Source organism: Salvelinus fontinalis, chromosome 16 (assembly GCF_029448725.1).
Source record: "Salvelinus fontinalis isolate EN_2023a chromosome 16, ASM2944872v1, whole genome shotgun sequence".
In the NCBI taxonomy this organism is placed as follows: domain Eukaryota; kingdom Metazoa; phylum Chordata; class Actinopteri; order Salmoniformes; family Salmonidae; genus Salvelinus; species Salvelinus fontinalis.
The window spans coordinates 50889382-51165569 of record NC_074680.1 but is presented as its reverse complement, the minus strand read 5'-3'; the positions used below and the strand labels follow the sequence as shown (position 1 = coordinate 51165569).

Here is a 276188-nt window from a genome sequence, read left to right as displayed (position 1 = left end):
TTGGTTGTAGTGATATGAGAGGGGGTCACTGTATTTTAGACGTTTCCAAAACTTAATTGCTCTTTTTTGAGTTTTATTATTAGTGGATATTGGCCTAATCCTGCCCTGTATGCATTGTTTGTAGTTTTCCTCTGGACATATAGGAGAATCTTACAGAACTCTGCATGCAGGGTTTCAATGGGGTGTTTGTCCCATTTGATGAAATCTTGTTTTGCAAGTGGACCCCACACCTCACTGCCAAAAAGTGCAATTGGTTCAATGACATATTCAATTAGTTTTAGCCAAATTTGAGTGGGTATTTCAATGTGAATTACCTTTTTAATGGCGTAGAATGCCCTGCGTGCTTTCTCTCTCTGTTCATTCACTGCCTCATTAAGGTGTCCAGTGTGTACAGTACTCTATATATATATATATATATATATATATATATATATATATATATATATATATATATATATATATATTTAAACCTCAGTAATTGTAGTGTGTACAGTACTCTATATATATAAACCTCAGTAATTGTAGTGTGTGCAGTACTCTATATATATAAACCTCAGTAATTGTAGTGTGTACAGTACTCTATATATTTAAACCTCAGTAATTGTAGTGTGTACAGTACTCAATATATTTAAACCTCAGTAATTGAAGTGTGTGCAGTACTCTATATATTTTGTACCAATTGAGAACTTTGGTCTAATTCTCTGAGATCTGGATCTTTTCTGGAAAATCATTATTTTAGTATTTTTGTGCTTTACTGCCAGGTCTGGCAGTACTGCCCTAGCAGGTCCATGCTCTGCTGTAGGCCGTGTGCTGTGGGTGACAGCAGGTATAGGTCATCTGCCAAGAGAAGGCATTTAACCTCTGAATTGTGGAGACGAACATCGAGGATTTTTCCTGAATTGTAGCAAATTCGTTGACATAAATATTGAAGAGTGCAGGGCTCAGATTGCAACCCTGGCGAAGGGCAACCCTGGCGAATATTGAAGAGTGTCAGGGAAGTAACCTACACTCAGAATAATATTAAACAGTTTTAATATAGCCAATATACATTTTTAGCATCTCATATAGGATACCATCAGGTCCGCATGCTTTTTTAAATTTGAAGACCTGAAGTTTCTTATAGAGCTCCTGGTCAGTAAAATGGGGGAGTCCAATTGAATTTCATTGTCCTTTATAGCTTTTTCTAATCCATTCAACCTCTCATGAATTTGGCGTTGTTCTGCGTTTGTGTCAATTTGAACGGTGTTGTAGCGTGTTTTAAAATGGGTTTGTCCATATGTCACCATTTTGTATCGCTAATTCCTCTAGTTAAGATTTTCTTTTGTTTTTTCCAATTTTGCCAGAAGTTGTTTGTGTTTATGGACTCCTCAATTAGTGTCAGCTGCTTGCTGTTGTACTGGGCTTTTTTGGTTCTGAGTGTTACGTTTATAGAGTTTTAAAGACTCACAGTAATGAATTCACCATTATTTGGGTTTGTGCTTTTGGTTTAAAGTTTTGTCCTTATAATTTTACAATCTGCATCAAACCAGTTGTCATCTGTGGTATTTATTTATTTATATTTTGGATCAATTTCAGTTGTGCTTATTTTGCTGTTTGCCTGAATATATAGTTGATGTTTTGTACTGCTAGATCGATGCCTTCTTGGGCTCATCTGTATGAATTTCTGTCCAGCTTACTGGCCCTTGACTGTGTGGTTGTTTAATAAAATCTATGAATTACGGGGAAGATTAAACTACCAACGGGACATTAAAAACTGTAACATCTTATGCTTCACGGAGTTGCGGCTGAACAACGACAATATCATCATACAGCTGGCTGGTTATACGCTGTATCGGCAGGATAGAACAGCGACGTCTGGTAAGACAAGGGGTGGAGGACTATGTATTTTTGTAAACAACAGCTAGTGTACGATATCTAAGGAAGTCTCGAGGTTTTGCTCACCTGAAGTAGAGTATCTCATGATAAGCTGTAGACCACACTACCTACAGAGAGAGTTTTCACCTGTATGCTTCGTAGTTGTTTACATACCAACTCAGTCAGAGATTGGCACTAAGATAGCATTGAATGAGCTGTATTCCGCCATAAGCAAACAAGAAAATGCTTACCCAGAGGCGGCGCTCCTAGTAGCCGGGTACTTTAATGCAGGGACACTTAAATCAGTTTTACCAAATTTCTATCAGCATTTTAAATGTGCAACCAGAGGAAAAAGCACTCTGGACCACCTAGACTCCACACACAGAGATGCATACAAATCTCTCCCTCGACCCCCATTTGGCAAATCTGACCGTAATTCCATCCTCCTGATTCCTGCTTACAAGCAAAAATTAAAGCAGGAAGAACCAGTGACTAGATACATAAAAAGTGGTCAGATGTAGCAGATGCTAAGCTACAGGACTGTTTTGCTAGCAGAGACTGGAAAATGTTCCTGGATTCTTCCGATGGCATTGAGGAGTACATCACATCTGTCATTGGCTTCATCAATAAGTGCATCGATGACGTCATCCCCACAGTGACCATACGTACATACCCCAACCAGAAGCCATGGATTACAGGCAACATCCGGACTGAGCTAAAGGCTAGAGCTGCCGCTTTCAAGGAGCGGGACTCTAACCCGGAAGCTTATAAGAAATCCCGCTATGCCCTCCGACGAACCATCAAACAGGCAAAGCTTCAATACAGGACTAAGATCGAATCGTACTACACCGGCTCTGACGCTCGTCGGATGTGGCAGGGCTTGCAAACCATTACAGACTACAAAGGGAAGCACAGCCAAGAGCTGCCCAGTGACATGAGCCTACCAGACAACCTAAACTACTTCTATGCTCGCTTCGAGGAAAATAACACTGACACATGCATGCGAGCACCAGCTGTTCCGGAAGACTGTGTGATTACGCTCTCTGCAGCGTATGTGAGTAAGACCTTTAAACAGGTCAACATTCACAAGGCCGCCATGCCTAACGGATTACCAGGACGTGTACTGCGAGCATGCGCTGACCAATTAGCAAGTGTCTTCACTCACATTTTTAACCTCTCCCTATCCGAGTCTATAATGCCAACATGTTTTAAGCAAACCACCATAGTGCCTGTGCCCAAGACCACTAAGGTAACCTGCCTAAATGACTACCGACCCGTAGCACTCATGTCTGTAGCCATGAAGTACTTTGAAACGCTGGTCATGGCTCACATCAACACCATTATCCCAGAAACCCTAGACCCACTCCAATTTGCATACAACCCCAACAGATCCACAGATGATGCAATCTCTATTGCACTCCCCACTGCCCTTTCCCACCTGGACAAAAGGAACACCTATGTGAGAATGCTGTTCATTGAATACAGCTCAGCCTTCAACACCATAGTACCCTCCAAGCTCATCATTAAGCTAATGACCCTGGACTAAACACCTCTCTCTGCAACTGGATCCTAGACTTCCTAACGGGCCACCCCCAGGTGGTAAGGGTAGGTAACAACACATCAGCCACGCTGATCTGCAACACAGGGGCCCCTCAGGGGTGCGTGCTCAGTCCCCTCCTCTACGCTGATCCTCAACACGGGGGCCCCTTAGGGGTGCGTGCTCAGTCCCCTCCTGTACTCCCTGTTCACTGATTACTGTGTGGCCAAGAGCAACTCCAACACCATCATTAAATTTGCCGATGACACAACAGTGGTAGGCCTGATCACCGACAATGACGAGACAGCCTATAGGGAGGAGGTCAGAGACCTGGCAGTGTGGTGCCAGGACAACAACCTCTCCCTCAACGTGATCAAGTCAAAGGAGATGATTGTGGACTACAGGAAAAAGAGGACCGAGCACGCCCCCATTCTCATCGACGGGGCTGTAGTGGAGCAGGTTGAGAGCTTCAAGTTCCTTGGTGTCCACATCACCAACAAACTAACATGGTCCAAGCACACCAAGACAGTTGTGAAGCGTGCACGACAAAACCTATTCCCCCTCAAGAAACTAAAAATATTTTTTTCAGGAATAGGTTTTGTTCTCAGATCCTCAAAAGGTTCTACAGCTGCAACATCGAGAGCATCCTGACTGGTTGCATCACTGCCTGATATGGCAACTGCTCGGCCTCCGACCACAAAGCACTACAGAGGGTAGTGCGAACGGCCCAGTACATCACTGGGGCTAAGCTTCCTGCCATCCAGGACCTCTACACCAGACGGTGTCAAAGGAAGGCCCTATAAATTGTCAAAGACTCCAGCCACCCTAGTCATAGACGGTTCTCTCTGCTACCGCAGATTATTTGCATTCCCACCCTGCTCCCCTCTCCTCACCACTGCCACTCTCTGTTGTCATCTATGCAAAGTCCCTTTAATAACTCTACCTACATGTACATACTACCTCAACTAACCGGTGCCCCCCTCATGCACCTGCACCCCCCTGTATATATAGCTATGTTTTACTGCTGCTCTTTAATTACTTGTTACTTTTATCTCTTATTCTTATTCTTTGAAACTGCACTGTTGGTTAGGGGCTCATAAGTAAGCATGCCACTGTAAGGTCTACACCTGTTGTGTTCGGCGCATGTGACTAAGAAAATTTGATTATTTTCCATGTCTGTTCTTTGGAGGAACAAGGTAATTTGGCTGTGATCAGACAGAGGTGTTAATGGATTGAGGGTGAATGAGCTGAGAGAGGAAGGGTCAATGTCTATAATCATATAGTCTTCTGTGCTGTGGCTGAGAAGGTGAGCAATAGGTGAATCTCCCCAAAGAGTCCCCCCGTAACCTACCATTGACAAAGTACATACCCAGGCTCCAACAGAGCTGCAACAGATCCCTTCCGTTGTTGTTGATGGTGCTGTCACTGTTGTTTCTATGGAGGAGATTAAGACAGTTAGGAACAGGCCTGTAGTAACACTGTTGTTTCTATGGAGATTAAGACAGTTAGAAACAGGCCTGTAGTAACACTGTTGTTTCTATGGAGGAGATTAAGACAGTTAGGAACAGGCCTGTAATAACACTGTTGTTTCTATGGAGGAGATTAAGACAGTTAGGAACAGGCCTGTAGTACTGTAGTAACACTGTTGTTTCTATGGAGGAGATTAAGACAGTTAGGAACAGGCCTGTAGTAACACTGTTGTTTCTATGGAGGAGATTAAGACAGTTAGGAACAGGCCTGTAGTAACACTGTTGTTTCTATGGAGGAGATTAAGACAGTTAGGAACAGGCCTGTAGTACTGTAGTAACACTGTTGTTTCTATGGAGATTAAGACAGTTAGGAACAGGCCTGTAGTAACACTGTTGTTTCTATGGAGATTAAGACAGTTAGGAACAGGCCTGTAGTAACACTGTTGTTTCTATGGAGGAGATTAAGACAGTTAGAAACAGGCCTGTAATAACACTGTTGTTTCTATGGAGATTAAGACAGTTAGGAACAGGCCTGTAGTAACACTGTTGTTTCTATGGAGATTAAGACAGTTAGGAACAGGCCTGTAGTAACACTGTTGTTTCTATGGAGGAGATTAAGACAGTTAGGAACAGGCCTGTAGTAACACTGTTGTTTCTATGGAGGAGATTAAGACAGTTAGAAACAGGCCTGTAGTAACACTGTTGTTTCTATGGAGATTAAGACAGTTAGGAACAGGCCTGTAGTACTGTAGTAACACTGTTGTTTCTATGGAGATTAAGACAGTTAGAAACAGGCCTGTAGTAACACTGTTGTTTCTATGGAGGAGATTAAGACAGTTAGAAACAGGCCTGTAGTAACACTGTTGTTTCTATGGAGGAGATTAAGACAGTTAGGAACAGGCCTGTAGTAACACTGTTGTTTCTATGGAGGAGATTAAGACAGTTAGAAACAGGCCTGTAGTAACACTGTTGTTTCTATGGAGGAGATTAAGACAGTTAGAAACAGGCCTGTAGTAACACTGTTGTTTCTATGGAGATTAAGACAGTTAGAAACAGGCCTGTAATAACACTGTTGTTTCTATGGAGGAGATTAAGACAGTTAGGAACAGGCCTGTAGTAACACTGTTGTTTCTATGGAGATTAAGACAGTTAGGAACAGGCCTGTAATAACACTGTTGTTTCTATGGAGGAGATTAAGACAGTTAGGAACAGGCCTGTAATACTGTAGTAACCCTGTTGTTTCTATGGAGGAGATTAAGACAGTTAGGAACAGGCCTGTAGTACTGTAATAACACTGTTGTTTCTATGGAGGAGATTAAGACAGTTAGGAACAGGCCTGTAGTAACACTGTTGTTTCTATGGAGGAGATTAAGACAGTTAGGAACAGGCCTGTAGTAACACTGTTGTTTCTATGGAGGAGATTAAGACAGTTAGAAACAGGCCTGTAGTAACACTGTTGTTTCTATGGAGGAGATTAAGACAGTTAGAAACAGGCCTGTAGTAACACTGTTGTTTCTATGGAGGAGATTAAGACAGTTAGGAACAGGCCTGTAGTAACACTGTTGTTTCTATGGAGGAGATTAAGACAGTTAGGAACAGGCCTGTAGTAACACTGTTGTTTCTATGGAGATTAAGACAGTTAGGAACAGGCCTGTAGTAACACTGTTGTTTCTATGGAGATTAAGACAGTTAGGAACAGGCCTGTAGTAACACTGTTGTTTCTATGGAGGAGATTAAGACAGTTAGGAACAGGCCTGTAGTAACACTGTTGTTTCTATGGAGGAGATTAAGACAGTTAGAAACAGGCCTGTAATACTGTAGTAACACTGTTGTTTCTATGGAGATTAAGACAGTTAGGAACAGGCCTGTAATAACACTGTTGTTTCTATGGAGATTAAGACAGTTAGGAACAGGCCTGTAGTACTGTAGTAACACTGTTGTTTCTATGGAGATTAAGACAGTTAGGAACAGGCCTGTAATAACACTGTTGTTTCTATGGAGATTAAGACAGTTAGGAACAGGCCTGTAGTAACACTGTTGTTTCTATGGGGGAGATTAAGACAGTTAGGAACAGGCCTGTAGTAACACTGTTGTTTCTATGGAGGAGATTAAGACAGTTAGAAACAGGCCTGTAATACTGTAGTAACACTGTTGTTTCTATGGAGATTAAGACAGTTAGGAACAGGCCTGTAGTAACACTGTTGTTTCTATGGAGGAGATTAAGACAGTTAGAAACAGGCCTGTAATACTGTAGTAACACTGTTGATTCTATGGAGATTAAGACAGTTAGGAACAGGCCTGTAGTAACACTGTTGTTTCTATGGAGGAGATTAAGACAGTTAGGAACAGGCCTGTCATAACACTGTTGTTTCTATGGAGATTAAGACAGTTAGGAACAGGCCTGTAGTAACACTGTTGTTTCTATGGAGATTAAGACAGTTAGAAACAGGCCTGTAGTAACACTGTTGTTTCTATGGAGATTAAGACAGTTAGGAACAGGCCTGTAGTAACACTGTTGTTTCTATGGAGGAGATTAAGACAGTTAGGAACAGGCCTGTAGTAACACTGTTGTTTCTATGGAGATTAAGACAGTTAGGAACAGGCCTGTAGTAACACTGTTGTTTCTATGGAGGAGATTAAGACAGTTAGGAACAGGCCTGTAGTAACACTGTTGTTTCTATGGAGATTAAGACAGTTAGGAACAGGCCTGTAGTAACACTGTTGTTTCTATGGAGGAGATTAAGACAGTTAGGAACAGGCCTGTAGTAACACTGTTGTTTCTATGGAGATTAAGACAGTTAGGAACAGGCCTGTAGTAACACTGTTGTTTCTATGGAGGAGATTAAGACAGTTAGAAACAGGCCTGTAGTAACACTGTTGTTTCTATGGAGGAGATTAAGACAGTTAGAAACAGGCCTGTAATACTGTAGTAACACTGCTGTTTCTATGGAGATTAAGACAGTTAGGAACAGGCCTGTAGTAACACTGTTGTTTCTATGGAGGAGATTAAGACAGTTAGAAACAGGCCTGTAGTAACACTGTTGTTTCTATGGAGGAGATTAAGACAGTTAGGAACAGGCCTGTAATAACACTGTTGTTTCTATGGAGGAGATTAAGACAGTTAGGAACAGGCCTGTAGTAACACTGTTGTTTCTATGGAGGAGATTAAGACAGTTAGGAACAGGCCTGTAGTAACACTGTTGTTTCTATGGAGGAGATTAAGACAGTTAGGAACAGGCCTGTAATACTGTAGTAACACTGTTGTTTCTATGGAGGAGATTAAGACAGTTAGAAACAGGCCTGTAGTAACACTGTTGTTTCTATGGAGGAGATTAAGACAGTTAGAAACAGGCCTGTAGTAACACTGTTGTTTCTATGGGGGAGATTAAGACAGTTAGAAACAGGCCTGTAGTAACACTGTTGTTTCTATGGAGGAGATTAAGACAGTTAGAAACAGGCCTGTCATAACACTGTTGTTTCTATGGAGATTAAGACAGTTAGGAACAGGCCTGTAGTAACACTGTTGTTTCTATGGAGGAGATTAAGACAGTTAGAAACAGGCCTGTAGTAACACTGTTGTTTCTATGGAGGAGATTAAGACAGTTAGAAACAGGCCTGTAATACTGTAGTAACACTGTTGTTTCTATGGAGATTAAGACAGTTAGGAACAGGCCTGTAGTAACACTGTTGTTTCTATGGAGGAGATTAAGACAGTTAGGAACAGGCCTGTAGTAACACTGTTGTTTCTATGGAGGAGATTAAGACAGTTAGGAACAGGCCTGTAGTAACACTGTTGTTTCTATGGAGGAAATTAAGACAGTTAGAAACAGGCCTGTAGTAACACTGTTGTTTCTATGGAGGAGATTAAGACAGTTAGGAACAGGCCTGTAGTAACACTGTTGTTTCTATGGAGATTAAGACAGCTAGGAACAGGCCTGTAGTAACACTGTTGTTTCTATGGAGGAGATTAAGACAGTTAGGAACAGGCCTGTAGTAACACTGTTGTTTCTATGGAGATTAAGACAGTTAGGAACAGGCCTGTAATAACACTGTTGTTTCTATGGAGGAGATTAAGACAGTTAGGAACAGGCCTGTAGTAACACTGTTGTTTCTATGGAGGAGATTAAGACAGTTAGAAACAGGCCTGTAATACTGTAGTAACACTGTTGTTTCTATGGAGGAGATTAAGACAGTTAGAAACAGGCCTGTAGTAACACTGTTGTTTCTATGGAGGAGATTAAGACAGTTAGGAACAGGCCTGTAGTAACACTGTTATTTCTATGGAGGAGATTAAGACAGTTAGGAACAGGCCTGTAGTAACACATTTGTTTCTATGGAGATTAAGACAGTTAGGAACAGGCCTGTAGTAACACTGTTGTTTCTATGGAGGAGATTAAGACAGTTAGGAACAGGCCTATAATACTGTAGTAACACTGTTGTTTCTATGGAGGAGATTAAGACAGTTAGGAACAGGCCTGTAGTAACACTGTTGTTTCTATGGAGATTAAGACAGTTAGGAACAGGCCTGTAATACTGTAGTAACACTGTTGTTTCTATGGAGATTAAGACAGTTAGGAACAGGCCTGTAGTAACACTGTTGTTTCTATGGAGATTAAGACAGTTAGGAACAGGCCTGTAGTAACACTGTTGTTTCTATGGAGGAGATTAAGACAGTTAGGAACAGGCCTGTAGTAACACTGTTGTTTCTATGGAGATTAAGACAGTTAGGAACAGGCCTGTAGTACTGTAGTAACACTGTTGTTTCTATGGAGATTAAGACAGTTAGGAACAGGCCTGTAGTAACACTGTTGTTTCTATGGGGGAGATTAAGACAGTTAGGAACAGGCCTGTAGTAACACTGTTGTTTCTATGGAGATTAAGACAGTTAGGAACAGGCCTGTAGTAACACTGTTGTTTCTATGGGGGAGATTAAGACAGTTAGGAACAGGCCTGTAGTAACACTGTTGTTTCTATGGGGGAGATTAAGACAGTTAGGAACAGGCCTGTAGTAACACTGTTGTTTCTATGGAGATTAAGACAGTTAGGAACAGGCCTGTAATACTGTAGTAACACTGTTGTTTCTATGGAGGAGATTAAGACAGTTAGGAACAGGCCTGTAGTAACACTGTTGTTTCTATGGAGGAGATTAAGACAGTTAGGAACAGGCCTGTAATACTGTAGTAACACTGTTGTTTCTATGGAGGAGATTAAGACAGTTAGGAACAGGCCTGTAGTAACACTGTTGTTTCTATGGAGGAGATTAAGACAGTTAGGAACAGGCCTGTAGTAACACTGTTGTTTCTATGGAGGAGATTAAGACAGTTAGGAACAGGCCTGTAGTAACACTGTTGTTTCTATGGAGGAGATTAAGACAGTTAGGAACAGGCCTGTAGTAACACTGTTGTTTCTATGGAGGAGATTAAGACAGTTAGAAACAGGCCTGTAATAACACTGTTGTTTCTATGGAGATTAAGACAGTTAGGAACAGGCCTGTAGTACTGTAGTAACACTGTTGTTTCTATGGGGGAGATTAAGACAGTTAGGAACAGGCCTGTAGTAACACTGTTGTTTCTATGGAGGAGATTAAGACAGTTAGAAACAGGCCTGTAATAACACTGTTGTTTCTATGGAGATTAAGACAGTTAGGAACAGGCCTGTAGTACTGTAGTAACACTGTTGTTTCTATGGAGGAGATTAAGACAGTTAGGAACAGGCCTGTAGTACTGTAGTAACACTGTTGTTTCTATGGAGGAGATTAAGACAGTTAGAAACAGGCCTGTAGTAACACTGTTGCTTCTATGGAGGAGATTAAGACAGTTAGAAACAGGCCTGTAGTAACACTGTTGTTTCTATGGAGGAGATTAAGACAGTTAGGAACAGGCCTGTAGTAACACTGTTGTTTCTATGGAGGAGATTAAGACAGTTAGAAACAGGCCTGTAGTAACACTGTTGTTTCTATGGAGGAGATTAAGACAGTTAGGAACAGGCCTGTAGTAACACTGTTGTTTCTATGGAGGAGATTAAGACAGTTAGAAACAGGCCTGTAGTAACACTGTTGTTTCTATGGAGGAGATTAAGACAGTTAGGAACAGGCCTGTAGTAACACTGTTGTTTCTATGGAGGAGATTAAGACAGTTAGAAACAGGCCTGTAATAACACTGTTGTTTCTATGGAGATTAAGACAGTTAGGAACAGGCCTGTAGTACTGTAGTAACACTGTTGTTTCTATGGGGGAGATTAAGACAGTTAGGAACAGGCCTGTAGTAACACTGTTGTTTCTATGGAGGAGATTAAGACAGTTAGAAACAGGCCTGTAATAACACTGTTGTTTCTATGGAGATTAAGACAGTTAGGAACAGGCCTGTAGTACTGTAGTAACACTGTTGTTTCTATGGAGGAGATTAAGACAGTTAGGAACAGGCCTGTAGTACTGTAGTAACACTGTTGTTTCTATGGAGGAGATTAAGACAGTTAGAAACAGGCCTGTAGTAACACTGTTGCTTCTTTGGAGGAGATTAAGACAGTTAGAAACAGGCCTGTAGTAACACTGTTGTTTCTATGGAGGAGATTAAGACAGTTAGGAACAGGCCTGTAGTAACACTGTTGTTTCTATGGAGGAGATTAAGACAGTTAGAAACAGGCCTGTAGTAACACTGTTGTTTCTATGGAGGAGATTAAGACAGTTAGGAACAGGCCTGTAGTAACACTGTTGTTTCTATGGAGGAGATTAAGACAGTTAGAAACAGGCCTGTAGTAACACTGTTGTTTCTATGGAGGAGATTAAGACAGTTAGGAACAGGCCTGTAGTAACACTGTTGTTTCTATGGAGGAGATTAAGACAGTTAGAAACAAGCCTGTAGTAACACTGTTGTTTCTATGGAGGAGATTAAGACAGTTAGGAACAGGCCTGTAGTACTGTAGTAACACTGTTGTTTCTATGGAGGAGATTAAGACAGTTAGAAACAGGCCTGTAGTACTGTAGTAACACTGTTGTTTCTATGGAGATTAAGACAGTTAGGAACAGGCCTGTAGTAACACTGTTGTTTCTATGGAGGAGATTAAGACAGTTAGGAACAGGCCTGTAGTAACACTGTTGTTTCTATGGGGGAGATTAAGACAGTTAGGAACAGGCCTGTAGTACGGTAGTAACACTGTTGTTTCTATGGAGATTAAGACAGTTAGGAACAGGCCTGTAGTAACACTGTTGTTTCTATGGAGGAGATTAAGACAGTTAGGAACAGGCCTGTAGTAACACTGTTGTTTCTATGGAGGAGATTAAGACAGTTAGAAACAGGCCTGTAGTAACACTGTTGTTTCTATGGAGATTAAGACAGTTAGGAACAGACCTGTAATAACACTGTTGTTTCTATGGAGGAGATTAAGACAGTTAGGAACAGGCCTGTAGTAACACTGTTGTTTCTATGGAGGAGATTAAGACAGTTAGGAACAGGCCTGTAGTAACACTGTTGTTTCTATGGAGGAGATTAAGACAGTTAGGAACAGGCCTGTAGTAACACTGTTGTTTCTATGGAGATTAAGACAGTTAGGAACAGGCCTGTAGTACTGTAGTAACACTGTTGTTTCTATGGAGGAGATTAAGACAGTTAGGAACAGGCCTGTAGTACTGTAGTAACACTGTTGTTTCTATGGAGGAGATTAAGACAGTTAGGAACAGGCCTGTAGTAACACTGTTGTTTCTATGGAGGAGATTAAGACAGTTAGAAACAGGCCTGTAGTAACACTGTTGTTTCTATGGAGGAGATTAAGACAGTTAGGAACAGGCCTGTAGTAACACTGTTGTTTCTATGGAGGAGATTTAGACAGTTAGGAACAGGCCTGTAGTAACACTGTTGTTTCTATGGAGATTAAGACAGTTAGAAACAGGCCTGTAGTAACACTGTTGTTTCTATGGAGGAGATTAAGACAGTTAGGAACAGGCCTGTAGTACTGTAGTAACACTGTTGTTTCTATGGAGGAGATTAAGACAGTTAGGAACAGGCCTGTAGTAACACTGTTGTTTCTATGGAGGAGATTAAGACAGTTAGGAACAGGCCTGTAGTACTGTAGTAACACTGTTGTTTCTATGGAGGAGATTAAGACAGTTAGAAACAGGCCTGTAGTAACACTGTTGTTTCTATGGAGGAGATTAAGACAGTTAGGAACAGGCCTGTAGTAACACTGTTGTTTCTATGGAGGAGATTAAGACAGTTAGGAACAGGCCTGTAGTAACACTGTTGTTTCTATGGACATTAAGACAGTTAGGAACAGGCCTGTAGTAACACTGTTGTTTCTATGGAGGAGATTAAGACAGTTAGGAACAGGCCTGTAGTAACACTGTTGTTTCTATGGACATTAAGACAGTTAGGAACAGGCCTGTAGTAACACTGTTGTTTCTATGGAGATTAAGACAGTTAGAAACAGGCCTGTAGTAACACTGTTGTTTCTATGGAGATTAAGACAGTTAGGAACAGGCCTGTAGTAACACTGTTGTTTCTATGGAGGAGATTAAGACAGTTAGGAACAGGCCTGTAGTAACACTGTTGTTTCTATGGAGATTAAGACAGTTAGGAACAGGCCTGTAGTAACACTGTTGTTTCTATGGAGATTAAGACAGTTAGGAACAGGCCTGTAGTAACACTGTTGTTTCTATGGAGGAGATTAAGACAGTTAGAAACAGGCCTGTAGTAACACTGTTGTTTCTATGGAGGAGATTAAGACAGTTAGAAACAGGCCTGTAGTAACACTGTTGTTTCTATGGAGGAGATTAAGACAGTTAGGAACAGGCCTGTAGTAACACTGTTGTTTCTATGGAGGAGATTAAGACAGTTAGAAACAGGCCTGTAGTAACACTGTTGTTTCTATGGAGGAGATTAAGACAGTTAGAAACAGGCCTGTAGTAACACTGTTGTTTCTATGGAGATTAAGACAGTTAGAAACAGGCCTGTAGTAACACTGTTGTTTCTATGGAGGAGATTAAGACAGTTAGGAACAGGCCTGTAGTAACACTGTTGTTTTTATGGAGGAGATTAAGACAGTTAGGAACAGGCCTGTAGTAACACTGTTGTTTTTATGGAGGAGATTAAGACAGTTAGAAACAGGCCTGTAGTACTGTAGTAACACTGTTGTTTCTATGGACATTAAGACAGTTAGAAACAGGCCTGTAGTAACACTGTTGTTTCTATGGAGATTAAGACAGTTAGGAACAGGCCTGTAGTAACACTGTTGTTTCTAAGGAGGAGATTAAGACAGTTAGAAACAGGCCTGTAGTACTGTAGTAACACTGTTGTTTCTATGGAGATTAAGACAGTTAGAAACAGGCCTGTAGTAACACTGTTGTTTCTATGGAGGAGATTAAGACAGTTAGGAACAGGCCTGTAGTAACACTGTTGTTTCTATGGAGGAGATTAAGACAGTTAGAAACAGGCCTGTAGTACTGTAGTAACACTGTTGTTTCTATGGAGATTAAGACAGTTAGAAACAGGCCTGTAGTAACACTGTTGTTTCTATGGAGGAGATTAAGACAGTTAGGAACAGGCCTGTAGTAACACTGTTTTTTTTATGGAGGAGATTAAGACAGTTAGGAACAGGCCTGTAGTAACACTGTTGTTTTTATGGAGGAGATTAAGACAGTTAGAAACAGGCCTGTAGTAACACTGTTGTTTCTATGGAGGAGATTAAGACAGTTAGGAACAGGCCTGTAGTAACACTGTTGTTTCTATGGAGGAGATTAAGACAGTTAGGAACAGGCCTGTAGTAACACTGTTGTTTCTATGGAGGAGATTAAGACAGTTAGGAACAGGCCTGTAGTAACACTGTTGTTTCTATGGAGGAGATTAAGACAGTTAGGAACAGGCCTGTAGTACTGTAGTAACACTGTTGTTTCTATGGGGGAGATTAAGACAGTTAGGAACAGGCCTGTAGTAACACTGTTGTTTCTATGGAGGAGATTAAGACAGTTAGGAACAGGCCTGTAATAACACTGTTGTTTCTATGGAGATTAAGACAGTTAGGAACAGGCCTGTAGTAACACTGTTGTTTCTATGGAGATTAAGACAGTTAGGAACAGGCCTGTAGTAACACTGTTGTTTCTATGGAGGAGATTAAGACAGTTAGGAACAGGCCTGTAGTAACACTGTTGTTTCTATGGAGATTAAGACAGTTAGAAACAGGCCTGTAGTAACACTGTTGTTTCTATGGAGGAGATTAAGACAGTTAGGAACAGGCCTGTAGTAACACTGTTGTTTCTATGGAGGAGATTAAGACAGTTAGGAACAGGCCTGTAGTAACACTGTTGTTTCTATGGAGATTAAGACAGTTAGGAACAGGCCTGTAGTAACACTGTTGTTTCTATGGGGGAGATTAAGACAGTTAGGAACAGGCCTGTAATACTGTAGTAACACTGTTGTTTCTATGGAGGAGATTAAGACAGTTAGGAACAGGCCTGTAGTAACACTGTTGTTTCTATGGAGGAGATTAAGACAGTTAGGAACAGGCCTGTAGTAACACTGTTGTTTCTATGGAGATTAAGACAGTTAGAAACAGGCCTGTAGTAACACTGTTGTTTCTATGGAGGAGATTAAGACAGTTAGGAACAGGCCTGTAGTAACACTGTTGTTTCTATGGAGATTAAGACAGTTAGGAACAGGCCTGTAGTACTGTAGTAACACTGTTGTTTCTATGGAGGAGATTAAGACAGTTAGGAACAGGCCTGTAGTACTGTAGTAACACTGTTGTTTCTATGGAGGAGATTAAGACAGTTAGGAACAGGCCTGTAGTAACACTGTTGTTTCTATGGAGATTAAGACAGTTAGGAACAGGCCTGTAGTAACACTGTTGTTTCTATGGGGGAGATTAAGACAGTTAGGAACAGGCCTGTAGTAACACTGTTGTTTCTATGGAGATTAAGACAGTTAGGAACAGGCCTGTAATAACACTATTGTTTCTATGGAGATTAAGACAGTTAGAAACAGGCCTGTAGTTACACTATTGTTTCTATGGAGATTAAGACAGTTAGAAACAGGCCTGTAGTAACACTGTTGTTTCTATGGAGATTAAGACAGTTAGGAACAGGCCTGTAGTAACACTGTTGTTTCTATGGAGGAGATTAAGACAGTTAGGAACAGGCCTGTAGTAACACTGTTGTTTCTATGGAGATTAAGACAGTTAGGAACAGGCCTGTAATACTGTAGTAACACTGTTGTTTCTATGGAGGAGATTAAGACAGTTAGGAACAGGCCTGTAGTAACACTGTTGTTTCTATGGAGGAGATTAAGACAGTTAGGAACAGGCCTGTAGTAACACTGTTGTTTCTATGGAGATTAAGACAGTTAGAAACAGGCCTGTAGTAACACTATTGTTTCTATGGAGATTAAGACAGTTAGAAACAGGCCTGTAGTAACACTGTTGTTTCTATGGAGATTAAGACAGTTAGGAACAGGCCTGTAGTAACACTGTTGTTTCTATGGAGGAGATTAAGACAGTTAGGAACAGGCCTGTAGTAACACTGTTGTTTCTATGGAGATTAAGACAGTTAGGAACAGGCCTGTAATACTGTAGTAACACTGTTGTTTCTATGGAGGAGATTAAGACAGTTAGGAACAGGCCTGTAGTAACACTGTTGTTTCTATGGAGGAGATTAAGACAGTTAGGAACAGGCCTGTAATACTGTAGTAACACCGTTGTTTCTATGGAGGAGATTAAGACAGTTAGGAACAGGCCTGTAGTAACACTGTTGTTTCTATGGAGGAGATTAAGACAGTTAGGAACAGGCCTGTAGTAACACTGTTGTTTCTATGGAGATTAAGACAGTTAGGAACAGGCCTGTAGTAACACTGTTGTTTCTATGGAGGAGATTAAGACAGTTAGAAACAGGCCTGTAGTAACACTGTTGTTTCTATGGAGATTAAGACAGTTAGGAACAGGCCTGTAGTACTGTAGTAACACTGTTGTTTCTATGGAGATTAAGACAGTTAGAAACAGGCCTGTAGTAACACTGTTGTTTCTATGGAGATTAAGACAGTTAGGAACAGGCCTGTAATACTGTAGTAACACTGTTGTTTCTATGGAGATTAAGACAGTTAGAAACAGGCCTGTAATACTGTAGTAACACTGTTGTTTCTATGGAGGAGATTAAGACAGTTAGAAACAGGCCTGTAGTAACACTGTTGTTTCTATGGAGATTAAGACAGTTAGGAACAGGCCTGTAGTAACACTGTTGTTTCTATGGAGGAGATTAAGACAGTTAGGAACAGGCCTGTAATACTGTAGTAACACTGTTGTTTCTATGGAGGAGATTAAGACAGTTAGGAACAGGCCTGTAGTAACACTATTGTTTCTATGGAGATTAAGACAGTTAGGAACAGGCCTGTAGTAACACTGTTGTTTCTATGGAGATTAAGACAGTTAGGAACAGGCCTGTAATACTGTAGTAACACTGTTGTTTCTATGGAGATTAAGACAGTTAGGAACAGGCCTGTAGTAACACTGTTGTTTCTATGGAGATTAAGACAGTTAGGAACAGGCCTGTAGTAACACTGTTGTTTCTATGGAGATTAAGACAGTTAGGAACAGGCCTGTAGTAACACTGTTGTTTCTATGGAGGAGATTAAGACAGTTAGGAACAGGCCTGTAGTAACACTGTTATTTCTATGGAGGAGATTATGACAGTTAGGAACAGGCCTGTAGTAACACTGTTGTTTCTATGGAGATTAAGACAGTTAGGAACAGGCCTGTAGTAACACTGTTGTTTCTATGGAGGAGATTAAGACAGTTAGGAACAGGCCTGTAGTACTGTAGTAACACTGTTGTTTCTATGGAGATTAAGACAGTTAGGAACAGGCCTGTAGTAACACTGTTGTTTCTATGGAGGAGATTAAGACAGTTAGGAACAGGCCTGTAGTACTGTAGTAACACTGTTGTTTCTATGGAGATTAAGACAGTTAGGAACAGGCCTGTAGTAACACTGTTGTTTCTATGGAGGAGATTAAGACAGTTAGGAACAGGCCTGTAATACTGTAGTAACACTGTTGTTTCTATGGAGATTAAGACAGTTAGGAACAGGCCTGTAGTAACACTGTTGTTTCTATGGAGGAGATTAAGACAGTTAGGAACAGGCCTGTAATTACACTGTTGTTTCTATGGAGATTAAGACAGTTAGGAACAGGCCTGTAGTACTGTAGTAACACTGTTGTTAGATCAGGTAGTGTTCCTGTGCTTTCCTGTCTCCACATTTGTGCTCTTTCTTTCTTTCTTTCTCCCACTCTCTCCCTCTCTCTTATAGTTAAAGTGCAAAAATAAATGAATATACTGTAAATATGGGTTGTATTTACAATAGTGTTTGTTTTTCACTGGTTGCCCTAACCTTGTGGTAACAGGTCACACATCATGCTGCTGTGATTTCACACTGTGTACAGACCTCAGTGTGTTTCTAGACCGCTACAGACCTCAGTGTGTGTCTAGACCGGTACAGACCTCAGTGTGTTTCTAGACCGGTACAGACCTCAGTGTGTTTCTAGACCGGTACAGACCTCAGTGTGTTTCTAGACCGGTACAGACCTCAGTGTGTTTCTAGACCGATACAGACCTCAGTGTGTTTCTAGACCGGTACAGACCTCAGTGTGTTTCTAGACCGGTACAGACCTCAGTGTGTTTCTAGACCGGTACAGACCTCAGTGTGTTTCTAGACCGGTACAGACCTCAGTGTGTTTCTAGCCCTGTACAGACCTCAGTGTGTTTCTAGACCGGTACAGACCTCAGTGTATTTCTAGACCGGTACAGACCTCAGTGTGTTTCTAGACCGGTACAGACCTCAGTGTGTTTCTAGACCGGTACAGACCTCAGTGTGTTTCTAGACCGGTACAGACCTCAGTGTGTTTCTAGACCGCTACAGACCTCAGTGTGTTTCTAGACCGCTACAGACCTCAGTGTATTTCTAGACCGGTACAGACCTCAGTGTGTTTCTAGACCGGTACAGACCTCAGTGTGTTTCTAGACCGCTACAGACCTCAGTGTGTTTCTAGACCGGTACAGACCTCAGTGTGTTTCTACATTGTTTATAGACAAGTTATTTCACTTGTAATTAACATACACTAAGCTGACTGTGCCTTTAAACAGCTTGGAAAATTCCAGAAAATTATGTCATGGCTTTAGAAGCTTCTGATAGGCTAATTGACATCATCTGAGTTAATTGGAGGTGTACCTGTGGATGTATATCAAGGCCTACCTTCAAACTCAGTGCCTCTTTGCTTGACATCATGGGAAAATCAAAAGAAATCAGCCAAGACCTCAGAAAATAAAATGTAGACCCCCACAAGTGGTTCATCCTTGGGAGCAATTTCCAAACTCCTGAAGGTACCACGTTCATCTGTACAAACAATAGTACGCAAGTATAAACACCATGGGACCACGCAGCCGTCATACCGCTCAGGAAGGAGACGCGTTCTGTCTCCTAGAGATGAACGTACTTTGGTGTGAAAAGTGAAAATCAATCCCAGAACAACAGCAAAGGACCTTGTGAAGATGCTGGAGGAAACAGGTACAAAAGTATCTATATCCACAGTAAAACGAGTCCTATATCGACATAACCTGAAAGACCGCTCAGCAAGGAAGAAGCCACTGCTCCAAAACCGCCATTAAAAAAGCTTGACTACGGTTTGCAACTGCACATGGGGACAAAGATCGTACTTTTTGGAGAAATATCCTCTGTTCTGATGAAACAAAAATATAACTGTTTGGCCATAATGACCATCGTTATGTTTATGCTATACTGTATAGGGAAGGTAATATACTGGATATGGAAGGTAATATACTGGATAGGGAAGGTAATATACTGGATAGGGAAGGTAATATACTAGATATGGAAGGTAATATACTGGATATGGAAGGTAATATACTAGATATGGAAGGTAATATACTAGATATGGAAGGTAATATACTGCATATGGAAGGTAATATACTAGATATGGAAGGTAATATACTGGATATGGAAGGTAATATACTGGATATGGAAGGTAATATACTGGATATGGAAGGTAATATACTAGATATGGAAGGTAATATACTGGATATGGAAGGTAATATACTAGGTATGGAAGGTAATATACTAGGTATGGAAGGTAATATACTAGATATGGAAGGTAATATACTGGATATGGAAGGTAATATACTAGGTATGGAAGGTAATATACTAGATATGGAAGGTAATATACTAGATATGGAAGGTAATATATTGGATATGGAAGGTAATATACTAGATATGGAAGGTAATATACTAGATATGGAAGGTAATATACTAGATATGGAAGGTAATATACTAGATATGGAAGGTAATATACTGAATATGGAAGGTAATATACTAGATATGGAAGCTAATATACTAGGTATGGAAGGTAATATACTAGATATGGAAGGTAATACACTGGAAATGGAAGGTAATATACTAGATATGGAAGGTAATATACTAGATATGGAAGGTAATATACTAGATATGGAAGGTAATATACTGGATATGGAAGGTAATATACTGGATAGGGAAGGTAATATACTGGAAGGTAATATACTAGATATGGAAGGTAATATACTAGATATGGAAGGTATTATACTAGATATGGAAGGTCATATACTGGATATGGAAGGTAATATACTAGATATGGAAGGTAATATACTAGATATGGAAGGTAATATACTAGATATGGAAGGTAATATACTAGATATGGAAGGTAATATACTAGATATGGAAGGTAATATACTGGATAGGGAAGGTAATATACTGGAAGGTAATATACTAGATATGGAAGGTAATATACTAGATATGGAAGGTATTATACTAGATATGGAAGGTAATATACTGGATATGGAAGGTAATATACTAGATATGGAAGGTAATATACTAGATATGGAAGGTAATATACTAGATATGGAAGGTAATATACTAGATATGGAAGGTAATATACTAGATATGGAAGGTAATATACTGGATATGGAAGGTAATATACTAGATATGGAAGGTAATATACTGGATATGGAAGGTAATATACTAGATATGGATGGTAATAGACAATAACTAAATGGAATAGACAATAACCAAAAGTTTATGTCTCTCTCTCTCTCATTCGATCACTTTCCTTTTGGTGGGTGTGAATTTTGATAATTAGCGGGTATCTGTCTAATTCTTCTCTGCATGCATTATTTGTTTTTTTATATTGTACACAGAGGATATTTTTGCAGAATTCTGCATGCAGAGTCTCAATTGGGTGCTTGTCCCATTTGGCGAGTTCTTGGTTGATGAGTGAACCCCAGACCTCTCAACCATAGAGGACAATGGGTTCTATAACTTTGAAGTATTTTTAGCCTTAATTGGGATGTCAAATGTTATGTTCTCTCTCTCTCTCTGTCTGTCCCTCTCTCCCTCCCTCGCTTTGTCTGTCTGTCTCTCTCTCTCTTTTGTCTGCTTCTGGCCACCCCATCTCTCTCTGTCTGTGTTCTGACGCCAGACATGTGCCGCCCGCTCCCCTCCGAGCCATGCCGCTCTGCTCTCTCTGCCGCTCTGCTCTCTGCCGCTCTGCTCTCTGCAGCTCTGCTCTCTGCCGCTCTGCTCTCTGCCGCTCTGCTCTCTCTGCCGCTCTGCTCTCTGTCGCTCTGCTCTCTGCAGCTCTGCTCTCTGCCGCTCTGCTCTCTGCCGCTCTGCTCTCTGCCGCTCTGCTCTCTCTGCCGCTCTGCTCTCTGCCGCTCTGCTCTCTCTGCCGCTCTGCTCTCTCTCCCGCTCTGCTCTCTCTGCCGCTCTGCTCTCTCTGCCGCTCTGCTCTCTCTCCCGCTCTGCTCTCTCTGCCGCTCTGCTCTCTGCCGCTCTGCTCTCTCTCCCGCTCTGCTCTCTCTGCCGCTCTGCTCTCTGCTCAGTAGCTGATGTTTCTGTTTAACATGTTCACATCCAGAGGGGTGTGTGTGGGACAGGAGAGGCTGACACGTCTAATATTAAACCCCAAACTCCCCCTCTCCCTCTGTTTTAACATGTTCACATCCAGAGTGGTGTGTGTGGGACAGGAGAGGCTGACACGTCTAATATTAAACCCTCTGTGGTATTCTACTAAAGAGCTACACTAATAAATCACGCGGTGTTTGCAGGGTAATATAGGCCTCTTTTCTGGAAACAGACAAAGTAGTGTTGCCTACTAAAACAGATCACCTTCAGAATCTACAGCTTTTCTATTTGAATTGTACGTGCATCGTATGCAATACCCTGTGTTGTACGTCCCGCGTAGAGTCAGTAGCTATCGTTTGGACCCCCGACCGTCTGGACCCTCGACCGCGTGTAGACGTCCCAAAACAATTGTGTCCAGTTGTTCTCCTGAACAGAAGCTCTTCTCGCTGGGTAGGAAGGAGGGAGGAAGGAGGTAGGAAGGAGGGAGGAAGGAGGGAGGAAGGAGGGCAGGTTGTTATCTATCTGTGGTTTCACAGCCCCTTGTTTCTGTCTTCCAGGTGATTGGCTGTGTGTTGCTGTTGGTTACTGGAGTCAGGGCAGTATGTTAGGGTCAGTGTGGTGTTTCGTCAGGGACGTGGTGATGGCTGGTGAGTGCACTGTATATTGGGACAGGAAGCTTATTGTAATCATGATCAGAAGCACAAACAGTGTAGTAAACATTGTAGTAAACAGTGTAGTAAACATTGTAGTAAACGGTGTAGTAAACAGTGTAGTAAACGGTGTAGTAAACAGTGTAGTAAACATTGTAGTAAACATTGTAGTAAACATTAGTAAACATTGTAGTAAACAGTGTAATAAACAGTGTAGTAAACATTGTAGTAAACAGTGTAGTAAACATTGTAGTAAACATTGTAGTAAACAGTGTAGTAAACAGTGTAGTAAACATTGTAGTAAACGGTGTAGTAAACATTGTAGTAATTGGTTTATAACCTGCTGATAGAACCAGTGGAGCTGTGAAGTTATCAACCAAAGTAACAATCAAATGACACTGAAGTTACACTGAACAGTACGTTGTAGGTTGTGATACAGCAGTTCTAGTGTTGTGTGAAACTATAGTCTGCCAGTGAGACAGAGAAGACAAGACTAGACCTGGGGTAGTGCATGTGTTTCCCGCTTTCTCTAGAGAGGCCTGTTGTCTCTTTGTTGGTACCACCCATCAGGTTGTGTGTCATGTTGTCCTAAAGTAGGTCAGGACTGTTGGGACTGAATGACCTATGGGTCAGCCATCTAAGTGCTGACCAGCACGGGTCAACAGAGTCAGCGTAGATGTGGCGCCCACAGTCCACTCAGGCCAAAGCTCAGATAGTTGTGGGATCAGCTCAAAGTCAGTCTGTGGTCAGGTAGGTCAACACTTGATGTTTCAATCGGTACGTTCTGTCAGGGAGTGTTCAGAGATAAGTTCTATCAACTTACAGTTATTTCTTACATTATTTGCTCAACGTTTCTTTGTATTATTACCTACAGGATATTAGATTGCCGGTCATTCAGCAGAAATTCAAGCAGAAATTTGACTTCCCTGACCTGGATCCTTTGTTTGAACTTCTCGAAGCAGCTCTATTCATCCCGGTGGCTGTACCAAAACGCTGACCCCCGGAGAAGAGGTAGAAGGAGTGGGGCCCTAGTCAGACTCAGGCGGCGTGCATACCATCCACTGCTTCTGTGTATATTACTCACTAACGTTCAGTCCCTGGACAATAAAGTAGACTAGCGCAGGATGAGGATCGTCTTCCAGAGAGACATCAGGGACTGTAATATACTCTGTTTTACGGAATCATGGCTCTCTCCGGATATACTGTCTCCGTCCATTCAGCCAGCGGGGTTCTCCCTCCATTGCGCAGACAGGAAGAAAGAACTCTCTGGGACAAAGAATGGCAAAGGGGTTTGTTTCATGATTAACAACACATGGTGTGATTGTGGTAACGTACAGGAACTCAAGTCCCTTTGTTCTCCCGATCTGGAATAACTCACCATCAAATGCCGACCGCATTACCTCCCGAGATTATTTCCTTCAGCCATCGTCACGGCCATGTATATTCCTCCCGAAGCCCACACCACGACGGCTCTCAAGGAACTACACTAGACTATGTGCAAACTGGAAACTGCATATCCTGAGGCTGCATTTATTGTTGCTGGGGACTGTAGTAAAGGAAATCTGAGGAAAACACTACCAAAATCCTATCAACACATATCCTGTTCTACACACGCAACACAGACCCTGGATCATTGCTACTCTCCCTTCCTATCAACACATATCCTGTTCTACACACGCAACACAGACCCTGGATCATTGCTACTCTCCCTTCCTATCAACACATATCCTGTGCTACACACGCAACACAGACCCTGGATCATTGCTACTCTCCCTTCCGGGGCGGCTACAAGGCACTTCCCTACCCTCTCTTCACCAAAATCAGATCACACCTCCATTCTTCTCCTCCCCACCTATAGGCAGAAACTTAAACAGGAAGCTCCCGTGGTAAGGACTGTTCAATGTGAGTCTGACCAATCCGAATCTATCCTTCAAGATTGTTTTGATCACTCGGACTGGACAATATTCCGGGCCGCCTCTGAGAATATTATTGACGTAAGAGCAGCACCTCCATAAGATATGAAAGTGGCAAAAACGGCAGTACAGTGACAAAGTGGAGACACATCTCAGACACGAGACGTATGTGGCACTCCAGACAATGACTGATTACAAAGGGAAAGCCAACCAGGTCACGGACATTGATGCATAGCTCCCGGACGAGCTAAACACCTTCTTCGCCCGCTTCGAGGAAAACAACATCGAGCCGCCGATTTGGGTCCCCGACGCTCAAAAAGACTGTGCTCTCGTTCTCAGTGGCTGACGTGACTAAGACATTTAAGCGTGTACAGGAACACTGATGACATTCCGAGCCGCGTCGTCAGAGCATGCGCAGACCAGCTGGCTGGAGTGTTTACGAACATATTCAATCTCACCCTATCCTAGTCTGCTGTCCCCACTTGCTTCAAGATGTCCACCATTGTTCCTATACCCAAGAAAGAAAAGGTAACTGAACTATATCTCCGTAGCACTCACTTCTGTCATCATAAAGTGCTTTGAGAGGCTTCGTACTGCACACTGCCCTATCCCATCTGGACAAGAGGAATACCTATGTAAGAATGCTATTCATTGACTACAGCTCAGCCTTCAACACCGTAGTGCCCTCCAAGCTCATCGCTAAGCTCTGGGCCCTGGGTCTGAACCTCTCCCTGTGCAACTGGATCCTGGACTTCCTGACGGGCCGCCTCCAGCTAGTGAAGGTAGGCATCAACACCTTCGCCATGCTGATCCTCAACACGGGGGCCCCACAAGGGTGCATGCACAGCCCCCTCCTGTGCTCCCTGTTCAACTATGAAGTCTCCAACTCAATCATCAAGTTTGCTGACGACACAACAGTGGTAGGCCTGATTACCAACAACAATGAGACAGCCTACATGGAGAAGGTGAGAGCCCTGGCGGAGTGGTGCCAGGAAAATAATTTCTCCCTCAATGACAACAAATTGAAGGAGCTGATCGTGGACTACAGGAGACAGCAGAGAGAGCACGCCCCCATCCACATCGACGGGCTGCAGTGGAGAGGGTCAAAAGTTTAAAGTTCCTTGGCTTCCATCTCCAGGCCATCAGACTGTTAAACAGTCACCACCAGCTGGCCTCCGCCCAGTACCCTGCCCTGAACCTTAGTCACTGTTACTAGCCGGCTACCACCCTGTACTCTACCCTGCACCTTAGTCACTGTTACTAGCCGGCTACCACCCTGTACTCTGCCCTGAACCTTAGTCACTGTTACTAGCCGGCTACCACCCTGTACTCTACCCTGCACCTTAGAGACTGCTGCCCTCTGTACATAGAGTTATTGAACACTAGTCACGTTAATAATGTTTACATACTGTTTCAACCACTTTATATGTACGGTACCTCCAGAAAGTTTTCACACCCCTTGACTTCTTCCAATTCTTGTTGTGTTACAGCCTGAATGTATTAAATAGAGATGTTTTGGTCACTAGCCTACACATAATACCCCATAATGTCAAAGTGGAATTCTGTTAAATAAGTTCACGATTAAGTTCACTAAATAAGTTCACGAGTAAGTTCACTAAATAAGTTCACGAGTAAGTTCACTAAATAAGTTCACGAGTAAAAAATTGCTAAACAAGTCACATGATAAGTTGCATGGACTCACTAGTGTTTAACATGGTTTTTGAATGACTACCTCATCTCTGTACCCCCCACACATACAATTATCTGTAAGGTCCCTCAGTCCAGCAGGGAATTTCAACCACAGATTCAACCACAAATTCCAGGGAGGTTTTCCAGTGCCTCGCAAAGAAGGGCAGCTATTGGTAGATGGGAGGAAAAAAAGCAGACATTGAATATCCCTTTGAGCATGGTGAAGTTATTAATTACACTTTGGATGGTGTATCAATACACCCAGTCACTACACAGATACATACGTCCTTCCTAACTCAGTTGCCGGAGAAGAAGGGAACAGCTCAGGGATTTCACCATGAGGCCAATGGTGACTTTAAAACAGTTACAGAGTTTAATGGCTGTGATAGGAGAAAACTGAGGATGGATCAACAACATTGTAGTTACTCCACAATACTAACCTAAAGGACAGAGTGAAAAGGAAGCCAGAATAAACATATTCCCGAAACATGCTTCCTGTTTGCAACAAGTAATAATGCAAAAAATGTTGCAAAGTAATTAACTTTTTGTCCTGAATACAAAGCATTATGTTTGGGACAAATCCAATACAACATTTTACTGAGTACCATTCTTCATATTTTCAAGCATGGTGGTGGCTTCATCATGTTATGGGTATGCTTGTAGTTGTTAAGGACTGTGGCATTTTTCAGGATAAAAAAAAATGGAATGGTGCTAAGAAGAGGCAAAGTCCTAGAGAAAAACATTATTCAGTCTGATTTCCACATGACACTGGGAGATTAATTCACCTTTCAGCAGCACAATAAAACACTAGGACAAATCTACACTGGAGTTGCTTACCAAGAAGACAGTGTTCCTTAGTGGCTGAGTTACAGTTTTGACTTAAATCTACTTGAAAAACTATGTCAAGACCTGAAAATGGTTGTCTAGCAATGATCAACAACCAATTTGACTGAGCATGAAGAATTTAGAAACTAATAATGGGCAAATGTTGCACAATCAAGGTGTGGAAAGCTCTTAGAGACTTACCCAGAAAGACTCACAGCTGTAATCACTACCAAGGGCGCTTCTACAAAGTATTGACTCAGGGGTGTGAATACTTATGTAAACAAGAAATATCTGTATTTCATTTTCAATAAATGTGCAAACATGGCATTGTGTGCATATGGGTGTACTTTAAAATGCTATCCTTTTTTAATTCAGTAACAACTAGATGTTGAATAGGTATGAATACCTTCTGAAAGCACTGTATGTACTGTATTCTAGTCATGGCTCGTCCTATGTAACTTTTTCTTTGGGGGGGATTATGTGTGTATTGCTTTTTTTATTGTTAGGATCTACTACATTGTTGGAGCTAGAAACACAAGCATATTGCTAGGTATTACTGCACTGTTGGAGCTAGAAACACAAGCATAATGCTAGGTATTACTGTTGGAGCTAGAAACACAAGCATATTGTTAGGTATTACTGTACTGTTGGAGCTAGAAACACAAGCATATTGCTAGGTATTACTGTTGGAGCTAGAAACACAAGCATATTGCTAGGTATTACTGTTGGAGCTAGAAACACAAGCATATTGCTAGGTATTACTGTTGGAGCTAGAAACACAAGCATATTGCTAGGTATTACTGTTGGAGCTAGAAACACAAGCATATTGCTAGGCATTACTGTTGGAGACAGAAACACAAGCATATTGCTAGGTATTACTGTTGTAGCTAGAAACACAAGCATATTGCTAGGTATTACTGTACTGTTGGAGCTAGAAACACAAGCATATTGCTAGGTATTACTGTTAGAGCTAGAAACACAAGCATATTGCTAGGTATTACTGTTGGAGCTAGAAACACAAGCATATTGCTAGGTATTACTGTTGGAGCTAGAAACACAAGCATATTGTTAGGTATTACTGTTGGAGCTAGAAACACAAGCATATTGTTAGGTATTACTGTTGGAGCTAGAAACACAAGCATATTGCTGGGTATTACTGTACTGTTGGAGCTAGAAACACAAGCATATTGTTAGGTATTACTGTTGGAGCTAGAAACACAAGCATATTGCTGGGTATTACTGTACTGTTGGAGCTAGAAACACAGGCATATTGCTAGGTATTACTGTTGGAGCTAGAAACACAAGCATATTGCTAGGTATTACTGTTGGAGCTAGAAACACAAGCATATTGCTAGGTATTACTGTTGGAGCTAGAAACACAAGCATATTGCTAGGTATTACTGTTGGAGCTAGAAACACAAGCATATTGCTAGGTATTACTGTACTGTTGGAGCTAGAAACACAAGCATATTGCTTGGTATTACTGTACTGTTGGAGCTAGAAACACAAGCATATTGCTAGGTATTACTGTTGGAGCTAGAAACACAAGCATATTGCTAGGTATTACTGTTGGAGCTAGAAACACAAGCATATTGCTTGGTATTACTGTACTGTTGGAGCTAGAAACACAAGCATATTGCTAGGTATTACTGTTGGAGCTAGAAACACAAGCATATTGCTAGGTATTACTGTTGGAGCTAGAAACACAAGCATATTGTTAGATATTACTGTTGGAGCTAGAAACACAAGCATATTGCTAGGTATTACTGTACTGTTGGAGCTAGAAACACAAGCATATTGTAAGGTATTACTGTTGGAGCTAGAAACACAAGCATATTGTTAGGTATTACTGTTGGAGCTAGAAACACAAGCATATTGCTAGGTATTACTGTTGGAGCTAGAAACACAAGCATATTGCTAGGTATTACTGTTGTAGCTAGAAACACAAGCATATTGCTAGGTATTACTGTACTGTTGGAGCTAGAAACACAAGCATATTGCTAGGTATTACTGTACTGTTGGAGCTAGAAACACAAGCATATTGCTAGGTATTACTGTTGGAGCTAGAAACACAAGCATATTGCTAGGTATTACTGTTGTAGCTAGAAACACAAGCATATTGCTAGGTATTACTGTTGGAGCTAGAAACACAAGCATATTGTTAGGTATTACTGTTGGAGCTAGAAACACAAGCATATTGCTAGGTATTACTGTACTGTTGGAGCTAGAAACACAAGCATATTGCTAGGTATTACTGTTGGAGCTAGAAACACAAGCATATTGCTAGGTATTACTGTTGGAGACAGAAACACAAGCATATTGCTAGGTATTACTGTTGGAGCTAGAAACACAAGCATATTGTTAGGTATTACTGGTGGAGCTAGAAACCCAAGCATATTGCTAGGTATTACTGTTGGAGCTAGAAACACAAGCATATTGCTAGGTATTACTGTACTGTTGGAGCTAGAAACACAAGCATATTGCTAGGTATTACTGTTGGAGCTAGAAACACAAGCATATTGCTAGGTATTACTGTTGGAGCTAGAAACACAAGCATATTGCTAGGTATTACTGTTGGAGCTAGAAACACAAGCATATTGCTAGGTATTACTGTTGGAGCTAGAAACACAAGCATATTGTTAGGTATTACTGTTGGAGCTAGAAACACAAGCATATTGCTAGGTATTACTGTTGGAGCTAGAAACACAAGCATATTGCTAGGTATTACTGTTGTAGCTAGAAACACAAGCATATTGCTAGGTATTACTGTTGGAGCTAGAAACACAAGCATATTGCTAGGTATTACTGTTGTAGCTAGAAACACAAGCATATTGTTAGGTATTACTGGTGGAGCTAGAAACACAAGCATATTGCTGGGTATTACTGTACTGTTGGAGCTAGAAACACAAGCATATTGCTAGGTATTACTGTTGGAGCTAGAAACACAAGCATATTGCTAGGTATTACTGTACTGTTGGAGCTAGAAACACAAGCATATTGCTAGGTATTACTGTTGGAGCTAGAAACACAAGCATATTGTTAGGTATTACTGGTGGAGCTAGAAACCCAAGCATATTGCTGGGTATTACTGTACTGTTGGAGCTAGAAACACAAGCATATTGTTAGGTATTACTGTTGGAGCTAGAAACACAAGCATATTGCTGGGTATTACTGTACTGTTGGAGCTAGAAACACAAGCATATTGCTAGGTATTACTGTTGGAGCTAGAAACACAAGCATATTGTTAGGTATTACTGGTGGAGCTAGAAACCCAAGCATATTGCTAGGTATTACTGTACTGTTGGAGCTAGAAACGCAAGCATATTGCTAGGTATTACTGTTGGAGCTAGAAACACAAGCATATTGCTAGGTATTACTGTTGGAGCTAGAAACACAGGCATATTGCTAGGTATTACTGTTGGAGCTAGAAACACAAGCATATTGCTAGGTATTACTGTACTGTTGGAGCTAGAAACACAAGCATATTGCTAGGTATTACTGTTGGAGCTAGAAACACAAGCATATTGCTAGGTATTACTGTTGGAGACAGAAACACAAGCATATTGCTAGGTATTACTGTTGGAGCTAGAAACACAAGCATATTGTTAGGTATTACTGGTGGAGCTAGAAACCCAAGCATATTGCTAGGTATTACTGTTGGAGCTAGAAACACAAGCATATTGCTAGGTATTACTGTACTGTTGGAGCTAGAAACACAAGCATATTGCTAGGTATTACTGTTGGAGCTAGAAACACAAGCATATTGCTAGGTATTACTGTTGGAGCTAGAAACACAAGCATATTGCTAGGTATTACTGTTGGAGCTAGAAACACAAGCATATTGCTAGGTATTACTGTTGGAGCTAGAAACACAAGCATATTGTTAGGTATTACTGTTGGAGCTAGAAACACAAGCATATTGCTAGGTATTACTGTTGGAGCTAGAAACACAAGCATATTGCTAGGTATTACTGTTGTAGCTAGAAACACAAGCATATTGCTAGGTATTACTGTTGGAGCTAGAAACACAAGCATATTGCTAGGTATTACTGTTGTAGCTAGAAACACAAGCATATTGTTAGGTATTACTGGTGGAGCTAGAAACACAAGCATATTGCTGGGTATTACTGTACTGTTGGAGCTAGAAACACAAGCATATTGCTAGGTATTACTGTTGGAGCTAGAAACACAAGCATATTGCTAGGTATTACTGTACTGTTGGAGCTAGAAACACAAGCATATTGCTAGGTATTACTGTTGGAGCTAGAAACACAAGCATATTGTTAGGTATTACTGGTGGAGCTAGAAACCCAAGCATATTGCTGGGTATTACTGTACTGTTGGAGCTAGAAACACAAGCATATTGTTAGGTATTACTGTTGGAGCTAGAAACACAAGCATATTGCTGGGTATTACTGTACTGTTGGAGCTAGAAACACAAGCATATTGCTAGGTATTACTGTTGGAGCTAGAAACACAAGCATATTGTTAGGTATTACTGGTGGAGCTAGAAACCCAAGCATATTGCTAGGTATTACTGTACTGTTGGAGCTAGAAACGCAAGCATATTGCTAGGTATTACTGTTGGAGCTAGAAACACAAGCATATTGCTAGGTATTACTGTTGGAGCTAGAAACACAGGCATATTGCTAGGTATTACTGGTGGAGCTAGAAACACAAGCATATTGTTAGGTATTACTGGTGGAGCTAGAAACACAAGCATATTGCTAGGTATTACTGTACTGTTGTAGCTAGAAACACAAGCATATTGCTAGGTATTACTGTACTGTTGGAGCTAGAAACACAAGCATATTGCTAGGTATTACTGTTGGAGCTAGAAACACAAGCATATTGCTAGGTATTACTGGTGGAGCTAGAAACACAAGCATATTGCTAGGTATTACTGTTGGAGCTAGAAACACAGGCATATTGCTAGGTATTACTGGTGGAGCTAGAAACACAAGCATATTGTTAGGTATTACTGGTGGAGCTAGAAACACAAGCATATTGCTAGGTATTACTGTTGGAGCTAGAAACACAAGCATATTGCTAGGTATTACTGTTGGAGCTAGAAACACAAGCATATTGCTAGGTATTACTGTACTGTTGTAGCTAGAAACACAAGCATATTGCTAGGTATTACTGTACTGTTGGAGCTAGAAACACAAGCATATTGCTAGGTATTACTGTTGGAGCTGGAAACACAGGCATATTGCTAGGTATTACTGGTGGAGCTAGAAACACAAGCATTTGCAAATCGGTGTACAGGACCAATAAACATTGATTTGATTTGACTCTACACTCACAGGCCAGCAGACTCATAAGACTAACACTTGTCTCTGAATTAAAACTGGGCCAGCTCGCCTTTGGAATGACAATTACCACAGACTCATCTCAGCCCGTTCTAAAAGGGGGGTGGCGGCTGACGATGTCTGAAAGGAGCAGAGTTGATTGGTCTCTCTGCCAGCACACTGAATGGACTGTAGTTTCCGATGCTTGTTAGCAGCAGAGCAGAAGAACGAGGGGAGAGGGGTTGGAGGGAGGGAACTTTCTGGGTCTTTTGATGCACGCCTCAACACAGACATGAAAAGAAGCAACAAGCTGGGTCCCTCTTCTTCTCTTCATTTCCCTTCATCTCTCTCCTTTTCTACCTCTCCAGAGCGTGTGTGTGTGTGTGTGTGTGTGTGTGTGTGTGTGTGTGTGTGGGGGGGGGGTGGGGGGGTGGGGGGGGGTGAAGTTGTGAGGTTGTCAGGACAGCTCAGATTAGGGACATTGTCCAGAGCTGTTTACATCCGCCCCGACCATATTAAACCCAGATTAGATGCAGTGCCTCAGAGAAAGAAGGGCATTTTTACAGAGAAGACAAGGATTTACAATCAGCCTGGAAATGGGGAGTGAGAAATGTGTTCTCAACGGGGTGGAGAAATGGGGAGGAGGGAGGAGGATGCAGGAGGGGGTATGAGGGGGGGGGGGGGGGGCGGAGAATTGATCAGATCCTGTTTGAAGGTCATGTGACACGGCCGTGTTGGGTGCGGGGGTTTAGTAGTGAGACAGATTTTGGCAGAGGAACTGTTTTCAGTGAGGAAACGGCCAAACAGGAATAATGTAATCTGCTCCACTATACCGTCCTCCTCTGTTGGCTCCAGTATAACATTACACTCACAGCACTTACAAAAGAATAAAGACATTTCAAATGTCATATTATGTCTATATACACGGTTGTAATGATGTGCAAATGGTTAAAGTACAAAAGGGAAAATAAATAAGCATAAATATGGGTTGTATTTACAATGGTGTTTGTTCTTCACTGGTTGCTCTTTTCTTGTGGCAACAGGTCACACATCTTGCTGTATGATGCACACTGTGGTATTTCACCCAGTAGATATGGGAGTTTATCAAATTGGATTTGTTTTCGAATTCTTTGTGGTTCTGTATAATCTGAGGGAAATATGTGTCTCTAATATGGTCATACATTTGGCAGGAGGTTAGGAAGTGCAGCTCAGTTTCCACCTCATTTTGTGGGCAGTGAGCACATAGCCTGTCTTCTCTTGAGAACCAGGTCTGCCTTCAATAGCAAGGCTGTGCTCACTGAGTCTGTACATAGTAAAATATGTCCTTAAGTTTGGGTTAGTCACAGTGGTCAGGTATTCTGCCACTGTGTACTCTCTGTTTAGGGCCAAATAGCATTCTAGTTTGCTCTGTTTCTTTCTTAATTCTTTCCAATGTGTTAAGTAATTATCTTTTTGTTTTCTCATGATTTGGTTGGGTCTAATTGTGTTGCTGTCCTGGGGCTCTGTGGGGTGTGTTTGTGTTTGTGAACAGAGCCCTAGGACCAGCTTGCTTAGGGGACTCTTCTCCAGGTTCATCTCTCTGTAGGTGATGGCTTTGTTCTGGAAAGTTTGGGAATCGCTTCATTTTAGGTGGTTGTAGAATTTAACGTCTCTTTTCTGGATTTTGATAATTAGTGGGTATCGGCCTAATTCTGCTCTGCATGTATTATTTGGTGTTTTACGTTGTACACTGAGGATATTTTGGGAGAATTCTGCATGCAGAGTCTCAATTTGATGTTTATCCCATTTAGTGAATTCTTGGTTGGTGAGCTGACCCCAGACCTCACCACCATAAAGGGCAATGGGTTCTATAAGGACCCCAGACCCCACAACCACGAAGGGCAATGGGTTCTATAACTGATTCAAGTATTTTTAGCCAGATCCTAATTGTTATGTCGAATTTCATGTTCCTTTTGATGGCATAGAAGGCCCTTCTTGCCTCTCAGTGTCACGGCCGTCGAATGAAGTAGACCAAAGCACAGCGTGGTGAGCGTACATATTCCTTTTTATTAGAAATGACGCCGACAAAAACAATAAACAATACAAAACAACCGTGAAGCTTTAGGGCTATGTGCCACAAAGTTAACTTCCCACACTGAAAGGAGGGAAAAAAGGCTGCCTAAGTATGGTTCCCAATCAGAAACAACGATAGACAGCTGTCCCTGATTGAGAACCATACCCGGCCAAAACATAGAAATACAAAATCATAGAAAACAAAAACATAGAATGCCCACCCCACATCACACCCTGACCAAAACAAAGAGAGACATAAAAAGGCTCTCTAAGGTCAGGGAGTGACACTCACATCGTTCACAGCGTTGTGGAAGTTACCTGTGGCGAGGTATGTGTCATTTTTTGTGTGCTCTAGGGTAGGTATTCCCAAACTGGGGTACGCACAGTTTTATTTAAAACAAAATTGATATATATATATATTAAAAACTATTTTAAATTCTTCACATTTTCAAACAGTCCATTTATATTTTCCAACATTTGGGTGAGTTTTTTTTCTCACCTGAGTAGCCTCGTTTCACCGCCAAAAATAAAATTAAACCATCTAGTGTTCAGCGAAATAACAACACAATGTCAAATACAGGTAGCCTCGTCAAATAATTAACATCCAATCACATTAACCGTTACTCTCTCGCGGGAATTCAACTAACGGTCCGTATGTAGGCAAACGTAGCTGCTGCTCTAAAACTGATAAATGGTTAAAGAAAGTAATGCCCGTGTCCATAGAGACACATACCAGCTCTACTGGTAGTACTGCTACTACCAGCAGTACTACACCTGCACCTGTCGACGACACAAGTTGTTCTGCTTCCACGGGCACATCAAATGCTAGCATCAGTAATTCTACATTTGTTGTTAGCCCAGCTAGCATGGACACTGACAGTTGTGAATCTGATGCCGCCGAAGAGCTACTGCCCCCTTACCCAGAAAAGCAACGAACAACAGACAGGGACGTCAAATATGATGAGAACTACATTGATTTGGGGTTCACTCATATTGGGAGTAGTGCCTTTCCTCAGCCACAGTGTGTTATATGTGCAAAAGTTCTATCTCACAACTCGATGAAACCTTCACTCTTGTGCAGACATTTAGAAACAAAACATGCCAATTTGAAAACTAAGCCACAGGAGTTTTTTTGAGTTAGAATTAACACGACTTTCGAATAGTAAGACATGTATAAAAGAAACAGATTCCATTAATAAGAAGGTAATAAGAAGCTTCTTATATGGTGAGCTACCGAATGGAGAGGACAGGCAAGCCCCATACTATTGTGGAGGACTAAATTCTTCCTGCTGCCGAGGATATGGCTGGGACAATACTGGGGGAAAAGGCCCAAAAAACTATACAGACAATGCCTTCATCAAACTACACTGGGTTCTTCCAAGCCAATGAATTCTATGCGTTACAGCTGGATGAGTCAACAGACGTGGCGGGCCTGGCACAGCTCCTGGTATATGCCCGGTTACGTTTACGGGGGGTCAATTAAGGAAGACATCCTCTTCTGCAAACCACTGGAAACCAGGACAACAGGAGAGGATATTTTTAAAGTACTGGCTTTGTGACATCAAATGGACTTTGGTGGTCAAGATGTGATGGTATCTGTACTGATGGCACAAAAGCCATGACAGGGAGACATAGTGGAGGGGTAACGCGCGTGCAAGCAGTTGCTCCCGACGCCACTTGGGTAGAACTGCAGCATCCACAGAGAGGCTCTTGCTGCCAAGGGAATGCCTGACAGCTTGAAAGACGTTTTGGACACTACAGTGAAAATGGTTAACTTTGTTAAAGCAAGGCCCCTGAACTCTTGTGTATTTTCTGCACTATGCCATGATTGGGGTGGCAGGTAGCCTAGTGATTAGAGCATTGGGCCAGTAACCGAAAGGTTGCTAGATCGAATCCCCGAGCTGACAAGGTGAACATCTGTCATTCTGACCCTGAAGAAGGCAGTTAACCCACTGTTCCTAGGCAAGCATTATAAATAAGAATGTATTCTTAACTGACTTGCCTAGATATATAAAAAAATACCTATCATAGGAGTCCCCTCGAAGCCTACCATTGACCATGTACCCAGCTTCTGACAGAGCTGCAGGAGTTGTGACCTGTTTTTGTTGCTTATGTTGTAATAGTTGTGCCTAGGGGGAATATGGGGGAAGGAATGCTGTCACCTCCAGGTAGGTGTTTGACCCTGTGTGTGCTGAGGGTGTTGGGTCGTACATTTCTGGCATTTAGGTCGCCACAATACCATGGAACACCTACAGTACTCTGGAACACATACAGTACCCTGGAACACATATATTACCATGGAACACCTACAGTACCCTGGAACACATACAGTACCTTGGAACACCTACAGTACCCTGGAACACATATATTACCCTGGAACACATATATTACCATGGAACACATATATTACCATGGAACACATATATTACCATGGAACACATATATTACCATGGAACACATATATTACCATGGAACACATACATTACCATGGAACACATATATTAACATGGAACACATACATTACCATGGAACACATATATTACCATGGAACACATATATTACCATGGAACACATATATTACCATGGAACACATATATTACCATGGAACACCTACAGTACCCTGGAACACATATATTACCATGGAACACATATATTACCATGGAACACATATATTAACATGGAACACATATATTACCATGGAACACATATATTAACATGGAACACATATATTACCATGGAACACATATATTACCATGGAACACATATATTACCATGGAACACATATATTAACATGGAACACATATATTACCATGGAAGACATATATTACCATGGAACACATATATTACCATGGAACACATATATTACCATGGAACACATATATTACCATGGAACACATATATTACCATGGAACACATATATTACCATGGAACACATATATTACCATGGAACACATATATTAACATGGAACACATATATTACCATGGAACACATTACCATGGAACACATACATTACCATGGAACACATACATTACCATGGAACACATATATTACCATGGAACACCTACAATACCATGGAACACATATATTACCATGGAACACCTACAATACCATGGAACTGCTTGTCTGTCTGACTCTCTGTCTGTCTGGTTATCTGCTTGTCTGTCTGACTCTCTGTCTGTCTGGTTATCTGCTTGTCTGTCTGTCTGGTTAGTCGTACCATGATTCTCTGTAGGCAGTAAATGAACAGAGGAGTAAAACTACAGGGACGTTATATTGGGGGTTGATATGTGATAGTGTTGAAGAATAACTGTCTCTGTATTTATACTATCCGTCAAGTTAGCAGCAGGACAGTAGACCCTCTGTTATGTGTTTACACTCATACCTGGATTACCAACAAGATATCACAGTCTCGCGTCATTTCTTTACATCCTTGGGTAAACAACTATTTTTCACCAGTAAACTGACTTCATCTGCCGATGTACTGTATTAGGCATACAGCTACCGCATGAGCTCCAGATGATTTAGGCTCACAGAGACAACTCTACGGTTAAGTTAAGGTATTCATTCAGACTGGGTTAAAGGTTAAGGTATTCATTCAGACTGGGTTAAAGGTTAAGGTATTCATTCAGACTGGGTTAAGTTAAGGTATTCAGTCAGACTGGGTTAAGTTAAGGTATTCATTCAGACTGGGTTAAGTTAAGGTATTCATTCAGACTGGGTTAAAGGTTAAGGTATTCATTCAGACTGGGTTAAAGGTTAAGGTATTCATTCAGACTGGGTTAAGTTAAGGTATTCATTCAGACTGGGTTAAAGGTTAAGCTATTCATTCAGACTGGGTTAAAGGTTAAGGTATTCAGTCAGACTGGGTTAAGTTAAGGTATTCATTCAGACTGGGTTAAAGGTTAAGGTATTCATTCAGACTGGGTTAAGTTAAGGTATTCATTCAGACTGGGTTAAAGGTTAAGGTATTCATTCAGACTGGGTTAAGTTAAGGCATTCATTCAGACTGGGTTAAAGGTTAAGGTATTCATTCAGACTGGGTTAAGTTAAGGTATTCAGTCAGACTGGGTTAAAGGTTAAGGTATTCAGTCAGACTGGGTTAAGTTAAGGTATTCATTCAGACTGGGTTAAGTTAAGGTATTCATTCAGACTGGGTTAAGTTAAGGTATTCAGTCAGACTGGGTTAAGTTAAGGTATTCATTCAGACTGGGTTAAGTTAAGGTATTCATTCAGACTGGGTTAAAGGTTAAGGTATTCATTCAGACTGGGTTAAGTTAAGGTATTCATTCAGACTGGGTTAAAGGTTAAGGTATTCAGTCAGACTGGGTTAAAGGTTAAGCTATTCATTCAGACTGGGTTAAGTTAAGGAATTCAGTCAGACTGGCTTAAAGGTTAAGGTATTCATTCAGACTGGGTTAAAGGTTAAGGTATTCATTCAGACTGGGTTAAAGGTTAAGGTATTCAGTCAGACTGGGTTAAAGGTTAAGGTATTCATTCAGACTGGGTTAAGTTAAGGTATTCATTTAGACTGGGTTAAAGGTTAAGGTATTCATTCAGACTGGGTTAAGTTAAGGTATTCAGTCAGACTGGGTTAAAGGTTAAGGTATTCATTCAGACTGGGTTAAGTTAAGGTATTCATTCAGACTGGGTTAAGTTAAGGAATTCAGTCAGACTGGGTTAAAGGTTAAGGTATTCATTCAGACTGGGTTAAAGGTTAAGGTATTCATTCAGACTGGGTTAAGTTAAGGCATTCATTCAGACTGGGTTAAGTTAAGGTATTCAGTCAGACTGGGTTAAGTTAAGGAATTCAGTCAGACTGGGTTAAAGGTTAAGGTATTCATTCAGACTGGGTTAAAGGTTAAGGTATTCATTCAGACTGGGTTAAGTTAAGGTATTCATTCAGACTGGGTTAAAGGTTAAGGTATTCATTCAGACTGGGTTAAGTTAAGGTATTCATTCAGACTGGGTTAAAGGTGAAGGTATTCATTAAGACTGGGTTAAGGTATTCATTCAGACTGGGTTAAGTTAAGGTATTCATTCAGACTGGGTTAAGTTAAGGTATTCATTCAGACTGGGTTAAGTTAAGGTATTCATTCAGACTGGGTTAAGTTAAGGTATTCATTCAGACTGGGTTAAAGGTTAAGGTATTCATTCAGACTGGGTTAAGTTAAGGTATTCATTCAGACTGGGTTAAGTTAAGGAATTAATTCAGACTGGGTTAAGTTAAGGTATTCATTCAGACTGGGTTAAGTTAAGGCATTAATTCAGACTGGGTTAAGTTAAGGTATTCATTCAGACTGGGTTAAGTTAAGGCATTAATTCAGACTGGGTTAAGTTAAGGTATTCATTCAGACTGGGTTAAAGGTTAAGGTATTCATTCAGACTGGGTTAAGTTAAGGTATTCATTCAGACTGGGTTAAAGGTTAAGGTATTCATTCAGACTGGGTTAAGTTAAGGCATTAATTCAGACTGGGTTAAGTTAAGGTATTCATTCAGACTGGGTTAAGTTAAGGTATTCATTCAGACTGGGTTAAGTTAAGGTATTCATTCAGACTGGGTTAAAGGTTAAGGTATTCATTCAGACAGGGTTAAAGGTTAAGGTATTCAGTCAGACTGGGTTAAGGGTTAAGGTTTGGGATAGGGTTAAAGGTTTAGGTTTGGGATAGGGTGAAAGGTTAAGGTTTGGGATAAAGGTTAAGGTTTGGGATAGGGTTAAAGGTTAAGGTTTGGGATAGGGTTAAAGGTTAAGGTTTGGGATAGGGTTAAAGGTTAAGGTTTGGGATAGGGTTAAAGGTTAAGGTTTGGGATAGGGTTAAATGTTAAGGTTTTGGATAGGGTTAAAGGTTAAGTTTTGGGATAGGGTTAAAGGTTAAGGTTTGGGATAGGGTTAAAGGTTAAGGTTTGGGATAGGGTTAAATGTTAAGGTTTGGGATAGGGTTAAAGGTTAAGGTTTGGGATAGGGTTAAAGGTTAAGGTTTGGGATATGGTTAAAGGTTTGGGATAGGGTTAAATGTTAAGGTTTGGGATAGGGTTAAAGGTTAAGGTTTGGGATAGGGTTAAAGGTTAAGGTTTGGGATAGGGTTAAAGGTTAAGGTTTGGGATAGGGTTAAAGGTTAAGGTTTGGGATAGGGTTAAAGGTTAAGGTTTGGGATATGGTTAATGGTTTGGGATAGGGTTAAAGGTTAAGGTTTGGGAGAGGGTTAAAGGTTTTGGATAGGGTTAAAGTTTAAGGTTTGGGATATGGTTAAAGGTTAAGGTTTGGGATAGGGTTAAAGGTTAAGGTTTGGGATAGGGTTAAAGGTTAAGGTTTGGGATAGGGTTAAAGGTTAAGGTTTGGGATAGGGTTAAAGGTTAAGGTTTGGGATAGGGTTAAAGGTTTGGGATAGGGATAGGGTTAAAGATAAAGGTTTGGGATAGGGTTAAAGGTTAAGGTTTGGGATAGGGTTAAATGTTAAGGTTTGGGATAGGGTTAAAGATTAAGGTTTGGGATAGGGTTAAAGGTTAAGGTTTGGGATAGGGTTAAAGATTAAGGTTTGGGATAGGGTTAAAGGTTAAGGTTTGGGATAGGGTTAAAGGTTTGGGATAGGGTTAAAGGTTAAGGTTTGGGATAGGGTTAAAGATTAAGGTTTGGGATAGGGTTAAAGGTTAAGGTTTGGGATAGGGTTAAAGATTAAGGTTTGGGATAGGGTTAAAGGTTAAGGTTTGGGATAGGGTTAAAGGTTAAGGTTTGGGATAGGGTTAAATGTTAAGGTTTGGGATAGGGTTAAATGTTAAGGTTTGGGATAGGGTTAAAGGTTAAGGTTTGGGATAGGGTTAAATGTTAAGGTTTGGGATAGGGTTAAAGGTTAAGGTTTGGGATAGGGTTAAAGGTTAAGGTTTGGGATATGGTTAAAGGTTTGGGATAGGGTTAAATGTTAAGGTTTGGGATAGGGTTAAAGGTTAAGGTTTGGGATAAGGTTAAAGGTTAAGGTTTGGGATAGGGTTAAAGGTTAAGGTTTGGGATAGGGTTAAAGGTTAAGGTTTGGGATAAGGTTAAAGGTTAAGGTTTGGGATAGGGTTAAAGGTTAAGGTTTGGGATAGGGTTAAAGGTTAAGGTTTGGGATAGGGTTAAAGATTAAGGTTTGGGATAGGGTTAAAGATTAAGGTTTGGGATAGGGTTAAAGGTTAAGGTTTGGGATAGGGTTAAAGGTTAAGGTTTGGGGTTAAAACAAAAACAACTCTGTTAGTTCATTAATTAATACTTCTGATTGGTTAACAGTTCAGGCATTAATTCTGATTGGTTAACAGTTCAGGCATTAATTCTGATTGGTTAACAGTTCAGGCATTAATTCTGATTGGTTAAGTTAAAGGAAAGATTAACCCATTATGAATGTTATATGTTTGTCCATCTCTGAGAGATCTCTTCCCTGGGTTAGGGTGTGTCTGTGTCTGAGAGATCTCTTCCCTGGGTTAGGGTGTGTCTGTGTCTGAGAGATCTCTTCCCTGGGTTAGGGTGTGTCTGTGTCTGAGAGATCTCTTCCCTGGGTTAGGGTGTGTCTGTGTCTGAGAGATCTCTTCCCTGGGTTAGGGTGTGTCCATCTCTGAGAGATCTCTTCCCTGGGTTAGGGTGTGTCTGTGTCTGAGAGATCTCTTCCCTGGGTTAGGGTGTGTCTGTGTCTGAGAGATCTCTTCCCTGGGTTAGGGTGTGTCTGTGTCTGTGTGTGTGTAGTGTGTGTAGTGTTTGTAGTGTGTAGTGTGTGTAGTGTTTGTAGCGTGTGTAGTGTGTGTGGAGGGTGTGTAGTGCGTGTAGTGTGTGTCTGTGTGTGTGTAGTGTTTGTAGTGTGTGTAGTGCGTGTAGTGTGTGTCTGTGTCTGTGTGTGTGTAGTGTGTGTAGTGTGTGTAGTGTGTGTCTGTGTCTGTGTGTGTGTAGTGTTTGTAGTGTGTGTAGTGCGTGTAGTGTGTGTCTGTGTGTGTGTAGTGTTTGTAGTGTGTGTAGTGCGTGTAGTGTGTGTCTGTGTCTGTGTGTGTGTAGTGTGTGTAGTGTGTGTAGTGCGTGTAGTGTGTGTCTGTGTGTGTGTAGTGTTTGTAGTGTGTGTAGTGCGTGTAGTGTGTGTCTGTGTCTGTGTGTGTGTAGTGTTTGTAGTGTGTGTGTAGTGTGTGTAGTGCGTGTAGTGTGTGTCTGTGTCTGTGTGTGTGTAGTGTTTGTAGTGTGTGTAGTGCGTGTAGTGTGTGTCTGTGTGTGTAAACAACACAATCTGCAGCAGAGAGAGAGAACGTCTCCTAATCACGGTTTCCCACGATCAAAGCGAAACATTCCCTGCAAAGTTATCAGCTGTTGTTGTTATTATTATAGTGTTATAATGTTACGCTCTATAAACTCATTAACCAATCCTTCTGAAGTTCTCCTCCATACTGTAGGATATGAATCAACATAACTAATTCATGAGCCCTTTCTCCATCTACCATGCAACCATGGTAACGCACATTCACACGTTCAGCTGTTTTACAGGAAATACATGGTAATATCAACACAAAGTAGTTCAGCTACTGTCTGGGAGGGTTGAGTCTATACATCAGTGTGAGACATGGAGGGAGGGAGTGGGAGAGGAAGATGGAGGGAGGGGGGGAGGGGGAGAGAGGAGACAGGGAGAGAGAGATGGAGATGGAGAGGGGGAGAGAGAGAGCGAGATGGAGGGAGAGAGAGAGAGGGGGGAGAGAGAGAGCGGGGGAGAAATGGAGAGAGAGTTGGAGAGAGAGAGATGGAGATGGAGAGAGAGAGAGAGATGGATTTAATGTGTTGTTGTGATTAGTATTGTTGTTGTAGTTGTAGTTGTTGTTAATGGTAATCCCATGTCCACTACTACTATTATTATTGCTGTTGGTCCCACCATTTATTTATATATACATATATATTTTTTTCTATATGTATACTTTGACAATTTAAGTAATAATGAACTTGCCATCCAATAAAGTCAATTGAATTGAATTGAAAGAGAGAGAGATGGAGAGAGAGTTATTGGCTTTGCCAACCTCTTCAACAGCATCTCTGTGTAGCCAGTTAACATGTTGGTTTATCCTGCTCTAACGTACCTGGCTCACTGCTCCTTCAGCGTGTCATGGACCCTGTCTGTCTCTCTCTCACCCTGTCTCTCTCTCTCTGTCTCTCTAACCCTGTCTGCCTCTCTCTGTCCCTTAACCCTGTCTGTCTCTCTCTGTCTCTAACCCTAACCCTATCTGTCTCTCTCTGTCCCTTAACCCTGTCTGTCTCTCTCTGTCTCTAACCCTGTCTCTCTCTCTCTGTCTCTAACCCTGTCTGTCTCTCTCTGTCTCTGCCTGTCCCTTAACCCTGTCTGTCTCTCTCTGTCCCTCTAACCCTGTCTGTCTCTGTCTCTCTGTCCCTTAACCCTGTCTCTAACCCTAACCCTGTCTGTCTCTCTGTCTCTTAACCCTGTATCTAACCCTAACCCTGTCTGTCTCTCTGTCTCTTAACCCTGTCTCTAACCCTAACCCTCTGTCTCTCTCTGTCTCTCTAACCCTGTCTGTCTCTGTCTGTCTGTCCCTTAACCCTGTCTGTCTCTCTCTGTCCCTTAACCCTGTCTGTCTCTCTCTGTCTCTCTAACCCTGTCTCTATCCCTAACCCTGTCTGTCTCTCTGTCCCTTAACCCTGTCTGTCTCTCTCTGTCTCTCTAACCCTGTCCCTAACCCTGTCTGTCTCTCTCTGTCTCTCTAACCCTGTCTCTATCCCTAACCCTGTCTGTCTCTCTCTGTCCCTTAACCCTGTCTGTCTCTCTCTGTCTCTCTAACCCTGTCCCTAACCCTGTCTGTCTCTCTCTGTCTCTCTAACCCTGTCTCTATCCCTAACCCTGTCTGTCTCTCTCTGTCCCTTAACACTGTCTGTCTCTCTCTGTCTCTCTAACCCTGTCCCTAACCCTGTCTGTCTCTCTCTCTGTCCCCTAACCATGTCTGTCTCTCTCTCTGTCCCCTAACCCTGTCTGTCTCTCTCTCTGTCCCCTAACCCTTTCTGTCTCTCTCTCTGTCCCCTAACCCTTTCTGTCTCTCTCTCTGTCCCCTAACCCTTTCTGTCTCTCTCTCTGTCCCCTAACCATGTCTGTCTCTCTCTCTGTCCCCTAACCCTGTCTGTCTCTCTCTGTGTCCCCTAACCCTTTCTGTCTCTCTCTCTGTCCCCTAACCCTTTCTGTCTCTCTCTCTGTCCCCTAACCCTGTCTGTCTCTCTCTCTGTCCCCTAACCCTGTCTGTCTCTCTCTCTGTCCCCTAACCCTTTCTGTCTCTCTCTCTGTCTCTCTAACCCTAACCCTGTCTGTCTCTCTCTCTGTTCCCTAACCCTGTCTGTCTCTCTCTCTGTCCCCTAACCCTTTCTCTTTGTCCCTGGCTATAGACGCTGTGTCTTTCGAGGCAGTCTTCCTCTATGCGTAATCTCTCTGTTTCTCTGTGTGTCTCTCTCTCTCCCCCTCTAGACTCTGTGTCCAGTGAGACTGTCTTCATGGGGATGGGGGACACCATGTATCTGTTCTGTCTCTCTCTCTGTCTCTCTAACCCTAACCCTGTCTCTGTCCCTTAAGACTCTGTGTTCCTGGAGGACTATGTGGTCTCTACTGGAGACACCCTGGATCTGTCCTGTAACCCCGACGGCCCCGCCCAAGCTGTCCTCTGGTTCAAGGATGGCAGCGGCCTGTTGCCTAGCAACCGGACGCGAGTGGACCAGAGGGTTCTACGCATCATCAACGTGTCTTACGAGGACTCCGGCATGTACTCCTGCCACGTCACTCACGACAACAACCTGCTCAGCAACTACACAATCAGAGTGACAGGTGACATCATCATACATCCTCATCTCACCTCTCTCTTGCTATCCGTCTGGTTTTATATTTACCTCTGGTTGGCTATCCTTTTCCCTCCTCTCTCTGGTTGGCTATCCTTTTCCCTCCTCTCTCTGGTTGGCTATCCTTTTCCCTCCTCTCTCTGGTTGGCTATCCTTTTCCCTCCTCTCTCTGGTTGGCTATCCTTTTCCCTCTCCTCTCTCTGGTTGGCTATCCTTTTCCCTCCTCTCTCTGGTTGGCTATCCTTTTCCCTCCTCTCTCTGGTTGGCTATCCTTTTCCCTCTCTCTCTCTCTGGTTGGCTATCCTTTTCCCTCCTCTCTCTCTGGTTGGCTATCCTTTTCCCTCCTCTCTCTCTGGTTGGCTATCCTTTTCCCTCCTCTCTCTCTGGTTGGCTATCCTTTTCCCTCCTCTCTCTGGTTGGCTATCCTTTTCCCTCCTCTCTCTCTGGTTGGCTATCCTTTTCCCTCCTCTCTCTCTGGTTGGCTATCCTTTTCCCTCCTCTCTCTGGTTGGCTATCCTTTTCCCTCCTCTCTCTCTGGTTGGCTATCCTTTTCCCTCCTCTCTCTCTGGTTGGCTATCCTTTTCCCTCCTCTCTCTCTGGTTGGCTATCCTTTTCCCTCCTCTCTCTGGTTGGCTATCCTTTTCCCTCCTCTCTCTCTGGTTGGCTATCCTTTTCCCTCCTCTCTCTCTGGTTGGCTATCCTTTTCCCTCCTCTCTCTGGTTGGCTATCCTTTTCCCTCCTCTCTCTCTGGTTGGCTATCCTTTTCCCTCCTCTCTCTCTGGTTGGCTATCCTTTTCCCTCCTCTCTCTCTGGTTGGCTATCCTTTTCCCTCCTCTCTCTGGTTGGCTATCCTTTTCCCTCCTCTCTCTCTGGTTGGCTATCCTTTTCCCTCCTCTCTCTCTGGTTGGCTATCCTTTTCCCTCCTCTCTCTGGTTGGCTATCCTTTTCCCTCCTCTCTCTCTGGTTGGCTATCCTTTTCCCTCCTCTCTCTCTGGTTGGCTATCCTTTTCCCTCCTCTCTCTCTGGTTGGCTATCCTTTTCCCTCCTCTCTCTGGTTGGCTATCCTTTTCCCTCCTCTCTCTCTGGTTGGCTATCCTTTTCCCTCCTCTCTCTCTGGTTGGCTATCCTTTTCCCTCCTCTCTCTGGTTGGCTATCCTTTTCCCTCCTCTCTCTGGTTGGCTATCCTTTTCCCTCCTCTCTCTGGTTGGCTATCCTTTTCCCTCCTCTCTCTGGTTGGCTATCCTTTTCCCTCCTCTCTCTGGTTGGCTATCCTTTTCCCTCCTCTCTCTCTGGTTGGCTATCCTTTTCCCTCCTCTCTCTGGTTGGCTATCCTTTTCCCTCCTCTCTCTGGTTGGCTATCCTTTTCCCTCTCCTCTCTCTGGTTGGCTATCCTTTTCCCTCCTCTCTCTGGTTGGCTATCCTTTTCCCTCCTCTCTCTGGTTGGCTATCCTTTTCCCTCTCCTCTCTCTGGTTGGCTATCCTTTTCCCTCCTCTCTCTGGTTGGCTATCCTTTTCCCTCCTCTCTCTGGTTGGCTATCCTTTTCCCTCTCTCTCTCTCTGGTTGGCTATCCTTTTCCCTCCTCTCTCTCTGGTTGGCTATCCTTTTCCCTCCTCTCTCTCTGGTTGGCTATCCTTTTCCCTCCTCTCTCTCTGGTTGGCTATCCTTTTCCCTCCTCTCTCTGGTTGGCTATCCTTTTCCCTCCTCTCTCTCTGGTTGGCTATCCTTTTCCCTCCTCTCTCTCTGGTTGGCTATCCTTTTCCCTCCTCTCTCTGGTTGGCTATCCTTTTCCCTCCTCTCTCTCTGGTTGGCTATCCTTTTCCCTCCTCTCTCTCTGGTTGGCTATCCTTTTCCCTCCTCTCTCTCTGGTTGGCTATCCTTTTCCCTCCTCTCTCTGGTTGGCTATCCTTTTCCCTCCTCTCTCTCTGGTTGGCTATCCTTTTCCCTCCTCTCTCTCTGGTTGGCTATCCTTTTCCCTCCTCTCTCTGGTTGGCTATCCTTTTCCCTCCTCTCTCTGGTTGGCTATCCTTTTCCCTCCTCTCTCTGGTTGGCTATCCTTTTCCCTCTCTCTCTCTGGTTGGCTATCCTTTTCCCTCCTCTCTCTGGTTGGCTATCCTTTTCCCTCCTCTCTCTCTGGTTGGCTATCCTTTTCCCTCCTCTCTCTCTGGTTGGCTATCCTTTTCCCTCCTCTCTCTGGTTGGCTATCCTTTTCCCTCCTCTCTCTCTGGTTGGCTATCCTTTTCCCTCCTCTCTCTCTGGTTGGCTATCCTTTTCCCTCCTCTCTCTCTGGTTGGCTATCCTTTTCCCTCCTCTCTCTGGTTGGCTATCCTTTTCCCTCCTCTCTCTCTGGTTGGCTATCCTTTTCCCTCCTCTCTCTCTGGTTGGCTATCCTTTTCCCTCCTCTCTCTGGTTGGCTATCCTTTTCCCTCCTCTCTCTGGTTGGCTATCCTTTTCCCTCCTCTCTCTGGTTGGCTATCCTTTTCCCTCCTCTCTCTGGTTGGCTATCCTTTTCCCTCCTCTCTCTGGTTGGCTATCCTTTTCCCTCCTCTCTCTCTGGTTGGCTATCCTTTTCCCTCCTCTCTCTGGTTGGCTATCCTTTTCCCTCCTCTCTCTGGTTGGCTATCCTTTTCCCTCTCCTCTCTCTGGTTGGCTATCCTTTTCCCTCCTCTCTCTGGTTGGCTATCCTTTTCCCTCCTCTCTCTGGTTGGCTATCCTTTTCCCTCCTCTCTCTCTGGTTGGCTATCCTTTTCCCTCCTCTCTCTCTGGTTGGCTATCCTTTTCCCTCCTCTCTCTGGTTGGCTATCCTTTTCCCTCTCTCTCTCTCTGGTTGGCTATCCTTTTCCCTCCTCTCTCTCTGGTTGGCTATCCTTTTCCCTCCTCTCTCTCTGGTTGGCTATCCTTTTCCCTCCTCTCTCTCTGGTTGGCTATCCTTTTCCCTCCTCTCTCTGGTTGGCTATCCTTTTCCCTCCTCTCTCTCTGGTTGGCTATCCTTTTCCCTCCTCTCTCTCTGGTTGGCTATCCTTTTCCCTCCTCTCTCTGGTTGGCTATCCTTTTCCCTCCTCTCTCTGGTTGGCTATCCTTTTCCCTCCTCTCTCTGGTTGGCTATCCTTTTCCCTCCTCTCTCTGGTTGGCTATCCTTTTCCCTCCTCTCTCTCTGGTTGGCTATCCTTTTCCCTCCTCTCTCTCTGGTTGGCTATCCTTTTCCCTCCTCTCTCTGGTTGGCTATCCTTTTCCCTCCTCTCTCTCTGGTTGGCTATCCTTTTCCCTCCTCTCTCTCTGGTTGGCTATCCTTTTCCCTCCTCTCTCTGGTTGGCTATCCTTTTCCCTCCTCTCTCTCTGGTTGGCTATCCTTTTCCCTCCTCTCTCTCTGGTTGGCTATCCTTTTCCCTCCTCTCTCTGGTTGGCTATCCTTTTCCCTCCTCTCTCTCTGGTTGGCTATCCTTTTCCCTCCTCTCTCTGGTTGGCTATCCTTTTCCCTCCTCTCTCTCTGGTTGGCTATCCTTTTCCCTCCTCTCTCTCTGGTTGGCTATCCTTTTCCCTCCTCTCTCTGGTTGGCTATCCTTTTCCCTCCTCTCTCTGGTTGGCTATCCTTTTCCCTCCTCTCTCTGGTTGGCTATCCTTTTCCCTCCTCTCTCTGGTTGGCTATTCTTTTCCCTCCTCTCTCTGGTTGGCTATCCTTTTCCCTCTCTCTCTGGTTGGCTATCCTTTTCCCTCCTCTCTCTCTGGTTGGCTATCCTTTTCCCTCCTCTCTCTCTGGTTGGCTATCCTTTTCCCTCCTCTCTCTGGTTGGCGATCTAGGTGCTGCAGTAGGCCCTCCTTGGTTGGTGACAGAAGCACCAGATCATCAGCAAACAGGAGACATTTGACTTCAGAGTCTAGTAGGGTGAGGCCGGGTGCTGCAGACTGTTCTAGTGCCCGCGCCAATTCGTTGATATATATGTTGAAGAGGGTGGTACTTAAGCTGAATCCCTGTCTTATCCCACGGCCCTGTGGAAAGAAATGTGTGTTTTTTGTAAAGTTTGACCGCACACTTGTTGTTTGTGGACATGGATTTTATAATGTCGTATGTTTTTCCCCCAACACCACTTTCCATCCATTTGTATAGCAGACCCTCATGCCAAATTGTGTCGAAATATGTTTTAAATCAACAAAGCATGAGAAGAGTTTGCCTTTGTTTTGGTTTGTTTGTTTGTCAATTAGGGTGTGCAGGGTGAATACGTGGTCTGTCGTACGGTAATTTGGTAAAAAGCCAATTTGACATTTGCTCAGTACATTGTTTTTGTTGCTGTTGAAACATATCCCCTGGTATTTATTGGGGTCAAATTAGTCTCCACTGTTTGGCTATAATTTTCCCTCCTCTCTCTCTTTCTCTCTCTCTCTCTCTCTCTCTCTCTCTCTCTCTCTCTCTCTCTCTCTCTCTCTCTCTCTCTCTCTCTCTCTCTCTCTCTCTCTCTCTCTCTCTCTCTCTCTCTCTCTTTCTCTCTCTCTCTCTCTCTCTGTTTGGCTGTCCTTTCCCCTCCACTCTCTATCCCTCTGTTTCCATCCATATCTCTCCAAGAGGGTAATGTTTTAATCAACCAATTATGTAATGACCAAACGTGATGAATAATATTAGTCACTGTCAGGAGGTCATCACGACTTCCACTGTGTCTGCCTGATAGACCTTACAACCAATCAACATATAACTGATATCTACAGCTTTCACTCAATAGATATCTGATTACCAGTAAGTATTGATTTCTGCCAGGTTGTTATAGTCCATAAACAGAGAGGTTTCCTCCCAGGGTCTGTCTAGTTTAAAACCTCCAGAGTTCCAACATTCAGACACACACATCTAGTAGCGCATGCTCACATAGGCTCAGACACTTACGGCTCCAAATGTCACAGCCAAGTTCCACTCTGATACTGGCCTCAGACCTCACACCTCAGTTCCACTCTGATACTGGCCTCAGACCTCACACCTCAGTTCCACTCTGATACTGGCCTCAGACCTCAGACCTCATTTCCACTCTGATACTGGCCTCAGACCTCACACCTCAGTTCTATTCTTTAATACAGGCCTCATTTCCACTCGGATACAGGCCTTATTTCCACTCTTTAATACAGGCCTCATTTCCACTCGGATACAGGCCTCATTTCCACTCGGATACAGGCCTTATTTCCACTCTTTAATACAGGCCTCATTTCCACTCGGATACAGGCCTTATTTCCACTCTTTAATACAGGCCTCATTTCCACTCTGATACTGGCCTCATTTCCACTCTGATACTGGCCTAATTTCCAGTCTGATACTGGCCTCATTTCCACTCTGATACTGGCCTCATTTCCACTCTGATACTGGCCTCGTTTCCACTCTGATACTGGCCTCATTTCCACTCTGATACTGGCCTCATTTCCACTCTGATACTGGCCTCATTTCCATTCTGATACTGGCCTCATTTCCACTCTGATACAGGCCTCATTTCCACTCTGATACAGGCCTCATTTCCACTCTGGTACTGGCCTCATTTCCACTCTGATACTGGCCTCATTTCCATTCTGATACTGGCCTCATTTCCACTCTGATACAGGCCTCATTTCCATTCTGATACTGGCCTCATTTCCACTCTGATACAGGCCTCATTTCCACTTTGACACTGGCCTCATTTCCACTCTGATACTGGCCTCATTTCCACTCTGATATTGGCCTAATTTCCACTCTGATACTGGCCTCATTTCCACTCTGATATTGGCCTAATTTCCACTCTGATACAGGCCTCATTTCCACTTTGACACTGGCCTCATTTCCACTCTGATACAGGCCTAATTTTCACTCTGATACTGGCCTCAGACCTCATTTCCACTCTGATACAGGCCTAATTTCCAATTTGACACTGGCCTCATTTCCACTCTGATACAGGCCTCATTTCCACTCTGATACTGGCCTCAGACCTCAGTTCCACTCTATAATACAGGCCTCATTTCCACTCTGATACAGGCCTCATTTCCACTCTGATACTGGCCTCATTTCCACTCTGATACTGGCCTCATTTCCATTCTGATACTGGCCTCATTTCCACTCTGATACAGGCCTAATTTCCACTCTGATACTGGCCTCAGACCTCATTTCCACTCTGATACAGGCCTCATTTCCACTTTGACACTGGCCTCATTTCCACTCTGATACAGGCCTCATTTCCACTCTGATACTGGCCTCAGACCTCAGTTCCACTCTATAATACAGGCCTCATTTCCACTCTGATACAGGCCTCATTTCCACTCTGATACAGGCCTCATTTCCACTCTGATACTGGCCTCATTTCCACTCTGATACTGGCCTAATTTCCAGTCTGATACTGGCCTCATTTCCACTCTGATACTGGCCTCATTTCCACTCGGATACAGGCCTCATTTCCACTTTGACACTGGCCTCATTTCCACTCTGATACAGGCCTCATTTCCACTCTGATACTGGCCTCAGACCTCAGTTCCACTCTATAATACAGGCCTCATTTCCACTCTGATACAGGCCTCATTTCCACTCTGATACTGGCCTCATTTCCATTCTGATACTGGCCTCATTTCCACTCTGATACTGGCCTAATTTCCAGTCTGATACTGGCCTCATTTCCACTCTGATACTGGCCTCATTTCCACTCTGATACAGGCCTCATTTCCACTCTGATAAAAGCCTTAGTTACACTCTGATACAGGCCTAATTTCCACTCTGGTACAGGCCTCATTTCCACTCTGATACTGGCCTCATTTCCACTCGGATACAGGCCTTATTTCCACCCGTTAATACAGGCCTCAATTCCACTCGGATACAGGCCTTATTTCCACTCTTTAATACAGACCTCAGTTCCACTCTTTAATACAGGCCTCATTTCCACTCAGATACAGGCCCTATTTCCACTCTTTAATACAGGCCTCGTTTCCACTCTGATACTGGCCTCATTTCCACTCTGATACTGGCCTCATTTCCACTCTGATACTGGCCTCGTTTCCACTCGGATACTGGCCTCATTTCCACCCTGATACTGGCCTCATTTCCACTCTGGTACTGGCCTCATTTCCACTCTGATACTGGCCTCAGACCTCAGTTCCAGTCTATAATACAGGCCTCATTTCCACTCTGATACAGGCCTCATTTCCACTCTGATACAGGCCTCATTTCCACTCTGATACTGGCCTCATTTCCATTCTGATACTGGCCTCATTTCCACTCTGATATTGGCCTCATTTCCACTCTGATACAGGCCTCATTTCCACTTTGACACCGGCCTCATTTCCACTCTGATACAGGCCTAATTTCCACTCTGATACTGGCCTAATTTCCAGTCTGATACTGGCCTCATTTCCACTCTGATACAGGCCTCATTTCCACTCTGATACAGGCCTCATTTCCACTCTGATAAAAGCCTTAGTTACACTCTGATACAGGCCTAATTTCCACTCTGATACAGGCCTCATTTCCACTCTGATAAAAGCCTTAGTTACACTCTGATACAGGCCTCGGGCATCAGACCTCAGTTCCACTCTGATACTGGCCTAATTTACACTCTGATGCAGACCTCATTTCCACTCTGAATAAAGCCTAATTTCCACTCTGATGCTGGCCTCATTTCCACTCTGAATAAAGCCTAATTTCCACTCTGATACTGGCCTCATTTCCACTCTGATACTGGCCTAATTTACACTCTGATGCTGGCCTAATTTACACTCTGATGCTGGCCTCATTTCCACTCTGAATAAAGCCTAATTTCCACTCTGATAAATGCCTTAGTTCCACTTTGATACAGGCCTCAGGCCTCAGTTCCATTCTGATTCAGACCTCAGTTCCACTCTGATACAGACCTCAGGCCTCAGTTCCACTCTGATTCAGACCTCAGGCCTCAGTTCCACTCTGATACAGACCTCAGGCCTCAGTTCCATTCTGATTCAGACCTCAGTTCCACTCTGGTACAGACCTCAGGCCTCAGTTCCACTCTGATACAGACCTCAGGCCTCAGTTCCACTCTGATACAGACCTCAGGCCTCAGTTCCATTCTGATTCAGACCTCAGTTCCACTCTGATACAGACCTCAGGCCTCAGTTCCACTCTGATACAGGCCTCAGGCCTCAGTTCCACTCTGATACAGACCTCAGGCCTCAGTTCCACTCTGATACAGACCTCAGGCCTCAGTTCCACTCTGATACAGACCTCAGGCCTCAGTTCCACTCTGATACAGACCTCAGACTGTGATACTGTGGGTGAATATAGGTGGTAACCTCATCGAATAACACCAAATATTACCCAATTATCTAGGTTGAAATGACGTAGCGTGCCCAGTGGGGACCTCTGAGTTCTGACGCTCCATGTGTTTGGCTCAGAGGGAAAGGCCTTCCAGCCCCAATCACCGGATCTGCTCCCGGAGTTGCTTCTATTGGTCCGTTACTCCACGGTTCTATACTATTGGTCCGTTACTCCACAGCTCTTATTGGTCCAATACTCCCCAGCTCTATACTATTGGTCCGTTACTCCACGGTTCTATACTATTGGTCTGTTACTCCACGGTTCTCAGGGGCGAAAATCTGATATCAACCTTGGAGGGGACAATTACATGAAATTTTCTCAGGAGCAATTCCTGAGGGGGACACCAAAAGTAGTGCTGTAACACATAGACTATGTTGTAATATGTTAAATGTATATTGAGGGACCATAATCACTACTACTGGATAATTGTTAGGTACAGTAGTTAACTGAAGGGTTGTCCCAACTTGTTTAAATCATTATAATACTACTAATAATAATAGTTATAGCAATGTTCCTTATCAGTGCAGTGTTCCTCTCTCTTGAAACTTTTGCAAGAGTTTGCGGTTCTATAAATTGTGGGTGTGGCTGATATGGTTTTGTGTCATCACTGAGGTAACTGGACGATGCTGTGCCACTGTCCCCTATACTGGTGCTGCTGGCAACAAGGGTGACACCTGGTCCTGCCGTGGCTGTGACACTGTCCTCAAGTCTCTCTCCTTGGCTCTTTCCCTTTCACCACCCTAACTGACTCAGTCTGTCTCCTAGAAAAGAAATAAGGTGTTTGCTGTACTCCTAACTACCGGTACCCAAAACTACACAATTAATCACAACAGCAATACCATTGCCTTAAACAAATCTTAGTTCAGTCACCAGTTTAAATTGAGAGTGGGGGTATCCATGGCATTTTCCAATTATGTCCCTATTTTACAAATCAAAAAAATTGAGAACCTTTCATAATGTTGCCAAACAAAGACTCAACAAACTTACCTGAGACTCCCTGGCTCTGCCAGTCTGTCCCTGCATATCTGTCCCTAGTTCTGTCTGTGTGCCATCTGTTGCCTGCTCTGCCTAATGACATCATTGTGAAACATTTCCATTAGCATTTCACTTCTTTCTTATGAACATTTTATCGACTGGTCTTTGAGATATTAGGCTACTAGAGTTCTTACTTTGCGTTTTGGTGTACTGAAAAATACTCTGATGTCCGTCTTTTTACTTTTTTCTGACATGTTTCTACCTGGCTGGCTGGTCTAGCTGCACACACACACATTTACACAACACATGCTGCAACGTTTTGAAATTTTAACATAGTTTGTTTCATATTGGCAGGCTTCCAACAATAGCTGAATTTGCAAAGCTAGCGAGCACCAATTCCGTTTCTGTGGTGTTTGCTATAATCTTTGCTACCTGGTTAAATAAAGGTGAAAAAAATAAAAAATTCACTAGCGACAATTTAGCTTTTGCAACGAGACCATTAAATATATTTAAGACAATGGTATAAGAGAGTGTAGTTTTGTTCAGTTTGGACTTCAGTTTATCGCTAACCTTATCACAGGGACTTTGAAGCACTACAGCTGCATGCTGATCTTGGAATAAACTGACGATAGCAAATATTCCATCTTTGACGACGCCACATAAATGGAATAGGTACTAGCTAGCTTGATAGTTAATGTTTGCTTTAGTTTGTGCGCTAGCTCTGCAAATTCAGCTAGTGTGTGAACCCTGCAACATGAAAAAAATATATACATTGCTAAAGCGCGATTGACTGGATTACCTCACGTCAGTTACGTACATTGAGTGCCTTTCGGACAGTAGATACGAACCCTCTATTACCTTGCCAGCTAAAGAACTGGCAGTGGATCAAACCATTGTGAGGCAAAGGGCGGGGGGGTCGCAATCTTGTGAAATTTAAAAACGCGCTATTAAGTGTCTATAATCAGCACAAGTGCTTTCATTGCGTATTATTAATATTATTGAAATTACATAGTTATGTTTACAGTGATATATTGGGGGGGACAAATCATATTTTCCCCAGGATGGGGGGGTCGTGTGTCCCCCGTCCCCCCTGGGATTTCCGCCTATGACGGTTCTATACTATTGGTCCGTTACTCCACAGCTCTGATTGGTCCAATACTCCCCAGCTCTATACTATTGGTCCGTTACTCCACGGTTCTATACTATTGGTCTGTTACTCCACGGTTTTATACTATTGGTCCGTTACTCCACAGCTCTGATTGGTCCAATACTCCTCAGCTCTATACTTTTGGTCCGTTACTCCACGGCTCTATACTATTGGTCCATTACTCCACGGCTCTATACTATTGGAATCAACAGCAGCAAGAGCAACATCATTGATGTATACAGAGAAGACAGTCGGCCCGAGGATTGAACCCTGTGGCACCCCCATAGAAACTGCCAGAGGTCCGGACAACAGGCCCTCCGATTTGACACACTGAACTCTATCAGAGAAGTAGTTGGTGAACCAGGCGTGGCAATCATTTGTGGAACCAAGGCTGTTGAGTCTGCCAATAAGAATGTGGTGATTGACAGGGTCGAAAGCCTTGGCCAAGTCGATGAATACGGCTGCACAGTAATGTCTCTTATCGATGGCGGTTATGATATCGTTTAGGACCTTGAGCGTGGCTGAGGTGCACCCATGACCAGCTCTGAAACCAGATTGCATAGCGGAGAAGGTACGGAGGGATTCAAAATGATCGGTGATCTGTTTGTTAACTTGGCTTTCGAAGACCTTAGAAAGGCAGGTTACGATAGATATAGGTCTGTAGCAGTTTGGGTCAAGAGTGTCTCCCCCTTTGAAGAGGGGGATGACCGCGGCAGCATCCAATCTTTGAGGATCTCAGATGATACGAAAGAGGTTGAACAGGCTACTAATAGGGGTTGCAACAATTTCGGCAGATCATTTTAGAAAGAGAGGATTGTCTAGCCCAGATGATTTGTAGGGGTCCAGATTTTGCAGCTCTTTCAGAACATCAGCTATCTAGATTTGGGTAAAGGAGAAATGGTGGGGGCTTTGGCGGGTTGCTGTGGAGGGTGCCGGGCAGTTGACAGGGGTAGGGGTAGCCAGGTGGAAAGCATGGCCAGCCATAGAGAAATGCTTATTGAAATTCTCAATTATAGTGGATTTATCGGTGGTGACAATGTTTCCTAGCCTCAGTGCAGCGGGCAGCTGGGAGGAGGTGACAGTGTTTCCTAGCCTCAGTGCAGTGGGCAGCTGGGAGGAGGTGCTCTTATTCTCCATGGACTTTACAGTGTCCCAGAACTTTTTTGAGTTAGTACTACAGGATGCACATTTCTGTTTGAAAAAGCTAGCCTTAGTTTTCCTAACTGCCTGTGTATATTTGTTCCTAACTTCCCTGAAAAGTTGCATATCGCGGGGGCTCTTCGATGCTATTGCAGTTCGCCACAGGATGTTTTTGTACTCGTCAAGGGCAGTCAGGCCTGGAGAGAACCAAGGACTATATCTATTCCTAGTTCTAAATTTTTTGAAAGGGACATGCTTATTTAAGATGGTGAGGAAGGCACTTTTAAAGAATAGCCAGGCATCATCTACTGACGGGATGAGGTCAATGACATTCCAGGATACCCCGGTCAAGTCGATTAGAAAGGCCTGCTCGCAGAAGTGTTTCAGGGAGCGTTTGAGAGTGATGAGGGGTGGTCGTTTGGTCGCAGACCCATTAGGGATGCAGGCAATGAGGCAGTGATTGCTGAGATCTTGATTGAAAACAGCAGAGGTGTATTTGGAGGGCAAGTTGTTTAGGATGATATCTAAGAGGGCGCCCGTGTTTACGGCTTTGGGGTTGTACCTGGTAGGTTCATTGATAATTTGTGTGAGATTGAGGGCATCAAGCTTAGATTGTAGGATGGCTGGGGTGTTAAGCATGTTCCAGTTTAGGTCGCCTAGCAGCACGAGCTCAGAAGATAGATGGGGGGAAATCAATTCACATATGGTGTCCAGGGCACAGCTGGGGGCCGAGGGGGGTCTATAGCAAGCGGCAACGGTGAGAGACTTGTTTCTGGAAAGGTGGATTTTTAAAAGTAGAAGCTCGAATTGTTTGGGTCCAGACCTGGATAGTAATACAGAACTCTGCAGGCTATCTCTGCAGTAGATTGCAACACCGCCCCCTTTGGCAGTTCTATTTTGTTGGAAAATGTTGTAGCAGACATCCGGGTTGGCAGAATGTGCTAAAGTAGTGAATAAAACAAACTTAGGGAGGAGGCTTCTAATGTTAACATGCATGAAACCAAGGCTTTTACGGTTACAGAAGTAAAAAATGAGAGCACGTGGGGAGTGGGGCTAGGCACTACAGGTCCTGGATTAACCTCTACATTACCAGAGGAACAGGGGAGGAGTAGGATAAGGGTACGGCTAAATGCTATACGAACGGGCCGTCTAGCACGTTCGGAACAGAGAGTAAAAGGAGCAGGTTTCTGGGCACGATAGAATAGATTCAAGGCATAGTGTACAGACTAAGGTAAGGTGTGAGTACATTGGAGGTAAACCTAGGCATTGAGTAATGATGAGAGAGATATAGTCTCTAGACTATACGTTTAAACCAGGTGATGTCATCGCATATGTAGGAGGTGGGACAACATGGTTGGTTAAGGCATATTGAGCAGGTCTAGAGGCTCTACAGTGAAATAAGACAGTAATCACTAACCAGGACAGTAATGGACGAGGCATATTGATATTAGAGAGAGACATGCGTAGCCAAGTGAACATATGGGTCCAGTGAGTGGTTGGGCTGACTGGGGACACGGCGATTCAGACAGTTAGCAGGCCAATGCTAACACGCTAACAGTTAGTAGGCCGGGGCTAAACAAGCTAGCAGTTAGCAGACCGGGGCTGGCAAGCTAGCAGTTAGTAGACCGGGGCTAGCAAGTTAGCCTTTGGGGGACGTCGCGATGGGGGTAAGTCTGTTTTTGCCTCTTCGTGCGGTGACGTCGATAGACCAGTCGTGGAGATAGTAGTGTTCCAAGTAGCTCTAGGTAGCTAGCAGTTCTAGCAGGTTAGCAGAATGGGCCTTCAGCGGACGTCGCGCCTGAGGGGCCTGTTGGAATCCTCGGGCAGATTATGTCGGTATTCCAGTCGTAGAGGATCGGCAGGGTTCCGTGCCCCATACCGGCAGTAGAAGGGGTCCGGATATTGTAGCCCAGGAGTGGGCTTCGGTGGTAGCACAGGAGCCCTAGCCGGGCTAGCTTCAGGCTAATTGTTGCTTGCTCCGGGATGGAAACGCTTGCCAGGAGTGTTCACCCGGGATTGCGGTTAGCTTGTTGCGAAGATCCAGATGAAAATGTTCAGAGTTTGCGGTAGGAATCCGGGGATATGGAGAGAAATAGGTCCGTTATGCTCTGGTTTGAGTCACGTTGTTCGAACTGGCGAGAGCTTCCCGAGCTAAAGGTTAGCTGATGACCGCGAGCAATGGTTTGCTGACTGATAGCTGGTAGGTAGTTAGCTGGCTATCTTCAGTTGAGGGATTCCAGATCCGAAGTAAATAGAAATACTTTAGAAAAAAGCAGATCCACGCCACATTGGGTGAGGCGGGTTGCAGGAGAGTATTTAGAAGTTGAGATTTAGGAAAATATTTAAAAAAGATATGCAAAGAAAAAGATATATACAAGGGACACGACAGGACAAAGACAAAGACGCCATCTTGGGCCATCAGTATGTGACCAATTTATTTTTTATTTATTTAACCTTTATTTAACCAGGAAGGGCTCATTGAGATGTAAAATCTCTTTTTCAAGAGCGTCCTGGCCAAGATAGGCAGCACCAAGTCATTACAAAAATTGCAGACAGACAACATGAAAAACCACAAGTAATCTAGTAAAAACCATAGAATTCACAAGAGTAGAACAAAATCAAAAACAGCAAATTAAAAACATTGACAGGTCAGGGAATCAGCCTCAAAATCCTTCATCAGTGATTTAAAAACACCAATCGGGACAAGTTCTTCCAGTTTAGAAGTATTGTGTAAGGTGTTCCAAGACGATGGCGCAGAGTACACAAAATACCTTTTACCAAATTCAGTTCGGACATTTGGAACAGTTAGCAGGATAAAGTCCAGCGAACGAAGAGAGTACCTACCACATTTCTGAACAATAAAAATACAATTTGATTGGATTTGACCCAAACTTAAGGAAAGCTTTGACTATGTACAGACTCTGTGAGCATAGCCTTGCTATTGAATCAACGTAATGTTAGCCATTTCAATGCAACATACCAAAACTAAATCAACTATACAACAGATTTTGTTGTAGGCATAGGAGTCGGATTCTATTGCGCATAACTCTGCCCGTACTCTACACAGACCAGTGTGGCATAGCCAATCAGAGCTACAGTAAGCCTATATGCAAATAGACCATTGCTATAAGGATTTGTGCCGTTGACTTTGAACTGGAGTGTGTCTACAGCTTGTTTTGAGATCAAAGCAAGAGCTGCATCTCACCATGTGTGCACATTCTATTCATATCCTTTGCTAGTTAGTGAGGTTTTAGCCCAGTTATAGATCATTTGTAGTCAGCAATAGGGGAGGGATTGCTAGTTAGTGAGGTATTTACCCAGTTATAGATCATTTGTAGTCAGCAATAGGGGAGGGATTGCTAGTTAGTGAGGTATTTGCCCAGTTATAGATCATTTGTAGTCAGCAATAGGGGTGGGATTGCTAGTTAGTGAGGTATTTACCCAGTTATAGATCATGTGTAGTCAGCAATAGGGGAGGGTTTGCTAGTTAGTGAGGTATTTGCCCAGTTATAGATCATGTGTAGTCAGCAATAGGGGTGGGATTGCTAGTTAGTGAGGTATTTGCCCAGTTATAGATCATTTGTAGTCAGCAATAGGGGTGGGTTTGCTAGTTAGTGAGGTATTTGCCCAGTTATAGATCATGTGTAGTCAGCAATAGGGGAGGGTTTGCTAGTTAGTGAGGTTTTAGCCCAGTTATAGATCATATATAGTCAGCAATAGGGGAGGGTTTGCTAGTTAGTGAGGTATTTGCCTAGTTATAGATCATTTGTAGTCAGCAATAGGGGAGGGATTGCTAGTTAGTGAGGTATTTACCCAGTTACAGATCATGTGTAGTCAGCAATAGGGGGGGGATTGCTAGTTAGTGAGGTTTTAGCCCAGTTACAGATCATGTGTAGTCAGCAATAGGGGAGGGATTGCTAGTTAGTGAGGTATTTACCCAGTTACAGATCATGTGTAGTCAGCAATAGGGGAGGGTTTGCTAGTTAGTGAGGTTTTAGCCCAGTTATAGATCATTTATAGTCAGCAATAGGGGAGGGTTTGCTAGTTAGTGAGGTATTTGCCCAGTTATAGATCATTTATAGTCAGCAATAGGGGAGGGGTTGCTAGTTAGTGAGGTTTTAGCCCAGTTACAGATCATTTATAGTCAGCAATAGGGGATGGATTGCTAGTTAGTGAGGTTTTAGCCCAGTTACAGATCATTTATAGTCAGCAATAGGGGAGGGTTTGCTAGTTAGTGAGGTATTTGCCCAGTTATAGATCATTTGTAGTCAGCAATAGGGGAGGGTTTGCTAGTTAGTGAGGTATTTGCCCAGTTATAGATCATTTGTAGTCAGCAATAGGGGAGGGTTTGCTAGTTAGTGAGGTTTTAGCCCAGTTATAGATCATTTGTAGTTAGCAATAGGGGAGGGTTTGCTAGTTAGTGAGGTTTTAGCCCAGTTATAGATCATTTGTAGTCAGCAATAGGGGAGGGTTTGCTAGTTAGTGAGGTTTTAGCCCAGTTATAGATCATGTGTAGTTAGCAATAGGGGAGGGTTTGCTAGTTAGTGAGGTTTTAGTCCAGTTATAGATCATTTGTAGTCAGCAATAGGGGAGGGTTTGCTAGTTAGTGAGGTATTTACCCAGTTATAGATCATTTGGAGTCAGCAATAGGGGAGGGTTTGCTAGTTAGTGAGGTTTTAAACCAGTTATAGATCATTTGTAGTCAGCAATAGGGGAGGGTTTGCTAGTTAGTGAGGTTTTAGCCCAGTTATAGATCATTTGTAGTCAGCAATAGGGGAGGGTTTGCTAGTTAGTGAGGTTTTAGCCCAGTTATAGATCATTTGTAGTCAGCAATAGGGGAGGGTTTGCTAGTTAGTGAGGTATTTGCCCAGTTATAGATCATTTGTAGTCAGCAATAGGGGAGGGTTTGCTAGTTAGTGAGGTATTTGCCCAGTTATAGATCATATATAGTCAGCAATAGGGGAGGGTTTGCTAGTTAGTGAGGTATTTGCCCAGTTATAGATCATTTATAGTCAGCAATAGGGGAGGGTTTGCTAGTTAGTGAGGTATTTGCCCAGTTATAGATCATTTGTAGTCAGCAATAGGGGAGGGTTTGCTAGTTAGTGAGGTATTTACCCAGTTATAGATCATTTGGAGTCAGCAATAGGGGAGGGATTGCTAGTTAGTGAGGTATTTACCCAGTTATAGATCATTTATAGTCAGCAATAGGGGAGGGATTACTAGTTAGTGAGGTTTTAGTCCAGTTATAGATCATTTGGAGTCAGCAATAGGGGAGGGATTGCTAGTTAGTGAGGTATTTACCCAGTTATAGATCATTTGGAGTCAGCAATAGGGGAGGTATTACTTCTTACAAGAGCACAAAACATGTACATTTCTAGACAGCTTTGAAAAGCCAGTCAGGTAAAGAGATTGTTTTTGATCTTAATAAAGGGGCAAGTGAGCAACGCTTGAATAAGCCAAGTAGCCAATAGGCAGAGGGGTAGCATAATTTGTCTGATCCTCTGTAGTAATGGTACGGGAATAATAATGCATTTGACTATATAAAGGTGTTTCCTGGATCAAACAACACAACGTGTCCAGTCACCTCCTTGTCTGAAGGACAAGTGGAGAAACAGGTTCATGGCAAGCCCTGCGTGTTTTATTCAAAAGTCACATGGAATGTAGGTCTACGTTGAACACCACACACTGGCTGCTACTGTAGGCTGAACGACAGAACAGCTATTTCCATGTTATAATGTTATGGGATGTATTTTCTCCGTTGTTTTTAATGGTAGGCTACTCTGGTAGGTCTATATTATGATCAAATAGCCACAGTAGCATACATGGTTACAGCCTCAGTGTTCACAGTAAAACTGTAACTTATAGCGGGTACAGCCTCAGTGTTCACAGTAAAACAAATGGAAGTTTGAAGGTAGTTTTGCGCCCAAAAAGAGATTAAATATGTGTAAAAAATAAAATAGATAAAAATATATATTTACTGTGTTTATTTTAATCTCCTGTATATAGGACCCACTTCAAAACCTTGTTCCTTATGATTTATTATTTTGAAGTCTTTTTGCCGTTTATGAATGTGCTATTCAATGTTTTTCCGTGGGTTTTAGTAGTAAAGGCCAAATACATTTTTTTATATATATATTTTTTTGTACCTAAAATTGTAAATCAAACAGCTGAATGGTCTGTGGGATGACCATTAAAACTATTCCATATGTGGGGCTGTTTGTGAGCGTGGATGTGAGTATCAGTGTGTGTGAGAGTGTTTCCTCTCTCTCAGACCTCAGTAATAAGACGCTGCTCTGTAAATGTCTGTCTGTGGAAATGTTTGTGCAAGAACTTAAGACCAGCCTCTCTGAGAACTGTAGGGGCATTCATGGGCTCTCAATGCTACAGTCAGTATGAACTGACTAGTGTGTGCCTGTGTGTGTGTGTGTGTGCCTGTGTGTGTGTGTGTGTGTGTGTGTGTGTGTGTGTGTGTGTGTGTGTGTGTGTGTGTGTGTGTGTGTGTGTGTGTGTGTGTGTGTGTGTGTGTGTGTGTGTGTGTGTGTGTGTGTGTGTGTGTGTGTACTCCCTCGATTCTTGACTCGCCACTTTCAGGATTCACATGCGCACAACGTATCACCGGTTTCAGCCCGTTTATAGTAGTCTGTCGATAGAGCGCACCGCGTAGGTGTTAGAATCAGACCGGTATGAATTCACATTCCTTCAGCTCCCGGAGATGAAAACGAAACGCGGTCACGACTCTTTCGACACCGTTCATAGTAACGTTAGTCATTTCACGCCTCATTAGCTAACAAAGTAACCATTCAGCATGTTTATTTAGCGCCAGGTAGCCAGCCGTTATCAAGATACTGAGATATTCATATATCTGAGAGTCTGATCTCCAGTTAGATCCGGAGATTCATGAGGCGCTTTATTACAGACTGTATGAGGATTACGACATGTTATACCGCAGAAAGGAGCGGAGCTCAACTTTCTACTTACCGTCTTCGCCATAATCATCAATAAAAGGGAACTCAAATATGGCGGCAGGTGAAGTTGACACCAGACCAATAGCAGCTTAAACCAGGAGAGACCGTAGGAACGATGTATAAGAGTCTTGAATAGAGACATGACATCCTGTACAAAAAAAAGATTGCAATTTTGAAACTGCAGTAAAAGTGCAGTAACTGCAGTCGACTGTGGTATTTTGGATGCAGTATATGCAGCATACTACGGTTTAATTGCACTCTGAACGCAATCTTTTGTCATAGAGGATCTTGAAACGTATTCCCGTTAGAATGAGAATATAATATTTTGACGAACTTCATACAAATAAACACATTCAGGTGAAAACGTCTCCTGCTACGTGATCATGCGTCGTTTTGAGTGTTTGTGTTATTTTAATCCCTCTCAGTTTCATTAAATTACTGTTGGTTTTTTCTACGAAAGCTGTTTCTGAGTAAAAACTCACTCTTCAGATTTACATTTGTTTAAGAAAAAAACATATAGATTCATGATTCATCTTGAGATCAGATAATGAGTCCATGTTCTAAATCACACCCTATTCCCTATAAAACCGTATAGGTACCAGTCAAAAGTAGTGCACTGTACATGTATAGGGAATAGGGTGCGATTGGAGAGCCTGATTCTCTCATTTAGAGACCTAAACGATGTCTGTTGTTGTCCAGACTGGAACAGCTTCCTGTCTTCATGTCTGATGATGTTGTCCAGACTGGAACGTCTTCATGTCTGATGTTGTTGTCCAGACTGGAACGTCTTCATGTCTTCATGTCTGATGATGTTGTCCAGACTGGAACGTCTTCATGTCTGATGTTGTTGTCCAGACTGGAACGTCTTCATGTTTTCATGTCTGATGTTGTTGTCCAGACTGGAACGTCTTCATGTCTGATGATGTTGTCCAGACTGGAACGTCTTCATGTCTGATGTTGTTGTCCAGACTGGAACGTCTTCATGTCTGATGTTGTTGTCCAGACTGGAACGTCTTCATGTCTGATGTTGTTGTCCAGACTGGAACGTCTTCATGTCTGATGTTGTTGTCCAGACTGGAACGTCTTCATGTCTGATGTTGTTGTCCAGACTGGAACGTCTTCATGTCTGATGTTGTTGTCCAGACTGGAACGTCTTCATGTCTGATGTTGTTGTCCAGACTGGAACGTCTTCATGTCTTCATGTCTGATGTTGTTGTCCAGACTGGAACGTCTTCATGTCTGATGTTGTTGTCCAGACTGGAACGTCTTCATGTCTTCATGTCTGATGTTGTTGTCCAGACTGGAACGTCTTCATGTCTGATGATGTTGTACAGACTGGAACGTCTTCATGTCTGATGTTGTTGTCCAGACTGGAACGTCTTCATGTCTTCATGTCTGATGATGTTGTCCAGACTGGAACGTCTTCATGTCTGATGTTGTTGTCCAGACTGGAACGTCTTCATGTCTTCATGTCTGATGTTGTTGTCCAGACTGGAACGTCTTCATATCTGATGTTGTTGTCCAGACTGGAACGTCTTCATGTCTTCATGTCTGATGATGTTGTCCAGACTGGAACGTCTTCATGTCTGATGTTGTTGTCCAGACTGGAACGTCTTCATGTCTTCATGTCTGATGATGTTGTCCAGACTGGAACGTCTTCATGTCTGATGTTGTTGTCCAGACTGGAACGTCTTCATGTCTGATGTTGTTGTCCAGACTGGAACGTCTTCATGTCTGATGTTGTTGTCCAGACTGGAACGTCTTCCTGTCTTCATGTCTGATGTTGTTGTCCAGACTGGAACGTCTTCATGTCTGATGATGTTGTCCAGACTGGAACGTCTTCATGTCTGATGTTGTTGTCCAGACTGGAACGTCTTCATGTCTTCATGTCTGATGTTGTTGTCCAGACTGGAACGTCTTCATGTCTGATGTTGTTGTCCAGACTGGAACGTCTTCATGTCTTCATGTCTGATGTTGTTGTCCAGACTGGAACGTCTTCATGTCTGATGATGTTGTACAGACTGGAACGTCTTCATGTCTGATGTTGTTGTCCAGACTGGAACGTCTTCATGTCTGATGTTGTTGTCCAGACTGGAACGTCTTCATGTCTTCATGTCTGATGTTGTTGTCCAGACTGGAACGTCTTCATGTCTGATGTTGTTGTCCAGACTGGAACGTCTTCATGTCTGATGTTGTTGTCCAGACTGGAACGTCTTCCTGTCTGATGTTGTTGTCCAGACTGGAACGTCTTCATGTCTGATGTTGTTGTCCAGACTGGAACGTCTTCATGTCTGATGTTGTGGTCCAGACTGGAACGTCTTCATGTCTTCATGTCTGATGATGTTGTCCAGACTGGAACGTCTTCATGTCTTCATGTCTGATGATGTTGTCCAGACTGGAACGTCTTCATGTCTTCATGTCTGATGTTGTTGTCCAGACTGGAACGTCTTCATGTCTTCATGTCTGATGTTGTTGTCCAGACTGGAACGTCTTCATGTCTGATGTTGTTGTCCAGACTGGAACGTCTTCATGTCTGATGTTGTTGTCCAGACTGGAACGTCTTCATGTCTTCATGTCTGATGTTGTTGTCCAGACTGGAACGTCTTCATGTCTGATGTTGTTGTCCAGACTGGAACGTCTTCATGTCTGATGATGTTGTCCAGACTGGAACGTCTTCATGTCTGATGTTGTTGTCCAGACTGGAACGTCTTCATGTCTTCATGTCTGATGTTGTTGTCCAGACTGGAACGTCTTCATGTCTGATGTTGTTGTCCAGACTGGAACGTCTTCATGTCTTCATGTCTGATGATGTTGTCCAGACTGGAACGTCTTCATGTCTGATGTTGTTGTCCAGACTGGAACGTCTTCATGTCTTCATGTCTGATGATGTTGTCCAGACTGGAACGTCTTCATGTCTGATGTTGTTGTCCAGACTGGAACGTCTTCATGTCTTTATGTCTGATGTTGTTGTCCAGACTGGAACGTCTTCATGTCTGATGTTGTTGTCCAGACTGGAACGTCTTCATGTCTGATGATGTTGTCCAGACTGGAACGTCTTCATGTCTGATGTTGTTGTCCAGACTGGAACGTCTTCATGTCTGATGTTGTTGTCCAGACTGGAACGTCTTCATGTCTGATGTTGTTGTCCAGACTGGAACGTCTTCATGTATGATGTTGTTGTCCAGACTGGAACGTCTTCATGTCTGATGTTGTTGTCCAGACTGGAACGTCTTCATGTCTGATGTTGTTGTCCAGACTGGAACGTCTTCATGTCTTCATGTCTGATGTTGTTGTCCAGACTGGAACGTCTTCATGTCTTCATGTCTGATGTGTTTGTCCAGACTGGAACGTCTTCATGTCTTCATGTCTGATGTTGTTGTCCAGACTGGAACGTCTTCATGTCTGATGTTGTTGTCCAGACTGGAACGTCTTCATGTCTGATGATGTTGTCCAGACTGGAACGTCTTCATGTCTTCATGTCTGATGTTGTTGTCCAGACTGGAACGTCTTCATGTCTGATGTTGTTGTCCAGACTGGAACGTCTTCATGTCTTCATGTCTGATGTTGTTGTCCAGACTGTAACGTCTTCATGTCTGATGATGTTGTCCAGACTTGAACGTCTTCCTGTCTGATGTTGTTGTCCAGACTGGAACGTCTTCATGTCTTCATGTCTGATGTTGTTGTCCAGACTGGAACGTCTTCATGTCTTCATGTCTGATGTTGTTGTCCAGACTGGAACGTCTTCCTGTCTTCATGTCTGATGTTGTTGTCTAGACTGGAACGTCTTCATGTCTGATGTTGTTGTCCAGACTGGAACGTCTTCCTGTCTGATGTTGTTGTCCAGACTGGAACGTCTTCATGTCTTCATGTCTGATGTTGTTGTCCAGACTGGAACGTCTTCATGTCTGATGTTGTTGTCCAGACTGGAACGTCTTCATGTCTGATGTTGTTGTCCAGACTGGAACGTCTTCATGTCTGATGTTGTTGTCCAGACTGGAACGTCTTCATGTCTGATGTTGTTGTCCAGACTGGAACGTCTTCATGTCTTCATGTCTGATGTTGTTGTCCAGACTGGAACGTCTTCATGTCTTCATGTCTGATGTTGTTGTCCAGACTGGAACGTCTTCATGTCTTCATGTCTGATGTTGTTGTCCAGACTGGAACGTCTTCATGTCTTCATGTCTGATGATGTTGTCCAGACTGGAACGTCTTCATGTCTGATGTTATTGTCCAGACTGGAACGTCTTCATGTCTTCATGTCTGATGTTGTTGTCCAGACTGGAACGTCTTCATGTCTGATGTTGTTGTCCAGAATGGAACGTCTTCATGTCTTTATGTCTGATGTTGTTGTCCAGACTGGAACGTCTTCATGTCTGATGTTGTTGTCCAGACTGGAACGTCTTCATGTCTTCATGTCTGATGTTGTTGTCCAGACTGGAACGTCTTCATGTCTGATGTTGTTGTCCAGACTGGAACGTCTTCATGTCTGATGTTGTTGTCCAGACTGGAACGTCTTCATGTCTGATGATGTTGTCCAGACTGGAACGTCTTCATGTCTGATGATGTTGTCCAGACTGGAACGTCTTCATGTCTGATGTTGTTGTCCAGACTGGAACGTCTTCATGTCTTCATGTCTGATGTTGTTGTCCAGACTGGAACGTCTTCATGTCTTCATGTCTGATGTTGTTGTCCAGACTGGAACGTCTTCATGTCTGATGTTGTTGTCCAGACTGGAACGTCTTCATGTCTTCATGTCTGATGTTGTTGTCCAGACTGGAACGTCTTCATGTCTGATGATGTTGTACAGACTGGAACGTCTTCATGTCTGATGATGTTGTACAGACTGGAACGTCTTCATGTCTGATGTTGTTGTCCAGACTGGAACGTCTTCATGTCTGATGATGTTGTCCAGACTGGAACGTCTTCATGTATTCATGTCTGATGATGTTGTCCAGACTGGAACGTCTTCATGTCTGATGTTGTTGTCCAGACTGGAACGTCTTCATGTCTTCATGTCTGATGTTGTTGTCCAGACTGGAACGTCTTCATGTCTGATGTTGTTGTCCAGACTGGAACGTCTTCATGTCTTCATGTCTGATGTTGTTGTCCAGACTGGAACGTCTTCATATCTGATGTTGTTGTCCAGACTGGAACGTCTTCCTGTCTGATGTTGTTGTCCAGACTGGAACGTCTTCATGTCTGATGTTGTTGTCCAGACTGGAACGTCTTCATGTCTTCATGTCTGATGTTGTTGTCCAGACTGGAACGTCTTCATGTCTGATGTTGTTGTCCAGACTGGAACGTCTTCCTGTCTTCATGTCTGATGTTGTTGTCCAGACTGGAACGTCTTCATGTCTGATGATGTTGTCCAGACTGGAACGTCTTCATGTCTGATGTTGTTGTCCAGACTGGAACGTCTTCATGTCTTCATGTCTGATGTTGTTGTCCAGACTGGAACGTCTTCATGTCTTCATGTCTGATGTTGTTGTCCAGACTGGAACGTCTTCATGTCTGATGTTGTTGTCCAGACTGGAACGTCTTCATGTCTTCATGTCTGATGTTGTTGTCCAGACTGGAACGTCTTCATGTCTGATGATGTTGTACAGACTGGAACGTCTTCATGTCTGATGTTGTTGTCCAGACTGGAACGTCTTCATGTCTTCATGTCTGATGTTGTTGTCCAGACTGGAACGTCTTCATGTCTGATGTTGTTGTCCAGACTGGAACGTCTTCCTGTCTGATGTTGTTGTCCAGACTGGAACGTCTTCATGTCTGATGTTGTTGTCCAGACTGGAACGTCTTCATGTCTGATGTTGTTGTCCAGACTGGAACGTCTTCATGTCTTCATGTCTGATGATGTTGTCCAGACTGGAACGTCTTCATGTCTTCATGTCTGATGATGTTGTCCAGACTGGAACGTCTTCATGTCTTCATGTCTGATGTTGTTGTCCAGACTGGAACGTCTTCATGTCTTCATGTCTGATGTTGTTGTCCAGACTGGAACGTCTTCATGTCTTCATGTCTGATGATGTTGTCCAGACTGGAACGTCTTCATGTCTGATGTTGTTGTCAAGACTAGAACGTCTTCATGTCTGATGTTGTTGTCCAGACTGGAACGTCTTCATGTCTGATGTTGTTGTCCAGACTGGAACGTCTTCCTGTCTTCATGTCTGATGTTGTTGTCCAGACTGGAACGTCTTCATGTCTGATGATGTTGTCCAGACTGGAACGTCTTCATGTCTGATGTTGTTGTCCAGACTGGAACGTCTTCATGTCTTCATGTCTGATGTTGTTGTCCAGACTGGAACGTCTTCATGTCTTCATGTCTGATGTTGTTGTCCAGACTGGAACGTCTTCATGTCTGATGTTGTTGTCCAGACTGGAACGTCTTCATGTCTTCATGTCTGATGTTGTTGTCCAGACTGGAACGTCTTCATGTCTGATGATGTTGTACAGACTGGAACGTCTTCATGTCTGATGTTGTTGTCCAGACTGGAACGTCTTCATGTCTTCATGTCTGATGTTGTTGTCCAGACTGGAACGTCTTCATGTCTGATGTTGTTGTCCAGACTGGAACGTCTTCCTGTCTGATGTTGTTGTCCAGACTGGAACGTCTTCATGTCTTCATGTCTGATGTTGTTGTCCAGACTGGAACGTCTTCATGTCTGATGTTGTTGTCCAGACTGGAACGTCTTCCTGTCTTCATGTCTGATGTTGTTGTCCAGACTGGAACGTCTTCATGTCTGATGATGTTGTCCAGACTGGAACGTCTTCATGTCTGATGTTGTTGTCCAGACTGGAACGTCTTCATGTCTTCATGTCTGATGTTGTTGTCCAGACTGGAACGTCTTCATGTCTTCATGTCTGATGTTGTTGTCCAGACTGGAACGTCTTCATGTCTGATGTTGTTGTCCAGACTGGAACGTCTTCATGTCTTCATGTCTGATGTTGTTGTCCAGACTGGAACGTCTTCATGTCTGATGATGTTGTACAGACTGGAACGTCTTCATGTCTGATGTTGTTGTCCAGACTGGAACGTCTTCATGTCTTCATGTCTGATGTTGTTGTCCAGACTGGAACGTCTTCATGTCTGATGTTGTTGTCCAGACTGGAACGTCTTCCTGTCTGATGTTGTTGTCCAGACTGGAACGTCTTCATGTCTGATGTTGTTGTCCAGACTGGAACGTCTTCATGTCTGATGTTGTTGTCCAGACTGGAACGTCTTCATGTCTTCATGTCTGATGATGTTGTCCAGACTGGAACGTCTTCATGTCTTCATGTCTGATGATGTTGTCCAGACTGGAACGTCTTCATGTCTTCATGTCTGATGTTGTTGTCCAGACTGGAACGTCTTCATGTCTTCATGTCTGATGTTGTTGTCCAGACTGGAACGTCTTCATGTCTTCATGTCTGATGATGTTGTCCAGACTGGAACGTCTTCATGTCTGATGTTGTTGTCAAGACTAGAACGTCTTCATGTCTGATGTTGTTGTCCAGACTGGAACGTCTTCATGTCTTCATGTCTGATGTTGTTGTCCAGACTGGAACGTCTTCATGTCTTCATGTCTGATGTTGTTGTCCAGACTGGAACGTCTTCATGTCTTCATGTCTGATGTTGTTGTCCAGACTGGAACGTCTTCATGTCTGATGTTGTTGTCCAGACTGGAACGTCTTCATGTCTGATGATGTTGTCCAGACTGGAACGTCTTCATGTCTGATGTTGTTGTCCAGACTGGAACGTCTTCATGTCTTCATGTCTGGTGTTGTTGTCCAGACTGGAACGTCTTCATGTCTGATGTTGTTGTCCAGACTGGAACGTCTTCATGTCTGATGTTGTTGTCCAGACTGGAACGTCTTCATGTCTGATGTTGTTGTCCAGACTGGAACGTCTTCATGTCTTCATGTCTGATGTTGTTGTCCAGACTGGAACGTCTTCATGTCTGATGTTGTTGTCCAGACTGGAACGTCTTCCTGTCTGATGTTGTTGTCCAGACTGGAACGTCTTCATGTCTGATGTTGTTGTCCAGACTGGAACGTCTTCATGTCTTCATGTCTGATGTTGTTGTCCAGACTGGAACGTCTTCATGTCTGATGTTGTTGTCCAGACTGGAACGTCTTCCTGTCTTCATGTCTGATGTTGTTGTCCAGACTGGAACGTCTTCATGTCTGATGATGTTGTCCAGACTGGAACGTCTTCATGTCTGATGTTGTTGTCCAGACTGGAACGTCTTCATGTCTTCATGTCTGATGTTGTTGTCCAGACTGGAACGTCTTCATGTCTTCATGTCTGATGTTGTTGTCCAGACTGGAACGTCTTCATGTCTGATGTTGTTGTCCAGACTGGAACGTCTTCATGTCTTCATGTCTGATGTTGTTGTCCAGACTGGAACGTCTTCATGTCTGATGATGTTGTACAGACTGGAACGTCTTCATGTCTGATGTTGTTGTCCAGACTGGAACGTCTTCATGTCTTCATGTCTGATGTTGTTGTCCAGACTGGAACGTCTTCATGTCTGATGTTGTTGTCCAGACTGGAACGTCTTCCTGTCTGATGTTGTTGTCCAGACTGGAACGTCTTCATGTCTGATGTTGTTGTCCAGACTGGAACGTCTTCATGTCTGATGTTGTTGTCCAGACTGGAACGTCTTCATGTCTTCATGTCTGATGATGTTGTCCAGACTGGAACGTCTTCATGTCTTCATGTCTGATGATGTTGTCCAGACTGGAACGTCTTCATGTCTTCATGTCTGATGTTGTTGTCCAGACTGGAACGTCTTCATGTCTTCATGTCTGATGTTGTTGTCCAGACTGGAACGTCTTCATGTCTTCATGTCTGATGATGTTGTCCAGACTGGAACGTCTTCATGTCTGATGTTGTTGTCAAGACTAGAACGTCTTCATGTCTGATGTTGTTGTCCAGACTGGAACGTCTTCATGTCTTCATGTCTGATGTTGTTGTCCAGACTGGAACGTCTTCATGTCTTCATGTCTGATGTTGTTGTCCAGACTGGAACGTCTTCATGTCTTCATGTCTGATGTTGTTGTCCAGACTGGAACGTCTTCATGTCTGATGTTGTTGTCCAGACTGGAACGTCTTCATGTCTGATGATGTTGTCCAGACTGGAACGTCTTCATGTCTGATGTTGTTGTCCAGACTGGAACGTCTTCATGTCTTCATGTCTGATGTTGTTGTCCAGACTGGAACGTCTTCATGTCTGATGTTGTTGTCCAGACTGGAACGTCTTCATGTCTGATGTTGTTGTCCAGACTGGAACGTCTTCATGTCTGATGTTGTTGTCCAGACTGGAACGTCTTCATGTCTGATGTTGTTGTCCAGACTGGAACGTCTTCATGTCTGATGTTGTTGTCCAGACTGGAACGTCTTCATGTCTTCATGTCTGATGTTGTTGTCCAGACTGGAACGTCTTCATGTCTGATGTTGTTGTCCAGACTGGAACGTCTTCATGTCTGATGTTGTTGTCCAGACTGGAACGTCTTCATGTCTTCATGTCTGATGTTGTTGTCCAGACTGGAACGTCTTCATGTCTGATGTTGTTGTCCAGACTGGAACGTCTTCATGTCTGATGTTGTTGTCCAGACTGGAACGTCTTCATGTCTGATGTTGTTGTCCAGACTGGAACGTCTTCATGTCTGATGTTGTTGTCCAGACTGGAACGTCTTCATGTCTGATGTTGTTGTCCAGACTGGAACGTCTTCATGTCTTCATGTCTGATGTTGTTGTCCAGACTGGAACGTCTTCATGTCTTCATGTCTGATGTGTTTGTCCAGACTGGAACGTCTTCATGTCTTCATGTCTGATGTTGTTGTCCAGACTGGAACGTCTTCATGTCTGATGTTGTTGTCCAGACTGGAACGTCTTCATTTCTGATGATGTTGTCCAGACTGGAACGTCTTCATGTCTTCATGTCTGATGTTGTTGTCCAGACTGGAACGTCTTCATGTCTGATGTTGTTGTCCAGACTGGAACGTCTTCATGTCTGATGTTGTTGTCCAGACTGGAACGTCTTCATGTCTTCATGTCTGATGATGTTGTCCAGACTGGAACGTCTTCATGTCTGATGTTGTTGTCCAGACTGTAACGTCTTCATGTCTGATGATGTTGTCCAGACTGGAACGTCTTAATGTCTTCATGTCTGATGATGTTGTCCAGACTGGAACGTCTTCATGTCTGATGTTGTTGTCCAGACTGTAACGTCTTCATGTCTGATGATGTTGTCCAGACTGGAACGTCTTCCTGTCTGATGTTGTTGTCCAGACTGGAACGTCTTCATGTCTTCATGTCTGATGTTGTTGTCCAGACTGGAACGTCTTCATGTCTTCATGTCTGATGTTGTTGTCCAGACTGGAATGTCTTCCTGTCTTCATGTCTGATGTTGTTGTCTAGACTGGAACGTCTTCATGTCTGATGTTGTTGTCCAGACTGGAACGTCTTCCTGTCTGATGTTGTTGTCCAGACTGGAACGTCTTCATGTCTTCATGTCTGATGTTGTTGTCCAGACTGGAACGTCTTCATGTCTGATGTTGTTGTCCAGACTGGAACGTCTTCATGTCTTCATGTCTGATGTTGTTGTCCAGACTGGAACGTCTTCATGTCTGATGATGTTGTCCAGACTGGAACGTCTTCCTGTCTGATGTTGTTGTCCAGACTGGAACGTCTTCATGTCTTCATGTCTGATGTTGTTGTCCAGACTGGAACGTCTTCATGTCTGATGATGTTGTCCAGACTGGAACGTCTTCATGTCTTCATGTCTGATGTTGTTGTCCAGACTGGAACGTCTTCATGTCTTCATGTCTGATGTTGTTGTCCAGACTGGAACGTCTTCATGTCTGATGTTGTTGTCCAGACTGGAACGTCTTCATGTCTTCATGTCTGATGATGTTGTCCAGACTGGAACGTCTTCATGTCTGATGTTGTTGTCAAGACTAGAACGTCTTCATGTCTGATGTTGTTGTCCAGACTGGAACGTCTTCATGTCTTCATGTCTGATGTTGTTGTCCAGACTGGAACGTCTTCATGTCTTCATGTCTGATGTTGTTGTCCAGACTGGAACGTCTTCATGTCTTCATGTCTGATGTTGTTGTCCAGACTGGAACGTCTTCATGTCTGATGTTGTTGTCCAGACTGGAACGTCTTCATGTCTGATGATGTTGTCCAGACTGGAACGTCTTCATGTCTGATGTTGTTGTCCAGACTGGAACGTCTTCATGTCTTCATGTCTGATGTTGTTGTCCAGACTGGAACGTCTTCATGTCTGATGTTGTTGTCCAGACTGGAACGTCTTCATGTCTGATGTTGTTGTCCAGACTGGAACGTCTTCATGTCTGATGTTGTTGTCCAGACTGGAACGTCTTCATGTCTGATGTTGTTGTCCAGACTGGAACGTCTTCATGTCTTCATGTCTGATGATGTTGTCCAGACTGGAACGTCTTCATGTCTGATGTTGTTGTCCAGACTGGAACGTCTTCATGTCTGATGTTGTTGTCCAGACTGGAACGTCTTCATGTCTGATGTTGTTGTCCAGACTGGAACGTCTTCATGTCTGATGTTGTTGTCCAGACTGGAACGTCTTCATGTCTTCATGTCTGATGTTGTTGTCCAGACTGGAACGTCTTCATGTCTTCATGTCTGATGTGTTTGTCCAGACTGGAACGTCTTCATGTCTTCATGTCTGATGTTGTTGTCCAGACTGGAACGTCTTCATGTCTGATGTTGTTGTCCAGACTGGAACGTCTTCATGTCTGATGATGTTGTCCAGACTGGAACGTCTTCATGTCTTCATGTCTGATGTTGTTGTCCAGACTGGAACGTCTTCATGTCTGATGTTGTTGTCCAGACTGCAACGTCTTCATGTCTGATGTTGTTGTCCAGACTGGAACGTCTTCATGTCTTCATGTCTGATGATGTTGTCCAGACTGGAACGTCTTCATGTCTGATGTTGTTGTCCAGACTGTAACGTCTTCATGTCTGATGATGTTGTCCAGACTGGAACGTCTTCATGTCTTCATGTCTGATGATGTTGTCCAGACTGGAACGTCTTCATGTCTGATGTTGTTGTCCAGACTGTAACGTCTTCATGTCTGATGATGTTGTCCAGACTGGAACGTCTTCCTGTCTGATGTTGTTGTCCAGACTGGAACGTCTTCATGTCTTCATGTCTGATGTTGTTGTCCAGACTGGAACGTCTTCATGTCTTCATGTCTGATGTTGTTGTCCAGACTGGAATGTCTTCCTGTCTTCATGTCTGATGTTGTTGTCTAGACTGGAACGTCTTCATGTCTGATGTTGTTGTCCAGACTGGAACGTCTTCCTGTCTGATGTTGTTGTCCAGACTGGAACGTCTTCATGTCTTCATGTCTGATGTTGTTGTCCAGACTGGAACGTCTTCATGTCTTCATGTCTGATGTTGTTGTCCAGACTGGAACGTCTTCATGTCTTCATGTCTGATGTTGTTGTCCAGACTGGAACGTCTTCATGTCTGATGATGTTGTCCAGACTGGAACGTCTTCCTGTCTGATGTTGTTGTCCAGACTGGAACGTCTTCATGTCTTCATGTCTGATGTTGTTGTCCAGACTGGAACGTCTTCATGTCTGATGTTGTTGTCCAGACTGGAATGTCTTCCTGTCTTCATGTCTGATGTTGTTGTCCAGACTGGAACGTCTTCATGTCTGATGATGTTGTCCAGACTGGAACGTCTTCCTGTCTGATGTTGTTGTCCAGACTGGAACGTCTTCATGTCTTCATGTCTGATGTTGTTGTCCAGACTGGAACGTCTTCATGTCTGATGTTGTTGTCCAGACTGGAACGTCTTCCTGTCTGATGTTGTTGTCCAGACTGGAACGTCTTCATGTCTGATGTTGTTGTCCAGACTGGAACGTCTTCCTGTCTGATGTTGTTGTCCAGACTGGAACGTCTTCATGTCTTCATGTCTGATGTTGTTGTCCAGACTGGAACGTCTTCATGTCTTCATGTCTGATGTTGTTGTCCAGACTGGAACGTCTTCATGTCTGATGTTGTTGTCCAGACTGGAACGTCTTCATGTCTGATGTTGTTGTCCAGACTGGAACGTCTTCATGTCTTCATGTCTGATGTTGTTGTCCAGACTGGAACGTCTTCATGTCTTCATGTCTGATGTTGTTGTCCAGACTGGAACGACTTCATGTCTGATGATGTTGTCCAGACTGGAACGTCTTCATGTCTTCATGTCTGATGTTGTTGTCCAGACTGGAACGTCTTCATGTCTGATGTTGTTGTCCAGACTGGAACGTCTTCATGTCTTCATGTCTGATGTTGTTGTCCAGACTGGAACGTCTTCATGTCTTCATGTCTGATGTTGTTGTCCAGACTGGAATGTCTTCCTGTCTTCATGTCTGATGATGTTGTCCAGACTGGAACGTCTTCCTGTCTGATGTTGTTGTCCAGACTGGAACGTCTTCATGTCTTCATGTCTGATGTTGTTGTCCAGACTGGAACGTCTTCATGTCTTCATGTCTGATGTTGTTGTCCAGACTGGAACGTCTTCATGTCTTCATGTCTGATGTTGTTGTCCAGACTGGAACGTCTTCATGTCTGATGATGTTGTCCAGACTGGAACGTCTTCCTGTCTGATGTTGTTGTCCAGACTGGAACGTCTTCATGTCTTCATGTCTGATGTTGTTTTCCAGACTGGAACGTCTTCATGTCTTCATGTCTGATGTTGTTGTCCAGACTGGAATGTCTTCCTGTCTTCATGTCTGATGTTGTTGTCCAGACTAGAACGTCTTCATGTCTGATGTTGTTGTCCAGACTGGAACGTCTTCCTGTCTGATGTTGTTGTCCAGACTGGAACGTCTTCATGTCTGATGTTGTTGTCCAGACTGGAACGTCTTCCTGTCTGATGTTGTTGTCCAGACTGGAACGTCTTCATGTCTTCATGTCTGATGTTGTTGTCCAGACTGGAACGTCTTCCTGTCTGATGTTGTTGTCCAGACTGGAACGTCTTCCTGTCTGATGTTGTTGTCCAGACTGGAACGTCTTCATGTCTGATGTTGTTGTCCAGACTGGAACGTCTTCCTGTCTGATGTTGTTGTCCAGACTGGAACGTCTTCATGTCTTCATGTCTGATGTTGTTGTCCAGACTGGAACGTCTTCCTGTCTGATGTTGTTGTCCAGACTGGAACGTCTTCATGTCTTCATGTCTGATGTTGTTGTCCAGACTGGAACGTCTTCATGTCTTCATGTCTGATGTTGTTGTCCAGACTGGAACGTCTTCATGTCTTCATGTCTGATGTTGTTGTCCAGACTGGAACGTCTTCATGTCTGATGTTGTTGTCCAGACTGGAACGTCTTCATGTCTTCATGTCTGATGTTGTTGTCCAGACTGGAACGTCTTCATGTCTTCATGTCTGATGTTGTTGTCCAGACTGGAACGTCTTCATGTCTGATGATGTTGTCCAGACTGGAACGTCTTCCTATCTGATGTTGTTGTCCAGACTGGAACGTCTTCATGTCTGATGTTGTTGTCCAGACTGGAACGTCTTCATGTCTGATGTTGTTGTCCAGACTGGAACGTCTTCATGTCTGATGTTGTTGTCCAGACTGGAACGTCTTCATGTCTTCATGTCTGATGATGTTGTCCAGACTGGAACGTCTTCATGTCTGATGATGTTGTCCAGACTGGAACGTCTTCATGTCTTCATGTCTGATGTTGTTGTCCAGACTGGAACGTCTTCATGTCTGATGTTGTCCAGACTGGAACGTCTTCATGTCTTCATGTCTGATGATGTTGTCCAGACCGGAACGTCTTCATGTCTTCATGTCTGATGTTGTTGTCCAGACTGGAACGTCTTCATGTCTTCATGTCTGATGTTGTTGTCCAGACTGGAACGTCTTCATGTCTGATGTTGTTGTCCAGACTGGAACGTCTTCATGTCTTCATGTCTGATGATGTTGTCCAGACTGGAACGTCTTCATGTCTGATGTTGTTGTCAAGACTAGAACGTCTTCATGTCTGATGTTGTTGTCCAGACTGGAACGTCTTCATGTCTTCATGTCTGATGTTGTTGTCCAGACTGGAACGTCTTCATGTCTTCATGTCTGATGTTGTTGTCCAGACTGGAACGTCTTCATGTCTTCATGTCTGATGTTGTTGTCCAGACTGGAACGTCTTCATGTCTGATGTTGTTGTCCAGACTGGAACGTCTTCATGTCTGATGATGTTGTCCAGACTGGAACGTCTTCATGTCTGATGTTGTTGTCCAGACTGGAACGTCTTCATGTCTTCATGTCTGATGTTGTTGTCCAGACTGGAACGTCTTCATGTCTGATGTTGTTGTCCAGACTGGAACGTCTTCATGTCTGATGTTGTTGTCCAGACTGGAACGTCTTCATGTCTGATGTTGTTGTCCAGACTGGAACGTCTTCATGTCTGATGTTGTTGTCCAGACTGGAACGTCTTCATGTCTTCATGTCTGATGATGTTGTCCAGACTGGAACGTCTTCATGTCTGATGTTGTTGTCCAGACTGGAACGTCTTCATGTCTGATGTTGTTGTCCAGACTGGAACGTCTTCATGTCTGATGTTGTTGTCCAGACTGGAACGTCTTCATGTCTGATGTTGTTGTCCAGACTGGAACGTCTTCATGTCTTCATGTCTGATGTTGTTGTCCAGACTGGAACGTCTTCATGTCTTCATGTCTGATGTGTTTGTCCAGACTGGAACGTCTTCATGTCTTCATGTCTGATGTTGTTGTCCAGACTGGAACGTCTTCATGTCTGATGTTGTTGTCCAGACTGGAACGTCTTCATGTCTGATGATGTTGTCCAGACTGGAACGTCTTCATGTCTTCATGTCTGATGTTGTTGTCCAGACTGGAACGTCTTCATGTCTGATGTTGTTGTCCAGACTGGAACGTCTTCATGTCTGATGTTGTTGTCCAGACTGGAACGTCTTCATGTCTTCATGTCTGATGATGTTGTCCAGACTGGAACGTCTTCATGTCTGATGTTGTTGTCCAGACTGTAACGTCTTCATGTCTGATGATGTTGTCCAGACTGGAACGTCTTCATGTCTTCATGTCTGATGATGTTGTCCAGACTGGAACGTCTTCATGTCTGATGTTGTTGTCCAGACTGTAACGTCTTCATGTCTGATGATGTTGTCCAGACTGGAACGTCTTCCTGTCTGATGTTGTTGTCCAGACTGGAACGTCTTCATGTCTTCATGTCTGATGTTGTTGTCCAGACTGGAACGTCTTCATGTCTTCATGTCTGATGTTGTTGTCCAGACTGGAATGTCTTCCTGTCTTCATGTCTGATGTTGTTGTCTAGACTGGAACGTCTTCATGTCTGATGTTGTTGTCCAGACTGGAACGTCTTCCTGTCTGATGTTGTTGTCCAGACTGGAACGTCTTCATGTCTTCATGTCTGATGTTGTTGTCCAGACTGGAACGTCTTCATGTCTTCATGTCTGATGTTGTTGTCCAGACTGGAACGTCTTCATGTCTTCATGTCTGATGTTGTTGTCCAGACTGGAACGTCTTCATGTCTGATGATGTTGTCCAGACTGGAACGTCTTCCTGTCTGATGTTGTTGTCCAGACTGGAACGTCTTCATGTCTTCATGTCTGATGTTGTTGTCCAGACTGGAACGTCTTCATGTCTGATGTTGTTGTCCAGACTGGAATGTCTTCCTGTCTTCATGTCTGATGTTGTTGTCCAGACTGGAACGTCTTCATGTCTGATGATGTTGTCCAGACTGGAACGTCTTCCTGTCTGATGTTGTTGTCCAGACTGGAACGTCTTCATGTCTTCATGTCTGATGTTGTTGTCCAGACTGGAACGTCTTCATGTCTGATGTTGTTGTCCAGACTGGAACGTCTTCCTGTCTGATGTTGTTGTCCAGACTGGAACGTCTTCATGTCTGATGTTGTTGTCCAGACTGGAACGTCTTCCTGTCTGATGTTGTTGTCCAGACTGGAACGTCTTCATGTCTTCATGTCTGATGTTGTTGTCCAGACTGGAACGTCTTCATGTCTTCATGTCTGATGTTGTTGTCCAGACTGGAACGTCTTCATGTCTGATGTTGTTGTCCAGACTGGAACGTCTTCATGTCTGATGTTGTTGTCCAGACTGGAACGTCTTCATGTCTTCATGTCTGATGTTGTTGTCCAGACTGGAACGTCTTCATGTCTTCATGTCTGATGTTGTTGTCCAGACTGGAACGTCTTCATGTCTTCATGTCTGATGTTGTTGTCCAGACTGGAACGTCTTCATGTCTGATGTTGTTGTCCAGACTGGAACGTCTTCATGTCTGATGATGTTGTCCAGACTGGAACGTCTTCATGTCTTCATGTCTGATGTTGTTGTCCAGACTGGAACGTCTTCATGTCTGATGTTGTTGTCCAGACTGGAACGTCTTCATGTCTTCATGTCTGATGTTGTTGTCCAGACTGGAACGTCTTCATGTCTTCATGTCTGATGTTGTTGTCCAGACTGGAATGTCTTCCTGTCTTCATGTCTGATGATGTTGTCCAGACTGGAACGTCTTCCTGTCTGATGTTGTTGTCCAGACTGGAACGTCTTCATGTCTTCATGTCTGATGTTGTTGTCCAGACTGGAACGTCTTCATGTCTTCATGTCTGATGTTGTTGTCCAGACTGGAACGTCTTCATGTCTTCATGTCTGATGTTGTTGTCCAGACTGGAACGTCTTCATGTCTGATGATGTTGTCCAGACTGGAACGTCTTCCTGTCTGATGTTGTTGTCCAGACTGGAACGTCTTCATGTCTTCATGTCTGATGTTGTTTTCCAGACTGGAACGTCTTCATGTCTTCATGTCTGATGTTGTTGTCCAGACTGGAATGTCTTCCTGTCTTCATGTCTGATGTTGTTGTCCAGACTAGAACGTCTTCATGTCTGATGTTGTTGTCCAGACTGGAACGTCTTCCTGTCTGATGTTGTTGTCCAGACTGGAACGTCTTCATGTCTGATGTTGTTGTCCAGACTGGAACGTCTTCCTGTCTGATGTTGTTGTCCAGACTGGAACGTCTTCATGTCTTCCTGTCTGATGTTGTTGTCCAGACTGGAACGTCTTCCTGTCTGATGTTGTTGTCCAGACTGGAACGTCTTCCTGTCTGATGTTGTTGTCCAGACTGGAACGTCTTCATGTCTGATGTTGTTGTCCAGACTGGAACGTCTTCCTGTCTGATGTTGTTGTCCAGACTGGAACGTCTTCATGTCTTCATGTCTGATGTTGTTGTCCAGACTGGAACGTCTTCCTGTCTGATGTTGTTGTCCAGACTGGAACGTCTTCATGTCTTCATGTCTGATGTTGTTGTCCAGACTGGAACGTCTTCATGTCTTCATGTCTGATGTTGTTGTCCAGACTGGAACGTCTTCATGTCTTCATGTCTGATGTTGTTGTCCAGACTGGAACGTCTTCATGTCTGATGTTGTTGTCCAGACTGGAACGTCTTCATGTCTTCATGTCTGATGTTGTTGTCCAGACTGGAACGTCTTCATGTCTTCATGTCTGATGTTGTTGTCCAGACTGGAACGTCTTCATGTCTGATGATGTTGTCCAGACTGGAACGTCTTCCTATCTGATGTTGTTGTCCAGACTGGAACGTCTTCATGTCTGATGTTGTTGTCCAGACTGGAACGTCTTCATGTCTGATGTTGTTGTCCAGACTGGAACGTCTTCATGTCTGATGTTGTTGTCCAGACTGGAACGTCTTCATGTCTTCATGTCTGATGATGTTGTCCAGACTGGAACGTCTTCATGTCTGATGATGTTGTCCAGACTGGAACGTCTTCATGTCTTCATGTCTGATGTTGTTGTCCAGACTGGAACGTCTTCATGTCTGATGTTGTCCAGACTGGAACGTCTTCATGTCTTCATGTCTGATGATGTTGTCCAGACCGGAACGTCTTCATGTCTTCATGTCTGATGTTGTTGTCCAGACTGTAACGTCTTCATGTCTGATGTTGTTGTCCAGACTGGAACGTCTTCATGTCTGATGTTGTTGTCCAGACTGGAACGTCTTCATGTCTTCATGTCTGATGTTGTTGTCCAGACTGGAACGTCTTCATGTCTGATGTTGTTGTCCAGACTGGAACGTCTTCCTGTCTGATGTTGTTGTCCAGACTGGAACGTCTTCATGTCTTCATGTCTGATGTTGTCCAGACTGGAACGTCTTCATGTCTGATGTTGTTGTCCAGACTGGAACGTCTTCCTGTCTGATGTTGTTGTCCAGACTGGAACGTCTTCATGTCTGATGTTGTTGTCCAGACTGGAACGTCTTCATGTCTGATGTTGTTGTCCAGACTGGAACGTCTTCATGTCTGATGATGTTGTCCAGACTGGAACGTCTTCCTGTCTGATGTTGTTGTCCAGACTGGAACGTCTTCATGTCTTCATGTCTGATGTTGTTGTCCAGACTGGAACGTCTTCATGTCTTCATGTCTGATGTTGTTGTCCAGACTGGAACGTCTTCCTGTCTTCATGTCTGATGTTGTTGTCCAGACTGGAACGTCTTCATGTCTGATGTTGTTGTCCAGACTGGAACGTCTTCATGTCTTCCTGTCTGATGTTGTTGTCCAGACTGGAACGTCTTCATGTCTGATGTTGTTGTCCAGACTGGAACGTCTTCCTGTCTGATGTTGTTGTCCAGACTGGAACGTCTTCATGTGTGATGATGTTGTCCAGACTGGAACGTCTTCATGTCTGATGTTGTTGTCCAGACTGGAACGTCTTCATGTCTGATGTTGTTGTCCAGACTGGAACGTCTTCATGTCTGATGTTGTTGTCCAGACTGGAACGTCTTCATGTCTTCATGTGTGATGTTGTTGTCCAGACTGGAACGTCTTCATGTCTTCATGTCTGATGTTGTTGTCCAGACTGGAACGTCTTCATGTCTGATGTTGTTGTCCAGACTGGAACGTCTTCATGTCTGATGATGTTGTCCAGACTGGAACGTCTTCATGTCTTCATGTCTGATGTTGTTGTCCAGACTGGAACGTCTTCATGTGTGATGTTGTTGTCCAGACTGGAACGTCTTCATGTCTTCATGTCTGATGTTGTTGTCCAGACTGGAACGTCTTCATGTCTTCATGTCTGATGTTGTTGTCCAGACTGGAACGTCTTCATGTCTTCATGTCTGATGTTGTTGTCCAGACTGGAACGTCTTCATGTCTGATGTTGTTGTCCAGACTGGAACGTCTTCATGTCTGATGTTGTTGTCCAGACTGGAACGTCTTCCTGTCTGATGTTGTTGTCCAGACTGGAACGTCTTCATGTCTTCATGTCTGATGTTGTTGTCCAGACTGGAACGTCTTCATGTCTGATGATGTTGTCCAGACTGGAACGTCTTCATGTCTTCATGTCTGATGTTGTTGTCCAGACTGGAACGTCTTCATGTCTGATGTTGTTGTCCAGACTGGAACGTCTTCATGTCTTCATGTCTGATGTTGTTGTCCAGACTGGAACGTCTTCCTGTCTGATGTTGTTGTCCAGACTGGAACGTCTTCATGTCTTCATGTCTGATGTTGTTGTCCAGACTGGAACGTCTTCATGTCTGATGATGTTGTCCACACTGGAACGTCTTCATGTCTTCATGTCTGATGATGTTGTCCAGACTGGAACGTCTTCATGTCTTCATGTCTGATGTTGTTGTCCAGACTGGAACGTCTTCATGTCTGATGTTGTTGTCCAGACTAGAACGTCTTCCTGTCTGATGTTGTTGTCCAGACTGGAACGTCTTCATGTCTTCATGTCTGATGTTGTTGTCCAGACAGGAACGTCTTCATGTCTGATGTTGTTGTCCAGACTGGAACGTCTTCATGTCTGATGATGTTGTCCAGACTGGAACGTCTTCATGTCTGATGTTGTTGTCCAGACAGGAACGTCTTCCTGTCTTCCTGTCTGATGTTGTCCAGACAGGAACGTCTTCCTGTCTGATGATGTTGTCCAGACAGGAACGTCTTCATCTCTTCCTGTCTGATGATGTTGTCCAGACAGGAACGTCTTCATGTGTGTTTCCGTGCCGACAGATTCCATGTCTTCTGGAGATGATGAAGACCATGATGAAGACTTGGATGATACAGGTAATGGAAACGGTGTGTTCCATCTCTCCATTTATTCATTCATTCATTCATTCATTTATTCATTCTGATGTCAGTAGATGTTGAACTGAAATCCATATCCAGCATTGTATGTTGCAACTGATAATGTAATAACTACCGATAATGTAATAACGTATTTATACTGTAATGAATGCCCGATAATGTAATAAATATGCTGAAAGCGTAACATAATAATGTTTTTGCGCCTAATGTAATCATTATTACATTACAAATTGGGTAAAAAACTATTTTTAATTTCTGTAATAACAACCTAAAATCACTCGTTTGAGTCTTGAGGAAAGCTTTGGGGGGGGGGGGATTACACTTGGGGGGGGGGATTACACTTGGGGGGGGGGGGGATTACACTTGGGGGGGGGATTACACTTGGGGGGGGGGGGGGTTACACTTGGGGGGGATTACACTTGGGGGGGGGTTACACTTGGGGGGGGGATTACACTTGGGGGGGGTTACACTTGGGGGGGGGTTACACTTGGGGGGGGGGATTACACTTGGGGGGGGGGATTACACTTGGGGGGGGGGATTACACTTGGGGGGGGGGTTACACTTGGGGGGGGGGGATTACACTTGGGGGCGGGGGGGGGGGATTACACTTGGGGGGGGGGGGGGGGGGGATTACACTTGGGGGGGGGGGGGATTACACTTGGGGGGGGGGGATTACACTTCAATTCTGACCTAAGAAATGACGACAAACAAAGACCCAACAAAAATAAACTTGAAGACATACCTTGCAGTCATGAGGAAAGCCTTGAATCGGCATCAATTGCCACAACAGACTTGCAGGGGGGGGGGGGGGGGACCTTACAGAGTGGAGATGGAACCAGACTGTTATTGATCAGGACACCTTGACCTTACAGAGTGGAGATGGAACCAGACTCTTATTGATCAGGACTCCTTGACCTTACAGAGTGGAGATGGAACCAGACTGTTATTGATCAGGACACCTTGACCTTACAGAGTGGAGATGGAACCAGACTGTTATTGACCAGGACTCCTTGACCTTACAGAGTGGAGATGGAACCAGACTGTTATTGATCAGGACACCTTGACCTCACAGAGTGGAGATGGAACCAGACTGTTATTGATCAGGACACCTTGACCTTACAGAGTGGAGATGGAACCAGACTGTTATTGATCAGGACACCTTGACCTTACAGAGTGGAGATTGAACCAGACTCTTATTGACCAGGACACCTTGACCTTACAGAGTGGAGATGGAAACATGACAGACAGACAGACTCACTTATTCACTCACTCACAGACTGACTGATTAACTCACTCACTCACACTTAACCCATCGATCCAAGGCCAAAATCTGAATTTGTCCTTACTTTTATTTTTCTTCCGTTACAATCCTCTTATAATCCTTACACACTGGACCCACTCCAATTAGCCTACCTCTCCAATAGATCTACGGAAAGGTGCCATGTCCATCACCATTCACACGGCCGTAACACATCTGTACAAAACGGACACTTATGTGAGAATGCTGTTTATTGACTACAGTTCAGCCTTCAACACTGTTGTTCCCTCCAAGTTCGACACCAAGCTCAGATCCCTGGGTCAGGACACCTCGCTCTGCAACTGGATCCTGGACTTCCTGACGGGCCGACCACAGGCTGTGAGGACTGGCAACAACACCTCCTCCACACTGACTCATAACACAGGGGCCCCCCAGGGATGTGTCCTCAGCCCTCTGCTGTACTCCCTCAGGGCCCCCCAGGGGTGTGTCCTCAGCCCTCTGCTGTACTCCCTCAGGGCCCCCCAGGGGTGTGTCCTCAGCCCTCTGCTGTACTCCCTCAGGGCCCCCCAGGGGTGTGTCCTCAGCCCTCTGCTGTACTCCCTCAGGGAGCCCTCAGGGGTGTGTCCTCAGCCCTCTGCTGTACTCCCCCAGGGAGCCCCCAGGGGTGTGTCCTCAGCCCTCTGCTGTACTCCCTCAGGGCCCCCCAGGGGTGTGTCCTCAGCCCTCTGCTGTACTCCCTCAGGGAGCCCTCAGGGGTGTGTCCTCAGCCCTCTGCTGTACTCCCTCAGGGAGCCCCCAGGGGTGTGTCCTCAGCCCTCTGCTGTACTCCCTCAGGGAGCCTCAGGGGTGTGTCCTCGGCCCTCTGCTGTACTCCCTGTTCACCCACAAGCTGTTCACTCACTTACCATTGGGCATACAGTATTGGGTCATGACGTCTGATACCAACAGGTTCAGAGACAGTTTCTATCTACAAGCCATCAGACTGTATCAGAGCATGAGGTCTGATACCAACAGGCTCAGAGACAGTTTCTATCTACAAGCCATCAGACTGTTGAACACCTGAACTGGACTGACCACCTGGTCTGATTCTCTGCACCTTAACACACATACATTCAATCACACACACACCCACACAGACACACACATGTACACACACACGTACATTCATGCTACACACACACACGTACACACACACGTACACACACACACACGTACATTCATACTACACACACACACGTACACACACACACACGTACATTCATACTACACACACACACGTACATTCATACTACACACACACACGTACATTCATACTACACACACACACGTACATTCATACTACACACACACACGTACATTCATACTACACACACACACGTACACACACACACACATACATTCATACTACACACACACACGTACATTCATACTACACACACACACGTACATTCATACTACACACACACATGTACATTCATACTACACACACACACGTACATTCATACTACACACACACACGTACACACACACACACGTACATTCATACTACACACACACACGTACATTCATACTACACACACACACACGTACATTCATGCTACACACACACACGTACACACACACACACGTACATTCATACTACACACACACACCACAACTGCTGCTACCAGTCTCATATTATGATTGGTAAATACTGCACAATGTAACCACTTGCCCCCCAATCCCCCCCCTTCCCCAAAACATATGTAAATATCCTATAAATGGTGCCTCCCTGCATTATACTGATGCTACAATGTTTATTCTATTCCACTGAGTCATTTACTTTATGTTCCTATTGTTATACTAGATAGTGGTTGTTGCATTGGGGAGAAATAACCATCAGTAAGCATTTGTTTGTACGATGTGTACCCTGCGTTTTCTGTACATCTGACTAATAACACAAAGATATGGAGGTGTCACACGGTTTCCTTCTCAGGTTCAAGAAACATTTCAGTACAAAGTCGGCTTCACGTTTTGACATATGTTCTGGTATTGTGTGTCGATATCACAACTCTCTGGGAATGTGTTATCTGTAATATCTAAGTGTGTCTGCTGGCAAACATTAGTCCACTCCAACATTAGTCCACTGGTTTAATAAGCTGTCCAGTTACATTAGTAATGTTAAATAAGGATTCAGGAATGTGCAGTTAGATATTACTGAAGCATCCAGGGTTGTGTTTCGTTCCTCGTTAGAATGAGACCAAGGTGCAGCGTGGGAGGCGTACATTTTCTTTCATTTTTAAATGTTCCACCAAAAACAACTATAAACAACTACAACGAATGTAAAACTAGGAGCGCAAACACCTGCAACACAAAAAGACAAGATCCCACAACAGGTGGGAAAAAGGGCTGCCTAAGTATGATCCCCAATCAGAGACAACGATAGACAGCTGCCTCTGATTGGGAACCATACCTGGCCAACAAAGAAATATAAACATAGATTTCCCATTCTAGTCACACCCTGACCTACCAAATAGAGAATAAAATGGATCTCTAAGGTCAGGGCGTGACAGGTTGGGGTAAATTCCACAAATTAAATTCTATTTCAGCTCTCTCTCCCTGTAAATTCCATTGAAATCAATTCAAATTCCAGGTCACTCTTTGAATTCAAAGATAATTCCAATATTAAGTAATTCCCAAGAATTTCCTACAGCCTAGAATATTGGAATACAGGTTGAAATGATTACACCACATTCTACAGTTCAACTACTGTACGTGCATTCAGGACATGTACAAATATTCAATATCCAATTCAATTCCAGAGATTAAATGATTTTACAATTCCAATAGATTTTTTTTAAGGTTGTTATTACGTTATTGGTTGAAGTTATTTATATATATATATATTATACTGTTCATGCTTCTAGATAGGCCTGTCTGGGTCCTGTCTGACACATCACTCATCAGTAGGGTTGAAGTTATTATACTGTGAGAGAGGGGACAGAGAGGTTATCCCCCTACGTAGCAGGGGACAGAGAGGTTATCCCCCTACGTAGCAGGGGACAGAGAGGTTATCCCCCTACGTAGCAGGGGACAGAGAGGTTAAACCCCCTACGTAGCAGGGGACAGAGAGGTTAAACCCCCTATGTAGCAGGGGACAGAGAGGTTAAACCCCCTACGTAGCAGGGGACAGAGAGGTTAACCCCCTACGTATCAGGGGACAGAGAGGTTAAACCCCCTACGTAGCAGGGGACAGAGAGGTTAAACCCCCTACGTAGCAGGGGACAGAGAGGTTAAACGCCCTACGTAGCAGGGGACAGAGAGGTTAAACCCCCTACGTAGCAGGGGACAGAGAGGTTAAACCCCCTACGTAGCAGGGGACAGAGAGGTTAAACCCCCTATGTAGCAGGGGACAGAGAGGTTAAACCCCCTACGTAGCAGGGGACAGAGAGGTTATCCCCCTACGTAGCAGGGGACAGAGAGGTTAAACCCCCTACGTAGCAGGGGACAGAGAGGTTAAACCCCCTACGTAGCAGGGGACAGAGAGGTTAAACCCCCTACGTAGCAGGGGACAGAGAGGTTAAACCCCCTACGTAGCAGGGGACAGAGAGGTTAAACCCCCTACGTAGCAGGGGACAGAGAGATTATCCCCCTACGTAGCAGGGGACAGAGAGGTTAAACCCCCTACGTAGCAGGGGACAGAGAGGTTAAATCCCCTACGTAGCAGGGGACAGAGAGGTTAAACCCCCTACGTAGCAGGGGACAGAGAGGTTAAATCCCCTACGTAGCAGGGGACAGAGAGGTTAAACCCCTACGTAGCAGGGAACAGAGAGGTTAAACCCCCTACGTAGCAGGGGACAGAGAGGTTAAACGCCCTACGTAGCAGGGGACAGAGAGGTTAAACCCCCTACGTAGCAGGGGACAGAGAGGTTAAACCCCTACGTAGCAGGGGACAGAGAGGTTAAACCCCCTACGTAGCAGGGGACAGAGAAGTTAAACGCCCTACGTAGCAGGGGACAGAGAGGTTAAACCCCCTACGTAGCAGGGGACAGAGAGGTTAAACCCCCTACGTAGCAGGGGACAGAGAGGTTAAACCCCCTACGTAGCAGGGGACAGAGAGGTTAAACCCCCTACGTAGCAGGGGACAGAGAGGTTAAACCCCCTACGTAGCAGGGGACAGAGAGGTTAAACCCCCTACGTATCAGGGGACAGAGAGGTTAAACCCCCTACGTAGCAGGGGACAGAGAGGTTAAACCCCCTACGTATCAGGGGAAAAGAGAGGTTAAACCCCCTACGTAGCAGGGGACAGAGAGGTTAAACCCCCTACGTAGCAGGGGACAGAGAGGTTAAATCCCCTACGTAGCAGGGGACAGAGAGGTTAAATCCCCTACGTAGCAGGGGACAGAGAGGTTAAATCCCCTACGTAGCAGGCAGACACACTCTACTTTTCTGCTTTTTTTTGTTTTGAAAGAGAGAGCGGGTTTGGGGTTTTTTAGTCACCGTTTTTAGTCACCAACTTAATGAGTGGTTAGGATTGGATCAGTCTGCTGTGGGGAGAAATGAGCTCATCCCATACCCTGTAGAATAACTCAGCTGTTTTTCCCTTGGTGAAGAAGACAGAGCTCTCACACAGAGAGAGGAGGCAGCCAGCCTCAAAGTAGCCTGCAACACATTACAGCACACAGTACGTCAATGATACTGGAATAATCAGCTGTCTGTCTGTCTGTCTGTCTGTCTGTCTGTCTGTCTGTCTGTCTGTCTGTCTGTCTGTCTGTCTGTCTGTCTGTCTGTCTGTCTGTCTGTCTGTCTGGCTGGCTGTCTGGCTGGCTGTCTGTCTGTCTGTCTGGCTGGCTGGCTGGCTGGCTGTGTGGTGTGTCTTCTTGTGAACCCCTACCCAGACACACTACAGGCCACACACTACATACAACATGCCACACACTACACACTACAGGCCACACACTACACACTACACACTAAACACTACAGGCCACACATTACAAACTACACACTACACACTACAGGCCACACACTACACACTACAGGCCACACACTAAACACTACACACTACACACTACAGGCCACACACTACACACTACAGGCCACACACTACACGTTACAGGCCACACACTACACACTACAGGCCACACACTACAAACTACAGGCCACACACTACACACTACAGGCCACACACTACACACTAAACACTACAGGCCACACACTAAACACTATAGGCCACACACTACACACTACAGGCCACACACTACACACTACAGGCCACACACTAAACACTACACACTACAAGCCACACAGAACAAACTACAGGCCACACACTACACACTACACACTACAGGCCACACACTACACACTACAGGCCACACACTACACACTACAGGCCACACACTACACACTACACACTAAACACTACAGGCCACACATTACACACTACACACTACACACTACAGGCCACACACTACACACTACAGGCCACACACTACACACTACAGGCCACACACTACACACTACAGACCACACACTACACACTACAGGCCACACACTACACACTACAGGCCACACACTAAACACTACAGGCCACACACTACACACTACAAACTACAGGCCACACACTACACACTACACACTACAGGCCACACACTACACACTACAAACTACAGGCCACACACTAAACACTACAGGCCACACACTACACACTACAAACTACAGGCCACACACTACACACTACACACTACAGGCCACACACTAAACACTAAACACTACAGGCCACACACTAAACACTACAGGCCACACACTACAAACTACAGGCCACACACTACACACTACAGGCCACACACTAAACACTACACACTACAAACCACACACAACAAACTACAGGCCACACACTACATACTACACACTACAGGCCACACACTACACACTACAGGCCACACACTAAACACTACACACTACAAGCCACACACAACAAACTACAGGCCACACACTACACACTACAGGCCACACACTACACACTACAGGCCACACACTAAACACTACACACTACACACTACAGGCCACACACTAAACACTACAGGCCACACACTAAACACTATAGGCCAAACACTAAACACTACTGGCCAAACACTAAACACTACACACTACACACTACAGGCCACACACTAAACACTACAGGCCACACACTACACACTACACACTAAACACTACAGGCCACACACTAAACACTACAGGCCACACACTACACACTACAGGCCACACACTAAACACTATAGGCCACACACTACACACTACAGGCCACACACTAAACACTACACACTAAACACTACAGGCCACACACTACACACTACAGGCCACACACTAAACACTACAAGCCACACACTACACACTACAGGCCACACACTAAACACTACAGGCCACACACTACACACTACAGGCCACACACTAAACACTACAAGCCACACACTAAACACTACAAGCCACACACTACACACTACAGGCCAAACACTAAACACTACAGGCCACACACTACACACTACACACTAAACACTACAGGCCACACACTACACACTACAGGCCACACACTACACACTACAGGCCACACACTAAACACTATAGGCCACACACTACACACTACAGGCCACACACTAAACACTACACACTAAACACTACAGGCCACACACTACACACTACAGGCCACACACTAAACACTACAGGCCACACACTACACACTACACACTAAACACTACAGGCCACACACTAAACACTACACACTACACACTACAAGCCACACACTACACACTACACACTACAGGCCACACACTACAGGCCACACACTAAACACTACAGGCCACACACTAAACACTACAGGCCACACACTACACACTACAGGCCACACACTAAACACTACACACTACACACTACAGGCCACACACTAAACACTACACACTACACACTACAGGCCACACTCTAAACACTACAGGCCACACACTACACACTACAGGCCACACACTAAACACTACACACTACACACTACAGGCCACACACTAAACACTACACACTAAACACTACAGGCCACACACTAAACACTACGGGCCACACACTACACACTACAGGCCACACACTACACACTACAGGCCACACACTACACACTACAGGCCACACACTACACACTACAGGCCACACACTAAACACTACAGGCCACACACTAAACACTACAGGCCACACACTACACACTACAGGCCACACACTACACACTACAGGCCACACACTAAACACTACAGGCCACACACTACACACTACAAACTACAGGCCACACACTAAACACTAAACACTACAGGCCACACACTAAACACTACAGGCCACACACTAAACACTACACACTACAGGCCACACACTACACACTACACACTACAGGCCACACACTAAACACTACAGGCCACACACAACACACTACAGGCCACACACTACACACTACAGGCCACACACTACACACTACACACTAAACACTACACACTACAGGTCACACACTAAACACTACACACTAAACACTACAGGCCACACACTACACACTACAGGGCACACACTAAACACTACAGACCACACACTACACACTACAGGCCACACACTACACACTACAGACCACACACTACACACTACAGGCTACACACTACACACTACAGGCCACACACTAAACACTACACACTACACACTACAGGCCACACACTAAACACTACAGGCCACACACTACACACTACAGGCCACACACTACACACTACACACTACAGGCCACACACTACACACTACACACTACAGGCCACACACTACACACTACAGGCCACACACTAAACACTACACACTACACACTACAGGCCACACACTACACACTACAGGCCACACACTAAACACTACACACTACACACTACAGGCCACACACTACACACTACAGGCCACACACTACACACTACAGGCCACACACTACACACTACAGGCCACACACTACACACTACACACTACAGGCCACACACTAAACACTACATGCCACACACTAAACACTACACACTACAGGCCACACACTACACACTACAGGCCACACACTAAACACTACATGCCACACACTAAACACTACACACTACATGCCACACACTAAACACTACACACTACAGGCCACACACTAAACACTACACACTACAGGCCACACACTAAACACTAAACACTACAGGCCACACACTACACACTACAGGGTTAGATCTGTGTTCCTAAACTATGTTAACAGGGTTAGATCTGTGGTGATGAGCTATGCAGCAGGGCAGTGCTATGCCACCGTTCGGTCTGGGCCGTCTCTGTTTGTCTAGGGCCCCGAGGGGCCAGGGGCAGCATGCCTTCAAGGAGCTCCCTGTAATATGAATCAGATCTGCCAGTGTTGCTGCTCCTCCCTCATCCCCCCTCCCCCCACTCTGCTCCTCTCTCATTCCCCCTCCCCCCACTCTGCTCCTCTCTCATCCCCCCTCCCCCCACTCTGCTCCTCCCTCATTCCCCCCCTCCCCACTCTGCTCCTCTCTCACCCCCCCTCCCCCCACTCTGCTCCTCCCTCATTCCCCCTACCCCCCACTCTGCTCCTCTCTCACCCCCCCTCCCCCCACTCTGCTCCTCTCTCATTCCCCTCCCCCCACTCTGCTCCTCTCTCATTCCCCCTCCCCCCACTCTGCTTCTCTCTCATCCCCCCTCCCCCCACTCTGCTCCTCCCTCATTCCCCCCTCCCCACTCTGCTCCTCTCTCACCCCCCCTCCCCCCACTCTGCTCCTCCCTCATTCCCCCTCCCCCCCACTCTGCTCCTCTCTCATTCCCCTCCCCCCACTCTGCTCCTCTCTCATTCCCCCTCCCCCCACTCTGCTCCTCTCTCATTCCCCCTCCCCCCACTCTGCTCCTCTCTCATCCCCCCTCCCCCCACTCTGCTCCTCTCTCATCCCCCCTCCCCCACTCTGCTCCTCTCTCATCCCCCCTCCCCCCACTCTGCTCCTCTCTCATTCCCCCTCCCCCCACTCTGCTCCTCTCTCATTCCCCCTCCCCCCACTCTGCTCCTCTCTCATTCCCCCTCCCCCCACTCTGCTCCTCTCTCATTCCCCCTCCCCCCACTCTGCTCCTCTCTCATTCCCCCTCCCCCCACTCTGCTCCTCTCTCATTCCCCCTCCCCCCCACTCTGCTCCTCTCTCATCCCCCCTCCCCCCACTCTGCTACTCTCTCATTCCCCCTCCCCCCACTCTGCTCCTCTCTCATCCCCCTCCCCCCACTCTGCTCCTCTCTCATTCCCCCTCCCCCCACTCTGCTCCTCTCTCATTCCCCTCCACCCACTCTGCTCCTCTCTCATCCCCCCTCCCCCCACTCTGCTCCTCTCTTTTTCCCCCTCCCCCCACTCTGCTCCTCTCTCATTCCCCCTCCCCCCACTCTGCTCCTCTCTCATTCCCCCTCCCCCCACTCTGCTCCTCTCTCATTCCCCCTCCCCCCACTCTGCTCCTCTCTCATTCCCCCTCCCCCCACTCTGCTCCTCCCTCATTCCCCCTCCCCACTCTGCTCCTCTCTCATTCCCCCTCCCCCCACTCTGCTCCTCTCTCATCCCCCCCCCCCACTCTGCTCCTCTCTCATCCCCCCCCACTCTGCTCCTCTCTCATCCCCTCCCCACTCTGCTCCTCTCTCATTCCCCCTCCCCCCACTCTGCTCCTCTCTCACCCCCCCCCCCCCACTCTGCTCCTCTCTCATCCCCCCCCACTCTGCTCCTCTCTCATCCCCCCCCACTCTGCTCCTCTCTCATCCCCCCTCCCCCCACTCTGCTCCGTTCTCAGCTTTTACACTACCTCCTGTTACACTATACCCTGTTACACTACCCCCTGTTACACTACCCCCTGTTACACTACCCCCTGTTACACTACCCCCTGTTACACTATACCCTGTTACACTACCCCCTGTTACACTACCCCCTGTTACACTACCCCCTGTTACACTACACCCTGTTACACTACACCCTGTTACACTATACCCTGTTACACTACCCCCTGTTACACTACCCCCTGTTACACTACCCCCTGTTACACTACCCCCTGTTACACTATACCCTGTTACACTACCCCCTGTTACACTACACCCTGTTACACTATACCCTGTTACACTACCCCCTGTTACACTGCCAATGTTATACTATACCCTGTTACACTACACCCTGTTACACTACACCCTGTTACACTACCCCCTGTTACACTACCCCCTGTTACACTACCCCCTGTTACACTACTCCCTGTTACACTACACCCTGTTACACTACCCCCTGTTACACTACCCCCTGTTACACTACCCCCTGTTACACTACACCCTGTTACACTACACCCTGTTACACTACCCCCTGTTACACTACCCCCTGTTACACTACCCCCTGTTACACTACCCCCTGTTACACTACCCCCTGTTACACTATACCCTGTTACACTATACCCTGTTACACTACCCCCTGTTACACTACACCCTGCTACACTACCCCCTGTTACACTACACCCTGTTACACTATACCCTGTTACACTATACCCTGTTACACTACTCCCTGTTACACTACTCCCTGTTACACTATACCCTGTTACACTATACCCTGTTACACTACCTCCTGTTACACTACACCCTGTTACACTACACCCTGTTACACTACCCCCTGTTACACTACCCCCTGTTACACTACCCCCTGTTACACTACCCCCTGTTACACTACCCCCTGTTACACTACACCCTGTTACACTACCCCCTGTTACACTATACCCTGTTACACTACCTCCTGTTACACTACCCCCTGTTACACTACCCCCTGTTACACTACACCCTGTTACACTACCCCCTGTTACACTACCCCCTGTTACACTGCCAATGCTACACTGCCCCCTGTTACACTATACCCTGTTACAATATACCCTGTTACACTACCCCTTGTTACACTACCCCCTGTTACACTATACCCTGTTACACTACCCCCTGTTACACTATACCCTGTTACACTGCCCATGTTACACTGCCAATGTTACACTACCTCCTGTTACACTACCCCCTGTTACACTACCCCCTGTTACACTATACCCTGTTACACTACCCCCTGTTACACTATACCCTGTTACACTACCCCCTGTTACACTACCCCCTGTTACACTACCCCCTGTTACACTATACCCTGTTACACTATACCCTGTTACACTATACCCTGTTACACTACCCCCTGTTACACTTTACCCTGTTACACTACCCCCTGCTACACTATACCCTGTTACACTATGCCCTGTTACACTACCCCCTGTTACACTGCCAATGTTACACTGCACCATAATGTAGAGCTTTGTTTCAGATGAATTTACCATAGCACCTAATGTAGGATACTGTACATACAGTACCAGTCAAAAGTTTGTACACATCTACTCATTCAATTGTTTTTCATTATTTTTATTATTTTCTACATTGTAGAATAATAGTGAAGACATCAAAACTATGAAATAACACGTATGGAATCATGTAATAACCCAAAAAACATGAAACAAATCAAAATATATTTTATTTGTGAGATTCTTCAAATACTCACTCTTTTCCTTGATGACAGCTTTGCACACTTTTGGCATTCTCTCAATGCAACGGGTGGATACTTTGAAGAATCTCAAATATTACATATATTTTGATTTGTTTAACACTTTTTTGGTTCCTACATGATTTCATATGTGTTATTTCATAGTTTTGATGACTTCACTAGTATTCTACAATGTCGAAAATAGTAAAAAATAAAGAAAAACCCTGGAATGAGTATTTGTGTCCAATCTTTTGACTGGTACTGTATGTACACAGAAAACAAGTGTCAGAAACACAAGCATAAATTCATCTTGACAACAAAACATTTCTCATAACTTGGTCTGACCATATCTGTATCGGGAGTGGAGGAGGAGGAGAGAGAGAAAGAGGAGTGGAGGAGGAGAGAAAGAGAGAGAGAGAAAGGGGGGGGGTTGGCAGAGAGGGACATTGTTCTCAGTTAGGGGGGTGTGAGGGAGGAGGTGTGAGGGAGGTGTGAGGGAGGAGGTGTGAGGGAGGGGTTTGAGGGAGGGGGTGTGAGAGAGAAGGTGTGAGGGAAGGGGGTGTGAGAGAGGGGGTGTGAGAGATGCTCTGTCTGTGTCTCAACATTGGAAGTCTCTCTTACCCAACATGCAGCAGGAGAGTAGAGCTCATTATGAAGTCAGAGTATTTGTGTGTGTGTGTGTGTGTGTGTGTGTGTGTGTGTGTGTGTGTGTGTGTGTGTGTGTGTGTGTGTGTGTGTGTGTGTGTGTGTGTGTGTGTGTGTGTGTGTGTGTGTGTGTGTGTGTGTAGAATTAACTGGGTGAAATACCGCAGTGTGCATCACAGCAACAATATTTGTCACCACAAGAAAAGGGCAACCAGTGAAGAACAAACACCACTGTAAATACAACCCATATTTATGTTAATTTATTTTCCCTTTTGCACATTGTTACAACACTGTATATAGACATAATATGACATTTGAAATGTCTTTATTCTTTTGTAACTTCTGTATGTGTAATGTTTACTGTTCATTTTTATTGTTTATTTCACTTTTGCATATTATCTACCTCACTTGCTTAGGCAATGTTAACATATGTTTCCCATGCCAATAAAGCCCCTTGAATTGAATTGAATAGAATTGAGTGGAGATGGGAGAGAGAGAGTGGAGTGGAGGGAGAGAGAGAGAGAGAGAGAGAGAGAGAGAGACAGAGAGAGAGAGAGAAGGGGTAAAGAAGCAGTGAAGGACTGGTGAAGATTTCCCTTTTAAGGTGGCAGTGCTTGTGTGTGTGTGTGTATAAAAGCTGAGAACGGATTTACTAATGTGCTCTCTCTTTCTCTCTTTTTCTCCCTCTCTCTCTCTCTCTCTATGTCTCCCTCTCTCTCTGTGTCTCTCTCTCTCTCTGTCTCTCTCTCTCCCCGTCTCCCTCTCTCTCTCTCTCTCTCTCTCTCTCTGTCTCTCTCTCTCCCCGTCTCTCTCTCTCTCTCTCTCTCTCTCTCTATATCTCTCTCTCTATGTCTCTCTCTCTCTGTGTCTCTGTCTCTCTCTGTGTCTGTCTCTCTCTCTCTCTATCTATGTGTGTGTCTTTCAATTCAAATTCAATTCAAGGTTTTTATTGGCATGGGAAACATGTGTTAACATTGCCATGGCAAGTGAAGTAGATAGTAAAAAAAGTGAAATAAACAATACAAATTAACAGTAAATATTACACTCACAAAAGTTCCTAAAGAATAAAGACATTTCAAATGTCATATTATGTGCAAATAGTTCAAGTACAAAAGGGAAAATGAATGGTGTTTGTTCTTCACTGGTTGCCCTTTTCTTGTGGCAACAGGTCACACATCTTGCTGTGTGATGCACACTGTGGTATTTCACCCAGTAGATATGGCAGTTGTGTATCACAATTGGGTTTGTTTTCCAATTTTTTGTGTATCTGTGTAATCTGAGGGAAATATGTGTCTCTAATATGGTCATACATTGGGCAGGAGGTTAGGAAGTGCAGCTCGGTTTCCACCTCAATTTCTGGGCGTTGTGCACATAGCCTGTCTTCTCTTGAGAGCCAGGTCTGCCTACGGCGGACTTTCTCAATAGCAAGGCTGTGCTCACTGAGTCTTCACATAGTCAAAGATTTCCTTAAGTTTGGGTCAGTCACAGAGGTCAGGTATTCTGCCACTGTGTACTCTCTGTTTAGGGTCAAATAGCATTCTAGTTTGCTCTGTTTTTTTTGTTAATACTTTCCAATGTGTCAAGTAGGTATCTTGTTGTTTTCTCATGATTTGGTTGGGTCTAATTGTCTTATTGGTCTAATTGTGTTGCTGTCTTGGGATATGTTCCAGGATTCATCCAATGGCATTCAGGAGTACACCACCTCAGTCACCGGCTTCATCAATAAGTGCATCAACGATGTTGTCCCACAGTGACCGTACGTACATATCCCAACCAGAAGCCATGGATTACAGGCAACTTCCGCACCGAGCTAAAGGCTAGAGATGCCACTTTCAAGAAGCGTGACACTAATCCGGACTCTTATAAGAAATCCTGCTATATCCTCAGACGAACCATCAAACAGGCAAAGTGTCAATACAAGACTAAGATTGAATCCTACTACGCAGGCTCTGACGCTCGTCGGATGTGGCGCGGCTTGCAAACTATTACGGACTACAAAGAGATACCCAGCCGTGAGCTAGCCAGTGACGCGAGTCTACATGACGAAACAAAATTCCTTTAATGCTCGCTTCGAGGCATGTAACACTGAAGCATGCATGAGAGCACCAGCTGTTCCGGACGACTGTGTAATCATGCTCTCCGTAGACGATGTGAGTAAGACCTTTAAACAGGTCAACATTCTCAAGGGCGCGGGGCCAGACAGATTACCAGGACGTGTACTCAGAGCATGCGCGGACCAACTGGCAAGTGTCTTCACTGACATTTTCAACATCTCCCTGACCCAGTCTGTAATTCCTACATGTTTCAAGCAGACCACCATAGTCCCTGTGCCCAAGAAAGCGGAGGTAACCTGCCTAAATGACTACCGACCCGTAGCACTCATGTCGGTACTATGAAGTGCTTTGAAAGGTTGATCATGGCTCACATCAACACCATTATCCCAGAAACCCTAGACCCAATTCGCATACCGCCCCAGCAAATCCACAGATGACGCAATCTCAATCGCACTCCACACTGCCCTTTCCAACCTGGACAAAAGGAACACCTATGTGAGAGTGCTGTTCATTGACTACAGCTCAGCGTTCAACACCATAGTGCCCTCAAAGCTCATCACTAAGCTAAAGACCCTGGGACCAAACACCTCCCTCTGCAACTGGATCCTGGAATTCCTGACGGCCCACCACAAGGGCCACCCCCAGGTGGTAAGGGTAGGTAACAACACATCTGCCATGCTGATCCTCAACACAGGGGCCCCTCAGGGGTGCGTGCTTAATCCCCTCCTGTACTCCCTGTTCACCCACGACAGGGTGGCCAAGCACGACTCCAACACCATCATTAAGTTTTCTAACTACACAACAGTGGTAGGCCTGATCACTGACAACGCTGAGACAGCCTATAGGAAGGAGGTCAGAGACCTGGCCGGGTGGTGCCAGGACAACAACCTCTCCCTCAATGTGAGCAAGACAAAGGAGCTGATCGTGGACTACAGGAAAAAGGAGGGCTGAACAGGCCGCCATTAACATCGACAGGGCTGTAGTGGAGCGGGTCGAGAGTTCCTTGGTGTCCACATCACCAACAAACTATCATGGTCCAAACACAGTCATGAAGAGGGCAGCTCCGCTCAGGAGACTGAAAAGATTTGGCATGGGTTCCCAGATCCTGAGAAAGTTCTACAGCTGCACAATCGAGAGCATCCTGACTGGTTGCATCACCGCCTGGTATGACAACTGCTCGGCATCCGACCATAAGGCGCTACAGAGGGTAATGCGTACAGCCCAGTACGTCACATGGTCCAAGCTTCCTGCCATCCAGGACCTATATACTAGGCGGTGTCAGAGAAAGGCCTTAAAAATTGTCAAAGACTCTAGTCACCCAAGTCATAGACTGTTCTCTCTGCTACTGCACAGCAAGTGGTACCGGAGCGCCAAGTCTGGGTCCAAAAGGCTCCTTATCAGCTTCTACACCCAAGCCATAAAACTGCTGAATAATTAGTAAAATGGCCACCTGGACTATTTACATTGACACCACCCCCCCCTTCGCTGTTTATTATCTATGCATAGTCACTTTACCCCTACATACATTTACAAATTACGTCGACTAACCTGTACCACCCCACATTGACTCGGTACCAGTAGCCCCTGTATACAGCCTCGTTACTAACCTGTACCCCCCCACATTGACTCGGTACCAGTAGCCCCTGTATACAGCCTCGTTACTAACCTGTTCCACCCCACATTGACTCGGTACCAGTAGCCCCTGTATACAGCCTCGTTACTAACCTGTACCCCCCCACATTGACTCGGTACCAGTAGCCCCTGTATAAAGCCTTGTTACTAACCTGTACCACCCCACATTGACTCGGTACCAGTAGCCCCTGTATACAGCCTCGTTACTAACCTGTACCCCCCCCCACATTGACTCGGTACCAGTACCCCCTGTATACAGCCTCGTTACTAACCTGTACCCCCCCACATTGACTCGGTACCAGTAGCCCCTGTATAAAGCCTTGTTACTAACCTGTACCACCCCACATTGACTCGGTACCAGTAGCCCCTGTATACAGCCTCGTTACTAACCTGTACCCCCCCCCCACATTGACTCGGTACCAGTACCCCCTGTATACAGCCTCGTTACTAACCTGTACCACCCCACATTGACTCGGTACCAGTAGCCCCTGTATAAAGCCTTGTTATTGTTATTTTATTGTGTCACTTTTTATAAAACATTTTACTTTAGTTTATTTCGTAAATATTTTCTTAAATTCTTGAACTGCATTATTGGTTAAGGGCTTGTAATTAAGCATTTCACGGTAAGGTGTCTACACCTGTTGTATTTGGCGCTTGTGAAAAATAAAATTTGATTTGATTTGTTTGAGATGGTGAAGCATGATTCATCACTCCAGAGAACGCGTTTCCACTGCTCCAGAGTCCAATAGCGGCAAGGTTTACACCATTCCAGCTGACGCTTGGCATTGTGCATTGTGCTCTTAGACTTGTGTGTGGCTGTTCGGCCATCCAAACCCATTTCATGAAGCTCCTGATGAGCAGTTCTTGTGCTGACGTTGCTTCCAGAGGCAGTTTGAAACTCGGTAGTGATTGTTGCAACCGAGGACATAAGATTTTTACGCACTTCACGCTTCAGCACTCGGTGGTACCATTCTGTGTGCACTCTGGAGCTGGTGTGGTCTACCACTTTGCGGTTGAGCCGTTGTTGCTCCTAGACAATTCCACTTCACAATAACAGCACTTACAGTTGACCGGGGCAGCTCTAACAGGGCAGACATTTGACGAACTGACTTGTTAGAAAGGTGGCATCCTATGACGGTGCCACGTTGAAAGTCACTGAGCTCTTCAGTAAGGCCATTCTACTGCCAATGTGTGTCTATGGAGATTGCACGGCGGTGTGCTGGATTTTATACACCTGTCAGCAACGTGTGTGGCTGAAATAGCCGAAGCCACTCATTTGAAGGGGTGTCCACATACTGCTATACATATAATGCATCTAGTTTAGTTTGTTGTGTCAACATCTGTCTATTTATAATTCTATTAATCAGGAAGTTAACTCTGATACACTCAAACAGTCCACGATGACTAACATGCTCTTTCTCTCTCCTGTCCAATCAGAAGGCCCGTATTGGACCAGACCGGACCGCATGGAGAAGAAGCTCCTCGCTATCCCAGCAGCCAATACTGTCAAATTCCGGTGCGCTGCCGCCGGAAATCCAACACCCTCCATCCATTGGCTGAAGAATGGGAAGGAGTTTAAAGGTGAACAGAGGATGGGCGGGATCAAGGTGAGTCAGACAGCCAATCAGACATTAGTAGTCAGAAGTTAGTCGACAGAGGTATACAGAGTTCTCACCAGGGAGGCGTCCCAAACAGGGCCCTATTCCCTACATAGTGCACTACTTTTGACCAGAGCCCCATGGCACCCTATTCCCTATATAGTGCACTACTTTTGACCAGAGCCCCATGGCACCCTATTCCCTATATAGTGCACTACTTTTGACCAGAGCCCCATGGCACCCTATTCCCTACATAGTGCACTACTTTTGACCAAGGCCCTACATAGATCAGAGCAGTACTTTAAGCCCTTTAAGCCCTACGCACCCTTGTCAAAAGTGGTGCACTACATAAGGAATAGGGTGCCAATCCAGGTTCAATTCCTACTATATAAGATATATAAGAGTATGAAATAGGCTGTTTGAGAATGTTTGAATCGTAAGCTACCTGCATACACATTGTTTGAAGTACAATAGATCAACATAGCTACTGTAGTTGGTCAAAGCTGTGTGCTGTAAAACCTTGGTAGAGCATGGGTGGAGTAGGCATTGTGGTGGTGTAAAACCTTGGTAGAGCATGGGTGGAGTAGGCATTGTGGTGCTGTATAACCTTGGTGGAGCATGGGTGGAGTAGGCATTGTGGTGCTGGAAAACCTTGGTAGAGCATGGGTGGAGTAGGCATTGTGGTGCTGTATAACCTTGGTGGAGCATGGGTGGAGTAGGCATTGTGGTGGTGTAAAACCTTGGTAGAGCATGGGTGGAGTAGGCATTGTGGTGCTGTAAAACCTTGGTAGAGCATGGGTGGAGTAGGCATTGTGGTGCTGGAAAACCTTGGTAGAGCATGGGTGGAGTAGGCATTGTGGTGCTGTAAAACCTTGGTAGAGCACGGGTGGATAGGCATTGTGGTGCTGTAAAACCTTGGTAGAGCATGGGTGGAGTAGGCATTGTGGTGCTGTAAAACCTTGGTAGAGCATGGGTGGAGTAGGCATTGTGGTGCTGTAAAACCTTGGTAGAGCATGGGTGGAGTAGGCATTGTGGTGCTGTAAAACCTTGGTAGAGCATGGGTGGATAGGCATTGTGGTGCTGTAAAACCTTGGTGGAGCATGGGTGGAGTAGGCATTGTATAAAACCTTGGTAGAGCATGGGTGGAGTAGGCATTGTGGTGCTGTAAAACCTTGGTGGAGCATGGGTGGAGTAGGCATTGTGGTGGTGTAAAACCTTGGTAGAGCATGGGTGGAGTAGGCATTGTGGGGCTGGAAAACCTTGGTAGAGCATGGGTGGAGTAGGCATTGTGGTGCTGTAAAACCTTGGTAGAGCATGGGTGGAGTAGGCATTGTGGTGCTGTAAAACCTTGGTGGAGTAGACATTGTGGTGCTCATGTAAATTTCCTTGATTCTTCAGCTTCAGACCAATGCCTACTTCTCACTTCAAACATAGTTTTTAGTTTTTAATTTCCATGGTTTTTACAAGGTGCTTCTCTGTTAGAGGAACTGCACACGCTGATTTGTTTTTTGGGCTCTTCAAGAAATGCTGGCGGCCATGACAGATGAAATGCTGGCGGCCATGACAGATGCCAAGCGCGAGTTGGCTTGTGGGTGGGGTTTGATGTGAGTGTTTTTTTTGGGTGTGTCCTTTCCACCACCAATACATATCCATCTGTCAGAACCTTGCAGCTGTTTCCTCAATCACAAAAAACAAACCTCCTGCAGGTTGAGGTCCATAACTACAGGCTGAGATGCCGGAGGAAGCTTTGAATAGGTCCGTAGCCTACAGAGTAATACCACAATAATGTATGAGCTAAATGTATGTACACTAAACAAAAATATGAACGTGACAAATAAATTGTTGGTCCCATGTATAATGTGCTGAAATATAAGATCCCAGAAATGTTCCATACGCACAAGCTTATTTGTCTAAAATGTGGTGCACGAAAGTGTTAAGATTCCTGTTAGTGAGAATGTATCCTTTGCCAATATAATCCATCCACCTGACAGGTGTGGCATATCAAGAAGCTGATTAAACAGCATGATCATTACACAGGTGCACCTTATGCTGAGGACAATAAAAGGCCCCTCTAAAATGTGCAGTTTTGTTTTGATGGAGCGTGCAATTGGAATGCTGATTGCAAGAATGTCCACCAGAGCTGTTGCCAGAGAATTTAATGTAAATTTCTCTACCATAAGCCGCCTTCAACATTGTTTTAGAGAATTTGGCAGTCCGTCCAGCCAGCCTCACAACCTCAGACCACGTGTATGGTGTTGTGTCGGCGAGCGGTTTGCTGATGTCAACATTGTGAACAGAGTGCCCCATGGTGGCAGTGGGGTTATGGTATGGGCAGGCATAAGCTACGGACAACGAAAACACAGTTGAATTTTATCGATTGCAATTTGAATGCACAAAGATACCATGACGAAATCCTAAGGCCTATTGTCGTGCCATTCATCCGCTGCCATCAGCGCTGCCATGCACGGCCCGATGTCTCAAGGATCTGTACACAATTTCTGGAAACTGAAAATGTCTTGGCCTGCATACTCACCAGACATGTTTGGGATGCTCTGGATCGATTTTTTAGGGCATTTCCAGTTCCCGCCAATATCCAGCAACTTGGCACAGCCACTGCAGAGTGGCACAACATTCCACAGGCCACAACATTCCACAGGCCACAACATTCCACAGGCCACAACATTCCACAGGCCACAACATTCCACAGGCCTGATCAACTCTATGTGAAGTAGATGGGTCGTGCTGCATGAAGCAAATGGTGGTCACACCAGATACTGACTTGGTTTTCTGATCCACGCCCCTAATTGTTTTTGAAGGTATCTGTGACCACCTGATGCATATCTGTATTCCAGGGTCATGTGAAATCCATATATTAAGGCCGATTTAATGTATTTAAATTTATTGATTTCCTTACAACAATCTTTTGAAATTTGTTGCATGTTGAGTTTATATTTTTATAATAAATCCCAAATACAAGGAACTGAAACATAAAAGTACTCGAAAGCCCAAAATTAGGAATCAATCATGTGGAAATAGAAACAAAAGGAGATAAGTGGGGGACTGGAGGTGTGTTGGATGATGGGGTGCCCGAATGTTTATGTGATTGGAAAAGTGTGATGACTTGAAAGTGAGTGAGAGTCTCCACTTTTGTGCATGTGACATACAGTGCATTGGCAAAGTATTCAGACCCCTTCACTTTTGCCACTTTGTTACATTACAGCCTTATTCTAAAATGGATTAAATAAAAACATTTCCTCATCAGTCTACACACAATACCCCAAAATTTAGTAAGCAAAAACTGTTTTTTAGAAATATTATTTTGCAAATTTAAATCTGAAATACATAAGTATTTATTTATTTAATTATCTCACCTTTATTTAAACAGGTAGGCTGTAACGGCTGGTGCTCTCCTCATCCTCGGATGAGGTGAGGAGAGAAGGATCTTCAGACCAAAACGCAGCTTGCGGGAAATAAGCCATCTTTTTATTTATAACAACGATGAAGATGGCAACACGAAAACAAACACTTTTCAAAACTACAAAACAAGAAAACGACGTTGACGAAACCTGAACATAAACTTACATAACTAAACATAAACTTACGTACAGGAAACAGACGACATCGAAACGAAACGAAACAAACAAACGCTACAGTCCCGTGTGGCACGAACATACATACTGACACAGGAGACAATCACCCACAACGAACACTGTGACAACGCCTACCTAAATATGACTCTTAATTAGAGGAACGCCAAACACCTGCCTCTAATTAAGAGCCATACCAGGTAACCCAAAACCAACACAGAAACAGAAAACATAGAATGCCCACCCAACCTCACGTCCTGACCAACTAACACACATAACAACTAACATAAATAGGTCAGGAACGTGACATTACCCCCCCCACAAGGTGCGAACTCCGGACGCACCAGCACAAAGTCTAGGGGAGGGTCTGGGTGGGCATCTAACCACGGTGGTGGCTCAGGCTCCGGGCGCGGTTCCCACCCCACCATAATCCATCCTAGCTTCCTCCCTCCAAGAATGTCCACCCTCTTTTTTCCCCCACAAAATCCTCTTAATAACATACCTAATAAGGACAACACCGGGACAGAGAGATAAATCAAGACAGAGGGATAGATAAGAATATAGAGGTAGATGAAGATAGAGAGGGAGATCAGGATAGAGGGGCAACTCCGGACTGAAAGGCAGCTCCGGACAGAGAGACAGCTCTGGACTGATGGGCAGTTCTGGGTATCTAGCCTTTTCAGGCTGAAGGGCAGCTCATGGCTGCCTGACGGCTCTCGACGCTCATGGCAGGCTGACGGCTCTCGACGCTCATGGCAGGCTGACGGCTCTCGACGCTCATGGCAGGCTGACGGCTCACGACGCTCATGGCAGGCTGACGGCTCTCGACGCTCATGGCAGGCTGACGGCTCTCGACGCTCATGGCAGGCTGACGGCTCTCGACGCTCATGGCGCTCTGACGGCTCTGGCTGCTCATGGCGCTCTGACGGCTCTGGCTGCTCATGGCGCTCTGACGGCTCTGGCTGCTCATGGCGCTCTGACGGCTCTGGCTGCTCATGGCTCGCTGGCGGCTCTGGCAGATCCTGTCTGGTTGGCGGCTCTGGCAGATCCTGTCTGGTTGGCGGCTCTGGCAGATCCTGTCTGGTTGGCGGCTCTGGCAGATCCTGTCTGGTTGGCGGCTCTGGCAGATCCTGTCTGGTTGGCGGCTCTGGCAGATCCTGTCTGGCTGACGGCTCTAGCGGCTCCTGTCTGGCTGACGGCTCTAGCGGCTCCTGTCTGGCTGACGGCTCTGTAGGCTCATGGCAGACGGGCGGCTTTGCAGGCTCATGGCAGACGGGCGGCTTTGCAGGCTCCTGGCAGACGGATGGCTCAGACGGCGCTGGGGAGACGGATGGCTCAGATGGCGCTGGGGAGACGGATGGCTCAGATGGCGCTGGGGAGACGGATGGCTCAGATGGCGCTGGGGAGACGGATGGCTCTGGCCGGATACGGTGCACTGTAGACCTGGTGCGTGGTGCCGGAACTGGAGGCACCGGGCTAAGGATAAGCACCTTCCTACTAGTGCGGGGAGCAGGAACAGGGCACACTGTACTCTCAAAGCCTACTCTATCCCTGATGCGAGGTACCGGCACTGGTGACACCGGGCTGAGGACAAGCACATCAGGATTAGTAGGGGGAGAAGATACAGTGTGTTCAGGGCTCTGGAGACGCACAGGTGGCTTAGTGCGTGGTGCCGGAACTGGAGGCACCGGGCTAGATACACGCACTACAGGGAGAGTGCGTGGAGGAGGAACAGGGCTCAGGATACGCACTGGTAGCCTAGTGCGTAGTGTAGACACTGTAGGTACTAGGCTGGGGCGGGGAGGTGGTGCCGGAAATACCGGACCGTGGAGGCGTACTGGCACTCTTGAGCATTGAGCCTGCCCAACCTTACCTGGTTGAATACTCCCGGTTGCCCGACCAGTGCGGGGAGGTGGAATAACCCGCACCGGGCTATGTAGGCGAACCGGAGAAACCATGCGTAAGGCAGGTGCCATGTATGCCGGCCCGAGGAGACGCACTGGAGACCAGACGCGTTGAGCCGGCCTCATGACACCTGGCTCAATACCCAATCTAGCCCTCCCAGTGCGGGGAGGTGGAATAACCCGCACTGGGCTATGCACTCGTACAGGAGACACCGTGCGCTCTACTGCGTAACACGGCGCCTGCCCGTACTCCCGCTCTCCATGGTAAGCCTGGGAAGTGGGCGCAGGTCTCCTACCTGCCCTTGGCCCACTACCTCCTAGCCTCCCCCCAAGAAATTTTTGGGAATTACTTACGGGCTTTTCGGGCTTCCGTGCCAGACGCGTTCCCTCATAGCTCCGGTTCCTCTCTCCGGTAGCCTCTGCACTCCCCAGTGCCTCCAGCTGCTCCCATGGCTTTTCGGGCTTCCAGCCACGTCTCCTTGCTGCCTCCTCAAACCACCTCTCCTGGGCTTTAGCTGCCTCCCTCTCTTCCTGAGAACGGCGATTTTCTCCTGCCTTAGCCCAGGGACCTTCTCCATTCATTATCTGCTCCCATGTCCAGAAATCCTTGTTTTTCTCCTGTCCCTTACTCCGTTTATTTTTCCCTTGCCGCTTGGTCTTAGCGTGGTGGGTGATTCTGTAACGGCTGGTGCTCTCCTCATCCTCGGATGAGGTGAGGAGAGAAGGATCTTCAGACCAAAACGCAGCTTGCGGGAAATAAGCCATCTTTTTATTTATAACAACGATGAAGATGGCAACACGAAAACAAACACTTTTCAAAACTACAAAACAAGAAAACGACGTTGACGAAACCTGAACATAAACTTACATAACTAAACATAAACTTACGTACAGGAAACAGACGACATCGAAACGAAACGAAACAAACAAACGCTACAGTCCCGTGTGGCACGAACATACATACTGACACAGGAGACAATCACCCACAACGAACACTGTGACAACGCCTACCTAAATATGACTCTTAATTAGAGGAACGCCAAACACCTGCCTCTAATTAAGAGCCATACCAGGTAACCCAAAACCAACACAGAAACAGAAAACATAGAATGCCCACCCAACCTCACGTCCTGACCAACTAACACACATAACAACTAACATAAATAGGTCAGGAACGTGACATTACCCCCCCCACAAGGTGCGAACTCCGGACGCACCAGCACAAAGTCTAGGGGAGGGTCTGGGTGGGCATCTAACCACGGTGGTGGCTCAGGCTCCGGGCGCGGTTCCCACCCCACCATAATCCATCCTAGCTTCCTCCCTCCAAGAATGTCCACCCTCTTTTTTCCCCCACAAAATCCTCTTAATAACATACCTAATAAGGACAACACCGGGACAGAGAGATAAATCAAGACAGAGGGATAGATAAGAATATAGAGGTAGATGAAGATAGAGAGGGAGATCAGGATAGAGGGGCAACTCCGGACTGAAAGGCAGCTCCGGACAGAGAGACAGCTCTGGACTGATGGGCAGTTCTGGGTATCTAGCCTTTTCAGGCTGAAGGGCAGCTCATGGCTGCCTGACGGCTCTCGACGCTCATGGCAGGCTGACGGCTCTCGACGCTCATGGCAGGCTGACGGCTCTCGACGCTCATGGCAGGCTGACGGCTCACGACGCTCATGGCAGGCTGACGGCTCTCGACGCTCATGGCAGGCTGACGGCTCTCGACGCTCATGGCAGGCTGACGGCTCTCGACGCTCATGGCGCTCTGACGGCTCTGGCTGCTCATGGCGCTCTGACGGCTCTGGCTGCTCATGGCGCTCTGACGGCTCTGGCTGCTCATGGCGCTCTGACGGCTCTGGCTGCTCATGGCTCGCTGGCGGCTCTGGCAGATCCTGTCTGGTTGGCGGCTCTGGCAGATCCTGTCTGGTTGGCGGCTCTGGCAGATCCTGTCTGGTTGGCGGCTCTGGCAGATCCTGTCTGGTTGGCGGCTCTGGCAGATCCTGTCTGGTTGGCGGCTCTGGCAGATCCTGTCTGGCTGACGGCTCTAGCGGCTCCTGTCTGGCTGACGGCTCTAGCGGCTCCTGTCTGGCTGACGGCTCTGTAGGCTCATGGCAGACGGGCGGCTTTGCAGGCTCATGGCAGACGGGCGGCTTTGCAGGCTCCTGGCAGACGGATGGCTCAGACGGCGCTGGGGAGACGGATGGCTCAGATGGCGCTGGGGAGACGGATGGCTCAGATGGCGCTGGGGAGACGGATGGCTCAGATGGCGCTGGGGAGACGGATGGCTCTGGCCGGATACGGTGCACTGTAGACCTGGTGCGTGGTGCCGGAACTGGAGGCACCGGGCTAAGGATAAGCACCTTCCTACTAGTGCGGGGAGCAGGAACAGGGCACACTGTACTCTCAAAGCCTACTCTATCCCTGATGCGAGGTACCGGCACTGGTGACACCGGGCTGAGGACAAGCACATCAGGATTAGTAGGGGGAGAAGATACAGTGTGTTCAGGGCTCTGGAGACGCACAGGTGGCTTAGTGCGTGGTGCCGGAACTGGAGGCACCGGGCTAGATACACGCACTACAGGGAGAGTGCGTGGAGGAGGAACAGGGCTCAGGATACGCACTGGTAGCCTAGTGCGTAGTGTAGACACTGTAGGTACTAGGCTGGGGCGGGGAGGTGGTGCCGGAAATACCGGACCGTGGAGGCGTACTGGCACTCTTGAGCATTGAGCCTGCCCAACCTTACCTGGTTGAATACTCCCGGTTGCCCGACCAGTGCGGGGAGGTGGAATAACCCGCACCGGGCTATGTAGGCGAACCGGAGAAACCATGCGTAAGGCAGGTGCCATGTATGCCGGCCCGAGGAGACGCACTGGAGACCAGACGCGTTGAGCCGGCCTCATGACACCTGGCTCAATACCCAATCTAGCCCTCCCAGTGCGGGGAGGTGGAATAACCCGCACTGGGCTATGCACTCGTACAGGAGACACCGTGCGCTCTACTGCGTAACACGGCGCCTGCCCGTACTCCCGCTCTCCATGGTAAGCCTGGGAAGTGGGCGCAGGTCTCCTACCTGCCCTTGGCCCACTACCTCCTAGCCTCCCCCCAAGAAATTTTTGGGAATTACTTACGGGCTTTTCGGGCTTCCGTGCCAGACGCGTTCCCTCATAGCTCCGGTTCCTCTCTCCGGTAGCCTCTGCACTCCCCAGTGCCTCCAGCTGCTCCCATGGCTTTTCGGGCTTCCAGCCACGTCTCCTTGCTGCCTCCTCAAACCACCTCTCCTGGGCTTTAGCTGCCTCCCTCTCTTCCTGAGAACGGCGATTTTCTCCTGCCTTAGCCCAGGGACCTTCTCCATTCATTATCTGCTCCCATGTCCAGAAATCCTTGTTTTTCTCCTGTCCCTTACTCCGTTTATTTTTCCCTTGCCGCTTGGTCTTAGCGTGGTGGGTGATTCTGTAACGGCTGGTGCTCTCCTCATCCTCGGATGAGGTGAGGAGAGAAGGATCTTCAGACCAAAACGCAGCTTGCGGGAAATAAGCCATCTTTTTATTTATAACAACGATGAAGATGGCAACACGAAAACAAACACTTTTCAAAACTACAAAACAAGAAAACGACGTTGACGAAACCTGAACATAAACTTACATAACTAAACATAAACTTACGTACAGGAAACAGACGACATCGAAACGAAACGAAACACAATAGGAAAATCTGTATACAGTGTGTGCAAATGGAGTAAGGAGGTAAGGCAATAAATAGGCCAATAGTGGCGAAGTAATTACAATTTAACAAATAGATGTGCAGATGATGATATGCAAGTAGAAATACTGGTGTGCAAAAGAGCAGAAAACAAAAACAAATCTGGGGTTCAGGTAGGTAGTTGGTTGGATATTTACAGATGAGCTGTGTACAGCTGCAGCGATCGGTAAGCTGCTCAGATAGCTGTTCAATTCAGTGAGGGTCCAACTTCAGCGATTTTTGCAATTCGTTCCAGTCATTGGCAGCAGAGAAATGGAAGGGAAGGCGGCCAAAGTGGGTGTTAACTTTGGGGATGACCAGTGAGATATACCTGCTGGAGCGCGTGCTACGGGTGGGTGTTGCTATGGTGACCAGTGAGATATACCTGCTGGAGCGCGTGCTACAGGTGGGTGTTGTTATGGTGACCAGTGAGATATACCTGCTGGAGCGCGTGCTACTGGTGGGTGTTGCTATGGTGACCAGTGAGATATTCCTGCTGGAGCGCGTGCTACTGGTGGGTGTTGTTATGGTGACCAGTGAGATATACCAGCTGGAGCGCGTGCTACTGGTCGGTGTTGCTATGGTGACCAGTGAGATATACCTGCTGGAGGGCGTGCTACAGGTGGGTGTTGTTATGGTGACCAGTGAGATATACCTGCTGGAGCGCGTGCTACGGGTGGGTGTTGTAATGGTGACCAGTGAGCTGCGATAAGGCGGAGCTTTATCTAGCAAAAACTTATAGATGACCTGGAGTCAGTGGGTCTGGCGACGAATATGTAGCGAGGGCCAGGCGACTAGAGCATACATTTTGCAGTGGTGGGTAGTATATGGGGCTTTGGTGACAAAACGGATGTCACTGTGATAGACTGCATCCAGTTTGCTAAATAGAGTGTTGGAGGCTATTTTGTAAATGACATCGCCGAAGTCGAGGCTCGGTAGGATAGTCAGTTTTACGAGGGTAAGTTTGGCGGCGTGAGTGAAAGAGGCTTTGTTGCGAAATAGGAAGGCGATTTCAGATTTAATTTTGTATTGGAGATTCTTAATATGAGTCTGGAAGTAGAGTTTACAGTCTAGCCAGACACCCGGGCCAGGTCGATTAGTGTTTTAAGTGTTTTAGGGAGCGTTTGACAGTGATGAGGGGTTTGACCGCGGACCCATAACGGATGCAGGCAATGAGGCAATGATCACTGAGATCCTGATTGAAAACAGCAGAGGTGTATTTGGAGGTGTATTTGGAGGGCAAGTTGGTTAGGATAATATCTATGAGGGTGCCCATGTTTACTGACTTAGGGTTGTACCTGGTGGCTTCCTTGATGATTTGTGTGAGATTGAGGGCATCTATCTTGGAATGTAGGACGGCCGGGATGTTAAGCATTTCCCAGTTTAGGTCACCTAACAGAACGAACTCTGAAGATAAATGGGGGGCAATCAATTCACATATGGTGTCCAGTATTCAGACACTTTGCTTTGAGACTCTAAATGGAGCTCAGGTGCATCCTGTTTTCATTGATCATCCTTGAGATGTTTCTACAACTTGATTGGAGTTCACCTGTGGTAAATTCAATTGATTGGACATGATTTGGAAAGGCACACACCTGTGGTCCCACAGTTGACACTGCATGTCAGAGCGAAAACCAAATCATGAGGTTGAAGAAATTGTCCATAGACCTCTGAGACAGGATTGTGTCGAGGCACAGATCTGGGGATGGGTACCTAAAAATGTCTGCAGCATTGAAGGTCCCCAAGAACACAGTGGCCTCCATCATTCTTAAATGGAAGAATTTTGTAATCTCCAAGACTCTTCTTAGAGCTGCCTGGCCGCCCGGCCAAACTGAGCAATCGGGGGAGAAGGGCCTTGGTCAGGAAGGTGACTAAGAACCCGATAGTCACTCTGACAAAGCTCCAGAGTTCCTCTGTGGAGATGGGAGTGTCACACCCTGATCTGTTTCACCTGTCTTTGTGCTTGTCTCCACCCCCTTCCAGATGTCACCCATCTTCTCCATTATGTGTATTTATATCTGTGTTCTCTGTTTGTCTGGGGCCAGTTCGTTTTGTTCGTAGAACCTACCAGCTTTTCTCCGCTCTTTTCTTCGCTTCTGTCTTGTCTTATTTCCTGTTTTCTAGTTTTTTCCCGGCTTTGACCCTTCTGCCTGTCCTGACCCTTCTGTCTGTCCTGACCCTTCTGCCTGTCCTGACCCTTCTGCCTGTCCTGACCCTTCTGCCTGTCCTGACCCTTCTGCCTGTCCTGACCCTTCTGCCTGTCCTGACCCTTCTGCCTGTCCTGACCCTTCTGCCTGTCCTGACCCTGAGCCTGCCGTCCTGTACCTCCCTGTTGATGTAATAAACATCAGTACTTTGACACAGTCTGCATCTGGGTCTTACGTTAAAATGTAATAGGGAGAATCTTCCAGAAGGACAACCATCTCTGCAGCACTCCCCCAATCAGGTCTTTATGGTAGAGTAGCCAGACGGAGGCCACTCCTCAGTAAAATGCATATGACAGCCCAATTGGAGTTTGCCAAAAGGCACCTAAAGGACTCTCAGACCATGAGAAACAAGATTCTCTTGTCTGATGAAACCAATATTGAATTATTTGGCATATACATTTTTCGAGCTAATACATAATGTAATACACTTATCATAGATTGGTTGTAATCCAGAGAGGCTAGATAAATGATCTAGATCCTCTATGAGGCTGTGGATCCAAATTGCGGATTTAAAAGAAACATGAATCGTCAGCTGACACATTTGTTTTTAATAAATGACACATTTGTTTTTAATGAGCCCTGGACTTCTAGCCCCGCAATACTATTGTTGGATCTGAATTTAATAGCTAACATTTCGATGGCCATAATAAATAGTTATGCCGATAGTGGACAACCCTGTTTTACTCCTCTTGACAGTTTAATACTTTCTAAGAAGTACACATTATTTACACTTTTACACCCAGGGTTACTATACATAACTTAAACCCAATTTATAATTGATTCTCCAAAGTTAAAATAGTCCAGGCATTTATATATACATTCTAGTCATACTTTATGAAAGGTCTTTTTAAAATCAGCTATGAATAACCGGCCTGGTTTCCCAGATTATTCATAGTGTTCTATTATTTCCAGTAAAAAAAAAACTGTCTGATTAGGATGAATAATATCTGACAATACCTTTTTAATAAAATGCATTTTGTAATAATTTTTGCATCACAACACTGAAGTGTAACAGTATAATTTTAAACCGTCCCCTCGCCCCGACACGGGCGCAAACCAGGGACCCTCTGCACACATCAACAACTGTCGCCCACGAAGCATCGTTACCCATCGCTCCACAAAGGCCACGGCTGTTTTAGGCAACCATTTTGTTAGGTGGACTGGATATTTACCACCTGGGTCCTGTTTCAGTAGTAGTGAAGTCAGAACTTCTTCCCGAGTCTCAAAACAGGCTAATAATGGACCTCTGACTACATCAGAAAAGGTTTGATATACCCTCAACTGGTATGCCGTCCAGTCATGGAGTTTTCCAGGACTTAAAGTTTTAAATAGCATCAAGAAGTTCCTCCTCTGTAATTATGCCTTCACATGAGTCTTTCTGTATAGCTGTTCATTTTACACTGTTAAGAGAAAAAAAAATCCTTACAATTAACTTCAGTTACTGGAGATGGAGGAGACTGAAATTAAAACATATGTTTAAAGTACTTTACTTTCTATTTCAAAATATTGTTTGGTGAATCATGGATGACTCCGTCATTTGTAAGAAGTTTCAGTAAATTATTTTTTGGATTTGCATTTATATGTTGAAGATAATTATTTCTTTATGTGCATTTTTCCCAATATTCCACTTCGCTATATTTTTACAATATTTTACACTTGATCTTTCTTGGAATAAATTTCTCCAGTTCTTTTTATAAATTTGTTTTAACTTATTCTGTGCCTCCGTGGTACAGTTTTTATTTGTATCTACCTGTCCTGTTAGTTCCGCTATTTCCTTTCTTGTTAATATGACCAAATAATATGTAATAATTAATAATTAATAATTAATTTGACCAAAATTATTGTTGTTTTAAAGATGACTATCAAATTGCAAGTTGTCATCCAGCTTTGATCAAAATATCCTACGTGGAAATTCTGTAAGAGTAATGCGTATGCCAATTATTTGCTTGTTCATCTAGAGCTGTGACGGTCATGACATTTTGTCAGCTGGATATTTGTCAATCAAATAACTGCCGGTAATTGACCATTAATTAACATAAACACATTCAGCATCTCCTGGCTTCCACACATATCCTTAAAGCCACTGATGCAGAACTTTGGAACATCTACATTTAAAAAAGTCTAATAAACCCATTTAATATAGCCTACACCATCACAATGAATCCATAATTTATTTTAGACAGGTCTAAAGAAACATGATAAGAATAAAATGTAGTCTATTTCAGAAGAACAGAATACCATACTCTGAGTTGTCCTGATGTTAGGTCCTGATCTGGCTAAGTCATCTGACTGTGGGCTACACTAGTTCATTTAGCAGACAAGCTTAGAATTCTGTAGCATTATTTATATTATTTTATAGTATGAAGATTACAATGGAACAAAGCAGAACAAAATAGAAAGGATATTTTCTGCAAATGATTTGAGGAGGTGCACATGTGGCTATTCTGTGTTGAGCAGTTAACAAAGAAACAGTTACTACTATATACTTCATTTAAAGTTATTTATGCAACTTTAGTTGTGATACAAATGTTGGGCTATATGTTTAGATTTTTATACAGTATAAGGCTGCATGATGCGACTAATGAAGACTTGAAAAAGTAGCATGAAAGACATGAGCTCTGTTTATTGCGCAGGCTGTACACACTTCATCAGTCTCTCATTCACAATTTGACAAGCACTTGATAATGCCTCGGATTTCCCGCCGGCATCCCTTTTGTGTGGCCGTAATGCCCCCTAAAAAAATACATGCTTTTTGCAGCCAGTGGCCGTTGGGCCCTTGGGCAGAATCTAATAGTTATAATTTACTTCTCCCTGCTGCGTGCGCCAAAGCAACTCTCCCTCAAATGGCTCTGTCAGGTGATCGGGTCTTTCTCACAGGCTACAAGTGAAGACACATCAGGGACGCAACTGCTCACGTCCTTATCCAATCCCGAGGTGCATATCGAAGATACTGGAAGAACTGTCCACATTCACTTTTCGTCAGCCAACAAGATGAGTAGACCTACCGAACAGCAAAAGCACTAGCCTGTGTCAATCTACTATCTCCCATAGTACAACAGTTGACCTACTCTATTCTGTGTGAGAAAGACGTATTCCAAACATAGTCTGGGACAGATGGGATAGATCCCACATTAATACAACTTTTTTAAGCAATGAGGCTGACAATCTCTGTAATTGCAAACAAAGGTTTCTGTACCAAATATTAAGTTCTGCTTTTCTGATGTATCAAATACTTATGTCATGCAATAAAATGCAAATGAATTACTTAAAAATCATACAATGTGATTTTCTGGACTTTTGTTTAAGATTCCGTCTCTCACAGTTGAAGTGTACCTATGATAAAAATTACAGACCTCCACATGCTTTGTAAGTAGGAAAACCTGCAAAATCGGCAGAGTATCAAATACTTGTTCTCCCCACTGTATATACTGTATTCTATTCTACTGCATTTTAGTCAATTCCCCTCCAACATTGCTCGTCCTAATATGTATATATTTCTTAATTCCATTTTTGTAACAGTCCTGACCTGTTTTATGTTGTTTTTATGTGTTTATGGTCAGGGCATGTGTTTTGGGTGGGCAGTCTATGTTATTCGTTTCTATGTTGGTTTTGGTTTGCCTGGTATGGCTCTTGATTAGAGGCAGGTGGTTTGCATTTTCCTCTAATCAAGAGTCATATTTAGGTAGGGCATTCACACTGTTTGTTTGTGGGTGGTTGTCTCCTGTGTCTGTGTCTATGTTTGCACCATACGGGACTGTATACGGTTTGTTCATTTCATGTAGTCTGTTCCTGTTCATTTCGTTCTTCACGTTGTATGTAAGTTCGTAGTTCAGGTCTGTCTACTTTCGTTTTGTTATTTTGTATCATTTTCAAGTATAGTTCGTTTTGTCTTGTTAAATAAATTCATCATGTCATTTCAACGCGCTGCACCTTGGTTCAATCCCTGCTCCTCCTCTTCGGATGAAGAGGAGGAGGACCGTCATTACAGAACCACCCACCAAATTACCAGAACCAAGCAGCGGGGAAGAGGACAGCAACCGCAGAAATCCCAGGACTTGTGGACTTGGGAGGAAGAGTTGAACGGAGAAGGACCCTGGGCACAGGCTGGGGAGTATCGCCGCCCCAAAGCTGAGCTGGAGGAAGCGAAAGCTGAGCGGCGGCGATATGAGGAGGCAGCACGGCAGCGGGACAGGTACGAGAGGCAACCCCAGAAATTTTTTGGGGGGGGGCTAGAGAGGAGTGTGGCTAAGCCAGGTAGCAGACCTGAGCGCACTCCTCGTGCTTATTATAAGCAACGCGTCACTGGTCAGGCACCGTGTTATGCGGTTAAGCGCACGGTGTCGCCAGTGCGTGCCCATAGCCTGGTGCGCTATAGGGCAGCCCCCCGAAAGTGTCAAGTGAGTGTGGGCATCCAGCCGGGGCGTATTGTGCCTGCTCAGCGCGTCTGGTCTCCGGTACGCAGTTTCGGTCCAGGGTATCCTGCGCCGGCTCTGCGTGCTGTGTCTCCGGGGCGCTGGGAGGGTGCAGTGCGTCCTATGCCTACGCTCCGCTCGTACCGGGCTAATGTGGGAGTGGAGCCTAAGGGAGAAGTGCGCGTAGTAGGCACTAGATCTCCAGTGCTCATCCACAGCCCGGTTCAACCTGTGCCTGCACTCTGGAGGGTACGGGCTGGAGTAGTATGCCAGAGCCGTCAGCCAGACAGGAGCCGCCAGAGCCTTCCGCCAGACCGGATCAGCCAGAGCCTTCCGCCAGACCGGATCAGCCAGAGCCTTCCGCCAGACCGGATCAGCCAGAGCCTTCCGCCAGACCGGATCAGCCAGAGCCTTCCGCCAGACCGGATCAGCCAGAGCCTTCCGTCAGACCGGATCAGCCTTCAGAGCCGTCCAGCCAGGATCCGCCAGAGCCAGCCAGCCGGGACCTGCCCCTTGTCCCGGTGTTGCCCCTTGTCCCGGTGTTGTCCCTCAGTCCGGAGCTGCCGTCCCTCAGTCCGGGGCGGCCCCTAAATCCAGCGGGACCCATGTCTAGGGTTCCCAGTCCAAGGTCGGTGGCGAGGGTCGCCACCTTGAGGAAGACACAGAAGCGGGGATTTATTATGGTGGGATTGGGACAGCGTCCTGAGCCGGAACCACCACCGTGGTCAACTGCCCACCCGGACCCTCCCCTGGACTTTGTGCTTGTGCGCCCGGCGTGCGCATCTTGAGGGGGGGGTACTGTAACAGTCCTGACCTGTTTTATGTTGTTTTTATGTGTTTATGGTCAGGGCATGTGTTTTGGGTGGGCAGTCTATGTTATTCGTTTCTATGTTGGTTTTGGTTTGCCTGGTATGGCTCTTGATTAGAGGCAGGTGGTTTGCATTTTCCTCTAATCAAGAGTCATATTTAGGTAGGGCATTCACACTGTTTGTTTGTGGGTGGTTGTCTCCTGTGTCTGTGTCTATGTTTGCACCATACGGGACTGTATACGGTTTGTTCATTTCATGTAGTCTGTTCCTGTTCATTTCGTTCTTCACGTTGTATGTAAGTTCGTAGTTCAGGTCTGTCTACTTTCGTTTTGTTATTTTGTATCATTTTCAAGTATAGTTCGTTTTGTCTTGTTAAATAAATTCATCATGTCATTTCAACGCGCTGCACCTTGGTTCAATCCCTGCTCCTCCTCTTCGGATGAAGAGGAGGAGGACCGTCATTACAATTTTAGATTTGTGTATTGTTGTGAATTGTTAGATACTACTGCACTGTTGGAGCTAAGAACACAAGCATTTTACCAAAACCCGCAATAACGTCTGCTAAGTATGTGTATGTGACCAATACAATTTGATTTGATTTATAGAAATGTTGCGTAACATGAGCTCATGGGCTCTCATGAAGTGTTTGAATAGATTTTCCAAAACATTTGCATTGATGTCAGAGTGGTTAGAGGGACAATAGAGTGCTGAGTACCAGGCAGGTAGCAAGTTTGGTAGACTACTAATGACCATCAGCAGCATCAGAGCTGGGAGAAGACTAATGACCATCAGCAGCATCAGAGCTGGGAGAAGACTAATGACCATCAGCAGCATCAGAGCTGGGAGAAGACTAATGACCATCAGCAGCATCAGAGCTGGGAGAAGACTAATGACCATCAGCAGCATCAGAGCTGGGAGAAGACTAATGACCATCAGCAGCATCAGAGCTGGGAGAAGACTAATGACCATCAGCAGCATCAGAGCTGGGAGAAGACTAATGACCATCAGCAGCATCAGAGATTTTGGTGAAGATTAATCACTGTCATTAATTGGCTATGTGGAATTTGACTGACATCATGAGTCATGAACGCCGGTGTGGAGGTAATATGGTCACCATAACAACCCTAGTCCTGACCAGACCTAAACTTCTATATCCCCGGTAGAGAGCAGAGTTTCCTGTAGTCCTGACCAGACCTAAACTTCTACATCCCCAGTAGAGAGCAGAGTTTCCTGTAGTCCTGACCAGACCTAAACTTCTACATACCTGGTAGAGAGCAGAATTTCCTGTAGTCCTGACCAGACCTAAACTTCTACATACCTGGTAGAGAGCAGAGTTTCCTGTAGTCCTGACCAGACCTAAACTTAAATATCCCCAGTAGAGAGCAGAGTTTCCTGTAGTCCTGACCAGACCTAAACTTCTATATCCCGGGAGACAGCGGAGTTTCCTGTAGTCCTGACCAGACCTAAACTTCTACATACCTGGTAGAGAGCAGAATTTCCTGTAGTCCTGACCAGACCTAAACTTCTACATACCTGGTAGAGAGCAGAGTTTCCTGTAGTCCTGACCAGACCTAAACTTATATATCCCCAGTAGAGAGCAGAGTTTCCTGTAGTCCTGACCAGACCTAAACTTCTATATCCCTGGTAGACAGCAGAGTTTCCTGTAGTCCTGACCAGACCTAAACTTCTATATCCCTGGTAGAGAGCAGAGTTTCCTGTAGTCCTGACCAGACCTAAACTTCTATATCCCTGGTAGAGAGCAGAGTTTCCTGTAGTCCTGACCAGACCTAAACTTCTACATACCTGGTAGAGAGCAGAGTTTCCTGTAGTCCTGACCAGACCTAAACTTCTATATCCCCGGTAGAGAGCAGAGTTTCCTGTAGTCCTGACCAGACCTAAACTTCTATATCCCCGGTAGAGAGCAGAGTTTCCTGTAGTCCTGACCAGACCTAAACTTCTCATTCCCATGCTATGCTGACCACTGCAGCCAGATCTGTAAAACTGTAAATCTCTCTGACTTCAGAGTAAAGCTGCTTAATCAGTTAATTCTCTGAATGTTGATTGGTCGAATGGATTATAACGATGGGGACATTAATACCGCTCAGCTTCCTGGTTCACTAAAGGTTGCATCCACACTTTGCACAACCACTTATTTGGACTGAAGTCTGAAGAGAGAATACAACTAGCAAATTAGAGCAGTCAGAACATTCTAGTTGCTGATATTTCTGTTTTGCTGTTTTAGTCAGGACTGTTTTAGTCAGGACTGTTTTAGAAGTGCTGTTTTAGTCAGTGTTGTTTTAGTCAGGGCTGTTTTAGTCGGGGCTGTTTTAGTCAGGGATGTTTTAGTCAGGGCTGTTTTAGTCAGGGCTGTTTTAGTCAGGACTGTTTTAGTCAGGGCTGTTTTAGTCAGGGCTGTTTTAGTCAGGACTGTTTTAGTCAGGGCTGTTTTAGTCAGGGCTGTTTTAGTCAGGACTGTTTTAGTCAGGACTGTTTTAGTCAGGGCTGTTTTAGTCGGGGCTGTTTTAGTCGGGGCTGTTTTAGTCAGGGCTGTTTTAGTCAGGACTGTTTTAGTCAGGTCTGTTTTAGTCAGGGCTGTTTTAGAAGTGCTGTTTTAGTCGGGGCTGTTTTAGTCGGGGCTTTTAGTCGGGGCTGTTTTAGTCGGGGCTGTTTTAGTCGGGGCTGTTTTAGTCAGGGCTGTTTTAGTCAGGGCTGTTTTAGTCAGGACTGTTTTAGTCAGGACTGTTTTAGTCAGGGCTGTTTTAGTCAGGGCTGTTTTAGTCAGGGCTGTTTTAGTCAGGGCTGTTTTAGTCGGGGCTGTTTTAGTCAGGGCTGTTTTAGTCGGGGCTGTTTTAGTCGGGGCTGTTTTAGAAGTGCTGTTTTAGTCAGGGCTGTTTTAGTCAGGGCTGTTTTAGTCGGGGCTGTTTTAGTCATGCTGTTTTAGTCAGGGCTGTTTTAGTCGGGGCTGTTTTAGTCGGGGCTGTTTTAGTCAGGGCTGTTTTAGTCAGGGCTGTTTTAGAAGTGCTGTTTTAGTCAGGACTGTTTTAGTCAGGACTGTTTTAGTCAGGACTGTTTTAGTCATGCTGTTTTAGTCAGGACTGTTTTAGTCAGAACTGTTTTAGTCAGGACTGTTTTAGTCGGGGCTGTTTTAGTCTGGGCTGTTTTAGTCGGGGCTGTTTTAGTCGGAGCTGTTTTAGTCAGGACTGTTTTAGTCGGGGATGTTTTAGTCAGGGCTGTTTTAGTCGGGGCTGTTTTAGTCAGGACTGTTTTAGTCAGGACTGTTTTAGTCAGGGCTGTTTTAGTCAGGACTGTTTTAGTCAGGGCTGTTTTAGAAGTGCTGTTTTAGTCAGGGCTGTTTTAGTCAGGGCTGTTTTAGTCAGGGCTGTTTTAGTCAGGACTGTTTTAGTCAGGTCTGTTTTAGTCAGGTCTGTTTTAGTCAGGGCTGTTTTAGAAGGGCTGTTTTAGTCAGGGCTGTTTTAGTCAGGGCTGTTTTAGTCAGGGCTGTTTTAGTCGGGGCTGTTTTAGTCAGGACTGTTTTAGTCGGGGCTGTTTTAGTCAGGACTGTTTTAGTCATGCTGTTTTAGTCATGCTGTTTTAGTCAGGACTGTTTTAGTCAGGACTGTTTTAGTCTGGGATGTTTTAGTCAGGGCTGTTTTAGTCGGGGCTGTTTTAGTCAGGACTGTTTTAGTCAGGGCTGTTTTAGTCAGGGCTGTTTTAGTCGGGGCTGTTTTAGAAGGGCTGTTTTAGTCGGGGCTGTTTTAGTCAGGGCTGTTTTAGTCAGGACTGTTTTAGTCAGGGCTGTTTTAGTCAGGGCTGTTTTAGTCGGGGCTGTTTTAGTCGGGGCTGTTTTAGTCGGGGCTGTTTTAGTCGGGGCTGTTTTAGTCGGGGCTGTTTTATTCGGGGCTGTTTTAGTCATGCTGTTTTAGTCAGGGCTGTTTTAGTCGGGGCTGTTTTAGTCGGGGCTGTTTTAGTCGGGGCTGTTTTAGTCAGGGCTGTTTTAGTCAGGGCTGTTTTAGAAGTGCTGTTTTAGTCAGGACTGTTTTAGTCAGGACTGTTTTAGTCAGGACTGTTTTAGTCGAGGCTATTTTAGTCGGGGCTGTTTTAGTCGGGGCTGTTTTAGTCGGGGCTGTTTTAGTCAGGGCTGTTTTAGTCAGGGCTGTTTTAGTCAGGACTGTTTTAGTCATGATGTTTTAGTCGGGGCTGTTTTAGTCAGGGCTGTTTTAGTCAGGGCTGTTTTAGTCGGGGCTGTTTTAGTCAGGGCTGTTTTAGTCAGGACTGTTTTAGTCAGGACTGTTTTAGTCAGGACTGTTTTAGTCATGCTGTTTTAGTCAGGACTGTTTTAGTCGGGGCTGTTTTAGTCATGCTGTTTTAGTCAGGGCTGTTTTAGTCAGGGCTGTTTTAGTCTGGGCTGTTTTAGTCGGGGCTGTTTTAGTCGGAGCTGTTTTAGTCAGGACTGTTTTAGTCGGGGATGTTTTAGTCGGGGATGTTTTAGTCAGGGCTGTTTTAGTCGGGGCTGTTTTAGTCGGGGCTGTTTTAGTCAGGACTGTTTTAGTCAGGACTGTTTTAGTCAGGGCTGTTTTAGTCAGGACTGTTTTAGTCAGGGCTGTTTTAGTCGGGGCTGTTTTAGTCGGAGCTGTTTTAGTCAGGACTGTTTTAGTCAGGGCTGTTTTAGTCGGGGCTGTTTTAGTCGGGGCTGTTTTAGTCAGGACTGTTTTAGTCAGGACTGTTTTAGTCAGGGCTGTTTTAGTCAGGACTGTTTTAGTCAGGGCTGTTTTAGAAGTGCTGTTTTAGTCAGGGCTGTTTTAGTCAGGGCTGTTTTAGTCAGGACTGTTTTAGTCAGGACTGTTTTAGTCAGGGCTGTTTTAGTCAGGACTGTTTTAGTCAGGGCTGTTTTAGAAGTGCTGTTTTAGTCAGGGCTGTTTTAGAAGTGCTGTTTTAGTCAGGGCTGTTTTAGTCAGGTCTGTTTTAGTCAGGGCTGTTTTAGAAGTGCTGTTTTAGTCAGGGCTGTTTTAGTCAGGGCTGTTTTAGTCAGGGCTGTTTTAGTCTGGGCTGTTTTAGTCAGGACTGTTTTAGTCGGGGATGTTTTAGTCAGGGCTGTTTTAGTCGGGGCTGTTTTAGTCAGGACTGTTTTAGTCAGGACTGTTTTAGTCAGGGCTGTTTTAGTCAGGACTGTTTTAGTCAGGGCTATTTTAGAAGTGCTGTTTTAGTCAGGGCTGTTTTAGTCAGGGCTGTTTTAGTCAGGACTGTTTTAGTCAGGTCTGTTTTAGTCAGGGCTGTTTTAGAAGTGCTGTTTTAGTCAGGGCTGTTTTAGTCAGGGCTGTTTTAGTCGGGGCTGTTTTAGTCAGGACTGTTTTAGTCGGGGATGTTTTAGTCAGGGCTGTTTTAGTCGGGGCTGTTTTAGTCAGGACTGTTTTAGTCAGGACTGTTTTAGTCAGGGCTGTTTTAGTCAGGACTGTTTTAGTCAGGGCTGTTTTAGAAGTGCTGTTTTAGTCAGGGCTGTTTTAGTCAGGGCTGTTTTAGTCAGGACTGTTTTAGTCAGGTCTGTTTTAGTCAGGGCTGTTTTAGAAGTGCTGTTTTAGTCAGGGCTGTTTTAGTCAGGGCTGTTTTAGTCAGGGCTGTTTTAGTCAGGACTGTTTTAGTCGGGGCTGTTTTAGTCAGGACTGTTTTAGTCATGCTGTTTTAGTCAGGGCTGTTTTAGTCATGATGTTTTAGTCGGGGCTGTTTTAGTCAGGACTGTTTTAGTCGGGGATGTTTTAGTCAGGGCTGTTTTAGTCGGGGCTGTTTTAGTCAGGACTGTTTTCGTCAGGGCTGTTTTAGTCAGGGCTGTTTTAGTCATGCTGTTTTAGTCGGGGCTGTTTTAGTCGGAGCTGTTTTAGTCAGGACTGTTTTAGTCGGGGCTGTTTTAGTCAGGGCTGTTTTAGTCGGGGCTGTTTTAGTCAGGGCTGTTTTAGTCAGGGCTGTTTTAGTCGGGGCTGTTTTAGTCGGGGCTGTTTTAGTCGGGGCTGTTTTAGTCAGGGCTGTTTTAGTCAGGGCTGTTTTAGTCAGGACTGTTTTAGTCAGGGCTGTTTTAGTCAGGGCTGTTTTAGTCAGGACTGTTTTAGTCGGGGCTGTTTTAGTCGGGGCTGTTTTAGTCGGGGCTGTTTTAGTCAGGGCTGTTTTAGTCGGGGCTGTTTTAGAAGTGCTTTTTTAGTCAGGGCTGTTTTAGTCGGGGCTGTTTTAGTCGGGGCTGTTTTAGTCAGGGCTGTTTTAGTCAGGGCTGTTTTAGAAGTGCTGTTTTAGTCAGGACTGTTTTAGTCAGGACTGTTTTAGTCGAGGCTATTTTAGTCAGGGCTGTTTTAGTCGGGGCTGTTTTAGTCGGGGCTGTTTTAGTCAGGGCTGTTTTAGTCGAGGCTATTTTAGTCAGGGCTGTTTTAGTCAGGGCTGTTTTAGTCGGGGCTGTTTTAGTCGGGGCTGTTTTAGTCGGGGCTGTTTTAGTCGGGGCTGTTTTAGTCAGGGCTGTTTTAGTCAGGGCTGTTTTAGTCAGGGCTGTTTTAGTCAGGGCTGTTTTAGTCAGGGCTGTTTTAGAAGTGCTGTTTTAGTCAGGACTGTTTTAGTCAGGACTGTTTTAGTCGAGGCTATTTTAGTCAGGGCTGTTTTAGTCGGGGCTGTTTTAGTCGGGGCTGTTTTAGTCAGGGCTGTTTTAGTCAGGGCTGTTTTAGTCAGGGCTGTTTTAGTCAGGGCTGTTTTAGTCATGCTGTTTTAGTCATGCTGTTTTAGTCATGCTGTTTTAGTCGGGGCTGTTTTAGTCAGGGCTGTTTTAGTCAGGGCTGTTTTAGTCGGGGCTGTTTTAGTCAGGGCTGTTTTAGTCAGGGCTGTTTTAGTCTGGGCTGTTTTAGTCAGGGCTGTTTTAGTCAGGGCTGTTTTAGTCAGGACTGTTTTAGTCAGAACTGTTTTAGTCATGCTGTTTTAGTCAGGACTGTTTTAGTCGGGGCTGTTTTAGTCTGGGCTGTTTTAGTCGGGGCTGTTTTAGTCGGAGCTGTTTTAGTCAGGACTGTTTTAGTCGGGGATGTTTTAGTCAGGGCTGTTTTAGTCGGGGCTGTTTTAGTCAGGACTGTTTTAGTCAGGACTGTTTTAGTCAGTGCTGTTTTAGTCAGGACTGTTTTAGTCAGGGCTGTTTTAGAAGTGCTGTTTTAGTCAGGGCTGTTTTAGTCAGGGCTCTTTTAGTCAGGGCTGTTTTAGTCAGGACTGTTTTAGTCAGGTCTGTTTTAGTCAGGGCTGTTTTAGAAGTGCTGTTTTAGTCAGGGCTGTTTTAGTCAGGGCTGTTTTAGTCAGGGCTGTTTTAGTCGGGGCTGTTTTAGTCAGGACTGTTTTAGTCGGGGCTGTTTTAGTCAGGACTGTTTTAGTCATGCTGTTTTAGTCAGGGCTGTTTTAGTCATGCTGTTTTAGTCGGGGCTGTTTTAGTCAGGACTGTTTTAGTCGGGGATGTTTTAGTCAGGGCTGTTTTATTCGGGGCTGTTTTAGTCAGGACTGTTTTAGTCAGGGCTGTTTTAGTCAGGGCTGTTTTAGTCAGGGCTGTTTTAGTCAGGGCTGTTTTATTCAGGGCTTTTTTAGTCAGGGCTGTTTTAGTCAGGGCTGTTTTAGTCGAGGCTGTTTTAGTCATGCTGTTTTAGTCGGGGCTGTTTTAGTCGGGGCTGTTTTAGTCGGGGCTGTTTTATTCGGGGCTGTTTTAGTCATGCTGTTTTAGTCAGGGCTGTTTTAGTCAGGGCTGTTTTAGTCGGGGCTGTTTTAGTCAGGGCTGTTTTAGTCAGGGCTGTTTTAGAAGTGCTGTTTTAGTCAGGACTGTTTTAGTCAGGACTGTTTTAGTCATGCTGTTTTAGTCAGGACTGTTTTAGTCGAGGCTATTTTAGTCAGGGCTGTTTTAGTCGGGGCTGTTTTAGTCAGGGCTGTTTTAGTCAGGGCTGTTTTAGTCAGGGCTGTTTTAGTCAGGGCTGTTTTAGTCAGGCTGTTTTAGTCATGCTGTTTTAGTCATGCTGTTTTAGTCATGCTGTTTTAGTCGGGGCTGTTTTAGTCAGGGCTGTTTTAGTCGGGGCTGTTTTAGTCGGGGCTGTTTTAGTCGGGGCTGTTTTAGTCGGGGCTGTTTTAGTCGGAGCTGTTTTAGTCAGGACTGTTTTAGTCGGGGATGTTTTAGTCGGGGATGTTTTAGTCAGGGCTGTTTTAGTCGGGGCTGTTTTAGTCAGGACTGTTTTAGTCAGGACTGTTTTAGTCAGGGCTGTTTTAGTCAGGGCTGTTTTAGTCAGGACTGTTTTAGTCAGGGCTGTTTTAGTCGGGGCTGTTTTAGTCGGAGCTGTTTTAGTCAGGACTGTTTTAGTCGGGGATGTTTTAGTCAGGGCTGTTTTAGTCGGGGCTGTTTTAGTCAGGACTGTTTTAGTCAGGGCTGTTTTAGTCAGGGCTGTTTTAGTCAGGACTGTTTTAGTCAGGGCTGTTTTAGAAGTGCTGTTTTAGTCAGGGCTGTTTTAGTCAGGGCTGTTTTAGTCAGGGCTGTTTTAGTCGGGGCTGTTTTAGTCAGGACTGTTTTAGTTGGGGATGTTTTAGTCAGGGCTGTTTTAGTCGGGGCTGTTTTAGTCAGGACTGTTTTAGTCAGGACTGTTTTAGTCAGGGCTGTTTTAGTCAGGACTGTTTTAGTCAGGGCTATTTTAGAAGTGCTGTTTTAGTCAGGGCTGTTTTAGTCAGGGCTGTTTTAGTCAGGACTGTTTTAGTCAGGTCTGTTTTAGTCAGGGCTGTTTTAGAAGTGCTGTTTTAGTCAGGGCTGTTTTAGTCAGGGCTGTTTTAGTCAGGGCTGTTTTAGTCGGGGCTGTTTTATTCAGGACTGTTTTAGTCGGGGATGTTTTAGTCAGGACTGTTTTAGTCAGGGCTGTTTTAGTCAGGGCTGTTTTAGAAGTGCTGTTTTAGTCAGGGCTGTTTTAGTCAGGACTGTTTTAGTCAGGTCTGTTTTAGTCAGGGCTTTTTTAGAAGTGCTGTTTTAGTCAGGGCTGTTTTAGTCAGGGCTGTTTTAGTAGGGGCTGTTTTAGTCAGGACTGTTTTAGTCGGGGCTGTTTTAGTCAGGACTGTTTTAGTCATGCTGTTTTAGTCAGGGCTGTTTTAGTCATGCTGTTTTAGTCGGGGCTGTTTTAGTCAGGACTGTTTTAGTCGGGGATGTTTTAGTCAGGGCTGTTTTAGTCGGGGCTGTTTTAGTCAGGGCTGTTTTAGTCATGCTGTTTTAGTCGGGGCTGTTTTAGTCAGGACTGTTTTAGTCGGGGATGTTTTAGTCAGGGCTGTTTTAGTCGGGGCTGTTTTAGTCAGGACTGTTTTAGTCAGGGCTGTTTTAGTCAGGGCTGTTTTAGTCAGGGCTGTTTTAGTCATGCTGTTTTAGTCGGGGCTGTTTTAGTCGGGGCTGTTTTAGTCAGGGCTGTTTTAGTCAGGGCTGTTTTAGTCAGGGCTGTTTTAGTCGGGGCTGTTTTAGAAGGGCTGTTTTAGTCGGGGCTGTTTTAGTCAGGGCTGTTTTAGTCAGGGCTGTTTTAGTCGGGGCTGTTTTAGTCGGGGCTGTTTTAGTCGGGGCTGTTTTAGTCGGGGCTGTTTTAGTCGGGGCTGTTTTAGTCGGGGCTGTTTTAGTCGGGGCTGTTTTAGTCGGGGCTGTTTTAGTCGGGGCTGTTGTAGTCGGGGCTGTTGTAGTCAGGGCTGTTTTAGTCAGGGCTGTTTTAGAAGTGCTGTTTTAGTCAGGACTGTTTTAGTCATGCTGTTTTAGTCAGGACTGTTTTAGTCGAGGCTATTTTAGTCAGGGCTGTTTTAGTCGGGGCTGTTTTAGTCGGGGCTGTTTTAGTCAGGGCTGTTTTAGTCAGGGCTGTTTTAGTCAGGGCTGTTTTAGTCATGCTGTTTTAGTCATGCTGTTTTAGTCATGCTGTTTTAGTCATGCTGTTTTAGTCATGCTGTTTTAGTCATGCTGTTTTAGTCGGGGCTGTTTTAGTCGGGGCTGTTTTAGTCGGGGCTGTTTTAGTCGGGGCTGTTTTAGTCGGGGCTGTTTTAGTCGGGGCTGTTTTAGTCAGGGCTGTTTTAGTCGGGGCTGTTTTAGTCAGGACTGTTTTAGTCAGGACTGTTTTAGTCAGGACTGTTTTAGTCAGGTCTGTTTTAGTCAGGGCTGTTTTAGAAGTGCTGTTTTAGTCAGGGCTGTTTTAGTCAGGGCTGTTTTAGTCAGGGCTGTTTTGGTCTGGGCTGTTTTAGTCAGGACTGTTTTAGTCAGGACTGTTTTAGTCATGCTGTTTTAGTCAGGGCTGTTTTAGTCAGGGCTGTTTTAGTCTGGGCTGTTTTAGTCGGGGCTGTTTTAGTCGGAGCTGTTTTAGTCAGGACTGTTAAAGTCGGGGATGTTTTAGTCGGGGCTGTTTTAGTCGGGGCTGTTTTAGTCGGGGCTGTTTTAGTCGGGCTGTTTTAGTCGGGGCTGTTTTAGTCAGGGCTGTTTTAGTCAGGGCTGTTTTAGTCAGGGCTGTTTTAGTCGGGGCTGTTTTAGTCGGGGCTGTTTTAGTCAGGACTGTTTTAGTCGGGGCTGTTTTAGTCGGGGCTGTTTTAGTCGGGGCTGTTTTAGTCGGGGCTGTTTTAGTCGGGGCTGTTTTAGTCGGGGCTGTTTTAGTCTGGGCTGTTTTAGTCTGGGCTGTTTTAGTCTGGGCTGTTTTAGTCGGGGCTGTTTTAGTCGGGGCTGTTTTAGTCAGGACTGTTTTAGTCAGGGCTGTTTTAGTCATGCTGTTTTAGTCGGGGCTGTTTTAGTCGGGGCTGTTTTAGTCGGGGCTGTTTTAGTCGGGGCTGTTTTAGTCGGGGCTGTTTTAGTCGGGGCTGTTTTAGTCGGGGATGTTTTAGTCGGGGATGTTTTAGTCGGGGATGTTTTAGTCGGGGCTGTTTTAGTCGGGGCTGTTTTAGTCGGGGCTGTTTTAGTCAGGACTGTTTTAGTCAGGGCTGTTTTAGTCAGGGCTGTTTTAGTCATGCTGTTTTAGTCGGGGCTGTTTTAGTCGGGGCTGTTTTAGTCGGGGCTGTTTTAGTCGGGGCTGTTTTAGTCGGGGCTGTTTTAGTCGGGGCAGTTTTAGTCGGGGCTGTTTTAGTCGGGGCTGTTTTAGTCAGGGCTGTTTTAGTCAGGGCTGTTTTAGTCGGGGCTGTTTTAGAAGGGCTGTTTTAGTCGGGGCTGTTTTAGTCAGGGCTGTTTTAGTCGGGGCTGTTTTAGTCGGGGCTGTTTTAGTCGGGGCTGTTTTAGTCGGGGCTGTTTTAGTCGGGGCTGTTTTAGTCGGGGCTGTTTTAGTCGGGGCTGTTTTAGTCGGGGCTGTTTTAGTCGGGGCTGTTGTAGTCGGGGCTGTTGTAGTCAGGGCTGTTTTAGTCAGGGCTGTTTTAGAAGTGCTGTTTTAGTCAGGACTGTTTTAGTCATGCTGTTTTAGTCAGGACTGTTTTAGTCGAGGCTATTTTAGTCAGGGCTGTTTTAGTCGGGGCTGTTTTAGTCGGGGCTGTTTTAGTCAGGGCTGTTTTAGTCAGGGCTGTTTTAGTCAGGGCTGTTTTAGTCATGCTGTTTTAGTCATGCTGTTTTAGTCATGCTGTTTTAGTCATGCTGTTTTAGTCATGCTGTTTTAGTCGGGGCTGTTTTAGTCGGGGCTGTTTTAGTCAGGGCTGTTTTAGTCGGGGCTGTTTTAGTCGGGGCTGTTTTAGTCGGGGCTGTTTTAGTCAGGGCTGTTTTAGTCGGGGCTGTTTTAGTCAGGACTGTTTTAGTCAGGACTGTTTTAGTCAGGACTGTTTTAGTCAGGTCTGTTTTAGTCAGGGCTGTTTTAGAAGTGCTGTTTTAGTCAGGGCTGTTTTAGTCAGGGCTGTTTTAGTCAGGGCTGTTTTGGTCTGGGCTGTTTTAGTCAGGACTGTTTTAGTCAGGACTGTTTTAGTCATGCTGTTTTAGTCAGGGCTGTTTTAGTCAGGGCTGTTTTAGTCTGGGCTGTTTTAGTCGGGGCTGTTTTAGTCGGAGCTGTTTTAGTCAGGACTGTTAAAGTCGGGGATGTTTTAGTCGGGGCTGTTTTAGTCGGGGCTGTTTTAGTCGGGGCTGTTTTAGTCGGGCTGTTTTAGTCGGGGCTGTTTTAGTCAGGGCTGTTTTAGTCAGGGCTGTTTTAGTCGGGGCTGTTTTAGTCGGGGCTGTTTTAGTCGGGGCTGTTTTAGTCAGGACTGTTTTAGTCGGGGCTGTTTTAGTCGGGGCTGTTTTAGTCGGGGCTGTTTTAGTCGGGGCTGTTTTAGTCGGGGCTGTTTTAGTCGGGGCTGTTTTAGTCTGGGCTGTTTTAGTCGGGGCTGTTTTAGTCGGGGCTGTTTTAGTCGGGGCTGTTTTAGTCAGGGCTGTTTTAGTCGGGGCTGTTTTAGTCGGGGCTGTTTTAGTCAGGGCTGTTTTAGTCAGGGCTGTTTTAGTCAGGACTGTTTTAGTCAGAACTGTTTTAGTCAGGACTGTTTTAGTCGGGGCTGTTTTAGTCTGGGCTGTTTTAGTCGGGGCTGTTTTAGTCGGAGCTGTTTTAGTCAGGACTGTTTTAGTCGGGGATGTTTTAGTCAGGGCTGTTTTAGTCGGGGCTGTTTTAGTCAGGACTGTTTTAGTCAGGACTGTTTTAGTCAGGGCTGTTTTAGTCAGGACTGTTTTAGTCAGGGCTGTTTTAGAAGTGCTGTTTTAGTCAGGGCTGTTTTAGTCAGGGCTGTTTTAGTCAGGGCTGTTTTAGTCAGGACTGTTTTAGTCAGGTCTGTTTTAGTCAGGTCTGTTTTAGTCAGGGCTGTTTTAGAAGGGCTGTTTTAGTCAGGGCTGTTTTAGTCAGGGCTGTTTTAGTCAGGGCTGTTTTAGTCGGGGCTGTTTTAGTCAGGACTGTTTTAGTCGGGGCTGTTTTAGTCAGGACTGTTTTAGTCATGCTGTTTTAGTCATGCTGTTTTAGTCAGGACTGTTTTAGTCAGGACTGTTTTAGTCTGGGATGTTTTAGTCAGGGCTGTTTTAGTCGGGGCTGTTTTAGTCAGGACTGTTTTAGTCAGGGCTGTTTTAGTCAGGGCTGTTTTAGTCGGGGCTGTTTTAGAAGGGCTGTTTTAGTCGGGGCTGTTTTAGTCAGGGCTGTTTTAGTCAGGACTGTTTTAGTCAGGGCTGTTTTAGTCGGGGCTGTTTTAGTCGGGGCTGTTTTAGTCGGGGCTGTTTTAGTCGGGGCTGTTTTAGTCAGGGCTGTTTTAGTCAGGGCTGTTTTAGTCAGGGCTGTTTTAGAAGTGCTGTTTTAGTCAGGACTGTTTTAGTCAGGACTGTTTTAGTCAGGACTGTTTTAGTCGAGGCTATTTTAGTCGGGGCTGTTTTAGTCGGGGCTGTTTTAGTCGGGGCTGTTTTAGTCAGGGCTGTTTTAGTCAGGGCTGTTTTAGTCAGGGCTGTTTTAGTCAGGACTGTTTTAGTCAGGACTGTTTTAGTCAGGACTGTTTTAGTCAGGACTGTTTTAGTCAGGACTGTTTTAGTCATGATGTTTTAGTCGGGGCTGTTTTAGTCGGGGCTGTTTTAGTCAGGGCTGTTTTAGTCAGGGCTGTTTTAGTCGGGGCTGTTTTAGTCAGGGCTGTTTTAGTCAGGGCTGTTTTAGTCAGGACTGTTTTAGTCAGGACTGTTTTAGTCAGGACTGTTTTAGTCATGCTGTTTTAGTCAGGACTGTTTTAGTCGGGGCTGTTTTAGTCATGCTGTTTTAGTCAGGGCTGTTTTAGTCAGGGCTGTTTTAGTCTGGGCTGTTTTAGTCGGGGCTGTTTTAGTCGGAGCTGTTTTAGTCAGGACTGTTTTAGTCGGGGATGTTTTAGTCGGGGATGTTTTAGTCAGGGCTGTTTTAGTCGGGGCTGTTTTAGTCAGGACTGTTTTAGTCAGGACTGTTTTAGTCAGGGCTGTTTTAGTCAGGACTGTTTTAGTCAGGGCTGTTTTAGTCGGGGCTGTTTTAGTCGGAGCTGTTTTAGTCAGGACTGTTTTAGTCGGGGATGTTTTAGTCAGGGCTGTTTTAGTCGGGGCTGTTTTAGTCAGGACTGTTTTAGTCAGGACTGTTTTAGTCAGGGCTGTTTTAGTCAGGACTGTTTTAGTCAGGGCTGTTTTAGAAGTGCTGTTTTAGTCAGGGCTGTTTTAGTCAGGGCTGTTTTAGTCAGGACTGTTTTAGTCAGGACTGTTTTAGTCAGGGCTGTTTTAGTCAGGACTGTTTTAGTCAGGGCTGTTTTAGAAGTGCTGTTTTAGTCAGGGCTGTTTTAGAAGTGCTGTTTTAGTCAGGACTGTTTTAGTCAGGTCTGTTTTAGTCAGGGCTGTTTTAGAAGTGCTGTTTTAGTCAGGGCTGTTTTAGTCAGGGCTGTTTTAGTCGGGGCTGTTTTAGTCAGGACTGTTTTAGTCGGGGATGTTTTAGTCAGGGCTGTTTTAGTCGGGGCTGTTTTAGTCAGGACTGTTTTAGTCAGGACTGTTTTAGTCAGGGCTGTTTTAGTCAGGACTGTTTTAGTCAGGGCTGTTTTAGAAGTGCTGTTTTAGTCAGGGCTGTTTTAGTCAGGGCTGTTTTAGTCAGGACTGTTTTAGTCAGGTCTGTTTTAGTCAGGGCTGTTTTAGAAGTGCTGTTTTAGTCAGGGCTGTTTTAGTCAGGGCTGTTTTAGTCAGGGCTGTTTTAGTCAGGACTGTTTTAGTCGGGGCTGTTTTAGTCAGGACTGTTTTAGTCATGCTGTTTTAGTCAGGGCTGTTTTAGTCATGATGTTTTAGTCGGGGCTGTTTTAGTCAGGACTGTTTTAGTCGGGGATGTTTTAGTCAGGGCTGTTTTAGTCGGGGCTGTTTTAGTCAGGACTGTTTTAGTCAGGGCTGTTTTAGTCAGGGCTGTTTTAGTCATGCTGTTTTAGTCGGGGCTGTTTTAGTCGGAGCTGTTTTAGTCAGGACTGTTTTAGTCGGGGCTGTTTTAGTCAGGGCTGTTTTAGTCGGGGCTGTTTTAGTCAGGGCTGTTTTAGTCAGGGCTGTTTTAGTCGGGGCTGTTTTAGTCGGGGCTGTTTTAGTCGGGGCTGTTTTAGTCAGGGCTGTTTTAGTCAGGGCTGTTTTAGTCAGGACTGTTTTAGTCAGGGCTGTTTTAGTCAGGACTGTTTTAGTCAGGGCTGTTTTAGTCGGGGCTGTTTTAGTCGGGGCTGTTTTAGTCGGGGCTGTTTTAGTCGGGGCTGTTTTAGTCGGGGCTGTTTTAGTCAGGGCTGTTTTAGTCGGGGCTGTTTTAGTCGGGGCTGTTTTAGTCAGGGCTGTTTTAGTCGGGGCTGTTTTAGAAGTGCTTTTTTAGTCAGGGCTGTTTTAGTCGGGGCTGTTTTAGTCGGGGCTGTTTTAGTCAGGGCTGTTTTAGAAGTGCTGTTTTAGTCAGGACTGTTTTAGTCAGGACTGTTTTAGTCGAGGCTATTTTAGTCAGGGCTGTTTTAGTCGGGGCTGTTTTAGTCGGGGCTGTTTTAGTCAGGGCTGTTTTAGTCAGGGCTGTTTTAGTCAGGGCTGTTTTAGTCGAGGCTATTTTAGTCAGGGCTGTTTTAGTCGGGGCTGTTTTAGTCGGGGCTGTTTTAGTCGGGGCTGTTTTAGTCGGGGCTGTTTTAGTCGGGGCTGTTTTAGTCGGGGCTGTTTTAGTCAGGGCTGTTTTAGTCAGGGCTGTTTTAGTCAGGGCTGTTTTAGTCAGGGCTGTTTTAGTCAGGGCTGTTTTAGAAGTGCTGTTTTAGTCAGGACTGTTTTAGTCAGGACTGTTTTAGTCGAGGCTATTTTAGTCAGGGCTGTTTTAGTCGGGGCTGTTTTAGTCGGGGCTGTTTTAGTCAGGGCTGTTTTAGTCAGGGCTGTTTTAGTCAGGGCTGTTTTAGTCAGGGCTGTTTTAGTCATGCTGTTTTAGTCATGCTGTTTTAGTCATGCTGTTTTAGTCGGGGCTGTTTTAGTCAGGGCTGTTTTAGTCAGGGCTGTTTTAGTCGGGGCTGTTTTAGTCAGGGCTGTTTTAGTCAGGGCTGTTTTAGTCTGGGCTGTTTTAGTCAGGGCTGTTTTAGTCAGGGCTGTTTTAGTCAGGACTGTTTTAGTCAGAACTGTTTTAGTCATGCTGTTTTAGTCAGGACTGTTTTAGTCGGGGCTGTTTTAGTCTGGGCTGTTTTAGTCGGGGCTGTTTTAGTCGGAGCTGTTTTAGTCAGGGCTGTTTTAGTCGGGGATGTTTTAGTCAGGGCTGTTTTAGTCGGGGCTGTTTTAGTCAGGACTGTTTTAGTCAGGACTGTTTTAGTCAGTGCTGTTTTAGTCAGGACTGTTTTAGTCAGGGCTGTTTTAGAAGTGCTGTTTTAGTCAGGGCTGTTTTAGTCAGGGCTCTTTTAGTCAGGGCTGTTTTAGTCAGGACTGTTTTAGTCAGGTCTGTTTTAGTCAGGGCTGTTTTAGAAGTGCTGTTTTAGTCAGGGCTGTTTTAGTCAGGGCTGTTTTAGTCAGGGCTGTTTTAGTCGGGGCTGTTTTAGTCAGGACTGTTTTAGTCGGGGCTGTTTTAGTCAGGACTGTTTTAGTCATGCTGTTTTAGTCAGGGCTGTTTTAGTCATGCTGTTTTAGTCGGGGCTGTTTTAGTCAGGACTGTTTTAGTCGGGGATGTTTTAGTCAGGGCTGTTTTATTCGGGGCTGTTTTAGTCAGGACTGTTTTAGTCAGGGCTGTTTTAGTCAGGGCTGTTTTAGTCAGGGCTGTTTTAGTCAGGGCTGTTTTATTCAGGGCTTTTTTAGTCAGGGCTGTTTTAGTCAGGGCTGTTTTAGTCGAGGCTGTTTTAGTCATGCTGTTTTAGTCGGGGCTGTTTTAGTCGGGGCTGTTTTAGTCGGGGCTGTTTTATTCGGGGCTGTTTTAGTCATGCTGTTTTAGTCAGGGCTGTTTTAGTCAGGGCTGTTTTAGTCGGGGCTGTTTTAGTCAGGGCTGTTTTAGTCAGGGCTGTTTTAGAAGTGCTGTTTTAGTCAGGACTGTTTTAGTCAGGACTGTTTTAGTCAGGACTGTTTTAGTCGAGGCTATTTTAGTCAGGGCTGTTTTAGTCGGGGCTGTTTTAGTCAGGGCTGTTTTAGTCAGGGCTGTTTTAGTCAGGGCTGTTTTAGTCAGGGCTGTTTTAGTCAGGCTGTTTTAGTCATGCTGTTTTAGTCATGCTGTTTTAGTCATGCTGTTTTAGTCGGGGCTGTTTTAGTCAGGGCTGTTTTAGTCGGGGCTGTTTTAGTCGGGGCTGTTTTAGTCGGGGCTGTTTTAGTCGGGGCTGTTTTAGTCGGGGCTGTTTTAGTCGGAGCTGTTTTAGTCAGGACTGTTTTAGTCGGGGATGTTTTAGTCGGGGATGTTTTAGTCGGGGATGTTTTAGTCAGGGCTGTTTTAGTCGGGGCTGTTTTAGTCAGGACTGTTTTAGTCAGGGCTGTTTTAGTCAGGGCTGTTTTAGTCAGGGCTGTTTTAGTCAGGACTGTTTTAGTCAGGGCTGTTTTAGTCGGGGCTGTTTTAGTCGGAGCTGTTTTAGTCAGGACTGTTTTAGTCAGGGCTGTTTTAGTCGGGGCTGTTTTAGTCGGAGCTGTTTTAGTCAGGACTGTTTTAGTCGGGGATGTTTTAGTCAGGGCTGTTTTAGTCGGGGCTGTTTTAGTCAGGACTGTTTTAGTCAGGGCTGTTTTAGTCAGGGCTGTTTTAGTCAGGACTGTTTTAGTCAGGGCTGTTTTAGAAGTGCTGTTTTAGTCAGGGCTGTTTTAGTCAGGGCTGTTTTAGTCAGGGCTGTTTTAGTCGGGGCTGTTTTAGTCAGGACTGTTTTAGTCAGGACTGTTTTAGTCAGGACTGTTTTAGTTGGGGATGTTTTAGTCAGGGCTGTTTTAGTCGGGGCTGTTTTAGTCAGGACTGTTTTAGTCAGGACTGTTTTAGTCAGGGCTGTTTTAGTCAGGACTGTTTTAGTCAGGGCTATTTTAGAAGTGCTGTTTTAGTCAGGGCTGTTTTAGTCAGGGCTGTTTTAGTCAGGACTGTTTTAGTCAGGTCTGTTTTAGTCAGGGCTGTTTTAGAAGTGCTGTTTTAGTCAGGGCTGTTTTAGTCAGGGCTGTTTTAGTCGGGGCTGTTTTAGTCGGGGCTGTTTTATTCAGGACTGTTTTAGTCGGGGATGTTTTAGTCAGGGCTGTTTTAGTCGGGGCTGTTTTAGTCAGGACTGTTTTAGTCAGGACTGTTTTAGTCAGGGCTGTTTTAGTCAGGACTGTTTTAGTCAGGGCTGTTTTAGAAGTGCTGTTTTAGTCAGGGCTGTTTTAGTCAGGGCTGTTTTAGTCAGGACTGTTTTAGTCAGGTCTGTTTTAGTCAGGGCTTTTTTAGAAGTGCTGTTTTAGTCAGGGCTGTTTTAGTCAGGGCTGTTTTAGTCAGGGCTGTTTTAGTAGGGGCTGTTTTAGTCAGGACTGTTTTAGTCGGGGCTGTTTTAGTCAGGACTGTTTTAGTCATGCTGTTTTAGTCAGGGCTGTTTTAGTCATGCTGTTTTAGTCGGGGCTGTTTTAGTCAGGACTGTTTTAGTCGGGGATGTTTTAGTCAGGGCTGTTTTAGTCGGGGCTGTTTTAGTCAGGACTGTTTTAGTCGGGGATGTTTTAGTCAGGACTGTTTTAGTCAGGGCTGTTTTAGTCGGGGCTGTTTTAGTCGGAGCTGTTTTAGTCAGGACTGTTTTAGTCGGGGATGTTTTAGTCAGGGCTGTTTTAGTCGGGGCTGTTTTAGTCAGGACTGTTTTAGTCAGGACTGTTTTAGTCAGGGCTGTTTTAGTCAGGACTGTTTTAGTCAGGGCTGTTTTAGAAGTGCTGTTTTAGTCAGGGCTGTTTTAGTCAGGGCTGTTTTAGTCAGGACTGTTTTAGTCAGGACTGTTTTAGTCAGGGCTGTTTTAGTCAGGACTGTTTTAGTCAGGGCTGTTTTAGAAGTGCTGTTTTAGTCAGGGCTGTTTTAGAAGTGCTGTTTTAGTCAGGACTGTTTTAGTCAGGTCTGTTTTAGTCAGGGCTGTTTTAGAAGTGCTGTTTTAGTCAGGGCTGTTTTAGTCAGGGCTGTTTTAGTCGGGGCTGTTTTAGTCAGGACTGTTTTAGTCGGGGATGTTTTAGTCAGGGCTGTTTTAGTCGGGGCTGTTTTAGTCAGGACTGTTTTAGTCAGGACTGTTTTAGTCAGGGCTGTTTTAGTCAGGACTGTTTTAGTCAGGGCTGTTTTAGAAGTGCTGTTTTAGTCAGGGCTGTTTTAGTCAGGGCTGTTTTAGTCAGGACTGTTTTAGTCAGGTCTGTTTTAGTCAGGGCTGTTTTAGAAGTGCTGTTTTAGTCAGGGCTGTTTTAGTCAGGGCTGTTTTAGTCAGGGCTGTTTTAGTCAGGACTGTTTTAGTCGGGGCTGTTTTAGTCAGGACTGTTTTAGTCATGCTGTTTTAGTCAGGGCTGTTTTAGTCATGATGTTTTAGTCGGGGCTGTTTTAGTCAGGACTGTTTTAGTCGGGGATGTTTTAGTCAGGGCTGTTTTAGTCGGGGCTGTTTTAGTCAGGACTGTTTTAGTCAGGGCTGTTTTAGTCAGGGCTGTTTTAGTCATGCTGTTTTAGTCGGGGCTGTTTTAGTCGGAGCTGTTTTAGTCAGGACTGTTTTAGTCGGGGCTGTTTTAGTCAGGGCTGTTTTAGTCGGGGCTGTTTTAGTCAGGGCTGTTTTAGTCAGGGCTGTTTTAGTCGGGGCTGTTTTAGTCGGGGCTGTTTTAGTCGGGGCTGTTTTAGTCAGGGCTGTTTTAGTCAGGGCTGTTTTAGTCAGGACTGTTTTAGTCAGGGCTGTTTTAGTCAGGGCTGTTTTAGTCAGGACTGTTTTAGTCAGGGCTGTTTTAGTCAGGGCTGTTTTAGTCGGGGCTGTTTTAGTCGGGGCTGTTTTAGTCGGGGCTGTTTTAGTCGGGGCTGTTTTAGTCAGGGCTGTTTTAGTCGGGGCTGTTTTAGTCGGGGCTGTTTTAGTCAGGGCTGTTTTAGTCGGGGCTGTTTTAGAAGTGCTTTTTTAGTCAGGGCTGTTTTAGTCGGGGCTGTTTTAGTCGGGGCTGTTTTAGTCAGGGCTGTTTTAGAAGTGCTGTTTTAGTCAGGACTGTTTTAGTCAGGACTGTTTTAGTCGAGGCTATTTTAGTCAGGGCTGTTTTAGTCGGGGCTGTTTTAGTCGGGGCTGTTTTAGTCAGGGCTGTTTTAGTCAGGGCTGTTTTAGTCAGGGCTGTTTTAGTCGAGGCTATTTTAGTCAGGGCTGTTTTAGTCGGGGCTGTTTTAGTCGGGGCTGTTTTAGTCGGGGCTGTTTTAGTCGGGGCTGTTTTAGTCGGGGCTGTTTTAGTCAGGGCTGTTTTAGTCAGGGCTGTTTTAGTCAGGGCTGTTTTAGTCAGGGCTGTTTTAGTCAGGGCTGTTTTAGAAGTGCTGTTTTAGTCAGGACTGTTTTAGTCAGGACTGTTTTAGTCGAGGCTATTTTAGTCAGGGCTGTTTTAGTCGGGGCTGTTTTAGTCGGGGCTGTTTTAGTCAGGGCTGTTTTAGTCAGGGCTGTTTTAGTCAGGGCTGTTTTAGTCAGGGCTGTTTTAGTCATGCTGTTTTAGTCATGCTGTTTTAGTCATGCTGTTTTAGTCGGGGCTGTTTTAGTCAGGGCTGTTTTAGTCGGGGCTGTTTTAGTCGGGGCTGTTTTAGTCAGGGCTGTTTTAGTCAGGGCTGTTTTAGTCTGGGCTGTTTTAGTCAGGGCTGTTTTAGTCAGGGCTGTTTTAGTCAGGACTGTTTTAGTCAGAACTGTTTTAGTCATGCTGTTTTAGTCAGGACTGTTTTAGTCGGGGCTGTTTTAGTCTGGGCTGTTTTAGTCGGGGCTGTTTTAGTCGGAGCTGTTTTAGTCAGGGCTGTTTTAGTCGGGGATGTTTTAGTCAGGGCTGTTTTAGTCGGGGCTGTTTTAGTCAGGACTGTTTTAGTCAGGACTGTTTTAGTCAGTGCTGTTTTAGTCAGGACTGTTTTAGTCAGGGCTGTTTTAGAAGTGCTGTTTTAGTCAGGGCTGTTTTAGTCAGGGCTCTTTTAGTCAGGGCTGTTTTAGTCAGGACTGTTTTAGTCAGGTCTGTTTTAGTCAGGGCTGTTTTAGAAGTGCTGTTTTAGTCAGGGCTGTTTTAGTCAGGGCTGTTTTAGTCAGGGCTGTTTTAGTCGGGGCTGTTTTAGTCAGGACTGTTTTAGTCGGGGCTGTTTTAGTCAGGACTGTTTTAGTCATGCTGTTTTAGTCAGGGCTGTTTTAGTCATGCTGTTTTAGTCGGGGCTGTTTTAGTCAGGACTGTTTTAGTCGGGGATGTTTTAGTCAGGGCTGTTTTATTCGGGGCTGTTTTAGTCAGGACTGTTTTAGTCAGGGCTGTTTTAGTCAGGGCTGTTTTAGTCAGGGCTGTTTTAGTCAGGGCTGTTTTATTCAGGGCTTTTTTAGTCAGGGCTGTTTTAGTCAGGGCTGTTTTAGTCGAGGCTGTTTTAGTCATGCTGTTTTAGTCGGGGCTGTTTTAGTCGGGGCTGTTTTAGTCGGGGCTGTTTTATTCGGGGCTGTTTTAGTCATGCTGTTTTAGTCAGGGCTGTTTTAGTCAGGGCTGTTTTAGTCGGGGCTGTTTTAGTCAGGGCTGTTTTAGTCAGGGCTGTTTTAGAAGTGCTGTTTTAGTCAGGACTGTTTTAGTCAGGACTGTTTTAGTCATGCTGTTTTAGTCAGGACTGTTTTAGTCGAGGCTATTTTAGTCAGGGCTGTTTTAGTCGGGGCTGTTTTAGTCAGGGCTGTTTTAGTCAGGGCTGTTTTAGTCAGGGCTGTTTTAGTCAGGGCTGTTTTAGTCAGGCTGTTTTAGTCATGCTGTTTTAGTCATGCTGTTTTAGTCATGCTGTTTTAGTCGGGGCTGTTTTAGTCAGGGCTGTTTTAGTCGGGGCTGTTTTAGTCGGGGCTGTTTTAGTCGGGGCTGTTTTAGTCGGGGCTGTTTTAGTCGGAGCTGTTTTAGTCAGGACTGTTTTAGTCGGGGATGTTTTAGTCGGGGATGTTTTAGTCGGGGATGTTTTAGTCAGGGCTGTTTTAGTCGGGGCTGTTTTAGTCAGGACTGTTTTAGTCAGGGCTGTTTTAGTCAGGGCTGTTTTAGTCAGGACTGTTTTAGTCAGGGCTGTTTTAGTCGGGGCTGTTTTAGTCGGAGCTGTTTTAGTCAGGACTGTTTTAGTCAGGGCTGTTTTAGTCAGGACTGTTTTAGTCAGGGCTGTTTTAGTCGGGGCTGTTTTAGTCGGAGCTGTTTTAGTCAGGACTGTTTTAGTCGGGGATGTTTTAGTCAGGGCTGTTTTAGTCGGGGCTGTTTTAGTCAGGACTGTTTTAGTCAGGGCTGTTTTAGTCAGGGCTGTTTTAGTCAGGACTGTTTTAGTCAGGGCTGTTTTAGAAGTGCTGTTTTAGTCAGGGCTGTTTTAGTCAGGGCTGTTTTAGTCAGGGCTGTTTTAGTCGGGGCTGTTTTAGTCAGGACTGTTTTAGTCAGGACTGTTTTAGTTGGGGATGTTTTAGTCAGGGCTGTTTTAGTCGGGGCTGTTTTAGTCAGGACTGTTTTAGTCAGGACTGTTTTAGTCAGGGCTGTTTTAGTCAGGACTGTTTTAGTCAGGGCTATTTTAGAAGTGCTGTTTTAGTCAGGGCTGTTTTAGTCAGGGCTGTTTTAGTCAGGACTGTTTTAGTCAGGTCTGTTTTAGTCAGGGCTGTTTTAGAAGTGCTGTTTTAGTCAGGGCTGTTTTAGTCAGGGCTGTTTTAGTCGGGGCTGTTTTAGTCGGGGCTGTTTTATTCAGGACTGTTTTAGTCGGGGATGTTTTAGTCAGGGCTGTTTTAGTCGGGGCTGTTTTAGTCAGGACTGTTTTAGTCAGGACTGTTTTAGTCAGGGCTGTTTTAGTCAGGACTGTTTTAGTCAGGGCTGTTTTAGAAGTGCTGTTTTAGTCAGGGCTGTTTTAGTCAGGGCTGTTTTAGTCAGGACTGTTTTAGTCAGGTCTGTTTTAGTCAGGGCTTTTTTAGAAGTGCTGTTTTAGTCAGGGCTGTTTTAGTCAGGGCTGTTTTAGTCAGGGCTGTTTTAGTAGGGGCTGTTTTAGTCAGGACTGTTTTAGTCGGGGCTGTTTTAGTCAGGACTGTTTTAGTCATGCTGTTTTAGTCAGGGCTGTTTTAGTCATGCTGTTTTAGTCGGGGCTGTTTTAGTCAGGACTGTTTTAGTCGGGGATGTTTTAGTCAGGGCTGTTTTAGTCGGGGCTGTTTTAGTCAGGACTGTTTTAGTCAGGGCTGTTTTAGTCAGGGCTGTTTTAGTCAGGGCTGTTTTAGTCATGCTGTTTTAGTCGGGGCTGTTTTAGTCGGGGCTGTTTTAGTCGGGGCTGTTTTAGTCAGGGCTGTTTTAGTCAGGGCTGTTTTAGTCAGGGCTGTTTTAGTCAGGGCTGTTTTAGTCGGGGCTGTTTTAGAAGGGCTGTTTTAGTCGGGGCTGTTTTAGTCAGGGCTGTTTTAGTCGGGGCTGTTTTAGTCGGGGCTGTTTTAGTCGGGGCTGTTTTAGTCGGGGCTGTTTTAGTCGGGGCTGTTTTAGTCGGGGCTGTTTTAGTCGGGGCTGTTTTAGTCGGGGCTGTTTTAGTCGGGGCTGTTGTAGTCGGGGCTGTTGTAGTCAGGGCTGTTTTAGTCAGGGCTGTTTTAGAAGTGCTGTTTTAGTCAGGACTGTTTTAGTCATGCTGTTTTAGTCAGGACTGTTTTAGTCGAGGCTATTTTAGTCAGGGCTGTTTTAGTCGGGGCTGTTTTAGTCGGGGCTGTTTTAGTCAGGGCTGTTTTAGTCAGGGCTGTTTTAGTCAGGGCTGTTTTAGTCATGCTGTTTTAGTCATGCTGTTTTAGTCATGCTGTTTTAGTCATGCTGTTTTAGTCATGCTGTTTTAGTCGGGGCTGTTTTAGTCGGGGCTGTTTTAGTCAGGGCTGTTTTAGTCGGGGCTGTTTTAGTCGGGGCTGTTTTAGTCGGGGCTGTTTTAGTCAGGGCTGTTTTAGTCGGGGCTGTTTTAGTCAGGACTGTTTTAGTCAGGACTGTTTTAGTCAGGACTGTTTTAGTCAGGTCTGTTTTAGTCAGGGCTGTTTTAGAAGTGCTGTTTTAGTCAGGGCTGTTTTAGTCAGGGCTGTTTTAGTCAGGGCTGTTTTGGTCTGGGCTGTTTTAGTCAGGACTGTTTTAGTCAGGACTGTTTTAGTCATGCTGTTTTAGTCAGGGCTGTTTTAGTCAGGGCTGTTTTAGTCTGGGCTGTTTTAGTCGGGGCTGTTTTAGTCGGAGCTGTTTTAGTCAGGACTGTTAAAGTCGGGGATGTTTTAGTCGGGGCTGTTTTAGTCGGGGCTGTTTTAGTCGGGGCTGTTTTAGTCGGGCTGTTTTAGTCGGGGCTGTTTTAGTCAGGGCTGTTTTAGTCAGGGCTGTTTTAGTCAGGGCTGTTTTAGTCGGGGCTGTTTTAGTCGGGGCTGTTTTAGTCAGGACTGTTTTAGTCGGGGCTGTTTTAGTCGGGGCTGTTTTAGTCGGGGCTGTTTTAGTCGGGGCTGTTTTAGTCGGGGCTGTTTTAGTCGGGGCTGTTTTAGTCTGGGCTGTTTTAGTCGGGGCTGTTTTAGTCGGGGCTGTTTTAGTCGGGGCTGTTTTAGTCAGGACTGTTTTAGTCAGGGCTGTTTTAGTCATGCTGTTTTAGTCGGGGCTGTTTTAGTCGGGGCTGTTTTAGTCGGGGCTGTGTTAGTCGGGGCTGTTTTAGTCGGGGCTGTTTTAGTCGGGGCTGTTTTAGTCGGGGCTGTTTTAGTCGGGGCTGTTTTAGTCGGGGATGTTTTAGTCGGGGATGTTTTAGTCGGGGCTGTTTTAGTCGGGGCTGTTTTAGTCAGGACTGTTTTAGTCAGGGCTGTTTTAGTCAGGGCTGTTTTAGTCATGCTGTTTTAGTCGGGGCTGTTTTAGTCGGGGCTGTTTTAGTCGGGGCTGTTTTAGTCGGGGCTGTTTTAGTCGGGGCTGTTTTAGTCGGGGCAGTTTTAGTCGGGGCTGTTTTAGTCGGGGCTGTTTTAGTCAGGACTGTTTTAGTCAGGGCTGTTTTAGTCAGGGCTGTTTTAGTCATGCTGTTTTAGTCGGGGCTGTTTTAGTCGGGGCTGTTTTAGTCGGGGCTGTTTTAGTCGGGGCTGTTTTAGTCGGGGCTGTTTTAGTCGGGGCTGTTTTAGTCGGGGCAGTTTTAGTCGGGGCTGTTTTAATCGGGGCTGTTTTAGTCGGGGCTGTTTTAGTCGGGGCTGTTTTAGTCGGGGCTGTTTTAGTCGGGGCTGTTTTAGTCGGGGCTGTTTTAGTCAGGGCTGTTTTAGTCGGGGCTGTTTTAGTCGGGGCTGTTTTAGTCGGGGCTGTTTTAGTCGGGGCTGTTTTAGTCGGGGCTGTTTAAGTCGGGGCTGTTTTAGTCGGGGCTGTTTTAGTCATGCTGTTTTAGTCAGGGCTGTTTTAGTCGGGGCTGTTTTAGTCGGGGCTGTTTTAGTCAGGGCTGTTTTAGTCAGGGCTGTTTTAGAAGTGCTGTTTTAGTCAGGACTGTTTTAGTCATGCTGTTTTAGTCAGGACTGTTTTAGTCGGGGCTGTTTTAGTCGGGGCTGTTTTAGTCGGGGCTGTTTTAGTCGGGGCTGTTTTAGTCAGGGCTGTTTTAGTCAGGGCTGTTTTAGTCAGGGCTGTTTTAGTCATGCTGTTTTAGTCATGCTGTTTTAGTCATGCTGTTTTAGTCATGCTGTTTTAGTCGGGGCTGTTTTAGTCAGGGCTGTTTTAGTCAGGGCTGTTTTAGTCGGGGCTGTTTTAGTCAGGGCTGTTTTAGTCTGGGCTGTTTTAGTCGGGGCTGTTTTAGTCAGGACTGTTTTAGTCATGCTGTTTTAGTCAGGGCTGTTTTAGTCATGCTGTTTTAGTCGGGGCTGTTTTAGTCAGGACTGTTTTAGTCGGGGATGTTTTAGTCATGCTGTTTTAGTCGGGGCTGTTTTAGTCAGGGCTGGTTTAGTCATGCTGTTTTAGTCGGGGCTGTTTTAGTCAGGACTGTTTTAGTCAGGGCTGTTTTAGTCAGGGCTGTTTTAGTCAGGGCTGTTTTAGTCAGGGCTGTTTTAGTCAGGGCTGTTTTAGTCGGGGCTGTTTTAGAAGGGCTGTTTTAGTCTGGGCTGTTTTAGTCGGGGCTGTTTTAGTCGGGGCTGTTTTAGTCGGGGCTGTTTTAGTCGGAGCTGTTTTAGTCAGGACTGTTTTAGTCGGGGATGTTTTAGTCAGGGCTGTTTTAGTCGGGGCTGTTTTAGTCAGGACTGTTTTAGTCAGGACTGTTTTAGTCAGGGCTGTTTTAGTCAGGACTGTTTTAGTCAGGGCTGTTTTAGAAGTGCTGTTTTAGTCATGCTGTTTTAGTCGGGGCTGTTTTAGTCGGGGCTGTTTTAGTCAGGACTGTTTTAGTCGGGGCTGTTTTAGTCAGGACTGTTTTAGTCATGCTGTTTTAGTCAGGGCTGTTTTAGTCAGGACTGTTTTAGTCGGGGATGTTTTAGTCAGGACTGTTTTAGTCGGGGATGTTTTAGTCAGGGCTGTTTTAGTCAGGACTGTTTTAGTCAGGGCTGTTTTAGTCGGGGCTGTTTTAGTCGGGGCTGTTTTAGTCGGGGCTGTTTTAGTCGGGGCTGTTTTAGTCGGGGCTGTTTTAGTCGGGGATGTTTTAGTCATGGCTGTTTTAGTCAGGGCTGTTTTAGTCATGCTGTTTTAGAAAGCCCTATGCATATGTATTTAATACACGATGGTAAGTTATACAAAGAACGCACATGCACAAATACAGCAGCATTACCACGGTACAAGGCTTCACACATCTACCTCATAAGAGGAGCCATTGACTGCAGTTTGACTCCTCACACACACAGGGGGGGTTGTTGGGAGGAGGGGTGGGCTGGCAGTGGGGCAGGGGCGAGGCAAGGGCGAGGCGGGGGAAAGAGGGGGGCTGAGGCAGAGAGGAGGGGGACCGGGAGCAGAAGATGGGGTACGGGGCCAGGAGGGGTGGGGTAAAGGGTGGGGTAGAGGGGTGCAGCGGAGGGGGCTGGGGAGGGGGTATGGGGCCAGGAGGGGTGCAGTGAGGGGGGCAGAAGATGATGGGGGCGCGCTTGGTTGGGGTGAGGTAGAGGTGGCAGGGGAGGGGGCTGGGGAGGGGCAGGGTATAAAAAACATTTGCCAGCCTGTACTGTGCCTGGGCTCTGTTACCATGCAACTGAGAAAAAACACTCTCCATAATATTTACACTGCAGCATTATTTTCCACCCCGGCCTCCAACAGAAAGAGAAGAGCAGAAAGAGAGAGAGAGAAGATATGGAGAGCAAGAAGAGAGAGAGAGAAGAGCAGAAAGAGAGAGAGAGAGAGAGAGAGAGAGAGAGAGAGAGAGAGAGAGAGAGAGAGAGAGAGAGAGAGAGAGAGAGAGAGAGAGAAGAGCAGAAAGAGAGCGAGAAGAGCAGAAAGAGAGAGAGAAGAGATATGGAGAGAGCAAGAAGAGAGAGAAAGCATTCTTCTCCACAATTACAGAACTATAAATGACTGACTGGCAAAGTGATCTATCTCCCTAGTGTTACCCAGTCTACAGTGGGGTTTAAACGGTTCTACCCAGAGAAGGGTTTAAACGGTTCTACCCAGAGTCGGGTTTGAACGGTTCTACCCAGAGTCGGGTTTATCGGTTCTACCCAGAGTCGGGCTTATCGGTTCTACCCAGAGTCGGGCTTATCGGTTCTACCCAGAGTCGGGCTTATCGGTTCTACCCAGAGTAGAGTTAAAACGGTTCTACCCAGAGTCGGGCTTATCGGTTCTACCCAGAGTAGAGTTAAAACGGTTCTACCCAGAGTCGGGTTTGAGCGGTTCTACCCAGAGTCGGGTTTAAACGGTTCTACCCAGAGTAGGGTTCAAACGGTTCTACCCAGAGTCGAGTTTAAACGGTTCTACCCAGAGTCGGGTTTAAACGGTTCTACCCAGAGTCGGGTTAAAACGGTTCTACCCAGAGTCGGGTTTGAACGGTTCTACCCAGAGTCGGGTTTAAACGGGGTAGGCATAAGGTTCCATCGCAGCGAGGTAATGTGAAGCGTTCCATCCTGTGACATCACTCACTCTCTTAGTCACTATTACCTTCTAGCTGAGTTCATGTCAGGGTTACTACACAGGGACAGTTTATAATGTACACTGGGTTATATATTGTCATCATGTTTCCACTGAGCTGTCAAATCATCTCTGCCTTCAAGAGACCAGTCACTACAGTACACTGCCTCTCTTTATTTCTCTCTCTATATATTCAATATTTCTCTCCTCTTTAGCCCCTCTGGCTGTTTCTGTCTAGTTATAATATTCTCAAATACCAGACTGCTGTCTCTGTCCCTCTCTCTCCTGTCTCTCTCCTGTCCCTCTCTCTCCTGTCTCTCTCCTGTCCCTCTCTCTATCTCGCTGCTTTCGCTGTCTCTGTCTCTCTCCTGTCTCTCTCCTGTCCCTCTCTCTCCTGTCTCTCTCCTGTCCCTCTCTCTATCTCACTCCTTTCGCTGTCTCTGTCTCTCTCCTGTCTCTCTCCTGTCCCTCTCTCTCCTGTCTCTCTCCTGTCTCTCCTGTCTCTCTCTCTCCTGTCTCTCTCCTGTCCCTCTCTCTCCTGTCTGTCTCCTGTATCTCTCCTGTCTCCCTCCTGTCTCCCTCCTGTCTCTCTCCTGTCCATCTCCTCTCTCTGTCTCTCTCCTCTCTCTGTCTCTCTCCTGTCTCTGTCTCTCTCCTGTCTCTCTCCTGTCCCTCTCCTGTCCCTCTCCTGTCTCTGTTTCTCTCCTGTCTCTCTTTTATCTCTGTCTCTCTCCTGTCTCACTTTTATCTCTGTCTCTCTCCTGTCCCTCTCCTGTCCCTCTCCTGTCTCTGTCTCTCTCCTTTCTCTGTCCTGACTCTCTGTGGTCTCTCTCTTGTCTCTGTCTTGCTTCTGTCTCTCATTCAACTCTGTCCATTTCCTGTCTCTGTCTCTCCCCCCTCTCTCTCCTGTCCCTCCCCTGTCTCTGTCTCTCTCTCTGTGTCTCTCTCCTATCTCTGTCTCTCTCCTGTCTCTGTCTCTCTTCTGTGTCTCTCTCCTGTCTCTCTCCTATCTCTGTCTCTCCCCTGTCTCTGTCTCTCTCTCTCTGTCTCTCTCCTGTCCCTCTCCTGTCTCTCCCCTGTCTCTGTCTCTCTCTCTCTGTCTCTCTCCTGTCTCTCTCCTGTCTCTCCCCTGTCTCTGTCTCTCTCTCTCTGTCTCTCTCCTGTCCCTCTCCTGTCTCTCTCATCTCTGTCTCCCTCTTGTCTCTCCTATCGCTGTCTCTCTCCTATCGGAGTCTCACTCCTGTCTCTCTCGTATCTCTGTCTCACTCCTGTCTCTCTTTTATCTCTGTCTCTCTCCTGTCTCTCTCCTGTCTCTCTCTTGTCTCCCCTGTCTTTGTCTCTCTATTGTCTCACTCTTGTCTTTGCCATGTTTGCCAATCCTCTCTTTCTCCTTTTTGTTTTTCATCCACAGTCTTATGTTGAACCCCCATGCTAACTATGCCTCACCCCCTGCCTGTCTGCCTCACTCCCCTCTTCCTCACCCCCTTCCTCACCCCTTCCCTGTCTACCTCTCCCCCTCTTCCTCATCTCCTTCCCTGTCTACCTCTCCCCCCGTCTTCCTCACCCCCTTCCCTGTCTACCTCTCCCCCCGTCTTCCTCACACCCTTTCATGTCTGCCCCTCCTCCTCTTCCTCACACACTTTCCTGTCTGCCCCTCCCCCTCTTCCTCACACCCTTCCCTCTCCCCCTCTCCTCCCTCTTCCTCACACGCTTTCCTGTATGCCTCTCCCCCCTCTTCCCAACCCCCTTCCCTGTATGGCTCTCCCCCTCTTCTTCACCCCCTTCCCTCTTCCCCTCTCCCCCCTCTTCCTCACCCCCTTCCCTGTATGCCTCTCCCCCTCTTCTTCACCCCCTTCCCTCTTCCCCTCTCTCCCACCCCTTCCCTGTACACCTCTCCCCCCTTCCTCACCCCCTTCCCTGTCTGCTGCCTCTCCCCCTCTTCCTCACCCCTTCCCTCTCCCCCTCTCCCCTTCTTCCTCACCCTCTTCTCTTTCTGCCTCTCTCCCTCCCTGCTCTCTCCTTGTGTTTCCCTCCCTCCCTCACCCCCTCTTTACCTCCATTCTTCTCTCTCCTCCCTCCCTGCCTTACCCCCTCTCTCCCCCATCCCTGCCTTACCCCCTCTCTCCCCCTCAGCTAAGACACCAGCAGTGGAGTCTGGTGATGGAGAGTGCTGTCCCTTCAGACCGAGGGAACTACACCTGTGTTGTAGAGAACAAGTACGGCACCATCACCCACAGCTACCAGCTAGACGTGCTAGGTAAGACACCACCACAGCTACCAGCTAGACATGCTAGGTAAGACACCACCACCCACAGCTACCAGCTAGACATGCTAGGTAAGACACCACCACAGCTACCAGCTAGACATGCTAGGTAAGACACCACCACAGCTACCAGCTAGACGTGCTAGGTAAGACACCACCACAGCTACCAGCTAGACATGCTAGGTAAGACACCACCACAGCTACCAGCTAGACATGCTAGGTAAGACACCACCACAGCTACCAGCTAGACGTGCTAGGTAAGACACCACCACAGCTACCAGCTAGACGTGCTAGGTAAGACACCACCACAGCTACCAGCTAGACGTGCTAGGTAAGACACCACCACAGCTACCAGCTAGACGAGCTAGGTAAGACACCACCACCCACAGCTACCAGCTAGACATGCTAGGTAAGACACCACCACAGCTACCAGCTAGACATGCTAGGTAAGACACCACCACAGCTACCAGCTAGACATGCTAGGTAAGACACCACCACAACTACCAGCTAGACATGCTAGGTAAGACACCATCACAGCTACCAGCTAGACGTGCTAGGTAAGACACCACCACAGCTACCAGCTAGACGTGCTAGGTAAGACACCACCACAGCTACCAGTTAGACATGCTAGGTAAGACACCACCACAGCTACCAGCTAGACATGCTAGGTAAGACACCACCACAGCTACCAGCTAGACATGCTAGGTAAGACACCATCACCCACAGCTACCAGCTAGACATGCTAGGTAAGACACCACCACAGCTACCAGCTAGACGTGCTAGGTAAGACACCACCACAGCTACCAGCTAGACGTGCTAGGTAAGACACCACCACAGCTACCAGCTAGACGTGCTAGGTAAGACACCACCACCCACAGCTACCAGTTAGACATGCTAGGTAAGACACCACCACAGCTACCAGCTAGACATGCTAGGTAAGACACCACCACAGCTACCAGCTAGACATGCTAGGTAAGACACCACCACAGCTACCAGCTAGACATGCTAGGTAAGACACCACCACAGCTACCAGCTAGACATGCTAGGTAAGACACCACCACAGCTAGACGTGCTAGGTAAGACACCACCACAGCTACCAGCTAGACGTGCTAGGTAAGACACCACCACAGCTACCAGTTAGACATGCTAGGTAAGACACCACCACAGCTACCAGCTAGACGTGCTAGGTAAGACACCACCACCACAGCTACCAGCTAGACGTGCTAGGTAAGACACCACCACCACAGCTACCAGCTAGACATGCTAGGTAAGACACCACCACAGCTACCAGCTAGACGTGCTAGGTAAGACACCACCACAGCTCCCAGCTAGACGTGCTAGGTAAGACACCACCACAGCTCCCAGCTAGACGTGCTAGGTAAGACACCACCACAGCTCCCAGCTAGACGTGCTAGGTAAGACACCACCACAGCTACCAGCTAGACGTGCTAGGTAAGACACCACCACAGCTACCAGCTAGACGTGCTAGGTAAGACACCACCACAGCTACCAGCTAGACATGCTAGGTAAGACACCATGACCCACAGCTACCAGCTAGACGTGCTAGGTAAGACACCACCACAGCTACCAGCTAGACATGCTAGGTAAGACACCATCACCCACAGCTACCAGCTAGACGTGCTAGGTAAGACATCATCACCCACAGCTACCAGCTAGACATGCTAGGTAAGACACTACCACAGCTACCAGCTAGACGTGCTAGGTAAGACACCACCACAGCTACCAGCTAGACATGCTAGGTAAGACACCACCACAGCTACCAGCTAGACATGCTAGGTAAGACACCACCACAGCTACCAGCTAGACGTGCTAGGTAAGACACCACCACAGCTACCAGCTAGACATGCTAGGTAAGACACCACCACCCACAGCTACCAGCTAGACATGCTAGGTAAGACACCACCACAGCTACCAGCTAGACATGCTAGGTAAGACACCACCACAGCTACCAGCTAGACGTGCTAGGTAAGACACCACCACAGCTACCAGCTAGACGTGCTAGGTAAGACACCACCACAGTTAGACGTGCTAGGTAAGACACCACCACAGCTACCAGCTAGACGTGCTAGGTAAGACACCACCACAGCTAGACGTGCTAGGTAAGACACCACCACAGCTACCAGCTAGACGTGCTAGGTAAGACACCACCACAGCTACCAGCTAGATGCTAGGTAAGACACCACCACAGCTACCAGCTAGACATGCTAGGTAAGACACCACCACAGCTACCAGCTAGACGTGCTAGGTAAGACACCACCACAGCTACCAGCTAGACGTGCTAGGTAAGACACCACCACAGCTACCAGCTAGACGTGCTAGGTAAGACACCACCACCCACAGCTACCAGCTAGACGTGCTAGGTAAGACACCACCACAGCTACCAGCTAGCCATGCTAGGTAAGACACCACCACAGCTACCAGCTAGACATGCTAGGTAAGACACCACCACAGCTACCAGCTAGACATGCTAGGTAAAACACCACCACCCACAGCTACCAGCTAGACGTGCTAGGTAAGACACCACCACAGCTACCAGTTAGACATGCTAGGTAAGACACCACCACAGCTACCAGCTAGACGTGCTAGGTAAGACACCACCACAGCTACCAGCTAGACGTGCTAGGTAAGACACCACCACAGTTACCAGCTAGACGTGCTAGGTAAGACACCACCACAGCTAGACGTGCTAGGTAAGACACCATCACAGCTACCAGCTAGACATGCTAGGTAAGACACCACCACAGCTCCCAGCTAGACATGCTAGGTAAGACACCACCACAGCTCTCAGCTAGACGTGCTAGGTAAGACACCACCACAGCTACCAGTTAGACGTGCTAGGTAAGACACCACCAAAGCTACCAGCTAGACGTGCTAGGTAAGACACCACCACAGCTACCAGTTAGACATGCTAGGTAAGACACCACCACAGCTACCAGCTAGACATGCTAGGTAAGACACCACCACAGCTACCAGTTAGACATGCTAGGTAAGACACCACCACAGCTACCAGCTAGACGTGCTAGGTAAGACACCATCACAGCTACCAGCTAGACGTGCTAGGTAAGACACCACCACAGCTACCAGCTAGACGTGCTAGGTAAGACACCACCACAGCTACCAGCTAGACATGCTAGGTAAGACACCACCACAGCTACCAGCTAGACGTGCTAGGTAAGACACCACCACAGCTACCAGCTAGACGTGCTAGGTAAGACACCACCACCACAGCTACCAGCTAGACGTGCTAGGTAAGACACCACCACAGCTACCAGCTAGACGTGCTAGGTAAGACACCACCACAGCTACCAGCTAGACATGCTAGGTAAGACACCATCACCCACAGCTACCAGCTAGACGTGCTAGGTAAGACACCACCACAGCTACCAGCTAGACGTGCTAGGTAAGACACCACCACAGCTACCAGCTAGACATGCTAGGTAAGACACCACCACAGCTACCAGCTAGACGTGCTAGGTAAGACACCACCACAGCTACCAGCTAGACGTGCTAGGTAAGACACCACCACAGCTACCAGCTAGACGTGCTAGGTAAGACACCACCACCCACAGCTACCAGCTAGACGTGCTAGGTAAGACACCATCACAGCTACCAGCTAGACATGCTAGGTAAGACACCACCACAGCTAGACGTGCTAGGTAAGACACCACCACAGCTACCAGTTAGACGTGCTAGGTAAGACACCACCACCACAGCTACCAGCTAGACATGCTAGGTAAGACACCACCACAGCTAGACGTGCTAGGTAAGACACCACCACAGCTACCAGTTAGACGTGCTAGGTAAGACACCACCACAGCTACCAGTTAGACATGCTAGGTAAGACACCACCACAGCTACCAGTTAGACGTGCTAGGTAAGACACCACCACAGCTACCAGCTAGACGTGCTAGGTAAGACACCACCACCCACAGCTACCAGTTAGACATGCTAGGTAAGACACCACCACAACTACCAGTTAGACGTGCTAGGTAAGACACCACCACAGCTACCAGCTAGACGTGCTAGGTAAGACACCACCACAGCTACCAGTTAGACATGCTAGGTAAGACACCACCACAGCTACCAGCTAGACATGCTAGGTAAGACACCACCACAGCTACCAGCTAGACGTGCTAGGTAAGACACCACCACAGCTAGACATGCTAGGTAAGACACCACCACAGCTACCAGTTAGACGTGCTAGGTAAGACACCACCACAGCTACCAGCTAGACATGCTAGGTAAGACACCACCACAGCTACCAGTTAGACATGCTAGGTAAGACACCACCACAGCTACCAGCTAGACATGCTAGGTAAGACACCACCACAGCTACCAGCTAGACGTGCTAGGTAAGACACCACCACAGCTACCAGCTAGACATGCTAGGTAAGACACCACCACAGCTACCAGCTAGACGTGCTAGGTAAGACACCACCACAGCTAGACGTGCTAGGTAAGACACCACCACAGCTACCAGCTAGACGTGCTAGGTAAGACACCACCACAGCTACCAGCTAGACGTGCTAGGTAAGACACCACCACAGCTACCAGCTAGACGTGCTAGGTAAGACACCACCACAGCTACCAGCTAGACATGCTAGGTAAGACACCACCACAGCTAGACGTGCTAGGTAAGACACCACCACAGCTACCAGCTAGACATGCTAGGTAAGACACCACCACAGCTACCAGTTAGACATGCTAGGTAAGACACCACCACAGCTAGACGTGCTAGGTAAGACACCACCACAGCTACCAGCTAGACATGCTAGGTAAGACACCACCACAGCTACCAGCTAGACATGCTAGGTAAGACACCACCACAGCTACCAGCTAGACATGCTAGGTAAGACACCACCACCCACAGCTACCAGTTAGACATGCTAGGTAAGACACCACCACAGCTACCAGCTAGACATGCTAGGTAAGACACCACCACAGCTACCAGCTAGACGAGCTAGGTAAGACACCACCACAGCTACCAGCTAGACATGCTAGGTAAGACACCACCACAGCTACCAGCTAGACATGCTAGGTAAGACACCACCACAGCTACCAGCTAGACGTGCTAGGTAAGACACCACCACAGCTACCAGCTAGACGTGCTAGGTAAGACACCACCACAGCTACCAGCTAGACGTGCTAGGTAAGACACCACCACAGCTACCAGTTAGACATGCTAGGTAAGACACCACCACAGCTACCAGCTAGACATGCTAGGTAAGACACCACCACAGCTACCAGCTAGACGTGCTAGGTAAGACACCACCACAGCTACCAGCTAGACATGCTAGGTAAGACGATCCAACAGGATTTCATAGTTTGGGAGAACTGATGGATTCATTGGCTTCAGTTCATTTTGTCACATGCTATCAAGGTCATCAGATTCCATACTACACCTTTGTGTTTGTGTTCTGCTGACAAACTTCCTGCCCCTCTCACTTCCTGCCCCTCTCACTTCCCTGGCCCATTCAGAGCGCTCCCCTCACAGGCCCATCCTCCAGGCAGGTCTTCCAGCCAATCAGACAGTAGTATTGGGAAGTGATGTGGAGTTCCACTGTAAAGTGTACAGCGATGCCCAGCCTCACATCCAGTGGTTGAAGCACATCGAGGTGAATGGATCCCGGTACGGACCCGACGGTGTCCCATACGTCAACATACTCAAGGTGGGTGGGACTGAATTAATCACACCTGTCTTCTTGTCAGCTAGAGCAAATCAGATCTGACTTCCTGTCTGCTGGGTCAATCAGACCTGACATCCAGATTGACTTGGACCAATAAGAAGAGACACTAGATTAGACTCTAGTATTACTCTAGTCTGTAGTAGCTGTGAGGCCACAAGGGATACATAGAGTTGACCTCTAACCTCTACATACAGGGTTAGGATGAGGTCATGGGCAGAGTAGTTTTAGTGTGGTGTTCAGTTGATAGTGTGATGTTTCTTTAAAGGATTATAGAGACCGGTCTCTCTCCTTAGTCTTCTAGAGACTGGTCTCTCTCCTTAGTCTTCTAGAGACCGGTCTCTCTCCTTAGTCTTCTAGAGACTGGTCTCTCTCCTTAGTCTTCTAGAGACCGGTCTCTCTCCTTAGTCTTCTAGAGACTGGTCTCTCTCCTTAGTCTTCTAGAGACTGGTCTCTCTCCTTAGTCTTCTAGAGACCGGTCTCTCTCCTTAGTCTTCTAGAGACTGGTCTCTCTCCTTAGTCTTCAGAGACTGGTCTCTCTCCTTAGTCTTCTCTCTCCTTAGTCTATCCTTAGTCTTCTAGAGACCGGTCTCTCTCCTTAGTCTTCTAGAGACTGGTCTCTCTCCTTAGTCTTCTAGAGACCGTTCTCTCTCCTTAGTCTTCTAGAGACTGGTCTCGCTCCTTAGTCTTCTAGAGACTGGTCTCTCTCCTTAATCTTCTAGAGACTGGTCTCTCTCCTTAGTCTTCTAGAGACCGGTCTCTCTCCTTAGTCTTCTAGAGACTGGTCTCTCTCCTTAATCTTCTAGAGACTGGTCTCTCTCCTTAGTCTTCTAGAGACTGGTCTCTCTCCTTAATCTTCTAGAGACTGGTCTCTCTCCTTAGTCTTCTAGAGACCGTTCTCTCTCCTTAGTCTTCTAGAGACTGGTCTCGCTCCTTAGTCTTCTAGAGACTGGTCTCTCTCCTTAGTCTTCTAGAGACTGGTCTCTCTCCTTAGTCTTCTAGAGACCGGTCTCTCTCCTTAGTCTTCTAGAGACTGGTCTCTCTCCTTAGTCTTCTAGAGACTGGTCTCTCTCCTTAGTCTTCTAGAGACTGGTCTCTCTCCTTAGTCTTCTAGAGACTGGTCTCTCTCCTTAGTCTTCTAGAGACTGGTCTCTCTCCTTAGTCTTCTAGAGACTGGTCTCTCTCCTTAGTCTTCTAGAGACCGGTCTCTCTTCTTAGTCTTCTAGGTTGTTTAGCATGTATAGTTCTGTAACAGAGCACTAGTCTGGTGATCTAGAAGAGAGCATGCAGGATTCCTCTCAGGGGACAACACCCTTCCTTCCCACCAGAGTGTTTTAAAAACAGATTTTATTTGAACTCAGAGAAAGAGACTCCCAGAGAAATAAAGAATTTCGCTTTCTCATTTTGGCACCGAGGGAATAAAACAATCATCTGGTTTGGACTAAAGTTAACTAGTGTGGTGGCGGCAGGGAGGCAGGCAGAGACGGCTGTTAACCACCCAGACTCTGATGTGCTGTGTCGCCTCGTCTGAGAGAGGGAGGAGGAGAGGAGGAGGAGAGAGGGAAGGAGGAGGAGAGGAGGAGGAGAGAGGGGAGGAGGAGGAGAGGAGGAGGAGAGAGGGAAGGAGGAGGAGAGGAGGAGGAGAGAGGGGAGGAGGAGGAGAGGAGGAGGAGAGAGGGAAGGAGGAGGAGAGGAGGAGGAGAGAGGGGAGGAGGAGGAGAGGAGGAGGAGAGAGGGAAGGAGGAGGAGAGGAGGAGGAGAGAGGGAGGAGGAGGAGAGGAGGAGGAGGAGGAGGAGAGGAGGAGGAGAGAGGGAAGGAGGAGGAGAGGAGGAGGAGAGAGGGAGGAGGAGGAGAGGAGGAGGAGAGAGGGAAGGAGGAGGAGAGGAGGAGGAGAGAGGGGAGGAGGAGGAGAGGAGGAGGAGGAGGAGGAGAGGAGGAGGAGAGAGGGGAGGAGGAGGAGAGGAGGAGGAGAGAGGGAAGGAGGAGGAGAGGAGGAGGAGAGAGGGAGGAGGAGGAGAGGAGGAGGAGAGAGGGAAGGAGGAGGAGAGGAGGAGGAGAGAGGGGAGGAGGAGGAGAGAGGGAAGAGGCACCCGAAAAAGCCACCATGGAAAAACTGAGCGGAAGAACAAGGGGAAGGGCAGAGTCAGCAGAGAGAGAAAGAGAGAGAAGTAGGAGAGCTGAGAGAGAGAGAAAGAGACAGAGTGACAGAGACAGAGAGAAAGACAGAGAGAGAGTGAGGACACAGAGAAAGAGAGAGAAATAGGAGAGGTGAGCAAGAGAGAGAGAGAGAGAAAGACAGAGACAGAGAGAGAGGACAGAGAGAGAAAAACGAGAGCTGATAGAGAGAGAGAGAAAGAGAGAGAAAGAGTGAGAGAATTAGAAGTGAGCGAGAGAGAGAGAGACAGAGAGAGAGAGGGGGGATCAAGAGAGAGACAGAGAGAGAGAGAGAGAGAGAGAGAGAGAGAGAGAGAGAGAGAGAGAGAGAGAGAGAGAGAGAGAGAGAGGGGGGGGGCAGAGAGAGAGAGAGGACAGAGCGCCTTGGCTACCCAGACCACGGCTCCACACTATTTTAGTCTCCACATAATTGAAGCAGTCTGGGCCCCACCACAGTCTGTAGAGTTGATATTGGACTGGCCCCACCACAGTCTGTAGAGTTGATATTGGACTGGCCCCACCACAGTCTGTAGAGTTGGTATGGGACTGGCCCCACCACAGTCTGTAGAGTTGATATGGGACTGGCCCCACCACAGTCTTTAGAGTTGATATGGGACTGGCCCCACCAGTCTGTAGAGTTGGTATGGGACTGGCCCCACCACAGTCTGTAGAGTTGGTCTGGGACTGGCCCCACCACAGTCTGTAGAGTTGATATGGGACTGGCCCCACCACAGTCTGTAGAGTTGGTATGGGACTGGCCCCACCACAGTCTGTAGAGTTGATATGGGACTGGCCCCACCACAGTCTGTAGAGTTGGTATGGGACTGGCCCTACCACAGTCTGTAGAGTTGGTATGGGACTGGCCCCACCACAGTCTGTAGAGTTGGTATGGGACTGGCCCCACCACAGTCTGTAGAGTTGATATGGGACTGGCCCCACCACAGTCTGTAGAGTTGGTATGGGACTGGCCCCACCACAGTCTGTAGAGTTGATATGGGACTGGCCCCACCAGTCTGTAGAGTTGGTATGGGACTGGCCCCACCACAGTCTGTAGAGTTGAGATGGGACTGGCCCCACCAGTCTGTAGAGTTGATATGGGACTGGCCCCACCACAGTCTGTAGAGTTGGCATGGGACTGGCCCCACCACAGTCTGTAGAGTTGATATGGGACTGGCCCCACCAGTCTGTAGAGTTGGTATGGGACTGGCCCCACCACAGTCTGTAGAGTTGATATGGGACTGGCCCCACCAGTCTGTAGAGTTGATATGGGACTGGCCCCACCACAGTCTGTAGAGTTGATATGGGACTGGCCCCACCAGTCTGTAGAGTTGGTATGGGACTGGCCCCACCACAGTCTGTAGAGTTGATATGGGACTGGCCCCACCACAGTCTGTAGACTTGGTATGGGACTGGCCCCACCACAGTCTGTAGAGTTGGTATGGGACTGGCCCCACCACAGTCTGTAGAGTTGGTATGGGACTGGCCCCACCACAGTCTGTAGAGTTGGTATGGGACTGGCCCCACCACAGTCTGTAGATTTGATATGGGACTGGCCCCACCACAGTCTGTAGAGTTGGTATGGGACTGGCCCCACCACAGTCTGTAGAGTTGATATGGGACTGGCCCCACCACAGTCTGTAGAGTTGATATGGGACTGGCCCCACCACAGTCTGTAGAGTTGGTATGGGACTGGCCTCACCACAGTCTGTAGAGTTGATATGGGACTGGCCCCACCACAGTCTGTAGAGTTGGTATGGGACTGGCCCCACCACAGTCTGTAGAGTTGGTCTGGCCCCACCACAGTCTGTAGAGTTGATATGGGACTGGCCCCACCACAGTCTGTAGAGTTGATATGGGACTGGCCCCACCACAGTCTGTAGAGTTGATATGGGACTGGCCCCACCACAGTCTGTAGAGTTGATATGGGACTGGCCCCACCACAGTCTGTAGAGTTGGTATGGGACTGGCCCCACCACAGTCTGTAGAGTTGATATGGGACTGGCCCCACCACAGTCTGTAGAGTTGGTCTGGGACTGGCCCCACCACAGTCTGTAGAGTTGGTATGGGACTGGCCCCACCACAGTCTGTAGAGTTGATATGGGACTGGCCCCACCACAGTCTGTAGAGTTGATATGGGTCTGGCCCCACCAGTCTGTAGATTTGATATGGGACTGGCCCCACCAGTCTGTAGAGTTGATATGGGACTGGCCCCACCACAGTCTGTAGAGTTGGTCTGGGACTGGCCCCACCACAGTCTGTAGAGTTGATATGGGACTGGCCCCACCACAGTCTGTAGAGTTGATATGGGACTGGCCCCACCACAGTCTGTAGAGTTGGTCTGGGACTGGCCCCACCAGTCTGTAGAGTTGATATGGGACTGGCCCCACCACAGTCTGTAGAGTTGATCTGGGACTGGCCCCACCACAGTCTGTAGAGTTGGTATGGGACTGGCCCCACCACAGTCTGTAGAGTTTGTATGGGACTGGCCTCACCACAGTCTGTAGAGTTGATATGGGACTGGCCCCACCACAGTCTGTAGAGTTGATATGGGACTGGCCCCACCACAGTCTGTAGAGTTGGTCTGGGACTGGCCCCACCAGTCTGTAGAGTTGATATGGGACTGGCCCCACCACAGTCTGTAGAGTTGATATGGGACTGGCCCCACCACAGTCTGTAGAGTTGATATGGGACTGGCCCCACCACAGTCTGTAGAGTTGATATGGGACTGGCCCCACCACAGTCTGTAGAGTTGAGATGGGACTGGCCCCACCAGTCTGTAGAGTTGATATGGGACTGGCCCCACCACAGTCTGTAGAGTTGATATGGGACTGGCCCCACCACAGTCTGTAGAGTTGGCATGGGACTGGCCCCACCACAGTCTGTAGAGTTGATATGGGACTGGCCCCACCAGTCTGTAGAGTTGGTATGGGACTGGCCCCACCACAGTCTGTAGAGTTGATATGGGACTGGCCCCACCAGTCTGTAGAGTTGATATGGGACTGGCCCCACCACAGTCTGTAGAGTTGATATGGGACTGGCCCCACCAGTCTGTAGAGTTGGTATGGGACTGGCCCCACCACAGTCTGTAGAGTTGATATGGGACTGGCCCCACCACAGTCTGTAGAGTTGGTCTGGGACTGGCCCCACCACAGTCTGTAGAGTTGGTATGGGACTGGCCCCACCACAGTCTGTAGAGTTGGTATGGGACTGGCCCCACCACAGTCTGTAGAGTTGGTATGGGACTGGCCCCACCACAGTCTGTAGAGTTGATATGGGACTGGCCCCACTACAGTCTGTAGAGTTGGTATGGGACTGGCCCCACCACAGTCTGTAGAGTTGATATGGGACTGGCCCCACCACAGTCTGTAGAGTTGATATGGGACTGGCCCCACCACAGTCTGTAGAGTTGGTATGGGACTGGCCTCACCACAGTCTGTAGAGTTGATATGGGACTGGCCCCACCACAGTCTGTAGAGTTGGTATGGGACTGGCCCCACCACAGTCTGTAGAGTTGGTCTGGCCCCACCACAGTCTGTAGAGTTGATATGGGACTGGCCCCACCACAGTCTGTAGAGTTGGTCTGGCCCCACCACAGTCTGTAGAGTTGGTATGGGACTGGCCCCACCACAGTGTGTAGAGTTGGTATGGGACTGGCCCCACCACAGTCTGTAGAGTTGGTATGGGACTGGCCCCACCACAGTCTGTAGAGTTGGTATGGGACTGGTCCCACCACAGTCTGTAGAGTTGATATGGGACTGGCCCCACCAGTCTGTAGAGTTGGTCTGGGACTGGCCCCACCACAGTCTGTAGAGTTGGTATGGGACTGGCCCCACCACAGTCTGTAGAGTTGGTATGGGACTGGCCCCACCACAGTGTGTAGAGTTGTGGTTTAATAAGCTGTCCAGTTACATTAGTAATGTTAAATAAGGATTCAGGAATGTGCAGTTAGATATTACTGAAGCATCCAGGGTTGTGTTTCGTTCCTCGTTAGAATGAGACCAAGGTGCAGCGTGGGAGGCGTACATTTTCTTTCATTTTTAAATGTTCCACCAAAAACAACTATAAACAACTACAACGAATGTAAAGCTAGTAGCGCAAACACCTGCAACACAAAAAGACAAGATCCCACAACAGAAAGTGGGAAAAAGGGCTGCCTAAGTATGATCCCCAATCAGGGACAACGATAGACAGCTGCCTCTGATTGGGAACCATACTCGGCCAAAAACAAAGAAATAGACAACATAGACTGCCCACCCCAAATCACACCCTGACCACATAGAGAAATAAAACGGCTCTCTAAGGTCAGGGCGGGACACTCCAACCTACGTGTATGTAAACTTCCCACTTCAACTGGATAATGTAATTTAGCAGAGACTTTTATTCATAGTCATTCCTATATAAATGTTTTCTATGGGTGAGATATAATATCTTATAACTTCATATGATAAATTATCTGTTTTAACGAACCAGCTACAGTTTAATAAATGATCTGTTTTCTCCTCATGTTTAATTATTGATCAACAGTTTTTTTCCGTCACGAGTAATGATGCGCCGTGTCTGTGTTTTGCATATGTACTTACATAAGCCTTTCAGTTGTAGGACTGACTAGGTATCCCCCTTTCCCTTTCCTTTATTGTCCTTATCTACAGCTTCCATCTCACGGTGTGTTTTAACCACAGAGATCCTATTGGATCAAAGTTTTCCTTTAACAAAATGGAGAATTTTTAGGCATGTTGCTAGGATCCCAATGTAGAGTTATAATATGTAATTGTATGGTTCTAACTCTCCTCCAGAGTCTAGTGAGCAGGAGAACAGAGGTTGATGTTAAACTGGCTGTGTTGTTGTTGTTGTTTACACCAGTGTGTTTTAACTCCTTCTCTCCAGAGTCTAGTCAGCAGGAGAACAGAGGTTGATGTTAAACTGGCTGTGTTGTTGTTGTTGTTGTTTACACCAGTGTGTTTTAACTCCTTCTCTCCAGAGTCTAGTCAGCAGGAGAACAGAGGTTGATGTTAAACTGGCTGTGTTGTTGTTGTTGTTTACACCAGTGTGTTTTAACTCCTTCTCTCCAGAGTCTAGTCAGCAGGAGAACAGAGGTTGATGTTAAACTGGATGTGTTGAATGTGACCGAAGCTGATGCTGGGAAGTACTGGTGTCGAGCATCTAACTTTGTAGGAAAGTCAGAAAACAGCTTCTGGCTCACAGTACACAGACCAGGTAAACCAGGTAAACCAACTATCACCACGACCACCTGGCGCTCCAAGCTGTCACCTGTTGTAACAACCCTCCTCCCTCTATCTAACCCATCTGTCTCCCCTTCTCTATCTCTCTCTCCGTTTCCTCTCCTCTTTATCTCCCTCTATCTCTATCTCACCCTCTATCTAACCCATCTGTCTCCCCTTCTCTATCTCTCTCTCCATTTCCTCTCCTCTTTATCTCCCTCTATCTCTATCTCACCCTCTATCTCTCCCTATCTTTCTCCTCCTCTATCTCCCCCTATCTGTTTCTCCTCCTCTATCTCTCCCTATCTGTTTCTCCTCCTCCATCTCTCCCTATCTGTTTCTCCTCCTCTATCTCTCCCTATCTGTTTCTCCTCCTCTATCTCTCCCTATCTGTTTCTCCTCCTCCATCTCTCCCTATCTGTTTCTCCTCCTCCATCTCTCCCTATCTGTTTCTCCTCCTCTATCTCTCCCTATCTGTTTCTCCTCCTCCATCTCTCCCTATCTGTTTCTCCTCCTCTATCTCTCCCTATCTGTTTCTCCTCCCCTATCTCTCCCTATCTGTTTCTCCTCCTCTATCTCTCCCTATCTGTTTCTCCTCCTCCATCTCTCCCTATCTGTTTCTCCTCCTCTATCTCTCCCTATCTGTTTCTCCTCCTCTATCTCTCCCTATCTGTTTCTCCTCCTCCATCTCTCCCTATCTGTTTCTCCTCCTCTATCTCTCCCTATCTGTTTCTCCTCCTCTATCTCTCCCTTTCTGTTTCTCCTCCTCTATCTCTCCCTATCTGTTTCTCCTCCTCTATCTCTCCCTATCTGTTTCTCCTCCCCTATCTCTCCCTATCTGTTTCTCCTCCTCTATCTCTCCCTATCTGTTTCTCCTCCTCCATCTCTCCCTATCTGTTTCTCCTCCTCTATCTCTCCCTATCTGTTTCTCCTCCTCTATCTCTCCCTATCTGTTTCTCTCCCTCTATCTCTCCCTATCTGTTTCTTTCCCTCTCTCCCTATCTGTTTCTCCTCCTCTATCTCTCCCTATCTGTTTCTCCTCCTCTATCTCTCCCTATCTGTTTCCCCTCCTCTATATCTCCCTCTCTGTTTCTCCTCCTCTATCTCTCCCCTCTGTTTCCCCTCCTCTATCTCTCCCTATCTGTTTCCCCTCCTCTATATCTCCCTCTATCTCTCCCTATCTGTTTCTCCTCCTCCATCTCTCCCTATCTGTTTCTCCTCCTCTATCTCTCCCTATCTGTTTCTCCTCCTCCATCTCTCCCTATCTGTTTCTCCTCCTCTATCTCTCCCCTCTGTTTCCCCTCTATATCTCTCTCTATATGTCCCCTGTTCTGGCTCAGTCTGTTTCCCCTCTATATCTCTCTCTATATGTCCCCTGTTCTGGCTCAGTCTGTTTCCCCTCTATATCTCTCTCTATATGTCCCCTATTCTGGCTCAGTCTGTTTCCCCTCTATATCTCTCTCTATATGTCCCCTGTTCTGGCTCAGTCTGTTTCTCCTCCTCTATCTCTCCCTATCTGTTTCCCCTCCTCTATATCTCCCTCTCTGTTTCTCCTCCTCTATCTCTCCCCTCTGTTTCCCCTCCTCTATCTCTCCCTATCTGTTTCCCCTCCTCTATATCTCCCTCTATCTCTCCCTATCTGTTTCTCCTCCTCTATCTCTCCCTATCTGTTTCTCCTCCTCCATCTCTCCCTATCTGTTTCTCCTCCTCTATCTCTCCCTATCTGTTTCTCCTCCTCTATCTCTCCCTTTCTGTTTCTCCTCCTCTATCTCTCCCTATCTGTTTCTCCTCCTCTATCTCTCCCTATCTGTTTCTCCTCCCCTATCTCTCCCTATCTGTTTCTCCTCCTCTATCTCTCCCTATCTGTTTCTCCTCCTCCATCTCTCCCTATCTGTTTCTCCTCCTCTATCTCTCCCTATCTGTTTCTCCTCCTCTATCTCTCCCTATCTGTTTCTCTCCCTCTATCTCTCCCTATCTGTTTCTTTCCCTCTCTCCCTATCTGTTTCTCCTCCTCTATCTCTCCCTATCTGTTTCTCCTCCTCTATCTCTCCCTATCTGTTTCCCCTCCTCTATATCTCCCTCTCTGTTTCTCCTCCTCTATCTCTCCCCTCTGTTTCCCCTCCTCTATCTCTCCCTATCTGTTTCCCCTCCTCTATATCTCCCTCTATCTCTCCCTATCTGTTTCTCCTCCTCCATCTCTCCCTATCTGTTTCTCCTCCTCTATCTCTCCCTATCTGTTTCTCCTCCTCCATCTCTCCCTATCTGTTTCTCCTCCTCTATCTCTCCCCTCTGTTTCCCCTCTATATCTCTCTCTATATGTCCCCTGTTCTGGCTCAGTCTGTTTCCCCTCTATATCTCTCTCTATATGTCCCCTGTTCTGGCTCAGTCTGTTTCCCCTCTATATCTCTCTCTATATGTCCCCTGTTCTGGCTCAGTCTGTTTCCCCTCTATATCTCTCTCTATATGTCCCCTGTTCTGGCTCAGTCTGTGTCTCCTGTGCTGCTTATTGGCTGGCTGGTTGATGAGCAGAAACTTAGGGTTGATCTGAGGCTTGTCTCCCCCATTTACCATCTCCTGCTTCAGATCAATACAACCACACTTTCACACCCTTCATTAGTGCTAGTACTTCAAGAGGCTGCCCTCTCCCTTTCCTCAAACACACACCATGTTATTCCAGCCATACCGGTGTATTCATCCCTTTCTCCCATCTCCTCAGTTTGACAGCAGTACATGGTGTGGTGGTGACCTCTGGGTGATGGCTTCTCTATGGCTGCTCTGGGTGTCTGCTGTTGTCAGGTGGTGGTAAAGCCCATCCTAGTGATGTTACATCAAGCTGACTTGAGCCCGGTGGAATAAGGTCTTCAGTCCTGCTTCCTGTTACCCCTAACCCCTGACCTCTAACCCTCTGTTCCCATGGTGACTGGTCTACTCTGAGATGCTCCTGGTGTTGGGTGTTTTTAGTGTTTTGGTGTTTGGTGCATTTTCTATTGGAGCGTTTGGTTTATGAAATCTCTTTCTGTTCTCCTCCCCTCCTCTCCTCCTCCCCTCCTCCTCCTCCCCCCCCTCCTCTCCTCTCCTTCCCCCTCCTCTCCTCCACCCCTCCCCCCCCTCTCCTCCTCCCCTTCACCCTCCACCCTCCTCCCCTCCTCTCCTCCTCCCCTCCCCCTCCACCCTCCTCTCCTCCACCCCTCCTCCCCTCCTCCCTCCTCTCCTTCCCCCTCCCTCCTCTCCTCCCCCTCCACCCCTCCCCCCCTCTTCCCCCTCCTCTCCTCCACCCCTCCTCCCCTCCTGTCCTCCTCCCCTCCACCCTCCTCTCCTCTCCTCCACCCCTCCTCCCCTCCTGTCCTTCTCTCCTCTCCTCCTCTCCTCCACCCCTCCTCTCCTCCTCTCCTCCTCCCCTCCTCCTCCTCCCCTCCTCCTCCCCTCCTCCTCCTCCCCTACTCTCCTCCTCCCCTCCCCCTCCTCCCCCCTCCCCTCCCCTCCTCCTCTCCTCCTCCCCTCCTCTCCAGACGGCTGGTATAAACACTACGGATAAGGAACTAGAGAGCCTCTTCCTTACCAATGTGTCTTTAGAGGATGCAGGAGAGTATACTTGTCTAGCAGGGAACTCTATTGGGTACGCTTACCACTCTGCTTGGCTCACCGTGCTCCCAGGTATACCCTCTCTCTCTCCTCTATGTCTCATTCTAACTGTTGAATCTCTCAATTTATGTTTGTATATATGTGTCTGAAACTTTTCAAATTTAATTTGATTTCAAACCATTTATTTACTCAGTAGCACAATATTCAGCATCACCATCCCTGAGATGATTGTAGTGTCGAGACTTCAGTATGAGTACTGATGATAACTGCTTGTTAAACACGTCTGCATGCTGAACTATGACCCCCAGCCTCCTAGACTGAACTAAGACCCCCAGCCTCCTAGACTGAACTATGACCCCCAGCCTCCTAGACTGAACTATGTCCCCCAGCCTCCTAGACTGAACTATGTCCCCCAGCCTCCTAGAGACTGAACTATGACCCCCAGCCTCCTAGATACTGAACTATGACCCCCAGCCTCCTAGAGACTGAACTATGACCCCCAGCCTCCTAGATACTGAACTATGACCCCCAGCCTCCTAGAGACTGAACTATGACCCCCAGCCTCCTAGAGACTGAACTATGACCCCCAACCTCCTAGAGACTGAACTATGTCCCCCAGCCTCCTAGACTGAACTATGACCCCCAGCCTCCTAGACTGAACTATGACCCCCAGCCTCCTAGAGACTGAACTATGACCCCCCAACCTCCTAGACTGAACTATGTCCCCCAGCCTCCTAGACTGAACTATGTCCCCCAGCCTCCTAGAGACTGAACTATGACCCCCAGCCTCCTAGAGACTGAACTATGACCCCCAGCCTCCTAGAGACTGAACTATGACCCCCAGCCTCCTAGACTGAACTATGTCCCCCAGCCTCCTAGAGACTGAACTATGACCCCCAGCCTCCTAGAGACTGAACTATGTCCCCCAACCTCCTAGACTGAACTATGTCCCCCAGCCTCCTAGAGACTGAACTATGACCCCCAACCTCCTAGACTGAACTATGTCCCCCAGCCTCCTAGAGACTGAACTATGACCCCCAGCCTCCTAGACTGAACTATGTCCCCCAGCCTCCTAGAGACTGAACTATGACCCCCAGCCTCCTAGACTGAACTATGTCCCCCAGCCTCCTAGAGACTGAACTATGACCCCCAGCTTCCTAGACTGAACTATGACCCCCAGCCTCCTAGAGACTGAACTATGACCCCCAACCTCCTAGAGACTGAACTATGTCCCCCAGCCTCCTAGAGACTGAACTATGTCCCCCAGCCTCCTAGACTGAACTATGACCCCCAGCCTCCTAGACTGAACTATGACCCCCAGCCTCCTAGACTGAACTATGTCCCCCAGCCTCCTAGAGACTGAACTATGACCCCCAGCCTCCTAGACTGAACTATGTCCCCTAGCCTCCTAGAGACTGAACTATGACCCCCAGCCTCCTAGAGACTGAACTATGACCCCCAGCCTCCTAGAGACTAAACTATGTCCCCCAGCCTCCTAGAGACTGAACTATGACCCCCAACCTCCTAGAGACTGAACTATGTCCCCCAGCCTCCTAGAGACTGAACTATGTCCCCCAGCCTCCTAGAGACTGAACTATGACCCCCAACCTCCTAGAGACTGAACTATGTCCCCCAGCCTCCTAGAGACTGAACTATGTCCCCCAGCCTCCTAGAGACTGAACTATGACCCCCAGCCTCCTAGAGACTGAACTATGTCCCCCAGCCTCCTAGAGACTGAACTATGACCCCCAGCCTCCTAGACTGAACTATGACCCCCAGCCTCCTAGACTGAACTATGACCCCCAACCTCTCCCAGCGCTGGACGATGGTGACAAGGAGGATGACTATGCTGACATCCTGATCTACGTGACGGGCTGCGTGCTCTTCATCCTGGCCGTCGTCATCATCATCCTGTGTCGTATGAGGATGTCTACCCAGAAGACCCTGCCCTCCCCGCCCATCCAGAAACTCTCCAAGTTCCCCTTAAAGAGACAGGTAACAGAAAGTAGATACAAGATTTCCAAAAAACCTGTAAAACCTGTAAACACTGGCCTTTTATAAATTACATTTGCTCACCGCCTGCGTCCTCTCTCCTCCGTCCTCGCTCTCCTCTTTTTGAAAAAGGTCAAAGTCAACGTGAACGGAAATGCTCTTGCTTGAAATGAGACGGTCCTTCTCTATTCATGAAATGAGACGGTCCTTCTCTATTCATGAAATGAGACGGTTCTTCTCTATTCATGAAATGAGACGGTCCTTCTCTACTCATGAAATGAGATGGTCCTTCTCTACTCATGAAATGAGACGGAGCTTCTCTATTCATGAAATGAGACGGTCCTTCTCTACTCATGAAATGAGACGGTCCTTCTCTATTCATGAAATGAGACGGTCTTTCTCTACTCATGAAATGAGACGGTCCTTCTCTACTCATGAAATGAGATGGTCCTTCTCTACTCATGAAATGAGACGGAGCTTCTCTATTCATGAAATGAGACGGTCCTTCTCTACTCATGAAAGAGACGGTCCTTCTCTATTCATGAAATGAGACGGTCTTTCTCTACTCATGAAATGAGACGGTCCTTCTCTATTCATGAAATGAGACGGTCTTTCTCTACTCATGAAATGAGACGGGCCTTCTCTATTCATGAAATGAGACGGTGCTTCTCTATTCATGAAATGAGACGGTCCTTCTCCACTCATGAAATGAGACGGTCTTTCTCCACTCATGAAATGAGACGGTCTTTCTCCACTCATGAAATGAGACGGTCTTTCTCCACTCATGAAATGAGACTGTCCTTCTCTACTCATGAAATGAGACGGTCCTTCTCCACTCATGAAATGAGACGGTCCTTCTCTACTCATGAAATGAGACGGTCTTTCTCCACTCATGAAATGAGACGGTCCTTCTCTACTCGTGAAATGAGACGGTCCTTCTCCACTCATTAATTGAAACGGGTTTTCTCTACTCATGAAATGAGACGGTCCTTCTCCACTCATGAAATTAGACGATCCTTCTCCACTCATGAAATGAGACGGTCCTTCTCTACTCATGAAATGAGACTGTCTTTCTCCACTCATGAAATGAGACGGTCCTTCTCTACTCATGAAATGAGACGGTCCTTCTCTATTCATGAAATGAGACGGTGCTTCTCCACTCATGAAATGAGACGGTCCTTCTCTACTCATGAAATGAGACAGTCCTTCTCTACTCATGAAATGAGACGGTCCTTCTCTACTCATGAAATTAGATGGTCCTTCTCTATTCATGAAATGAGACGGTCCTTCTCTATTCAGAAAATGAAATGGGTTTTCTCTACTCATGAAATGAGACTGTCCTTCTCTACTCGTGAAATGAGACGGTCCTTCTCCACTCATGAAATGAAACGGGTTTTCTCTACTCATGAAATGAGACGGTCCATCTCCACTCATGAAATGAGATGATCCTTCTCCACTCATGAAAAAAGACGGTCTTTCTCCACTCTTGAAATGAGACGGTCGTTCTCCACTCATGAAATGAGACGGTCCTTCTCCACTCATGAAATGAGACAGTCCTTCTCTACTCATGAAATGAGACGGTACTTCTCCACTCATGAAATGAGACGGTCCTTCTCCACTCATGAAATGAGACGGTCCTTCTCCACTCATGAAATGATACAGTCCTTCTCTACTCATGAAATGAGACGGTCCTTCTCTATTCATGAAATGAGAGGGTGCTTCTCCACTCATGAAATGAGACAGTCCTTTTCTACTCATGAAATGAGACGGTTCTTCTCTACTCATGAAATGAGACGGTCCTTCTCCACTCGTGAAATGAGACGGTCCTTATCTACTCGTGAAATGAGACGGTCCTTATCTACTCATGAAATGAGACGGTCCTTATCTACTCATGAAATGAGACGGTCCTTCTCTTCTCATGAAATGAGACGGGTCTTCTCTACTCATGAAATGAGACGGTTCTTCTCTACTTATGAAATGAGACGGTCCTTCTCCACTCATGAAATGAAACGGGTTTTCTCTACTCATGAAATGAGACGGTTCTTCTCCACTCATGAAATGAGACGGTCCTTCTCCACTCATGAAATGAGACGGTGCTTCTCCACTCATGAAATGAGACGGTGCTTCTCCACTCATGAAATGAGACGGTCCTTCTCCACTCATGAAATGAGACGGTCCTTCTCCACTCATGAAATGAGACGGTCCTTCTCTTCTCATGAAATGAGACGGTCCTTCTCTACTCATGAAATGAGACGGTTCTTCTCTACTTATGAAATGAGACGGTCCTTCTCCACTCATGAAATGAAACGGGTTTTCTCTACTCATGAAATGAGACGGTTCTTCTCCACTCATGAAATGAGACGGTCCTTCTCCACTCATGAAATGAGACGGTGCTTCTCCACTCATGAAATGAGACGGTCCTTCTCCACTCATGAAATGAGACGGTCCTTCTCCACTCATGAAATGAGACGGTCCTTCTCCACTCATGAAATGAGACGGTCCTTCTCTACTCATGAAATGAGACGGTCCTTCTCCACTCATGTGCCATTTACGGGAGAGGTTCCCAAAATAAATGTGTTAAGTCCTCAAACCAATTAAGTTAGATGTGCCAGACACCTCCAGATAAAGACACTGCCAGGCTGTGTCACAACCGGCGAGGACCGGAAGTCCTATAGGGCGTCGCACAATTGGCCCAGCATCGTCCGTGTTAGGGGAAGGTTTGGCCCAGCGTCGTCCGTGTTAGGGGAAGGTTTGGCCCAGCGTCGTCCGTGTTAGGGGAAGGTTTGGCCCAGCGTCGTCCGTGTTAGGGGAAGGTTTGGCCCAGCATCGTCCGTGTTAGGGGAAGGTTTGGCCCAGCATCGTCCGTGTTAGGGGAAGGTTTGGCCCAGCGTCGTCCGTGTTAGGGGAAGGTTTGGCCCAGCGTCGTCCGTGTTAGGGGAAGGTTTGGCCCAGCGTCGTCCGTGTTAGGGGAAGGTTTGGCCCAGCGTCGTCCGTGTTAGGGGAAGGTTTGGCCCAGCGTCGTCCGTGTTAGGGGAAGGTTTGGCCCAGCGTCGTCCGTGTTAGGGGAAGGTTTGGCCCAGCATCGTCCGTGTTAGGGGAAGGTTTGGCCCAGCGTCGTCCGTGTTAGGGGAAGGTTTGGCCCAGCGTCGTCCGTGTTAGGGGAAGGTTTGGCCCAGCGTCGTCCGTGTTAGGGGAAGGTTTGGCCCAGCGTCGTCCGTGTTAGGGGAAGGTTTGGCCCAGCGTCGTCCGTGTTAGGGGAAGGTTTGGCCCAGCGTCGTCCGTGTTAGGGGAAGGTTTGGCCCAGCATCGTCCGTGTTAGGGGAAGGTTTGGCCCAGCGTCGTCCGTGTTAGGGGAAGGTTTGGCCCAGCGTCGTCCGTGTTAGGGGAAGGTTTGGCCCAGCGTCGTCCGTGTTAGGGGAAGGTTTGGCCCAGCGTTGTCCGTGTTAGGGGAAGGTTTGGCCCAGCGTCGTCCGTGTTAGGGGAAGGTTTGGCCCAGCATCGTCCGTGTTAGGGGAAGGTTTGGCCCAGCGTCGTCCGTGTTAGGGGAAGGTTTGGCCCAGCGTCGTCCGTGTTAGGGGAAGGTTTGGCCCAGCATCGTCCGTGTTAGGGGAAGGTTTGGCCCAGCGTCGTCCGTGTTAGGGGAAGGTTTGGCCCAGCATCGTCCGTGTTAGGGGAAGGTTTGGCCGGTTTAAATGTTGGCATGTTTTTCTCCTCTGACAAAACAAAGCTGATTCAAAAGGGGGGTGGCAGATTTCACATCAGCATCCTCCCTACTCCTCCTGCCGGGGCGGCAGGTAGCCTAGTGTTTAGAGTGTTGGACTTGTAACGAAAGGTTGCAAAATCAAATCCCAGAGCTGACAAGGTAAAAAATAAAATAAATTCATCTGTTGTTCTACCCATGAACAAGGCAGTTAACCCAATGTTCCTAGGCCATCATTGTAAATAAGAATTTGTTCTTATCTGACTCGCCTAGTTAAATAAAGGTTAAATAAAAATGAAAATTAATAAATAAACAGTTCCCGCCTCTCGTCATGAGACGTCATAACCTCTCTTCTCTTCAGAGACTATAACCTCTCTCCTCTTCAGAGACTATAACCTCTCTCCTCTTCAGAGACTATTATCTCTCTCCTCTTCAGAGACTATAACCTCTCTCCTCTTCAGAGACTATTATCTCTCTCCTCTTCAGAGACTGTAACCTCTCTCCTCTTCAGAGACTGTAACCTCTCTCCTCTTCAGAGACTATAACCTCTCTCCTCTTCAGAGACTATAACCTCTCTCCTCTTCAGAGACTATAACCTCTCTCCTCTTCAGAGACTATAACCTCTCTCCCCTTCAGAGACTGTAACCTCTCTCCTCTTCAGAGACTGTAACCTCTCTCCTTTTCAGAGACTGTAACCTCTCTCCTCTTCAGAGACTGTAACCTCTCTCCTCTTCAGAGACTATAACCTCTCTCCTCTTCAGAGACTGTAACCTCTCTCCTCTTCAGAGACTGTAACCTCTCTCCTCTTCAGAGACTGTAACCTCTCTCCTCTTCAGAGACTATAACCTCTCTCCTCTTCAGAGACTGTAACCTCTCTCCTCTTCAGAGACTATAACCTCTCTCCTCTTCAGAGACTGTAACCTCTCTCCTCTTCAGAGACTATAACAGTCTCTTTATCACCCAGCAGGTTTCCTTGGAGTCTAACTCCTCCATGAACTCCAACACACCATTGGTCAGGATCGCCCGCCTGTCATCCAGCGATGGACCAATGCTGACCAACGTCTCGGAGCTGGAGCTTCCGTCAGACCCCAAATGGGAGTTCTCTAGGACCCGGTGAGACAAGGGGGGATATCTGGGAGAAACACCTTAACTTACCTTTACCTTAGGCCAGGTGAGACAGAGAGATACCCTTTAGCTTAGGCCAGGTGAGACAGAGAGATACATTACATTTACATTTAAGTCATTTAGCAGACGCTCTTATCCAGAGCGACTTACAAATTGGGATACCCTTTACCCTTTAAGATACCCTTTACCTTAGGCCAGGTGAGACAGAGAGATACCCTTTACCTTAGGCCAGGAGGACAGAAAGATACCCTTTACCTTAGGCCAGGTGAGACAGAGAGATACCCTTTACCTTAGGCCAGGTGAGACAGAGAAATACCCTTTACCTTAGGCCAGGTGAGACAGGGAGATACCCTTTACCTTAGGCCAGGTGAGACAGAGAGATACCCTTTACCTTAGGCCAGGTGAGACAGAGAGATACCCTTTACCTTAGGCCAGGTGAGACAGAGAGATACCCTTTACCTTAGGCCAGGTTAGACAGAGAGATACCCTTTACCTTAGGCCAGGTTAGACAGAGAGATACCCTTTACCTTAGGCCAGGTGAGACAGAGAGATACCCTTTACCTTAGGCCAGGTGAGACAGAGAGATAGCCTTTACCTTAGGCCAGGTGAGACAGAGAGATACCCTTTACCTTAGGCCAGGTGAGAGAGAGAGATACCCTTTACCTTAGGCCAGGTGAGACAGAGAGATACCCTTTACCTTAGGCCAGGTGAGACAGAGAGATACCCTTTACCTTAGGCCAGGTGAGACAGAGAGATACCCTTTACCTTAGGCCAGGTTAGACAGAGAGATACCCTTTACCTCTACCTAACTAGTTGTGGTTGTGTTTCAGACTAACTAGTTGTGGTTGTGTTTCAGACTAACTAGTTGTGGTTGTGTTTCAGACTAACTAGTTGTGGTTGTGTTGTGTTTGTGTTTCAGGCTAACTAGTTGTGGTTGTGTTTCAGGCTAACTGGTTGTGGTTGTGGTTGTGTTTCAGACTAACTAGTTGTGGTTGATTTTCAGGCTAACTAGTTGTGGTTGTGTTTCAGACTAACTAGTTGTGGTTGTGTTTCAGACTAACTGGTTGTGTTGTGGTTGTGTATCAGGCTAACTAGTTGTGGTTGTGTTTCAGACTAACTAGTTGTGGTTGTGTTTCAGACTAACTAGTTGTGGTTGTGGTTGTGTTTCAGACTAACTGGTTGTGTTGTGGTTGTGTTTCAGGCTAACTAGTTGTGGTTGTGTTTCAGGCTAACTAGTTGTGGTTGTGTTTCAGGCTAACTGGTTGTGGTTGTGTTTCAGACTAACTAGTTGTGGTTGTGTTTCAGACTAACTAGTTGTGGTTGTGTTTCAGGTTAACTGGTTGTGGTTGTGTTTCAGACTAACTAGTTGTGGTTGTGTTTCAGGCTAACTAGTTGTGCTTGTGTTTCAGGCTAACTAGTTGTGGTTGTGTTTCAGACTAACTGGTTGTGGTTGTGTTTCAGACTAACTAGTTGTGGTTGTGTTTCAGGCTAACTAGTTGTGGTTGTGTTTCAGACTAACTAGTTGTGGTTGTGTTTCAGACTAACTAGTTGTGGTTGTGTTTCAGACTAACTAGTTGTGGTTGTGTTTCAGACTAACTAGTTGTGGTTGTGTTTCAGACTAACTAGTTGTGGTTGTGTTTCAGTTTAACTGGTTGTGGTTGTGTTTCAGACTAACTAGTTGTGGTTGTGTTTCAGGCTAACTGGTTGTGGTTGTGGTTGTGTTTCAGGCTAACTGGTTGTGGTTGTGGTTGTGTTTCAGACTAACTGGTTGTGTTGTGGTTGTGTTTCAGGCTAACTAGTTGTGGTTGTGTTTCAGGCTAACTAGTTGTGGTTGTGTTTCAGGCTAACTGGTTGTGGTTGTGGTTGTGTTTCAGACTAACTAGTTGTGGTTGACTTTCAGGCTAACTAGTTGTGGTTGTGTTTCAGACTAACTAGTTGTGGTTGTGTTTCAGACTAACTAGTTGTGGTTGTGGTTGTGTTTCAGACTAACTGGTTGTGTTGTGGTTGTGTTTCAGGCTAACTAGTTGTGGTTGTGTTTCAGACTAACTAGTTGTGGTTGTGTTTCAGACTAACTAGTTGTGGTTGTGGTTGTGTTTCAGGCTAACTAGTTGTGGTTGTGTTTCAGACTAACTAGTTGTGGTTGTGTTTCAGGCTAACTAGTTGTGGTTGTGTTTCAGACTAACTAGTTGTGGTTGTGTTTCAGACTAACTAGTTGTGGTTGTGTTTCAGACTAACTAGTTGTGGTTGTGTTTCAGACTAACTAGTTGTGGTTGTGTTTCAGGCTAACTAGTTGTGGTTGTGTTTCAGGTTAACTGGTTGTGGTTGTGTTTCAGACTAACTAGTTGTGGTTGTGTTTCAGGCTAACTAGTTGTGGTTGTGTTTCAGACTAACTAGTTGTGGTTGTGTTTCAGACTAACTAGTTGTGGTTGTGTTTCAGACTAACTAGTTGTGGTTGTGTTTCAGACTAACTAGTTGTGGTTGTGTTTCAGACTAACTAGTTGTGGTTGTGGTTGTGTTTCAGGCTAACTAGTTGTGGTTGTGTTTCAGGCTAACTAGTTGTGGTTGTGTTTCAGGCTAACTAGTTGTGGTTGTGTTTCAGACTAACTAGTTGTGGTTGTGTTTCAGACTAACTAGTTGTGGTTGTGTTTCAGGTTAACTGGTTGTGGTTGTGTTTCAGACTAACTAGTTGTGGTTGTGTTTCAGGCTAACTAGTTGTGCTTGTGTTTCAGGCTAACTAGTTGTGGTTGTGTTTCAGGTTAACTGGTTGTGGTTGTGTTTCAGACTAACTAGTTGTGGTTGTGTTTCAGGCTAACTAGTTGTGGTTGTGTTTCAGACTAACTAGTTGTGGTTGTGTTTCAGACTAACTAGTTGTGGTTGTGTTTCAGACTAACTAGTTGTGGTTGTGTTTCAGACTAACTAGTTGTGGTTGTGTTTCAGACTAACTAGTTGTGGTTGTGTTTCAGTTTAACTGGTTGTGGTTGTGTTTCAGCCTAACTAGTTGTGGTTGTGTTTCAGACTAACTAGTTGTGGTTGTGTTTCAGGCTAACTGGTTGTGGTTGTGTTTCAGCCTAACTGGTTGTGGTTGTGGTTGTGTTTCAGGCTAACTAGTTGTGGTTGTGTTTCAGCCTAACTAGTTGTGGTTGTGTTTCAGCCTAACTAGTTGTGGTTGTGTTTCAGACTAACTGGTTGTGGTTGTGGTTGTGTTTCAGGCTAACGCTGGGTAAACCTCTGGGAGAAGGCTGCTTCGGTCAGGTGGTAATGGCGGAGGCCGTGGGGATCGACAAGGAGAAACCCAACAAACCCCTCGACGTCGCTGTGAAGATGCTCAAAGGTTGTTCTTTCAGTTTCAAGTACAGTGACTTACCAGCTCTAACCCCATTATCAATTACCAGCTCTAACCCCATTATCACTTACCAGCTCTAACCCCATTATCAATTACCAGCTCTAACCCCATTATCACTTACCAGCTCTAACCCCATTATCACTTACCAGCTCTAACCCCATTATCACTTACCAGCTCTAACCCCATTATCACTTACCAGCTCTAACCCCATTATCACTTACCATCTCTAACCCCAATATCAATTACCAGCTCTAACCCCATTATCAATTACCAGCTCTAACCCCATTATCAATTACCAGCTCTAACCCCATTATCAATTACCAGCTCTAACCCCATTATCACTTACCAGCTCTAACCCCATTATCACTTACCAGCTCTAACCCCAATATCAATTACCAGCTCTAACCCCATTATCAATTACCATTCTAACCCCATTATCAATTACCAGCTCTAACCCCATTATCAATTACCAGCTCTAACCCCAATATCAATTACCAGCTCTAACCCCAATATCAATTACCAGCTCTAACCCCATTATCACTTACCAGCTCTAACCCCATTATCACTTACCAGCTCTAACCCCAATATCAATTACCAGCTCTAACCCCATTATCAATTACCAGCTCTAACCCCATTATCAATTACCACCTCTAACCCCATTATCAATTACCAGCTCTAACCCCAATATCAATTACCAGCTCTAACCCCATTATCAATTACCAGCTCTAACCCCAATATCAATTACCAGCTCTAACCCCATTATCAATTACCAGCTCTAACCCCAATATCACTTACCAGCTCTAACCCCATTATCAATTACCAGCTCTAACCCCATTATCAATTACCAGCTCTAACCCCAATATCAATTACCAGCTCTAACCCCAATATCAATTACCAGCTCTAACCCCATTATCAATTACCAGCTCTAACCCCAATATCAATTACCAGCTCTAACCCCATTATCAATTACCAGCTCTAACCCCATTATCAATTACCAGCTCTAACCCCAATATCAATTACCAGCTCTAACCCCATTATCAATTACCAGCTCCATCCCCAATATCAATTACCAGCTCTAACCCCATTATCAATTACCAGCTCTAACCCCATTATCACTTACCAGCTCTAACCCCATTATCACTTACCAGCTCTAACCCCATTATCACTTACCAGCTCTAACCCCAACATCAATTACCAGCTCTAACCCCATTATCAATAACCAGCTCTAACCCCAATATCACTTACCAGCTCTAACCCCATTATCACTTACCAGCTCTAACCCCATTATCACTTACCAGCTCTAACCCCATTATCAATTACCAGCTCTAAGCCCAATATCACTTACCAGCTCTAACCCCAATATCAATTACCAGCTCTAACCCCAATATCAATTACCAGCTCTAACCCTAACATCAATTACCAGCTCTAACCCCAATATCACTTACCAGCTCTAACCCCAATATCAATTACCAGCTCTAACCCCAGTATCACTTACCAGCTCTAACCCAAATATCACTTAACAGCTCTAACCCCAATATCAATTACCAGCTCTAACCCCAATATCACTTACCAGCTCTAACCCCAATATCAATTACCAGCTCTAACCCCAATATCAATTACCAGCTCTAACCCCAATATAACTTACCAGCTCTAACCCCAATATCAATTACCAGCTCTAACCCCATTATCACTTACCAGCTCTAACCCCATTATCAATTACCAGCTCTAACCCCAATATCAATTACCAGCTCTAACCCTAACATCAATTACCAGCTCTAACCCCAATATCACTTACCAGCTCTAACCCCAATATCAATTACCAGCTCTAACCCCAGTATCACTTACCAGCTCTAACCCAAATATCACTTAACAGCTCTAACCCCAATATCAATTACCAGCTCTAACCCCAATATCACTTACCAGCTCTAACCCCAATATCAATTACCAGCTCTAACCCCAATATCAATTACCAGCTCTAACCCCAATATCACTTACCAGCTCTGACCCCAATATCAATTACCAGCGCTAACCCCAATATCAATTACCAGCTCTAACCCCAATATCAATTACCAGCTCTAACCCCAACATCAATTACCAGCTCTAACCCCAATATCAATTACCAGCTCTAACCCCAACATCAATTACCAGCTCTAACCCCAATATCAATTACCAGCTCTAACCCCATTATCACTTACCAGCTCTAACCCCAATATCAATTACCAGCTCTAACCCCAATATCAATTACCAGCTCTAACCCCATTATCACTTACCAGCTCTAACCCCATTATCAATTACCAGCTCTAACCCCAATATCAATTACCAGCTCTAACCCTAACATCAATTACCAGCTCTAACCCCAATATCACTTACCAGCTCTAACCCCAATATCAATTACCAGCTCTAACCCCAGTATCACTTACCAGCTCTAACCCAAATATCACTTAACAGCTCTAACCCCAATATCAATTACCAGCTCTAACCCCAATATCACTTACCAGCTCTAACCCCAATATCAATTACCAGCTCTAACCCCAATATCAATTACCAGCTCTAACCCCAATATCACTTACCAGCTCTAACCCCAATATCAATTACCAGCGCTAACCCCAATATCAATTACCAGCTCTAACCCCAATATCAATTACCAGCTCTAACCCCAACATCAATTACCAGCTCTAACCCCAATATCAATTACCAGCTCTAACCCCAATATCAATTACCAGCTCTAACCCCAACATCAATTACCAGCTCTAACCCCAATATCAATTACCAGCTCTAACCCCATTATCACTTACCAGCTCTAACCCCAATATCAATTACCAGCTCTAACCCCAATATCAATTACCAGCTCTAACCCCATTATCACTTACCAGCTCTAACCCCATTATCAATTACCAGCTCTAACCCTATTATCATTTACCAGCTCTAACCCCAATATCAATTACCAGCTCTAACCCCATTATCAATTACCAGCTCTAACCCCAATATCAATTACCAGCTCTAACCCCAATATCAATTACCAGCTCTAACCCCAATATCAATTACCAGCTCTAACCCCAATTTCAATTACCAGCTCTAACCCCAATATCAATTACCAGCTCTAACCCCATTATCAATTACCAGCTCTAACCCCAATATCAATTACCAGCTCTAACCCCATTATCAATTACCAGCTCTAACCCCAATATCACTTACCAGCTCTAACCCCATTATCAATTACCAGCTCTAACCCCAATATCAATTACCAGCTCTAACCCCATTATCAATTACCAGCTCTAACCCCATTATCACTTACCAGCTCTAACCCCAATATCACTTACCAGCTCTAACCCCATTATCAATTACCAGCTCTAACCCCAATATCACTTACCAGCTCTAACCCCATTATCACTTACCAGCTCTAACCCCAATATCAATTACCAGCTCTAACCCCAACATCAATTACCAGCTCTAACCCCAATATCAAATACCAGCTCTAACCCCATTATCACTTACCAGCTCTAACCCCAATATCAATTACCAGCTCTAACCCCAATATCAATTACCAGCTCTAACCCCATTATCACTTACCAGCTCTAACCCCATTATCAATTACCAGCTCTAACCCTATTATCAATTACCAGCTCTAACCCTATTATCAATTACCAGCTCTAACCCCATTATCAATTACCAGCTCTAACCCCAATATCAATTACCAGCTCTATCCCCAATATCAATTACCAGCTCTAACCCCAATATCACTTACCAGCTCTAACCCCATTATCAATTACCAGCTCTAACCCCATTATCACTTACCAGCTCTAACCCCATTATCAATTACCAGCTCTAACCCCAATATCAATTACCAGCTCTAACCCCATTATCAATTACCAGCTCTAACCCCATTATCAATTACCAGCTCTAACCAAAATATCAAATACCAGCTCTAACCCCATTATCAATTACCAGCTCTAACCCCAATATCACTTACCAGCTCTAACCCCATTATCAATTACCAGCTCTAACCCCAATATCAATTACCAGCTCTAACCCCATTATCAATTACCAGCTCTAACCCCATTATCACTTACCAGCTCTAACCCCATTATCAATTACCAGCTCTAACCCCAATATCACTTACCAGCTCTAACCCCATTATCAATTACCAGCTCTAACCCCAATATCACTTACCAGCTCTAACCCCATTATCACTTACCAGCTCTAACCCCAATATCACTTACCAGCTCTAACCCCAATATCAATTACCAGCTCTAACCCCAATATCAATTACCAGCTCTAACCCCAATATCAATTACCAGCTCTAACCAACATCAATTACGAGCTCTAACCCCATTATCAATTACCAGCTCTAACCCCATTATCAATTACCAGCTCTAACCCCAATATCAATTACCAGCTCTAACCCTAACATCAATTACCAGCTCTAACCCCAATATCACTTACCAGCTCTAACCCCAATATCAATTACCAGCTCTAACCCCAATATCACTTACCAGCTCTAACCCCAATATCACTTACCAGCTCTAACCCCAATATCACTTACCAGCTCTAACCCCAATATCAATTACCAGCTCTAACCCCAATATCAATTACCAGCTCTAACCCCAATATCAATTACCAGCTCTAACCCCAATATCAATTACCAGCTCTAACCCCAATATCAATTACCAGCTCTAACCCCAATATCACTTACCAGCTCTAACCCCAATATCACTTACCAGCTCTAACCCCAATATCACTTACCAGCTCTAACCCCAATAACACTTACCAGCTCTAACCCCAATATCACTTACCAGCTCTAACCCCAATATCAATTACCAGCTCTAACCCCAATATCACTTACCAGCTCTAACCCCAATATCACTTTCCAGCTCTAACCCCAATATCAATTACCAGCTCTAACCCCATTATCAATTACCAGCTCTAACCCCAATATCACTTACCAGCTCTAACCCCATTATCAATTACCAGCTCTAACCCCAATATCAATTACCAGCTCTAACCCCATTATCAATTACCAGCTCTAACCCCATTATCACTTACCAGCTCTAACCCCATTATCAATTACCAGCTCTAACCCCAATATCACTTACCAGCTCTAACCCCATTATCAATTACCAGCTCTAACCCCAATATCACTTACCAGCTCTAACCCCATTATCACTTACCAGCTCTAACCCCAATATCAATTACCAGCTCTAACCCCAACATCAATTACCAGCTCTAACCCCAATATCAAATACCAGCTCTAACCCCATTATCACTTACCAGCTCTAACCCCAATATCAATTACCAGCTCTAACCCCAATATCAATTACCAGCTCTAACCCCATTATCACTTACCAGCTCTAACCCCATTATCAATTACCAGCTCTAACCCTATTATCAATTACCAGCTCTAACCCCAATATCAATTACCAGCTCTAACCCCATTATCAATTACCAGCTCTAACCCCATTATCAATTACCAGCTCTAACCCCAATATCAATTACCAGCTCTAACCCCAATATCAATTACCAGCTCTAACCCCAATATCAATTACCAGCTCTAACCCCATTATCACTTACCAGCTCTAACCCCATTATCAATTACCACCTCTAACCCCAATATCAATTACCAGCTCTAACCCCATTATCAATTACCAGCTCTAACCCCAATATCAATTACCAGCTCTAACCCCATTTTCAATTACCAGCTCTAACCCCAATATCACTTGCCAGCTCTAACCCCATTATCAATTACCAGCTCTAACCCCAATATCAATTACCAGCTCTAACCCCATTATCAATTACCAGCTCTAACCCCATTATCACTTACCAGCTCTAACCCCATTATCAATTACCAGCTCTAACCCCAATATCAATTACCAGCTCTAACCCCAATATCACTTACCAGCTCTAACCCCAATATCAATTACCAGCTCTAACCCCATTATCAATTACCAGCTCTAACCCCATTATCACTTATCAGCTCTAACCCCATTATCAATTACCAGCTCTAACCCCAATATCACTTACCAGCTCTAACCCCATTATCAATTACCAGCTCTAACCCCAATATCACTTACCAGCTCTAACCCCAATATCACTTACCAGCTCTAACCCCAATATCAATTACCAGCTCTAACCCCAACATCAATTACCAGCTCTAACCCCAATATCAAATACCAGCTCTAACCCCATTATCACTTACCAGCTCTAACCCCAATATCAATTACCAGCTCTAACCCCAATATCAATTACCAGCTCTAACCCCATTATCACTTACCAGCTCTAACCCCATTATCAATTACCAGCTCTAACCCTATTATCAATTACCAGCTCTAACCCCAATATCAATTACCAGCTCTAACCCCATTATCAATTACCAGCTCTAACCCCATTATCAATTACCAGCTCTAACCCCAATATCAATTACCAGCTCTAACCCCAATATCAATTACCAGCTCTAACCCCATTATCACTTACCAGCTCTAACCCCATTATCAATTACCACCTCTAACCCCAATATCAATTACCAGCTCTAACCCCATTATCAATTACCAGCTCTAACCCCAATATCAATTACCAGCTCTAACCCCATTATCAATTACCAGCTCTAACCCCAATATCACTTGCCAGCTCTAACCCCATTATCAATTACCAGCTCTAACCCCAATATCAATTACCAGCTCTAACCCCATTATCAATTACCAGCTCTAACCCCATTATCACTTACCAGCTCTAACCCCATTATCAATTACCAGCTCTAACCCCAATATCACTTACCAGCTCTAACCCCATTATCAATTACCAGCTCTAACCCCAATATCACTTACCAGCTCTAACCCCATTATCACTTACCAGCTCTAACCCCAATATCACTTACCAGCTCTAACCCCAATATCAATTACCAGCTCTAACCCCAATATCAATTACCAGCTCTAACCCCAATATCAATTACCAGCTCTAACCAACATCAATTACGAGCTCTAACCCCATTATCAATTACCAGCTCTAACCCCATTATCAATTACCAGCTCTAACCCCAATATCACTTACCAGCTCTAACCCCAATATCACTTACCAGCTCTAACCCCAATAACACTTACCAGCTCTAACCCCAATATCACTTACCAGCTCTAACCCCAATATCAATTACCAGCTCTAACCCCAATATCACTTACCAGCTCTAACCCCAATATCACTTACCAGCTCTAACCCCAATATCAATTACCAGCTCTAACCCCATTATCAATTACCAGCTCTAACCCCAATATCACTTACCAGCTCTAACCCCATTATCAATTACCAGCTCTAACCCCAATATCAATTACCAGCTCTAACCCCATTATCAATTACCAGCTCTAACCCCATTATCACTTACCAGCTCTAACCCCATTATCAATTACCAGCTCTAACCCCAATATCACTTACCAGCTCTAACCCCATTATCAATTACCAGCTCTAACCCCAATATCGCTTACCAGCTCTAACCCCATTATCACTTACCAGCTCTAACCCCAATATCAATTACCAGCTCTAACCCCAACATCAATTACCAGCTCTAACCCCAATATCAAATACCAGCTCTAACCCCATTATCACTTACCAGCTCTAACCCCAATATCAATTACCAGCTCTAACCCCAATATCAATTACCAGCTCTAACCCCATTATCACTTACCAGCTCTAACCCCATTATCAATTACCAGCTCTAACCCCAATATCAATTACCAGCTCTAACCCCAATATCAATTACCAGCTCTAACCCCATTATCAATTACCAGCTCTAACCCCATTATCAATTACCAGCTCTAACCCCAATATCAATTACCAGCTCTAACCCCAATATCAATTACCAGCTCTAACCCCATTATCACTTACCAGCTCTAACCCCATTATCAATTACCACCTCTAACCCCAATATCAATTACCAGCTCTAACCCCATTATCAATTACCAGCTCTAACCCCAATATCAATTCCCAGCTCTAACCCCATTATCAATTACCAGCTCTAACCCCAATATCACTTGCCAGCTCTAACCCCATTATCAATTACCAGCTCTAACCCCAATATCAATTACCAGCTCTAACCCCATTATCAATTACCAGCTCTAACCCCATTATCACTTACCAGCTCTAACCCCATTATCAATTATCAGCTCTAACCCCAATATCACTTACCAGCTCTAACCCCATTATCAATTACCAGCTCTAACCCCAATATCACTTACCAGCTCTAACCCCAATATCAATTACCAGCTCTAACCCCAATATCACTTACCAGCTCTAACCCCAATATCAATTACCAGCTCTAACCCCAATATCAATTACCAGCTCTAACCCCAATATCACTTACCAGCTCTAACCCCAATATCACTTACCAGCTCTAACCCCAATATCACTTACCAGCTCTAACCCCAATATCACTTACCAGCTCTAACCCCAATATCAATTACCAGCTCTAACCCCAATATCAATTACCAGCTCTAACCCCAATATCACTTACCAGCTCTAACCCCAATATCAATTACCAGCTCTAACCCCAATATCAATTACCAGCTCTAACCCCAATATCACTTACCAGCTCTAACCCCAATATCAATTACCAGCTCTAACCCCAATATCAATTACCAGCTCTAACCCCAATATCAATTACCAGCTCTAACCCCAATATCACTTACCAGCTCTAACCCCAATATCACTTACCAGCTCTAACCCCAATATCACTTACCAGCTCTAACCCCAATATCAATTACCAGCTCTAACCCCAATATCACTTACCAGCTCTAACCCCAATATCACTTACCAGCTCTAACCCCAATATCAATTACCAGCTCTAACCCCAATATCAATTACCAGCTCTAACCCCATTATCAATTACCAGCTCTAACCCCAATATCACTTACCTGCTCTAACCCCAATATCAATTACGAGCTCTAACCCCAGTGTCAATTACCAGCTCTAACCCCAACATCAATTACCAGCTAAAACCCCATTATCAATTACCAGCTCTAACCCCAATATCAATTACCAGCTCTAACCCCATTATCAATTACCAGCTCTAACCCCAATATCACTTACCAGCTCTAACCCCAATATCACTTACCAGCTCTAACCCCAATATCAATTACCAGCTCTAACCCCATTATCAATTACCATTTCTAACCCCAATATCAATTACCAGCTCTAACCCCAATATCAATTACCAGCTCTAACCCCAATATCAATTACCAGCTCTAACCCCAATATCAATTACCAGCTCTAACCCCAATATCAATTACCAGCTCTAACCCCAATATCAATTACCAGCTAAAACCCCAACATCAATTACCAGCTCTAACCCCAATATCAATTACCAGCTCTAACCCCATTATCAATTACCAGCTCTAACCCCAATATCAATTACCAGCTCTAACCCCAATATCAATTACCAGCTCTAACCCCAACATCAATTACCAGCTCTAACCCCAATATCAATTACCAGCTCTAACCCCAATATCAATTACCAGCTCTAACCCCAATATCAATTACCAGCTCTAACCCCAACATCAATTACTAGCTCTAAACCCAACATCAATTACCAGCTCTAACCCCAATATCAATTACCAGCTCTAACCCCAACATCACTTACCAGCTCTAACCCCAATATCACTTACCAGCTCTAACCCCAATATCACTTACCAGCTCTAACCCCAATATCAATTACCAGCTCTAACCCCAATATCACTTACCAGCTCTAACCCCAATATCAATTACCAGCTCTAACCCCAATATCAATTACCAGCTCTAACCCCAATATCAATTACCAGCTCTAACCCCAATATCAATTACCAGCTCTAACCCCAACATCAATTACCAGCTCTAACCCCAATATCAAATACCAGCTCTAACCCCATTATCACTTACCAGCTCTAACCCCAATATCAATTACCAGCTCTAACCCCAATATCAATTACCAGCTCTAACCCCATTATCACTTACCAGCTCTAACCCCATTATCAATTACCAGCTCTAACCCTATTATCAATTACCAGCTCTAACCCCAATATCAATTACCAGCTCTAACCCCATTATCAATTACCAGCTCTAACCCCATTATCAATTACCAGCTCTAACCCCAATATCAATTACCAGCTCTAACCCCAATATCAATTACCAGCTCTAACCCCATTATCACTTACCAGCTCTAACCCCATTATCAATTACCACCTCTAACCCCAATATCAATTACCAGCTCTAACCCCATTATCAATTACCAGCTCTAACCCCAATATCAATTACCAGCTCTAACCCCATTATCAATTACCAGCTCTAACCCCAATATCACTTGCCAGCTCTAACCCCATTATCAATTACCAGCTCTAACCCCAATATCAATTACCAGCTCTAACCCCATTATCAATTACCAGCTCTAACCCCATTATCACTTACCAGCTCTAACCCCATTATCAATTATCAGCTCTAACCCCAATATCACTTACCAGCTCTAACCCCATTATCAATTACCAGCTCTAACCCCAATATCACTTACCAGCTCTAACCCCAATATCAATTACCAGCTCTAACCCCAATATCACTTACCAGCTCTAACCCCAATATCAATTACCAGCTCTAACCCCAATATCAATTACCAGCTCTAACCCCATTATCAATTACCAGCTCTAACCCCAATATCAATTACCAGCTCTAACCCCAACATCAATTACGAGCTCTAACCCCATTATCAATTACCAGCTCTAACCCCATTATCAATTACCACCTCTAACCCCAATATCAATTACCAGCTCTAACCCTAACATCAATTACCAGCTCTAACCCCAATATCACTTACCAGCTCTAACCCCAATATCACTTACCAGCTCTAACCCCAATATCACTTACCAGCTCTAACCCCAATATCACTTACCAGCTCTAACCCCAATATCAATTACCAGCTCTAACCCCAATATCACTTACCAGCTCTAACCCCAATATCAATTACCAGCTCTAACCCCAATATCAATTACCAGCTCTAACCCCAATATCAATTACCAGCTCTAACCCCAATATCACTTACCAGCTCTAACCCCAATATCAATTACCAGCTCTAACCCCAATATCAATTACCAGCTCTAACCCCAATATCAATTACCAGCTCTAACCCCAATATCACTTACCAGCTCTAACCCCAATATCACTTACCAGCTCTAACCCCAATATCACTTACCAGCTCTAACCCCAATATCAATTACCAGCTCTAACCCCAATATCACTTACCAGCTCTAACCCCAATATCACTTACCAGCTCTAACCCCAATATCAATTACCAGCTCTAACCCCAATATCAATTACCAGCTCTAACCCCATTATCAATTACCAGCTCTAACCCCAATATCACTTACCTGCTCTAACCCCAATATCAATTACGAGCTCTAACCCCAATGTCAATTACCAGCTCTAACCCCAACATCAATTACCAGCTAAAACCCCATTATCAATTACCAGCTCTAACCCCAATATCAATTACCCGCTCTAACCCCATTATCAATTACCAGCTCTAACCCCAATATCACTTACCAGCTCTAACCCCAATATCACTTACCAGCTCTAACCCCATTATCAATTACCATTTCTAACCCCAATATCAATTACCAGCTCTAACCCCAATATCAATTACCAGCTCTAACCCCAATATCAATTACCAGCTCTAACCCCAATATCAATTACCAGCTCTAACCCCAATATCAATTACCAGCTCTAACCCCAATATCAATTACCAGCTAAAACCCCAACATCACTTACCAGCTCTAACCCCAATATCACTTACCAGCTCTAACCCCAATATCACTTACCAGCTCTAACCCCAATATCAATTACCAGCTCTAACCCCAATATCACTTACCAGCTCTAACCCCAATATCACTTACCAGCTCTAACCCCAATATCAATTACCAGCTCTAACCCCAATATCAATTACCAGCTCTAACCCCATTATCAATTACCAGCTCTAACCCCAATATCACTTACCTGCTCTAACCCCAATATCAATTACGAGCTCTAACCCCAATGTCAATTACCAGCTCTAACCCCAACGTCAATTACCAGCTAAAACCCCATTATCAATTACCAGCTCTAACCCCAATATCAATTACCCGCTCTAACCCCATTATCAATTACCAGCTCTAACCCCAATATCACTTACCAGCTCTAACCCCAATATCACTTACCAGCTCTAACCCCATTATCAATTACCATTTCTAACCCCAATATCAATTACCAGCTCTAACCCCAATATCAATTACCAGCTCTAACCCCAATATCAATTACCAGCTCTAACCCCAATATCAATTACCAGCTCTAACCCCAATATCAATTACCAGCTCTAACCCCAATATCAATTACCAGCTAAAACCCCAACATCAATTACCAGCTCTAACCCCAATATCAATTACCAGCTCTAACCCCATTATCAATTACCAGCTCTAACCCCAATATCAATTACCAGCTCTAACCCCAATATCAATTACCAGCTCTAACCCCAACATCAATTACCAGCTCTAACCCCAATATCAATTACCAGCTCTAACCCCAATATCAATTACCAGCTCTAACCCCAATATCAATTACCAGCTCTAACCCCAACATCAATTACCAGCTCTAAACCCAACATCAATTACCAGCTCTAACCCCAATATCAATTACCAGCTCTAACCCCAACATCACTTACCAGCTCTAACCCCAATATCACTTACCAGCTCTAACCCCAATATCACTTACCAGCTCTAACCCCAATATCAATTACCAGCTCTAACCCCAATATCACTTACCAGCTCTAACCCCAATATCAATTACCAGCTCTAACCCCAATATCAATTACCAGCTCTAACCCCAATATCAATTACCAGCTCTAACCCCAATATCACTTACCAGCTCTAACCCCAATATCAATTACCAACTCTAACCCCAATATCAATTACCAGCTCTAACCCCAATATCAATTACCAGCTCTAACCCCAATATCACTTACCAGCTCTAACCCCAATATCACTTACCAGCTCTAACCCCAATATCACTTACCAGCTCTAACCCCAATATCAATTACCAGCTCTAACCCCAATATCAATTACCAGCTCTAACCCCATTATCAATTACCAGCTCTAACCCCAATATCACTTACCAGCTCTAACCCCAATATCAATTACCAGCTCTAACCCCAACATCAATTACCAGCTAAAACCCCATTATCAATTACCAGCTCTAACCCCAATATCAATTACCAGCTCTAACCCCATTATCAATTACCAGCTCTAACCCCAATATCACTTACCAGCTCTAACCCCAATATCACTTACCAGCTCTAACCCCAACATCAATTACCATCTCTAACCCCAATATCAATTACCATCTCTAACCCCAATGGTCACAATTGGCACCAAAATGTCCAGAGAAATTTTAGACAGCCACGTAATCTAACAGAAAAACTAATCATAAACTTTGCTGAAAAATACATGTTGCACATATAATTAAAGAACACTGGTTTTAATGCAACCGCTGTGTTAGATTTTAAAGAATAACTTTAGTAAAAAACACAGCATGCAATAATCTGAGACAGCGCTCAGCCATGTTGGAGTCCAAAGAGTCCACAAAAATACGAAATAACATCATAAATATTCCCTTACCTTTGATGAACTTTCATCAGAATGCAGTGCCAGAAATCCTAGTTCCACAATGAATCGTTGTTTTGTTTTAGAATTGTCACGTTCCTGACCTATTTCTGTTAGTTTGTTGTATGTGTTAGTTGGTCAGGACGTGAGTTTGGGTGGGCATTCTATGTTTTCTGTTTCTATGTTGGTTTATGGGTTGCCTGGTATGGCTCTTAATTAGAGGTAGGTGTTTGGCGTTCCTCTAATTAAGAGTCATATTTAGGTAGGTTGTTTCACAGTGTTCGTTGTGGGTGGTTGTCTCCTGTGTCAGTGTTTGTCGCACCATACGGGACTGTTTCGGTTTGTTTGTTCATTGTTAATTTAGGTGTAGGCTATTTTCCCTGTTCGTGCGTTATCGTGTTATGTGAGTCCGTCGTCCAGGTCTGTCTACATCGTTTGTTGTTTTGTTAGTTTAAGTCAAGTTCGTGTTTTCGTGTTTTTTCTTTATTAAATCATGTCTTCAAACTCCGCTGCATTTTGGTGCCCTCACTACTCCTCCTTTTCGGTTGAAGAGGAGGAGGACCGCCGTTACAGAACCACCCACCAAATCTCCAGAACCAAGCAGCGGTGTAAACAGAGTAAGGGACAGAAAAAGAAGGAGGAATGGACTTGGGACGATGTATTGGAAGGGAAAGGTTGCTACACATGGGAGGAGATCCTGGCTGGTAGGGATCGCCTCCCATGGGAACAGCTGGAGGCACTGAGGAGAGCAGAGGCAACCGGAGAAGGGAACCGGAGTTATGAGGGGACGCGTCTTGCACGGAAGCCCGAAAAGCCCGTGAGTACCACCCAAAAATGTCTTGGGGGGGGGCTAAGAGGTAGTGGGCCAAGAGGTAGTGGGCCGAGGGCAGGTAGGAGACCTGCGCCCACTTCCCAGGCTTACCGTGGAGAGCGGGAGTACGGGCAGACACCGTGTTACGCAGTAGAGCGCACGGTGTCCCCTGTACGTGTGCATAGCCCAGTGCGGGTTATTCCACCTCCCCGCACTGGTAGGGCTAGATTGGGCATTGAGCCAAATGTCATGAAGCCGGCTCTACATATCTTGCCACCAGTACGTCTCCTTGGGCCGGCTTACATGGCACCAGCCTTACGCATGGTGTCCCCGGTTCGCCTACATAGCCCGGTGCAGGTTATTCCACCTCCCCGCACTGGTTGGGCGACGGGGAGCATTCAACCAGGTAAGGTTGGGCAGGCTCGGTGCTCAAGGGAGCCAATACGCCTGCACGGTCCGGTATTACCGGCACTACCTCCCCGCCCAGCCCAGTACCACCAGTGCCTACACTACGCACCAGGCTTCCAGTGCGTTTTCAGAGCCCTGTTCCTCCTCCACGCACTCTCCCTATGGTGCGTGTCTCCAGCCCAGTGCCTCCAGTTCCGGCACCGCGCACTAAGCCACATGTGCGTCTCCTAAGTCCTGTGCACACTGTTGTTTCTCCCCGCACTCGTCCTGAGGTGCGTGCCCTCAGTCCGGTACCACGCACCAGGCCTATAGTGCGCTTCGAGAGGTCAGTGTGCCCTGTCCCTGCTCCCCGCACTAGGCTTGAAGTGCGTGTCCCCAGTCAGGTGCCTCCAGTTCCGGCACCACGCACCAAGCCTACAGTGCGTCTCAGCCGGCCAGAGTATGCCGTCTGCCCAACGGCGCATGAACTGCCTGTCTGTATTGAGCCTTCAAAGCCGCCCGTCTGCCATGAGCCTGCAAAGCTGCCCGTCTGCCATGAGCCTACAGAGCCTTCAGCCAGACAGGAGCAGCCAGAGCCTTCCGCCAGAAAGGAGCAGTCTGAGCCATCCGTCTCCGCAGCGCCATCTGAGCCATCCTTCTCCCCAGCGCCGTCTGAGCCATCCGTCTCCCCAGCGCCGTCTGAGCCATCCGTCTCCCCAGCGCCGTCTGAGCCATCCGTCTGTCCCAAGCCATTAGAGCCGCCCGTCTGTCCCGAGCCGTCAGAGCCGATAGTCAGTCAGGAGCCGCTAGAGCCAGTCGTCAGTCAGGATCTGCCAGAGCCGCCAATCAGACAGGATCTGCCAGAGCCGCCAACCAGACAGGATCTGCCAGAGCCATCAGTGAGCCATGAGCGTCCAGAGCCGTCAGCCAGCCATGAGCATCCAGAGCCGTCAGCCAGCCATGAGCGTCCAGAGCCGTCAGCCAGCCATGAGCGTCCAGGGCCGTCAGTGAGCCATGAGCGTCCAGAGCCGTCAGCCAGCCATGAGCGTCCAGAGCCGTCAGCCAGCCAGGAGCGTCCAGAGCCGTCAGCCAGTCATGAGCTGTCCCTCAGCCCAGAGCGGCTATTTATTCAGAACTGCCCCTCAGTCCAGAGCTGTCTCTCTGTCCGGAGCTGCCTTTCAGTCCGGAGTTGCCCCTCTATCCTGAGCTACCTCTCTATCCTGAGTTACCTCACTATCCTGAGCTATCCCTCTGTCCTGAGTTATCCCTCTGTCCTGAGCTATCCCTCTGTCCTGAGCTATCCCTCTGTCCCGGTGCTGCCCCTGGTGTCGATGTTACCAAAAGGATTTAGTGGGGGTAAGATGAGGGTGGTCATTCATAGGGGGAAATGGAAGCTTGGATTCACTATGGTGGGGTGGGGACCTCGCCCGGAGCCTGAGCCACCACCGTGGTCAGATGCCCACCCAGACCCTCCCCTAGACTTTGTGCTGGTGCGCCCTGAGTTCGCACCTTATGGGGGGGGGGGGTTATGTCACGTTCCTGATCTATTTCTGTTAGTTTGTTGTATGTGTTAGTTGGTCAGGACGTGAGTTTGGGTGGGCATTCTATGTTTTCTGTTTCTATGTTGGTTTATGGGTTGCCTGGTATGGCTCTTAATTAGAGGCAGGTGTTTGGCGTTCCTCTAATTAAGAGTCATATTTAGGTAGGTTGTTTCACAGTGTTCGTTGTGGGTGGTTGTCTCCTGTGTCAGTGTTTGTCGCACCATACGGGACTGTTTTGGTTTGTTTGTTCATTGTTAATTTAGGTGTAGGCTATTTTCCCTGTTCGTGCGTTATCGTGTTATGTGAGTCCGTCGTCCAGGTCTGTCTACATCGTTTGTTGTTTTGTTAGTTTAAGTCAAGTTCGTGTTTTCGTGTTTTTTCTTTATTAAATCATGTCTTCAAACTCCGCTGCATTTTGGTTCCCTCACTACTCCTCCTTTTCGGTTGAAGAGGAGGAGGACCGCCGTTACAAGAATGTCCATTTCTTCTGTCGAATTAGCAACTTTGGCTAGCATGTTGTAGCTCACGTGTCCATGAAGATTTTACGCATGAACGAAAAATTCAAAAACGTGATAATAAAAGTTGAATAAACTGGTCAAACTCAGTTGAGAATCCATCTTTAGGATGTTTTTCACAAGTATATCCAATAACGTCCCAGACGGAGCATTTCTTCGTGTCTACCTAACGCATTGCACACAACGATATGACAAACCGAAGTGCGTAGCCGAATACTACCGATATGGCTGACCTGTCACTCCAACGACTCCCATCCAGTCCCAGAGAAGGCTAGACACTTCATTCCACGTTCTACTGCCGGTTGGCATCTAGTGGAAGGCGTATAAAGTGCATACAGATCCATAATACAAGGCAATTGAATAGGCGATGCCTTTCACAGAGACCCATTTCAGAATTTTCACTTCCTGTTTGGAAGTTTGCCTGCCAAATGCGTTCTGTTTTACTCACAGATATAATTCAAACCTTTTTAGAAACTTCAGAGTGTTTTCTATTCAATAGTAATACTAATATGCATATCATATGATCTAGGACAGAGTACGAGGCCGTTTAAATTGGGCACAATTTTATCCAGAAGTGAAAAGAGCGCCCCCTATTTCCAAGAGGTTAACAAAGAGCTGCAGTTAGTTTCAGAATGGATGGCAAGGAATAAGTTAGTCTTAAATATTTAAAAAACTAAAAGCATTGCATGTGGGACAAATCATTCACTAAACCCTAAACCTCAACTAAGTCTTGTAATAAATCATGTGGAAATTGAGCAAGTTGAGGTGACTAAACTGCTTGGAGTTACTCTGGATTGTAAACTGTCATGGTCAAAACATATTGATACAACAGTAGCTAAGATGGGGAGGAGTCTGTCCATAATAAAGAGCTGCTCTACCTTCTTAACAACACTATCAACGAGGCAGGTCCTACAGGCCCCAGTTTTGTCGCATCTGGACTACTGTTCAGTCGTGTGGTCAGGTGCCACAAAAAGGTGCCACTGATTATCTCTGACTGTCTGGCTCCTCATAAAGAGGTAGATTATCTCTGACTGTGTCTCCTCATAGAGAGGCATATTATCTCTGACTGTCTGTCTCCTCATAGAGAGGCTTATTATCTCTGACTGTCTCCTCAGAGAGGCTTATTATCTCTGACTGTCTCCTCATAGAGAGGCTTATTATCTCTGACTGTCTCCTCATAGAGAGGCTTATTATCTCTGACTGTCTCCTCATAGAGAGGCTTATAATCTCTGACTGTCTCCTCATAGAGAGGCTTATTATCTCTGACTGTTTCCTCATAGAGAGGCTTATTATCTCTGACTGTCTCCTCTTCAGGGAATTATAACTTGATCTGTAATTGAAATGTCTTCTTCTCTCTCCATCCGTCTGTCTCTCCCCCTCTCTCTCTCTCAATCCGTCTGTCTGTCCCCCTCTCTCTCTCTCCATCCATCTCTGTACCCTCTCTCTCTCCCGCTGTCTGTCTGTCTGTCCCCCTCTCTCTCTCTCTCCATCCGTCTGTCTGTCCCCCTCTCTGTCTGTCTGTCCCCCTCTCTCTCTATCCGTCTGTCTGTCCCCCTCTCTCTCCCGCTGTCTGTCTGTCTGTCCCCCTCTCTCTCTCTCTCCATCCGTCTGTGTGTACCCCTCTCTCTCCATCCGTCTGTCTGTACCCCTCTCTCCATCCATCTGTCTGTCTCTCCATCTGTCTGTCTGTCCCCTCTCTCTCCATCCATCCATCTGTCTGTCTCTCCATCCGTCTGTCTGTCCCCCTCTCTCTCTCTCCATCCATCTGTCTGTACCCTCTCTCCATCCATCTGTCTGTCTCTCCCTCTGTCTGTCTGTCACCTTCTCTTTCCCTCCGTCTGTCTGTCCCCTCTCTTTCCCTCTGTCTATCTGTCCCCTCTCTTTCCCTCTGTCTATCTGTCCCCTCTCTTTCCCTCTGTCTATCTGTCCCCTCTCTTTCCCTCTGTCTATCTGTCCCCTCTCTTTCTCCATCAGACGACGCCACAGATAAGGACCTGTCAGACCTGGTCTCAGAGATGGAGATGATGAAGATGATTGGAAAACACAAAAACATCCTCAACCTGCTGGGAGCTTGTACACAGGATGGTAAGTTACTACATAACCTGCTGGGAGCTTGTACACAGGATGGTAAGTTACTACATAACCTGCTGGGAGCTTGTACACAGGATGGTAAGTTACTACATAACCTGCTGGGAGCTTGTACACAGGATGGTAAGTTACTACATAACCTGCTGGGAGCTTGTACACAGGATGGTAAGTTACTACATAACCTGCTGGGAGCTTGTACACAGGATGGTAAGTTACTACATAACCTGCTGGGAGCTTGTACACAGGATGGTAAGTTACTACATAACCTGCTGGGAGCTTGTACACAGGATGGTAAGTTACTACATAACCTGCTGGGAGCTTGTACACAGGATGGTAAGTTACAACATAACCTGCTGGGAGCTTGTACACAGGATGGTAAGTTACTACATAACCTGCTGGGAGCTTGTACACAGGATGGTAAGTTACTACATAACCTGCTGGGAGCTTGTACACAGGATGGTAAGTTACTACATAACCTGCTGGGAGCTTGTACACAGGATGGTAAGTTACTACATAACCTGCTGGGAGCTTGTACACAGGATGGTAAGTTACAACATAACCTGCTGGGAGCTTGTACACAGGATGGTAAGTTACTACATAACCTACTGGGAGCTTGTACACAGGATGGCAAGTTACTACATAACCTGCTGGGAGCTTGTACACAGGATGGTAAGTTACTACATAACCTGCTGGGAGCTTGTACACAGGATGGTAAGTTACTACATAACCTACTGGGAGCTTGTACACAGGATGGTAAGTTACTACATAACCTGCTGGGAGCTTGTACACAGGATGGTAAGTTACTACATAACCTGCTGGGAGCTTGTACACAGGATGGTAAGTTACTACATAACCTGCTGGGAGCTTGTACACAGGATGGTAAGTTACAACATAACCTGCTGGGAGCTTGTACACAGGATGGTAAGTTACTACATAACCTGCTGGGAGCTTGTACACAGGATGGTAAGTTACCACATAACCTGCTGGGAGCTTGTACACAGGATGGTAAGTTACTACATAACCTGCTGGGAGCTTGTACACAGGATGGTAAGTTACAACATAACCTGCTGGGAGCTTGTACACAGGATGGTAAGTTACTACATAACCTGCTGGGAGCTTGTACACAGGATGGTAAGTTACTACATAACCTGCTGGGAGCTTGTACACAGGATGGTAAGTTACTACATAACCTGCTGGGAGCTTGTACACAGGATGGTAAGTTACTACATAACCTGCTGGGAGCTTGTACACAGGATGGTAAGTACCTACATAACCTGCTGGGAGCTTGTACACAGGATGGTAAGTTACTACATAACCTGCTGGGAGCTTGTACACAGGATGGTAAGTTACTACATAACCTGCTAGGAGCTTGTACACAGGATGGTAAGTTACTACATAACCTGCTGGGAGCTTGTACACAGGATGGTAAGTACCTACATAACCTGCTGGGAGCTTGTACACAGGATGGTAAGTTACTACATAACCTGCTGGGAGCTTGTACACAGGATGGTAAGTTACAACATAACCTGAGAGTTAACAGGGTTAGTGTTTAGTGAGTCCTCCAGATCAGAGGCAGTAGGGATGACCAGGGATGTTCTCTGTTTAGTGAGTCCACCAGATCAGAGGCAGTAGGGATGACCAGGGATGTTCTCTGTTTAGTGAGTCCTCCAGATCAGAGGCAGTAGGGATGACCAGGGATGTTCTCTGTTTAGTGAGTCCTCCAGATCAGAGGCAGTAGGGATGACCAGGGATGTTCTCTGTTTAGTGAGTCCTCCAGATCAGAGGCAGTAGGGATGACCAGGGATGTTCTCTGTTTAGTGAGTCCTCCAGATCAGAGGCAGTAGAGATGACCAGGGATGTTCTCTGTTTAGTGAGTCCTCCAGATCAGAGACAGTAGGAATGACCAGGGATGTTCTCTGTTTAGTGAGTCCGCCAGATCAGAGGCAGTAGGGATGACCAGGGATGTTCTCTGTTTAGTGATTCCTCCAGATCAGAGGCAGTAAGGATGACCAGGGATGTTCTCTGTTTAGTGAGTCCTCCAGATCAGAGACAGTAGGGAGGACCAGGGATGTTCTCTGTTTAGTGAGTCGTCCAGATCAGAGGCAGTAGGGATGACCAGGGATGTTCTCTGTTTAGTGAGTCCTCCAGATCAGAGACAGTAGGGATGACCAGGGATGTTCTCTGTTTAGTGAGTCCTCCAGATCAGAGACAGTAGGGATGACCAGGGATGTTCTCTGTTTAGTGAGTCCGCCAGATCAGAGGCAGTAGGGATGACCAGGGATGTTCTCTTGATCAGTGTGTGAATTGGACCATTTTCCTGTCCTGCTAAGCATTCAAACTGTAACGAGTGATTTTGGGTGTCAGTATGGAGTAAAAAGTACATAATTTTCTTTAGGAGTGTAGTGGAGTAAAAGTAAAAGTTGTCAAAAATATAAATAGTAAAGTACAGATACACATAAAAACGACCAAAGTAGTGAACAGGGTTTAGGTATAAAGTATAAATACAGTATATATACAGTGGGGAGAACAGTTATTTGATACACTGCTGATTTTGCAGGTTTTCCTACTTACAAAGCATGCAGAGGTCTGTCATTTTTTATCATAGGTACACTTCAACTGTGAGAGACGGAGTCTAAAACAAAAATCCAGAAAATCACATTGTATGATTTTTAAGTAATTAATTTGCATTTTATTGCATGACATAAGAATTTGATCATCTACCAACCAGTAAGAATTCCGGCTCTCACAGACCTGTTAGTTTTTCTTTAAGAAGCCCTCCTGTTCTTCACTCATTACCTGTATTAACTGCACCTGTTTGAACTCGTTACCTGCATAAAAGACACCTGTCCACACACTCAAACAGACTCCAACCTCTCCACAATGGCCAAGACCAGATAGCTGTGTAAGGACATCAGGGCTAAAATTGTAGACCTGCATAAGGCTGGGATGGGCTACAGGACAATAGGCAAGCAGCTTGGTGAGAAGGCAACAACTGTTGGCGCAATTATTAGAAAATGGAAGAAGTTCAAGATGACGGTCAATCACCCTCGGTCTGGGGCTCCATGCAAGATCTCACCTCGTGGGGCATCAATAATCATGAGGAAGGTGAGGGATCAGCCCAGAACTACACGGCAGGACCTGGTCAATGACCTGAAGAGAGCTGGGACCACAGTCTCAAAGAAAACCATTAGTAACACACTACGCCGTCATGGATTAAAATCCTGCAGCGCACGCAAGGTCCCCCTGTTCAAGCCAGTGCATGTCCAGGCCCGTCTGAAGTTTGCCAATGACCATCTGGATGATCCAGAGGAGGAATGGGAGGAGGTCATGTGGTCTGATGAGACAAAAATATAGCTTTTTTTCATTATTTGGGGATGCTTTTCTGCAAAGGGGACAGGGCGACTGCACTGTATTGAGGGGAGGATGGATGAGCCCATGTATTGCGAGATCTTGGCCAACAACCTCCTTCCCTCAGTAAGAGCATTGAAGATGGGTCGTGGCTGGGTCTTCCAGCATGACAACGACCCGAAACACACAGCCAGGGCAACTAAGGAGTGGCTCCATAAGAAGCATCTCAAGGTCCTGGAGTGGCCTAGCCAGTCTCCAGACCTGAACCCAATAGAAAATCTTTGGAGGGAGCTGAAAGTCCGTATTGCCCAGCGACAGCCCCGAAACCTGAAGGATCTGGAGAAGGTCTGTATGGAGGAGTGGGCCAAAATCCCTGCTGCAGTGTGTGCAAACCTGGTCAAGAACTCCAGGAAACGTATGATCTCTGTAATTGCAAACAAAGGTTTCTGTACCAAATATTAAGTTCTGCTTTTCTGATGTATGAAATTCTTATGTCATGCAATAAAATGCAAATGAATTACTTAAAAATCATACAATGTGATTTTCTGGATTTTTGTTTTAGATTCCGTCTCTCACAGTTGAAGTGTACCTATGATAAATTACAGACCTCTTGTAAAGGCAGTCAATGTTGTTCTCCTCCTCAAACGAGGAGGAGCATGGATAGGACCAAGATGCGGATTGAGGGAAATAAGCCATCTTTTAATGAAAACAGCAAAACAATACACTACAAAACTACAAAACAACAAAATGAGACTAACCTTCAACTGTCCTGTGAGGACACAGGAACAAACACCCACAAAAGCCTACTGCCTATGGCTACCTTAAATCTGGCTCCCAATCAGAGACAAATGAATGACAGCTGTCTCTGATTGAGACCCAATCTAGGCAGCCATAGACATAACTAGACAACCTAACAAACACTATCCCATACACATACAACACCCATGGACTAACCAAACACACACAACATACAATGCCCACCCCAACTCACGCCCTGACCAACTAAACATAATCAAAATAACATTAAAATAGGTCAGGAACGTGACACCTCTACATGCTTTGTAAGTAGGAACTTACTAACTTATTCCTTGCCAGCCATTCTGAAACTAACTCCAGCTCTTTGTTAAGTGTTGCAGTCCTTTCAGTTAGGTCAGGAACGTTACACCTCTACATGCTTTGTAAGTAGGAAAACCTGCAAAATTGGCAGTGTGTCAAATAATTCTTCTCCCCACTGTATATTGTATCTATATTATATATTCCCCAGGTCCCCTGTACGTGCTGGTGGAGTACAGGGTTTAGGTATACATACAGTATATATATAGTATCTATATTATATATTCTCCAGGTCCCCTGTACGTGCTGGTGGAGTACAGGGTTTAGGTATATATACAGTATATATATAGTATCTATATTATATATTCCCCAGGTCCCCTGTACGTGCTGGTGGAGTACAGGGTTTAGGTATACAGTATATATATAGTATCTATATTATATATTCCCCAGGTCCCCTGTACGTGCTGGTGGAGTACAGGGTTTAGGTATACAGTATATATATAGTATTTATATTATATATTCTCCAGGTCCCCTGTACGTGCTGGTGGAGTACAGGGTTTAGGTATACAGTATATATATAGTATCTATATTATATATTCTCCAGGTCCCCTGTACGTGCTGGTGGAGTACAGGGTTTAGGTACAGTATATATATTGTATCTATATTATATATTCTCCAGGTCCCCTGTACGTGCTGGTGGAGTACAGGGTTTAGGTATACAGTATATATACAGTATATATATAGTATCTATATTATATATTCCCCAGGTCCCCTGTACGTGCTGGTGGAGTACAGGGTTTAGGTACAGTATATATATAGTATCTATATTATATATTCCCCAGGTCCCCTGTACGTGCTGGTGGAGTACAGGGTTTAGGTACAGTATATATATAGTATCTATATTATATATTCCCCAGGTCCCCTGTACGTGCTGGTGGAGTACAGGGTTTAGGTACAGTATATATATAGTATCTATATTATATATTCCCCAGGTCCCCTGTACGTGCTGGTGGAGTACAGGGTTTAGGTATACAGTATATATACAGTATATATATAGTATCTATATTATATATTCCCCAGGTCCCCTGTACGTACTGGTGGAGTACGCGTCTAAAGGGAACCTGAGGGAGTACCTGAGAGCCCGTCGGCCCCCGGGGACGGACTACTCCTTCGACACATGTAAGATCCCTGACGAGCAGCTCACCTTTAAAGACCTGGTGTCCTGTGCCTACCAGGTGGCTCGCGGCATGGAGTATCTGGCATCACAGAAGGTGGGTGGCATACTGGGCATAGTACGGTTACAAAAATCTTTACTTTCCAAAAAATGCTCAGTGTTTCTAGAAATCCTGGTTGGAGATTGGCCCTGCTTATTCCCTTCTGATTCCGGGAATCTTCCAACTGGGATTTCTGGAAACCTTGGAATGTTTGGAAAGCTACCGGAATGGGCAGCCCAAGTTAGGACTATGTATGGTCTATTTGCTACAATCTGGTGTAATACAGTCCAGTGTATCGGACTTATGGATTCCTCTTCCTCAGTGTATCCATAGAGATCTGGCAGCCAGGAACGTCCTGGTAACCGAGGAGAACGTGATGAAGATCGCAGACTTCGGTCTGGCCAGAGATGTGCACAACATAGACTACTACAAGAAGACTACCAACGTGAGCAATAATATATAATAATATAATAACAACATAGACTACAACATACTACACGAAGACTACTAATGTGACTAATAATATATAACAATATAATATAATAACAACATAGACTACTACACGAAGACTACCAACGTGACAAATAATATATAACAATATAATATAATAACAACATAGACTACTACACGAAGACTACCAACGTGACTAATAATATATAACAATATAATATAATAACAACATAGACTACTACACGAAGACTACTAATGTGAGCAATAATATATAATAATATAATATAAGAACAACATAGACTACTACACGAAGACTACTAATGTGAGCAATAATATATAATAATATAATATAAGAACAACATAGACTACTACACGAAGACTACCAACGTGACTAATAATATATAATAATATAATATAATAACAACATAGACTACTACACGAAGACTACCAACGTGACTAATAATATACCACCCCCCCAGCAGACAGTGATTGGGGGGGGTATATCTGTCATGGGTAAGACAGTGATGGGGGGGAGGTATATCTGTTATGGGTAAGACAGTGATTGGGGGGGGGGTATATCTGTTATGGGTAAGACAGTGATTGGGGGGGGGTATATCTGTTATGGGTAAGACAGTGATTGGGGGGGGGTATATCTGTTATGGGTAAGACAGTGATTGGGGGGGGTATATCTGTTATGGGTAAGACAGTGATTGGGGAGGTATATCTGTTATGGGTAAGATAGTGATGGGGGGGGTATATATGTTATGGGTAAGATAGTGATTGGGGGGGGTATATCTGTCATGGGTAAGACAGTGATTGGGGGGGGGTATATCTGTTATGGGTAAGACAGTGATTGGGGGGGGGGGTATATCTGTCATGGGTAAGATAGTGATTGGGGAGGTATATCTGTTATGGGTAAGACAGTGATTGGGGGGGGGGTATATCTGTTATGGGTAAGACAGTGATTGGGGGGGGGGGTATATCTGTTATGGGTAAGACAGTGATTGGGGGAGGTATATCTGTTATGGGTAAGACAGTGATTGGGGGGGGGTATATCTGTTATGGGTAAGACAGTGATTGGGGGGTATATCTGTTATGGGTAAGACAGTGATTGGGGGGGGGTATATCTGTTATGGGTAAGACAGTGATTGGGGGGGGGGGTATATCTGTTATGGGTAAGACAGTGATTGGGGGAGGTATATCTGTTATGGGTAAGACAGTGATTGGGGGGGGGTATATCTGTTATGGGTAAGACAGTGATTGGGGGGTATATCTGTTATGGGTAAGACAGTGATTGGGGGGGGGGTATATCTGTTATGGGTAAGACAGTGATTGGGGGGGGGGTATATCTGTTATGGGTAAGATAGTGATTGGGGAGGTATATCTGTTATGGGTAAGACAGTGATTGGGGGCGGGGTATATCTGTTATGGGTAAGACAGTGATTGGGGGGGGAGGTATATCTGTTATGGGTAAGACAGTGATTGGGGGGGGGGTATATCTGTTATGGGTAAGACAGTGATTGGGGGGGAGGTATATCTGTTATGGGTAAGACAGTGATTGGGGGGGGGGTATATCTGTCATGGTAAGACAGTGATTGGGGGGGGGGTATATCTGTTATGGGTAAGACAGTGATTGGGGGGGGGGTATATCTGTTATGGGTAAGACAGCGATTGGGGGGTATATCTCTTATGGTAAGACAGTGATTGGGGGGGGGGGGTATATCTGTTATGGGTAAGACAGTGATTGGGGGGTATATCTCTTATGGTAAGACAGTGATTGGGGGGGGGGGGGTATATCTGTTATGGGTAAGACAATGATTGGGGGGGGTATATATGTTATGGTAAGATAGTGATTGGGGGGGTATATCTGTTATGGTAAGATAGTGATTGGGGGGGGTATATCTGTTATGGGTAAGACAGTGATTGGGGGGGGGGGGTATATCTGTTATGGTAAGATAGTGATGGGGGGGGTATATATGTTATGGTAAGACAGTGATTGGGGGGGGGTATATCTGTTATGGGTAAGACAGTGATTGGGGGGGGGTATATCTGTTATGGGTAAGACAGCGATTTGGGGGGGTATATCTGTTATGGGTAAGACAGTGATTGGGGGGGGGGGTATATCTGTTATGGGCAAGACAGTGATTGGGGGGGGTATATCTGTTATGGGTAAGACAGTGATTGGGGGGGGGGTATATCTGTTATGGGCAAGACAGTGATTGGGGGGGGTATATCTGTTATGGGTAAGACAGTGATTGGGGGGGGGGTATATCTGTAATGTAATGTCGGGCTGTGTTCTGATCCGTCGTGCTGATACAGCTGTTCTGTTGTCTGTGTGTTGTTGCAGGGTCGTCTACCCGTGAAATGGATGGCTCCAGAGGCTCTGTTCGACCGTGTCTACACGCACCAGAGCGATGTGTGAGTTGACACAGCCAGCCACACGGCATGCCTCCGGTCTGCCCATTTAGAGAGATATGCAGGACAGGAGGAATGTGTTGTAATATCATGACTTAGTGAATTAGCCTCAATTACCATCAAAACCACGTGTGAATATAGATTTATATATCTCAGTCCTGTTGTATCAGTCCTGTTGTATCAGTCCTGTTGTATCAGTCCTGTTGTATCAGTCCTGTTGTATCAGTCCTGTTGTATCAGTCCTGTTGTATCAGTCCTGTTGTATCAGTCCTGTTGTATCAGTCCTGTTGTATCAGTCCTGTTGTATCAGTCCTGTTGTATCAGTCCTGTTGTATCAGTCCTGTTGTATCAGTCCTGTTGTATCAGTCCTGTTGTATCAGTCCTGTTGTATCAGTCCTGTTGTATCAGTCCTGTTGTATCAGTCCTGTTGTATCAGTCCTGTTGTATCAGTCCTGTTGTATCAGTCCTGTTGTATCAGTCCTGTTGTATCAGTCCTGTTGTATCAGTCCTGTTGTATCAGTCCTGTTGTATCAGTCCTGTTGTATCAGTCCTGTTGTATCAGTCCTGCTGTATCAGTCCTGTTGTATCAGTCCTGTTGTATCAGTCCTGTTGTATCAGTCCTGCTGTATCAGTCCTGCTGTATCAGTCCTGCTGTATCAGTCCTGTTGTATCAGTCCTGTTGTATCAGTCCTGTTGTATCAGTCCTGTTGTATCAGTCCTGTTGTATCAGTCCTGTTGTATCAGTCCTGTTGTATCAGTCCTGTTGTATCAGTCCTGTAGTATCAGTCCTGCTGTATCAGTCCTGCTGTATCAGTCCTGTTGTATCAGTCCTGTTGTATCAGTCCTGTTGTATCAGTCCTGTTGTATCAGTCCTGTTGTATCAGTCCTGTTGTATCAGTCCTGTTGTATCAGTCCTGTTGTATCAGTCCTGCTGTATCAGTCCTGCTGTATCAGTCCTGCTGTATCAGTCCTGCTGTATCAGTCCTGCTGTATCAGTCCTGCAGTATCAGTCCTGCTGTATCAGTCCTGTTGTATCAGTCCTGTTGTATCAGTCCTGTTGTATCAGTCCTGTTGTATCAGTCCTGTTGTATCAGTCCTGTTGTATCAGTCCTGTTGTATCAGTCCTGTTGTATCAGTCCTGTTGTATCAGTCCTGTTGTATCAGTCCTGTTGTATCAGTCCTGTTGTATCAGTCCTGTAGTATCAGTCCTGTTGTATCAGTCCTGCTGTATCAGTCCTGCTGTATCAGTCCTGCTGTATCAGTCCTGCTGTATCAGTCCTGCAGTATCAGTCCTGCTGTATCAGTCCTGTTGTATCAGTCCTGTTGTATCAGTCCTGTTGTATCAGTCCTGTTGTATCAGTCCTGTTGTATCAGTCCTGTTGTATCAGTCCTGTTGTATCAGTCCTGTTGTATCAGTCCTGTTGTATCAGTCCTGTATCAGTCCTGTATCAGTCCTGTATTAGTCCTGTTGTATCAGTCCTGTATCAGTCCTGTATCAGTCCTGTTGTATCAGTCCTGTTGTATCAGTCCTGTTGTATCAGTCCTGTTGTATCAGTCCTGTTGTATCAGTCCTGTATCAGTCCTGTATCAGTTCTGTATCAGTCCTGTATCAGTCCTGTATCAGTCCTGTTGTATCAGTCCTGTTGTATCAGTCCTGTTGTATCAGTCCTGTTGTATCAGTCCTGTTGTATCAGTCCTGTTGTATCAGTCCTGTTGTATCAGTCCTGTTGTATCAGTCCTGTTGTATCAGTCCTGTATCAGTCCTGTTGTATCAGTCCTGTTGTATCAGTCCTGTATCAGTCCTGTTGTATCAGTCCTGTTGTATCAGTCCTGTATCAGTCCTGTATCAGTTCTGTATCAGTCCTGTATCAGTCCTGTTGTATCAGTCCTGTTGTATCAGTCCTGTTGTATCAGTCCTGTTGTATCAGTCCTGTTGTATCAGTCCTGTTGTATCAGTCCTGTTGTATCAGTCCTGTTGTATCAGTCCTGTTGTATCAGTCCTGTTGTATCAGTCCTGTTGTATCAGTCCTGTTGTATCAGTCCTGTTGTATCAGTCCTGTTGTATCAGTCCTGTTGTATCAGTCCTGCTGTATCAGTCCTGTTGTATCAGTCCTGTTGTATCAGTCCTGTTGTATCAGTCCTGCTGTATCAGTCCTGCTGTATCAGTCCTGTTGTATCAGTCCTGTTGTATCAGTCCTGTTGTATCAGTCCTGTTGTATCAGTCCTGTTGTATCAGTCCTGTTGTATCAGTCCTGTTGTATCAGTCCTGTTGTATCAGTCCTGCAGTATCAGTCCTGCTGTATCAGTCCTGCTGTATCAGTCCTGCTGTATCAGTCCTGCTGTATCAGTCCTGCTGTATCAGTCCTGTAGTATCAGTCCTGCTGTATCAGTCCTGTTGTATCAGTCCTGTTGTATCAGTCCTGTTGTATCAGTCCTGTTGTATCAGTCCTGTTGTATCAGTCCTGTTGTATCAGTCCTGTAGTATCAGTCCTGTTGTATCAGTCCTGCTGTATCAGTCCTGCTGTATCAGTCCTGCTGTATCAGTCCTGCTGTATCAGTCCTGCAGTATCAGTCCTGCTGTATCAGTCCTGTTGTATCAGTCCTGTTGTATCAGTCCTGTTGTATCAGTCCTGTTGTATCAGTCCTGTTGTATCAGTCCTGTTGTATCAGTCCTGTTGTATCAGTCCTGTTGTATCAGTCCTGTTGTATCAGTCCTGTTGTATCAGTCCTGTTGTATCAGTCCTGTATCAGTCCTGTATCAGTCCTGTTGTATCAGTCCTGTATCAGTCCTGTATCAGTCCTGTTGTATCAGTCCTGTTGTATCAGTCCTGTATCAGTCCTGTTGTATCAGTCCTGTTGTATCAGTCCTGTATCAGTCCTGTATCAGTTCTGTATCAGTCCTGTATCAGTCCTGTATCAGTCCTGTGTCAGTCCTGTTGTATCAGTCCTGTATCAGTCCTGTTGTATCAGTCCTGTTGTATCAGTCCTGTTGTATCAGTCCTGTTGTATCAGTCCTGTTGTATCAGTCCTGTTGTATCAGTCCTGTTGTATCAGTCCTGTTGTATCAGTCCTGTTGTATCAGTCCTGTTGTATCAGTCCTGTTGTATCAGTCCTGTTGTATCAGTCCTGTTGTATCAGTCCTGTTGTATCAGTCCTGTATCAGTCCTGTTGTATCAGTCCTGTTGTATCAGTCCTGTATCAGTCCTGTTGTATCAGTCCTGTTGTATCAGTTCTTTATCAGTCCTGTATCAGTCCTGTATCAGTCCTGTATCAGTCCTGTAGTAGTCCTGTATCAGTCCTGTTGTATCAGTCCTGTTGTATCAGTCCTGTTGTATCAGTCCTGTTGTATCAGTCCTGTTGTATCAGTCCTGTTGTATCAGTCCTGTTGTATCAGTCCTGTTGTATCAGTCCTGTTGTATCAGTCCTGTTGTATCAGTCCTGTTGTATCAGTCCTGTATCAGTCCTGTTGTATCAGTCCTGTTGTATCAGTCCTGTTGTATCAGTCCTGTTGTATCAGTTCTTTATCAGTCCTGTTGTATCAGTTCTTTATCAGTCCTGTATCAGTCCTGTATCAGTTCTTTATCAGTCCTGTATCAGTCCTGTATCAGTCCTGTATCAGTCCTGTTGTATCAGTCCTGTTGTATCAGTCCTGTTGTATCAGTCCTGTTGTATCAGTCCTGTTGTATCAGTCCTGTTGTATCAGTCCTGTTGTATCAGTCCTGTTGTATCAGTCCTGTTGTATCAGTCCTGTTGTATCAGTCCTGTTGTATCAGTCCTGTTGCATCAGTCCTGCATCAGTCCTGTTGTATCAGTCCTGTATCAGTCCTGTTGTATCAGTCCTGTTGTATCAGTCCTGTTGTATCAGTCCTGTTGTATCAGTCCTGTTGTATCAGTCCTGTTGTATCAGTCCTGTTGTATCAGTCCTGTTGTATCAGTCCTGTTGTATCAGTCCTGTTGTATCAGTCCTGTTGTATCAGTCCTGTTGTATCAGTCCTGTTGTATCAGTCCTGTTGTATCAGTCCTGTAGTATCAGTCCTGTAGTATCAGTCCTGTAGTATCAGTCCTGTAGTATCAGTCCTGTTGTATCAGTCCTGTTGTATCAGTCCTGTTGTATCAGTCCTGTTGTATCAGTCCTGTTGTATCAGTCCTGTTGTATCAGTCCTGTTGTATCAGTCCTGTTGTATCAGTCCTGTTGTATCAGTCCTGTTGTATCAGTCCTGTTGTATCAGTCCTGTTGTATCAGTCCTGTTGTATCAGTCCTGTTGTATCCGTCCTGTTGTATCCGTCCTGTTGTATCCGTCCTGTTGTATCCGTCCTGTTGTATCCGTCCTGTTGTATCCGTCCTGTTGTATCCGTCCTGTTGTATCCGTCCTGTTGTATCCGTCCTGTTGTATCAGTCCTGTTGTATCAGTCCTGTTGTATCAGTCCTGTTGTATCAGTCCTGTTGTATCAGTCCTGTTGTATCAGTCCTGTTGTATCAGTCCTGTTGTATCAGTCCTGTTGTATCAGTCCTGTTGTATCAGTCCTGTTGTATCAGTCCTGTTGTATCAGTCCTGTATCAGTCCTGTTGTATCAGTCCTGTTGTATCAGTTCTTTATCAGTCCTGTATCAGTCCTGTATCAGTCCTGTATCAGTCCTGTATCAGTCCTGTAGTAGTCCTGTATCAGTCCTGTTGTATCAGTCCTGTTGTATCAGTCCTGTTGTATCAGTCCTGTTGTATCAGTCCTGTTGTATCAGTCCTGTTGTATCAGTCCTGTTGTATCAGTCCTGTTGTATCAGTCCTGTTGTATCAGTCCTGTTGTATCAGTCCTGTTGTATCAGTCCTGTATCCGTCCTGTTGTATCAGTCCTGTTGTATCAGTCCTGTATCAGTCCTGTTGTATAAGTCCTGTTGTATCAGTTCTTTATCAGTCCTGTATCAGTCCTGTAGTAGTCCTGTTGTATCAGTCCTGTAGTAGTCCTGTTGTATCAGTCCTGTTGTATCAGTCCTGTTGTATCAGTCCTGTTGTATCAGTCCTGTTGTATCAGTCCTGTTGTATCAGTCCTGTTGTATCAGTCCTGTTGTATCAGTCCTGTTGTATCAGTCCTGTTGTATCAGTCCTGTTGTATCAGTCCTGTTGTATCAGTCCTGTATCAGTCCTGTTGTATCAGTCCTGTTGTATCAGTCCTGTTGTATCAGTCCTGTTGTATCAGTCCTGTTGTATCAGTCCTGTTGTATCAGTTCTGTATCAGTCCTGTATCAGTCCTGTATCAGTCCTGTATCAGTCCTGTATCAGTCCTGTAGTAGTCCTGTAGTAGTCCTGTATCAGTCCTGTAGTAGTCCTGTATCAGTCCTGTTGTATCAGTCCTGTTGTATCAGTCCTGTTGTATCAGTCCTGTTGTATCAGTCCTGTTGTATCAGTCCTGTTGTATCAGTCCTGTTGTATCAGTCCTGTTGTATCAGTCCTGTTGTATCAGTCCTGTTGTATCAGTCCTGTTGTATCAGTCCTGTTGTATCAGTTCTTTATCAGTCCTGTATCAGTCCTGTATCAGTCCTGTAGTAGTCCTGTATCAGTCCTGTTGTATCAGTCCTGTTGTATCAGTCCTGTTGTATCAGTCCTGTTGTATCAGTCCTGTTGTATCAGTCCTGTTGTATCAGTCCTGTTGTATCAGTCCTGTTGTATCAGTCCTGTTGTATCAGTCCTGTTGTATCAGTCCTGTTGTATCAGTCCTGTTGTATCAGTCCTGTTGAATCAGTCCTGTTGTATCAGTCCTGTTGTATCAGTCCTGTATCAGTCCTGTTGTATCAGTCCTGTTGTATCAGTCCTGTATCAGTCCTGTTGTATCAGTCCTGTTGTATCAGTTCTTTATCAGTCCTGTATCAGTCCTGTATCAGTCCTGTATCAGTCCTGTAGTAGTCCTGTTGTATCAGTCCTGTTGTATCAGTCCTGTTGTATCAGTCCTGTTGTATCAGTCCTGTTGTATCAGTCCTGTTGTATCAGTCCTGTTGTATCAGTCCTGTTGTATCAGTCCTGTTGTATCAGTCCTGTTGTATCAGTCCTGTTGTATCAGTCCTGTTGTATCAGTCCTGTTGTACCAGTCCTGTTGTATCAGTCCTGTATCAGTCCTGTTGTATCAGTCCTGTATCAGTCCTGTTGTATCAGTCCTGTTGTATCAGTCCTGTTGTATCAGTCCTGTTGTATCAGTCCTGTTGTATCAGTCCTGTTGTATCAGTCCTGTTGTATCAGTCCTGTTGTATCAGTCCTGTTGTATCAGTCCTGTATCAGTTCTGTATCAGTCCTGTATCAGTCCTGTATCAGTCCTGTATCAGTCCTGTATCAGTCCTGTATCAGTCCTGTAGTAGTCCTGTATCAGTCCTGTTGTATCAGTCCTGTTGTATCAGTCCTGTTGTATCAGTCCTGTTGTATCAGTCCTGTTGTATCAGTCCTGTTGTATCAGTCCTGTTGTATCAGTCCTGTTGTATCAGTCCTGTTGTATCAGTCCTGTTGTATCAGTCCTGTTGTATCAGTCCTGTTGTATCAGTCCTGTATCCGTCCTGTTGTATCAGTCCTGTTGTATCAGTCCTGTATCAGTCCTGTTGTATCAGTCCTGTTGTATCAGTTCTTTATCAGTCCTGTATCAGTCCTGTAGTAGTCCTGTTGTATCAGTCCTGTAGTAGTCCTGTTGTATCAGTCCTGTTGTATCAGTCCTGTTGTATCAGTCCTGTTGTATCAGTCCTGTTGTATCAGTCCTGTTGTATCAGTCCTGTTGTATCAGTCCTGTTGTATCAGTCCTGTTGTATCAGTCCTGTTGTATCAGTCCTGTTGTATCAGTCCTGTTGTATCAGTCCTGTTGTATCAGTCCTGTTGTATCAGTCCTGTTGTATCAGTCCTGTTGTATCAGTCCTGTTGTATCAGTTCTGTATCAGTTCTGTATCAGTCCTGTATCAGTCCTGTATCAGTCCTGTATCAGTCCTGTATCAGTCCTGTAGTAGTCCTGTATCAGTCCTGTAGTAGTCCTGTATCAGTCCTGTTGTATCAGTCCTGTTGTATCAGTCCTGTTGTATCAGTCCTGTTGTATCAGTCCTGTTGTATCAGTCCTGTTGTATCAGTCCTGTTGTATCAGTCCTGTTGTATCAGTCCTGTTGTATCAGTCCTGTTGTATCAGTCCTGTATCAGTCCTGTTGTATCAGTCCTGTTGTATCAGTTCTTTATCAGTCCTGTATCAGTCCTGTATCAGTCCTGTATCAGTCCTGTAGTAGTCATGTATCAGTCCTGTTGTATCAGTCCTGTTGTATCAGTCCTGTTGTATCAGTCCTGTTGTATCAGTCCTGTTGTATCAGTCCTGTTGTATCAGTCCTGTTGTATCAGTCCTGTTGTATCAGTCCTGTTGTATCAGTCCTGTTGTATCAGTCCTGTTGTATCAGTCCTGTTGAATCAGTCCTGTTGTATCAGTCCTGTTGTATCAGTCCTGTATCAGTCCTGTTGTATCAGTCCTGTTGTATCAGTCCTGTATCAGTCCTGTTGTATCAGTCCTGTTGTATCAGTTCTTTATCAGTCCTGTATCAGTCCTGTATCAGTCCTGTATCAGTCCTGTAGTAGTCCTGTTGTATCAGTCCTGTTGTATCAGTCCTGTTGTATCAGTCCTGTTGTATCAGTCCTGTTGTATCAGTCCTGTTGTATCAGTCCTGTTGTATCAGTCCTGTTGTATCAGTCCTGTTGTATCAGTCCTGTTGTATCAGTCCTGTTGTATCAGTCCTGTATCAGTCCTGTTGTATCAGTCCTGTATCAGTCCTGTTGTATCAGTCCTGTTGTATCAGTCCTGTTGTATCAGTCCTGTTGTATCAGTCCTGTTGTATCAGTCCTGTTGTATCAGTCCTGTTGTATCAGTCCTGTTGTATCAGTCCTGTTGTATCAGTCCTGTTGTATCAGTCCTGTATCAGTTCTGTATCAGTCCTGTATCAGTCCTGTATCAGTCCTGTATCAGTCCTGTATCAGTCCTGTAGTAGTCCTGTTGTATCAGTCCTGTTGTATCAGTCCTGTTGTATCAGTCCTGTTGTATCAGTCCTGTTGTATCAGTCCTGTTGTATCAGTCCTGTTGTATCAGTCCTGTTGTATCAGTCCTGTTGTATCAGTCCTGTTGTATCAGTCCTGTTGTATCAGTCCTGTTGTATCAGTCCTGTTGTATCAGTCCTGTTGTATCAGTCCTGTTGTATCAGTCCTGTTGTATCAGTCCTGTTGTATCCGTCCTGTTGTATCCGTCCTGTTGTATCCGTCCTGTTGTATCCGTCCTGTTGTATCCGTCCTGTTGTATCCGTCCTGTTGTATCAGTCCTGTTGTATCAGTCCTGTTGTATCAGTCCTGTTGTATCAGTCCTGTTGTATCAGTCCTGTTGTATCAGTCCTGTTGTATCAGTCCTGTTGTATCAGTCCTGTTGTATCAGTCCTGTTGTATCAGTCCTGTTGTATCAGTCCTGTTGTATCAGTCCTGTTGTATCAGTCCTGTTGTATCAGTCCTGTTGTATCAGTCCTGTATCAGTCCTGTTGTATCAGTCCTGTATCAGTCCTGTTGTATCAGTCCTGTTGTATCAGTCCTGTTGTATCAGTCCTGTTGTATCAGTCCTGTTGTATCAGTCCTGTTGTATCAGTCCTGTTGTATCAGTCCTGTTGTATCAGTCCTGTTGTATCAGTCCTGTTGTATCAGTCCTGTTGTATCAGTCCTGTTGTATCAGTCCTGTTGTATCAGTCCTGTTGTATCCGTCCTGTTGTATCCGTCCTGTTGTATCCGTCCTGTTGTATCCGTCCTGTTGTATCCGTCCTGTTGTATCCGTCCTGTTGTATCCGTCCTGTTGTATCAGTCCTGTTGTATCAGTCCTGTTGTATCAGTCCTGTTGTATCAGTCCTGTTGTATCAGTCCTGTTGTATCAGTCCTGTTGTATCAGTCCTGTTGTATCAGTCCTGTTGTATCAGTCCTGTTGTATCAGTCCTGTTGTATCAGTCCTGTTGTATCAGTCCTGTTGTATCAGTCCTGTTGTATCAGTCCTGTTGTATCAGTCCTGTTGTATCAGTCCTGTTGTATCAGTCCTGTTGTATCAGTCCTGTTGTATCAGTCCTGTTGTATCAGTCCTGTTGTATCAGTCCTGTTGTATCAGTCCTGTTGTATGAGTCCTGTTGTATCAGTCCTGTATCAGTCCTGTTGTATCAGTCCTGTTGTATCAGTCCTGTATCAGTCCTGTTGTATCAGTCCTGTTGTATCAGTTCTTTATCAGTCCTGTATCAGTCCTGTATCAGTCCTGTATCAGTCCTGTAGTAGTCCTGTTGTATCAGTCCTGTTGTATCAGTCCTGTTGTATCAGTCCTGTTGTATCAGTCCTGTTGTATCAGTCCTGTTGTATCAGTCCTGTTGTATCAGTCCTGTTGTATCAGTCCTGTTGTATCAGTCCTGTTGTATCAGTCCTGTTGTATCAGTCCTGTTGTATCAGTCCTGTTGTACCAGTCCTGTTGTATCAGTCCTGTATCAGTCCTGTTGTATCAGTCCTGTATCAGTCCTGTTGTATCAGTCCTGTTGTATCAGTCCTGTTGTATCAGTCCTGTTGTATCAGTCCTGTTGTATCAGTCCTGTTGTATCAGTCCTGTTGTATCAGTCCTGTTGTATCAGTCCTGTTGTATCAGTCCTGTATCAGTTCTGTATCAGTCCTGTATCAGTCCTGTATCAGTCCTGTATCAGTCCTGTATCAGTCCTGTATCAGTCCTGTAGTAGTCCTGTATCAGTCCTGTTGTATCAGTCCTGTTGTATCAGTCCTGTTGTATCAGTCCTGTTGTATCAGTCCTGTTGTATCAGTCCTGTTGTATCAGTCCTGTTGTATCAGTCCTGTTGTATCAGTCCTGTTGTATCAGTCCTGTTGTATCAGTCCTGTTGTATCAGTCCTGTTGTATCAGTCCTGTATCCGTCCTGTTGTATCAGTCCTGTTGTATCAGTCCTGTATCAGTCCTGTTGTATCAGTCCTGTTGTATCAGTTCTTTATCAGTCCTGTATCAGTCCTGTAGTAGTCCTGTTGTATCAGTCCTGTAGTAGTCCTGTTGTATCAGTCCTGTTGTATCAGTCCTGTTGTATCAGTCCTGTTGTATCAGTCCTGTTGTATCAGTCCTGTTGTATCAGTCCTGTTGTATCAGTCCTGTTGTATCAGTCCTGTTGTATCAGTCCTGTTGTATCAGTCCTGTTGTATCAGTCCTGTTGTATCAGTCCTGTTGTATCAGTCCTGTTGTATCAGTCCTGTTGTATCAGTCCTGTTGTATCAGTCCTGTTGTATCAGTTCTGTATCAGTTCTGTATCAGTCCTGTATCAGTCCTGTATCAGTCCTGTATCAGTCCTGTATCAGTCCTGTAGTAGTCCTGTATCAGTCCTGTAGTAGTCCTGTATCAGTCCTGTTGTATCAGTCCTGTTGTATCAGTCCTGTTGTATCAGTCCTGTTGTATCAGTCCTGTTGTATCAGTCCTGTTGTATCAGTCCTGTTGTATCAGTCCTGTTGTATCAGTCCTGTTGTATCAGTCCTGTTGTATCAGTCCTGTATCAGTCCTGTTGTATCAGTCCTGTTGTATCAGTTCTTTATCAGTCCTGTATCAGTCCTGTATCAGTCCTGTATCAGTCCTGTAGTAGTCATGTATCAGTCCTGTTGTATCAGTCCTGTTGTATCAGTCCTGTTGTATCAGTCCTGTTGTATCAGTCCTGTTGTATCAGTCCTGTTGTATCAGTCCTGTTGTATCAGTCCTGTTGTATCAGTCCTGTTGTATCAGTCCTGTTGTATCAGTCCTGTTGTATCAGTCCTGTTGAATCAGTCCTGTTGTATCAGTCCTGTTGTATCAGTCCTGTATCAGTCCTGTTGTATCAGTCCTGTTGTATCAGTCCTGTATCAGTCCTGTTGTATCAGTCCTGTTGTATCAGTTCTTTATCAGTCCTGTATCAGTCCTGTATCAGTCCTGTATCAGTCCTGTAGTAGTCCTGTTGTATCAGTCCTGTTGTATCAGTCCTGTTGTATCAGTCCTGTTGTATCAGTCCTGTTGTATCAGTCCTGTTGTATCAGTCCTGTTGTATCAGTCCTGTTGTATCAGTCCTGTTGTATCAGTCCTGTTGTATCAGTCCTGTTGTATCAGTCCTGTATCAGTCCTGTTGTATCAGTCCTGTATCAGTCCTGTTGTATCAGTCCTGTTGTATCAGTCCTGTTGTATCAGTCCTGTTGTATCAGTCCTGTTGTATCAGTCCTGTTGTATCAGTCCTGTTGTATCAGTCCTGTTGTATCAGTCCTGTTGTATCAGTCCTGTTGTATCAGTCCTGTATCAGTTCTGTATCAGTCCTGTATCAGTCCTGTATCAGTCCTGTATCAGTCCTGTATCAGTCCTGTAGTAGTCCTGTTGTATCAGTCCTGTTGTATCAGTCCTGTTGTATCAGTCCTGTTGTATCAGTCCTGTTGTATCAGTCCTGTTGTATCAGTCCTGTTGTATCAGTCCTGTTGTATCAGTCCTGTTGTATCAGTCCTGTTGTATCAGTCCTGTTGTATCAGTCCTGTTGTATCAGTCCTGTTGTATCAGTCCTGTTGTATCAGTCCTGTTGTATCAGTCCTGTTGTATCAGTCCTGTTGTATCCGTCCTGTTGTATCCGTCCTGTTGTATCCGTCCTGTTGTATCCGTCCTGTTGTATCCGTCCTGTTGTATCCGTCCTGTTGTATCAGTCCTGTTGTATCAGTCCTGTTGTATCAGTCCTGTTGTATCAGTCCTGTTGTATCAGTCCTGTTGTATCAGTCCTGTTGTATCAGTCCTGTTGTATCAGTCCTGTTGTATCAGTCCTGTTGTATCAGTCCTGTTGTATCAGTCCTGTTGTATCAGTCCTGTTGTATCAGTCCTGTTGTATCAGTCCTGTTGTATCAGTCCTGTATCAGTCCTGTTGTATCAGTCCTGTATCAGTCCTGTTGTATCAGTCCTGTTGTATCAGTCCTGTTGTATCAGTCCTGTTGTATCAGTCCTGTTGTATCAGTCCTGTTGTATCAGTCCTGTTGTATCAGTCCTGTTGTATCAGTCCTGTTGTATCAGTCCTGTTGTATCAGTCCTGTTGTATCAGTCCTGTTGTATCAGTCCTGTTGTATCAGTCCTGTTGTATCCGTCCTGTTGTATCCGTCCTGTTGTATCCGTCCTGTTGTATCCGTCCTGTTGTATCCGTCCTGTTGTATCCGTCCTGTTGTATCCGTCCTGTTGTATCAGTCCTGTTGTATCAGTCCTGTTGTATCAGTCCTGTTGTATCAGTCCTGTTGTATCAGTCCTGTTGTATCAGTCCTGTTGTATCAGTCCTGTTGTATCAGTCCTGTTGTATCAGTCCTGTTGTATCAGTCCTGTTGTATCAGTCCTGTTGTATCAGTCCTGTTGTATCAGTCCTGTTGTATCAGTCCTGTTGTATCAGTCCTGTTGTATCAGTCCTGTTGTATCAGTCCTGTTGTATGAGTCCTGTTGTATCAGTCCTGTATCAGTCCTGTATCAGTCCTTTATCAGTCCTGTATCAGTCCTGTTGTATCAGTCCTGTTGTATCAGTCCTGTTGTATCAGTCCTGTATCAGTCCTTTATCAGTCCTGTTGTATCAGTCCTGTATCAGTCCTGTTGTATCAGTCCTGTATCAGTCCTGTTGTATCAGTCCTGTATCAGTCCTGTATCAGTCCTGTATCAGTCCTGTTGTATCAGTCCTGTATCAGTCCTGTTGTATCAGTCCTGTATCAGTCCTGTATCAGTCCTGTATCAGTCCTGTTGTATCAGTCCTGTATCAGTCCTGTTGTATCAGTCCTGTATCAGTCCTGTATCAGTCCTGTTGTATCAGTCCTGTTGTATCAGTCCTGTATCAGTCCTGTATCAGTCCTGTTGTATCAGTCCTGTTGTATCAGTCCTGTTGTATCAGTCCTGTTGTATCAGTCCTGTTGTATCAGTCCTGTTGTATCAGTCCTGTATCAGTCCTGTATCAGTCCTGTATCAGTCCTGTTGTATCAGTCCTGTATCAGTCCTGTATCAGTCCTGTATCAGTCCTGTTGTATCAGTCCTGTATCAGTCCTGTTGTATCAGTCCTGTATCAGTCCTGTATCAGTCCTGTATCAGTCCTGTTGTATCAGTCCTGTATCAGTCCTGTTGTATCAGTCCTGTATCAGTCCTGTATCAGTCCTGTTGTATCAGTCCTGTTGTATCAGTCCTGTATCAGTCCTGTATCAGTCCTGTTGTATCAGTCCTGTTGTATCAGTCCTGTTGTATCAGTCCTGTTGTATCAGTCCTGTTGTATCAGTCCTGTTGTATCAGTCCTGTATCAGTCCTGTATCAGTCCTGTATCAGTCCTGTATCAGTCCTGTATCAGTCCTGTTGTATCAGTCCTGTATCAGTCCTGTTGTATCAGTCCTGTATCAGTCCTGTTGTATCAGTCCTGTATCAGTCCTGTTGTATCAGTCCTGTATCAGTCCTGTTGTATCAGTCCTGTTGTATCAGTCCTGTATCAGTCCTGTATCAGTCCTGTATCAGTCCTGTATCAGTCCTGTATCAGTCCTGTATCAGTCCTGTTGTATCAGTCCTGTATCAGTCCTGTTGTATCAGTCCTGTTGTATCAGTCCTGTATCAGTCCTGTATCAGTTCTGTATCAGTCCTGTATCAGTCCTGTATCAGTCCTGCTGTATCAGTCCTGTATCAGTCCTGTTGTATCAGTCCTGTATCAGTCCTGTATCAGTCCTGTATCAGTCCTGTTGTATCAGTCCTGTTGTATCAGTCCTGTATCAGTCCTGTATCAGTCCTGTATCAGTTCTGTATCAGTCCTGTATCAGTCCTGTATCAGTCCTGCTGTATCAGTCCTGTATCAGTCCTGTTGTATCAGTCCTGTATCAGTCCTGTATCAGTCCTGTATCAGTCCTGTATCAGTCCTGTTGTATCAGTCCTGTATCAGTCCTGTTGTATCAGTCCTGTTGTATCAGTCCTGTATCAGTCCTGTTGTATCAGTCCTGTTGTATCAGGCCTGTTGTATCAGGCCTGTTGTATCAGTCCTGTTGTATCAGTCCTGTATCAGTCCTGTTGTATCAGTCCTGTTGTATCAGTCCTGTTGTATCAGTCCTGTTGTATCAGTCCTGTTGTATCAGTCCTGTTGTATCAGTCCTGTTGTATCAGTCCTGTTGTATCAGTCCTGTTGTATCAGTCCTGTTGTATCAGTCCTGTTGTATCAGTCCTGTTGTATCAGTCCTGTTGTATCAGTCCTGTTGTATCAGTCCTGTATCAGTCCTGTTGTATCAGTCCTGTTGTATCAGTCCTGTTGTATCAGTCCTGTTGTATCAGTCCTGTTGTATCAGTCCTGTTGTATCAGTCCTGTTGTATCAGTCCTGTTGTATCAGTCCTGTTGTATCAGTCCTGTTGTATCAGTCCTGTATCAGTCCTGTTGTATCAGTCCTGTTGTATCAGTTCTTTATCAGTCCTGTATCAGTCCTGTTGTATCAGTTCTTTATCAGTCCTGTATCAGTCCTGTATCAGTCCTGTATCAGTCCTGTATCAGTCCTGTAGTAGTCCTGTAGTATCAGTCCTGTTGTATCAGTCCTGTTGTATCAGTCCTGTTGTATCAGTCCTGTTGTATCAGTCCTGTTGTATCAGTCCTGTTGTATCAGTCCTGTTGTATCAGTCCTGTTGTATCAGTCCTGTTGTATCAGTCCTGTTGTATCAGTCCTGTTGTATCAGTCCTGTATCAGTCCTGTTGTATCAGTCCTGTTGTATCAGTCCTGTATCAGTCCTGTTGTATCAGTCCTGTTGTATCAGTCCTGTTGTATCAGTTCTTTATCAGTCCTGTATCAGTCCTGTATCAGTCCTGTATCAGTCCTGTATCAGTCCTGTAGTAGTCCTGTTGTATCAGTCCTGTTGTATCAGTCCTGTTGTATCAGTCCTGTTGTATCAGTCCTGTTGTATCAGTCCTGTTGTATCAGTCCTGTTGTATCAGTCCTGTTGTATCAGTCCTGTTGTATCAGTCCTGTTGTATCAGTCCTGTATCAGTCCTGTTGTATCAGTCCTGTTGTATCAGTCCTGTATCAGTCCTGTTGTATCAGTCCTGTTGTATCAGTCCTGTTGTATCAGTCCTGTTGTATCAGTCCTGTTGTATCAGTCCTGTTGTATCAGTCCTGTTGTATCAGTCCTGTTGTATCAGTCCTGTTGTATCAGTCCTGTTGTATCAGTCCTGTTGTATCAGTCCTGTTGTATCAGTCCTGTATCAGTCCTGTTGTATCAGTCCTGTTGTATCAGTTCTTTATCAGTCCTGTATCAGTCCTGTATCAGTCCTGTTGTATCAGTCCTGTTGTATCAGTCCTGTTGTATCAGTCCTGTTGTATCAGTCCTGTTGTATCAGTCCTGTTGTATCAGTCCTGTTGTATCAGTCCTGTTGTATCAGTCCTGTTGTATCAGTTCTTTATCAGTCCTGTATCAGTCCTGTATCAGTCCTGTATCAGTCCTGTATCAGTCCTGTAGTAGTCCTGTTGTATCAGTCCTGTTGTATCAGTCCTGTTGTATCAGTCCTGTTGTATCAGTCCTGTTGTATCAGTCCTGTTGTATCAGTCCTGTTGTATCAGTCCTGTTGTATCAGTCCTGTATCAGTTCTTTATCAGTCCTGTTGTATCAGTCCTGTATCAGTCCTGTTGTATCAGTCCTGTATCAGTCCTGTTGTATCAGTCCTGTTGTATCAGTCCTGTATCAGTCCTGTTGTATCAGTCCTGTTGTATCAGTCCTGTTGTATCAGTCCTGTATCAGTCCTGTATCAGTCCTGTTGTATCAGTCCTGTTGTATCAGTCCTGTTGTATCAGTCCTGTTGTATCAGTCCTGTATCAGTCCTGTATCAGTCCTGTTGTATCAGTCCTGTTGTATCAGTCCTGTTGTATCAGTCCTGTTGTATCAGTCCTGTTGTATCAGTCCTTTTTGTATCAGTCCTGTTGTATCAGTCCTGTTGTATCAGTCCTGTTGTATCAGTCCTGTTGTGTCAGTCCTGTTGTGTCAGTCCTGTTGTGTCAGTCCTGTTGTGTCAGTCCTGTTGTATCAGTCCTGTTGTGTCAGTCCTGTTGTATCAGTCCTGTTGTATCAGTCCTGTTGTATCAGTCCTGTTGTATCAGTCCTGTTGTATCAGTCCTGTTGTATCAGTCCTGTTGTATCAGTCCTGTTGTATCAGTCCTGTTGTATCAGTCCTGTTGTATCAGTTCTTTATCAGTCCTGTATCAGTGCTGTATCAGTCCTGTTGTATCAGTCCTGTTGTATCAGTCCTGTTGTATCAGTCCTGTTGTATCAGTCCTGTTGTATCAGTCCTGTTGTATCAGAACTGTTGTATCAGTCCTGTTGTATCAGTCCTGTTGTATCAGTCCTGTTGTATCAGTCCTGTTGTATCAGTCCTGTTGTATCAGTCCTGTTGTATCAGTCCTGTTGTATCAGTCCTGTTGTATCAGTCCTGTTGTATCAGTCCTGTTGTATCAGTCCTGTTGTATCCGTCCTGTTGTATCCGTCCTGTTGTATCCGTCCTGTTGTATCCGTCCTGTTGTATCCGTCCTGTTGTATCCGTCCTGTTGTATCAGTCCTGTTGTATCAGTCCTGTTGTATCAGTCCTGTTGTATCAGTCCTGTTGTATCAGTCCTGTTGTATCAGTCCTGTATCAGTCCTGTATCAGTCCTGTATCAGTCCTGTTGTATCAGTCCTGTTGTATCAGTCCTGTTGTATCAGTCCTGTTGTATCAGTCCTGTTGTATCAGTCCTGTTGTATCAGTCCTGTTGTATCAGTCCTGTATCAGTCCTGTTGTATCAGTCCTATATCAGTCCTGTTGTATCAGTCCTGTATCAGTCCTGTATCAGTCCTGTATCAGTCCTGTTGTATCAGTCCTGTTGTATCAGTCCTGTTGTATCAGTCCTGTTGTATCAGTCCTGTTGTATCAGTCCTGTATCAGTCCTGTATCAGTCCTGTTGTATCAGTCCTGTTGTATCAGTCCTGTTGTATCAGTCCTGTTGTATCAGTCCTGTTGTATCAGTCCTGTTGTATCAGTCCTGTTGTATCAGTCCTGTTGTATCAGTCCTGTTGTATCAGTCCTGTTGTATCAGTCCTGTTGTATCAGTCCTGTTGAATCAGTCCTGTTGAATCAGTCCTGTTGAATCAGTCCTGTTGTATCAGTCCTGTTGTATCAGTCCTGTTGTATCAGTCCTGTTGTATCAGTCCTGTTGTATCAGTCCTGTTGTATCAGTCCTGTTGTATCAGTCCTGTTGTATCAGTCCTGTTGTATCAGTCCTGTTGTATCAGTCCTGTTGTATCAGTTCTGTATCAGTCCTGTTGTATCAGTCCTGTTGTATCAGTCCTGTTGTATCAGTCCTGTTGTATCAGTCCTGTTGTATCAGTCCTGTTGTATCAGTCCTGTTGTATCAGTCCTGTTGTATCAGTCCTGTTGTATCAGTCCTGTTGTATCAGTCCTGTATCAGTCCTGTTGTATCAGTCCTGTTGTATCAGTCCTGTTGTATCAGTCCTGTTGTATCAGTCCTGTTGTATCAGTCCTGTTGTATCAGTCCTGTTGTATCAGTCCTGTTGTATCAGTCCTGTTGTATCAGTCCTGTTGTATCAGTCCTGTATCATCAGTCCTGTTGTATCAGTCCTGTTGTATCAGTCCTGTTGTATCAGTCCTGTTGTATCAGTCCTGTTGTATCAGTCCTGTATCAGTCCTGTTGTATCAGTTTAACTAGCATCTCAAAGTGCTACTAGTGTTCAGTTACCTTATCTTCTTCTTTCTTTTAGGTTCTATAGATAGTAACTTTTTTTCTAAAATAGTGTAGACCAGGTAGACTTGGAAACAATGCGTCCCTGCTACAGTAGGTCTGGGTTATAGTATTAGCCCTGTATACAGTAGTAGGTCTGGGTTATAGTATTAGCCCTGTATACAGTAGTAGGTCTGGGTTATAGTATTAGCCCTGTATACAGTAGTAGGTCTGGGTTACAGTATTAGCCCTGTATACAGTAGTAGGTCTGGGTTACAGTATTAGCCCTGTATACAGTAGTAGGTCTGGGTTATAGTATTAGCCCTGTATACAGTAGTAGGTCTGGGTTATAGTCTTAGCCCTGTATACAGTAGTAGGTCTGGGTTACAGTATTAGCCCTGTATACAGTAGTAGGTCTGGGTTACAGTATTAGCCCTGTATACAGTAGTAGGTCTGGGTTATAGTATTAGCCCTGTATACAGTAGTAGGTCTGGGTTATAGTATTAGCCCTGTATACAGTAGTAGGTCTGGGTTATAGTATTAGCCCTGTATACAGTAGTAGGTCTGGGTTATAGTATTAGCCCTGTATACAGTAGTAGGTCTGGGTTATAGTATTAGCCCTGTATACAGTAGTAGGTCTGGGTTATAGTATTAGCCCTGTATACAGTAGTAGGTCTGGGTTACAGTATTAGCCCTGTATACAGTATTAGCCCTGTATACAGTAGTAGGTCTGGGTTATAGTATTAGTCCTGTATACAGTAGTAGGTCTGGGTTACAGTATTAGCCCTGTATACAGTAGTACGTCTGGGTTACAGTATTAGCCCTGTATACAGTGGTAGGTCTGGGTTATAGTATTAGCCCTGTACAAAGTAGTAGGTCTGGGTTACAGTATTAGCCCTGTATACAGTAGTAGGTCTGGGTTACAGTATTAGCCCTGTATACAGTAGTAGGTCTGGGTTATAGTATTAGCCCTGTATACAGTAGTAGGTCTGGGTTATAGTATTAGCCCTGTATACAGTAGTAGGTCTGGGTTACAGTATTAGCCCTGTATACAGTAGTAGGTCTGGGTTATAGTATTAGCCCTGTATACAGTAGTAGGTCTGGGTTACAGTATTAGCCCTGTATACAGTAGTAGGTCTGGGTTATAGTATTAGCCCTGTATACAGTAGTAGGTCTGGGTTATAGTATTAGCCCTGTATACAGTAGTAGGTCTGGGTTATAGTATTAGCCCTGTATACAGTAGTAGGTCTGGGTTATAGTATTAGCCCTGTATACAGTAGTAGGTCTGGGTTACAGTATTAGCCCTGTATACAGTAGTAGGTCTGGGTTATAGTATTAGCCCTGTATACAGTAGTAGGTCTGGGTTATAGTATTAGCCCTGTATACAGTAGTAGGTCTGGGTTATAGTATTAGCCCTGTATACAGTAGTAGGTCTGGGTTACAGTATTAGCCCTGTATACAGTAGTAGGTCTGGGTTACAGTATTAGCCCTGTATACAGTAGTAGGTCTGGGTTATAGTATTAGTATTAGCCCTGTATACAGTAGTAGGTCTGGGTTATAGTATTAGCCCTGTATACAGTAGTAGGTCTGGGTTACAGTATTAGCCCTGTATACAGTAGTAGGTCTGGGTTATAGTATTAGCCCTGTATACAGTAGTAGGTCTGGGTTATAGTATTAGCCCTGTATACAGTAGTAGGTCTGGGTTACAGTATTAGCCCTGTATACAGTAGTAGGTCTGGGTTATAGTATTAGCCCTGTATACAGTAGTAGGTCTGGGTTACAGTATTAGCCCTGTATACAGTAGTAGGTCTGGGTTACAGTATTAGCCCTGTATACAGTAGTAGGTCTGGGTTACAGTATTAGCCCTGTATACAGTAGTAGGTCTGGGTTATAGTATTAGCCCTGTATACAGTAGTAGGTCTGGGTTACAGTATTAGCCCTGTATACAGTAGTAGGTCTGGGTTACAGTCTTAGCCCTGTATACAGTAGTAGGTCTGGTTATAGTATTAGCCCTGTATACAGTAGTAGGTCTGGGTTACAGTATTAGCCCTGTATACAGTAGTAGGTCTGGGTTATAGTATTACCCCTGTATACAGTAGTAGGTCTGGGTTACAGTATTAGCCCTGTATACAGTAGTAGGTCTGGGTTATAGTATTAGCCCTGTATACAGTAGTAGGTCTGGGTTACAGTATTAGCCCTGTATACAGTAGTAGGTCTGGGTGATAGTATTAGCCCTGTATACAGTAGTAGGTCTGGGTTATAGTATTAGCCCTGTATACAGTAGTAGGTTTGGTTATAGTATTAGCCCTGTATACAGTAGTAGGTCTGGGTTACAGTATTAGCCCTGTATACAGTAGTAGGTCTGGGTTATAGTATTAGCCCTGTATACAGTAGTAGGTCTGGGTTATAGTATTAGCCCTGTATACAGTAGTAGGTCTGGGTTACAGTATTAGCCCTGTATACAGTAGTAGGTCTGGGTTACAGTATTAGCCCTGTATACAGTAGTAGGTCTGGGTTATAGTATTAGCCCTGTATACAGTAGTAGGTCTGGGTTACAGTATTAGCCCTGTATACAGTAGTAGGTCTGGGTTACAGTATTAGCCCTGTATACAGTAGTAGGTCTGGTTACAGTATTAGCCCTGTATACAGTAGTAGATCTGGGTTACAGTATTAGCCCTGTATACAGTAGTAGGTCTGGGTTATAGTATTAGCCCTGTATACAGTAGTAGGTCTGGGTTATAGTATTAGCCCTGTATACAGTAGTAGGTCTGGGTTATAGTATTAGCCCTGTATTCAGTAGTAGGTCTGGGTTACAGTATTAGCCCTGTATACAGTAGTAGGTCTGGGTTACAGTATTAGCCCTGTATACAGTAGTAGGTCTGGGTTATAGTATTAGCCCTGTATACAGTAGTAGGTCTGGGTTATAGTATTAGCCCTGTATACAGTAGTAGGTCTGGGTTATAGTTTTAGCCCTGTATACAGTAGTAGGTCTGGGTTATAGTATTAGCCCTGTATACAGTAGTAGGTCTGGGTTACAGTATTAGCCCTGTATACAGTAGTAGGTCTGGGTTATAGTATTAGCCCTGTATACAGTAGTAGGTCTGGGTTATAGCATTAGCCCTGTATACAGTAGTAGGTCTGGTTATAGTATTAGCCCTGTATACAGTAGTAGGTCTGGGTTACAGTATTAGCCCTGTATACAGTAGTAGGTCTGGGTTATAGTATTAGCCCTGTATACAGTAGTAGGTCTGGGTTATAGTATTAGCCCTGTATACAGTAGTAGGTCTGGGTTACAGTATTAGCCCTGTATAGAGTAGTAGGTCTGGGTTACAGTATTAGCCCTGTATACAGTAGTAGGTCTTGGTTATAGTATTAGCCCTGTATACAGTAGTAGGTCTGGGTTACAGTATTAGCCCTGTATACAGTAGTAGGTCTGGGTTACAGTATTAGCCCTGTATACAGTAGTAGGTCTGGGTTATAGTATTAGCCCTGTATACAGTAGTAGGTCTGGGTTATAGTATTAGCCCTGTATACAGTAGTAGGTCTGGGTTACAGTATTAGCCCTGTATACAGTAGTAGGTCTGGGTTATAGTATTATCCCTGTATACAGTAGTATGTCTGGGTTACAGTATTAGCCCTGTATACAGTAGTAGGTCTGGGTTATAGTATTAGTATTAGCCCTGTATACAGTAATAGGTCTGGGTTACAGTATTAGCCCTGTATACAGTAGTAGGTCTGGGTTATAGTATTAGCCCTGTATACAGTAGTAGGTCTGGGTTATAGTATTAACCCTGTATACAGTAGTAGGTCTGGGTTACAGTATTAGCCCTGTATACAGTAGTAGGTCTGGGTTACAGTATTAGCCCTGTATACAGTAGTAGGTCTGGGTTATAGTATTAGCCCTGTATACAGTAGTAGGTCTGGGTTATAGTATTAGCCCTGTATACAGTAGTAGGTCTGGGTTATAGTATTAGCCCTGTATACAGTAGTAGGTCTGGGTTATAGTATTAGCCCTGTATACAGTAGTAGGTCTGGGTTACAGTATTAGCCCTGTATACAGTAGTAGGTCTGGGTTATAGTATTAGTATTAGCCCTGTATACAGTAGTAGGTCTGGGTTATAGTATTAGCCCTGTATACAGTAGTAGGTCTGGGTTACAGTATTAGCCCTGTATACAGTAGTAGGTCTGGGTTATAGTATTAGCCCTGTATACAGTAGTAGGTCTGGGTTATAGTATTAGCCCTGTATACAGTAGTAGGTCTGGGTTACAGTATTAGCCCTGTATACAGTAGTAGGTCTGGGTTACAGTATTAGCCCTGTATACAGTAGTAGGTCTGGGTTACAGTCTTAGCCCTGTATACAGTAGTAGGTCTGGGTTACAGTATTAGCCCTGTATACAGTAGTAGGTCTGGTTATAGTATTAGCCCTGTATACAGTAGTAGATCTGGGTTACAGTATTAGCCCTGTATATAGTAGTAGGTCTGGGTTATAGTATTAGCCCTGTATACAGTAGTAGGTCTGGGTTATAGTATTAGCCCTGTATACAGTAGTAGGTCTGGGTTATAGTATTAGCCCTGTATACAGTAGTAGGTCTGGGTTATAGTATTAGCCCTGTATCCAGTAGTAGGTCTGGGTTATAGTATTAGTATTAGCCCTGTATACAGTAGTAGGTCTGGGTTATAGTATTAGCCCTGTATACAGTAGTAGGTCTGGGTTATAGTATTAGCCCTGTATACAGTAGTAGGTCTGGGTTACAGTATTAGCCCTGTATACAGTAGTAGGTCTGGGTTATAGTATTAGTATTAGCCCTGTATACAGTAGTAGGTCTGGGTTATAGTATTAGCCCTGTATACAGTAGTAGGTCTGGGTTACAGTATTAGCCCTGTATACAGTAGTAGGTCTGGGTTATAGTATTAGCCCTGTATACAGTAGTAGGTCTGGGTTATAGTATTAGCCCTGTATACAGTAGTAGGTCTGGGTTACAGTATTAGCCCTGTATACAGTAGTAGGTCTGGGTTATAGTATTAGCCCTGTATACAGTAGTAGGTCTGGGTTACAGTATTAGCCCTGTGTACATTAGTAGGTCTGGGTTATAGTATTAGTATTAGCCCTGTATACAGTAGTAGGTCTGGGTTATAGTATTAGCCCTGTATACAGTAGTAGGTCTGGGTTACAGTATTAGCCCTGTATACAGTAGTAGGTCTGGGTTATAGTATTATCCCTGTATACAGTAGTAGGTCTGGGTTATAGTATTAGCCCTGTATACAGTAGTAGGTCTGGGTTACAGTATTAGCCCTGTATACAGTAGTAGGTCTGGGTTATAGTATTAGCCCTGTATACAGTAGTAGGTCTGGGTTACAGTATTAGCCCTGTATACAGTAGTAGGTCTGGGTTATAGTATTAGCCCTGTATACAGTAGTAGGTCTGGGTTACAGTATTAGCCCTGTATACAGTAGTAGGTCTGGGTTACAGTCTTAGCCCTGTATACAGTAGTAGGTCTGGGTTACAGTATTAGCCCTGTATACAGTAGTAGGTCTGGTTATAGTATTAGCCCTGTATACAGTAGTAGATCTGGGTTACAGTATTAGCCCTGTATACAGTAGTAGGTCTGGGTTATAGTATTAGCCCTGTATACAGTAGTAGGTCTGGGTTATAGTATTAGCCCTGTATACAGTAGTAGGTCTGGGTTATAGTATTAGCCCTGTATCCAGTAGTAGGTCTGGGTTATAGTATTAGTATTAGCCCTGTATACAGTAGTAGGTCTGGGTTATAGTATTAGCCCTGTATACAGTAGTAGGTCTGGGTTATAGTATTAGCCCTGTATACAGTAGTAGGTCTGGGTTACAGTATTAGCCCTGTATACAGTAGTAGGTCTGGGTTATAGTATTAGCCCTGTATACAGTAGTAGGTCTTGGTTACAGTATTAGCCCTGTATACAGTAGTAGGTCTGGGTTACAGTATTAGCTCTGTATACAGTAGTAGGTCTGGGTTATAGTATTAGCCCTGTATACAGTAGTAGGTCTGGGTTATAGTATTAGCCCTGTATACAGTAGTAGGTCTGGGTTACAGTATTAGCCCTGTATACAGTAGTAGGTCTGGGTTATAGTATTATCCCTGTATACAGTAGTAGGTCTGGGTTACAGTATTAGCCCTGTATACAGTAGTAGGTCTTGGTTACAGTATTAGCCCTGTATACAGTAGTAGGTCTGGGTTATAGTATTAGTATTAGCCCTGTATACAGTAGTAGGTCTTGGTTACAGTATTAGCCCTGTATACAGTAGTAGGTCTGGGTTATAGTATTATCCCTGTATACAGTAGTAGGTCTGGGTTATAGTATTAGCCCTGTATACAGTAGTAGGTCTGGGTTACAGTATTAGCCCTGTATACAGTAGTAGGTCTGGGTTATAGTATTAGCCCTGTATACAGTAGTAGGTCTGGGTTATAGTATTAGCCCTGTATACAGTTGTAGGTCTGGGTTATAGTATTAGCCCTGTATACAGTAGTAGGTCTGGGTTATAGTATTAGCCCTGTATACAGTAGTAGGTCTGGGTTATAGTATTAGCCCTGTATACAGTAGTAGGTCTGGGTTACAGTATTAGCCCTGTATACAGTAGTAGGTCTGGGTTACAGTCTTAGCCCTGTATACAGTAGTAGGTCTGGTTATAGTTTTAGCCCTGTATACAGTAGTAGGTCTGGGTTATAGTATTAGCCCTGTATACAGTAGTAGGTCTGGGTTATAGTATTAGCCCTGTATACAGTAGTAGGTCTGGTTATAGTATTAGCCCTGTATACAGTAGTAGGTCTGGGTTATAGTATTAGCCCTGTATACAGTAGTAGGTCTGGGTTATAGTATTAGCCCTTTATACAGTAGTAGTTGGTCTGGGTTACAGTATTAGCCCTGTATACAGTAGTAGGTCTGGGTTACAGTATTAGCCCTGTATACAGTAGTTGGTCTGGGTTATAGTATTAGCCCTGTATACAGTAGTAGGTCTGGGTTATAGTATTAGCCCTGTATACAGTAGTAGGTCTGGGTTATAGTATTAGCCCTGTATACAGTAGTAGGTCTGGGTTACAGTATTAGCCCTGTATACAGTATTAGCCCTGTATACAGTAGTAGGTCTGGGTTATAGTATTAGCCCTGTATACAGTAGTAGGTCTGGGTTATAGTATTATCCCTGTATACAGTAGTAGGTCTGGTTACAGTATTAGCCCTTTATACAGTAGTAGGTCTGGGTTATAGTATTAGTATTAGCCCTGTATACAGTAGTAGGTCTGGGTTATAGTATTAGCCCTGTATACAGTAGTAGGTCTGGGTTACAGTATTAGCCCTGTATACAGTAGTAGGTCTGGGTTATAGTATTAGCCCTGTATACAGTAGTAGGTCTTGGTTACAGTATTAGCCCTGTATACAGTAGTAGGTCTGGGTTACAGTATTAGCTCTGTATACAGTAGTAGGTCTGGGTTATAGTATTAGCCCTGTATACAGTAGTAGGTCTGGGTTATAGTATTAGCCCTGTATACAGTAGTAGGTCTGGGTTACAGTATTAGCCCTGTATACAGTAGTAGGTCTGGGTTATAGTATTATCCCTGTATACAGTAGTAGGTCTGGGTTACAGTATTAGCCCTGTATACAGTAGTAGGTCTTGGTTACAGTATTAGCCCTGTATACAGTAGTAGGTCTGGGTTATAGTATTAGTATTAGCCCTGTATACAGTAGTAGGTCTTGGTTACAGTATTAGCCCTGTATACAGTAGTAGGTCTGGGTTATAGTATTATCCCTGTATACAGTAGTAGGTCTGGGTTATAGTATTAGCCCTGTATACAGTAGTAGGTCTGGGTTACAGTATTAGCCCTGTATACAGTAGTAGGTCTGGGTTATAGTATTAGCCCTGTATACAGTAGTAGGTCTGGGTTATAGTATTAGCCCTGTATACAGTTGTAGGTCTGGGTTATAGTATTAGCCCTGTATACAGTAGTAGGTCTGGGTTATAGTATTAGCCCTGTATACAGTAGTAGGTCTGGGTTATAGTATTAGCCCTGTATACAGTAGTAGGTCTGGGTTACAGTATTAGCCCTGTATACAGTAGTAGGTCTGGGTTACAGTCTTAGCCCTGTATACAGTAGTAGGTCTGGTTATAGTTTTAGCCCTGTATACAGTAGTAGGTCTGGGTTATAGTATTAGCCCTGTATACAGTAGTAGGTCTGGGTTATAGTATTAGCCCTGTATACAGTAGTAGGTCTGGTTATAGTATTAGCCCTGTATACAGTAGTAGGTCTGGGTTATAGTATTAGCCCTGTATACAGTAGTAGGTCTGGGTTATAGTATTAGCCCTTTATACAGTAGTAGTTGGTCTGGGTTACAGTATTAGCCCTGTATACAGTAGTAGGTCTGGGTTACAGTATTAGCCCTGTATACAGTAGTAGGTCTGGGTTATAGTATTAGTATTAGCCCTGTATACAGTAGTAGGTCTGGGTTATAGTATTAGCCCTGTATACAGTAGTAGGTCTGGGTTACAGTATTAGCCCTGTATACAGTAGTAGGTCTGGGTTATAGTATTAGCCCTGTATACAGTAGTAGGTCTTGGTTACAGTATTAGCCCTGTATACAGTAGTAGGTCTGGGTTACAGTATTAGCTCTGTATACAGTAGTAGGTCTGGGTTATAGTATTAGCCCTGTATACAGTAGTAGGTCTGGGTTATAGTATTAGCCCTGTATACAGTAGTAGGTCTGGGTTACAGTATTAGCCCTGTATACAGTAGTAGGTCTGGGTTATAGTATTATCCCTGTATACAGTAGTAGGTCTGGGTTACAGTATTAGCCCTGTATACAGTAGTAGGTCTTGGTTACAGTATTAGCCCTGTATACAGTAGTAGGTCTGGGTTATAGTATTAGTATTAGCCCTGTATACAGTAGTAGGTCTTGGTTACAGTATTAGCCCTGTATACAGTAGTAGGTCTGGGTTATAGTATTATCCCTGTATACAGTAGTAGGTCTGGGTTATAGTATTAGCCCTGTATACAGTAGTAGGTCTGGGTTACAGTATTAGCCCTGTATACAGTAGTAGGTCTGGGTTATAGTATTAGCCCTGTATACAGTAGTAGGTCTGGGTTATAGTATTAGCCCTGTATACAGTTGTAGGTCTGGGTTATAGTATTAGCCCTGTATACAGTAGTAGGTCTGGGTTATAGTATTAGCCCTGTATACAGTAGTAGGTCTGGGTTATAGTATTAGCCCTGTATACAGTAGTAGGTCTGGGTTACAGTATTAGCCCTGTATACAGTAGTAGGTCTGGGTTACAGTCTTAGCCCTGTATACAGTAGTAGGTCTGGTTATAGTTTTAGCCCTGTATACAGTAGTAGGTCTGGGTTATAGTATTAGCCCTGTATACAGTAGTAGGTCTGGGTTATAGTATTAGCCCTGTATACAGTAGTAGGTCTGGTTATAGTATTAGCCCTGTATACAGTAGTAGGTCTGGGTTATAGTATTAGCCCTGTATACAGTAGTAGGTCTGGGTTATAGTATTAGCCCTTTATACAGTAGTAGTTGGTCTGGGTTACAGTATTAGCCCTGTATACAGTAGTAGGTCTGGGTTACAGTATTAGCCCTGTATACAGTAGTTGGTCTGGGTTATAGTATTAGCCCTGTATACAGTAGTAGGTCTGGGTTATAGTATTAGCCCTGTATACAGTAGTAGGTCTGGGTTATAGTATTAGCCCTGTATACAGTAGTAGGTCTGGGTTACAGTATTAGCCCTGTATACAGTATTAGCCCTGTATACAGTAGTAGGTCTGGGTTACAGTATTAGCCCTGTATACAGTAGTAGGTCTGGGTTATAGTATTATCCCTGTATACAGTAGTAGGTCTGGTTACAGTATTAGCCCTTTATACAGTAGTAGGTCTGGGTTATAGTATTAGTATTAGCCCTGTATACAGTAGTAGGTCTGGGTTATAGTATTAGCCCTGTATACAGTAGTAGGTCTGGTTACAGTATTAGCCCTTTATACAGTAGTAGGTCTGGGTTATAGTATTAGTATTAGCCCTGTATACAGTAGTAGGTCTGGGTTATAGTATTAGCCCTGTATACAGTAGTAGGTCTGGGTTACAGTATTAGCCCTGTATACAGTAGTAGGTCTGGGTTACAGTATTAGCCCTGTATACAGTAGTAGGTCTGGGTTATAGTATTAGCCCTGTATACAGTATTAGCCCTGTATACAGTAGTAGGTCTGGGTTATAGTATTAGCCCTGTATACAGTAGTAGGTCTGGGTTATAGTATTAGCCCTGTATACAGTAGTAGGTCTGGGTTATAGTATTAGCCCTGTATACAGTAGTAGGTCTGGGTTACAGTAATAGTCCTGTATACAGTAGTAGGTCTGGGTTACAGTATTAGCCCTGTATACAGTAGTAGGTCTGGGTTATAGTATTAGCCCTGTATACAGTAGTAGGTCTGGGTTATAGTATTAGCCCTGTATACAGTAGTAGGTCTGGGTTATAGTATTAGCCCTGTATACAGTAGTAGGTCTGGGTTATAGTATTAGCCCTGTATACAGTAGTAGGTCTGGGTTATAGTATTAGCCCTGTATACAGTAGTAGGTCTGGGTTACAGTATTAGCCCTGTATACAGTATTAGCCCTGTATACAGTAGTAGGTCTGGGTTATAGTATTAGCCCTGTATACAGTAGTAGGTCTGGGTTATAGTATTAGCCCTGTATACAGTAGTAGGTCTGGGTTATAGTATTAGCCCTGTATACAGTAGTAGGTCTGGGTTATAGTATTAGCCCTGTATACAGTAGTAGGTCTGGGTTACAGTAATAGTCCTGTATACAGTAGTAGGTCTGGGTTACAATATTAGCCCTGTATACAGTAGTAGGTCTGGGTTATAGTATTAGCCCTGTATACAGTAGTAGGTCTGGGTTATAGTATTAGCCCTGTATACAGTAGTAGGTCTGGGTTACAGTATTAGCCCTGTATACAGTAGTAGGTCTGGGTTACAGTATTATCCCTGTATACAGTAGTAGGTCTGGGTTATAGTATTAGCCCTGTATACAGTAGTAGGTCTGGGTTACGGTATTAGCCCTGTATACAGTAGTAGGTCTGGGTTACAGTATTAGCCCTGTATACAGTAGTAGGTCTGGGTTACAGTATTAGCCCTGTATACAGTAGTAGGTCTGGGTTATAGTATTAGCCCTGTATACAGTAGTAGGTCTGGGTTATAGTATTAGCCCTGTATACAGTAGTAGGTCTGGGTTATAGTATTAGCCCTGTATACAGTAGTAGGTCTGGGTTATAGTATTAGCCCTGTATACAGTAGTAGGTCTGGTTACAGTATTAGCCCTGTATACAGTAGTAGGTCTGGGTTACAGTATTAGCCCTGTATACAGTAGTAGGTCTGGGTTACAGTATTAGCCCTGTATACAGTAGTAGGTCTGGGTTACAGTATTAGCCCTGTATACAGTAGTAGGTCTGGGTTACAGTATTAGCCCTGTATACAGTAGTAGGTCTGGGTTACAGTATTATCCCTGTATACAGTAGTAGGTCTGGGTTATAGTATTAGCCCTGTATACAGTAGTAGGTCTGGGTTACGGTATTAGCCCTGTATACAGTAGTAGGTCTGGGTTACAGTATTAGCCCTGTATACAGTAGTAGGTCTGGGTTACAGTATTAGCCCTGTATACAGTAGTAGGTCTGGGTTATAGTATTATCCCTGTATACAGTAGTAGGTCTGGGTTATAGTATTAGCCCTGTATACAGTAGTAGGTCTGGGTTATAGTATTAGCCCTGTATCCAGTAGTAGGTCTGGGTTACAGTATTAGCCCTGTATACAGTAGTAGGTCTGGGTTATAGTATTAGCCCTGTATACAGTAGTAGGTCTGGGTTATAGTATTAGCCCTGTATACAGTAGTAGGTCTGGGTTATAGTATTAGTCAATATTATTATTTAATAAGAACTGAAATAACCGTTTTGCGTTCCAACTACGTCTCGTCAGTTTTGTATTTGAACAGTACGATATTCCATAAGACTCACATTATAGTAGCTACTACTGGAGACCTAGATCATGAACCAAGTATCAGAATTAATTTGGAACAGAGTTTGTTTTCCCACACAGTCCCAGCATGGATTAAACACCCAAACAGGAGCTGAAACTCAGTGATATATGAAAACAATATTCAGTTTGAACTATTCTGGACAGTTTTAACCGAAAACTGTCAACACTAATAACTGGTTCTATGTGCGTTTCCACCTCAGACCTCAGATTTAGCCACAAAATGAGTTGTGAATATTCATTATTTTGACGTGTTCTGAATGTGTTTGTTTGTTTATCCATGTTGTTGTTGTTGATGTTGTTCTTCGTTGTGCTGATGGCAGTAGTGCTGTAGGGAAATAGTATGACTGGTCTTTGACCATCCTACCTGTGTCTGTTCAACACACAATCATCAAATCAAATCAAATCAAATGTAATTGGTCACATGGTTAGCAGATGTTATTGTGAGTGTAGCGAAATGCTTGTGCTTCTAGTTCCGACAATGCAGCAATATCTAACGTAATCGACAATTCCACTACCACTACCTAATACACACAAGTCTAAGTAAAGGAATGGAATAAGAATATATACATATAAATATATGACTGAGCAATGACAGAGCAGCATAGGCAAGATGCAATAGATATAAAATATAAAATACAGCATATACGTATGAGATGAGTAATGTAAGATATGTAAACATGGTTTAAAGTGACTAGTGATCCATTTATTAAAGTTTCCAATGATTCCAAGTCTGTATGTTGGCAGCAGCCTCTAATGTTAGTGGTGGCTGTTTAACAGTCTGATGACCTTGAGATAGAAGCTGTTTTTCAGTCTCTCGGTCCCTGCTTTGATGCACCTGTACTGACCTCGCCTTCTGGATGATAGCGGGGTGAACAGGCAGTGGCTCGGGTGGTTGTTGTCCTTGATGATCTTTATGGCCTTCCTGTGACATCGGGTGGTGTAGGTGTCCTGGAGGGCAGGTAGTTTGCCCCCGGTGATGCGTTGTGCAGACCTCACTACCCTCTGGAGAGTCCTGTGGTTGAGGGCGGAGCAGTTGCCGTACCAGGTTTAAAGTGGCTAGTGATACATGTATTACATAAAGATGGCAAGATGCAGTAGATGATATAGAGTACAGTATATACATATACATTATATTAAGTGGCATTGTTTAAAGTGGCTAATGATACATTTTTGATCAATTTCCATCAATTTCCATTATTAAAGTGAGCTGGAGTTCAGTCAGTATGTTGGCAGCAGCCTCTCAATGCTAGTGATGGCTGTTTAACAGTCTGATGGCCTTGAGATAGAAGCTGTTTTTCAGTCTCTCGGTTCCAGCTTTGATGCACCTGTACTGACCTCACCTTCTGGATGATAGTGGGGTGAACAGGCAGTGATGCACCTGTACTGACCTCACCTTCTGGATGATAGTGGGGTGAACAGGCAGTGGCTCGGGTGGTTGTTGTCCTTGATGATCTTTCTTGACTATCTTTCTGGCCTTCCTGTGACATCGGGTGGTGTAGGGTGACAGGTAAGGTGGAGGTGATATGATCCTCGACTAGTCTCTCAAAGCACTTCATGATGACAGAAGTGAGTGCAACGGGGCGATAGTCATTTAGTTCAGTCGCCTTTGCTTTCTTGGGAACAGGAACAATGGTGGCCCTCTTGAAGCATGTGGGGACAGCAGACTGGGCTAGGGAGCGATTAAATATGTCTGTAAACACACCAGCCAGCTGGTCAGCGCATGCTCTGAGGACGCGGCTGGGAATGCCGTCTGGGCCGGCAGCCTTGCGAGGGTTAACACGTTTAAATGTTTTACTCACGTCGGCCACAGAGAAGGAGAGCCCAGAGTCCTTGGTAGCGGGCTGCGTCGGTGACACTGTATTATCCTCAAAGCGGGAAAAGAAGGAGTTTAGTTTGTCTGAAAGCAAGATGTCGGTGTCCGCGATGTGGCTGGTTTTCCTTTTGTAATCCGTGATTGTCTGTAGACCCTGTCACATACGTCTCATGTCTGAGCCGTTGAATTGCGACTCCACTTTGTCTCTGTACTCATGTTTCGCTTGTTGGATTGCCTTGCGGAGGGAATAACTACACTGTTTGTTTTTGGCCATATTACCAGTCATCTTTCCGCGGTTAAATGCAATGGTTCGCGCTTTCAGTTTTATGTGAATGCTGCCATCTATCCATGGTTTCTGGTTAGGGAAGGTTTTAATAGTCACAGTGGGTACAACAACTCCTATACACTTCCTGATAAACTGACTCACCGAATCAGCGTATACTTCAACATTATTCTCTGAGGCTACCCGGAACATGTCCCAGTCCGCGTGATCAAAACAATCTTGAAGCGTTGTTTCCGATTGGTCAGACCAGTGTTGAATAGTCCTTAGCGCGGGTACATCATGATGAGAATTTACTGATACAATGATACACTTACCAGTATGTAGAGTTGAGGCTTAAGGATTTAATAAGATAGAAAGTCATGTAGAGTTGAGGCTTAAGGATTTTATAAGATAGAAAGTCATGTAGAGATGAGGCTTGAGGTTTTAATAAGATAGAAAGTCATGTAGAGATGAGGCTTGAGGATTTAATAAGATATAAAGTCATGTAGAGATGAGGCTTGAGGATTTAATAAGATATAAAGTCATGTAGAGATGAGGCTTGAGGATTTAATAAGATAGAAAGTCATGTAGAGACGAGGCTTGTTTGGAAGGATTTAATAAGATATAAAGTCATGTAGAGATGAGGCTTGAGGATTTAATAAGATAGAAAGTCATGTAGAGATGAGGCTTGAGGATTTAATAAGATAGAAAGTCATGTAGAGATGAGGCTTGAGGATTTAATAAGATAGAAAGTCATGTAGAGATGAGGCTTGAGGATTTAATAAGATATAAAGTCATGTAGAGATGAGGCTTGAGGATTTAATAAGATAGAAAGTCATGTAGAGATGAGGCTTGAGGATTTAATAAGATAGAAAGTCATGTAGAGATGAGGCTTGAGGATTTAATAAGATAGAAAGTCATGTAGAGATGAGGCTTGAGGATTTAATAAGATAGAAAGTCATGTAGAGATGAGGCTTGCGGATTTAATAAAGATATAAAGTCATGTAGAGATGAGGCTTGAGGATTTAATAAGATAGAAAGTCATGTAGAGATGAGGCTTGAGGATTTAATAAGATAGAAATTCATGTAGAGATGAGGCTTGAGGATTTAATAAGATAGAAAGTCATGTAGAGATGAGGCTTGAGGATTTAATAAGATAGAAAGTCATGTAGAGATGAGGCTTGGGGATTTAATAAGATAGAAAGTCATGTAGAGATGAGGCTTGAGGATTTAATAAGATAGAAAGTCATGTAGAGATGAGGCTTGCGGATTTAATAAGATAGAAAGTCATGTAGAGATGAGGCTTGAGGATTTAATAAGATAGAAAGTCATGTAGAGATGAGGCTTGAGGATTTAATAAGATAGAAAGTCATGTAGAGATGAGGCTTGAGGATTTAATAAGATAGAAAGTCATGTAGAGATGAGGCTTGAGGATTTAATAAGATAGAAAGTCATGTAGAGATGAGGCTTGAGGATTTAATAAGATAGAAAGTCATGTAGAGATGAGGCTTGAGGATTTAATAAGATAGAAAGTCATGTAGAGATGAGGCTTGTTTGGAAGGATGCTTAATAATATTAATTAATTAATCAATAATAAGATGACAGCTGAACAATGTTACTATTTCAGTGCTCTTTGATCTCTAACCTGTGACCCCTCCCCTCTCTCCAGGTGGTCGTATGGGGTGCTGCTCTGGGAGATCTTCACCCTGGGAGGGTCCCCGTATCCCGGCATCCCTGTAGAGGAGCTGTTCAAACTGCTAAAGGAGGGCCACCGCATGGACAAACCTGCCAACTGCACACATGAACTGTAGGTCTTGTTAATGTAACATTAATGTTTAATCTCTCTTGCGTTGTGTAATATAGAAAGGAATACTAACCAGCGGTCCCAGTTGACCGGTAGTTTATTTTCTGACAATAGATAGAAAACAGCTCATTAGATGAGCCAGGCTCAATGATGTGGATGGCTGTCGATATTATGCATCACTTGCATATTAAAATCAGGTCTTTTATCATCATTGATCACAATAACAAAAATATGACTAAATACAATGTGTAAATACCTGACCGTAGATAGGAAACAGCAAAAAAATAAAATAAAATTAAATGTATACATATATAGTACCAGTCAAAAGTTGGAATCATGTAGTAACACAAAAAGTGTTAAATTAATCAAAATATATTTTATATTTGAGATTCTTCAAAGTAGCCACCCTTTGCCTTGATGACAGCTTTGCACACTCTTGGCATTCTCTCAACCAGCTTCATGAGTTAGCACTTCAATTAACAGGTGTGCCTTGTTAAAAGTTCATTTGTGGAAAGTTCATTTGTCATACTTTATGCGTTTGCGCCAATCAGTTGTGTTGTGACAAGGTAGGGGTGGTATACAGAAGATAGTCCTAATCCATATTATGGCAAGAACAGCTCAAATAAGCAAAGAGAAACGACAGTCCATCATTACTGTAAGACATGAAGGCCAGTCAATCCGGAACATTTCAAGAACTTTGAAAGTTTCTTCAAGTACAGTCTCATAAACCATGAAACGCTATGATAAACTGTCTCTCATGAGGACCGCCACAGGAAAGGAAGACCCAGAGTTACCTCTGCTGCAGAGGACAAGTTCATTAGAGTTAACTGCACCTCAGATTGCAGCCCAAATAAATGCTTCACAGAGTTCAAGTAACAGACACATCTCAACATCAACTGTTCAGAGGAGACTGTGAATCAGGCTGCAAAGAAACCACTACTAAAGGATGCCAATAATAAGAAGAGACTTACTTGGGCCAAGAAACACGAGCAATGGACATTATTCCGGTGGAAATCTGTCCTTTGGTCTGATGAGTCCAAATTTGAGATTTTTGGTTCCAACAGCCGTGTCTTTGTGAGACGCAGAGTAGGTGAACGGATGATCTCCGCATGTGTGGTTCCCACCCTGAAGCATGGAGGAGGAGGTGTGATGGTGTGGGGGTGCTTTGCTAGTGACACTGTCAGGGATTTATTTAGAATTCAAGGCACACTTAACCAGCATGGCTACCACAGCATTCTGCAGCGATACGCCATCCTTTCTGGTGAGCGCTTAGTGGGACTATCATTTGTTTTACAACAGGACAATGACCAAACACACCTCCAGGTTGTGTAAGGGCTATTTGACCAAGAAGGAGAGTGATGGAGTGCTGCATCAAATGACCTGGCCTCCACAATCACCCGACCTCAACCCAATTGAGATGGTTCGGGATGAGTTTGACTGCAGAGTGAAGAAAATGCAGCCAACAAGTGCTCAGCATATGTGGGAACTCCAAGATTGTTGGAAAAGCATTCCAGGTGAATCTGGTTGAGAGAATGCCAAGAGTGTGCAAAGCTGTCATCAAGGCAAAGGGTGGCTACTTTGAAGAATCTATCACTTTTTTGGTTACTTCAAGATTCCATGTGTTATTTCATAGTTTTGATGTCTTCACTTTTATTCTACAATGTAGAAAATTGTGAAAATAAATAAAACACTTGAATGAGTAGGTGTGTCCAAACTTTTGACTGACACTGCACATGTCATAGGAGGCTGGTGGGCCGAGCTATAGGAGGACAGGCTCATTGTAATGACTGGAACAGAGTCAAACATGTGCTTTCCAAATGTTCCATGTAACAATGAGCCCGTCCTCCTATAGCTCGGCCCACCAGCCTCCACTGATATATGTTTTATTGTCACATACACTGGATCGGTTAGGGTTAAGTGCCTTGCTCAAGGGCACGTTGACAGATTTTACACTTTTGGTTTCACTGGCCCAACACTCTAACCGCTAGGCTACCTGCCACTCTTATATAGATGTGCAGGGCTCAATGATGTTGATGGATCAATGATGTTGATGGCTGCCAATAGCATGAATCTGTAACAACAACAGTGTATTAGCTATTGCGGTATTCACATCTAGCGTATACTAGCTACCTCACTTATACAGCATTTACATACATTACATTTAGAGAATTGTAACTGTTGGTGTGGTCTGTATAGACTGTGTTGTATTGTATGGTGTGGTCTGTATGGACTGTGTTGTATTGTATGGTGTGGTCTGTATGGACTGTGTTGTATTGTATGGTGTGGTCTGTATAGACTGTGTTGTATTGTATGGTGTGGTTTGTATGGACTGTGTTGTATTGTATGGTGTGGTCTGTATAGACTGTGTTGTATTGTATGGTGTGGTCTGTATAGACTGTGTTGTATTGTATGGTGTGGTCTGTATGGACTGTGTTGTATTGTATGGTGTGGTCTGTATGGACTGTGTTGTATTGTATGGTGTGGTCTGTATAGACTGTGTTGTATTGTATGGTGTGGTCTGTATAGACTGTGTTGTATTGTATGGTGTGGTCTGTATAGACTGTGTTGTATTGTATGGTGTGGTCTGTATAGACTGTGTTGTATTGTATGGTGTGGTCTGTATAGACTGTGTTGTATTGTATGGTGTGGTCTGTATAGACTGTGTTGTATTGTATGGTGTGGTCTGTATGGACTGTGTTGTATTGTATGGTGTGGTTTGTATAGACTGTGTTGTATTGTATGGTGTGGTCTGTATAGACTGTGTTGTGTTGTATGGTGTGGTCTGTATGGACTGTGTTGTATTGTATGGTGTGGTCTGTATAGACTGTGTTGTATTGTATGGTGTGGTCTGTATAGACTGTGTTGTATTGTATGGTGTGGTCTGTATGGACTGTGTTGTATTGTATGGTGTGGTCTGTATGGACTGTGTTGTATTGTATGGTGTGGTCTGTATAGACTGTGTTGTATTGTAACTGTTGGTGTGGTCTGTATAGACTGTGTTGTGTTGTATGGTGTGGTCTGTATGGACTGTGTTGTATTGTATGGTGTGGTCTGTATAGACTGTGTTGTATTGTATGGTGTGGTCTGTATAGACTGTGTTGTATTGTATGGTGTGGTCTGTATGGACTGTGTTGTATTGTATGGTGTGGTCTGTATAGACTGTGTTGTATTGTATGGTGTGGTCTGTATAGACTGTGTTGTATTGTATGGTGTGGTCTGTATAGACTGTGTTGTATTGTATGGTGTGGTCTGTATGGACTGTGTTGTATTGTATGGTGTGGTCTGTATAGACTGTGTTGTATTGTATGGTGTGGTCTGTATGGACTGTGTTGTATTGTATGGTGTGGTCTGTATGGACTGTGTTGTGTTGTATGGTGTGGTCTGTATGGACTGTGTTGTGTTGTATGGTGTGGTCTGTATGGACTGTGTTGTATTGTATGGTGTGGTCTGTATGGACTGTGTTGTGTTGTATGGTGTGGTCTGTATAGACTGTGTTGTATTGTATGGTGTGGTCTGTATAGACTGTGTTGTATTGTATGGTGTGGTCTGTATGGACTGTGTTGTATTGTATGGTGTGGTCTGTATAGACTGTGTTGTATTGTATGGTGTGGTCTGTATAGACTGTGTTGTATTGTATGGTGTGGTTTGTATGGACTGTGTTGTATTGTATGGTGTGGTCTGTATGGACTGTGTTGTGTTGTATGGTGTGGTCTTTATGGACTGTGTTGTATTGTATGGTGTGGTCTGTATAGACTGTGTTGTATTGTATGGTGTGGTCTGTATAGACTGTGTTGTATTGTATGGTGTGGTCTGTATAGACTGTGTTGTATTGTATGGTGTGGTCTGTATAGACTGTGTTGTATTGTATGGTGTGGTCTGTATGGACTGTTGTATTGTATGGTGTGGTCTGTATAGACTGTGTTGTATTGTATGGTGTGGTCTGTATAGACTGTGTTGTATTGTATGGTGTGGTTTGTATAGACTGTGTCGTATTGTATGGTGTGGTCTGTATAGACTGTGTTGTATTGTATGGTGTGGTCTGTATAGACTGTGTTGTATTGTATGGTGTGGTCTGTATAGACTGTGTCGTATTGTATGGTGTGGTCTCTATGGACTGTGTTGTATTGTATGGTGTGGTCTGTATAGACTGTGTTGTATTGTATGGTGTGGTCTGTATAGACTGTGTTGTATTGTATGGTGTGGTCTGTATAGACTGTGTTGTATTGTATGGTGTGGTCTGTATAGACTGTGTTGTATTGTATGGTGTGGTCTGTATAGACTGTGTCGTATTGTATGGTGTGGTCTGTATAGACTGTGTTGTATTGTATGGTGTGGTCTGTATAGACTGTGTTGTATTGTATGGTGTGGTCTGTATGGACTGTGTTGTACTGTAACTGTTGGTGTGGTTTGTATAGACTGTGTTGTATTGTATGGTGTGGTCTGTATAGACTGTATTGTATTGTAACTGTTGGTGTGGTCTGTATAGACTGTGTAGTATTGTAACTGTTGGTGTGGTCTGTATGGACTGTGTTGTATTGTATGGTGTGGTCTGTATAGACTGTGTTGTATTGTATGGTGTGGTCTGTATAGACTGTGTTGTGTTGTATGGTGTGGTCTGTATAGACTGTGTTGTATTGTAACTGTTGGTGTGGTCTGTATAGACTGTGTTGTATTGTATGGTGTGGTCTGTATAGACTGTGTTGTATTGTATGGTGTGGTCTGTATAGACTGTGTTGAATTGTATGGTGCGGTCTGTATAGACTGTGTTGTATTGTATGGTGTGGTCTGTATAGACTGTGTTGTAACTGTTGGTGTGGTCTGTATAGACTGTGTTGTATTGTATGGTGTGGTCTGTATAGACTGTGTTGTAACTGTTGGTGTGGTCTGTATAGACTGTGTTGTATTGTATGGTGTGGTCTGTATAGACTGTGTTGTATTGTATGGTGTGGTTTGTATAGACTGTGTTGTATTGTAACTGTTGGTGTGGTCTGTATAGACTGTGTTGTATTGTATGGTGTGGTCTGTATAGACTGTGTTGTATTGTATGGTGTGGTCTGTATAGACTGTGTTGTGTTGTATGGTGTGGTCTGTATGGACTGTGTTGTATTGTATGGTGTGGTCTGTATGGACTGTGTTGTATTGTATGGTGTGGTCTGTATGGACTGTGTTGTATTGTATGGTGTGGTCTGTATGGACTGTGTTGTATTGTATGGTGTGGTCTGTATAGACTGTGTTGTATTGTAACTGTTGGTGTGGTCTGTATAGACTGTGTTGTGTTGTATGGTGTGGTCTGTATGGACTGTGTTGTATTGTATGGTGTGGTCTGTATAGACTGTGTTGTATTGTATGGTGTGGTCTGTATAGACTGTGTTGTATTGTATGGTGTGGTCTGTATGGACTGTGTTGTATTGTATGGTGTGGTCTGTATGGACTGTGTTGTATTGTATGGTGTGGTCTGTATAGACTGTGTTGTATTGTATGGTGTGGTCTGTATAGACTGTGTTGTATTGTATGGTGTGGTCTGTATAGACTGTGTTGTATTGTATGGTGTGGTCTGTATGGACTGTGTTGTATTGTATGGTGTGGTCTGTATAGACTGTGTTGTATTGTATGGTGTGGTCTGTATGGACTGTGTTGTATTGTATGGTGTGGTCTGTATGGACTGTGTTGTGTTGTATGGTGTGGTCTGTATGGACTGTGTTGTGTTGTATGGTGTGGTCTGTATGGACTGTGTTGTATTGTATGGTGTGGTCTGTATGGACTGTGTTGTGTTGTATGGTGTGGTCTGTATAGACTGTGTTGTATTGTATGGTGTGGTCTGTATAGACTGTGTTGTATTGTATGGTGTGGTCTGTATGGACTGTGTTGTATTGTATGGTGTGGTCTGTATAGACTGTGTTGTATTGTATGGTGTGGTCTGTATAGACTGTGTTGTATTGTATGGTGTGGTCTGTATGGACTGTGTTGTATTGTATGGTGTGGTCTGTATGGACTGTGTTGTGTTGTATGGTGTGGTCTGTATGGACTGTGTTGTATTGTATGGTGTGGTCTGTATAGACTGTGTTGTATTGTATGGTGTGGTCTGTATAGACTGTGTTGTATTGTATGGTGTGGTCTGTATAGACTGTGTTGTATTGTATGGTGTGGTCTGTATAGACTGTGTTGTATTGTATGGTGTGGTCTGTATGGACTGTTGTATTGTATGGTGTGGTCTGTATAGACTGTGTTGTATTGTATGGTGTGGTCTGTATAGACTGTGTTGTATTGTATGGTGTGGTTTGTATAGACTGTGTCGTATTGTATGGTGTGGTCTGTATAGACTGTGTTGTATTGTATGGTGTGGTCTGTATAGACTGTGTTGTATTGTATGGTGTGGTCTGTATAGACTGTGTCGTATTGTATGGTGTGGTCTGTATGGACTGTGTTGTATTGTATGGTGTGGTCTGTATAGACTGTGTTGTATTGTATGGTGTGGTCTGTATAGACTGTGTTGTATTGTATGGTGTGGTCTGTATAGACTGTGTTGTATTGTATGGTGTGGTCTGTATAGACTGTGTTGTATTGTATGGTGTGGTCTGTATAGACTGTGTCGTATTGTATGGTGTGGTCTGTATAGACTGTGTTGTATTGTATGGTGTGGTCTGTATAGACTGTGTTGTATTGTATGGTGTGGTCTGTATGGACTGTGTTGTACTGTAACTGTTGGTGTGGTCTGTATAGACTGTGTTGTATTGTATGGTGTGGTCTGTATAGACTGTGTTGTATTGTATGGTGTGGTCTGTATGGACTGTGTTGTATTGTATGGTGTGGTCTGTATAGACTGTGAAGTATTGTATGGTGTGGTCTGTATAGACTGTGTAGTATTGTAACTGTTGGTGTGGTCTGTATGGACTGTGTTGTATTGTATGGTGTGGTCTGTATAGACTGTGTTGTATTGTATGGTGTGGTCTGTATAGACTGTGTTGTGTTGTATGGTGTGGTCTGTATAGACTGTGTTGTATTGTAACTGTTGGTGTGGTCTGTATAGACTGTGTTGTATTGTATGGTGTGGTCTGTATAGACTGTGTTGTATTGTATGGCGTGGTCTGTATAGACTGTGTTGAATTGTATGGTGCGGTCTGTATAGACTGTGTTGTATTGTATGGTGTGGTCTGTATAGACTGTGTTGTATTGTATGGTGTGGTCTGTATAGACTGTGTTGTAACTGTTGGTGTGGTCTGTATAGACTGTGTTGTATTGTATGGTGTGGTCTTTATAGACTGTGTTGTAACTGTTGGTGTGGTCTGTATAGACTGTGTTGTATTGTATGGTGTGGTCTGTATAGACTGTGTTGTATTGTATGGTGTGGTCTGTATAGACTGTGTTGTATTGTAACTGTTGGTGTGGTCTGTATAGACTGTGTTGTATTGTATGGTGTGGTCTGTATAGACTGTGTTGTGTTGTATGGTGTGGTCTGTATAGACTGTGTTGTATTGTATGGTGTGGTCTGTATAGACTGTGATGTATTGTATGGTGTGGTCTGTATGGACTGTGTTGTATTGTATGGTGTGGTCTGTATAGACTGTGAAGTATTGTATGGTGTGGTCTGTATAGACTGTGTTGTATTGTATGGTGTGGTCTTTATGGACTGTGTTGTATTGTATGGTGTGGTCTGTATGGACTGTGTTGTGTTGTATGGTGTGGTCTTTATGGACTGTGTTGTATTGTATGGTGTGGTCTTTATAAACTGTGTTGTATTGTAACTCTGTCTCTGTAGATATATGATCATGAGGGAGTGCTGGCACGCTGTTCCATCTCAGAGGCCGACCTTCAGGCAGCTGGTGGAAGACCATGACAGGGTTCTATCCTTGACCTCCATGGACGTAAGTCACAACTATTAACCCAATAACTGTCTAACCCTAACCCCAGATTACTAACCCCAGATTACTAACCCCAGATTACTAACCCCAGATTACTAACCCCAGATTACTAACCCCAGATTACTGTCTAACCCCAGATTACTAACCCCAGATTACTAACCCCAGATTACTGTCTAACCCTAACCCCAGATTACTGTCTAACCCTAACCCCAGATTACTAACCCCAGATTACTAACCCCAGATTACTAACCCCAGATTACTAACCCCAGATTACTAACCCCAGATTACTGTCTAACCCTAACCCCAGATTACTAACCCCAGATTACTAACCCCAGATTACTAACCCCAGATTACTAAACCCAGATTACTGTCTAACCCTAACCCCAGATTACTAACCCCAGATTACTAACCCCAGATTACTAACCCCAGATTACTAACCCCAGATTACTGTCTAACCCTAACCCCAGATTACTAACCCCAGATTACTAACCCCAGATTACTAACCCCAGATTACTAACCCCAGATTACTAACCCCAGATTACTGTCTAACCCTAACCCCAGATTACTAACCCCAGATTACTGTCTAACGCTAACCCCAGATTACTAACCCCAGATTACTAACCCCAGATTACTGTCTAGCGCTAACCCCAGATTACTAACCCCAGATTACTGTCTAACGCTAACCCCAGATTACTAACCCCAGATTACTGTCTAACCCTAACCCCAGATTACTAACCCCAGATTACTAACCCCAGATTACTATACCCAGATGACTGTCTAACCCTAACCCCAGATTACTGATCCCATATTACTAACACCATATTACTGTCTACCTATAACCCCAGAATACTAACCTCAGATCACTTTCTAACCCTAATCCCAGATTACTAACACCATATTACTGTCTAACTGTAATCTCAGATCACTTTCTAACCCTAATCCCAGATTACTAATCCCAGATTACTAACACCATATTACTGTCTAACTGTAACCTCAGATCACTTTCTAACCCTAATCCCAGATTACTAATCCCAGATTACTAACACCATATTACTGTTTAACTGTAAACCCCAATCACTTTCTAACCCTAATCCCAGATTACTAATCCCAGATTACTAACACCATATTACTGTTTTACTGTAACCTCAGATCACTTTCTAACCCTAATCCCAGATTACTAATCCCAGATTACTAACACCATATTACTGTTTAACTGTAAACCCCAATCACTTTCTAACCCTAATCCCAGATTACTAACACCATATTACTGTCTAACTGTAACCTCAGATCACTTTCTAACCCTAATCCCAGATTACTAATCCCAGATTACTAACACCATACTACTGTCTAACTGTAACCCCCAATCACTTTCTAACCATACACCCAGATGACTAATCCCAGATTACTAACACCATATTACTGTCTAACTGTAACCTCAGATCACTTTCTAACCCTAATCCCAGATTACTAATCCCAGATTACTAACACCATATTACTGTCTAACTGTAACCTCAGACATCTTTCTAACGCTAATCCCAGATTACTAATCCCTGATTACTAACTACCACATTTCTGTCTAACTGTAATCTCAGATCACTTTCTAACCATAACCCCAGATTACTAACCCCAGATTACTAATACCAGGATTTTGAATTGGAATCAATTGTTTGGTACCCACAAGGATAGTTAAAGAAACGTGTCTGTTCTAACACTGTGTGTTGCAGGATTACCTGGACCTGTCTGTTCTAACACTGTGTGTTACAACAGGATTACCTGGACCTGTCTGTTCTAACACTGTGTGTTACAACAGGATTACCTGGACCTGTCTGTTCTAACACTGTGTGTTACAACAGGATTACCTGGACCGGTCTGTTCTAACACTGTGTGTTGTGTTGCAGGATTACCTGGACCTGTCTGTTCTAACACTGTGTGTTACAACAGGATTACCTGGACCGGTCTGTTCTAACACTGTGTGTTACAACAGGATTACCTGGACCTGTCTGTTCTAACACTGTGTGTTACAGGATTACCTGGACCTGTCTGTTCTAACACTGTGTGTTACAACAGGATTACCTGGACCTGTCTGTTCTAACACTGTGTGTTACAACAGGATTACCTGGACCTGTCTGTTCTAACACTGTGTGTTGTGTTGCAGGATTACCTGGACCTGTCTGTTCTAACACTGTGTGTTACAACAGGATTACCTGGACCGGTCTGTTCTAACACTGTGTGTTACAACAGGATTACCTGGACCTGTCTGTTCTAACACTGTGTGTTGTGTTGCAGGATTACCTGGACCTGTCTGTTCTAACACTGTGTGTTACAACAGGATTACCTGGACCTGTCTGTTCTAACACTGTGTGTTGTGTTACAGGATTACCTGGACCTGTCTGTTCTAACACTGTGTGTTGTGTTGCAGGATTACCTGGACCTGTCTGTTCTAACACTGTGTGTTGTGTTGCAGGATTACCTGGACCGGTCTGTTCTAACACTGTGTGTTACAACAGGATTTCCTGGACCTGTCTGTTCTAACACTGTGTGTTGTGTTGCAGGATTACCTGGACCTGTCTGTTCTAACACTGTGTGTTGTGTTGCAGGATTACCTGGACCGGTCTGTTCTAACACTGTGTGTTACAACAGGATTACCTGGACCGGTCTGTTCTAACACTGTGTGTTACAACAGGATTACCTGGACCTGTCTGTTCTAACACTGTGTGTTACAACAGGATTACCTGGACCGGTCTGTTCTAACACTGTGTGTTACAACAGGATTACCTGGACCGGTCTGTTCTAACACTGTGTGTTACAACAGGATTACCTGGACCTGTCTGTTCTAACACTGTGTGTTACAACAGGATTACCTGGACCTGTCTGTTCTAACACTGTGTGTTACAACAGGATTACCTGGACCTGTCTGTTCTAACACTGTGTGTTGTGTTGCAGGATTACCTGGACCTGTCTGTTCTAACACTGTGTGTTACAACAGGATTACCTGGACCGGTCTGTTCTAACACTGTGTGTTACAACAGGATTACCTGGACCTGTCTGTTCTAACACTGTGTGTTGCAGGATTACCTGGACCTGTCTGTTCTAACACTGTGTGTTACAACAGGAGTACCTGGACCTGTCTGTTCTAACACTGTGTGTTGTGTTGCAGGATTACCTGGACCTGTCTGTTCTAACACTGTGTGTTACAACAGGATTACCTGGACCGGTCTGTTCTAACACTGTGTGTTGTGTTGCAGGATTACCTGGACCTGTCTGTTCTAACACGGTGTGTTACAACAGGATTACCTGGACCTGTCTGTTCTAACACTGTGTGTTGTGTTGCAGGATTACCTGGACCGGTCTGTTCTAACACTGTGTGTTGTGTTGCAGGATTACCTGGACCGGTCTGTTCTAACACTGTGTGTTGTGTTGCAGGATTACCTGGACCGGTCTGTTCTAACACTGTGTGTTGTGTTGCAGGATTACCTGGACCGGTCTGTTCTAACACTGTGTGTTGTGTTGCAGGATTACCTGGACCTGTCTGTTCTAACACTGTGTGTTACAACAGGATTACCTGGACCTGTCTGTTCTAACACTGTGTGTTACAACAGGATTACCTGGACCGGTCTGTTCTAACACTGTGTGTTGTGTTGCAGGATTACCTGGACCTGTCTGTTCTAACACTGTGTGTTACAACAGGATTACCTGGACCGGTCTGTTCTAACACTGTGTGTTACAACAGGATTACCTGGACCTGTCTGTTCTAACACTGTGTGTTACAGGATTACCTGGACCTGTCTGTTCTAACACTGTGTGTTACAACAGGATTACCTGGACCTGTCTGTTCTAACACTGTGTGTTACAACAGGATTACCTGGACCTGTCTGTTCTAACACTGTGTGTTGTGTTGCAGGATTACCTGGACCTGTCTGTTCTAACACTGTGTGTTACAACAGGATTACCTGGACCTGTCTGTTCTAACACTGTGTGTTACAACAGGATTACCTGGACCTGTCTGTTCTAACACTGTGTGTTGTGTTGCAGGATTACCTGGACCTGTCTGTTCTAACACTGTGTGTTACAACAGGATTACCTGGACCTGTCTGTTCTAACACTGTGTGTTGTGTTACAGGATTACCTGGACCTGTCTGTTCTAACACTGTGTGTTGTGTTGCAGGATTACCTGGACCTGTCTGTTCTAACACTGTGTGTTACAACAGGATTTCCTGGACCTGTCTGTTCTAACACTGTGTGTTACAGGATTACCTGGACCTGTCTGTTCTAACACTGTGTGTTGTGTTGCAGGATTACCTGGACCTGTCTGTTCTAACACTGTGTGTTGTGTTGCAGGATTACCTGGACCTGTCTGTTCTAACACTGTGTGTTGTGTTGCAGGATTACCTGGACCGGTCTGTTCTAACACTGTGTGTTACAACAGGATTACCTGGACCGGTCTGTTCTAACACTGTGTGTTACAACAGGATTACCTGGACCTGTCTGTTCTAACACTGTGTGTTACAACAGGATTACCTGGACCGGTCTGTTCTAACACTGTGTGTTACAACAGGATTACCTGGACCGGTCTGTTCTAACACTGTGTGTTACAACAGGATTACCTGGACCTGTCTGTTCTAACACTGTGTGTTACAACAGGATTACCTGGACCTGTCTGTTCTAACACTGTGTGTTACAACAGGATTACCTGGACCTGTCTGTTCTAACACTGTGTGTTGTGTTGCAGGATTACCTGGACCTGTCTGTTCTAACACTGTGTGTTACAACAGGATTACCTGGACCGGTCTGTTCTAACACTGTGTGTTACAACAGGATTACCTGGACCTGTCTGTTCTAACACTGTGTGTTGCAGGATTACCTGGACCTGTCTGTTCTAACACTGTGTGTTACAACAGGAGTACCTGGACCTGTCTGTTCTAACACTGTGTGTTGTGTTGCAGGATTACCTGGACCTGTCTGTTCTAACACTGTGTGTTACAACAGGATTACCTGGACCGGTCTGTTCTAACACTGTGTGTTGTGTTGCAGGATTACCTGGACCTGTCTGTTCTAACACGGTGTGTTACAACAGGATTACCTGGACCTGTCTGTTCTAACACTGTGTGTTGTGTTGCAGGATTACCTGGACCGGTCTGTTCTAACACTGTGTGTTGTGTTGCAGGATTACCTGGACCGGTCTGTTCTAACACTGTGTGTTGTGTTGCAGGATTACCTGGACCGGTCTGTTCTAACACTGTGTGTTGTGTTGCAGGATTACCTGGACCGGTCTGTTCTAACACTGTGTGTTGTGTTGCAGGATTACCTGGACCGGTCTGTTCTAACACTGTGTGTTGTGTTGCAGGATTACCTGGACCGGTCTGTTCTAACACTGTGTGTTGTGTTGCAGGATTACCTGGACCGGTCTGTTCTAACACTGTGTGTTGTGTTGCAGGATTACCTGGACCGGTCTGTTCTAACACTGTGTGTTGTGTTGCAGGATTACCTGGACCGGTCTGTTCTAACACTGTGTGTTGTGTTGCAGGATTACCTGGACCGGTCTGTTCTAACACTGTGTGTTGTGTTGCAGGATTACCTGGACCGGTCTGTTCTAACACTGTGTGTTGTGTTACAGGATTACCTGGACCTGTCTGTTCTAACACTGTGTGTTGTGTTGCAGGATTACCTGGACCTGTCTGTTCTAACACTGTGTGTTACAACAGGATTACCTGGACCGGTCTGTTCTAACACTGTGTGTTACAACAGGATTACCTGGACCTGTCTGTTCTAACACTGTGTGTTGTGTTGCAGGATTACCTGGACCGGTCTGTTCTAACACTGTGTGTTGTGTTGCAGGATTACCTGGACCTGTCTGTTCTAACACTGTGTGTTACAACAGGATTACCTGGACCTGTCTGTTCTAACACTGTGTGTTACAGGATTACCTGGACCTGTCTGTTCTAACACTGTGTGTTACAACAGGATTACCTGGACCTGTCTGTTCTAACACTGTGTGTTGTGTTGCAGGATTACCTGGACCTGTCTGTTCTAACACTGTGTGTTACAACAGGATTACCTGGACCTGTCTGTTCTAACACTGTGTGTTACAACAGGATTACCTGGACCGGTCTGTTCTAACACTGTGTGTTGTGTTGCAGGATTACCTGGACCTGTCTGTTCTAACACTGTGTGTTACAACAGGATTACCTGGACCTGTCTGTTCTAACACTGTGTGTTACAACAGGATTACCTGGACCGGTCTGTTCTAACACTGTGTGTTACAGGATTACCTGGACCTGTCTGTTCTAACACTGTGTGTTACAACAGGATTACCTGGACCTGTCTGTTCTAACACTGTGTGTTGTGTTGCAGGATTACCTGGACCGGTCTGTTCTAACACTGTGTGTTGTGTTGCAGGATTACCTGGACCGGTCTGTTCTAACACTGTGTGTTGTGTTGCAGGATTACCTGGACCGGTCTGTTCTAACACTGTGTGTTGTGTTGCAGGATTACCTGGACCTGTCTGTTCTAACACTGTGTGTTGTGTTGCAGGATTACCTGGACCTGTCTGTTCTAACACTGTGTGTTGTGTTGCAGGATTACCTGGACCGGTCTGTTCTAACACTGTGTGTTGTGTTGCAGGATTACCTGGACCTGTCTGTTCTAACACTGTGTGTTACAACAGGATTACCTGGACCTGTCTGTTCTAACACTGTGTGTTGTGTTACAGGATTACCTGGACCGGTCTGTTCTATCACTGTGTGTTACAACAGGATTACCTGGACCTGTCTGTTCTAACACTGTGTGTTACAGGATTACCTGGACCTGTCTGTTCTAACACTGTGTGTTGCAGGATTACCTGGACCTGTCTGTTCTAACACTGTGTGTTACAACAGGATTACCTGGACCTGTCTGTTCTAACACTGTGTGTTGTGTTGCAGGATTACCTGGACCGGTCTGTTCTAACACTGTGTGTTGTGTTGCAGGATTACCTGGACCTGTCTGTTCCGTTTGAGCAGTACTCTCCAACCTGCCAAGACTCCAGCAGCACCTGTTCCTCAGGAGATGACTCTGTGTTCTCCCACGACCCCCTCCCCATGACCCCCTCCCTGACCAACTCTGCCCTCCCACCACCCCCTTCTCACGACCCCCTCCCTGAACAACCCTGCCTCCCCAAAATGAGGGGGGAATAACCTAGTCAAACTGCTGCAGATTTACATGGGAATCAGGACATAGATCTATAGGGCTGGATGGGGAGACGGGGGGTTAACATCAAGAGGGGGGACAACGATCCCCTAAAGACATCTGGGGAGGGGGACAGGGGGGGACTCCCCCGAGACACCTCTCAGCGTCATACTTTGAGCCTCCTACAGATATGGGAAAGAGAACATGCAGAACATCCTCAAACGGACGTTTTAAGAATCTTTGCATTGAAGGTTGGGCAATTTTTTGCCGCCAAAACCTCTTTTTTTTTTCTTTTTAAAATGAAAATGTATATTTTTTTGTACTTGGCCAGTCTTTAGTTATTGACAATCCGAAAGGTCAAACCATCCAGTGCCTACAAGAACCTAACTCTATCCCACAGGACTGGGAGGAGATTGACACAAGGACATGGACACCATTAACCAGGGAGGCAGGGCATCTATAACGCCATTGGCCAGGGAGGCAGGGCATCTATAACGCCATTGGCCAGGGAGGCAGGGTATCTATAACGCCATTGGCCAGGGAGGCAGGGTATCTATGATGCCATTGGCCAGGGAGGCAGGGTATCTATAACGCCATTGGCCAGGGAGGCAGGGTATCTATAACGCCATTGGCCAGGGAGGCAGGGTATCTATAACGCCATTGGCCAGGGTGGCAGGGTATCTATAACGCCATTGGCCAGGGAGGCAGGGTATCTATAACGCCATTGGCCAGGGAGGCAGAGTATCTATAACGCCATTGGCCAGGGAGGCAGGGTATCTATAACGCCATTGGCCAGGGAGGCAGGGTATCTATAACGCCATTGGCCAGGGAGGCAGGGTATCTATAACGCCATTGGCCAGGGAGGCAGGGTATCTATAACGCCATTGGCAAAAATAAAGCAGGGTATCTATAACGCCATTGGCCAGGGAGGCATGGTATCTATAACGCCATTGGCCACGAAAGCAGGGAATCTATAACGCCATTGGCTAGGGAGGCAGGGCATCTATAACATCATTGGCCAGGGAGGCAGGGTATCTATAACGCCATTGGCTAGGGAGGCAGGGCATCTATAACATCATTGGCCAGGGAGGCTGGGTCTATTTACCTCTCCTCAGGGGAGCATGGAGTACACAGGAACTCGTTTTTGCAAATGTGCAGCATACCAGCAGAACCAGAATCAACAAAATGATGTGACTAGTTCTTCCAATAACAGTTAGTGCTTTACTCCAAGATCCCTCACCTCTGTTGAATCATCTCAACCATCACGCAACAGAAGTATTTAACAACGGGACTACAATACAACAATCTGAACCAGGACTGTAAGCACAGAAGTCTCTGCTGTTTGAAACTCTGATGGGAACCAAGCTGCAGTCAGACCCTTCAACAGGAGGGGAATATAGAACCAGTCTCTCTGATGGGAACCAAGCTGCAGACAGACCCTTCAACAGGAGGGGAATATAGAACCAGTCTCTCTGATGGGAACCAAGCTGCAGACAGACCCTTCAACAGGAGGGGAATATAGAACCAGTCTCTCTGATGGGAACCAAGCTGCAGTCAGACCGTTCAACAGGAGGGGAATATAGAACCAGTCTCTCTGATGGGAACCAAGCTGCAGTCAGACCCTTCAACAGGAGGGGAATATAGAACCAGTCTCTCTGATGGGAACCAAGCTGCAGACAGACCCTTCAACAGGAGGGGAATATAGAACCAGTCTCTCTGATGGGAACCAAGCTGCAGTCAGACCGTTCAACAGGAGGGGAATATAGAACCAGTCTCTCTGATGGGAACCAAGCTGCAGACAGACCCTTCAACAGGAGGGGAATATAGAACCAGTCTCTCTGATGGGAACCAAGCTGCAGTCAGACCCTTCAACAGGAGGGGAATATAGAACCAGTCTCTCTGATGGGAACCAAGCTGCAGTCAGACCCTTCAACAGGAGGGGAATATAGAACCAGTCTCTCTGATGGGAACCAAGCTGCAGTCAGACCCTTCAACAGGAGGGGAATATAGAACCAGTCTCTCTGATGGGAACCAAGCTGCAGTCAGACCCTTCAACAGGAGGGGAATATAGAACCAGTCTCTCTGATGGGAACCAAGCTGCAGTCAGACCCTTCAACAGGAGGGGAATATAGAACCAGTCTCTCTGATGGGAACCAAGCTGCAGCCAGACCCGTCAACAGGAGGGGAATATAGAACCAGTCTCTCTGATGGGAACCAAGCTGCAGTCAGACCCTTCAACAGGAGGGGAATATAGAACCAGTCTCTCTGATGGGAACCAAGCTGCAGTCAGACCGTTCAACAGGAGGGAACTATAGAACCAGTCTCTCTGATGGGAACCAAGCTGCAGTCAGACCCTTCAACAGGAGGGGAATATAGAACCAGTCTCTCTGATGGGAACCAAGCTGCAGTCAGACCCTTCAACAGGAGGGGAACTATAGAACCAGTATCTCTGAAGGGAACCAAGCTGCAGTCAGACCCTTCAACAGGAGGGGAATATAGAACCAGTCTCTCTGATGGGAACCAAGCTGCAGTCAGACCGTTCAACAGGAGGGGAATATAGAACCAGTCTCTCTGATGGGAACCAAGCTGCAGTCAGACCCTTCAACAGGAGGGGAATATAGAACCAGTCTCTCTGATGGGAACCAAGCTGCAGTCAGACCCTTCAACAGGAGGGGAACTATAGAACCAGTCTCTCTGATGGGAACCAAGCTGCAGTCAGACCCTTCAACAGGAGGGGAATATAGAACCAGTCTCTCTGATGGGAACCAAGCTGCAGACAGACCCTTCAACAGGAGGGAAATATAATCGGGGTTGTTTCTATGTATCTTTAAAAAGTTTTAAATTGTAAATATATAAATGCAAATATGTATCATATTGCTGTCAACAGCCATGTACTTAAAATGAGATTTTTTTTCTTCTAAAATATTGTTTTAGAATCAAAGCATTGCAATCTAGAATACACTGTCATGATCAAGTAATAATTTAAAGTGATAGAAAAGGTTTATTTGAATGATCAACATGTGTATTTGTAAAGATATGTGTAGACTTAACATGTAGGTCATAAGTTAGAACAATCTTGTTCAGGATTTAGTACTGTAAGCAAATATGGTTTATTTATTTTTCTGTAACTTATTTTACAGCAGAACAACATTATCTTCACAACTGGCAGATTTTATTTCTCTTGTTTTTTCATCCATCTTGTTTTGTTTACAGTAAAAAAAAAGAAAAAAAATGAATGTATGAAAGATTTACAGCAATTTTAATGAGCAGAGCAGGACAAGCAAACTGAGTTTGATTAAATGTAAAGGAGTGAAACATTATTGAGTCGTACCTTGGTTGCAACGTTGACGTTTACCAAATCAGAGCCCTGATTCACAGGACTCACCTGCGAAGGTTTCAGTAACATTTTAGCTAAATGTCAAATTTACTTTACTACTATTTATGTTTAAGTACGTTTTACAATATTATGTTTTACCATGCTAGTTTCCCATGCTACAGTAGTTCTATAAGTAATCCTCTTCCTCTAAGATATTCTTCAATCTCTTATATTGTTCTAATTGTTTTATACTGCTATATATAGAGAGGCTAATAATATAGAGAGGCTAATAATATAGAGAGGCTAATAATATAGAGAGGCTAATAATATAGAGAGGCTAATAATATAGATGCTAATACTATAGAGAGGCTAATAATATAGAGAGGCTAATAATATAGAGAGGCTAATAATATAGAGAGGCTAATAATATAGAGAGGCTAATAATATAGAGAGGCTAATACTATAGAGAGGCTAATAATATAGAGAGGCTAATAATATAGAGAGGCTAATACTATAGAGAGGCTAATACTATAGAGAGGCTAATAATATAGAGAGGCTAATACTATAGAGAGGCTAATAATATAGAGAGGCTAATACTATAGAGAGGATAATAATATAGAGAGGCTAATAATATAGAGAGGCTAATTCTATAGAGAGGCTAATTCTATAGAGAGGCTAATACTATAGAGAGGCTAATACTATAGAGAGGCTAATAATATAGAGGCTAATAATATAGAGATGCTAATACTATAGAGAGGCTAATAATATAGAGAGGATAATAATATAGAGAGGCTAATAATATAGAGAGGCTAATACTATAGAGAGGATACTAATATAGAGAGGCTAATAATATAGAGAGGATAATAATATAGAGAGGCTAATAATATAGAGAGGATAATACTATAGAGAGGCTAATACTATAGAGATGATAATAATATAGGGTGCCTCATAATATAGGGTGCCTAGTAATATAGAGAGGCTAATAATATATTTTAACATTATCTAGTGTTATTGAAACATTATCTAGTGTTACTGAAACATCTGAAACATTATCTAGTGTTATTTAACAATCTGAAACATTATCTAGTATCATTGAAACATTATCTAGTGTTACTGAAACATCTGAAACATTATCTAGTGTTATTGAAACATCTGAAACATTATCTAGTGTTACTGAAACATCTGAAACATTATCTAGTGTTATTTAACAATCTGAAACATTATCTAGTGTCATTGAAACATTATCTAGTGTCATTGAAACATTATCTAGTGTTATTGAACAATCTGAAACATTATCTAGTGTCATTGAAACACTATCTAGTGTTATTGAAACATCTGAAACATTATCTAGTGTCATTGAAACATTATCTAGTGTTACTGAAACATCTGAAACATTATCTAGTGTTGCTGAAACATCTGAAACATTATCTAGTGTTTTTGAAACATCTGAAACATTATCTAGTGTTACTGAAACATTATCTAGTGTTACTGAAACATCTGAAACATTATCTAGTGTTACTGAATCATCTGAAACATTATCTAGTGTTACTGAATCATCTGAAACATTATCTAGTGTTACTCAAACATCTGAAACATTATCTAGTGTTATTGAAACATCTGAAACATTATCTAGGGTTACTAAAACATCTGAAACATTATCTAGTGTTTCTGAAACATCTGAAATATTATCTAGTGTATCTGAAACATTATCTAGTGTTACTCAAACCTCTGAAACACTATCTAGTGTTATTGAAACAACTGAAACATTACCTAGTGTATCTGAAACATTATCTAGTGTTACTGAAACATCTGAAACATTATCTAGTGTTTCTGAAACAGCTGAAACATTATCTAGTGTATCTGAAATGTTATCTAGTGTTTCTGAAACATCTGAAACAATATATAGTGTTTCTGAAACATTATCTAGTGTTATTGAAACATCTGAAACATTACCTAGTGTATCTGAAACATCTGAAACATGATCTAGTGTTACTGAAACATTATCTAGTGTTACTGAAACATTATCTAGTGTATCTGAAACATTATCTAGTGTTTATGAAACATTATCTAGTGTTACTAAAACATTATCTAGTGTTACTGAAACATCTGAAACATTACCTAGTGTAGCTGAAACATCTGAAACATTATCTAGTGTATCTGAAACATTATCTAGTGTTTCTGAAACATCTGAAACATTATCTAGTGTTACTGAAACATTATCCAGTGTTACTGAAACATCTGAAACATTATCTAGTGTTACTGAAACATTATCTAGTGTTACTGAAACATTATTTAGTGTTTCTGAAACATTATCTAGTGTATCTGAAACATTATCTAGTGTTACTGAAACATTATCTAGTGTTTCTGAAACATTATCTAGTGTTACTGAAACATTATCTAGTGTTACTGAAACATTATCTAGTGTATCTGAAACATTATCTAGTGTTACTGAAACATTATTTAGTTTTTCTGAAACATTATCTAGTGTATCTGAAACATTATCTAGTGTATCTGAAACATTATCTAGTGTTATTGAAACATCTTCCCAGGTTTTCTTGATGCTCTACAGCTTTAATGTAGAATATGACTATAGACTATGAAGGCCTGCTCTGTGGCATTAGGATCACAAGGCAGATAGTTATAACATTTTAGCATTCAATCGGAATCATGTGTATGGATATTTCTAAGTCATAGATGTGCCAATGTAGTGAAAGAATTGTATTCAATGCAAATGTGCAACACAATGGTCAAGTGCAAGATCCTAAAACTTGGTTTGTCATGAAAGAAAGTGCCAAATTAGGCCTAGATTCAACCAGATCAAGCGTTAACCCGCGATGGCCGACACCCACACAGCTAGTGTTTTGGAGGTGTCAGAGGTGTAACTTTGTTGGAGCTGTCAAATCGGTGAGCTGCTGCTCTCTGTGATGTCATGAAGCCACACCCGTCCCACTCATGTTACAAATTCACATTAAGAAAGAGTAGACCATAGCAGAATAATGACCCTCAAATGGAAAATCATGAAATTAAGAGGATTTCTATAAGCCTAATCACTTACATTCCAGTGTTTGAACTTGTAAGCAAGGCTGCATGGAATTTCTGATATTGCGACTCCGTGCAGCCACTGACAATGTCTGCTTTTGGTATAATGCCAAGAGCCACTTGCGGATTTGTCACGTATCCTCCCTCTCCGGCGCTCGAGGTCGCCAGTCTGCGTATTATTACGCACACCTGTCAACATCGTTACGCGCACCAGCGCCTCATCAGACTCACCTGGACTCCATCACCTTCCTGATTGCCTTCCCTATATCTGTCACTCCCTTTGGTTCTTTCCCTAAGCGTTATTGACGCTGTGTTCATGTCTGTACGCTACTCGTGGTTTTTGTTTTGTTCTATGTGTATTTATTAAATATACTCCCCGTAATTGCTTCCCGACTCCCAGTGTACACATTAAAGGATTTGGCAGTTTTAACACATTTCCACCTACTACACCACCAAAACAGCAGCAATGCTGATGTTGGCTAAAGCAGATATCTCTTATTTTATCTCATTTAGAAAATCTCCTGAACCAAATACTGCATTGCCTACAGAAAGTATTTACACCCCTTGACTTTTTCCACATTTAGTTGTTACAGCCTGAGTTTAAAATGGATTCAATGTAGATGTGTCACTGGCCTACACACAATACCCCATAATGTCAAAGTGGATTTAGATTTTTAGAAATGTTTACAAATGAATGAAAAGCTGAAATGTCTTGAGGCAATAGGTATTCAACCCCTTTGTTATGGGAATCCTAAATAAGTTCAGCTGTAAACATTTGCTTAACAAGGCACATAAGTTGCACGGACTCTAGCTAGTAATAACACTAGATAATGTTTAAGATACAATAGATAATGTTTCAGATACACTAGATAATGTTTCAGATGTTTCAATAACACTAGATAATGTTTCAGATGTTTCAGTAACACTAGATAATGTTTCAGATGTTTCAATAACACTAGATAATGTTTCAGATGTTTCAGTAACACTAGATAATGTTTCAGATGTTTCAATAACACTAGATAATGTTTCAGATGTTTCAGAAACATTGTCTATTGTATCTTAAACATTATCTAGTGTTGCTGAAACATCTGAAACATTAGCTAGTGTTATTGAAACATCTCAAACATTATCTAGTGTTACTGAAACATCTGAAACATTATCTAGTGTATCCGAAACATTATCTAGTGTTTCCGAAACATCTGAAACATTATCTAGTGTTACTGAAACATTATCTAGTGTTACTGAAAGATTATCTAGTGTATCTGAAACATTATCTAGTGTATCTGAAACATTATCTAGTGTTATTGAAACATTATTTAGTTTTTCTGAAACATTATCTAGTGTTTCTGAAACATATGAAATATTATCTAGTGTTCCTGAAACATTATCTAGTGTTACTGAAACATTATCTAGTGTTTCTGAAACATCTGAAACATTATCTAGTGTATCTGAAACATTATCTAGTGTTTCTGAAACATCTGAAACATTATCCAGTGTTTCTGAAACATCTGAAACATTATCTAGTGTATCTGAAACATTATCTAGTGTTACTGAAACATTATCTAGTGTTTCTGAAACATATGAAACATTATCTAGTGTTCTTGGAACATTATCCAGTGTTTCTGAAACATTATCTAGTGTATCTGAAACATTATCTAGTGTTACTGAAACATTATCTAGTGTTTCTGAAACATTATCTAGTGTATCTGAAACATTATCTAGTGTTACTGAAACATCTGAAACATTATCTAGTGTATCCGAAACATTATCTAGTGTTTCCGAAACATCTGAAACATTATCTAGTGTTACTGAAACATTATCTAGTGTTACTGAAAGATTATCTAGTGTTTCTGAAACATCTGAAACATTATCTAGTGTATCTGAAACATTATCTAGTGTTATTGAAACATTATTTAGTTTTTCTGAAACATTATCTAGTGTATCTGAAACATTATCTAGTGTTACTGAAACATTATCTAGTGTTACTGAAACATTATTTAGTTTTTCTGAAACATTATCTAGTGTATCTGAAACATTATCTAGTGTTTCTGAAACATCTGAAACATAATCTAGTGTTTCTGAAACATCTGAAACATTATCTAGTGTATCTGAAACATTATCTAGTGTTACTGAAACATTATCTAGTGTTTCTGAAACATTATCTAGTGTTTCTGAAACATTATCTAGTGTTTCTGAAACATTATCTAGTGTATCTGAAACATTATCTAGTGTTTCTGAAACATTATCTAGTGTTACTGAAACATTATTTAGTTTTTCTGAAACATTATCTAGTGTATCTGAAACATTATCTAGTGTTATTGAAACATCTTCCCAGGTTTTCTTGATGCTCTACAGCTTTAAAGTAGAATATGACTATAGACTATGAAGGCCTGCTCTGTGGCATTAGGATCACAAGGCAGATAGTTATAACATTTTAGCATTCAATCGGAATCATGTGTATGGATATTTCTAAGTCATAGATGTGCCAATGTAGTGAAAGAATTTTATTCAATGCAAATGTGCAACACAATGGTTCAAGTGCAAGATCCTAAAACTTGGTTTGTCATGAAAGAAAGTGCCAAATTAGGCCTAGATTCAACCAGATCAAGCGTTAACCCGCGATGGCCGACACCCACACAGCTAGTGTTTTGGAGGTGTCAGAGGTGTAACTTTGTTGGAGCTGTCAAATCGGTGAGCTGCTGCTCTTGTGATCATTGTCATGAAGCCACACTCGTCCCACTCATGTTACAAATTCACATTGAGAAAGAGTAGACTATATCAGAATAATGACCCTCAAATGGAAAATCATGAAATTAAGAGGATTTCTATAAGCCTAATCACTTACATTCCAGTGTTTGAACTTGTAAGCAAGGCTGCATGGAATTTCTGATATTGCGACTCCGTGCAGCCACTGACAATGTCTGCTTTTGGTATAATGCCAGGAGCCACTTGCGGATTTGTCACGTATCCTCCCTCTCCGGCGCTCGAGGTCGCCAGTCTGCGTATTATTACGCACACCTGTCAACATCGTTACGCGCACCAGCGCCTCATCAGACTCACCTGGACTCCATCACCTTCCTGATTGCCTTCCCTATATCTGTCACTCCCTTTGGTTCTTTCCCTAAGCGTTATTGACTCTGTGTTCATGTCTGTACGCTACTCGTGGTTTTTGTTTTGTGTATTTATTAAATATACTCCCCGTAATTGCTTCCCGACTCCCAGTGTACACATTAAAGGATTTGGCAGTTTTAACACATTTCCACCTACTACAGCTATGCTGATGTTGGCTAAAGCAGATATCTCTTATTTTATCTCATTTAGAAAATCTCCTGAACCAAATACTGCATTGCCTACAGAAAGTATTTACACCCCTTGACTTTTTCCACATTTAGTTGTTACAGCCTGAGTTTAAAATGGATTCAATGTAGATGTGTCACTGGCCTACACACAATACCCCATAATGTCAAAGTGGATTTATGTTTTTAGAAATGTTTACAAATGAATGAAAAGCTGAAATGTCTTGAGGCAATAGGTATTCAACCCCTTTGTTATGGGAAGCCTAAATAAGTTCAGCTGTAAACATTTGCTTAACAAGGCACATAAGTTGCACGGACTCTAGCTAGTAATAATAATAGTGTATATAGAATGTTTTTAACCCCTTTTTTCTCCCCAATTTTATCATATCCAATTGGTAGTTACAGTCTTGTCGCTGCAACTCCCGTACGGACTCGGGAGAGGTCGAAGGTCGAGAGCCGTGCGGCCTCCGGAACACAACCCAACCAAGCCGCACTGCTTCTTGACACAAAGCCCGCTTAACCCGGAAGCCAACATCAATGTGTCGGAGGAAACACCTTTCACCTGGCGACTGTGTCAGCGTGCATGCGCCCGGCCCGCCACAGGAGTCGCTAGAGCGCGATGGGACAAGGACATCCCAGCCGGCCAAACCCTCCCCTAGCCCGGACAATGCTAGGCCAATTGTGCGTCGCCTCCCTCAGTCGAGCAGGGAATTTAAAACAGATTCAAGCACAAAGACCAGGGAGGTTTTCCAATACCTTGCAAAGGAGGACACCTATTGGTAGATGGGTAAAAATAAAAAAACAGACATTGAATATCCCTTAGAGCATGGTGAAGTCATTGATTACACTTTGGATGGTGTAGCAATACACCAAGTCGCTACAAATATACAGGCGTCCATCCTAACTCAGTTGCCGGAGAGGAAGGTAATCGCTCATGGATATCACCATGAGGCCAATGGTGACTTTAACCATGTACTGCATTGGGCTAAATCAGGGTCACAAAGAGTGTTTCTTGGTCTTAAACAAATCTACAGCTCACCCACATGGTTATGAACTTTAAAAAATACCTGTACCATGTCTGATAAAGAGTTGAAATGTATAACATTTTGTGTTCGCATCCCAATTTTACACTTTATAGACATCACAGAAGACTGAAATATAACAAAACCGTTTGACATGGAAACACAGATTTTTGTGTGTGTTTATTGTTGTTTATGAGTATTAATTGTGAAAAATATGTATAAAATACCACCCATGAGGCCACTAGATGGCGCTATGGTCAGTCTACTGCAGGAAATACCACCCATGAGGCCACTAGAGGGCGCTATGGTCAGTCGACTGCAGGAAATACCACCCATGAGGCCACTAGAGGGCGCATTGGTCAGTCGACTGCAGGAAAGGTCTGCAACAGCTACAGAGTTTAAAGGCTGTGATAGGAGAAAACTGAGGATGGATCAACAACATTGTAGTTACTCCACAATACTAACCTAAATGACAGAGTGGAAAGAAGGAAGCCTGTACAGAATACAAACATTCCATCCTGTTTGCAATAAGGCACTAAATTAGCACTGCAAAAAAAATTACGTCCTGAATAGAAAGCGTTATGTTTGGTGCAAATCCAATACTACACTATATCTTCATATTTTCAAGAAGGGTGGTGGCTGCATCATGCTATGCATATGCAAGGACTAGAGAGTTTTTTTTAGGATAAAAATAAATGGAATAGAGCTAAGTACAGGCAAAATCCTGGAGGAAAACCTGGTTCAGTCTGCTTCCAACAGACACTGGGAGATGAATTCACCTTTCAGCAGGACAATAACCTACAACACAAGGCCAAATATACACTGGAGTTGCTTACCAAGATGACACGGAATGCTCCTGAGTGGCCTAGTTACAGTTTTGACTGAAAATCTATGGCAAGACTTAAAAATGGCTGTCTAGCAATGATCAACAACCAGCTTGCCAGAGTGATAACACATGTTTTCACTTTGTCATTATGGGGTATTGTGTATAGATGGGTGAGAAACAGATACATCTAATCCATTTAGAATTCAGGCTGTAACACAACAGAATGTGGAATAAGTCCAGGGGTATGAACACTTTCTGGAGGACCTGTAGGCTGAGTGTAGCAGAGTCAGGAGAGATACATACACTGTCCTCTAACACAACAGAATGTGGAATAAGTCCAGGGGTATGAATACTTTCTGGAGGACCTGTAGGCTGAGTGTAGCAGAGTCAGGAGAGATACATACACTGTCCTCTAACACAACAGAATGTGGAATAAGTCCAGGGGTATGAATACTTTCTGGAGGACCTGTAGGCTGAGTGTAGCAGAGTCAGGAGAGATACATACACTGTCCTCTATGCAGTTGTCTTTCCAGTTGACACTCAGTGGTTGAAATGTTTATAGAGTCTATATTTAATAAATAAAGGTCAAGTAATGATCAAGTGGCATCGAAGGGATCCACCAGCTGCTAAGAAAAACAGGAGCATTGAAGGGTTCCGGAACATGATCCACCAGCTGCCAAGAAGAAGAAGAAGAAGAGTATTGAAGGGTTCCGGAACATGATCCACCAGCTGCCAAGAAGAAGAAGAAGAAGAGTATTGAAGGGTTCTGGAACATGATCCACCAGCTGCCAAGAAGAAGAAGAAGAAGAGTATTGAAGGGTTCTGGAACATGATCCACCAGCTGCCAAGAAGAAGAAGAAGAAGAGTATTGAAGGGTTCTGGAACATGATCCACCAGCTGCCAAGAAGAAGAAGAAGAAGAGTATTGAAGGGTTCCGGAACATGATCCACCAGCTGCCAAGAAGAAGAAGAAGAAGAGTATTGAAGGGTTCCGGAACATGATCCACCAGCTGCCAAGAAGAAGAAGAAGAAGAGTATTGAAGGGTTCCGGAACATGATCCACCGGCTGCCAAGAAGAAGAAGAAGAAGAGTATTGAAGGGTTCCGGAACATGATCCACCGGCTGCCAAGAAGAAGAAGAAGAAGAGTATTGAAGGGTTCCGGAACATGATCCACCGGCTGCCAAGAAGAAGAAGAAGTTGTGATTATAATGTTATATTGGTTGTTCCTCTTAATAGTACAATTCATTGGCCCATATTCTATTAAGTGCCTGGAATTCAGTGAGAGTATTTAATACTTTGCATTTGAATGTATGATTGAAACAGGGACCGGTTGTTGCAGAAGCAGGATGTATTAATGATCATAATAATAAGACTTGTTGGTGAATGAGACAAAAGGCATTTCATGCAGTGCCTTGCAAAAGTATTCACCCCCCTTGACATTTTTCATATTTTGCTGCATTACAACCTGTAATTTAAATGGATTTTATTTGGATTTCATGTAATGGACATACACAAAATAGTAGTTGTGTAAAATGTAAAACGTTAAAGTGGTGTGTGCATATGTATTCACCCCCTTTGCTATGAAGCCCCTAAATAAGATCTGGTGCAACCATTTACATCAGAAGTCACATAAGTCCACCTGTGTGCAATCTAAGTGTCACATGATCTGTCACATGACCTCAGTAGATATATACCTGTTCTGAAAGGACCCAGAGTCTGCAACACCACTAAACAAGGGGCACCCCCAAGCAAGCAGCACCAAGGAGACATCCAAACAGGTTAGGGACAAAGTTGAGGAAAAGTACAGATCAGGTTTGGGTTATACAAAAATATCAAAAACTTTCAACATCCCGCGGAGCACCATTACATCCATTATTCAAAGAAATAGAAAGAATATGGCAACACAACAAACCTGCCCAGAGATGGCCGCCCACCAAACTCACGGACCCGGCAAGGAGGGTATCAATCAGAGAGGCAACACAACAAACCTGCCAAGACAAGGCCGCCCACCAAACTCACGGACCCGGCAAGGAGGGTATCAATCAGAGAGGCAACACAACAAACCTGCCAAGACAAGGCCGTCCACCAAACTCACGGACCCGGCAAGGAGGGTATCAATCAGAGAGGCAACACAACAAACCTGCCAAGACAAGGCCGCCCACCAAACTCACGGACCCGGCAAGGAGGGTATCAATCAGAGAGGCAACACAACAAACCTGCCAAGACAAGGCCGCCCACCAAACTCACGGACCCGGCAAGGAGGGTATCAATCAGAGAGGCAACACAACAAACCTGCCAAGACAAGGCCGCCCACCAAACTCACGGACCCGGTAAGGAGGGTATCAATCAGAGAGGCAACACAACAAACCTGCCAAGAGATGGCCGCCCACCAAACTCACGGACCAGGTAAGGAGGGTATCAATCAGAGAGGCAACTGTCACAAACCGTCTCGAAGTTTGTAACAAAAAGGGAGACAACGTGGAAATAAGGAATAACAAAATATATTTAAATATATTTAAAATTTGAATCACAGTGGGCACCACAGAAGAGAGATGAGATACAGTTGAAGTCGGGAAGTTTACATACACTTAGGTTGGAGACATTAAAACTAATTTTTCAATGATGTCCACAAATTTGTTGTTAACAAACTATAGTTTGGGCAAGTCGTTTAGGACATCTACTTTGTGCATGACACAAGTAATTTTGCCAACAATTGTTTACAGACATATTATTTCACTTATTATTTCACTTATAATTCAATGTATCACAATTCCAGTGGGTCAGAAGTTTACATACACTAAGTTGACTGTGCCTTTAAACAGTTCTGTTTCATTGATCTGTCTGTTTCTGTTCTTCATTTTAATAACGCCATGCAGTTTCAACTAGAAGATACTATATTATAAGTTAAATTATAGTTTGAAGTCCGCTTCTTAAGTTGTTGCTATAAAATGAGTATGTTTGATGGGAGCTGTGTGACTTTGTTTTGTAAAAACCTTGAAGAAAACAAATTTCTGTATTTTATTAAACATTAATATGATTATTTGAATCCCATGTAGAGTTTTCCAACATTTTAAACCACAGATGGTACTGTATGTGTGGGCTAATGTTTTAGAGAAATAATTTAGCTTCCCAGATAATACATTTTCCCCCTCTCTATTCCTGTTTTTAACACACATATAGAAAGGTGAAACTAATCGTTTGGGATAAAGTGTTTTTTTGTAATTTCATAAGTTGTTTAATTTCACCGTTCTGAGTTCTGATCCTTCTGTAACATTCCCCCCCCCCACATCTCTTTCTTTTCTTTCCCTCCTGACAAACTGTCAAAGGTTTTCAATAAACACATAAACTGTCTTTCCCTGTCAGGGTTGTGTGCAGCGAAGTAGCAGAGTCAAATGCAGGACACAGGTGTTTGAGCGAAACATAAAACGTTTACTCAAAATCACAGCAAAAAATCCACAAAGGGAAAAACCAGAAATAACAACAACCACTAACGTAACAAACAATCACGGACAAACAGAAATGAAAGCAAGAGGGTTAAATAGGGAACATGATGGGGGAATTGAAAACAGGTGTGGATAATACAGACAAAACAAAACGAAACTGAAAAGTGGATCGATGGCGACTAGAAAGCCGGTGACGTCGACCGCCGAACACCACCCGAACAAGGAGAAGGGCCGACTTCGGCGGAAGTCGTGACATTCCTTCAATATATTAAATTCAGACATGCTACCTATCCAAATATATTCCCTGTTTTAATGTGTAAACTCAAAATGTATCAAACTAATCAAACACGCACTTCCTGCACTCCCTGAAAACAAATATGCTTCTTGATAAAGATCTGTTAAACAAATCAACATGCTTTGCTTTACTGTGTGTAGAGAGATTGAGAGAGAGTGTACTGGAGTCTGCTGGAAGTAGAGGGGGTTATGTATTGAGCCTGCTGGCTGTGGAATAAAGGGTTCTGTCTGTATTGAGCCTGCTGGCTGTGGGGCAGAGGGCTCTGTCTGTATTGAGCCTGCTGGCTGTGGGGCAGAGGGCTCTGTCTGTATTGAGCCTGCTAGCTGTGGAATAAAGGGTTCTGTCTGTATTGAGCCTGCTAGCTGTGGAATAAAGGGCTCTGTCTGTATTGATTCTGCTGGCTGTGGAATAAAGGGCTCTGTCTGTATTGAGCCTGCTGGCTGTGGAATAAAGGGTTCTGTCTGTATTGAGCCTGCTAGCTGTGGAATAAAGGGCTCTGTCTGTATTGAGCCTGCTAGCTGTGGAATAAAGGGTTCTGTCTGTATTGAGCCTGGTAGCTGTGGAATAAAGGGCTCTGTCTGTATTGAGCCTGCTGGCTGTGGAATAAAGGGCTCTGTCTGTATTGAGCCTGCTGGCTGTGGAATAAAGGGCTCTGTTTGTATTGAGCCTGCTAGCTGTGGAATAAAGGGTTCTGTCTGTATTGAGCCTGCTGGCTGTGGAATAAAGGGCTCTGTCTGTATTGAGCCTGCTAGCTGTGGAATAAAGGGCTCTGTCTGTATTGAGCCTGCTGGCTGTGGAATAAAGGGCTCTGTCTGTATTGAGCCTGCTGGCTGTGGAATAAAGGGCTCTGTCTGTATTGAGCCTGCTGGCTGTGGAATAAAGGGCTCTGTCTGTATTGAACCTGCTAGCTGTGGAATAAAGGGCTCTGTCTGTATTGAGCCTGCTAGCTGTGGAATAAAGGGCTCTGTCTGTATTGAGCCTGCTGGCTGTGGAATAAAGGGCTCTGTCTGTATTGATTCTGCTAGCTGTGGAATAAAGGGCTCTGTCTGTATTGAGCCTGCTAGCTGTGGAATAAAGGGCTCTGTCTGTATTGAGCCTGCTGGCTGTGGAATAAAGGGCTCTGTCTGTATTGAGCCTGGTAGCTGTGGAATAAAGGGCTCTGTCTGTATTGATTCTGTTAGCTGTGGAATAAAGGGCTCTGTCTGTATTGAGCCTGCTGGCTGTGGAATAGAGGGCTCTGTCTGTATTGAGCCTGCTGGCTGTGGAATAAATGGCTCTGTCTGTATTGAGCCTGCTGGCTGTGGAATAAAGGGCTCTGTCTGTATTGAGCCTGCTGGCTGTGGAATAAAGGGCTCTGTCTGTATTGAGCCTGCTGGCTGTGGAATAAATGGCTCTGTCTGTATTGAGCCTGCCAGCTGTGGAATAAAGGGCTCTGTCTGTATTGAGCCTGCTGGCTGTGGAATAAAGGGCTCTGTCTGTATTGAACCTGCTGGCTGTGGAATAAAGGGCTCTGTCTGTATTGAACCTGCTGGCTGTATGATATCCAGGCAGAGGGGTCTGTCTGTATTGAGACTGCTGGCTGTGGGGCGTCCAGGCAGAGTGTCTGTCTGTATTGAAACAGCTGGCTGTGGGGCGTCCAGGCAGAGGGTCTGTACTGACACTGCTGGCTGTGGGGCGTCCAGGCAGAGGGGTCTGTCTGTATTGAGCCTGCTAGCTGTTTGATAGAGAGGTCTGTCTGTATTGAGCCTGCTAGTTGTGGAATAGAGGGTCCGCCTGTATTGAGCCTGTTAGCTTTGGAACAGAGGGGTCTGTCTGTGTTGAGCCTGTTAGCTTTGGGACAGAGAGGTCTGTCTGTATTGAGCCTGCAAGCTGTTTGATAGAGGGGTCAGTCTGTATTGAGCCTACTAGCTGTGTGATAGAGGGGTCAGTCTATATTGAGCCTACTAGCTGTGTGATAGAGTGGTCAGTCTGTATTGAGCCTACTAGCTGTGTGATAGAGGGATCCGTCTGTATTGAGCCTACTAGCTGTGTGATAGAGGGGTCAGTCTGTATTGAGCCTACTAGCTGTGTGAAAGAAGGCACTGTCTGTATTGAGCCTAATAGCTGTGTGATAGAGGGGTCTGTCTGTATTGCGCCTAATAGCTGTGTGAAAGAAGGGTCTGTCTGTATTGAGCCTACTAGCTGTGTGATAGAGGGGTCTGTCTGTATTGAGCCTACTAGCTGTGTGATAGAGGGGTCTGTCTGTATTGAGCCTACTATCTGTGTGATAGAGGGGTCTGTCTGTATTGAGCCTACTAGCTGTGTGAGAGGGGTCAGTCTGTATTGAGCCTACTAGCTGTGTGATAGAGGGGTCTGTCTGTATTGAGCCTACTATCTGTGTGATAGAGGGGTCTGTCTGTATTGAGCCTACTAGCTGTGTGATAGAGGGGTCTGTCTGTATTGAGCCTACTAGCTGTGTGATAGAGGGGTCTGTCTGTATTGAGCCTACTAGCTGTGTGATAGAGGGGTCAGTCTGTATTGAGCTTACTATCTGTGTGATAGAGGGGTCAGTCTGTATTGAGCTTACTATCTGTGTGATAGAGGGGTCTGTCTGTATTGAGCCTACTAGCTGTATGAGAGGGGTCAGTCTGTATTGAGCCTACTAGCTGTGTGATAGAGGGGTCAGTCTGTATTGAGCCTACTAGCTGTGTGATAGAGGGGTCAGTCTGTATTGAGCCTACTATCTGTGTGATAGAGGGGTCAGTCTGTATTGAGCCTACTAGCTGTGTGATAGATGGGTCTGTCTGTATTGAGCCTACTAGCTGTGTGATAGAGGGGTCAGTCTGTATTGAGCCTACTATCTGTGTGATAGAGGGGTCTGTCTGTATTGAGCCTACTAGCTGTGTGAGAGGGGTCAGTCTGTATTGAGACTACTAGATGTGTGATAGAGGAGTCAGTCTGTATTGAGCCTACTAGCTGTGTGATAGAGGGGTCTGTCTGTATTGAGCCTACTAGCTGTGTGAGAGGGGTCAGTCTGTATTGAGACTACTAGATGTGTGATAGAGGAGTCAGTCTGTATTGAGCCTACTAGCTGTGTGATAGAGGGGTCTGTCTGTATTGAGCCTACTAGCTGTGTGATAGAGGGGTCAGTCTGTATTGAGCCTACTATCTGTGTGATAGAGGGGTCTGTCTGTATTGAGCCTACTATCTGTGTGATAGAGGGGTCTGTCTGTACTGAGCCTACTAGCTGTGTGATAGAGGGGTCTGTCTGTATTGAGCCTACTATCTGTGTGATAGAGGGGTCTGTCTGTATTTAGCCTACTATCTGTGTGATAGAGGGGTCTGTCTGTATTGAGCCTACTATCTGTGTGATAGAGGGGTCTGTCTGTATTGAGCCTACTATCTGTGTGATAGAGGGGTCTGTCTGTATTGAGCCTACTATCTGTGTGATAGAGGGGTCTGTCTGTATTGAGCCTACTATCTGTGTGAGAGGGGTCTGTCTGTATTGAGCCTACTATCTGTGTGATAGAGGGGTCTGTCTGTATTGAGCCTACTAGCTGTGTGATAGAGGGGTCTGTCTGTATTGAGCCTACTATCTGTGTGAGAGGGGTCTGTCTGTATTGAGCCTACTATCTGTGTGAGAGGGGTCAGTCTGTATTGAGCCTACTATCTGTGTGATAGAGGGGTCTGTCTGTATTGAGCCTGCTATCTGTGTGAGAGGGGTCTGTCTGTATTGAGCCTACTATCTGTGTGAGAGGGGTCAGTCTGTATTGAGCCTACTATCTGTGTGAGAGGGGTCAGTCTGTATTGAGCCTACTATCTGTGTGAGAGGGGTCAGTCTGTATTGAGCCTACTAGCTGTGTGAGAGGGGTCAGTCTGTATTGAGCCTACTAGCTGTGTGAGAGGGGTCAGTCTGTATTGAGCCTACTAGCTGTGTGAGAGGGGTCAGTCTGTATTGAGCTAGCTGTTCCACTGCTGTCTGCTGGGGTTCACTATGCACGGAAGCTGGTTGTGCTCCCTGCTCGGACATTGGCCCGTGTCCCATCTTGTCTGAAGTCGTGCTGAAGGGAACATCCTGCTGTTACTGAGGAGCTCTTCACTATCTACTGATGAGGCGTGTCCTCTCCTTAATGGTTGCTGTTACTGAGGAGCTCTTCACTATCTACTGATGAGGCTTGTCCTCTCCTTAATGGTTGCTGCTACTGAGGAGCTCTTCACTATCTACTGATGAGGCTTGTCCTCTCCTTAATGGTTGCTGTTACTGAGGAGGTCTTCACTATCTACTGATGAGGCGTGTCCTCTCCTTAATGGTTGCTGTTACTGAGGAGGTCTTCACTATCTACTGATGAGGCTTGTCCTCTCCTTAATGGTTGCTGCTACTGAGGAGGTCTTCACTATCTACTGATGAGGCTTGTCCTCTCCTTAATGGTTGCTGCTACTGAGGAGGTCTTCACTATCTACTGATGAGGCTTGTCCTCTCCTTAATGGTTGCTGTTACTGAGGAGGTCTTCACTATCTACTGATGAGGCTTGTCCTCTCCTTAATGGTTGCTGTTACTGAGGAGCTCTTCACTATCTACTGATGAGGCTTGTCCTCTCCTTAATGGTTGCTGTTACTGAGGAGCTCTTCACTATCTACTGATGAGGCTTGTCCTCTCCTTAATGGTTGCTGTTACTGAGGAGGTCTTCACTATCTACTGATGAGGCTTGTCCTCTCCTTAATGGTTGCTGTTACTGAGGAGCTCTTCACTATCTACTGATGAGGCTTGTCCTCTCCTTAATGGTTGCTGTTCCTGAGGAGCTCTTCACTATCTACTGATGAGGCTTGTCCTCTCCTTAATGGTTGCTGCTACTGAGGAGGTCTTCACTATCTACTGATGAGGCTTGTCCTCTCCTTAATGGTTGCTGCTACTGAGGAGGTCTTCACTATCTACTGATGAGGCTTGTCCTCTCCTTAATGGTTGCTGTTACTGAGGAGGTCTTCACTATCTACTGATGAGGCTTGTCCTCTCCTTAATGGTTGCTGTTACTGAGGAGCTCTTCACTATCTACTGATGAGGCTTGTCCTCTCCTTAATGGTTGCTGCTACTGAGGAGCTCTTCACTATCTACTGATGAGGCTTGTCCTCTCCTTAATGGTTGTTACCAATGTGTTGCTGTTAGGGAGGCTTTTTATCCATCCCCCTTTTCTCTCCTCACTTTACTCCTCCCTCTCCTCTTCCCTTTATCCTCCCCCCTCTCCTCTCTCCTCTCTCCTCTCTCCTCTTCCCTTTATCCTCCCCCCTCTCCTCTCTCCTCTCCCCTTTATCCTTCTCCCCCTCTCCTCTCTCATCTCCCATGTATCCTTCTCCCCCCCTCATTCTCCTACCTTCTCTCTTCTCCCCCTTTCTCTCTTCCCCATCTGCCGCCTATTTTCTTCCACCTCCAAACCAACCTCTAAATCACCCATCAACACACCTACTGGTCTACTACTATGAGGTTCTCACAGCACAATAACCTACTGTTCTACTACTGGTCTACTACTGGTCTACTACTGGTCTACTACTATGAGGTTCTCACAGCACAATAACCTACTGTTCTACTACTGGTCTACTACTGGTCTACTACTGGTCTACTACTATGAGGTTCTCACAGCACAATAACCTACTGGTCTACTACTGGTCTACTACTGGTCTACTACTGGTCTACTACTATGAGGTTCTCACAGCACAATAACCTACTGGTCTACTACTGTTCTACTACTGGTCTACTACTGGTCTACTACTGTTCTACTACTGGTCTACTACTGTTCTACTACTGGTCTACTACTATGAGGTTCTCACAGCACAATAACCTACTGGTCTACTACTGGTCTACTACTGGTCTACTACTGGTCTACTACTATGAGGTTCTCACAGCACAATAACCTACTGGTCTACTACTGTTCTACTACTGGTCTACTACTGGTCTACTACTGTTCTACTACTGGTCTACTACTGTTCTACTACTGGTCTACTACTGTTCTACTACGGGTCTACTACTGGTCTACTACTGGTCTACTACTATAAGGTTCTCACAGCACAATAACCTACTGGTCTACTACTGGTCTACTACTGGTCTACTACTGGTCTACTACTATGAGGTTCTCACAGCACAATAACCTACTGTTCTACTACTGGTCTACTACTGGTCTACTACTGTTCTACTACTGTTCTACTACTGGTCTACTACTGTTCTACTACTGGTCTACTACTGGTCTACTACTGTTCTACTACTGGTCTATTACTGGTCTACTACTGGTCTACTACTGTTCTACTACTGTTCTACTACTGGTCTACTACTGGTCTACTACTGTTCTACTACTGGTCTACTACTGGTCTACTACTGGTCTACTACTATGAGGTTCTCACAGCACAATAACCCACTGTTCTACTACTGGTCTACTACTGGTCTACTACTGGTCTACTACTATGAGGTTCACACAGCACAATAACCTACTGGTCTACTACTGGTCTACTACTGGTCTACTACTGGTCTACTACTGGTCTACTACTATGAGGTTCTCACAGCACAATAACCTACTGTTCTACTACTGGTCTACTACTGGTCTACTACTGGTCTACTACTGGTCTACTACTATGAGGTTCTCACAGCACAATAACCTACTGGTCTACTACTGGTCTACTACTGGTCTACTACTGGTCTACTACTATGAGGTTCTCACAGCACAATAACCTACTGGTCTACTACTGGTCTACTACTGGTCTACTACTGGTCTACTACTGGTCTACTACTATGAGGTTCTCCCAGCACAATAACCTACTGTTCTACTACTGGTCTACTACTGGTCTACTACTGGTCTACTACTGGTCTACTACTATGAGGTTCTCACAGCACAATAACCTACTGGTCTACTACTGGTCTACTACTGGTCTACTACTGGTCTACTACTATGAGGTTCTCACAGCACAATAACTCACTGGTCTACTACTGGTCTACTACTGGTCTACTACTATGAGGTTCTCACAGCACAATAACCTACTGGTCTACTACTGGTCTACTACTATGAGGTTCTCACAGCACAATAACCTACTGGTCTACTACTGGTCTACTACTGTTCTACTACTGTTCTACTACTGGTCTACTACTGGTCTACTACTATGAGGTTCACACAGCACAATAACCTACTGGTCTACTACTGGTCTACTACTGGTCTACTACTGGTCTACTACTGGTCTACTACTGGTCTACTACTATGAGGTTCACACAGCACAATAACCTACTGGTCTACTACTGGTCTACTACTGGTCTACTACTGGTCTACTACTGTTCTACTACTGGTCTACTACTGGTCTACTACTATGAGGTTCCACAGCACAATAACCTACTGGTCTACTACTGGTCTACTACTGGTCTACTACTGGTCTACTACTATGAGGTTCTCACAGCACAATAACCTACTGGTCTACTACTGGTCTACTACTGGTCTACTACTGGTCTACTACTGGTCTACTACTATGAGGTTCTCACAGCACAATGACCTACTGGTCTACTACGGGTCTACTACTGGTCTACTACTGGTCTACTACTGGTCTACTACTGGTCTACTACTATGAGGTTCACACAGCACAATAACCTACTGGTCTACTACTGGTCTACTACAGGTCTACTACTGGTCTACTACTATTCCTGGTGCTGGGATCCTTACATAGTCGGATTA

General features: G+C 44.8%; 1 protein-coding gene across 5 annotated transcripts; it reads left to right on the top strand.

Moving 5' to 3' along the window:
- The first annotated feature begins 44736 nt into the window (after positions 1–44736).
- LOC129813324 (fibroblast growth factor receptor 3) lies at positions 44737–256590 on the top strand. 5 transcript variants are annotated; one of them, XM_055865680.1, is made up of 16 exons: positions 44737–45004; positions 84565–84618; positions 103235–103404; positions 150201–150324; positions 155830–156020; positions 166919–167063; positions 168808–168986; positions 173651–173796; positions 177018–177139; positions 196008–196118; positions 201603–201793; positions 202059–202181; positions 204534–204604; positions 238118–238255; positions 246009–246114; positions 253077–256590. In XM_055865680.1, the coding sequence occupies exons 1-16, from the start codon at positions 44941–44943 to the stop codon at positions 253281–253283; spliced, it is 2142 nt and encodes a 713-aa protein (XP_055721655.1). In that variant the 5' UTR covers positions 44737–44940; the 3' UTR covers positions 253284–256590. The 5 variants fall into 5 exon arrangements, with proteins under 5 accessions (XP_055721655.1, XP_055721654.1, XP_055721657.1 ...); XM_055865679.1 differs by having other exon boundaries at positions 173648–173796; XM_055865682.1 differs by lacking the exon at positions 84565–84618 and having other exon boundaries at positions 103238–103404; positions 173648–173796.
- Positions 256591–276188: the final 19598 nt, after the last annotated feature.

Coding starts and splice junctions, on each gene's coding strand:
- LOC129813324 (XM_055865679.1), top strand. CDS start 44,941: ATGTACTCCTGCCACGTCACTCACGACAACAACCTGCTCAGCAACTAC. Junction 156,021..166,918: donor CATACGTCAACATACTCAAG/GTGGGTGGGACT, acceptor CCTCCTCTCCAG/ACGGCTGGTATAAACACTAC. Junction 202,182..204,533: donor ACTACAAGAAGACTACCAAC/GTGAGCAATAAT, acceptor GTGTTGTTGCAG/GGTCGTCTACCCGTGAAATG.